The sequence below is a fragment of the Leptosomus discolor genome, chromosome 1 (assembly GCF_034619465.1).
Source record: "Leptosomus discolor isolate bLepDis1 chromosome 1, bLepDis1.hap2, whole genome shotgun sequence".
NCBI lineage: Eukaryota > Metazoa > Chordata > Aves > Leptosomiformes > Leptosomidae > Leptosomus > Leptosomus discolor.
In genome coordinates, this window is record NC_141391.1 from 80,603,325 (window position 1) to 80,891,682 (window position 288,358).

Here is a 288,358-nt window from a genome sequence, read left to right on the forward strand (position 1 = left end):
CATTAGGCATGGCATTAACTGGGGAAAAAACAAAACGAAAACAAAACAAACAAATAAACAAAAACACACACACAACAAAAACACCATCACCAACAAAACCCTCACAGCCTTGGCAACAGGAACGAGACTCAAGCACTCTTGTACCTGAGCTGAACACTATTACAAGGCCGTTGATGTTAGATGCCCCAGCTGTTGTGAGAGTACTCTAACCGGATGGGGCACCGTATCCCTTCTGGCACGTTGATCTTCTAGCAGTAGCTCACTAGTATCAGCTGTGCAATTGCATTTATTCTTCTCTCTTTTTGTAATTTACCAAGAAGAGTCCTTTTTTCTGTGAGCTTTCAATTGCAGGGCATAATGTCATGGATACTGACAATGTTTTTTCAAGTGACCAAACTGAGTTTGTTATAGAGATTTTGGTTTAGATCTAGCCAGATTTAGGTGAATGCTAGGAAACTAGCTTTTGAGGCCAGGCAGCCCAGGTAATGTGTATAGAGTTGAGCAGCAGGTGCAGGGGGCACTCAGTTGATAGAAGGCTTCCCTCATTAAGGAGTTAGAAGAAAGTTTCTCTAGATCATACATTTCAAAGCCTAACACTGTTTTGGATTTGGTCATAATTCACTAAGGTATTATTACTAGGGTTATTGTATCAGACTCAAAGGTGTTTTCTGAGTGAAAAGATACTGCTTTTATTTCTCCTCTGGAATGCACATATGATTGCCTTTATTTAGTTTGCTGTCTTCGTGCTAGCACAGCATCTTTTTTCTTTCCTATTTACTCCCATATGGTTTGTTAATTAACTTTTTGTTCGGAACTTATGAAAGATGTTTTCCATATTTGCTGAGTCTTTTATAAGCAGTGTGCTCTCTTCCTTTGCCAAAGTATACATATCTTAACAGGTTTGAAATAACCAACTCATAGTGTTAGCATGTGGTGGAATATCTGATGTGCTTGGTAGACAATGCAAAAAGCAATAAAAATTGTACTCTGAAAGCTGACAGCAGATAAATAGCTTGTTTTGCTAGAAATCCTCAGCTTTGATGAAAACAATAATCTGCTTAAGACACCAAGAAATCAAAGTTAACTTTGTATCTCATCTACATGAATATTTTTATTTCGTATTTTGATGGGGTTTTATGCATGGCATTGCTAGAAAATATCTTTTTAAGTCACATGTAATATAAATATAGCTAAAAGTCTTGTTAAATGTATTAAACTGCTTGGGGTCATACTGTGAGCAACTCTGCTTTTCTGGATTTTGAAGCCAGTCTGACTTTTGGATGCATAATTTGAAAGGAAATATATACTGATTTTCGTGACATTTACATGACATTAACATTGACATTTTACATGGAAGGATGATACAGTTTTATGCCTCTCTTGGTTATCTGTTGTAAACAATCCCATATAGAGAGCATTCTGACATACCATGGAACATACCATGCATCTCTTTTTCACAAAACACATACCTATTTTTTGCAATGAAATTACTGCCATCAAAGAATCATGAAAAGAAACAATCACTGCTTCCCTTTGGTTCTGTTGGAGCTTTGTACTTCTGTCATATGTTGCCCTCTATCCTTTTTGCCATTTATACTTGGGTGAAATGAATACCAAATGCCACTAAATACAAGTGGAAACCTTTCACATTTATTCTGAAGTGCCTACAAAGGGTACAGGATAGCAGAGAATCAGACCGAGATTAAGCTTCTGTTTAGTTTGCTTTATAAATTCAAATGAAGTATAACTTCTTGAATTGAGAGCGAAAATGACATTAAAATAGACTTCAAAAGTGGGAAAAAGTGAAGAAAGGGTAACTCTGAATTGGAATTTCTGTTATTGCAATTGGTCTTTCTCACTATGAATCACACCATTAACATATGTTGCTCAGAATAGCCCTGCTGATAGAAATGGAGCTATAAGATTTACATCAGTTTAGGATGTAAACTAGTATTTAAGTGTGGTATCTGCTTACAATTAGCCATTAATTACTTTACACAAACAAAGCCAAAGACACATTATTCTAGTTTCCTCCATAAAGCTCCTTTTGCTTGCTTATTAACAGATGCCATGTATTTCCTCTGCCAAAACTGATGTTATATTGGCAACAGAGCAGGGAACGGCACATTTAAATTTTCTGTAAAAACACTACTTTAATTAACTTGTGGCCACTCCCAGAGACAAAATACTAGACAATGCGGATCTCAAGCCAGATTCAGTATGGCAAGCCCTACATTTCTAAATACCTCTCTTAATTTTTCATAATTCACACTTATAATGAGGACTGTTGGCAATGAATTTTTATGAAGCACAAAACTACAACTTGTCCAGTATAGATAGAATTCAGCTAAAAGTCTTTTTGCTCTCTTCTATCTTTCAATGGATACCAGAATAAAACCTAAAGAACACAGTTCAGTAGAGACAGGTTAAACACTCAATAGATGCAAGAAGGGAAAAAAAGAGGATACACAATTCTATCCAATACTGAGATCAAGTAACAAACACCTGGTTATGACAAGGAAAAGAACGTCTCTTGTGATTTCTTGCTTTACACCAGAAAAACGCTGAGGTCTGTCTCAGGCACACTCTGACACCAGCCGATCTGGCTATTAGCACAACCATTAAAGCAAAATCATAAGTCTCCTGTGTTTCCTTCTTTTCCAGCCATAAAAAGGTGAGGCTTGGCTCACGCTTATATCAAACGCTACATTTAAATATTGTAGTTTACTTTCTCTTCAGGGAAATCACCCACCAGGGTCACCAGGCTAATCACAGCTCACTTTAAATCATTGGAAATGGGGAGAAAGTAGGAGTGAGAGAGAGAAAACAGACCGATATATTGTTTGTGACATTTCCCAGCTTTATAAAAATTTTTCCTCTGAGAACACTGTGTGCTTCCCAGCAGCTTGGAGAGGATGATTCCTCGCCCTTTGAGTTCCCATTTCCAAATAATTCTGAGCCAGAGACTTTCTGAAGAAGTTCCATGGATTCTCTTTTCCTTTTTCCCTGTAGTTCATTTATTCTGTCTTTCTTTTCTTTCTTTTCTTCCAATGTGGTGTCTTACTGTCTGATTTGTGAAAGCCTCCACTCCCACCTTTTAGAAATGGGAGCATAGCAACTGAGTGACACTCTATTAATAACCATTCTGGCTGCTACACAGAAGACCTTGCTTGTTTCTTCCTGGCTGGTAGGAGTAGGAATGTACCCAGAGAGATTAATCTGACTTGCACTTTGAATGAGATACTGCAAGAAACGAAACCAAACTAAGCTAAATAAAATAAAAGCATTGGTCAACTAAGACAACATTTCCTTCCAGCATCTGCTACTTATACTGATTCCAGATATTAAAACAGCCTTGCTCCAAACTATTCCGAATTGCTAAATGGTCTGGATTAAAGTAAGCTTTCTAAAAACACACTTGGTACTGCCAACATAACAATTGCAATCGCAGGTTTGACTTTTTCTTGTAGACAATTACTAATTATTGTCTTGATCTAGAAACACAGACATCTCTTTAAGTTCCATCTCTTCCCATCCCCCACAAAATAATCTACGTTATTCTGCATCACAGTCCTTGTCTCATGTCCAATCAGTTCAGTATCATTCTGCTGCTGGGAGAACTAACCAACAACTACTCCTTCTTAGCAGGGTACGTCACAGTCTGTCTTGAGGTTGTGAATCAACATCTCATTGTCGAAACAGACAAGCAAGCAGTCTACAGACAAGAGAGCAGTCCACAAACTTAAGCAGAAGATTATGCTGTTATTTTGAGTCATGGGCTTCCCAATAACTGCAGTTGGATCTAAATATATGATCCATTAAACACACATTCTTTAGCCTAAAGTACCCTTTGATGTTTAACTGGAAGGGATTTATGAATGAATTACGACATAATGCATAAGGGTAAGCTACAAAAACGAAAAATGGCATAAACTTAGGAAAGAAAAGAATGTAGGAAATCTGAACCCACTGTGACTCTGGATACATTTCTTTTATTACTATGCTCTGTTTGCAGGATCAGGCTAAAATAAAAAAAAAAAAGGTAGAACGTTTTTCAGACTTAAAAGATTTGTTTCTCATTTAGACAGGGAATAAGTGATATAAAGTGAGATTTTTCTGAAGAGTAATCTCTACAGAGGTTTTATTTCTTTGAAGCCAGACAGAAACAAACTTCATACAATCAGCTTACTCTAGAAGAATTCTAACACCTTACCCTGACTTCAGATTAGCTTTCTGGTACATTCCTGGACGCTCTGACAACTAACTGTGTCCCAGACAATAGCTGTGCATTTCCATTTTCTTCTGGATAGGCAATTGAAATGTTTCTACCACGTTTTGGGAAAGATTTTAGTGCAGGAGTGGGTGTGTGGGGGTGTGAGTTGGCAGTGAATTGCCGTTTGCCACTTTGCATCATAGCCAGAGAATAGTTCATTGTCTCTCTCATTTTGCAGAAAACAGGTGGCCTTTCTCTCTTCAAGACCTGAGAAGAATCCAATTAATTTAAGTCTTTTCTTATTCTCAGCCACCTGAGTTTTGTATTGAGAAATTCCTACCCCAAGGTTTTTTCTCCAAGGCAACATGGTCTAGAAAGTTTATTCCAGATATCTGCTGCACTTTGAGGAGCTTAAATACCTTTCCTGGTCTGCTATACCACCTGACTCCAACACAGCTTTCTCTGCAATCACTGTTTATAGGTAAGTCAGGGAAGTGCTGCCTGGTTCCTGCTTCTTTGCATCTTTGTCAGATGCCATCTTCTTGTCATACACAGCTCAAGGGTAACTGCAGAGTGTTTTACTCATACAGGTCATGTCATGATGACACAGCAGAAAGCACCATTCTCCTCAAAACAGGGGTAGTCAGCTCCCACCTCAGAAGTCACCAGAAACTGTGTGAACACATTTTCTTGAGTGCAAATTAGAAACTAATACAATAAATGGCAAAACTTTAAATAAAATGGCATCTTTCAGGAAAAAACTATCTTCCCTTACTATGTTTCAAACTCGTATATCCTGTCTATTTTCGCTTCCAAGAATCATATACTTCAATTGTCGCGACCTTCAGCTTTGTATTGAAAATTATACTGAAGTTAATATATTTCAATACACTTTATCATTAATTCATAAAATCCATTACCTGTACAGTTACTTCAAACAACTTTTCTGAATTATGATTGCCATAAAGAAAAGGCGATTTGTTTTTTCACTGCAACACATTTTGTTAACTGCAAGTAAATAAGCAAAACTATGGCAATAGAAAGAAAAAAAATCATAACTAAATTGATTTGAATTCGAAGCTTAGCCTTAATAGAATTGATACTTAGCAGCTTTCTGCAATACGCTCAAGTGTGTTTATACAATATTCTTTTCAATACTGCATTTGAAGTAATAATAATAAATTCTGCACATAATAAATTCTGTAAATTCAATGATAATTAGAGAAGTCAGATTAGGAGTCAGACCTCTACTCCATTTCCTGTGCAAGATTTCTGAACCACACAAACATGTGAGTGCATGTACAAGCATGCGTGCACATACATACACAAAATCTCAACAGATACTATTCCTCATTTAAATCATTCATACCTGGCCCTTTGTCAAGACTCAACCCTTCACTAGTGCTTACGATCTCTTCTAAAGTTAGAATTTTATTCAGAGACACAGCTAAATCTGGTTGGAGTAATTATGCCTGCTGAAATCAAAATATCAAATCAGGAATATGAGAACCAACATATGGCATATCATTCCATATTGCATCATTTGCCATGGTAGTTTCAGATAAGATTTACATTCACTAAATGTACATTTATTTTTGTTGTTATAGTTTACCCTTATGCATTCTGTTATAAACTTTGACATGTATGAGATCAAGTAATTCTGGTTTTTAGCCTGTATCATGAAAAAAACCTCAACTTTGTTGTAACACTGTTCTAAGAGAAACGTAAGCAGTACTCAGTCACTGAAGAATATCTTCCGAATCATGAAGATTTTGGTGTAATGTCATAAATTAGTTTGATTCTTACGTTAGTCTTAGAAAACACTTGTTATTCTCGTGTGCGAACAGTTATCTAAATAAATAGAAAAAGGAGTGCAACATTTTTTCTTTTCTTGAAAGTTAGGCTTGACTTGCAGTCATGATCTTACACGATTTTACATTTTAGTCCGTTTACATGCTGTTTTGCATCTCACAGTCTTCTGCATGTGGCTGTCCTTATACTAATTCTTGGTACCTAGCTGTTCAGTGCAAATCATGACCATATGCATTCTGGAAAACTTTTTAAGAAGTTTTTGTCAGTTATTGTGACTTGCTGCTGAAGTATCACCACTGCATTCACTATCATGATGTTCATGATCCATGCTCATGTAAAAACTTAATTCTACTTTGTGTCATGACCATTTTGTCAACTCTGTCATATGTTAAGCTAATGAAAACCAAATAATGTCCTTATAGACAGAGTGCTAAGACTGCAGTAAGTATACGGGATAAAATCATTATTAGACTTGGAACCAACTGAGTGTGTAGGTAGTATTTGCAGCATTTTTTTTAGATAAACTAATCTGAAAACACATTCCAATTTCTTCTATTTTTTTTTTTTTTATGGGTGAAGTCTTTTCTTCACAGACTTTGATCAGAAACATTGGCTCTTTACTTTATAAGTACTCTATAAATGCAACTGAATAACTGAGCAAAGACAACTTTGTTGAAATGAATGAAAACAGACTTCAGTGGCTCAGTATTTATTCCAGATTTTTGCTTAATTCTGTCCAGGTTTTTAGATTGGAAGCAGTACTACAAAACCCAAGGAAATCTCTACCGCTATTTATCTGCAAGAACATACCACATAGCTTCAGATGAGAAAGTACTAGTGAACTTTAATAGAAGTCTGTATCTTTTTCCAATTATTCAGCACTGCCTCTGAAACTACTTTTCTTTCGTGATGGCTTGGGATTCACAAACAATGCAAGACCTAAAGCGCTCCTCAGGGCTGGACTTCTGCCCTAAATACAGGTTGATCACCCTCCCCTAAAAATCCACCAAAAGCTCTCAGGGGTAGCAATGTGGTACATAAATTGAACTTGTTATCATGTTTCAGAGCTCTTTAGTCGAGAATCAGAAAATAGACTGCATCTCTCAGAATGGTAAGAAGAATCACAATATAAATTAATGTTCATAGTGCTTCCACTAATATAGTTCATCTCACCGTAAATAAGTCATAGAATCATAGAATAGTTTGGGTTGGGAGGGACCTTTAAAAGTCATCTACTCCAATCCTGCTGCAGTGAGCAGGGACATAGAATCATAGAAACATAGAATCATAGAATCACTTTGGTTGGAAAAGACCTTTAAGATCATCAGGTCCAACCATTATCCTAACCTCGCCAAACCCACCACTAAACCATGCTCCTAAGCACTGCATCTATACGTCTTCAACTAGATCAGGTTTCTCAGAGCCCCATCCAACCTGACCTTGAATGTTTCCAGGGATGGGGTCTCTACTGCCTCTCTGGGCAGCCTCTGCCAGTGTTTCACGAGCCTGATCATAAAAAAATCTCTTCCTTATGTCTAGTCTGAACAGAATCTTGGAACCTTCCATAGTGCTTCTCCTCAATACTGATAAATATTTAGCAATGGTAATTTTCTTAAGCCTTTGAGCTCTTCTGAGAAATAGATAGGCAAAATGAAGATATGCGGATCCCAGCAGCCACCCAATATAATCTGGGACACCGATTTTTTTGTATCTTTGCAAGCTTTATGAAGGGGTGTCAGCCCCTTCTTGATAAGAAACACATCTTTTTAATAACTCCCCAGGAACTTCAAACTGATTAGTAGGTGTCCAGGTCATTTGCCTTATTAATAATGACCTCTTCGAATATTGCTGAGACAATATGCCACTTCAGCTGCAGAGAATGCTAGGAATGTTATCTTCTTCATTTGAATTTCCCTATATCCTTCCCCAGCTCTGTCACACATGGTCGCAACAATTACTTCCAGTTGGTTGACCTCAGAAAGCGAGACCATTTCAGAAGAATGTCATGCACAATTTACTGCTCTGTTTCATCTTTGCACTCGTTTTTCCACACATCTGCGGTTGTGTCCCAAGGTGTCCAGAACCAGCTGGATATACACTTGTTCAAACATATTCATCATTCTGTAAGTATTAACAATCATCAAGATCCCAAGACAAATCAGTATTTCTTCCGCATTGACTAACGTCAGCCAAAAATGCAAAGGGGCCCAAACTGTAAGGAATGAGATGAGTGGATAGGAATTATGGAAATCTTTTCATTTGAGTTCAGATTTCAAAATTTTAGATGATACCAATAGGTGCACATCAGCACAACAGAAGGCAAGGTGCAATCAACCAAGCACACATACATTTATGCCGTGCTTAAATACAAAACACATTACTGTATACCGGTGAGATCCTTAGTAGGTCCCCAAGTCCCAGAGTAACTGTGCAAAAGGCAGCCCTTTGTGGAAAGGGATATTTACATTACCTACCTTTAGGAAACTAATCAGGAGGTCAGTCCTACCAGTATCCGTACACAGATGCTGAAAAGAGGTAGACTATTCCAAATATGTTCCTTCCCTGACTCACCTTATCTGGAGGAAAGCAAGGAAAAGCCCAAGTCAGACATCTAAAATTAGGCTGTGGGGATTACTCACAGCAATCAAAAGGAACATAGCCTGAATGTGCAAAAGAAAGGTGGTCAAATTCCTGATTTTATAAAAATTAGATTGGGTGAAACTGAAAAAAGCCATAATCTGAAATAATTTTATGATTGAATATGAGTCTCCCCTCTTCTTAAAACTGGCCACTGTACCAAACTTCTGGAGAGGAATATAACAGCAAACATTCTGCCCTGATTCTGTAGCGCCTGCATTTTCTGTAAACTTTGCCATTTGAAAATAGGCTGACGGATGATAATACAAAGCATGGAAAAAGGCAGAGGAGGGTTAACTGGCTACAGAAGGACAGAGTTTCTAATAACTGTTGCTTAAAGGTTCCCCTGGCTCTCCTTTGAGTCTCCTTAACGAAATAATAAATGTATTTTTACAGGTGTGCAACAGCACAAAATGTAGAAATTAAAATATTGGCTAAAGCACCACATCTTATTCACAAGGAGACCCTTGGTGATGAAAAAACTGTGGATTATGGGACTTAAGGGTGGAGAGTCAATAGGGATTACAAATCCCCAGTGTACAGGATGATCCAGCATGGGTAATGAGTGAAATTTCTACTCTTTAAATGAAAAATCTTCAATGTATATTCTTTTTATAGTGGCTGACGAAGGAAGAATTAGTCTTATTGAACATATATTTTCTTTTCAGTTTGTATTTTTCTCTTAGGCTTATATGATGCTGTATTTCTAGCTATAGATAAGTGTTGCAAGGTTTTTCCTAGCTGCTGACAAGGGCTATATAGCAGGTCAAATTACCCCTTAGAAAAAGCCAAATGTCCTTCACTCAAGGAGATATATTAGGAGATTATGCATCAGTATCCTGGCTCAGAAAATGACCCGCTGCAGACCAACTGGATGAAGTAATTCCAAAATAACCACTCATTTGCTTTACAGGATACAAACCAAGTTCTTTCGTAGGGATACAGGAAAGAAATACATGTAATTCACTGTTGGGCTGACAGCTGGGCTGATTTAAGGAGTTCCAAATTTGTGGATTGTGGAGACTATCTTTTGCAGATGGGATCAAAAATGTGCTTATTCACACACACGTACAGATTAGGGAGAGGGTTGAAAAATAATGTAACTTCCTATAAATAATTTCCAGAACTCTGTGGGACTGATTTTAGATGATGTGTCTCTGCAGTTTGATAACATGTTGTTGGTACTAGTCAAAATGCTGCTAGGATGACCATCAGCTCTACATGTTCCCACTTCTGTTCTGTATAAAGTCTAAACTGATTGTTTCCATTATGCTATCCATTATGATCTATGTATCACATGTAATGCACACTCATGACATAGGATTCACACATTAATTTTACAGGTATTTGAAATTATAATTGCTCATTAGAAAACATCTTTTAAAAAAAAATGTCAGAAGGCTTTGTAGTTCCTTCCCCGAATTTCTGTGGGCAGTGTTTATTCTTCTAGTGTCAGGCAAGCACATCAGATCCCTGTAACCTGGGGCCAAGTACAGTCAGGTACTACACCTCCCTATCTTCCTTTCCAGAGGCATTTATATATGTTAAGACCAAATGATATCAACTTCTAGCTGCCAGGAGATCAGTCTCACAGATTTTCATGTGACTCAGAGTCTTACATGCCTTCAATGCTTTCCTCAACCCTTTCCAAGCCATACCCAAGCTATTTATTTTTCCTGTACACTTCCCCTTTTAGATTTTTGTTTACAGAGTAAAAGATACCAACATTTAAATTGTCTTTACACCTGCATTCAGTTTTCTGTCAGCTGCCAGTGTTTTTAGAGCAGTTTTGGAAACACTGTTATGTCTGGGGTGTTTCACCAGCATAAGGTATGGAGACAGCCAGAGCTCTCTGACGTAACGGGTAGTAGGAAGAAAATAATAAGTAAAATGATTAATTATCATTTCTCACCAAAAAAAAAGAGAAACAGATCTCCAAATGAAAACACAGGTTTAAAACAGAACATAATTCAGTTACTATGAATTCATTGTCAAAGGATACTACATGGCCTGTATGGTAAATAGTTTTGAAAAGTAAAATCCAACGATTAGTTTCATCAGTGGCATCCTAATTGGGTAGGCAGAACATCGTGACCACTCCATAAGTTTTTAAACTTCTGATAGCCGGAAGGTCAGTTCTATGGTTTGTCGAGTAGGATCAGCAGTTCAGGGTACTGAGCTAACAGAGCTTCAGTCTGAACCAGGTAGACACATGGCATCTTTTTACCTTTCATGCTGTAAGGTAGGCAAGTAGTGTATTCTTCATGTAATAGAGTCACTGGGCTGGGAACTGATGTTTGGCTAAACAAGTCTGGTTTTACCCCGAAAAATGCTTAGTGTCTGTATCAAATTGGGAACTTCTGGACTGCCTTCAGGGTCTCCTGCTGACAAGCTGTGAACACTTTGTGCTTTGTGGAGCCGTCAGAAGTCTACATATTTGTCTGTAGGCATCCACATTTATTTAAAGCAATTTAGATTTTCTCAGGGTTTTTTTAAAATCTAACCTTATTTCCACATTTATTGCAACGTATCTCTTCTGCAGCTGATTTAAGTTGCTGAATCCTCTTCTTTATCTGTCTGTTATATTTTCACTGATTTCTTGTATGGTTTTGTGCTCTGCTCCATCACACATTTGTAAGTAAGCAGATGTTGTTCTAAGTAGGACATAAAATGCTTCTGCAGTATGACCTCTCCTGTCGATCCACAGCTATAGTAAGAGCAATCTCTTATTTTCTAATCTAAAAACCAAGGGTCCCTTTCTTTGTTCACTGTATAGCAAGACAGAAAAAAAAAAAAAAAAAAAAAAAAAGAGATAAAGGAATATATTTCAAGTGTTTCACTGAACAAGCCATTACCTTGAAAAAGCTATTGTAATGCCAATGCATTGTGAGTCATGTAATTCAGATCTGAAGCTAATATGCTGTTTGAAAATGTACCCGCTGCTGAGATGATTCCTAAACAGGGAGGCAGAGAAGTGATTATTAGATAGGACAAGACATGAGCTGAATTACTGAAATGTGCAATAAAAAGATCTCAGCCTCTACAATTTGCCTGTCAAAAATGAAGCTTTTAATCAATTTAATCAGTGTAACAATATATTAGCTCAGCAGCCTGCCATCTCAGCATGTAATTTTAACTAGAAAGAACATTCTACAAACACTATAAAGCCCCAAAGTGCTCTTTAAAAAAGTATCTAAAACATAAACAAGGTTTTTAATAGCCTGTGTCAGCAGGACTAGAACAAATCACAGGAATGTAATGAAGAAGCTTTTTCTTTCTTTTTTTTTTTTTTTTTTTTTTTCCAAAAAGAATTCTACAGCCCTGGCTGGATAATCTGACTACACTCCTCATTCTTTTGTGGAGGAAAAATTTAACCTTGATTTGTCATCTTCTCTCCAAAATCTCACTATTTTTCACGCCTCATGGAACTACTTATACTAATCTTCATTAGTTCTCTCAGGGTGCTGAAATCATCCATTCCTAATTCCAGCAATGTCCTGGCATGCACACTAAAATACAAAGGAATGTTATTAAACAGTATTAAGGGCAGTAAAAAATTTCACTCTCAAACGGCTGTTAGAATAAGTTTTCATAGGAAAGCGTTGCTGTGTATTATCAATAAGTTGAAATAAGGTGAAATCATCATTTATATAATTTTGTTTCTTTAAAACATTTCAGTGAAGGAATTACTGTAATTAACTTTCCCTCATGTTTTCAGTTTTCCAATGACTCACTGTGAAAATTACCTCCCCAAGCCTCCCACATGCACACAAGTCACCACATATTTGAAAGTGAAGAAAGCTAAAGGATCAGGCACATATACAAGAGGGCTTGACATAAAAAAAAGATATAGATACAGATATAGATATATAAACATTTTTCTGTGTGACCGTGAATGCTCGCATTAGTGTTTTAGTACAGTATGGTCTGTAAAATGAACTTCAGGTTCACATCACAGATGCACCATTCCCTATGTGCAGGCAACTGTGTAAACTATTTTTTCTCTTCCACCTTCCAATGCACCTGGCCTACTCCACAATTATGGGAAAGGACGGTTGTGGCTTTGACCTTATGTGGTGCCTTCCCTCTTTCAGAAGTTAAGCTAGGGAGCAGTGACTGAACTTTGCACAGGGATGGAAAACTGTTCTGTGGATTGCCTTTCCACTGAGCTGAGTGTGCTGAAGAGTCTAATGCAAACTAGCCCCTGAAGAATATTATTTGTATCTTTGTTCTGTAAAATGAGAAAATTAATTCTTGATCCTCAAAGGAGGAGACAACATGTGCAAAAGGCCAACAGCTGCACCATCACATTTGAATCTTAAAAGTCTATCCAACTGGAGAAACAGATGTGAATTTGGAATAAATGTAAGCATATTTCTCCCTCAGTGCAGCAGTAACAGGGACACAGGAGGCAGCAGATTAAATCCCAGGACTGATATTTATGCCTAGGCAAAGCATGTATGTAAACTACCACACTAAAGAAGAAACTCTTTACGGCTCTGTGAACCAGCCTAATCAGCAACAGGTTTCTCTAAAAATCAGTAGTTTTCAACTTTAGTGTAAATACTCACAAAATAAAAATAAGTTCATGGAAGTAAAACATGTACGACTACATATCATACTCAGTGCACAGGCCACTTTGAAAAAACACTCTGCATATCTATGTGTGGCACCTGCTTTACCTGTAATGTTCAGTCGGATCCTGGCATGTTTACCACTTTATATTTGTTGTGCAAGATGGTAAATTTCTTGGAGAAATCTCCTGTCTTAGATCAATTTTATAATCAGTGATCCCTGCAATTTGCTGCTTATTTGCAATCAGCTGTTAAGGAATAAACCAGGTTTCTCTTCTTAGTTCTTTTGTACGTAGCTCTTGTCATATGGGTACATACAAGAACGTTTGTCAACATTGGTGAAAACAGCCAGAGTGAATTTACTTCCATCAGATCTATAACGTTTTTTATTATTTTGTGTGACTAACAATGTGAATATAGACATGCATGTACGTGTATAAGCGTTTGTGATTGTGTCTGCGTTTTGCCAACATTATTTGTGAGAAATAATATAATTGTATCAATACTGAATAATTGTATCAATAGCATAGTAACTGCATCAAGTGTTGCAGATTCACTTGCATCAGCCATCTTGAATTCACTTTGATTTCTCTCTTTTTTCCAAATGTTTTAGCTATCCAGTGGAAAAGTAATAATTATTACAAAGCATTCTTTTCTTTTCTGTTGAAAACCGCTCATCGTTTCTGTTGGAAATTGTTGGTATGTATTTTAAACTATATTCGTGGCAAAAAAATCCAATCTATCATGAACAAATTTATAGGGTTCACATGTGGACATTTCATAAATTTTAACAAGGTTAAACATATTGAATAAATCATTCACTTCAAGGAGCGTGCGTTGTCTACTTCTCTTACAGAGCTTTGCATTGTAAAGTAAAAAATACACAAATAAAATTCTGCTAATAGCCATTATTGTACAACTGAAACGGGTAATCAAATGCCATAAGATACTTCCTATTTACATGTTGTATTAACTTGATTGACCATAAACGATGTGTTAGTCCAGTCAAAATAGATCCCATAGCATCAAAAACACATCTGGCAGGGAATTCTAATATTCTAGGAGTGTTTTACAATAATCTCTTGTAAAATAATCCTTCTATATCTATCAACAGCTAATTATTTTAGACAGCTAATAAATTCAATTATTAGCCAAATATTTCAAATCCTTGGCTTGGTAAATCTTCATTTACTGTAATAAAGGATGCAGTTGCACAATATATTCTCTCTGGTAGAGAAGTTAGCTAATTACATGCATTTCCCCCTCCCTATTTTAGCATTAATTCTCTTGCTAATGCTTTATTCATCATCTTTAATACAATTGTTTATGAGGCCACTTTTGTGTAAGACAGGTCACTTTTAGATTATTTTGATTTCAAAAAAAACCACCAAAAAACATTTCTGCATTCCTGCTTATAGTGAAGAAAATGTGAGAATATAGAAGATTGTGATGGAGGGCAGAAAAGTGTTCAGAAAAAAAGGCCATCTAGATCCTGGACTGCAAGCAATCTAAGATTATTGAAATACATGTGGTTCATTTCCCAGGAGAACGCTTTAATTACCTGTGTACAAAATATCTGGAAGGAGACAGATGTCAACCTGGTAAACCATCAGCCAAGAGCACAGGGCCAACAGGACTGGGAGAGCATGGCTGACAGTGGCGGATCAGTTGTCTGGTAGAACTCTGTGTCCTAAACTCACAGAGAATCTTCCACTTTTACATTCCAGTCACAAAATATAAACAAAGCCAAACTTGGCACAGTGAACTGAAAACACAAGTCTCCTTATTTAACTCAGTGTCTAATCATGAAAGCGCAAGAGTTGGGTTTGCATTTATTCACTCCTTTACAGATCTTTCCTTTCTTCTGGTGCCTCAGAGGTGGCCAGACAAACAAACACATCTTTGGGTTTAACGTTCCCTATCAATAGTAGTGGCTCCCTACTCATGATGTGGCTTTTCAGATGCTACCTATCTGAGGACTGAACTCTTCTTTAACTGTGGTTATTAGGTGTTGGACTAAATTTCCTTGACTCATTTTGCTAGGGTCAGGTGTGTAATTTTTAGATATTTTCTGTTCAAATATCTGAGTTCTTTCCTCAGATCTTGCTTAAAGCTCATGATGTTCTTTGAGAAGCTCAAATGGAATGTGTTCTAGAGATGAAAAATGTGTCAGACTGAGAGGCTTTTATTTCCCTGGGTCATTCTTCTGGCCCTTCTTGTAGATGGGTGTCACGTGTGCGAACCTCCAGTCAATGGGGACCTCCCTGGAGAGCCAGGACTGCTGGTAAATGATTGAAAGTGGTTGGTGAGCACTTCTGCCAGCTCCCTCAGTACCCTTGGGTGGGTCCCATCCAGCCCGTTAGACTTGTGTGTGTCTAAATACACCTTTTTACTCCTCTTTACTGACTGTGGAGAGATGATAAATAACAAGCTCAAATAAAGAGGTAAACTACACTTTTACCTGGTCACATGAAACCTATTGTGATACACATTGCTTGTATGCCTTCATCCATTCCTTGTTTTCTTAGTATGCCCAAATACTTTTAAATAAGTTTTGAGCAGCTACATGACTATTAATTTTGTAAAATTTTTTTGATACAAGCAAATAGAAGGAAACCCACAAATTTGTTTTCACTTTCCATGTGACTGTATTCTGCATTCTGGTCTCCTAAGGGGATCAAAATATACTCTATTAGGCCAATTGTTAGACCACTGACATAAATGTCTTTATATAGAGTGAATTAGACAAATTATATATGCATTTATATTATATATCTTTAAAATAGCATTTTTTTCAAATGGAAAATCCTGTGTATGAGAAATTGAGGTTTTAAGAACATCCGAATTACACTACACTGTAGCAGAAAATCAATCTGTATTAGGCTGATCTGTTATCTTGCTCTTAAAGAAAGGTCCAAGATCTACTACAGTTGCAGGAAAAACTGTTAATCAATATTCTTTAGTTGTTCAACATGTCAACCTTTATATATTCTAAACATCTTTCTACTTTTTTTCCTGTGGGTACTCATGGGGAAGCTAGTACAAAATACATTATAAACTAAACAGAAGTCTGGTAATTAATGTGCAAATGCCAGAATTGCTGGACTTTAACTCTCTAGAAATGACAGCTACAGACAAATATGATGTGACTTACATGTCAGGGGCATCATGATAAAGACAAGTCTTCAAATTAAGCTTCCCGACAGTAATATTCTAAAAGCTTCAGACCATTAGTTTTTCCTGGGTACTTACTAATCCCTTTAAAATAGAACTCGTGTCTTTGGTTTCAACCCCCCCCATATGCACAGCAAACAGTCAGGTTCTTAGTGTTATACGTGGAAAGACAAAATTAAGAGGAGAGAAAAATATTCCTTTTTTCTTAAAACCTGGTAATTAGCACATCTTCTGTAGCCCTGGCATTAAATGCCCTCCCTCCAACTTTTTAGCATTCACAACAAGATCCATTTATTCCACCTACCATTCTGTTGCAGTGCTTGAGCACAGATTGCTCCTCCTCACAGGAATGTGAAGACATCTGTTTTCTGAGGTCCTGCAAAGCATTATACAGAGCTCTCTGTGGCTCTCTGACTCTGTCAGAGTGGCCTCACATTCACTCTCTGACCGCGAGTCCTGAGCTCATTTAATTGATAACTGTTCTCTCAAGACTTTGTTCTCATGTCAAATCTTTCCTTAGCATAATCTGTCAAAGACAATTCTTGGTTAACAGCTTTGATGGACGTGCCAACTCTGTATGTTTTAATGTAATAACAAAAATGGAAGGTTTTCTGTTATGGGATAAGAAAAACCTAAAAGAAAAAAAAAAAAAAAAAAAAAAGAAAGACTGTGTCTAGACTTCCCAGTATATTTCTGTTACCAAAGCTGCAAATAACGCTGACTGAACAGAATGTCAGCTAGGATTCTTCTTCAAAATCAGCAATGCAGGGAAAATGACATTCTTGTTTTACAACAGATACATTAAATGTAACTTCATGTACAGTCATACAGTCACAGATACAAAGCATGTCCATACTTGCTCCATTAATGAAACCCTATTACCACTGACCTAATCACTAATTTTTTTATTGACTGATTTAGGGAAAGGGGAGTCAAGCTTCAGCTAAAAAGGGGCAAAATGATACAACAAATATTCCAGAACTTTTCTTAAAAAACTGTGTTACAGGACTGCAACCTAACCATGTGTTATGCTACGGAGAAGCATATATGAATCATATTTATCTCTAATTCATACTGAAGATTATTCCAAATCAATCATTCATCACCATCATGAAAAACGGACATATATTCTAACCTCGGTTGCACATGTACTTTAAAGGTTTTGAGAGGACTCAGAATGAGGAGTATTGTAGCTCTAGGAGAAACTGACTTGGCTGTCCAAAACTGAACCTCTTCTAAAACAGCAGTGGGCACAGTTATTACCCAGGACATCTTTGCAGGGCAGTAACAGGTCTGAACAACTTACAGAGAGAGTAAAGAGTAAATAGGCTTTTTTTTTTTTAAAATCCCCAGCACACCAGTATGTATGATAAAGCATCAAGGAACCATCTTCAACTTCCACATCTTCTGTCCTTTCTGACTTCAATTCTGCACCTATTTCTTTCTTTTGCCCAGACAGACCCTTACTTGAAGCCATCCACTCAGTTCTAGGTTCATATTCATATTCATCCCAGCTTACAGAATTTACATCCTAGGGGAAAATAACCATTTGCCTACTTTCTCATTATAATGTACACAAATTTATGTTCCAGATTGGATTATCCAAATCAATGTGAGATAGGAGTTAATACGGTTCATAATACGCTAACTGGAGTCTAGTCAATACATCAGTAATAACTGAGGTATTTGTCTTCCTCATCTTTCAATTACTGTGACCTGATTCTGCAGGCAAAAGAATAGATTTAAGATGCTTCAGTCATCTTCTGTTTATTCCAGTATAAATCAAAACTCACCTGATAAAATGAAATTAGTTTTGGTGATGCAAGATAGGTGTGAGAGGACACACAAACATGAGAACTGAAGGTATAACTTAGATAACAAAAGTTTTCCTTAGGTACATGCATAGAGATAGAGAGAAAGAAGATCCACAGTAAGTGCTGAGCAGGGAACAGCTAGAACATGTCAACAGAAAACAGGATGCCTTTAGTCTTCACTCTTCTTTACAGCTCTTCCGCAACACAATGATGTACTTCTAGCTGCAACACACAATCCTCATTAATGTTGTCCATTTAGTCCTTTTTCACAAAATGCAGAAAGAAATACATACCATTATAAATACAGATACGTGTGGGCAGGATGAGTACATAGACATCCATTGTGAATTTACTTGTATCTCAAGTGCATATGTAGTGTACACATAAGAAAACGGTACAGCCATCTTATTAGCTGGCAGCTTAGGGAACTAAGGTAGTAAATAAGCAAGGCAGTTTGAAGGGATCTGAGATAAATGGGCTCACCAAACTATTTGTGTTGAAGTGTTCCATTTTGATAGAAAGAAATAAAATTTTCATTGAGCCAGAGCATGAGCATGGCTTATGGGTTACAACATATTCACGTAGGTTCAGATTCCCTTTGTTGGTTACTGTGAGACATGACTGAACACCCCACAATTTTGTTAGGTTAAATATGCACACTTAAAAAAACAAGATAGGCACCAGCTGATCATGGAATTTCAGGCTGTATGCTAGGAGTGATAATACTCATAGTAACAGTTTATCACCTAACTCTTACTCTAATCCTCCTATTAATGATCTGAGTCTATGCCAAAATGTCAAGAATTTGCCCAAAATATTCGTTTCCTGCAGCTCAGCACTTTGAAAATAACTTTAAGGATTAAATTAATGGTCTTGACACAATGACTAAACAAGTAGGTTGGATAGTAAAGACAAGTGTTCAGAGTAGTCTTTTAACCATAGAAAACTCAAAATACAGTGCCTAAAAGACCGTAACAACTCCTTTATATATTTTCGTATCATGTGTATTCCCATTCAGTTTTATCTGCAATATCTCTATATTGTGGGATGATTTCTTAGTGCCTATCTGCATCAATAATGATAACTTTGTTATATGTAGTAAATCCTAAAAATACAGAATATCTCTTCTTCCTGACATATATTGGGAAAAATATTTGGTTTAAATGAAGGCAGTAAGATAGAGATTACTGAACTTTTGAAATCACACATACAAAGAACCCTGTTTGTTGAAGTAATAATTAGCTTGCACTAGCTAGAACAAATGGTGCATTATTTTAGTCAGATGGTATTTTATATGAGAAACATAATAAAACACCCTTCTTTTCTTTAGTGTCTGTATCTCTCACACATGACTGAAGTCTTTTAAATCTTGAAGCACTGATTAGAGGTATAATTGACCATACGGTGGAGTTTTTAAGTTCCTCTCTCTAACATGCCTAATACTATGGATTCTTGTGTAGGTTATATCAGCTTAAGGCATTGATTTTGTATGTACAAATACAACTTTTTATAGACATACACATGCACACATATACATATGTTGATGGATGGAATAGATGTATCTGTATCTCCAAATATAGGTATTTGGAGATAGTTAGATATATACTTACATATATATACGTCTATATATTTAAATATACACACACACTGGCGGACGGAATTTTTGGTCCAGGCTTCTTGATGGCCAGCTGCTTGGGATTCCGTTTGAGGAAGTTAAGGAGCAGGGCCTGTTGCCGTAGGACAAGGGGTAATGGTTTTAAACTAAAAGGGGGAAGATTTAGGCTAGGTATCAGAAGAAATTTTTTACAGTGAGTGTGGTGAAACACTGGAACAGGCTGCTCAGAGAGATGGTAGATGCCCTATGCCTGGAAATATTCAAGGTGAGGTTGGATGGGACTCTGAGCAACCTGCTCTAGCTAAAGACGTCTCTGCTCACTGCAGGGGGGTTGGAGTAGATGACCTTTAAAGATCCCTTCCAACCCAAACCATTCTATGATTCTATGCTGAAAATACATGATTTTACTTCACAGATCTTGTTTGCTCTGTGAAGACACAGTCTCCAAGCCAGAGAAACAGTAATATGTTCTGCCAAATGGTACTAATGATGTGACATAGCAAATGAAGATAAGAATAAAACAGCAACATTGTGTTCCCTTGTTCTAGCCATGTTTTACACACTCTCAGAAACTGAAAGTTTAGTGTGTGGCCGTATCTGTTGGCTACACCACTGGAAGACTGTCCTTTCATTCTGAGGAGTCCCAATAGCCAGATGCGTGCTATTATAGAAGAAAACAAATACACGTAACAGTATGGTGACAAACCATATCAGGTACACACTACAGTCTCATATTTCTTAGAGAATTATGGGTCATGTCTACATTATTAAATTAAATAGATCTAGGAAACAGCTATTTAAATTAAGTAGTGCTAATTCCAAGCACTGGAACTTGATCTGTACTGGTAAACAAGCAGAATCCTTAGTATGTCTTTTGTATGATTTTGACCTTCATATTTTTCTCCCAAACCATCCCTAGAACAAGACATGAGTTGACATGGGCCATTCACAACAGTTTGGAGGCAACCTCCCAGTTTCGCAGGACAAGATTTTTTAATGTTATGAATGTGATAATGTTCCACATCAGCTGTCCTCATCACTAGAGAACAGTGCCCAACACATTTAATGTCTCAAATAGAAACAGATTTTGCAACATAGAATCACAGAATCACAGGATCACAGAATGTTAGGGATTGGAAGGGACCTCGAAAGATCATCTAGTCCAATCCCCACAGACACATCTTGAAGCATGGAGATTCTGATTAGGTAAAAGGAAAACTTTTTACCATGACAACGGTCAAATATTGGCACTGGTTACTCAGTGAGTCTCTGGAGTCTACCTCCTTGGAGATCTTCAAGATTTGACACAGCCCTGAACAGCCTGATCTGCTTTGAGAGGGAAATAGGATTAAATGATATCCAGAGGTCCCTTCTAACATAAATTATTCTGTGATTTTGTGATTCATGTTCTAATTCAAAACCCACACTAGTCTGTTCACCCAGGTAGGGATAATTTCATCCAATAAAAGCTATTATTTAATAAATTGGCACAATGGATCAGATGGATACATTTTTCTTTTTTTTTTTTTTTATGAGAGTAATTTACATAATCTGAATCCCAAATAAGACCATCATAGAAAGATGACGAGCATCATGTTACATAAGGTAAACAACAAAACTGTCTATTCACTTAGCTGACATATCCCATCAATATATCAATTACCTCTGGCAAAAGTGTGAGAATAGACATGGCAAAAACTTACCAAAGCCGTTAAATTCAGTAAGCAACACTTCTGCATTCAGCTGAAGAGGATCTGAACAGCCCTCCATAATGACCAATTCACAACATCTGTTCCACTAGAAAATAGGCCTGCACAGACAGGATCTGGTTCATGCGTGAAATTTGATATGTACACTTTTCTGGTCTTTTGAAATGATGACTTAAATTAGACTGGTATTATGGGGTCCTCATTTTACTGAGTGGAGTTTTCAAAAGCCATGAAATTCCTCAGTAAAATATGCCCCGTTTTCAAAAGTAATTTCCCACTGGAAGTCAAAACGGCCATTAGTTTACACATTGTATGTAACAACTGTGTGTGTGTGTCTCTGCGTATCTTCCCCCTACCAGATTCATCACAAGGAATTTGTACAAAAAGATTTTGTACGAATTCTCTTTGATGGCAATGATAATAATTTAGATTGTAAAGATATAAAACGAAACAGACATTTACCAATCCTTGCAAGACAAACAAATATCAAGAAATGAAGGACTGAGTACTTCCTGTGAAGTTATAAATTTTATGTCTTGAAATGAGCTTTCTTTCATGCAGATTTTATTATTATTCTCGTATGGCATGGTATAATTAAAAACACAGATACATTTAAGCGAAATTTATATATTTCTTATATTAAATTTATTACCATCACTTTCTAGACTCTGATCAAATCAAAATACATCTTTACTCATAGATCATTTAGAAAGTGTCCAAAATTGTTAATGATCATATCACTTCATGCTTACGGAGACCTTACTCACATGGATCACTGGCAAAATAAACTACAACAGGAACTGTGTCAATGTGTATATGAAGGCTTTAATCTGCAACTCTGCAAATGAGCCAAGTCCACATACTAATGGCAAGCATAATGTTTTTCAATATTGGAACTGTTGAAGACTAAACAAAAAAGGTAAATTAATATTATGGAATGTTGACCTCAATGATTTCCCTTCTAATATAAAGACATTTGAAAATAAGATTTCACACATAGGAGATTCAAAAGCTGAATAGTTAAAGAGTATTTCCTTCCCAATTTGAGCTAGGAGAAGTGGTACGCAGTCAGCTAAAGCAGAGACTTAGTGGCTGTGGGTCCAATAGAAACTGCTCTGTGCTGAGGCACTTCAGACTAGATCCTCCTGACCTCTCTTCTCAGAGTACCTTTGGTTTGGCTTCACTCCGACAGTCCCTTACTGACCTATTTCTTCCCCCTACCACTTTCTTCATTAACTTGCATACCCTTCTTCTCCTTTTACTTTATTTAAGCACTTAGCTAATCATTTCCTACAACTTCCCTTCCTGAAACTATACCCCCAGCATGATGTTGTCTTCCACAATACTAATCTTTCAGTGTCTTTTGCTTCTGTTCTTTTGATCTTTCTTTTCATGTTTATTTAGACTGCAACAAAATTAAGGAAGGCATTCATCATAGAACCTCATGCAATGTGGCCCTATTCCTGATGGATCACAAGTCACCAGGAATTAATAATAAAAATTGTGACCCTTAATAAAAATTTACCATATGTATTATTTTCAAGATTGGGAAACATAATTCTCCTTTTGAAAGTTCTAGCTTTGCAATATATGCCTGCAATCAAGTTGACATAGCTAGTACTATAGAATAGAGCCCTTCAGGAAAGAAACACTAGAAATGTTGTTACATCAGGAGGAAAATGCTGGCTAAAGAAGGTACTTTGTGGGCAAATAAAAACCACAGAAGAATGGAAAGAGATTGAATCACCAAAGGAAAGTCTTAAATAGATAGGATATTTTCTTATATATAAGGATATGTATAAGAAAAATGCATCTCCTAAATTATGTGTGAAACACATAGATTTCATACAGAGGTCCAAATTCTAGATAATTTTCTTTCCTGCCTTTTGATTATATGTCTTTAGAAAAATATTATGCTGCCAAAGAGGATTAAACTGGATTTGAGATCCATGATGGTCCTATTATTTCAAGCATTTAGAAACAGACTTTTGTTTTTGTTCAGCATGAGGCAAACTAACAACCTTCAACTTATCCTTCCTGCTGTGGTACACTGTGTAATGTCTGTAGTCTACTTAGCTGGGGCTGATTTCTGGGTACCTGTTTTTCTGGTTTTCTCCTAATCTAGTCCATTTTCAGCATCACAGAGGAAGACTGTGAACATTCAGTTAAAGCTTATGTAAAATATAGCTTAATCTATCTAGCAATGTTAATCTTGGCCCCAGTCCAGCAAAGCTCTTAATATTTCTTAATATTCTCATTATATTCAGCAGAAGAATTGAAAATCAGAAGCATGGAGTGAGCTCAAGGCTTTCAATATTATCTGTGTTAGAACAGTGAAAGTAGTAAGAACACAGAAATACAGAACATTGTAAACAGGAAGGGCATAACAAGCATTTCTGAGATTACATTAAAACCAAAAGAATACACAACTTTCATTTTTATGCTAGTTAATGTAGCTTGGACACAGACTCTTAAACTAGAGCTAGTTATATACTGCTGATACTGATCTTTGCTTAAAATGTCTCTCCTTCATCTGTAGAGGCAGATGGCTCGGAGTGGATAAGGCCAGGCTAAAGATCTCTCTGGGTACCTCTGTACTGTATTAGCAAAGGGCCAGAGACTGAGGTCAGCACTGGACCATAGCATCCTTACTGCCTAACTGTTAACAGCGCTTCCTGGCTCGCTCTTTTTTTTTTTTTTTTTTTTTTTGAATTCTCCAGCTTGCTCTCTCCAAGACAAACTTCTTAACAGAGGTGGTTAGCCCTAAACACTGTTGACCACAGCCAGCTGGCAGCACTCAGCCTTTCAGCAAAAGATCAATCCCTGGACTTTAATTTAGCAATATAGATGGAACTTCAGCTTCAATGGTTGGGAAACTGATCAGAAAATTAAGCTCCCTTTGTGAGGAGTCTTGCTAAAGATCACATCTCTCTCCTTCCCCTACTTTTTCTCTTCATGATCTCTCTTCTATTGCAAAGGTTGTGAAATCTTTTTAACTTTGTGCATGGATTTCTCCATCTCTCTGTCTTTCTATAGCTAAAATAAGCTATCATTCCTCTGCCTCTGGTTTAATAAAGCTCCTGAAATCCTTGCAGAAAAAAAGACATTGAAAAGGACTATTTTAGGTTTTAAGTAGTCCTTTGTCTATTACAGGGGGTTACATAACCAAAACTCAAAATTAGAAGTTTTGTAGTATCGTCAAATTCTGAAGTTGTGTTTACTCTTTCTGATTTTTTCTTGACAGTCTCCCAAAGGCCTAAATCAGATCATGGCACCAGACCAGTGTTTCAGTTTGTTGAATGTTTTGTATGTTGCATTCTATAGTCCTAGTTCAGTCTTATCAAATGGATAATGACCAACTGAGGGACAGAATAAATGTTCATATTATTGTAGCGATTTGGAGCACTTAAAACATGGCTAAACAGTGAGAAGCAAAATAATTCCAAAACAAGTAGATCAACTTCTGCTGGATATCCTAATGAGATACAACATAATTTCCTTCAAGATATTTCCAATAATCGTGCATTAGCTACCTCAGCCTGTTAGAAGTTTCTAGTTGCCTTCATTTATTCTTATGCGTGGCACTGAAAATAAAGCCACATTCATTTGTACTTTAAACTGTGTAGTTCCAAAATTTTTGAACAGATCCTGCTGTAGTTTTCAATACAAATTATTGTTGACTATGCATAGAATAGAAAACATCCTCTTGATTGGATTGTAATTGGAAAGATAGCTTGAAGAGCTGTGGGTATACCAAGGAATAGCTGATAAATTTCTAAGCAAAAAAAAAAAAAAAAGAAAGAAAAAAAAAAACCAAACCCAAACCCAAATTATTCCTCTCAGAAAAGATAAAAACAAGGATTTTTAGTACATGCACTGAACAGTATGTATCACTTCCCGGTGATAGATAATTATCCTTTTTAAAAAAGGACTTGAACTGCAAGATGGTGTCTTAAATAAACTGAAAATATCTCAGTAAATGTAGAAGTCAGCTATCACTTCATTTAACTAATTGGTTTGTAGGCAGGATAACATGTTTCTGATACTTCAAAGCAAGTGAAAGAAGTCTGAGATAAATCTTTGCCCTTCAAACTTCCATAATGATAACAGTGGCTCTGAAAAATCATGAGAGATTATTCTTGAGCAATTGCTTAAAAGTGATACATGTAGTTATGGTAGATTAAATAAAACAGATTTCTCTAACACAAGAAGAGTGGGTTTATGGCTAGGATGTGTGCATGATGACATTGATTTTCCTTAATTTATTGAATTGTATAAAATAGCTTGTACATTGTCAGAAACATACCTGTAAGATATAATACTGAATTTAAACATGTCTGTCAACAATTGTTGAAGATGCCATTGTAATGCAGCTGATAGCAATGCACTTGATAGCCAAGTGTAACCAGAAGATTGCAGCTAAAGGAATCAAGAGCTAAACATTCTCATTGCTATGGATTTCACATGCCAGGAATTTAGTATAAATAGTATTGTGTATACATACTTCAGAAAATGTTCATACAGTATCCAAATGAAAGTTTATATATCAGGACATAAAATACGAAGCATCGGTCACATCACTGGATGTATGTTTTTCTTGTCTAATTGGATGCACAAGCAGCAGCACTGATTTCAGTTTCTGAAACTATCTGGCATTAGGTACAACTTGGGAGGTTGCTAAGGATCCTAGAATAGTATATGCAAAGTTATGGACAGAAATGTTTTGTTTTTCCAAGGCACTAAGTCAAAAAGACAAAAAAATGACTTATCTGCATTACCATCTCAAACTGCAAAGGCACATCAGTTTGCTTCAGTCCAGCTGAGCAGACAGAAACTACAATTCCTTCTGGAAGGAAGATCACCAGAAAAGTTTAAGGTCAGATACAGTGAGAAAGCCAAACTTTCCAAAGAAAACAAAAGAAATTTACATTCCCAAGAAATGTGAAGAGATACTGATGAATCGAGCTGCCTAAATTCAGCACACAAAAAGTAATCATACGTGTGCTACCTCAAAGTAACAGATACTGTTACTGGTATTCAGTCAAGATCAAACCAGAGAACATATAAATAGAGTCTTGGAACTGTACCAGAGCAGCAAATGTAAGAGATAAGCAAGTTCAAAGTGTTCCTTAGGTGAATGTTCCTACTCTCAATCAAGACAGAACAATGACTCCGCTTCAGCTCTGCAAGACAAATGTCATCTTACAGAAAGAACACTGAAGTTTGTTCAAGAGTGTCTCTGTTTAGCCAAATCCAGTATCATTGGTTGTTCAAAGCAATCAAGATGACAAAGCAAAATTCTGGTGATAGCAGAAAGCGAGGCTGCAGCTGCAGTTAGTGTCAGTCCTTCTGTAATATGCTGCAGCAGAACAACACAGGCACACAGGGGTCAAGCCAGTGATATGCAGCTTCTAGATGTAAGAAAATATGTCATGTCCGGAAATCCAGACCTCAGATTTCTGGAACATTTTCAGGTTTGTAAGTTGTTCTTTTGTACTTAGGAATTTTAAAGAAGTATTTTTAAGCCATAGTAGCACACAACCACTTTAATAAAAGTAAGCTGAACAAGCTTCTCAGTTCCCTTTATATATATTTGTGATTCCTGTTGAGGATGGAGGGAGAACAAAGTTCCCCTATCCATCTCCCTCTAGTTGTCTCTTGCTTTGCTGATCAAGTAGTCAGGTCACCACAAAACAAGAATAAACAGAGGGGGAGGGCAGAATCAGAACAGAGTGGAGGAAAATGTTTTACTTTGTGAAGAAAAAGGAAAACAGGTTATGATTTCCTGAGCTCATTTTAGCAAAGCAGATATATCATATAAATGTAGCAATGCATCAAAATATTAATGCATTTGCCACATGTATGGATTTTCAGAGTTCCTGGAGTTTCAGATTTCAGAGTTACTGAAGTTACATGTTTTACTTTTGAACAGAAATAGCAAAATGACTATATGCAGCTCATAGAGATTGGGACATCCTGTGGCCCTAAGCATGCAAGCAAAACTTCTTCACTCAATTTCTAGAAGGTCTTTTTTCTTTTGTTAGTATTTTGCACATTTGACCTCTAACCTAAGGCTCACTGCAGAAAGACCCTATCACACCCTTTTTGAGTTATGAAACAAACATGAGAAAGATTTTTTTTTAAGATTCTGTTGTACCTCATTCATCTTACCATTGTTTTCACTCTGCAAAGATATCTTAAGCTTTTTCCAAGCCCCCAAGGCAGCACAACAGTATTACAATAACATTTGCTGAAAGGTCTCAGAAAGACCTCCTACACTGCAATTCCTAGTTGGCTGGCACACCCATGTGTCAGTTCTTTCAAATTATGTGTCTCAGCAGGTTTTACACACATACTCATTCATAACATATAAGCTTGTCAGGTTTGGGGGCTCACTTTCTTTTATCACAGATTGACATATTGTTAAAATTAGTCATAGGTTACTTTCCCTAATGGCTGCTGCTGGAAGTTGGGTACGTTGGAAATCCTGTTGTGAGTTGAGATAAAACATTAATGTCAATAGCAGCTGCTTTGTGTTATAATGCTATGTACGGTTAAACAGTAAGGCAGCTAGTTATATTAGAAATCTGTCCTGGCAAATTACCATATCATCCATTACGTTGTTATGCCTGATGCAGATGAGCCTTAATTGTGATTTTATTTATCTTTCAAATGCAGGTCTTATTTCCATATAAGGACTACATATAGGTTTTTTGCAACAAGCAACTATCTATGGCTCAAATTTTCTTAAAGTGCCAATGTCCGTCCTTATCACCTTTAAAGAATTTTATTCCAGTAAATCTAACCCAGGCTGTTCTGAACTGCATTCAGATCAAGCACATTTACGCTTCATGGTAGATCATTGGACTATTGTGTGAACTAAACTAACAATTTCTAACATACCAAATCTGAATTCTGTCCTTCAGCTGCAGAAACCAAACTCAGAGGATCAAGTAGAAGTCACCTGATGGTGCTTGTGCTCATTTATTTTGGTCCAGATGACTTGCTTACTTCGTGCTGAGACCTATTCAATTTTAAAATAATTTTAAAAGAGTTGTTTGGAAAAAAACCTAGAATCGCTACATCTTTAGGATATTGTTCTCACCAATAACTTCCCCAAACTACCACAGATTTAAATGGAAAATAGATCATGCTCCAAGCAAATTAGGGAATAATTTGTTGCCTGGAAGCTAGGCTAGGAATAGTGGTCAGGCAATGCATATAATAACTGATGAATTTTAAAAAACTGGCAGGGATCAAGCTAAGGAGAGGAGAGTAAGAGTTAGTACACAGACAAGGAGATGTAAAATGAGCTGCTAAAGGTAGAGATATGATTAATTGATCAGCCAGCACATTTATTGAGTAATGCAATGGCATATCTCCAGTTAGAGAAACTGGAGGGAGTCCAGAAAAGTCCCCCAGAATACCTAATGTACATGCATACTCCTGATGGAATATCTTTGCCTCAGGAAACTGGAAAGGCTGTTTTGGGTGGGGGCATAGATCAGACGTAAGATAGCTGTGAACAGCTGTCCTGTTTTACTACCCTAGAGGTAAAAAGGAAAGCAAGAAACAGTCACTACAGTGTCGTTTCCTGGACAAATGCTCTCCTGAAGAAGGATGAGCTATTGTGTTCTTTCTTTTGTAAATTGACACAGATGCTGTTTCCTGCAAACATTTTTAATATGTGACTTCTAGACAGACATTCCTTCACCATGCACATGATAGGGCAAAGGTCGTGGCAAAAACATATTAATTTTTGGGGCCCAAACTGGTTTTGAACAACTTTTAACTGTGTTGGGAAAAGATATTTGTGCTGCTCCTGCTACTGTTACTGTAAGAAAAACAGATTTAAAAAAAAAATGAGAAAAATAGTAGGCCTGTGGTTCTTGCTTCATATTTGCTTCGTTTTTTAGAGTTAAGGAATCAGGTGATTGGCTGTGGTCGTCCAGTCACCACCTTCTGCTTGAGAAAGTAAGCAGCTGATCTCAGATACGTAAAGGGATCTTAATTATCAGGTTGTGCCACATAGATGATCCCTGAGCCCCTTAGATGTCTGTGGCATTTTTTTTCTAAGGTATCTTCAAAGTTTTTTTTTGAACCACAACCTTAGTCCCAGCATGTACCACATGTGCTAGCTGCTTTCAGATCTGACCTCTCATCATGCAAAAGTATTTCTAATCTTTCCTTAAGGCAAATGTGTACTGCTATTAAGCATTAAGTATGATCCACTTCCCACCTGGGTCCTTCTCATGACTCTTCCCACCCTTTGCAGCCTGAAGAGTAAATTTTTGGCCTAGCTTTATAGGAAGATATCTCCATTTAATCTGCCCGGCCTTTTGGCTGAGTGAGAATCCTGCAACAATGTACAAGCAACTTCATGTAGGCTGGAAATCCGTTGTCTATGATAGCACAAAGGAGACTGCCTTTTTGTTTCAGGTTACATTGTACAGCTTTGTGAGAAGTAGTATGTCTGAGCGTGGCTTTGATTAGCTTTGCATATGCAGTTAGCCCATTCAGATGTCACTCAGTAAACCAGACTGTCTTGTGATATTTTGGAGCTACAAAGGACGGGCTACCTCAACATATGTGTATTCCCTGAGCATTAGATAAATAGGTCCAAACTGTGACAGTAAAAAATATTAGAAATTATACATAGATCATAGCATTCGTTCTAATGGTGGTCTTGGACCTGCTTACCTGGAGAACTTCCAGAGACAGAAGATAGGGGATCTTTTTTTGTTCCACAATCCAGACTCAAGAGAGACTACCTCCTTCTCTGCCACTGCTGGTAAGATAAATTATGTTGCCAAAAACCTGAGTCTGGTGGGTTACAATGAGTGACACACGCATGGCAACTGCATTGACCAGGAGAGAGAGACAGGAATGAGATCAGTCTGTGTCTGTTTTGGCATAAGTAGTTGCCTGTGATAAATGAAGAGCCTTTGAGACTGACATCCTACCATAGTCAGGACCTGGACATTAATAAAGACTGTAGAGAGATATAGAGCTGCAGGCAGAAAGAACTGCACACAGAGGTTAGGAGAACGTGCCATGTTATGCCACATAAAATTTTGCCTCAGTGAGCAAACGTGTCTATGTGGACACTTCCTGTGTGTGTCCATTTCTCCCGACCTTAATTTCCAAGGTAGCAAACAAATTAGTGGAAAACTAGATGACCAGACATCTGAAACATAAGCCTTTCCCATGGACTGTGCCACTGAATAATAGAGAGAAGACAGCAGGGGTATTTTGCTTGCAGTCTTAGAACTGAAGGAAATGCCTGATGAGGGTCACTTCTGTCCTGAGTGTACTCCATCATGGGTAGCTCCATTCATTGGCCAGATGGTTCACCTCTCTTGCTGCTAGTGGAGTGTGGTGCTCACAGTTTATCACATCTAGGTTCCTGCTAACTTGCAGTAGACTGTGGCAAAGAATGAACAATCTGTCTCTTCAAATGCAATGCCTGGAAGGTGACTGTGGTTTGCTACACGCCATAGCCTTGATCAGAAAATCTAAGATGTGAGTAGATTTTCATCAGCACTTGACAGGTATTACTCTTTACTAGCTTTGCTCAGAGATGCCATTATTTATTGATGTCAGAGAAAGAAGTAAAAGCAGCAGGCATACATCCAAGATCTTTTTTGCATAAAAAACTGATGACAAGTATGATGAATAAATGAGGCACAAGGTGAGGGATAACTGTATTGACATAATACAAGTTCATCCTGCAGGCCTGAGGCTGCCCACATATCCAGAGAAGTTAAAAAAGGAACTACTTATTCAAGAGTACTGCCAGAATTAAAGAGGAGCTTGGTGTCTGACTAGCCTGGGCATCTCCCATAACATCTTAGAAGGAGAAGTTCGTGCAAATGAGGTTCTGCACATGTCAGAATTAATCTACAGGATGGGATACTCTGTACACACCTTGCTGTTACTTGCAATATTGAGGAAGAACACTTTTTCTTTTTCATAGATCTCAAGCAATTTATAAAGAAGCGGTTGTGCCCTGAGAAAGAAAACTAAAGAGTACAAATCACACTGTCATTCTCAGAATACTCAAGGACTTGATTCACCAAACTATGTGATAGAAGTCACCTATGCTGTATTTTCTAAAAGAGATTACAGTTCAAACTTTTCCATTAATCGAACATATCTTTTCTAATTAAAATAGAAATCCATTTTATTTTTTCCTATACATTTATTTAGCAGGAAAAAACACTACTTTAGCACCAAGTCTTATCCATAGAGAAATCTCTCATCCTGTTTAGAAATGCAGATTACCCAAAGCCACCTGTAAGAGGTGTGATTAAAACCATACAACAACATTGGGAGTATTTTTATTGTTGTGTTGTACAACTGTATTTTCTTTTAAAATAGGAAGAAACAGTGTGGTATTAATGTAATGTACTGAAACCCTTGAACAATACTTCTATAAATTTGCAAATTAGAAAAACAGAAAGTTTCCTGACACTTGGAAATATGTGTAGCCCAATTCATGTTAAAACATCAGAGAGAGACATTAAAAAAACTTTAAAACATTCAGATTCATACTGCGAGCTGTAACAGATTTATACTACGGTTTCTATATGAGACTCAAATGGTTGAGCAATCTGAGCAAAACATGTAAGATGGGCAGCATGAAAAGGTTTTCCCTAAGACAGACTGTATATGATCCACAATAAAACATGAAACGAACAGAAGCATCATAATAACAATAATAAGCAGAGCTTAGCAAGCTAACCAAGGAATTTATACTTGCAAATGTGTCCCACATGTCTAATTTCAAAATTGTGAACACCATTTTACTGCTTTGCCTTTTAACAGATGAGTTAATACCCTAGTTTTTAGTGCAAACAATGCAAATGTGCTCTAAGTGTGCATTAGCTGTCTCACCTTAGTGGCAGAACACACAGTTTTGTCTCTGTCTTGTCCTGTTTAGCTGTTCTAAATGCAAAAAAGTGATTTTCCACTCTTCTTAGATTCCATATCAGGCTTATATGTAACAGAGGATCTGGGGAAACAGGTGGCTGTAATTGCTTTGATAAAACAGAGTTTCAGCAGAAAATACTGGTTTGTCAAAACTGAAACTTGGTACATTCCCCACTGTTAACACAGTGGAGAGAGATATTCCCCAGAGGAAAAGCTAAAATTGTTATCACTCATGGTCTTTGAAATTACTCTGATCTACAAAGCGCCTTGTTTTAAAACCTAACACAAACGAGAATGATGGTGAAACATATGGGTGTGAACCTTTTCTGCAGAAAAGGTAATAGAATTTGGTTTCCCAAATCCTAGATGAGTGCTACAAATACAGATGCTCTAGAAAAAACAAACTCCTCTTCTCTATTATTGTCAGAAAGTTTTAAAAACTGCTATTTGGCAAAACTAACAATATTGGTTAAATTTTAAAAGATGTCTCTGTCTGGAGATAGTTCATTGCTATAAATTCAAAACAGAACTTACAGAAAGAAACAGTGTTAAGAAACACCCCCTATTCTTAAGGTTTGCTATTGTCTCAGTTTAGGCAACTCCTCACTCAGCATGCTGACTGTCAGTTCTGAATCCAGTTCTGTACCGCATCTCCCTCATACTTTAATTAGAGACAATATTTGCACAGGATTTTATCTCCATCAGAGACTTTGTAGATAATGTAGAGCAGTGCAGGGATCCCTGTTGCCTCATAGTAAATATGACTACACAAGTCTTGATAACATTCAACAGTACACTGTATGATATGTGTATAAATTTTTTATCAAAAACTGGATGAAACACCATTCAGTGTTGTTCCTCCATCAGGGCTTAGAGGCTGGCAGTAAGTCATAACTTGCATGAGCAGAATGCAGCTAAAGAGAATATTAAGTGTTCTGAAAATCATTCAAATTATGTATACTCTTTCGTGTTCTTGCAAAATGTTCCTGTCTGCAACACTGGCCTTATTTATCTCCAGTTGAAACTAGCTATCTCATCACTAGTAACTAAAATGGATTTCTGGATGTGACTGTGTAGGTTCACTATTCAGGAGAAAAAGAAAGGAAAACAGAAAATAAATTAAAATGCTACACCTCTGAATTTAATAGGAAGATTTTTTATGTTGTTAAAAGTTTAGAAATATTTAAAGTGATGAAATTAGGTGTTCTGTATCATATTTCTGCTCTCTTAAGCCATGAAAAAATATGGATGTTAGGCAACTACATATAGATGTTTGTGATACATACAGATTTTTCAGAATTAAAAAATATATTTAGATTCCCTCATATATATTCCTTACCTTTTACTGTACATAGATTACACATCTGTATAGGCCTACATAATACAATGGCATAATAAACTTCTTGTTACATCATAACCTGAACTATTATTTCAAACAAAATTTTCGTGAAGAACACTCTGAATATCCTATAAACACAAGACTGAATGATCACATTTCCTACATGGTAATAGCAAGAAATTATAATGGTTCCAGCTGATGAAAAAGTGGTGACGAAAGCCTCAGCCTAAGAGATTCCAATAAGTTATGCTGTCCTATTATTTGGATAAGCAAATCATTGGATAAGGAATTGGCTGAATGGTTGCACTCAGAGTCATGGTCAGTGGCTCGATGTCCAAGTGGAGACCAGTGACGAGTGGCGTTCCTCAGCGGTTGGTATTGGGATCGGTGCTGTTTAAAATCTATGTCAGTGACACAGACAGAGGGATTGAGTGCATCCTCAGCAAGTTTGCCGATGACACCAAGCTGTGTGGTACAAACCTCATGAAGGCCAAGTGCAAGGTCCTGCACATGGGTCAGAGCAATCCCAAGCACAGATACAGGCTGGGCCATGAGTGGATTGAGAGCAGCCCTGCGGAGAAGGACTTGTGCGTGTTGATTGACAAGAAGCTCAACATGACCTGGCAACATGAGCTTGCATCTGGGAAAGCCAACTGTATCCTGGGCTGCATCAAAAGAAACGTGGCCAGCAGGTCGAGGGAGGTGATTCTCCCCTTCTACTCTGCTCTGGTGAGACCACACCTGGAGTGCTGTGTCCAGCTCTGGGGCCCTCAACAGAAGAAGGACATGGACCTGTTAAAGTGAGTCCAGAGGAGGGCCACAAAAATGATCAGGGGGCTGGAGCAGCTGTCCTTTGAGAGCAGGCTGAGAGAGTTGGGCTTGTTCAGCCCGAAGAAGAGAAGGCTCTGGGATAGACCTGATAGCAGCCTTCCAGTACCTAAAGAGGGCCTACAAGAAAGCTGGAAAGGGACTTTTTACAAGGGTATGTAGCAATGGGATGAGACGGAATGGCTTTAAACTGAAAGAGGGCAAGTTTAGACTAGATACAAGGAAGAAGTTCTTTACAGTGAGGGTGGTGAGACACTGGGACAGGTTGCCCAGAGAAACCATGGCTGCCCCCTGCCTGGGAGTGTTCAAGGCCAGGTTGGATGGGGCTTTGAGCAACTTGGTCTGGCGGAAGGTGTCCCTGCCCATGGCAGGGGGGGCAAACTAGATGGTTGTCCAACCCAAATCATTATATGATTCTATGATTTGTCTTAATTTTTAATGAATTTTCAGTAATTATTAATGTTATAATCCCAACGGACATTGCTGAAAGCTCTTTCAGCTATACCATGGCCACATATGTCAGTAGAAGTTAAGAAGCACAAAGATATTTCCATCCCCTTCCGTAAGTGTATCATTTATACCTGACTAACATGAACTGACAAAAACTCGGTGTTTGCTAGAGGTTACTTCTAACAAAAATAAAGCAGCTTTTTATTCTGTAAACATACAGTGGTCTTTTTAAGAAAGAAGATTCTCTAATAAGGGTTGTCACTTTTATAGGATTTCCTGCATTTAGAAGAATCTATCTCTGCTCTTTCTGTTTGGGAAGTTACAAAGCCAACATACAGGTGGCCAGGAAAGACTGGACTAACCTTTTCCAATTATGAACTGGCTGGGTCGTTGGGAATGCCTGCTGGCATACATTACGTTATGCAGGGCAACTGTTTGATGGCAATACAACATTGCCCAAAGTGAATTTTGAAATACATGTGGATTTGCACGAACCCCTATGTATGACAAAAACATACACTTTTACTGGAACTGTGTACTATTGGGTCATGAATCATTTGGGTATCTCTACTCTAATACTGATCATTTGGAGTCCCTGCATATTCTCAACAGGAACTCCAGAGTAGCATTTTATATTTCTTCCAACAACCACCATGTGTTTTCAATAAGAGCAGAAGTCTGCAGGTGCAGTTATCTTTTGCAGTACATAAATTTTAAGGAGATGGAATTCTTTTTCTCCCCTAACAAAGACCTCTGAGACTTGCCATGCAGTTGAGACTTTGCCATTGAGGTGTAACCTCTGACCTCCAGGCAACATGCAGCACAAGAAAGCAAACTCCCTGATCTGTATAGAACACCTGCCTCAAACATCTGCAAGCACCAGAGTTGGCAATTTAATGAACTGGCTTGCTCACAGCCCTGTGATTACAATAGCTCTGCAAAGATTCTTAAGGAGGCCAAGAATAAAAGTGCTCAGGATAGTATGATTTATAATACTAAAATGTTGACTTTTTTACAGACTTAGTAAGATCAAGCCTCATACTTCAATTTGATGTAGCCTGTTAAAAAACCAAGCTCACTTGCCTGTTGCATGCTAATGCTTTATGTGCTTAGTGTTTTTATTCTCCCTTTCACTTATGGACTTGCACCCATTTGCAATACCCAGTGGAGGGAAACACCACTGTAAAAGCTTGGAAAGAAAACTCCATTTTCATATTTCTCCATTTTTGACAGTAATATTTATATCTGCTTACACAGTGATTTGAATAAGACTGTTTTTTTCTTAAGAGTTTGCACAATCCAGGCCACTTGTCATATACAATTCCCCATAAAATCTAGACAAAGTCCCACAGATCCGTCTTGTCTCTCAAGCTTGCTGGGAACTCTGCTGTGGGTAACACAGTATTTCCACCCTTTTTGAAGGGGGGGGTGGGGGTGGGGTGGGGGTTGGTTTGTTGATTGGTTGGTTGGGAAGGGGGCCTGTTGCTGAAAGGAAAGCAGTATGTCATTGCATCCATTTTGGTTGTTTCAGAAGCGTAGTCTGCTTGGAAAAGTGTTGTGCTGTGAGAGAATACAAAGCTCCTCTGACATCCTTGTGGGTCACTTCTCCGTATGTACAAGGGTCTGTGTGTGTGCGTATGATGAAGTAAATGGCACTTGTTCTCACAGCTCTACATTACCCGGCTATGCTTTGTGACAATCTAGTTAGATACGAGCTCTTTTTAGTAGTATATTAAATAAGCTAAGTATGGCAACCATGCCATATTCTGAGCAGTACATCTCATACTGAAGTTAACAGTTATTACTTGGTAAGGACCTAAAGTCGCACTGAAATCAAGGAACAATACTGGTAAGCTAAAAAGACAAACTTGTCCTTGCTATAAACACAGTATAACTCTTCTTCCATTGCAAAACTTGTAAAACAATTTTCTGCTGGGCCTTTGCCAAACATTAATCTTGCTTAGTTATCTAGAGCATCCTAATTGAGTCATTAGCTCTTCCCACTTATCTGATCATTGCTAAGCTTATCTTTCCTATTTGGCTACAACTTTTTCTTTGCTTCTTTCTACTGCAAAAGGTGCACAACATGGTCCATCCCTTTCACTGTAATAAGAGTGATAAACCTCTAAGGTCCCTAGGATTTTAAATAAGGAGAGCTTGCCCTTTCTTAGCCTGACTGTTTGGAAGTTGGTTTCCCAGATGTATTTATGTACTGCAAATTGCAATGTTGCAGAGCATAACTTGAGTGTCCAGCCTTATTTCCTCAGATGATAGATTGTTTTCATGAATCTCTCAAAAACTAGGATTTATGCAGCCATCCTCTGTACCTACACCTGTAATGCTGGTACCTTGACTGTTCCAGACAAGGACAGCTGCGGAATATACTGAAGTTCCTTCTCTGTTTAGCTCCTAAATCTCATTCTAATTAATCCAAGGCACAGGGGTGAGATAGCACAGGTAGGACACTCAAGAGACAAGTTCACTTTTACTGTCATGGTATGACAAAAGATCACTAGTTCTGAGAAGTGCTTGCAGGTGCTCAAGGTACCCTGCTTAATATAATATGAAAATTAAATAAGTTTGGTTTGAATATTGAGCAACTCTTTAATGTCATAGAAGGAAGAAAATCCGTAAAAGAAAATTTTCTTTAGTTATATCATCTTCTACAAAAGTTGTTTTCCAACTCAGTTTTTAATGTACTGAATAGCCATGGTTTCCTTTAAATGTCCCTAAACTTTTTTTACTATTACTCTGCTGTAAGAATGGTTCTAACCTAATTAGGAAATTCCTTTACTCTTATGGAAAACTTGTGAGCACGTAGGGACAGAAATGTCTGAGAAAGGACAGATTTACATGTTCCCAGCTAATCCCATTCCAGGACAATTCTCTGCTAATGCCCCTCCTTCCCACCTCTGAATCAGATGCAGTGTAAATTTTATCTGATTAAAATCAGAAAAGAAAGATTCTTTTTCTCAAGTGACTCTCTAGTCTTACGGACAACTACAAAAGTAAAGAATTAAGATGGTCTGCATGAACTGTATTCACTGTATACAAAACACATAAACACCAAGTACCTCAAAAGTGCACAACTGACTATATCCATATCCATGTTGGATCCAAAAATGGAATTTTTTTTTTTTTTTTTTAATGGAAGAATTGTCCATTATCTAGAACTGAAAAATCCTGTCATTAGGGGTGTACCTCCGGGATTGCTACTGGCTCCTATGCTGTTCAACATCTTCATTAAAGACCTGGATGACAGGACAGAGTGCACTCTCAGCAAGTTTGCAGATGGCGGTACAAAATTAGGAGGAGTGCTTCATACACCAGATGTCTGTGCCACTATTCAGAGGAACCTCAAAAGGCTAGAGAAATGGGCAGAGAAGAATGCACGAAGTTCATCAAAGGGAAAAGCAAAGTCCTCCACCTGAGGAGCAATAAGCTCTGTACCTGTACAGGCTAGCAGTTAACTGGCTGGAAAGCACCTTAGCAGAGAACAACCTCTGGGTCCAGGTGGATACCACGTTAACCATGAGTAGTGTGCTCTCGTGGCAACGAAGGCCAATGGCAGCCTATGCTGCACTAAGCAAAACATTGCCAGCAGGTCAAGAAAAGTGATACTTCCTCTTTGCTCAGCACTGATAAGTCATATCTGGAGTGCTGGGTCCAGTTCTGGGCTCCCCAGTACAAGAGAGACATGGGCAGAGTGGAGTGAGTGCAGCAAAGGACCACAAAGGTGATTAAGGGACTGGTGCATCTTTAACACAAGGAGAGTCTGAGAGAACTGGGACTGTTCAGCCTGGAGAAAACAAGGTTCAGGGGGGATCCTATCCATGAGTGTAAATATATGATGGGAAGAATAAAGAGTAAGCCAGACACTTCTCAGTAGTGTCCACTGACAGGACAAGGACACAAACATGAAACTATGTCTGAACATCAAGAAACACATTTTTACCATGACGGTGGCTCATCAGTGGACCAGGGTGCTCAGGGAGATTGTGGAGTGTCCATCCTTGGAGATATTCAAAACCTGACTTGACACCACCCTAAGCAACCTGCTGTAGTTGACTCCGCTTGAGCAGGGAAGCTGGACTAGACAATCTCAAGAGACTAGACAATCCAACCTCATCTATTCTGTGGGATTCTGAGTAATCCAGCCTTTTTATGTTAAAATTGGATATCAGTTCTGGGATCCATCTTACAAGCTACATGGGACAGATGGCCAAGATGACTCTCTGATCTTGGTATTGAAAGCACTGAATCAGCAGTGTTAATAACAATGTCATTTCCCTCTCTGTGCATAAATTCTCTGGCTACATGAATCATAGCAGGTCAGATGGAGACATCTTCTGTGACAGGTTGCTACTTTATCCACTCTGCTTGAGGGCTGACTGTAGGGAAATGGGAAAACAAGAATCTATTCTTAGGTTAGTCAAGAGCTCGTATAGGACCCAGAAAAAGTTTGTAAAGGGGTTTTAATCTAATAATTTTAAAAGTTGGGCAAAAGTAGGACAGCTTCGATGACTCTAACATATAACCAGAGACATAAGAACTTTTTGAGTAAACATTTACTTGATAACGTAACAAAGCTCTTTTTCCTCTCCAAGCAATTACGAAATTAATTGTCTCCATGAGCATAAAACAAGGTGGAAAAACTATGCTGAATGTCCAAGATGGTTCTGGCAGTACATGCAAGTTTTATATCAGCTACCTGATCCTCAGCCATCAATAAAGTAATCCTTCCCACATGACAACAGAAGTCATGCTTCCTTTTGACTTTATTTTTAAAATAATACTTGTTTTTAAAAATTAAGCTTATGTTTTAATTTTTTTTTTTTTTCTCCTTTAGAAAATGTACAGGGTAAAAGGGACATTTAATGATGGAAAAAGCTGTTTTTCATTAACAATTACTGGCATGATAAAGCAAAATAAAATTTTCATAGGCTTAATATCAACCATTTTACCTTTCTCAGTTTGCGAGTTCTTCAGTTCTTTTAAAATTATACCACAGAAAGCAGAAAGAAATAGTCATTGCAAACCAAAATGATAGGATTTTACTGTAAAAAACATCAGAAATGAAAGCCTATATTGTGAAAAGTGTATGAAGTAATTAGCACATCTAGCTGTTCTGAAAGCTGCTGGCACTCTTTAGAGATTAAGTCAGCCTTTGGCATTGCTGATCATTACTATTTCAGTGTTATATTTTTACAGGGGGATTTTACTGAAAGGCTATTGGATTAGTAGTTTGGAAAAAAAGGTTTTAGATTATTTAGCAGATTTATAATGAAAGTCCGTGTTGGTGACAAGGAAAATAAAAGGAATATACCTCTGGTAATGTGAATTTTTAGGTACGCTTTATGCTGATCTTTTACCTGAAAGTACAACTTGGAACAACAGCTGCTTCCTCTGTGATCTTGGGAAACAATGGAATCTTTTCCTTTGCAAAAGAAATAGAATAAAACAACCCAAAACAGGTTCAAAATGTAGCTCTGAGAAATTTGGCAATTTTTCTCCTGAAAGGGAGTTTCAAAAGAATGTGTTGATTCCTGGAGATGTGTTTCAACCCATTTCTTGATTCTCTTATATTTTGTTTTCTCTTTGGAGTTTGAATGAACTGCTGACTTTCTCCTCTCTTCATGGAAAATGGAATTTTTAATTTTATCACTTGTTACCATAGACATATAGGAAATATTTGGCAATCAGCAAGCCTCTCAAAACGTAAGGTCTGAATTACCAAGGACAGGGTTTTTTAATATTTGTGAAGCAGTTCACTGTAAGTGAATCACACTCAGAATCATCAACATTTTGCTTCTATTTTCTGTTTTTTCCTGTTAACATTTTATGCAGCTGTCTAAGCACAAATAAATATTGAAAAAAGATATTTAAATTGAATGACATTTGCAGAAAGCAATTTCTGAATTTAGTTGGGATGCACTAATTCACAGGAGATACATTGCTGTACATTCACTGCAGATCCAGGGAATACAAGAGGATAGTAATGAATACTAGATCATCAGAAACTAGATACTAAACATTAGAAAAAGATGTTTCTTATTGCCTCATTCCTTCTGGTCAGATTAAAGCATAAATGCAGTTTTCAGAGGATTCGTATTTTCTTTTACAGGAAATCATACAACTTCCTGTAAGCACAAATGATGTCACAACTTAGATTTCCAAAAATCCATTTCTATTTGGACATAGTTAGATGCCATTCAGCTTCAAGTTCTGTTGACTTGTACAGGATTTAAGCAGATCCAAACACACTGACCCGAATGAAAATGATCTCCAGACCCTCAGGAAGCGTAATATCATCAAACGAACCTCACCAGCAGAGAAGATTTTAAGCTCAATTTAAGGCAAGGTTATTTTCTTGCAGAATCCACAAATAAAAGCCTATGAAGTTTGAGTGTCATTCAAATTATTTGCAATAACTTCTCTGATTATCTTTTTATGCAGGGCAGAATATTTTGGAAAGCACTTTCAGCAATACTTGCCTTTGAAAACATTTTCTGTTATTTAAATCCTATCAGTTATACTAATACAAGGCAATAGGATGTGAAGAAGATAGGGTAGTCCAACAAGGCAGAAATATGTTGTTTTTTCTTTCAAGAGCATTTAGAGAGAAATTAAAATTATTTGGAACTGTATTGTTTATGGCTTTTTAAAAAACTCTTCTGCTCAATCACAAAGTCATGCTTCTCAAAGAAATCTCTGCTCAGTTTATTCTTCAGATTCCAACAGAGACCATTATGATCATCAGAAATAATGATAGATCTCAATCTCATCTAATCAGATATTACAAATGCAACAAAAAGCAGTTTCCTTTGGGACAAGAAACATTTATTCTGAAGATATCTTACAAAGAAATTATTTCTAGGATATAAAATGAAAAATTAAGACAAGGTCTGTGTTTTTCTCTATTTGATATGTTGCTCTAGGCAATCTTGGGAACCTTGATAATTTTGTAATATTTCTAAATCGTTTTGTTCTTACTTATTTTACCAGCTGGTGGAAAGCAAAGTAGTTTTGAATAGTCAGATGTCTTCTATTAGCTACTTTATACCATCAGCTCCTAATTGCACAAAAAAAACTAACATTCCTTAGAGAACTTTACTTTTTACTGTGACGAAGTTAAGCCTGAGATTTACCATTTTACCCAAAAATCCCGTATTCCCTGTTAGAATGAAGTAGCAATTTTATCTGTGAACATTAGGTGAAGCAGTTTTTTAAAAGGCAAATATATGTAAAGAAACACTCCATACAGATTTAAGCTGTAAACAAAATTATTCTGTTTATTATTTTATATTAGCTTCTTATTAATATGGTAATGTCCTATTAAGTATAAATACAGTGCTTAGAATCAAAGTAAAGATTAAAGAAAAGTAAATGACTCTGTCACAACCTCAATCTTTTATAGATACTTTCCAGGTGACTAGTATGCCTGCCTGTTAAACAAAGCAAATATGGACCATTTGGAACTACTTGGAAAACCTTTCATCATTTGCTTAAAAAAATGTGTCCCAAATAGTTCAGCACATCATTCTCTGGAAACCATTTAACTAATTTATGAAAACAAGACCACTGTTGAGAGTGTGGCCTGCATCTACCAGGCATAATGATGCTGCCTTATGTTTTGTTCATTCTGGAAACAATCAGTCACACACGTGCCAGGAATAAGTTAGTACATGTTCAGAAAGTACCCAAACACCAGAGACACATGTATCTCATTGACTAAGTGGGGAGTATAAATCTACACCAACAGGCATCATATTCTGGTATTCATAAGATATTTTATCTCAGCTGCTGACAGTTTCAGATCTTTTTTACATCTAATGCATCATAGTTCAAAAATACCATGGAGATAAAGCATGTAAGTGAGAAAAAGAGAGGGCTGTGGTGAACTGAGAAGTGAAAGCTGCAGAATAGAAGAGAAATGAATAGTTTTCTGTGACAAATTTTCAGAGCAGCTGGAGATGCCAAGCAGACGTCAGTAACAAAATATCTCATTTTTACAAATTCAATGTAATATGCAGTTATTATAAAATAAAATTCACACAGCCAAATAATAGCTGTTAGAAATTAAAACAATGACATCTCAGAAGTACAATCTACTTTCTTGGGACCACTCACAGGATTAAGTGTTGTACAGTTTCAGGAAACTCAACAGAATCAATTCCATAACAATTCCTTTCATAAATAAGTATTACAGGCTGGAAATTTCTTCCCTAAAACTCCCTAATAATCATTTTAGGAAACCAGCCACCCATTCTACCTTCTTCTAAAGGTTTTCCATATCCCAGTTAACAGGGTGAGTTGGGAAACATTGCTATATACAAAGAAAAAAAAATAATGAAGGCTGTATCATCTGTATCCGATTAGAAATATTTTGGTAATACCTCGCCAATAGTTTATATGTTCCTGTGGACTACAGAGTGTCTTTTGCTCTTTAATTTGTTCAGCCTATGAAGAATCTCAGCCCTTGTTGGAACTGGAAGATGCTTTGCCTTCATGAGTGATGGACAGCCACAGCACACTAGCATTATTGACAACAGTCTCTTGTTCTCCTGTCTAGTTCACAAAACGTTTATGGGGATATTTCCTCCAGTGACAGGATTGGCAGCAGTCTTCCCTTGAGCGCTTTGATGGGAGAAAGTATGTCCCTTTAATTATGTGATTTCATGTAACATACATTCAGAATAACTACATACGGGCCAATAAATTGAAACAGATGTAAATCAGTGTGTCTGAGTCAGAGTTAGTAGGTGAAGTAACCAGTAAAATGTACTTCTACACTGAGACAACAGACAGAAAACACAATTGATCTACTACGGGCAGGGTGCAGAAGTTACCGTCTAGGGGCCCACAGGTTGCCTCAGCATAAAATCAATGAGGGTTCAGATTTGATCTTGCAGGATGAAAGGATTAGTGCATCTCAGAAATGTCAAAAAACCAAGATTGCAGTGCATGTGATGCATAAAGAACTGAGGGTTAAGTATGCACAGGGTCTCCACAGGGTCAGTTTGCTGGATCTGCTTCTTTTCTCTGAAGACAAAGTAACACACTAACACATCTTCACTGAAAACGCAATATGAACTCTGCTTGCATCATGGTTCATCTTAAAAGCATTATACATTTCATATTGAGACCTGCATCTTTAAAGTGTGATTAAAACAGAATTAGATGTAGGTAAGCTAATGGAGGACTTGATGGCTGTGATGAGATGTACAGCCCCATGTGGCCTGGGAGTGACTGATCAGCTGGGGTGGTCCTACTGGCCTACTGGTCCCTACTGTGGGACTGGAGGGCACCACCAGCCTGCGAGGGCTCCCCCCACCTGGCCCAGGGCCCAGGACACCATGCCAGCCTCCCAGGTGGCTGGCTCACAACCACATTGCCTAGGGACTGTCAACTTGTTCTCCCTGCTTCCTGTGTCATCGTCACTACCATGTGGCTTTTGAACTAAACTCTCTGGAATAATGAGAGGATCGTGCTGTAGCTCGCTGGAGTGGTTTTACTATAAAATGAAACTAGGGGATAAGTGACACTGCCTGATCTGCCACGTGAAGGGGTGCTAGGGTGATCAGGCAGGGGGACCTAAATGCTGTGGTTTAACAGAATGCCTTGGTTCCATCTTTTCTACACTGCCCCTGGAGAGTAGAGCCAAGAGTAACTTATCAATACTCTGCGCTTTGTCCCAGGCCTCACTAGTTGGAGCAGTCCTACCTAGGGCAGGAAACAAACCAACAATCAAGCAATGTGACTGGTCAGGCATCTGGTACTGAAGCTCGCTACCTGGACCTCTTTCGCACAGACCCATGGAGGCAGTGCGTACACCTTAATTACACAAAGTAACTAAGCATATCCTGCCTGAGAATTTATCACGTTTTTTCTAACTCCACTTTACCTATCACAGGATGGTTGAGGTTGGAAGGAACCTCTAGGGGTCATCTGGTCCAATCCCTCTGCTAAAGTAGGATCATCTAGAGCTGGTTGCCCAGAACATGTCCAGACAGCTTTTAAGAGTCTCCATGGATGGAAACTCACTCCGCAATCTCTCTGGTCAACCTATGCCAGTGCTCAGTCACCCTCACAGTGAAAAGGTGTTCCCTAAGGTTCAGAGGGAACCTCCTGAGTTTCAGTTTGTGCCCATTGCCTCTGGTCCTGTCACAGGGCACCACTGAGAAGAGTCTGGCTCCATCGTCTTTGCACCCTTCATTCAGGTATTTGAACGCATTTGTATTTGCTGTGGCTTTGGACTTAGGAAGGGAGGAGCAAAGGCAGTGATCTCTTCTGTGATAATGAATTAAAGACACAGCACGAGGTTCAGGGCACAGCAACTGACTTCTTGTTGCAACTCTGGAAGTAACTTAAACTCTGGTATTTCATAATTTTCAAGTACTCAACTTTTCAATTTAAATATAGTTTAGTAAGTTCGGGGATGTAATGGAATACATATTTCCCTCCAGTTATAGCACAGCATATAATTCAACCAGTATCTCAGGTTTTGCACTCATCTAACAGACTTAGGTGCATCAGTCACTATGTTTGACTAATTATATCTTTACATTAAAGAGGATTTATTTTCATATATATTACCATTTGAAAACCTTGTGACAGCCAAATTCTCTTCTCAAAAACATTTGTGATAACATAAGCAACCATAAATCTGCTCTAGTTTCACCTGGAAAATCAGCTTTAGTATCATGTTTAAGCTACAAACTGAAAAGTGATACAGTCTTCACTTTGCAATTTACATTATTCCTATTTTAATTGAAAAGAAGAATAAAAGGTAAAAGATAAAAATCAGTGTCACAAATATGTATTATTTCTATTATTTAGTTATAATTGTACATATACATACACACTCTTTATGATACATGTACATGCATATAGTATATACATGCTGTTTCTGAATACAGTGAGGTTTTATTGATAAGCAAAAGTTATCAGGGAGAATCTCTGACCTGGGTCAAGCTGACAAGGCAAAACTGATAGGTCACAAAGGTCAAGACCTCTTTCAATTAACCCCACACCATGTGAACGGCATTAGGTAATTACTGTTTTAGATGTGCCAGGGTGGATTAATTGTGTGTCTATTAACATTTAGACATTGAAGAAGTTATGAGTGAGACTTCCAGTATACTATTACAGTCTGTTATGTGTAAGATGGTAAACACCAATACTTAAAAATATTTTTAATTATGTAAATTTCAGTTTCTAAGCAATAAATTAGCATGATGGCAAAAATACTGTCACTAGTCAGACAAACCTCCCTTCAAGGCTTCAGAATGAGGGATAAGCGCGCTAAGAAGCAGCTATAGGCCCTTATCCCCAAAGCATTGAAGTCAATGAATTACAAGAATGGTAGCTGATGAGAAAGATACCGGTAGTCTTTAAAATAATTAACAGACAATATACTTTCAAGAAATGCATATTATCGATGTATGAATTATAAATTTATTCAATCTGGCACTGTAAGTAGTTTTTTATGGCTAATCTCTCTACCTTTCCAACATTCATCAGCGTCTCAATTTTACTTAAGAGAGTATATGCATGTTCATAATTTCAACATTTATAAATAATTCTGAGGAAGCAGATCACAAAGGGGTTTTCACTGAAATAGGGCTCAGACTTGTTTTACTACTTTCTCTATTAGTTCCCATTGGTTAAGAAACTTCATTTCCCTCCTATGTAAAAAGGGTAAAAAACAAGAGAGATGAGAACTGGAGAAGTGGGAATGTTTTGAAAGATTTGCCTCTTTTTAATTATCATGTTCCACTTAGGGTGACAAATGGCCTTAGATTGTTCATTTACTCTTAATTCTGTAGAGCACTTTTGGACTTCAGGCACACTGTAGCTGGGTACTCACGGACGTGCAGCTGCCAAGCACTCAGGGGCACAATGTTTAATTGTGACCTGGCTTGGTAAGAAAATTGCACCTCTATTAGCAGCTGCAGTTTAGGCCACAAGGATATTTATGTTATCCTGGCTTCAATGTTAAGTTACGAAATCTCAAAGCTACATAATCCCTGCTACAAAATTCATCAGTCTGTATGTTCAGAGGCACAGATTGCTACAAGCAGGTCGCCTTTGTATACTGGCTTTCTCCCCCTGTCAAGACATTACGACCCTTGAACAGTAGTCGCCAGTCTCTGGAGCTGTCTCTGCCTCTGCTCAGGATCAAGGTAATCTGGAGATCACCTTTCCCAGTGAGTGGGTTCCTGGTCTAGGACCTGTCTGCTGGAAGCAAGACCAGCTGTGGTGTGAGACACTAGTCAGAAATATGCTTCTTTCACAGAGTGAAAGAAGAAAGAAAGAGCCCTGGTTACAAGCAAATGTACTCTACTGTTGGATTTGTGCTTCAATAAGAGTGAATGACTTATGGCCTAAGGCCTGGAAAATGAAAAGTGAGAAGAGAAAGTTCAGAGCAGGCGAATAGATGGTGCCTCTTGTGCAAGTGGAGTGGTTGTGTGTACATATCTGGAAAAAATCGGAAATCCAAACCTCTGTAAAACTTTGGAGCAGTTCCGTCCCTCTAAATAGCATAAGGCGCTGGCCACAGTAAGGGCTCACAAGACAAGCTACTGCTTCTTTGAAAAAGAGAATCTAGTTCTTCATCAGTTTGTTAAAGTGACTGATGTTACACCCATGACATTAGCATCCCTTAACATCTTTGTCCACAAGAAAGAGTATAGAGATGTTCATGAGAGGCAGAGAATAGACTGCAATTAGAGTAGGCTTTAGGTTTTGGATTTTTATAAAAAGACTCACTTTTTCAGAGCACAACAAAAACTTGTGCTTAACTTAATTCTCATTCAGTTTCTCATCTATATGCAAACACCCAGTGCACAAACAACACTAAAGCAAAACCATGAAAAAGCCTCACAAAACACCTCCATATCCACCCTATTCTGATTTTTTTTTTCCTGTACCTCAGCAAGCCACTCTCAATGGAAATTTAGGGAATATATTTTGCTTAAAAAAGACACTTTTCCCAACACTTCCACATCCAAAAATACTAGTTAATCGAAACTAAAATCTTTGTATTAAAAGCTGTAAATTTCCATGTACCTGGGATGAAAAGGTTTATCTAAACTAGAACACAATTGCCAATAAGAGGAGGAGAAATACAAAGGACTGTCTCACAGAGCGGACTGTCAGCTGGGTCTCCACCATTGCAAGGGTATATTTGAACAATAAAATTTCACTCTTTATGGCCTGGGTGTCTGCTTTTCCATGACTAGGTTTATTCTCATGTAGAATAAAGTATGGAGGTTCTCGGAACAATTCATACTTTTTTGGGCTGAGGATTCGATAAAGAGAGAAAGACATTGTGTTCCCTGTGGGATATCCAGTTTGGGCTGCACATTACTAGCTACACTGAAGTAAAAAGTAATATTCTTCGCAAAACATGGGGAAAGAGACAAAGTCGCTTATAACAGTCCTTGCCAATGTTTTATTGCAAAGACTAATGCAGCAGGATTATTGACCTCTTTTGACCTTTTGACCTCGTTTAACTACATCTTTAAAAAACAGCATTTGCTCCATGCATTTTTCCTCATGAATGGGAGTAATTTTTTAACCTGGTGGTATTTGTTAGGCATAGTTCAGTCAGGAGTAGGGAGAAAAATAAATGTTCTAAACATAGCTGGTGGCATTATGAATTCTGAGATTTATCTCTGTAAAAGATATTTACAGATAGTCTTTTTTTTTAACTTTGCATTGTGAAAAAAATATTATTCTTCCTATCAGCTTGAGAAAAGAATAAAAGATTGTTATCTCTCTTGAAATCCTCATGAGTTACACACAACTTGCAACAGGAAGTATCATTAAAGTACATGAGCAGTCTGCTTATATTTTTGTTAATCATTTATGATGAAAACAGTACATATGTCATTATAAGTTGTAGATCTTTAGAAACACAACCTCTTCTTTCATTTGGTGTCCCAACTTCTTGTTTTAAGTCTTGGCTTTAGTGAAAGAAAGCACAAACTTGATGACAGAATGAAAAGCTGAAAGCACCTAATTAATTATAATTATTAAAAAGATTCATATTTCTCTTTTCACATAGTGTGTGTACTCACATTTTAACTGAGACAGAATCAGCACTTCTGTGTACTTTTAAAGATCAGAATTATTTGGGGAAGATACAGCAATTTTTGTTTCAAAGCTTTTCCATTTTCTTTTTCTGCTAGGAGCACGTCACAAGGAAATATTTCTCCCTGTTCAGTTCTTTAGACAGACACTGACTATCAATATTCAATTGGTTATTTTTTCACCTTTTTCAAAGCCAGAGAAACATTACTGTACTCCTTCAGTTGTGCTGTTCCTCAAAAAATATTTTTTTTAATATCAGAGTATAATATTCCATTCATTTTTGTATGTAAATATGTTGTCTTTACAGTCTCAAGAGAGAATTTTATGAAACCCAGAATATTGGCTATGCTGGTAAGAACATCTCCATTCCAGCTCCATTGATTTACTGAGACCTGACTGAGCAAATTATATGGGGTACTAAGTCTTCCAGCTACTAGGTGAATTACAAAAGATATTAAGGACATAGTCCCAACAATATTTTTTTCTAAAAGCAGTACCAACACAAGCCTCAGCCACACTTGTGAATTTCAAAGATGTCAGAAACCACATATTTTCTGCTTCCATTACAGTGCTGATAACATCAGAGCTACCAAGGTCTGTGAAGGGTAATATAGTTAGTAGTTAAAGCTTCCTCATCTGTAGCAAATGATGTGCACGGCACTAATGCTGTTTACTGTTTTACAAACATGTAATAAAAATCCATCACATATTTTAGTGTGAAACAGACAAAGTCTCAGGTGTTTCTAGGATTTTATGTCAGTCTACCCACTTCTAGATGAAAAGTAAATGCTAATTAAGCCCAAATGGCACTTGTGAGTTAAACAGCTATTTAACTGGGGGAAAGAGGTGAAGAAAGGATAATACTCCCACCTTTGCAGGTTTTCCAGGTGAGAAAATTTAAAAAAAAGTCTTTCAGATGTAAAGCAAGGTAGAAGATACTGTATACTGTAACAGCTGATGAACAAAAACATTCTTCAAATCAAATATTTATCTACCTGATAAGAAACAGCCAATTTTGAAGAACTATTCAGCTCTTCTCTAGGTCAAGCTGTTTGTTTATCTTGAATTAATGTTAATTAAATCACTCAGTCTCTCCTTAATCTTTGTTGCCTTTCCGAAAAGGAAATAAATCATTTCCATTAACTATAATGTAATATGGTTTGTCTAATGTTAATGAATTTTTCTATAATGTGATCAATCAATTTCTTCCAGAAGTATTCCAAAGTGCTACATGTCCAGTCTTTGGATTAATAAATAAATATGAAGGAAAAAAGAGGCGGGGGGAGGGGGGGGGGGAGGAGGCATGCATTTGAGAAAATAAAGTAATCAAAGCACTTTCTTTGAAAGGTAACTTTATTTTTCTATGTTAGACCACAAAAAAACTTAACACCCACCCTCCAGCTGTGCATATTTAATGCTCTTTAGTGTTTTTAGTGAAACACCAGCAATCAAGGGATGCAAACTTAGTAATTTCAAAGTACAGTGCAGCAACTGCTCTGTGCTGATCAATGCTAATATATTGGCATACTGTTGTTTGAATCCAGAGTTCATGACCTGCAGTGAAGTTCTGGTGGATCTCTTCACTACTAATGCCTTTCTTTAGATAGAAATACATGGAAATTTAAGGGAAATTTTTTGAAGTTGTATTCATATCACACAAACTCTGATGCTGAGTGTGTCACATAGATCTCATAATAAGATATGAGTAACTTTTCTGGATTTATTACCATTGAGTGGTGTTTTTTTGTGTTTTGATGCACAATCCCATTGCATTATTTTATTACTCTAAAGTGGGATACTTCCTTTTCCTACTATAAAACACAACAGACATACTCCTTAATAGAATGCTGAAGCATCAGCAATATCCTTGTTTATTTGTTTCTAGATTAAGTGACCCTGGAGTTAAAAGACCCTTGATGGCCTTTTCAAAGCTCCTTAATATTTTATATCTGATGGAACTATATTTGGCAATGTGGCCCTTGTAGTGTAGGGAGTACTTAATGAATGCCAGAAAGGTTTAGCTTTCACTTCAGGTACGAACTCAAATGTCCATAAAAATCTGCTGAACCCCCCATCTATCAGTTGAGTCTTCATGCTCTTCATATTTGGCTATCCACCTTCAGTGTATTAAAATTTTCGTTGGTCTCAGTCAGAAACTTACCACATTTTCCCCAAGTATTTAAGCGAAAAACCTAGAAGAATAAACGAAAGGGTTTGTCTTCATAATCAAATAATTTACCTTATCACTTCTCTTTTTTTTTTTCCAGTTATTTTTCTGAATATATTAGCTAGTGCAGAAATAACATTTTATTAGAACTCTTAATCTCCTTCAATGCCATTCAGAGCATTAAACCTTAATCCCTATATGGCCCTATTTTACCCATTTGTGAACTGGAACAAGAAAACATTAGCCTCTCAGCAGAGTTTACAAAACATGAGTGTTAGCCAGTCCTCCCATTACAGAAGACTCTTCATTCATAACCTGGGAAATATTCAGGGGGAAAAAATATGCTTTACTCTCAAATCACTCCAAAAATCTTCCCTTGCATCATAAAATCCTTGGATTCCACCTCAGGCTGATGCAATTTAAAGGCTGCTTCAAGGATTCAGGGGAGAGCAATGATTGACTAGTGCTTTTTCGTTTTGTTTTCCTTTTGTTCCTTTCTTGGGTTATGCAAAGCAACAAATTATAACAGAAATTGGATTAAACCGCTCTGGAAATTATCCAGATCACCAAGCATAATAGCTCTGAAGTACTGTCATATCACTAATGCCTAGAAATAGTTATGTTACATACCTCTTCTGAAGTAGTAGCAGAAATTTTCATAAATGTTTCATTATAGGACTAATATATTAATCTGATATGGAATGAATGTCTCTGCTCATCCTTTGGTAGTAACCTGTAAATGAGGTTATAAAGTATAGTAATAACATTTAGATATACTTAACTAATTATGCTATAGGAACATACTGAAATGCTACTACACTCAATACTATGTTTGTCATTCTAGAATGATTTTTTGCTGTTAAAATAGTTTTGTGAGCAGTGGTAGTGATAATGCTCAAAGATAGCAGTTCTGCAAACATGTGTGTCAATTTTTGCAACCACCTGAATTCCACTTTTATAACAGCAAGACTCACTTCCAGCCTCATTAGTTTGATTTAATCAACGAGAACACCTTTAGCATTTAGCACACAATTTTTGCTTAGCTTTTGCTGAATACAAGCTTAACAATTCAACTTTAACTAGAAGGGGCTGTTTCTCCCTTCCACAGTTAATTTGCCTACTGAAGGCAGGTTTCCTATTAGTTGGGAAGAACACAGCATTTATATTCAGTGTTGTGTATTTTTAAACAAATTCAATCAGTCTTTAGTCCACCAAAATCATTCAGTATGCATGCTTAGAAAGTTTAAGGGGGGGGGGGGGGGGGGGGGGTAAGTCTCACGTGCCTGGAAGCTTACTTTAGATAGGAGTAGTTCAAAGCATTTACATCAAAGCCCTAATTTTTTTTGCCATTAAAGACGGTGGAGGTGAGTTTGGCAGATGCAAAGCCTTGCATTCAAAGCCAGAGGCAAATGTATATATCTCTAGGCTTGTTCTGTTCATGTTTTCATTAATTGCAAAGAATGTATTGCTTTAGGCTTACTTTACACTATAGATAACAGAATCACTTCAGCAGAAGTAAGAATTTTTTAAATCACCCACAGAATTATCTTAGATACAGACATTGAAAGAATTTTGCGGCTCCTATTTTGCTATAAAAAATACTTCAGGTTTCCCTTTATCTTTTGCAAGAAAAGCCATGCCCTCACCAGTAGAAAATGGTTTACTTGTATGCTCAGCAGCACTAATGGTACTAATCCTACAAATTGTTCTGAGGTGGGTGAAAGAGTTACGGGAAATGGGAGGAGAAAACTGAATGAGGAACAAGTGATTAAATAAAAAAAGATGTTTTAGCAGTTCCATGGCTTTAGACCACAGTGACTTTGTGGATAATTATAAAACTTATTCTTGAACCTGACATACCTGCAGTCACCCATGTTGCCCCCGTTGACTGTAGCAGACTGTCAGTGTCTCTGTTGGCTCCTCAGTTATGTGTGAGAAGGGGCAACAGAAAGAAGGGCATTTTTCTTGATGGGGTTTGTTACCTGTGGGAGTTGCAGCAACAAATATAAAGGAAATAAGGAAGTAAGACAGAAAAGCAGTGGAAAATAAACTTCATGTAGGGTGCTAATAGAACCTTCAGGGTAAAAAATAATCTTTATTCCTTCAGGAGGAAGGATTTAGATAGCCTTATTTTCATACGCTTCTTATACATCATTCCCAGTCCCAGCTAGAATACATCCTAACCATACCAAACTGTGGTTCTGGTAGGGAGGTGACAGTTAAAGACCAAGAGGTAAGGAAAAATGAAACACTCACCAAGGTGGTCTTGAGCAAAAAGGCCTTTGTGTTTGGTTTCAGCTATGGAGACTCGTGCAGCATGAAACCAACTTTTCAGAAGAAACTCTTCAAAAGCCCTAGCAGAGGTGGGGAAGGTACTTATCCACCACGTCAACAGAGTTGATGTGCAATGCTTGTGGGGGTAGCAGCCCCTCCAGCTGGAATGGGATCAATATGCCATCACCTTGAAATGCCTGGACTATGCTGGAATGGGATCAATATGCAGTCACCTTGAAATGCCAAGAATACTAATGTGGTAATTAATACTAATGCTAATGCTACAATTTGCAAGTGAAGTCTGAGGTACTTGGAGTCATCTGTGGCTGCAGAAGTTTTGCTCTCTGGATTTTCACAAAGATTGGTGTGTCTTTGTAACAAATCAATCATTTTAATCATCTTAATTAATTACATCTATAAATACTATGAGTGGTAGACATTCAGACAGACACTTTCCCTCCAGCTGGAATGGAAAGATCTGAGGGGAGCCAAATTCTTAGGTCTTTCCATAAGCATTAAATTATCGTTAGGGTTTCTCAAATTCCAAAGTCCTGTTTGCCCTTACTAAAGTCTCCTCTATTTCACACATACAAGCAAATAACTTTTGAAGGATGAAAGCTCTGCCTGTGTTTGGGGCAAAAAGGAAAAGCTTTTTCTTTTGTGACGAGTAAAAGCTTAGGCCAGAGGTTTTAAGTCATAGGACCAAGCTCTCAGTATCATTGTCAACCGCAGAAGGTTACAACAGGAAAAACAACAAGAAGTAACTCAGCAGGATAATGTAAACACATGCTGAGGAAGTAAGGATTGCATTTAAGAAATGGAGGAAGTTAACGTTTTGTGTTAACGATAATTTTTCTGGAAATCCTTGGGAGGTCTAACTGTATTTTAGGAGATCTTTGGTTTCTCAGGATTGCAAAACTTATGAATTCTCCCTCACACACAGAAAAATAACAGTGTTATGCACTATATAGTTGTGCTACAAAGTGAAGCTCCCTGTAGGAACAGCTCACCATTTTCTCTGCATTCCAGTGAAGCCAGTGTTTGAACACCACTAAGTTCCTGGCATCTGCTTTTCAGTAGGTGGTTAGTCAGAAAAAAATTTTTGGGAATTTCTACCCAAAAACAGCAGTAGGAACACAAGGATTATGACTGTCGACGTTGTGCATTTGCTTTACTCATGCATGTGTGCATACTAATGGAGGAATTTGATTATTTTTTTGAAAGGTGTGCTTGTTGCTTGGTTGGTTTAATAATCAAGGATTTGAAAAGCAGAGTTTTTATACAGTAGGTATTAAATTATCTGCCTTTATGGTTTCTGTTTCTTTTTGTCCCCTCTCTTCTCAATATCCTATTTACCCACTGCTGTTTGAATTCCCCACCTCCTCAGCCTTGCTTTTGGTGGTGGCTGCTTCCATCTTTCACCACACTTTGTTTGTTACAAATAAGATGTGGTTGTAGTTACACGCCTGCTGTTCTCATTTCATGATAGCATCAGAATACTACTTTCCCAGCAATGTGAGACCGACAGCAGTCAGAGCTTTTTGTTGGAATTTTCTTTTTTTTTTTCACACCTTTTGAATATTTGACATTAAGTGAAAAGCAGCCTTTTCCTTTCACACTACTGCTGTTTTGAAGAAGCAAGGTTTCAATTTCTTTGAAGATAAGAAAACAAAAAGTCTGTTCTTTGGACATCTCTTTGCTGTTTTGCTCTATAATGACAATATTGACTATTCTCCTCATGCCATTAGATCCTCTACCTTGAGGCCAGGGCAATAAAGATGCTTAATTCATCTCTCACCTAACCTTGTCATTTATATTAAAATTGCATGCATCATGTGTAATGGGAGAAGACTCTCTCATCGATAAAGTATATGCATCATAACCATCTCCCTTCAGTTCAGTTTATCTAAAATGCACGTCCCTGCTCATGCTACCTTTACCTCCCTTTTCAGTAAATTATTTCGGAGTTGCTTCCTCTAGTTAGTTCCCAACCATTGGAAGTCAATATTTTTGCCTTTAGTTTTGTTTGCTCAGCATTACCCTGACTTGTGCCTTGAACACACCCATCACCATCCCCTTCAAACTGTTCACGCTGTTAACAGTGCCAGCTCTCTATTTATTGTCTTTTTTCAGTCCTTTTTTCCAACCATTGCCATGTGTTTGCTGTTGCCATCTGCTTGCTGCACATTTACATTTCACTTAAAAACCTGTCTATGTTCACATGGGTTGCAGATGGAAAGCTCTTTTCTTTGGTTTGTTCGTAAGTTAATTTACCATCAAAGAAAAAGAAAAAATTACCTGAAGTGATTACTTCCTCTCAGCCTCCATTTTGCAGGGTGGGAAATGCAAATTAGTCTTGTGTAGAAATGTAGAATCAAGTATGATGTTGGTGCTAAACAACTTTTGCATACGTATTTATTAACTGACACAGAGAAATATATTTAGAAGCAACAGCTATAAAAGGTTTTCACAGTTCTTTGCTTTGTTTTGAATTAGGCTTTCATGTTATCAGCCACAGCATCCGAGTTAGAAGTTAATCTGTCGCAGCTTTGGGATAAATGTGTAATACTAAGATCACATGGGATGCTATTACTCTTTGCATACCCCTCAAATCAATTAAACAAATGAAGCCAATAAAACTAGAAGCCAAATAAAGCATTATCATCACAAAAGATTTTAGTCATGATTATGCACATAGAACTCTGAAACAGCACTGCTTAGACTTTCTGATTTCATCCAATTACCTTTGAATTTACAGTAGTAAAACTCAAGCTAGAAATTCATTAATTCTCTTTGCAAAGAGACTTCTGTAGTATCTTGGCAAATATGGGTGTTGTTTATAATCATTTATGAATGGAAATTAATTCTACTGTGTATTTGATAGATGTGTTAGAATATTAGATATCTTAGAATATGTGGTCTTCGAACTGAGAGTATTTTCTATTATTATTGACATCTTGAAATTCTAGATGTGCACAATTTTTATATGAAAAATTTGAACTCTGTGTGATCACACTTTCACAATATGTGTAGTATAAATGAATATACATCTTCAAATCCAATATTGTGAGGTTTTCCTCAATTTGACCTTTCCCGAAAAGTTTAACTTTTTTTTTTTTAAGATGAAAATTCAGGTGTTACCCACTTGACTCCTTCCCAGGGAACAGTCAGTTTATGCCAAGAACCTCTAATGTGGAAATAATTCAGACTTCTGCAAAAATATACACAAGAAGTTAATTTTTTGCACCATGTGTACATTGACTATGAAGAAAAATTGGGAAATTCTAAATTATTATTTTTGTTCTAACCATCTGTCAGCAGCTTTCACTCTTTTTTTTCCTTTGACCTACTAAGTTGTCTGTATGCTCTATTGAAACTGAGCTACCCGGGGACACTGAGGGAACTGAAATGAAAGAAGAACATGAGGTAGTCAAAGGTTCTTGTTTAATGAACCTTTATTAACCTCCTACGCATTCCTTCTCATTATGTTGATTTCAGTCTTAGAAAAGATTTTAAAAATATATTCTGAGAAACTGCCTGCTGTGGAAAAGTTTGGTTTGTGAGGAATGTGGTGGTATGCCAGTTCTTTCAGCATGGAAAGAGGAAAACTAAGAAAGCTTACCAATTAAGGCAATGTAATTCAGCAAGACAGAGCCAACTGCAAAATAGTCCTGCTAAGGCTGAAATGATACAACCGAAACATAACAGTGCAGTCCCAGTAAGGATTTGTGAGAATCAGTTCCTACAAGACAACTTCACAATAAAATTAATTTGTGGCTGAAAACCTTCACCAAGAAAAGTAACACCTGGCAGGTGTTACAAGAACTGCATCGCTGTTTATGGTGTGAGTACGTAGCATAAACCAGTAGAGACTAAATAAATCACTATTAAAGTCACTATCAAGCAAGGAGATAACGGAGTCTTGCAAAAATACGCTTTAATTGGTGGCATCTAAAAGTCGAAACAGCTATGTTGATTTATAGTAGCTGAGAATGTACCCTTTTATCTTCAAAGAACTCCAACTCAAGGAGCTTTGAATCATACAGGACTGAAGTAATATTATTTCCCTCAAGACAGTTTCTCAGTATGGGGGCATTGTTACAGGATGAATTTGTTGATTGCATCTTTGATGCTACTGACCGAAAGGAAACTGTACCGTATTTTTTCAGATTGCAAGCTCAACGTTAAAGAATTCAACATCAGTGCTCCTGCCTTGTGGGATGAAAGAGAAACTTATAAATTTGCTCTTGACCTCAAGGGATAACTGTCATGAAAGACACTGTCCCTCTTACGCATCTGAACATTTCTCTTGACTTTTTTATTTCTAACAAGAGTACAAACTCTTTCCCGACCAGGTCTTGGCAGGAAGGATGTGCCCTTTTCTATCTTTAGCGGTCAGTCTATCTATAGTTTTAGATGTTTATGCCAGGTATACTTGTATTCCTCTTCAGCTGTACAGAAAAAACTAGTTTGTTCAAATCTCTGATATAAAATAAGATTCTATCTTAATAACATTACTGTAGGTGAAAGTGAATATTGAGCATTATTGAAAGAAGGACTTAGTCTACACAGATTCTGAGATGCTGTAGTAGCTGTGAGGAGACTAATAAAACCGTCAACATCCCAGACGTTGGACTTCCACATGGAGCAGCAGAACTGACAGATCTGCAAATATTTGTGACATTATGCAAAAGTTAAATCAGGAATCAGATCAAAATTTTTCTATGAAATATCTGAATAAACAATGCTGCCCTCATTTTTACTTCCTTATTTCAAACACAATTACACTACATAAAAAGCTGGTCAGTCCAACATTCCCAAACCCGCTATGTTCTCTCTGTATTGATTTTCTAGTTATTGCCTGTTCAGAGAAAGCAGCTTAGGACTGTACGTGTACTTCATGCACTTAAAATTTTGTCAGCACATCTACTACTTCTTTTTCCTTCTGAAGGTGTGCAACTGGATAGTAGCATTTGTGGGAGGACACCAGCTGTACTGTATCCATAATACTAGTACTGGCAAAGGCAAGTTAGAAGGGGAGGCAGCAAGCAGAAGAAAGAGAAAAGAAGACCAGAAGGGAATAATTTATCTTGCAGTATAGATGCCTTGTCCTAGCAGCAGGCTTTAGTTACCTTATTAAACTGACTAATTTTTTTTTTTTAAATATCCAATAAAGTCAGAAATTCTAAACTACAGAGTGAGGTTTGGTTTTTTTTTTTTAATTTCCTGTCCTTACTTATTTTCTACCAAAGAAACACCTGGAAGCTTGAGGATATGTTTATTTATGCATTATAGGATGTTAGGTAAAAAATAAATCTCTAGCCAGAAGAATTTATTAGCTAAATAGATAACCAAGAAATTGCTGTTATCTGTATTTCACTTGGACAAAAATCAGGAAATGGCAAAATCCGATTCAGTGATTTGCCAAAGTTTATACAGCAAATTGTGATGCTTTTATTTCAGCCCCAATCCTTCTGTCTTCTAGTCCTGAGAAAAAGGTTAGCCTTCCCTGCTGACAGGATGGGTGTCTAGCAACATTTCTATTTAGCCCTCTGCAATAAGACTGTGTTGGACTCTGTCAGTACTCAAGGTCCTTTGACAATATCCACTTCTGTGCGTGTACCCTAAAAGATAATGCAGTGCGCAGCCACTTGGTCATTCCTTTTTCCACACACACTAAACATCACTAAGGCAAATGTCATATGCAGAGCTGACAGAAATAAATTTCACAAAAGTGATGAAGCATGAAGAATTATTTAGTAATAGCAGAAACCTCTAGTCAATATTGACCTTTACTCAAGTGGCAGTATTTCTAGGTGATGAATAATTGCAGACGTACACACAGAGCATATATACCTTTCTGAATCTTTGACTTTCTATGTGATTTTTGTCTATTTAACCAATATTTATTCTTCCTCTACTGCATTTGTCTATCAACAGATTTCAAAGTGAAAGCAGTTTAAAACTTTTTTTTAAAGCTTTACTTATTTTATTAGCAATTTCAAGACACTTTTAATCTAAAGCAAATGTTAATGTATGACCTTCCACAATAGCAGTTTTACATCCTGAGGTGGAAAACAGATTTTAAAATACACCTGGTAACTTTCAGCTCTCACCATAAGTGTGTTTCAAAAACAATGAGAATACTGTGACCAGCTGTCCTAGTGTTGCTGAGATAGAATCTTAGGCCAGCCATGGTGCATGGCTGTTAGCAGTTTTAAGCTGGCCAAGTGCTTAAGCTAGGAGAGCCAAAAGCCAGGGCGGCTGACCCAAGTTGGCTCACAGGTGTATCCCATACCATAAATGCCAACCTCATTATAGAAGGGGAAGTTTCCGACCTCTTCTTCTAGCTGCTCACTCTGTCTTCTCTCTGCTTCTGAGGACTGCTCTACCTTTGGTTGTGATTGCCACACATTCATTGGGCTGAGTATAAATTTGTGGGTGTTTTTTGGTTGATTTTGTTTGTTTGTTTGACATTAGTGCTGTTTTATTAAACCTGTTGTTACTTCAGCCCATGGGTCTCCTCTCCTTTTCCCAATTCCCCTTCCCAGCTGGGGAGGGGTCATCAGGTGATAGAGCAGCTGCTATAGTTTAACCCTAGATACGGGTGACAAGTAGACAGTAGGTTTGATGACATTCTTGTAAGAGTATAGTATAACTCTGAGTTGACTAAGGACAGCAAAACAGACCTGTCATTGAACCATTTTCTAATTACATAAAGGTTTACGGACAATTTTGGCCACCAGTCCAACTAAACCACATTACATACATGCACCAGCTGCATGTGTTTAATGCCGCAATTTTTACCTCAGGAACTAAAAACATTCCCAAAAGTACTCTTGAACTAGCAGAGAACTCTGCTGCAGTAAGATGTCTAATTCTGTTAAATTAACAAGGAACACACTACATTTACTCTCTATGTTTTGATTCGAATGGAAGATTTTCTGTAGAAATAGCTAGTTATTTTTCTTGCAATCTAAAGTTGGAAATTATATAGACAAGTAGTGTTTATCATTTAACTGTGAGTGTATCAGGAGGTTTTACATGACTGGAAAACTTAGCACTTCGGCTGAGGCTGTAGGAAGGGTGACATCCTGTAGTGTTTCCTTGGTCCTGCCCTCCAGAGGGGAGCCTAGAAACATTTTCATAGCTCTCTGCAGTTCCCCTCCGCTCTGCTGGTCCAGGCTGTCTTCTGTAATCCAAGGCTGTAGAGGCAGGAGGAAGGACGAAATGATATCTTTAGACTCCAGACATAAGAGGGAGTCAAAAAAATTCATCAGTGTAGATATAAATGAGATGTAATTGATAATACGATTGAAATAATAGTGGATCAGTCTGTGTTGCTGGTTTCTTTTTTTTTCTTCTTCTTTTTCCACCACTTAGATGTATATCCTGGAAGAAGAAATCCTATCTAGGTAAAATATAAGAAAAATATGTTTCTTTTTCTTCGCTTTCAGATGACAACTCATCAGTCTCTTTTCAACAAGGTTCTTATAAATGGTAATGGTATCTGTCACTGTTCCATTATCTCAAGTCTCTGGTTGAATGGCTATTAATCTATACTAATTTTACTAGTGATTTTTTAAACAGGATTTATTAATTTATTAATAGGTTTACTCATGGACATAAGAAATATGCCTAGATGTTCAGTTCACAGATGCAGAAATGATCTTTGGAACTTACAAGAAATGCCAAACAAGCCTTTAGTCTTGTACTATTGCACTTGTATAACACCAACACGTTAACAATGCAGACAAAACTCAATTTAAAAAAAGCTACCATACATATGACAGATTCTTCTGGAGATCTTTATTTCACACTATGAACCCTTTTTATGTAAGTATTCTGTATTCACTGAAGTCAAAGGAACTGCTCTTATAAGTAATGTGATATTAGCAGCCCTTTCAATTTTAACAGCAGCCCTATTTTAGAAAAAAAAAAAAAAAACTTTTATAAAAGCAATTAGAAACATTCTTGTATTAGCAATACAGTATTGTTTGAATTGTATACTGCTTCACATGTATTCCAGAGAAATACAATAGTGTATCCAGAGCTGGGAGTTCAAGTTCTATATAGAACGAAAATACAAGCAACCCATGTCGGAAGTCAGTATTTTTCAATTTAACCAGTAACATCTTATTTTTTTCAATTATTATCCCAGCAAAAAGCAATATATAACGTTGGAAAATCGAAGAGAATAATTGATTTAACTCCTTAAAGAAGGCCAGTTCTGCAGTTATCTCGCTGCAGTTAAGAAATATATTTCAGTTATATTTTTATCCAGTGCCAGTTTCAAAGCATTTGTTATTCCTCTTAAAAATAGCAATTTTCAGAAATTTTCTTACATTACGGTCCAGGCCTGCCCATACTAAATTCAATATAAAGTTATCACAGTTTTCCATTAAGAAATTGTTATCACTCCAAATTTGACTAATTGCGCTTTCCATCCTGCCATTTCCCTGTCAGGTCATTTGGGAACCAATGAGAATAACTTCCTAGTTTTCTGAAGGATACACTGAAATGCTGCAGAAAAGATATACAAGCACTAATGAGAAGAAGAACAGGGAAAACCTCTTTCAGGCAAGGTGTTAAATAGTGTTAACTTTCTCTTCTAAGCAAAGTAGACATGGTGATTTTCTTGAGCACTGAACTGAGAAATGGGGCTGCACTGCCCTGGAACACCAGCTGCTGGTGTCCCTGACTAAAGCATCTGCCCTGCTCTGTGGCATCTTGCCCTATGCATCCTCTAAAACTGTTTCAGGAGCATTTGCTGAATCTTGTCTAGACATACGTTGAGCTTACCCACCTGATTTCGTAAGGACGCAGTAGTAGTTTAAATAGATAATTCATAGTGAAACTTTCCTTGAACTCCAGTATTCTAAACTAATTATAATAGATAATGGTGACACGCAGGCTTCAACTGGGAACCAGAGCAGTTCTAGGAACGCTTTTCAAAGACACTAAGTTTTAACAGTGAGAGAATAATATATTTTCTTAATTTTATACATGCAGCACAATGATTGAATGAAGAACAGTGTGACGTGTAGGATATAGAAAGTGCACACATTACAGTGACACAAAATCTGTGCAACTGATAACTTTGCTGCTTCACAATGAAAACCAAAACTGAATGTAAAATTAAAGTCATTGTAGTAAGAGTAAAGTAAACATAGAGATGATTAAAATAATTATGAAGCAGAAAGTCTTTTCTGTAACTTTAACATTGCCAGGAGCTTTTCAGAATGTCAACATACTGCAAGTTAGAGGGACAGTAACAGACTGACATATGAAATGAGGTGAAACGATACCCGCCCGCCAGTTTACATCCAAGGTAATTATTCTGGCTTTTTCCCAAACCAAGCCCTGTCTCATTTCAGTATTCTTCCTGCAGTGTTTTATGGACATCTATTACCCTTATTAATGAAGCGGACATAAACTGCCAGTATGGCTCTTCACACTTGCTGAAATATCGCTCACATTCTTCTTTTATGATCTTTCTAATAATAATTACCTAATAATACTAATAATTATCCTAGTCTTATATTGCAACATACATTGCGCGTAGGCCTATTAAGTTAAAATCAAATGGTAATGCTAGAGTAGTAGTTTTTTACAGAAATTGATTTAATCTCATGAAATATTACATCAGCTAATAATTCTGTAATTACTGTTCATGTCATGGAATGGCTTAACAAAACCTCTACTGAAAAAAAATTACTTCTATATTAGAAGAATCCATCATTTTCTAGGCTATAACTTCCTTTTGTTGAAATCTGTGATCTTATGCTTTACTCTTATGTAAATTTTCGTCTTTTATTTGATGTTTTAAAGCATTTTATGAACTGTTAGTAAGACCTTTTTTTTTCAAATACAAAAAAACCCATGTTCACAACCCTTCATGAACTTTAAAAAATTAAAGGAAATTAAACAAAGTAACTTCATAACTTTCAAAGCTTGTCATAGATAATTAAAAACCTCAAAATCTCATAAACCTCTGAAAAAATCTAGGACTTATTATCTTTTAATGTTTTGTGTATGATAGCGTTGCAGGGCATTATAGGTAAAATGGGAGACCGTCCACATCCTTGTTCCTAGACATGAATTCCACCATCACCCGTTCAGCAACTAGCTGCGAGGAAAGAGCATGTGCTTTGGAACCTCGTTCTTCTACCAGTGTAACTAGTGGCAATGTGCACCCTTGAGCTCAGAGGACCTGGTGTCACTTCTTGAGGATTTTTTTGCTGTCCACTCCACTTGGGCTGCACCTACCCAGATATGCAGCTCTCATGAAGACAAGGCTTTCTCCTTCAGGAATGAAGTAGGAGCCTGGTCCTCATATACTCAAAGCTGGCGGAGACCTTTAAATATTCATGTGCCTGAAAGCAAAATTAATTGTGCTTAGGATAGAAGTTTATTTCAATGGCTCTTAAGCCCTGGAAACCTCATAAAAGCTCTTCAGGCAAGGTTCTGTAGTACTTTATTGTCCTTACTAACACAAAATATTTTCCAAATACTTAATTTGAATCCATTAGTTATTCATCATCCTGCTTCTCGCTGCAGCACATTTCTACATAGTTTGAAATAAAACCCACTTCTTTCTCTTTCTGTTCTCTAAATTACCATACTACAAAAGTCCTTTACTCTTTTACTACAGACCATGTTTTCTGAACTCAGATCATTCTCTTTGTTCTGTAATTTTTCCACAGCTTTTCTTAAAGTGAGGTTCATTCTTGGAGTAATACTCCCACAGAAGCCATAATAGTGCCAAATAGAAGGAAAAATTATTTTAGTGTTGAATGTCACATTCCTGTCTAAATAATTCAGCATAGTTTGCCCTATTTTCTTTTGCAACAACATAATGTTGTTGGTTTATGGACAATTTATCTTCAACCCATGAATTCTTTTCTATTAGTTGACTACTTAGCTAATTGTTCTCCAGCCTGTAGTGTCCACCAGATTATTCTAGCTCTGGCAAAGTACTTTTTGTTTACCACTAATATAGATAGCATTTTAAAATTGACCATACCATTAACTGGAGATCACTTCAAATTCTAATCTTTCTTCAACATGTACTTCCTTTATAAAGCCTGCAAATTTAAAAAGAATTCTCTGTTTCATCCTCTGAAATGTCAACGAAAACAGTACATGAACCTGGACAGAGCAAGTCCCTGTGGTCACATTTTTCAAAATTAACATGTACCATTAGTAATTACTCTTTAAACATTTTCTTGAGACAAAGTTTGCATATACTGTAATACTTTCACCTGAATAACATTTGAATTTGATCCTAAGAGTAGAAGACAAAGCCAAAAGCTCTGCTAGAATTAAGATACGCAGACAGAAATGTCCTTCTTTTCTGTCTTGAAGGCTTGTTACCGTGTTATATGAAGAAATTACGCTACTGTTACAGTGTGGTCTTAACAAATTCATGTTGGCCATTATTTAGTCGCCTATATTATCTTCTAAGTTTTCACAGGTTGGCCCTTGTTATTTTTTTTCCATCCTTTACTAGGTGAATTTTCTTTACACTTTTGTTTATTTATTTTTATTCCCATGTCATCTATACTGACCTGCCCAAGGACAGCATGCTTTCTGGTATATGAGATCAATGCCTTGAAAGTTATTCAAGTTATAAACACACCTTCTGACAGACTCCACCTTCTTTATAACATCCTCCTCTGCAGGATTTTGTCTCCAGAGTCTATTAGGTGGTAACACTACCATGTTCCAAGAACTTGTTGGACTGCATGGATCGGATTGCTATTATCTTACTTTATGTATCTTCTGCATAGACATCTGTATCTTAGATTTTCATTAAAGTTCTTTTTGACAATGTAAAAAAAATTAGACATTTTTAACACACAGTTACTCAGATCTACCCCCCTTTAACTGCTTCTGTTGACTAGAGAGTAGACAGCACAGATACAGATGTTGTCTCTGTAGAAGTCTACCCCTAGTCAGGTGAGTTCCTAACTCCACATCTTACTGCATTCTTTCCATAAGTAATGCTTGAATAGTGACCAGTGACTACCAAGTAATTACAATATTACTACCAAGTCCCACACCACATCTTTGTCTCTAAACTGGAGAGACATGGATTTGATGGATGGACCACTCTGTGGATAAGGAATTGGCTGGATGGTCACAACTCAAAGAGTCACAGTCAACAGCTTGATGTCTAAGTGGAGACCAGTGACAAATGGCATTCCTCAAGGGTTGGTATTGAGACCGGCGCTGTTTAACATCTTTGTTGGTGATACAGACATGAGATGGAGTGCTCCCTCAGGAATTTTGCCAACAACACCAAGCTGTGCGGTGTGGTTGACACGCTGGAGGGAAGGGAGGTCATCCAGAGGGACCTGGAAGGCTGGAGATGTGGGCGCATGCAAACCTCATGAAGTTCAACAAGGCCACGTGCAAGGTCCTGACGTGGGTCAGGGAAATCCCAAGGTCAGATACATGCTGGGCAATGAGTGGACTGAGAGCAGCCCTGGGGAGAAGGACTTGGGTTGCTGGTGGATGAAAAACTGAATATGACCCAGCAATGTGAGCTCGCAGCCCAGAAAGCCAACTGTATCCTGGGCTGCAACAAGAGAAGCGTGGCCAGCAGGTCGAGGGAGGTGATTCTGCCCCTCTGCCCTCGTGAGACCCCACCAGCAGTGCTGTGTTCAGCTCTGGACCCCCAACATAAGAAGGACATGGACCTGTTGGATGAGTCCAGAGGAGGGCCACGAAGATGCTCAGGGGGCTGGAGCACCTTTCCTATGAAGACAGGCTGAAAGAGTTGGGGTTGTTCAGCCTGGAGAAGAGAAGGCTCTGGGGAGACCTTATAGTGGCCTTCCAGTGCTTAAAGGGGGCCTACAGGAAAGGTGGGCAGGGACTTTTTACCAGGGAGTGTGGTGATAGGATGAGGAGTAACACTTTCAAACTGAAGTAGGGTAGATTTAGTTAGATATTAAAAAGAAATTTACTGTGAGGGTGGTGAGACACTGGCACAGGTTGCCCAGAGAAGCTGTGGCTGCCCCCTTCCTGGCAGTGTTCAAGGCCAGGTTGGATGGGGCTGTGAGCAACCTGGTCTAGTGGAAGATGTCGCTGCCCATGGCAGGGGGGTTGGCACTGGATGATCTTTAAGGTCCCTTCCAATCGAAACCGTTCTATGATTCTAAGATTGCTTGAATTATTCTGATTTTCATCTCCAGGACCATCACCATGATAGTGTCTATCTTCTTTCTGCTTTAATTCAAAGAGTATAAAGAGGGTTCTGAACACCTACAGGAAATGTATGCTTTTCTATAGTCTGGATCTCAGAGCAGATGGAAGCACTCCTCACATTTAAGAATATTTTCTTGCCTTCTTCATTAGTCTCCTGCTTGCCTTTTCTAAGCAAGATATACCCTTCTATATTAATGCTGTGACACATGTGAATCATCCAACAAGTTTTTAATCAACCAGATGTCATTTACAGCAAAATGTTGGCCATGTAATAAAGCCTCCAGTTCTTCCTACTTAATCACTGCATTATCTAATATGTTTGGTAGACCAACATACCATTTTATTTTTTGTCCCTCCTCTGACCTTATGGTAAATACTTCTTTTCTTGCCAGTATTTAGGCTTTGTTAAAGGCAGAATAGTTCATACTGATCTGGTGTTTTTTGTGAACCTGTCTCAATAAATCAGCAATTTGGTGTGAGAGAGGTGATGTTCTTCCTTGTGCCGTAGGGTTTATGGAACATTATTCCATGGTCAAGGCAGCTGACGTTCTGCTGGCAGCACCATCTGCTCACTCACATATTTATCTCCATGTCACATCTGTCCCTAAGCCTTGACCTTTGATCAGCAGAATTGACAAAAAAGCCACCTGAGCTCCTGACCCCTTCACCTCCCCATTCCCAGAGCCTTACAGTAGCTTTTAATCTATGTAAACTCATTCCTGACAGTGTTATTAACACCCACATGGAACATAAGCATGGTGTGTTGTTCAGAGCGTTGGAAAAGCCTTGGCAACATTTCAGTAAACCAAGGATTTGGGTTCCTTAGAGGCAGCATGCCTCCCAGAATGTCGTGTCTTGTCAACAGATGGGTCCCACTGTCACTCTCGTCACCACTGCCATTGACAAATCTTATAATCTTGTCACAAAAGTGGTGTTACTTGGTGTTTTTCATGCAACCTAATTCTTTAAATTCTTAACTTTATAAGAATTTCTTCTCTTCCAACATCTCCTTCTCCATAAAATTGTAACTTTTATATTTACAGAGAAAAGCTCAAAAACGTAAGTCCTGACTAACATGAAACCAGAATGTAAATTAAAATGAAACAAAATAAACCCACATATTTTTTCTCTTTAGAGTAGCCTATGATTTTTCAAGCATATATGAATTTGGTAATTCTAGGGATTATTTTGCCAACCACAATTAAAAGTACAGTAGAATAAAAGGATACAAACTCATCCATCCTTAGGGGTAAGTGGTAGAAGAGAAGATAAATGTCTTTAGCAATAAGCTTTCACCTTAGCTAAATCTCTGGCTGCATTCTTGAAATACTTCCTGAAATATACTTTTGTAAGCAGTGCAATTTCACAGTGGAATGAATCTATACACACAGAGCACAGTGCTATAGACAAAGACATACTTCTGAAACATTTTAAAGGACACCTATTACAGTATCAAATCAACCTTTTTGTGACATAGCTATTAGCTGCTGTGAGGATGCATCCTTTGTTTTCTTTAAATTTATAACAGGAAAGCATGTGGGACAAGAAAATTTTAGGGAAAATCTCTGAAATGAAGCCAAAATGATAAACATTCTATGGTGCAAATAGTCACCCCTTTTTTGTCATTTTTAAATCCTTTGTGGGAGAAATAGACTTAATTGAAGACAACTAAATAAGAAAGACAATGAGGTTCAGTCTAGCCTTTTAAAAGATTTCTTGTAGCTCACTTATTGAGTCATCTGGGATGAAAGAAGACACTAAATAACGGGAAAAGGAAACTTCACACATATCTGTGAAGCACAAAGCATCTCATAACGTATGTAGTGAGGAATGCAATAGTATTGCTAAGTCATGTCTATAAAAAGTAATGGTGATGTTATTCTTTGAAAAAATAAGCGACCTAAAATGTATTAAATGTGCCCAAACAGACAAGTTTCGCCACAAAATAGTCAGTGATCAGGAGAAGATAAAACTTTGTAAAGTTGACATATAAACCAGAAGTGCATTTCTGAGACTGAGGAAAATATAACAGAGTGTTCAGTAACTGGAATTTTAAAAAACATCTTGCAGCTAATAACTGAATTTCCTCTTAAATGATTAATGGAGAAGCATCACTGTCCAACTTCGGCAAAATTCAAGATATCCAATGAAAAAGTAGGAGAAGCGTGATCAAGAACAAGCAAAGGCAACATCCCTAGAGATATAAGGAAGACCATAAAAATGCTTTTGAGAAGAGTGGATTTCCCACCACAGAATTATGGCTGTTAAGGACAATGAAGAACACAGCAGAGAGCTCAGATAACAGAATCATATCCAGGATGTGTAAAGGAAAAGTCAGAAGGATTGTCCAACAAAAAGAAAGAATTAGAGAAATTACTTAATCAATGGTAAGTGCTTCATGTAACCTAGGATCTGTTTTCAAAGCCAACGAGGAGCAGGTTGGGTTTGTTAATCTCAAATCCGGCAGTACTACTATTAAATTTAAAATGGATTTAAGGGCAGAGGTGACTGTGATTTGTAAAGAGACTTTACAAGAGATGATCCCTGGAACCAGATGGAGCGGTTCCAGATAGTGCTCAGTAGCCCTGGGGACATATAAGTTGCCTTGTTTAGTGCAAAGTCTACCTTAGCCACACAGGGAAGGCGTGTGCATTCAACAAACTTGGCATTAATAGGATTCCATACACTAAAACGCTTAAGTCACAGTCATTGAGAAGGAGATTAAAAGCAATTGGAAGAACCTTGGCCTAAATTTGGCAACAATGGCATAAAATCTGTGTAGAATTTATTGAAACAAGAGACCTTATTTCATGCCTTTTGCTTACACATTTTTGCCATTCTTGCTGCTCACATGGCAGGAAGACTAAAGACCATGGCAAAAAAACAAAGTAGGAGTCATTATTAAACTGACAGTGTGGTGTGTCCTTACAGTGCTAATGCTAGTCATCTCTTAGGTAAGACATACCTACATTTTTAAATGACATTAGGGTGTGTTGAGAGTAATATGATGTTAATAACTAAATGCAGCATTTCAAATTGTCCAGCTTCACTGAAATGCTGCAACTAAAGGCCTCCCAACATTGCACAGGCTTTTCTTGATTCTCCTAACACATTAGAAACATATTTCGCTCATAATTGAAGCTACAGAGTTTGCAGAAATGTTCTCTCCAAGTTTCTGACCGATTTAGTCACTTCATTTTTCATATTTTTCTATCATTTCTAAGAATGTCTAGGTGATATTTAAGAGAAAAAGAAGTATTTTTGAATCACATTTATTAATATTTTTCTCACTGTTCACCACATTAAAATCTTTCTTGTTCCCTTCTAAGTCCTTTTTTTTTGGTGGTTTTCTTCCCACAGTGACTTATCAAATTATCTTTTTTTCAAGCTACGGATCTGTTCATTTAAGGGAAAGCTAAGTATTCTCGTACCATGGGAAAGTTTACTAGAATAATGATAGCAGCCTGCCAGAGACCAGAAGCTTCCTTTGTTGTTATTCACAGTGTGCTGGCACAGCTGTTTGCTGGCAGAATAACTATACCTGGAGCCGCTAAAATGCACAGCAAAGAGATGTGCAGGGAGACCAGCATTCACAGCTGGCCTCCTTTTACTTCTGGCACCAAACCTCTGGTGATCTTTATCCTCTCCTACACAAGTCCTTAAGAAATTCCCTAAGTTTTATTTTCTTATCTGTGGCTGTGGGTTAATTTAAAGTGTGACCTTTTTCTTGTTTCTGAGTTATCATGAACTATCTAAGGAGGAAGAGAAACCTTTTCTTGATCTGTAAGTATTTCAATATTTCCACATTCAAGGTAATTGTAGCATATGCTTCACAATGTCTGGAAATGGCTTTCTTTCAATTGTAACGCAGCAAATCATGCATTTAGACTTGTCTTTCGAATATAAAAACCCTTATTGATTTCAGAAGTCTAAGCTACAGAATATTTCACAGTAACTGTTGCTAAAGCCTCCCTATAAGTTGCTAAAACCTGGAGCAGCACCCCTTTCTTTCATCTGAAGCTAACTGGTTCAATAGGCAAAACTGTAAACTAATGCTTATGCAGAAGTGCTTTGCCTGCATCACAGTTTCTCCATAGTTAGGATAAGTGAGGAATTAGCATAAAGTCTCTAGGTCTCTTTATTGCCTGTCTTCTCTTGTATGAAAATTGCCTCTTATTTTTAATGTTTGACTCTCACTATTCTGTATACAGCAGGGCTTCTACAGAGAGAGAAAAACTTTTGCTTGAGACCTAATGTCTTGCCAGAATGATTGAGCATGTGAGGCTCTGGATTTCAACTGTGATGTGTGATGAGCCTCCCAGTGGGCTCAAACCATGCCTTTAGGAGGAACTTCTTTTCTTTCAACTGACATCCAGTGCAGCTCCTCCTTTTGGCAGCTCAGGACCTCATTACTGCAGGTGCTCTCAAGATGCATAAAACTTGAGCTCACTCGTTTGCAGTCACTGTTGAAGAAACACAAGGGGAATCCTGCTTGCAGTTTCCTCCTCGGAGGCTCCCTTCCTCTAACTGGCTCAAGAGCTCCAGCCTCTTTGCATGCAGTGCCAGCGTTTACCCTTTCCAGCTTGTAGGGCCTTGATTTACTAAGTTTTTATGATCCAATAATTCCCTGTCCTTTCAGCAGCAGCATTTGACAGAGATGAAACTCACACAGGTATCCCTCTTGGACACTAGGTGAGATTTGTGTCACCATCTGAGATGAGGTAAACTACAAACTCATGGATGTGAGGACCATGAGCAGCTGAAGACATGGCAACCCAAGGGAAAAAAAGGAAAAGAAGGGACAGCAATACATGTGTTCACCACAGTGGCAAAACAGTGAAGGTTAGTAGACCCCAGAGGTGTGCTCCCACACAGGTCCAAATGCCACATCTCCAAGTTTTGCTCAAATACTCTCCATGTTGGAGGAGCTGAGCTCCCTACACAGTGCAGCAGAAACAAACTCCTGTCAGAGTAGCAGACAGTGTAAGTCTCAGCTAGTACCTCAGCCACGGTGACATTTGCACTGAGGTCCCAGAGTTTCAGCTCTGCATCTGCATATGTCTGGGCTAACAGCAAATCAAGGTATTTCTGAGTCTTCTGCAAACTGATGTCATCTATCTGGACTTGTGCAAAGCCTTCGACACTGTCCCGCATGACATCCTGGTCTCCAAATTGGACAGACATGGATTTGACAGATGGACCACTTGGTGGATAAGAAATTGGCTGGAAGTTCGCCCTCAAAGAGTTGCGATCAATGGCTCGATGTCTGAGTGGAGACCAGTGACAATCGGTGTTCCTCAGGGATCAGTACTGGGACCAGTGCTGTTTAACATCTTTGTTGGCGATACAGACATGGGATGGAGTGCACCCTCAGCAAGTTTGCCGATGACACCAAGCTGTGTGGTGCAGTTGATGTGCTGGAGGCAAGGGATGCCATCCAGAGGGACCTGGACAGGCTGGAGAGGTGGGCCCAGGCCAACCTCATGAAGTTTAACAAGGCCAAGTGCAAGGTCCTGCACCTGGGTCAGGGAAATCCCAAGGTCAGATACAGGCTGGGCCATGAGTGGATTGAGAGCAGTCCTGGGGAGAAGGACTTGGGGGTGCTGATGGATGAAAAACTGAATATGACCCAGCAATGTGTGCTCGCAGCCAAGAAAGCCAACTATATCCTGGGCTGCAACAAGAGGAAGCATGGCCAGCAGGTCGAGGGAGGTGATTCTCCCCCTCTACTCTGCCCTCGTGAGACCCCACCTGGAGTGCTGCGTTCAGCTCTGGAGCCCTCAACATAAGAAAGACATGGAGCTCTTGGAGCGAGTCCAGAGGAGGTCTACCAAGATGGTCAGAGGGTTGGAACACCTTTCCTACGAGGACAGCAACATCTGCAGCACCAGCAGAGCCAGCGGGGTGCCAGGCACACTGCCACAGCAACAGCAACCTGACCTGCTGAGCTCTGTGTAGCTCTCCAGTGCCCTTGGTGGTCTCCTCAGAAGCTCATACCCTGCCAAGAGTAACATGTTACCTGACCAAGGAGGATTGATAATTTTGGTAGCTATAGCTCCTCAAACCAACAGTGCATGGCATACAAAAAAGGCAACACAAAAGGGATGTTGTCATTATCAAAATTGTATTTAATAATTTGATGAATATTAATGTGATAAACTATCACGTGAGTCCTAACTCACTCAGTTTTGCAAGCTAAGCAACTAGTATGAATTCTCTAGAAATATGGCTGATCAACTTCCCATTTCTCAAGGCTTGTGAAATAACTAATGTCTGATGAAATAAAAATATATTGAGAAGCTTCAGGTTTTATTTTCTGGTAGCTTTGAACTCGCAGGGCCAGTGTAAGAAGGGTTTCATCATAAACCTACTGAGAATAAAAGAACCTGTAAGTTTTTGCTTCAAAAGAATATTTTTCAATTTCTTTGTTATTTGACAGGCCCATCATGCAATTAAAATTGTTTATGCCATGTGGTTTTTCCCATACAATTTCCTTGATTTCACTTTTGCCTTACTGTTGTTTCATAAGTAATTAGTAAGAAAGGATGTGGAATCCCCATCCTTGATTATCTCCAAAACATAAAAGGGTAAGACCCTGAGCAACCTATCATTTGAGAATGATAATATGCAATAAACTATTCTAGATATTTTGAGGTTAGCTGAGAGAAGAGAACAAGTTTCCTAGACAAATTCTGACAACAGCTACCAAAATCAGAGTACATTATTCGACTCATATTTTCCCAATAACTGTACAATTTTTAAAAATAGCAAGATTTTCTCATGCCAAACTGAACTGTTCACTCTACTGATTACAGTGCTCTACGCAAGTTTCCTGCTGAGTGATTGTGAGAAAGATGGTAGGTAAAAATTATTTTTTAAACAAAATTTAATAAAATAAAAGGATTAATTTCTTGTTGTTGGTTCCATATATTTTATAAAGTTACTTACAGAAGTTACAAAATCTTACAAAATAAACGTGGGATCATCTAAGGATTTTATTACAGTATTGAGTATTGTCCATTAGTGATTGGGAAAAAAAAACATACAAAGGTAATTTAAGCTGTGTCAGTTTTGTGCTTTTTGATATTATTCAGGCACAGAAGTTCGTATTGTTCCTGCTACGTTTCTCTCTAGACTTCTGGTATTCATCCACATCTCCTGTTTTGCAGATGAATTGGGATCAGTTTTGCTCAAAGTCATGTATTTAGTTAACCTGAACATAATTTATTGTCTTAACAGCACATATCAAGCTGCAAATACGAGCGATATCTACCAGTTTAATATGTTTCTCTGTGCTCGCAACAATTTCCTGTGGCTAGCACGGCTGTTGTTTAAAAAGACAGTTAAGTTTTCCTATTCTCCGAAACTGTATTATGTACATAATAATTTAAATGAGACACAGTTGCAGATACATTTTATATCTAAAAACCAGTATTACTTTGTTGACAAGGAGCCCTTCATGGAAATCAGCTCTAAATACATTAACATACATATGTTATCTTAATGGCTTTATTTTTTATTGGAAAGGTAGCATAAGCCATTATAGCAATGAGGAGTGAAGATGCTTTCAGTGTGCAATGTATGACTAAGATTAATAAATGAGACAAGTTCTCACACGGAACATACAACAAAAGCAATGAACAGTGATCCACTATAAAACAGAACAATAAAAAAATTGACATTCAAGCAAAAAGATGAAACAAATTCATACAAACTTCAGATAAATGAAAAAATACAGGGTTCATTCACTAGTGCATCATTACGGTGTTAAGCTACTGTATACCTCTGGTAACCCAGCCAGTCATGAAGCAGCTTTAGCCAATTAAACGTGATCCTTTGTGATAAGAGGAATTTCACTCAAAGCAACAAAAACGCATATGGATCTTCTTTATCCTCGGTATAATTCAATAAACACCAAGCAAAAAGAACAGTTGTGCCTAAGCGCTTTGAGAGAACCATTAGAACCATTCACCAGCTTTTTTTTTTTCTCGTATATTCCTGTTTCATGAGTTACAGTCTAATTGATTTTGGCTTGCAGGTATGTTCACTGAAAGTCTGAAATACTTATATTTCAAGCAAATATTGCAGCACATCTCAGAAAAGAAATTTAAAAGACTGGTTTGAATGTTTGAGGATAACTACTAATACTGGAAACTGGATGTCTGCAAAGAAACAAACAAACACATCAGATGATTAGCTTCTTTTTGTGCCATCTATTCTCTTCTGTCTCCAATCTGCCTCCTCCACCTTTCTCTTACATAGAAATGACAGCATGGAAATTGCAGCCTATCACTCTGCATCTACTAATAGCTATGCAGTTTGAACCATTTAAATCAGGCAACATTTATTAAATAAAATTATAAAAATTTGAAAAACATGTTGGCTAATCAGTACTAATCAGCAAACCCAGAGTTACTTCTAAACATTGACAATTTTGAATCTATTGCACGTATACGTTACTGGACAGCTTGTGAAAAAGACAATATTTTTTGCACACAAATACAAAGGGATATTTGTGTGTAGCACATTTGCCTAACTCCCCGGAAAAATGACAACCCTCTATTTCCAAAGTTGATCTTCCATTGAGAAGAAACAGACCTCCTGAATGTAGCTTATTATTAAGTAACACGAATATATCACCACCACCGGTGAGGAACTGGGTGGGTACACAAAGCATTCATAAATTCTTTAGTTTCTGTGCTACACAGCACTTCAGTAAATGCTTATAGAAAGGTGTGTGTTAAATATTAATCTGTGCTCCTGCTAGCACCTTGAGCAGAAGGAAGAAGGCTATTAAGCACAATTCAAAGGGGACACAACAATTTGCTTCTGCTGAACTGCATCCCCTTCAAATCTGCAGGAGCCTTGCACATTGGCTCTATTTCAAAGCTTACGTTCTCGATGTTCTCCCCAAAGATTTGTTTACCCTTATAGGTGCTGCATTGCCACCAACGGACTAACAGACAGCCAGTGTTTTGGCCCAAGGCCTTCCTCAAGGAGGCTGGCATGTATCCAGAGAATGACAATACATCACCTGCAACACGAAAACAGAAGTATAGAGGGGGATTTTTTTTGGTACTGTAAAAAGCTTTCATTGTATTAATTTCTTTTATGAAATGGAATCCTTTAAGTGCATTTTGGTTTTAGACGCACAAAAGCCAAATTGTACAGAAGCACAAGCCCCAGAACCCAAACCCAAAATGACCAATATTGTTCAATATATAGCAAATTTGCTTTCTTTCACATGATTCACAACATCCAGTCATTGTCTCTTTTAATTCAGTGCTGAACAAAGCATTTATTTGAAGTTATGGAAAGAAAAAAATGAATGGCTATTTTGAATTACAGAGTATAGAACATTTCAACTATTTATTGTGACAACTTACCTATCCATGGTGATATATCATTCTTGTCTAGGTTTACTGAAGCATAATGGCAAATATCATTGAAATAGTCCAACTTGCAGAGAAATTTAACTATATGGGCTTTTCTAAATATTATCCATTTATGTAAAAAGAAAACTAAAACCAAAAATTTAAGCAGTTATTCTAATGAGAAAGCAATATCAGTAAATTTTGAAGTTTATGTTCACGTTAACAAAATATAAATGTTTATTAGGTAAGTGAAGAGTAAGTCAAAGGCGCATCCCCAAACTAGATATTGCATCTGAGAATGACAGCACATCTATGACAATTTGAAACAGTTAAATGTTCGTACTAAGACAAATAAGTTACATTTATTAAAAATACAGAATTGAAATCACGTGATACTGCAGTTTAAAATAGAAAATACTCCAAATCTGGTGTATACACAGATTTCACCATAAGTGTCAGTTATCAAAATCTTGACTTGCAGGATTAGGCCACTGACATAGATCCAGGAACATTTTAATTATTTTAAGTCAGCATTGCAAAGGGTGAACAAATCTTCACTGTGAACTACCCCATTAAAACAGAGAAAGGGATGGCAAGTTCTTGAGTCTGATTTTTTACTTCAAGGATTGCTTTTCAAAGTAAAAGACTTTAGTAAAAGTATTTAGATAGCTAAATTTATTTTCAGATTATTTTGATCACTTTCTAAAAAAAACCCAAAGTACTATAGTAAATGGAAGATAAAATACTGTGACTTTATACTCAATGAGCTTTAGATGTAGCAAAGGTACTTGGCGTGACACTGATTTTTCTTAGATGACTATGTTTTTTGCTTAAGAAAAAACCAAAACTATAAATTCTGTATGGAGGAGATAATGTAGCAAGATTTTGATGTAGGATAGTTTATTACCTAAACAGTATGTACAAATTCTAAACATGAAAATCATGAGTAAAAGAAATCAGACTCTATTTACATTTACATTTTTTTACAAATTGTTTTTACAAGAAGTGTATTTTTTTTCTCTAAATAACAGGACAAACACATAAGACCAATCTTTTTGTATTACATACATAAATAAATACAGACTTTAAATGAGTGTTATAGGAACATAATTTCTACAGCCAATTTGTGTAACAGAGAAGCAGTTCTGTTACCTCTACTACAATATAATTAAGTAAAAAGGAAAAATTTTACATATAGAGCTCTGTTAATTACTTTGTAAATTGTACCTTACTAATATATTCAGTAGAGGTTATACAGTCGTTACATTTCATGCCCACAACTGAACAATGAGTTTTGGCATGCAAAACCATATATAATCATCAACATCTGCAGGTATTCATTTACATTTTTTTAAATAAAGGGTTTTCTTAATTATTTAAAACTACATGCAACAGCTTATTAGCATCATATTCCTGGTTACAATGCACAAGTTTGCATAACATTAGTTTTAGTAACTGATGTTCACAGGTACTGATCAAAAGGGTAGGAATATACTTGGCACATAGTATAAGAAAATTAATTAATAAATAAGTCAATATCACAACTACATTTACATATACACAAGACAAAAATAAATTTTTTAATGGTGTTGTACACAGAATTTAGAACTGTCTGGGTCCTGCACTTTGTTCTATAAGGCCCTGATTTAAGACAATATTCAAGCAAATTTTGACATCCATGTTTTATTCGAGGCATCACTAAAGCTCATTCCTAACTGCACAGGTTTACTCCCATCCCACTGATTTCATTTGTGCATATGGATGTTCCCTCTTCTGTGTACCTTACGGAATCAGGGCCTGCTTATCTGAAACTCTCCCTGACTCTAGTTGGGAGCATGGAGATGAAAGTATTGTGGAATAAATTGACTCTGCATTAAGGATTCTATATAGTTCAGCTAATACCAATGGTAAAATTCCCATTCATAATAGCAATGCGTATTTCTTTGACTTTGTGTGTGACCATGCCAAACCCTAATGTCAATGTTAGCATTGCCACACCACATCCTCAGCTCTTTCTGAAGCCACTAAGTTGAAGATACTCAGCATTTCAGAAGTCAGACCTCTTATTTATTGCCTATATGCTATATTCTTAATTAATATTCATGTTACACATAGATGATAAAGCACAAACTCTGTCTTATTTTAATTTCTCCTGCTCTATAAACAACTCAAAAATTGTCAAAAAACCATATAATAAGAACAAGCCATTCTCTTCTTAAACAAAAATCACCAATGAACAAACAAAAAATCCACTTCACAAAGCAGTTAGCAAAATGGCATAATCTTATAATTCTCCTTTAAGAAATAAGGACAAACAAAATGCATCCTGAAGTCAACTGACAAATCCATCAGAATCGTACACAGCAAATAACACATTAGTGTAAAGGTGCAGCGTATCTAAAAACATCCCAATATCTACATTAACTCTGTATTACATAACATCATTAGAGAAAATAAAGCTTTAACTAGTGAATCAAATAGTGAATTGTAACTCTATTGCTGATTTGTATGTTTAATGTGACTTAGACTAGTAAATTAGGACAATACCCTGTACAATTCAGCAAACAAGGCTTTATGAATTAGGCACTAACAACTTCAAAGCTGTACTGCTAAATTCAAAGAATAATCAGGAAATCACTCTTAGCTAGGAAGTTAACATCCATGCATGAGCTTTGTAACCTTGTATTTTTCATTTTTTATTTGGAGGGTGACTTGAAAGGTGAGTTGACAAGCTCATTTGTAGAAGGAAAAAAATAATTCAGATCTTACTGGACTCTATATAATACACTTGTTCAATACAATTTTCCTTTACCAACTTTCTTTAAATTTTAACCTACTTTAGAAGTGAAAACCCCTCCATGTTCTTCAAAAGTACATTGTTACTTTTAAATTTGAATGCTTCAAAGAGATGGGCATTAGCAAACAGTAACCATTTTGATTCATTTCAGAAGAACGAGGCTTCCCCTCACAAGCAAGACTAAGGGTATGATCACTCAGGGCTGTTAACTTCCAGTCCATCTCCAAGCCAGATTTTACATCATTGTAACAATGACCGACATCCATATTCTCCACTTTACCATGTCACTATGTATGAAACATGATTTCATTAATATTGATCAAGTCACTGCAGATTTGCTCCAGCATAACTAGATTAGACTGTCATTGAAAGGTTGGACAGAATTTTTCAGAGAAGCCTGAGGTAAATTACTTTCCCTGATCGCACTGACTCCTGCTCTCAGCAAACACCACAGAGATCACTTCTAGCCTTACCTATGCTCTGTGCAATCTAAACGTCAAAGCAGTGCTGCACTCCAGGCCGATTCAAATTGTGTTTTCTTTGTAAAGACTCATACGCACAAAACATTTCCATCCTGACAAAAATGTCTGAGACTCTGGCCTTCTGCCAAAATTTAAAAGAAACCTTTATAGCACAGATTTTATGAAGAAGAGTTCATCTGTTTATTTGCTAATGTATTTTGGAAAAGGGGAGATGTCAGAATGATAGAGGAAGGAATTAAAAGCACCATAGCCTTTAATATTTTTAAAACTACTGTTAAAGGCCCAATCCATGTAGCAACAGAAAATGTCTGGAAAGTTCTTGGTCACTGAAAGCATATCAAAAAGACAATAAGCAAATTAGAAATAGAATGGAAAAAAACCAGCCCTTTAAAACCAAAGGTAGAAATGTAGGAAAACTGGAATGAGCAAATGATTCAAAACTAACCCAGTTTCCTTCACCCCCTGTGTAATCAAACCACATGAAACAAAAAGCTATAAAATTCAGCACAGACAAACTGTATTTGAATATTTTGTGAATGCTCTACTATGATAAACACAACTCTGATCCTCAGTTTCAGGTATGTATTTCTTTTCTTCATTTTTGTTTTTCCACAAAACAGTTTGTCATCAAGAGAAGGAAAATATATTTACCACTAACATCTGGGCTCCCCTCACTGAATATCTCAGGCAAATATGAAGTACAGATGAGTCTGTAGCATCTGCGGATAGAAAAAAAGTGGCCATCTTCTCGGGTTTGACTCCTGAGTGTTTGAGGTACGTTAGCCTCATATGATGGCTCAGGGAGCAATGGAAATGGTCCCAAAGAATACAGGAGCACTTTGAACATCTTGAACATTAGAAGCTGACTATGAGTATTTCTGTGGACGTTTACTGGCAGATACCTTCCACCCTCTTGATAATAAATCCAAGCAGTTTCTGTTTACTACCGAGGTATGTCTCTCTGTGTGGTAAATTATTCTAGACAGTTTATATTGCACAATAAGGCAATACGAATTCCCTTATGGTTAAAAAGGGCACCCTTCTGTCTAAATTTGAAAAATGCATTCAAATAAACTGTACGCCAATGTTTTCCAGATGCCAGAATATTGTCAGAAAATGCTTTCTGTAAGCAGAGCAGCAGAATAGAGTCAATACATCCATCCTTCTCTTCAGAAGATCCATGGGGAAAAGAAATATGTGTATCAAAATTCAGAGCCAAAAAGTAGCTCTATGGCTACTTGAATAATAAATCCACCTCAGAATTTCAGTTTCTAAAATGTTATCTATTCAGATTTTTAACTGGAAAATTGGTGTTTCTTTTCAATATATCATTATACCTTGAAATATTACACACAAAGAAATTGTAAGTGGGATTTTAAAATTAATTCTTTCAGGACTTATCAATTAAATGTATTAATTGTCATTAATTTTCAACAATTCTATTAATTGCCATTTGTTTCTTTACAATGGTACAACTATCCTGATATTTTTTAGCTATTAACTACATTAATAGAAGATCTACATGCTAAAATGTCACCACTTCGGAACAGATGGGTGATACAAATGTATCATCTCCCTCCTCTGTGGTGATACTGCAATTATTAAATACTGACTATTTTGAGGTTTCAGCTACTGGTATTTATTTTACTTATGTCCTTATTTCAGACATACGGAGACCTTCTTTAATAGCAAAATACACTAGGGCTTAAACTGGTGACAGGCAGAGCTTTGAGTAAAATAGATCATATAAACACGCTGATGAGAAGATGGCCTCCAGTGTTCAAAACTATGCATACATCACAGGACAATCTTGCAAATATTAACATTGAAGTCACTAAGAGAAAAAGCTGTATACGCTGCACTGTTTCAATCTACTTTAAACACAGAAATACAAAACCATTATAATGAACACACTTTCGATTTTCTCACAGGTGTTGAGTTGGATGCGATCTTCAGTTGGTTGAATAATAATGGTACTGAAATGATACTTGCTGTATGTTTCATCCTGGTCTTGGTGCAAATATAATTCTTCATGGCTAAACTACAGGGAAGTAGACATAGATAGTACAGGGGGGTAACTTCCACTGGAAAATTGGGTTCATTGCTCCTACAGATGTGCCTTTTCCCAGCCCTCGTTTGGGAGCTCAGTTTTTCTCTCAGTTATTTGTATAATCATCTGAAACAGTCTAATATTTCTCTGGGGGTGGCTTGTAGTGGTGTGGATGGTGTTGCTTCAGATGAGGTCCTAAACAAAAGAACAGGAAAAACGCACATATCAAGCCCTGAATATGTAATACCAACGTTTATCCATACTAAAAAGGCTTATTTTAAGGCTTTCAGTTTATAAGTGAACTGCCTGTGCTGACAACTATGCGCGTGTTCAGTCCAGACAACTTCAGTGGGACTGTGAAAGGGCAAAAAGATTCAAGCAGATGAATCTCGGACTAATTCATTATATTTTCTACTGGGCTTCGCAACACAGAGCTGTACTTTCTTCAGAAACATATAAAATGTTGGAAATGTCCATTAAAAGATTTGCACTGCTTTGGAAATACGATCAGGATCTATCCATGCTGGACTGAATGTCCCCAGAAAAATCAAATCTTGAAAGCTAAAGAATCCCACGCCTAGGTAGTACATTAAGGAGAGACCAACTTTGAATCCCAAGTGCTATAGGCATAAGCCAAAGTTCTGTGGTGCAATGAATGGCAAATGTCAGACCACAAGAACTGAGTGAAAGAAAGACTGCATTTGCTTCCATCATTGCTGATGGACAGTTGGGGAGGGGGAAGCCAAATATTTTCACACATGTTAAGTTCATGGAATGCTACCAGATAAGCATTCTCTTACAATATATATAATAATAAGTCTCTATATAATAAAGACTCTAAGGCTCAAGCAAACACTTTACATGTGGAGGACCGAAGTTTTGTAACACGTAACCACACATCAGAATGGTGTAGTGCTTACTGAGGGGTGAAAATGGAGGAAGGTCGGGTGTTCGGAACAATTTTATCGTAGCTGGCCCTTCCCCACCAGTTGTCAGCACTTGAACTTCCAAGCGGTACAGCATCGATGGCCTCAGGTTGGGCACGGTGAGTACATAATGATCCTAAAACCAGATAAATTGCATTAATTCTCAGATTATCTAGAAATCAAACATGTTTGCTCTACTCACACAAATCATGGGTTTAAACAGGTTCTGTCACTCTCAGCATGCACAAATTATTTTCTTAGAATTCTGTTAAAAGGATTTAAGGTATGCATCCCTTTGTTGAGAGCGTTTTTCTGAATTTTTTGCTTGTCATTCCCTCTGAGTAGACTTTTTTTACCATAATGTTACGGTTTCATGTGTAAGAGGTCCATACTGTTCCTCAGTGTTCTAGAAAATTGATGATGTGCTCGTCAATAAAAACAAACAAAGAAACAAAAAAAATCACTTCCTAACAACTCTTTTAACAAACATATTCATTATACAATTATTCTAGATCTGCCTGTGAATTCTACTAATTGGTAAACTAATTACTGGCAGGCCTGAGACCCCTGCTGCACCTAGCAAAAGTATGTGTGGCTACACTGATTTCACCTGATTTGTCCCAATTACACCATAAGAATTTGCCTTTGTTCTCAGTCCCATTTCTGGCATGATGGACTCACTTCTCACTGCTCCATACCTTTCATGGTCACTTACACCTGTGCAAAATTATTTCAGAATAAGTTTATAAATTCTTCCAAATGCGAATACTTCTGGCTAAAGACTAAAGGGTATCAAGGAATAAACAGTCCTGATTCATCTTATTCCAAGCTGAAAAGGCCCAGTGCCAGGAAAGGGACAGAGTGACACTGGACAGTGCAGGCACGGCATGCTCCTGCGACCAGCCGGGCTGGGCTGGCAAGGAATTTGCAGGGCAAGTTCTGGCCAGCACTATATCCAGCACCATGCAGGGAGACCTAAACAGGCTGTGGGGATAATCGATGAACTGCTGTTACTGCCAGAGCAGACAGTAAAGGGGAAAGAAGAGAGGTGGAAGGAAATGAGTAGTTTTACTGCCAAATTACTGTGTATTCTGAGATGGGGCTGCTCTTAACAGACCTTGCTGAAGCTGTCCCACCTCTTATAAAATGCTGAACATGTAGGAGAGAGAGAGGAGTGCATATATCACACTCATACACTCCGCTCATCCAGGTGCTCCTCTGGCAGCTGGGACCTGTGCATTTCAGCCCTGATTGTATAAAAATTAAATTTTTATCAGTCAGAGGCTACCAACAAGAATGAATGAATGATCCTCACTATAAAATACCCTACATTCTGGTGGTTTCTGAGAGGTAGGAGATACTGTTTCAACTCAAATCAGAGTTTTCTGCAAGTTAACCCGTTGCCATAAATAGATAGATACACATAATGATAGATAACTAAATAAAAGGAATCTTCAGGTTCCACCTGAAACCAGAGGAAAACAAAGATAAAAAAATAAAGCATATCACAATGCAAAGGAGTATTTTAAATAAAACTTCATATATTTCAGACCTAACTGGACCAAAAGCTTAAAAAAATTAATAGAAATTCTGAATATAATACATGCTCCTAAAAAAAGAGATGAAAACCAAAGTGAAAATCAACATTTCATGGTCCGTAACTTTGCTTATTATTGTGCTAAAGTGGTTGTTTACAGCCACAGAACAACCACTTCAAGGAAACCCTTGCTGAGGAGACCAAGGCTGTATCTGGACTGTGCTCCCACTTTGGACTGTAGGTTGAGCTTTGAGTGAATCACACCGAGTCTGTACTAAGCTGTAACAAAACAGCTCCGCACACTGCATGGTAGCTTGCCCCATAACTTTAGAGCATCCACAGTCAACTCTGTTGCTCTCCCCAAAACAGCACACTTTGAAACACGGGTGCCCTAGCCCTAGGGCAGACTGCTAGGAATTAAGACAGAATGGTGAGAACCTTGCCTTAGGTTTGTGGAAAATACGTTGGATGTAAGATGTGTCCAACAAAACATTTTTACATATTCTTTGACGAAACAGATGTTGTGAAAAGATTTTCAGCCAGTTCGGCTCTAGACACAACCACCTTGATCCACTTCCCTGAAAGGAATGGAAAGACTCCCAACTTTGACAGCAGACTTTGGAACAAGGCCTGCGGCTTAAGGCCCTTTGTTCACTCTGGTGGACCTGACAGCAGAGTCTGAACGAAGTGCTCTTCACCTGCCTCTGCCAGAGGAGGAACTGAAATAGCAAAGGCCATCTTAAAGTAAATAGGAGGAAGAATTAACATTGTTAATTCCCACACTTTCAATAAACAGTGAAATCTAGATGCCCTTTAAATTATTTGTCCATCGGCCAATGGTGTGTATTGGCAGAGAGGGAAGTGATTTTTATTTTTCTTAGAGCAATGAGTGACTCAAAGGAATAGAAAATTCTCTTAAATCCATTGACTTGGACACCAAATAATTAGTAAAACTATAGTAACCACCAAGTTGAACACTCTGATCATCAAAAGAAAATGAAAACTATCTTGCCACGCAGATGATTTTTTCCTCCCTTTAGGCATTTCTCAGACAATGGTTGATAATTTGACAATTGTGCACATTAAAATGTTTGATGTGTCATCAAGAAGAGTAGCTGTGCCTTGTATCTCCAGCAAGAAGGAAAAATTAAGCACTTCCTGCTCCAACTTGCCTGCAGAGCTGAGAATGCTGTGTGGCATCTTCATCACCACTGAACATTAAAAACAGGCCATGTACGCACACACTTATGAAGCCGCTACCAAAACAAAGTAACAAACAACGTACCGCTGGCAGTATCTGCGACTGTGAAATGATGCTGTTGGGTAAGCTGTTCTGCCGGCTTTCTGTGGTTACTTCTGCCCAAGTGACTTGAAACCCTGTCATGGGCTGGTGAAGGTCTGCCTTAGATATCTTCCAGGAAAAATGACCAGTGATGTTACCTTCCTGAACAATGAAAGACGCAGATAGGTTCTCGGGTTTGGCCAACACTTTGGGTAGAACTGGCACTACAAATTTGGAAAGCAAAAAGATAAGCTAAACTTCGTGAGATAATGTTCACTAATGTGCATTAAATTCCACAAATCAAGGTCAGACAGAGCTCTCTTTCTGGTGTTACCCAGGATCCTGACTGCTTTCTGGCATCGCATTTTCAGTGTTAACCAAAGCCTATTTTGATATATTCTATTGGCATGTTGGGCCAAATTCAAACTTCAGATCAAATGTTGTCAGCTGCAGGTGATAGAAAAGAAAGCTTATGGCATGTAAAGCTGTAAATGCCTCATTCACAGGCAGTCACCATCCTGCTCTTCTGTATTACAGAATACCTGAGCTCTGATTTTCAGTTTTGGGACCACAAGAAAACCCACAAGATAGCACAGAACTCCATGATGCAGGCAAAAAGTAAAATTCGTGCTCTAGAATCGTAGTACAGGTTAACTGGGGCACTCTGATTAAGGGAAACTTATGCCTGAGTTGCAGTTGCCCAGGAAGGCTGTAATACTGGAAACTGTCAGGAGGGGTGGTGAGGAAATGGCAATGGTAGCCAGCAGGGCTCTGAGGTGACCCATGGAACACGGGAGTACCCTTGGGGACAGCAGGGACTCAAAGTGAGAGGGCCACCCTCTAATTGAAGAGAAAGGTTTCCAGACTTGGCTGTGCAAAGCCATGGCTGATCTGACCTAGTGCTGGCAACAGTCCTGCTTCAAGCAGGCAGCAGGACTAGCTGACCCCTGAGGTCCTTTCCAACCACATCTCCATAATTCTGTGACTTTCCGTAACCCTCTAACTGTACCTACTGTGGCAGGGCTATAAAAGGTACAAGTGCCTTCGTTATTTGAAAGCAGAATTAACCTAAATAAAACCAAACTGAAAAAGCAGTTTGCATCAGTAGCGAAACATTCAAAAGATGGGTCATACCAGCATAATTATGTTTATAGTTATCAGCCATCATTATAATAAATATAACTGGGAAACTTCCTCCTTACAAAAATAAAAAAACTGTGTAATAACAAATGTGACCATGTGTTTAGCAACAGGCCACTAAAATTATCACTTAACTGACAAAATGGTAATATACTAGCCAAAATCTATACTGCTCTATATTTTAGTTGATTTTTCACATAAGCATTAGTCATATTATTATTTGTTCTGAATCTTTTATTTCCCATTTTAAAATTGCTTTTAAAGACTTTTTTTTTTTTTTTTTTTTTTTGGTGATTATAAATGCATTTGAAACTATTTGGCTCCAGATCATGCCTTACCTCCTTCAGCGGGACAATTAATGTGCTTGTTGTTTTTTTCTTTAAATGCAGAGCAAGGTGGGGTAACAAAGAAAATACTCTCAGCCTTAAAACGACCTTTAGATTTTGCAGGCAAAACAGTTACTTTATATTTGCATGAAAATGACAAGTCCTTCAGAATCATGTAGTTTTCCTACAACAAGAAAAACAGAAAGATCACATGCTGCAAATAGATCTCTAGAAAAAAGAAACTGAAAAATAAGGTTGGCAGAAGATGAAAAGTTTTCTCCAATAAAATATTTTCCTGATGTGCTTAACAGATGCCAACATGGCTTTTACTCAGAGAACAAAGCAAACATTGCCTATGTTATGATTATTTTCAGTAGTAAAATATATTAGCATGGTATTTGGATATGTCCTTCAATTCTGCACAGTTGCTTCGCCACGCTGCATCAAAGCAACTGGCTTCTAACATTTAGAACAGTCTCTCTGACATGATGGCAGTGGGAGTAGCAATGTGAGGATGTAAATGCTAATCGAATTAAATAAATGTAAGAAAGCTGAGTTAAGCTGCTGTAAATGACAGGCTTCATCCACATTTAACTTTTTAAAAGTGCATTCAAAGTCCAGCATGGCATTAGGGATCCATTTTTTTCTGCTTTAGTACATTAACTACTTCTACCTTCTTATCAGGGAGAAAAGCTCCGCAGCTGAACTACAAAGCACAAGTGTCTGTTTAAAGACAATGACTGGAGAAGCAAACTTTACACAAAGTGTAAGCGTCCTGCTAAATTCTTATGGCTGTCTAAGGTACTTTGAAAATCACAGCCTGAAAGCTTTAGCACAAATCATTTATGAGAGAAAAATGTTTGGATTTTTTTTTTTCTGTGAAGATGTCCAACAGTGCCTTACTGGCTAAGGTCAAAAGTCTTTCACTGCCTTTTAGATCTTTATTTCCCTTCAGAAACACTAATTTCCAATGGTCTTCTGCACAACTTCCCCTTTTTTCTAATCCCAAATTGGATTAGTCTAACCTTTTCTTGGAAGGTCATTTTTGACGGGACATAGAGATTGGACTGAGAACAGACTTGACTCCCCACCTTCCACCTGCCAGGAGAGTGCTCTAACAGGCTAGATGCCTCCTTGAAATTGTGACAGGACTGCTTTTTATTTATTGTGACAGGGCCTAAATGCTCAACACTGGAAATTTAAGGCCTTCATCCACCTTGATCTATCATATCCAGTACCAAATCTTTTGTAGCATCCACCTTCTTCTGTTTGCTTGTAATTATTTTATTCCTCAAAAGAAACACAGAGTTTCCCAAAGCAGACTGCACCAATTACCGTAATATGATTGAGAAGACATAAATGAACCAATCCCACAATGCATTTGGGCAGATGTACAAAGAGTCTTTCCTGACCTCTAGTGGAAATAAACTTCATAAATGTTACCCTTCACCTGTCTTCAATGTGCATAACTTGAAATATTGGGACTGATCATAACATTATGTCACAATCATTTTTTCAATCCACCTCTAATATTTGCTTTGCTGACCCCATGTAGCAGTAAATCTCACAAGCTAACATCCTTCTGTATGAGAAGTGATGTCTTTTGATTTACTCTACTTTTACATGCCATTAACTCCACTGAATTGATCCAGTAATATAGGTCAGGTTAAGAAGGAAAGGTGACTTGTGATTTCTTCCATTCTCCATAACCCACTAAATCAATTCTGATGCACCAATCACATTACTGTGTTGTTCAAATAATGTGTTACAGAGACGGATAACACTAGATTGCCAACAAATCGAGTACGAAGAACTGCCACTGCAATATATATTTGGGCTGACATGTACTTACATAGAGCTTTTCTCCTTATCTGATATCTGTCTGACTTCCAGACAATCATTTTTCACCTACAGTCCTTTTTTCTTATTCTGTTATTCTCCTCAGGGTTGTGAAACCCACTTGCATATCTAAAAGAAAACCTTTTTTTTTTTTTTTTTACTGGTCAGTATTTGTACTGTGCTAGAGTCCTACAGTACTAATTGTAGGTAAAGCTCCATGTTCTATATGCCATAGGAACATATAAGCACTTAGTTAAGACGTTTGTTTGCCTGCTCTTGTTTTCTGAATAACACTGACGAAAAAACAGTATTTTAGCCTAGTGTGGATTTAAAAAAAAAAAACAAAACCACAAACCAAAATTCAAAACAGTCCAGATGCATCATTTTTATCTTTTGCCAGAGGAACATAAAAAAGAAACATTCTTACTTATGTATGAAACATGGTACAAAGCATACTGTGTTATTACAGAACCATCCTTTTTCTTGCTGCTTAGAAGCTATTCAGAGTCAAGCAGAAGGCTGAATGGAGACTTACATAAGTCAGCTCAGTTACTTTCCCAAGGCCTTTGGTGTCATTGTGTGCACAGGACTCCAATAACCAGTGGACTTGGAACTGATTCATGCTGATATCTAAATGATATAAAAAGAGAGGAAAAGACACATATTATAGATATGCTTTCACCATTGCAACTCTTCTGGCTTCTCTGGATAAAAATAGGAGTTTTAAGTATTGTAGAGCTGGTAGTTCCTCACTTGTTCCTAAGGATCCTTTGATAGAATGGTGAAAATATACACTTATGTGATTTAAACCTTGTATCAGCTTATTCAAAAATAGTGAACTGGCATTTTCAGATATGTAAGCATATACTGCTTACATTTTTTAAGAAATCAAGCATTTAAATAGAGCATTAAAAAAAAATCTCAGTGCTGCTACTTCTAAACATTCTGCAACTGATGGAAATTACTTTCCGTCAACTGCCTGAGACTGTTTATATTGTCAGAGCATTGCAATACTGCTGCCTGGCACTGCTTGAGAAATCTGTGCCTGAAGATAGTGAAAATGTTTGTAAATCCCTGAGCTTTCTCCTTTCAGAATATATCATAAGACCTGTTCAGTATCTGTCCAAATAAAATTCTAGTCTTGACTCTTAGGAGTAATACCAAAGGCTTGAGTTTGCTCCCATTTAAATCAATGACAAAAATTGCTGCAGTATCAATTGTAGAAGTATTCGACCAATTTCCAGCTCTTCTAACTTCTTGTCTAATACTGACTGCATAAGGAAGCAAAACAAAGGGCAACAAAAAATTAGACAAAAGAAAAACTCATCAGGTAGTGAAATACATCCTGTCATGTTTCTGGATTTAGTTCTCCTCTGTCTTTATACAGGGATGCAAAATTATGTTTGTTATTACTAATTAGCTTGGTATAACATAATGCCTGCTTGTGCATTTCAGGAGGAAAACAAATATCTTTGATGCCTTAAGGGCTAATCTGGCATTAGACTGCTATGAGCAGTTTGGATGCAGAAGGGAAGGATTGCAAACTACAGAGAAAATAAGTAGTGTCTGAAACCAGCTCAAATAGTATTCTGGTAAAAAGACTGATTAGAAGCTCCTTGAAATAGATTTTTGCAGCAGCTATCTTCATAACAACATGTATGCTAACCGTTTGTGTGATTTATTTGGAAACATAGTATTTTTTTCCAAAAAGAAATCCATAAAGAAATAACTTACTGCCTTGTGATTGTTCCCTCTCATTTAAAAATAAAGAAAGAAATGGATGTGCTTTCACTTGCTGCTTAGTTGCTGGGCTTTCTTTCTCACTCGATGTGCCTATTGGATGAAGACTCAAACTCACAGTGCATTTATAAGTGGGTTTCATCTGCTTTCACCTCTTCCAGTTCACTCAGTTACTGCCTATCACCTGCTTCTGTCCCTCTCCTGGGACAAACAAACAAAACACCTAGCTTCTTGTGACCTGAAAACTTTGTGCTGCTATATTAATCATGCTATATTAATGATGTACACTCTGTGCCAATTAACTACAGCGAGTCTGTTATTGACTATATATTATCTGATAATCACAACTTATTATTTTAAACTATCTCCATGTAAGGTGGACTGCTCTTTGTAACGCTACAAAATGGCTATTTTCGCTTATAGTAGCTTTTGCTTGCAATCCATGAATAAATCACTCTCTCTTGGGTAGAGATTACCCAAGCCAACTAAGCCTTGCCATTATCCAGCCATCAAGAACTGCATAAGACACATGCCTCAGGTAGGTCACTGAATATCACCACATGGACACCTGGGGAATGATAAATCCCACAGCATCAAGACCTTACAACAGCTCAGCATCCAGATATATCAGTGTAGAGCCTCTATTCAGGAATGTAATTAAACAGGCTGTAACCCAAGATATTTGGTATTTCCACCTCCTGGCACAGCAGAAATCTGTTTGGATTTTAGTGCAGTTCCACCTCCATTCCTTATGTGAGCTTCTGTTCTCAGGCAGTTCTTTTCCTCCTTCCTACTTCTCTCCTGCATTAGCAAACCCTTAGTAACCCATTCACAAACAGCCATGGTTTCTGACAACCTCTCTATTTGAGCTAGAAAATCAGAAAGAGGTTAAAAAAAAATGTTATTTCAGTTCCTATCAACTTGGAATGTAAATGTAGGATGAAGTTTTCTAATAAACGTAAATTCATATTTTTTTTACTTATACAAAATGAACAAATGAATCTTATATTTGATAGTGCTCACATCTTTTGAATTGAAAAGACAGGGTTTTCTTTCTTTTCAGTGAGTATGTAATTAAAAGTTATATCAAAAAGGGTTTTGCATACATATATACAAGTATACATCAACTGTTACAAACTGGAACGCATCATGACAGCACCAGCTAAGTTTATCCAAAAGATTTCATTAGAACTTTCCTTCTTGACTCCCCCAAACTCTTATTTTCAAGACCAAAACTTCTTAATTCTGATCTTCACCTTTGTAACTGTTATTATCTAACAGATTTGAACATAAGCATGTTAATCACTTTTTGTTAAAAAAAAGAATGTAAAAACAATTGCCAACAACAAAAACAGTGTTCTCTTTTTAAAAAATCTAACTTGTCAGAGACTAAAGACTGTGTAATTTGGTTTGTAAAACTGAAATATATTAGAGAATCAAGGAAAGTTGGGACATTTGGTGATTAAATAAAGCTAGAAGCATGAAAAACTCAAAGTGTATGTGCACGTGTGAAGTATGCGTATTACATAACAAGACTGGTTTAGAAATGATCTTTTAATTTTTTAAAAGCAAAAGGAGACAAGATGTACGGAATGATCTAAAAAGGCACATGAGAGACTTCCAAAAAAAATGATGAAACTATGCATGTGTTTTACAAAGTTGCTCATCAAGCAAACAGCTCTAGAGTTTTGCTTTTATGCAACATTATACCTCCGATTTTTTGTTTACAGCACATGCAAAAGAAAAGCCTCTCCCAGACTCCCTTTCAGCAATATACGCTCTCCTTGTGAGATCACTACTAAAATTTTATTTAGACTTTTGTTTTCAACTGTCTATTACAAACTCAGTGGTAGGTACTGGACAAACCATTCAAGCTGCAGTCTAGCTGAATGTCAGCCACCACCAAAGCTAACGGTTCTGAATTAAGCGCAGCTAAGGTCAAACATTGTAACCCACAGCCACATCTTTTTCTGAAAAGTCATTTGAGTAGGTAATATTAATGGAATATCCAGTATCTGATTTTGACCAGTTTTATCAGAAAGCTCTGCTATCCCTTCTAGAATAGGTACATAACACTGAAAGAAACTGCCAGACTCCTTCAGTCTGGTTCTATATTTCAGATGCCACAGTATAAAGACTTTTGTGATTATAATCAATCTCCTTCTTAATAGTTTGGTGTTTTCTTGATTCTGTACTTCCAATTAGGAGTCTTTATAAAGCTTTATAAGGTCACTGTTTTCATGGTTAGTATACCATTTGACACTTAAAAGACTGATGCTTGCACAAACAGCAAGCACACATGTTTCCCAGAACTCAAAATATTTGTATAGAAACACTGAACTTGGAGGACATACTAAGTGCTAGCACTCGTTTGAGCAGCTCTAAGCTTGTGAAATTAGTCAACAGAATAGTCACTTAAGGAAGAACTCTTTAAAGGACTGTTAAATCAGACAGCTTATTCAAACAACTACTTTTATTTTCAAGTTTCTTTAAATAAAAAGAATAAATAATTTTAAAAAGCAAACCAGGAAAATTACTTTAAAAATCTCTTAAAGTTACTGACACGGAAATGACCTCCAGCTGCCCAAGCTAAAGATTTTTAGATCTTTCAGACAGTTGCACATAAGTAATCTTTTCAAATACACTAACAGCTAAAGTTAATTATTTTGGTTGTGATTTTTAAAGTAAATATTCTGAAGTATAAAATGAGTTCCTAGACTTAAGAAAACGTTCCTATACATACACCACATGCTTAGCTCTTTTGCTGAACAAGAGTATGAAGCTAACTTTGTGAGACAGAAGTCTTAAACCTCTAACTAGAAATTCATTGATCAGGGGATGCTCCAAAGATACCTGTTTTGATTGCCTCCTTCTTATGTTTCACCCCAAACTGCCTTTAATTCCACATGAGTGTGTCCACAAAGCTGTATCTCTGGCAATTGTGCTTAGGAAGATGTTCTTTGCCAGATTTATCTTCTTTCTTCCCCTCCCCAATTTAAACACTTTAGTACCATTTTAATAAAAAAAAAAAATTATATGGATTTCAGATTTTTTGGGGCGGGGGGTCGGGAAATACACATTTATTCTGTAGCTTCAAGCTGTAAATGCAGCTCAAAATCCACGTTTGCCAGTTTGAAAAGTTCAGGTTCACATGCACAATCAGATTGAAAAGTTTTGCTTAAAATACTGCAACATATCTTAAGCCACGGCTGCACAATGGTTAACAGGAATACCCTAAGGCCTACATTCTACACTTGCTAAATCTCATAATCCCCCCCACAGAATTTGAAGCTCTGAAACCCATTCAGAAGAATCACCCAACACAATGCCAGGTAACTCTGCAACTTCTCCTAGCTGGAATTTCTGGTTTAAATGGTTCTACAGTTTATTGAAAATAAACTAAATAAAAAAGCGATCTCTTTTCCTCATCTTTGCCAACATTTTCCACACTTCTGTTCCACTGTACGTTTCCATTACTGTCAGCCACAGGAATAATTTCACTTCATGTGGTTTCTTTTCTTCTACCATGTTACTGCAGTCGGCTCCTTTGCCTCAAATACTTTTTTTCTGCTTTATATTATATTTATTGTTGCAGAAGGGTGCCAACTTGACAATCATGAGGAACCGAAGTCTGCTTTGTAGCTAGAAAGGTGGCATAGCATGGGCAGGAACAGCAATGACATTTGTTCACACAGCCCAACGCCACCAATATGACAATAACCTACTGTCACTCCAGGAGACCAGGTAAACAGATTTCAGAGGTAAGTATTTCTTTCTATTCCTGTGATCCACAGCAAGAAAATTGTTTTGGGAACCGGGGATAGTTCTGCCGCTGGTTTGCCAGAGGTCTTTAGGCAAAGCACTTCACTTCATGGCTCCTTACCTCTGTCCCACCCCTGTCAAGTGGTGACAGTGACAATGGTCTCTGCTGTAAAAGTATTTCAGCTCTAGAGTTGTATATTATTCTCTCTGATGGGTGGTTGTTGGATGATGAGTCTCTACAATTTGGTATAAAAATGCCAATTAATGCCAGCTGTGACAGAACTATTATGCAGCCAACCAAATTACAAAAACTTATTAGAAAGAAAAATCGAATGGGATTTGCTGGAAAACAAGATTTCAGGGCAGACATGTTCAACAACAGCAGCTCAAATTATGGTTTAATTACAATAAAAATGTCTGGCATCAATAAACAGTGTAACATCAAGCTGATTTCTGTATTGTGACAGGTTTTCAAGTAATTAACAAGCAGTGTCTGACAGATTTTCCCACTAGAATAAAATATGGTAAAAAAGTAAAGATTATAAAATAAGACATACTTATACGAAAAATTTTACCCGTCAGCATAAAAGTATGAATTTAATATAAATAACAAACAAATGTCACATGAGTATTTCAGTAAAAGAGAAAAATGGTGCTCTGTATTTTTTGTCAAGTTACCTTGGCAAATTGACTCCCTCCAAAATATATATATTTATATATAATTAATATGCTAATTTACGTCAAAAGGAGTTGTCATCAAAGTCTGGAAGATAATTAGCCATATGCAAACCTGCTGTCTTCACTCAAACCTAACCTTTCTTCAAACAGAATGCTATAAGGAGACTGAAATTTCTGTGAAGCTATCCAGTAAGAAAATTACTGAAAGAATTTGTTCTGCATACAGCTAAACGTTTGGATTTATTATATATTGTTAAATCGGATATTTCATACAGCAAACTGCAATGAATATTTGTGACTGGCCACATGGTTTTTATTTTCTTTCTTATACTGGCGGGTTGATCTTACAAGCTTCTGAGCACTCTGGCCCTGATTCAACAAAGCACTTAAGCATATGAACAGTCGTGTTCATATGTAACTTCAACAGTTGAGTAGCTAATGGATCAGGCCAGAAAGTTGAGTACCCACCAAGATCAAGACACTAATGACCATACAAACTATCGTTAAAAGACAGTCTTGAACCTGCCTTTGATTGTGTTAGAGTAACAGGAAGAAGGAAATATAGCAAAATTAGGTAATTTCCTTTCTGGATCTTGTGTCTTGCAGCATTACTGCTCTGAAAATAGGCTATAGCAAGGGATAAAGATTTTATATTTAATATCACTGCACATGGCACAAGCCACTCAGGGCACATGAAGAGCATGCCTCAGTATCTACAAGCCTGATTAATTGTTTCTACGGCAAAGTTATAGTACGATTTTTGGGGAGCTCTGTATAAATCCTGTGTGAAACAACACACCATCCAGGACCAAAATTATTTATCTCACTGTATTGAATGGTGAAGCTGTGCTACGGTGAATGTAAAAGTAACAATGGTAAATGGTGAAATTTATGATGCCTTGCATAAAGAAAAACATATTATCACCCCTGAAGTGCCCAAAGATGCGTACAAGTCAACAGCTTCCTGAAGAAATGTTCCTGCCCTATCTTCTCCCAGTATGCAACCCCTGATACACCTTTGTAACTGCAGATCTAATATAACACAGCACTGCTTCCAACCCACCATCGTGGCAGAAGGGTGACCAGCAGTGTTTGCTCTGCAGCATAACCTGACTCTATTTCCACACCAAGAACTATTATGCAATTAGTTGAGACAGAATATAATGAAGTGTCTTCTGCTCTTTCAGGCTTGCGTTCATCAATAGCCACAATTTTTCTCCATGTCAACAGAGAGTTCTACAATATGCAAGTTTCCATAAACACTTTTTCTGCTAAAACTCAGTGGCTGGAGAGGTCCTGAAAAATATGCAGAGAAGGCTTAAATATGGGCAAAATCCAGGTGAATAAAAGAAGCAGTGTTATTTACTACTAGTTGCTTCAGTTCTGAAGACACAATTAGTATAAAGGATCCACATGGTATTTAATGCATTGTAATAACAGCATGACCGAAGAACAGTTTGGGAAGGAATACTTCAGTGTACTGCAGAGAAGTAAAACATGATCTCAGTCAGTACTTGATCTTAACATTTATTTCTTCACATATTGGTTCATGAGCCATCCTATGCTTCTCTGGATCATGGCGTTTCTTGCCAACATTTGAAATCTGAAGCTAATGATAGGACAAGAAATAATGATAGAATAACAAGTGTTGTTTTACCTATGGCAGTTTAGCAAATACAAAGTGAGTTACCTGTCTTAAGATACAAAGGTAAACACGATTTACCTTCAAGTAATGCTAAAATGCTGTGTTGATGTGCTAATGCATTGTGAGCCTCTCTGCACTCCCCTTTTCCCTGTAAAAACTATCTTGTTGATGTGTTCTGTCTCAGGCATTTTAGGTAAGTTCTCTTAAAAAAATGAAATTAAAACAGCTCTGGCTCTTCAGCTGCATGTGCATTGATTCACACGGTGGTATAAAGAAAGTCCAAAGTCTCAAATATTTGGTTATGAAATTCATGGTATTCATGACACCTCTGAGAAAAAGAACTTTTTAATAATCACCTATTCAGTATGATTAAAATAAACTCCCGAACCCTCAGTTGACATTTAAACTTCATTCAATAAACACTTACTAACAAGGAAAACTATACTATTTCCTGCTCTTACACGGAATATAAGCAGTATCATTTAAAACACAAAGATTTTGTTTCTCACATTATGCCATTTAAAACAAACTTTCTTTCTATAGAACACATTTTTTGTATAATACAACAATAAGCCTTTCCAAAAATGTTATTAACAATTACTGTGTAGGCCTGAGACACAGTATTGAGCCCATATCTAGATCTCAGAATCCTCAAGGTTTAAAGGTGTTTATATTGAGGGATTTAAGTTTGGGAACATCTCTAAACTGGATTACCTCTACCCTCACTCCTTTTCCCACACACAACATCCTATACAACAGTATCTCATTCTGGTTTTCTATTACAAGGAAATTTGCCTCTTGTAAACTCCAAGGCTCACAATAGCTGCTTGTAGCCTGAATAGAAGCTTCCTACATTACTTCCTCATAGCCACGTTTTCAAAGGCATCTAAGCATCCAAAAACTGAATTTAATGAAAAAGAAAAAAAGCCAAAGAAGTCCAAGGGTTGCTATTATATATCTATTGAAAACGTCACTATGTACTCATTAACTTTAGCTTTCAGTGTGGCTTTGACAAATATGGACATTAATTTAGGTGGGAAGACTATATTGAAGGTAGTTAATCTATGAATCCTTCCCAATTCCAGGGTCAAGGTGTAGACCCATCTTACCCCTAACTCCACAGTCGCAGGGGATGCAGAGATAATGCACCTGCTACTTCCTTCTCTCTCATACCCTATGCACAAGCCATACAGGTGGGTTTGCATGCATTGCTCCATCAAGTTCCAAAACTAGACTTTCATGGTATGCATCATGGCATGCCATATCAGAATGTTGCTTTGCTGAACTGTTATTCATAAAGTTAATAGCATTAATACGCAGTTTCTAAATCTGCAATTTAAGACTGCTGACTATATGAGAAAAAGAACAGAGCAAAACCAGGTTAAATATCTATAAAATCACATGCATACAGACAGGGTGAACAGAGCTTGACTTTTCCGTGTCTCAAATACAAGAATGAACATTCAAATGTAGCTAGAAGAAGTGGCTTCAAAACAAATTTAAAAATGTGGTTCTTCACAGAACAGACACTCAGAACTCTGGAACTCCATAACTCAGGATTTTTCAGGTGCCCAAAACCTATGTGACCCTGGTGGGACACTGGATATTATCATGGAAGAGAAATGCACCAAAAGTGAATAATTACAATGAAATCACATTGGGCTCAGGAAATCCCATGAACTAGAAGTTGTCTGAAGCTGGGACCACAATCTGCAGAACTATCATTACATGCTTGCCCTATTCTTATGTTTCTTTGGATTTGGTTTTAGTCACTGACAACAACAGAATACCTGTTGGGATGGACCTTTGGTCTAGACTACTATGGATCTTTTTACATTCAGTTTATGGTCAGAGGAGTAAAAGCAACTGGTGTTTAAGAACACATTATCATCAGCTGCATAATGTGACATCTTTAAATTTGTAATATAATTTCAGTGTCAGATACCATTTTTTGGTTCCCTCCAACTCTTAACTACTTATTCAAATAACCCAGTTTCCTTCCTTGTTTGTAGTGTTTATGCAACTGGTTTTATGGCCACCTTATAAACTGGGTTAATTAAACAATACAGGTTAAAAAAAGGCATGTGAAGGAAAATTGACCCAATTTACAAGAGGGCATTCCTTAGTTTAAACCACCATGAGCCTGAGCATGATGACTTGCTGCTGATAGTTCAACCTTCCCTGGATCATACACTAAATATTTCACTTCAGAACTGAGGCAGGCTAAGAGAACACTCGCGAGCATTTATTACCCAACAGCTGATGAAAGGTATTTTACTAAACTGCAGTACCTCAGTATTTTTTACTCACAGTAGGAACAGTAGGATCACTCCAGGTATGATAGCGTAAGGATATAAGACATAGCTTTGACTGAATGTAGCCTAGTGATACAGTTTGGGGAAAGGAGGGAAAGAATTGGATGGCAAAAAGCTTGCCATTTTATCTCTCAGTTATTCAGATTGTCTAACAACAGACATTGCCATTGATAGTCTTGGTGACACTGTATATATATATATGCATATATATAAATGTCTGTTGTTAAAAGACATTACACAACTTTATAGGTTGTGGTAACACTCAAGAAGTAAAAAGAAATGTAGAAAACTGCACATTGGGTAGATAGATATTTTTGAAGGAACATAAAGATGTTGGGTTTGAAAACATATTTTTTCACGAAGAATTAAAAATCTGGTAAGGGTTTATTTATTAGTTGGCCAGTTTATTTTTTCAATGCCTTGAAGTGAGTTAAGTCTTGATAAATGATTTTGCAATGCAATATTGAATGTGTATGTGCAGTCTGACCGCAGGTACTCATCCCATGTAATGACGGTCTATCTTTGGACTGCACTCATGGACCAGGTAATTTGCAATTACATTTCTATTTGATCTTTTAATGTAATTTCAAAAGAAATAAAGCTTAAATATGTTCTTAAGTTTAAGAATAAAAATAAAACTTCTTTTATATGCATAAATTAAGTAAAATTAAATAGACTTTCACAATTATTAAAGGTGTTCTGGAGTATGATTCAGGTCATACTGAGAGCTTGTGAACAGCATATGCTATGTAAATTTTAAAATGAAGCAGTAAGTAGATCAACCATACAAAGTGTTAGAACTAGTTTGATGAATGTTCTGGACCAAACCAATCCAGTAGAGCCACAGTCTGCCTTCAGCAGATATCAGTGGGTGCTTGCTAAGCAAAATCAATCTTCCGTGCTGTCTGAGCTCTGGAACCGCAGCAGGTAGTTCTGATTTGGCTTCTGATATTTGATTTCCTGGCAGACTTTGAATCAGTTCCAACTACATTCCTGAGACTAATCATTGGACAGACTTTCCCCTAAATGTCTCATACCAAGAGCTTTAACCACCTACCCTGAAAGGTATGGAGGTTTGGAAGTGAGTGAAAGGCATTCAGTAATGGTTTTCTGTGGTTCCTGTGGAAACATGAAGAAATGCAGAAAAGACTCCCCAGTATTGTCCCCTTCGCAGGGGAGATGCCACTGAGATTGCCCCTATTGTAAATGTGATTTTAAAACTCTACCATTTGTCCCTCTAATCAATTGCATACTATTTGAGAAGTTGCACACTATCTACTCTACCAAATTGCATTATCTGGTGATGTTTTTCATGACTCCCACCAGCAATACTTTAAGTACTGTTAGCATGTCAAGTTTGGACATAAACCAAATAATCCAAGTCCTGTAGTCATTTTATAAAGCACAACTGGAAACGGTCAGATGCTCCTCTTTTCAGTCTCTCCGGGCAGCAAAAATACACAGAGATTTCAACAATTTTATTCCTGGAACTACTTTAGGCCTATTTAAGATAAAGTTAGGGAGGAGTAGAAAGCACACAGGGGATACTTCTGACAGGGTATGCTTTTAACTCTGGAATAATTTCCCACAATGGCTAAAGCTGACATCAGTACCTACCTCCCCAGGCAGGATGCTGGGGAAGCCCATAGGATAGAGGCATCTAAGTCAGCTGTAGCACGAGTGGAAAAGAAAAATTATGCAAAGTCTACTGGTGAATTTCTGAAGAGTTGATCTAGTCAAAGATTCCTGTGCTTGGGGCCAGCTTTACTAATTAAATTCCTAAATACAAATGCACATTATGTGTACCCACACAATTGGCGTCTGCTGAGCCCATGTCTCTATTTGCATAGAAATATCAGGGAAATATACCGGTGTATACCTCACTATATTTAACAGCAAAGCCTTCTTGTTGAAATAACTGTCTGAACAACAGTGACACCTTCAAGTACAAATATTTTACTCCTTAAATATCTATAATTAAAAAATGGCCAGCTGTTCAAACACTGATCTTCCTAGTGCAACAGTTAGTACCAACTAAATAATTTCTTAGTGTTAGGTAACTACTACTGAATTCTTTACAATAACAGCTAGAAACTCCAGCTGTCATTGAAGGATTTCATTAGCTTCAATGGCACCAGTTCTGTGAGAAAGGAACATTGGATAACATGGGGAAAGCTTTCCATTATTTTAAACCCTGCCATATGAAATACCTTATTGCAAACAAAGAGTCAGCATATACATTCACCTCATTTATCTCCCTGAACTAAGTGAAAGTTAATTTTGTTTTCCTAAGATCTGGTTTTAAAAAGCATTCATGGCAGCTTTCTGTTTGCTTTGCCTTGCCTTGCATTTTATTCTTCCCTGTAATTTAATTCATTATTCTTGTTTGGTTGATTTATCAGACAATGGAGGATTCTTTGCCTCTCCCTGCCTTAAGTGTTCTTTTTTTTTTCTGCTTTAGCATTTACCAGAAACACAAAGAAAGAAGCTTGAAGCCAAGTCTTAATGCATTTTAAATATTTGTCTTTTTAAGCAAAACTAAGGAGCAGGTATATTGATTTTAAATATCTAGAAGTACTTTAAATGTTTAATTTAAACAGGGGACATAAATGTTCATAGACTTCATTCAAAGAAAAGTGAAAGAAACTAAAGCTTTACCTGAGCAAGGAGAATTACATTATATTTAAATAACAGGCACTAAGAAAACAGTAGTGAAGGTAGAGTAATGGGCTAGAAAATATTGTTGTGACATGTTGCTTTGGAAAGAGATCTTCATACTAAATTACATTCTAATATTTTCATGTATTACAATCATTGCAGGAAGTGATGAGAACTGATGCAGTGAGAGCATAAAGAATATTTTTTTCCCTTCTGTCTATATCTTATTTTCATACCTTGAAGATAAAGAAATTCGCAGCAACTTGAAGGTTTTTCAGCCGAAGTCCACAACCTCAGCTCTCTAGTTGCCAAACCATTGAGGAATACAGGAAACATAAGGATCTTTTTATTTTCACACTTTCAGTCTTGATTACTGCACAAGATACTGAGGATCTTAATTATTCTAAGTAGCTAACCCTTTTAAGCAGGGGGTTCAGAGTGCATCCATTCTTGGTAATGGATGGTACTCTGTGACTCCAGCACCAATGAGTTAAAAGTGATTTGTTTAAGTTGATTCCACTATTCGACATAAATAGCACATAATTTCTGATTTCACACAGTTGAGATGGCCAAAAAAATCTGGCCACAAGCAAGTTCTTCTTTTCGTTTACAAAAGTGGGATTCATGCCGTTTAAGGAATGTACTATGTTTCTCTAATTCCAGGTCTAAATCAGAGGGAGCAAGTGAAAGACATTTTCTTCTTTCAGAAAGAAGCTATTGTATTCGTATAATTACAATATGCTTTTGTGATGACTCTGTCCAGAAAAATTATGTGCATTTATTTGCTAAGCACCTTGTACTGCTTGAAGTGTGGGGTTATTTTTTCTAGCATACATCCTGAAGTCATTATTGCCATCATACTGAAGCATTCAAACTGAAAGATTATTTCAGAAATACATTTATTTCAATGTAGAGTCCAGATCCTACATTCCATTCATGCCTCATGCTTACTGAAGCTAACGTGACTTAAGAAATGACACTTGAAGAACAGGCTCAAACAAGTCTTTCCTGCCACCAAACTGTGGTGAATGATGCATATGTATGGAAATAGGGTCTTCCGTCCACTTACTCAGACATTAACTTAAATACTGTGTTCAGTTTCTGAGTACTGATAAGCATTCACTTCTTTATTGTATAATAAAGACAGTTCAGTAATAATTTGCAACACCCCCTCTATTGCAATTCTTGTAGAGGATAGAGATCTGATGAATTCTATCCAGAGGGGTGATATAAAACCAAGAGCTTCAGCCCTGATGTGTTCGTGGTCTTTCACTGGTTCCACATTAACACAAGGAAAAACTTTTTCACTGTGAGGATGACAGAGCACTGGAACAGGCTGCCCAGAGAGGTTGTGGAGTCTCCTTCTCTGGAGACATTCAAACCCCTCCTGGACGCGTTCCTGTGTGATCTGCTCTAGGTGGTCCTGCTCTGGCAGGGGGGTTGGACTAGATGATCTTTTGAGGTCCCTTCCAACCCCAAACATTCTGTGATTCTGTGATTCCTAGAGGCACATCTGCAAATGACACTGAGGAATACATCTTCTTTGTAGTAACAGAAGAACTATTTTTGAATGTCAAGAGGCATCACCATACATTCTGGAAATCCTAAGGTACATTGCATTAAACTGCTAGGTGGCCTCTGCAGCATGATATTCATAAAGGTCAAATTCCCTGTCATTCAGAAAACAGTAACAACATCTGTTATAGAGCCTTACAGATAGGACCGAATGACTTGACTTAACTTGAGTTCTCCTTTGAGCAGATTGTGGACCAGCTGACCTCCAGAGGTCACTTCCAACTCATTTAAATTATTCCACGATTCTGTTCTATTTTGTCCTTTTTAGAGAGAGTAAAATGGTTCAAATTCAAAAGCAAAACAATTTCTTGGCTAAAAAAAGGGCGAATGAAAGAAAAGTAAAAAACTAAAACAACCTCAGGAACATGTCTGTGTTTCTTAAATGGTTTGAGACTGCGAGAACTACACATGCCTTTCCTTGCTTGTTTCTGTAATGTATGGTGAGGTGTGATGCTACATCATTGGAAGGCAGTACAAGACACTTCTACAGAGCCATCTTGGTTTTGGATAAAATTTAAAAAAATAAATCTCAGGTCTAAATAGCACGGTAGGGCCACTGAATTCAGGAATACAACAAAAATTTCTGAGCAGCTATCACCATAGAAAATGAGCAACATTCTTACAAAGTGAAAGACTGCTGGCTTAGTAGTTGTTAAAGTTTTCATCACAGCTAAAAGACACTCTATATCAACATATCATACTGTTTAAATGTCTTCATCTTAAAAACATTCAAAAATCTAAATAATGTATTTATTTCATCACAACTGCAATCACCCCTTGTTAAGGACCATGATGTCCATCGCAGAAAGTATAAAAAGACTTGAAAATCAAACCAGACAAAGCAAAGATTGATACAACCAACTGAAAATTTGCTTAATTTACAAATGTCCAACATATTCAAGCTTGAGACTCGTATTTCTTCAATTATTTTTCATGTCATGGGAACCCTTACCTTTATCAATATACTTATTTCACAGGTTTCACGATATTTTCTTAATTTTCCTTTGTTTTGAAGTCACACATCCTAATTTAGGACTATAGAATGGCTGTGTTTCTGTACCAAAAAAGTGTCATTTTTAATAGCAAACTACAAAATAATGAGAACATTAGAGCAATCAACAGGGACTCCTGTTTTCACCCACCACATAGAAGACAAAAAGGTCAATTCCCTGTCAGGAAGGATTATAACTCTGATTGCCTATCTGCAATGAAAATAGCCTAGACACTAGGCCATAGAGTAGGCTGAGGAAAATTCTCTCAGTATTTCCTATTGTACGTCCTACAACTCCCTAAACACGACTTGAGACAGCGCAGTTCATAAAGGAGAAAGACGTATGGGTACAGTTCCCAACGCAGCTGGCTCCAGTAACTGGTGTCTTTCATAAAGACGAGACACAGCCAATATGCTTCTCCTGCTGTGTTCCTTGCACCGTGAAAAAGACTTGCTCTGCAGCAACTTGTCACTAGTAAATTTACAGTCAGTACCTCATCCATGTAACTACATAACCCCCAAACTCCTGTAAGAGCTTATAGAAGCTGCTAGCTTCTCAGGAGCAGGTAACTGGCTGTATTTCAGTTCCACATGAGGCAATGGCTCCTGCTGAGTTACTGCATATGCCGTCACTCAGAACACAGATATTTTCTTTTTAAAAAAGAAAAAAAAAAAAAGTAAGTGTGACAAACTGCCATATTCTGCCCCTCTTCCCACCTCTTTGCTATCACTGTTCGTTTTGTAAGAAAAATGAAGGCAACTTTCACTGCATGGCTGGGGTGTACACCTAAACACCCTAGTGCATGGGACAGAGCTTGCTCCCACCACATGACCAAAACGGACCTCTAGGTTTCTCCCTTATATGACTGGATGTACATATATTCACATGAGATGAGTCAGCTGTACAGTCAGCAACTCAGGAAATCAACTGGTCCATCCCTGGCACAAGGTGACAGGATGTGAATCCATGTCATTCCTAACAAATCGGTGCCATATCTGTCTTTGAAGATCTCCAAGTGTGGAGATTACACCACTCCCAAACACTGTTATTTCCAAGCTATAAAATATTCCTTGACTTCATCTATTTAGCTCTTGTCTTAGCCACTATGAGAATGCTACCTTACATCTTTTTATATAACTTATATATAACTTTTACTACAAATATTACTTCCAGGTATATAACACAGCGTGGGATTCAGCTCCAGATTTGTATGTCAACATTAAAGTAACTACGGTGTAACCCCTACTTATAAGCTCAATATCCAAGTTATCATTGTAATAGTGGACACTTAGTTCAAGATACCTACTTTGGAACAAGGTGAATACTGCTGTACTGGTCATGATTTTTCCTCCACCTACTATAACAGTGAATTTGGAAAGCTACTTGTAAAGTGAATTTCACTAGGGGTGCCAGCATTTTGGTCATAGGACACATAATCTTTTTACTGGAAACAGGCTGGCAGGAAAAGGGCTGCAGCTGGATCGATTGTTTCATTGGGCTGAATCTTGCCTGCAGACTGTGAATTGCACAACCCAGCCTTACACCTCAGGTAAGGCTCATCTTTGAATATTGTCCCTCAATTTTTTCAGTCCCAACCGCTCAGAATTGAAACTCAGCTCACAGAGAGATGTTAGGCTTCTCTAAACCTTCTATAAATGAGTTGTTGGGGCTCCCTTCTGTACTTGGTAAGGAAGAGGCGCATCTCCAGAGAATGATTCAGCTGCTGTGGGGGATGAATTGCTTCAGAAGTCACCTGTTCTTCTTTTTTGACTATAATGGGAGCTTGAACAGTGAGTTGACATCTCACCTCCAGAAAGCTAAAGCTTAAGGTGACCAGTCCCAAGCTCAGAATATATAAATCTTACTTTGCATAATCAAACCCATATTGTTAGGTAAACATAATATTCACAATTAAAAATGCCTTTTATTTAAACTTTAAATTATTCCACCTTTCGATGAAGTTAGGCAAAATGAAACATAATGGGGAAAGCTAGAAAAAAGAAAACTAGCATAGCCAAGATAAGAGACAAACATTTAACATGTGTATGTAATCAGACTGAGCCAAAGCTTGCAGATTTTATGGAAGAATAAGCATTTGATTTGGAAGTATTTGATATAGCAGGGCTAGAAAGGCAACCATTTAAACAGGCACTTTTTAAGAAACGTAAGACACCTCTCGCATTCCATGCAATCCAGTGTGACACATTCTTATGTTACATAGCACAATTGAATGGTAATATAGCCTTTCTTCGTTCAGGGTAGTGCTGCATACACCTAAACCCAAAAAAACCTAAATATTTCTAAAATTCTTCCAAAAATTCCAGAAAAAAATGTGATTATCCATTCTGAAGCCCTTTATTTCAAACACAAAAATTGAATGGATTTTATACATGTTCTACTGCTACACATGCAGATTGCTCCAAGTTAAAACACTAACAGTGTTAGTATATATTCAAATAAAAGCATATTGAACCTGTTATGGGTAAGCTGGAGCAATGTGTAACAACCCATATGCTCCTAGAGGGCAAGAAAGGAAAATCCCTTTTTGGATTTCTAAATCTGATTAGACTCTTAAAATTTATGGCATTTTCCTTTAGACTGGAAGACTTAAACATAAAATTGTTGTTAGATTTTTCTGAAAAACAGAAGGGTGCATGCAGTCTAGCAGAAAATCAACTTAAAGATGTTTCCCAGTGGTTGTGGCCAACTATTCATTCTGTTCTAATTTGAGGTGACTGATAAAGCTTGGCATAAAGCCTATTGTGGCCTTAACATGAGCCAGTTCAACTCTAAATTTTGCGGTTCAAACTACAGTTTAGTTTTTGTGACGGCACTGCATGATTGCCATATACATTCATTTCTTGACTCATTTCTCAACTGATGAAGTCCAACAAGTGATTCTGCAGTGGCATCAGCAAAAAATCTGCCGGAGAACTGTATGTGCTTGAGACCCTCCAACCACACTCCAGGGAGACAACATGCATAGCCATAAAAGCTCTGTGGAACATAAGGCCAAATTCTCCTTCCTTATTTAAAAATTTACAAAAGTAATTTCCACCACTAAAAATTAGCTCAGCTCTGGGAAGACCCAGTGTCCCAGCATGACTGACTGTAGTTTTTGGACAGCTGATTCACATCATCTCCCTCTGCCAGACATTTACACATCCATAACACAAAGAGACGAGGCAATGTTTTGCTGAAGTGAACATGAAGCTGAAGGAAAGAAAAGATGGGCATAGGGTTTAACTCTGAATGATTGTACAAGGTTCATTATATTATACCAACGTTCTACATCTCTGAGGCAGTTGATAAGAGTTCCTCCTTAGAAAAAATAATTTAAAAAAATATTTGACAAACCTGTCTTCTTCCAGTAGACTTTGACCTGAAGTTGATTGTCCTGATAGAAAGGAGCTCCAATTTTAAGAAAGCGGGTGGTTTTTCTTCTTTGAAATGTTGGGTAAGGATCCACCAATCCTTTCTGGGCTTTCACAGCAGAAGATGTCTGTTCCTCTGCAACACACCGAACAATCAGGAATTATATATTTAAGTACAATGCCGTACAATGACTATGTTAATAGCGCTGAAATTCAGAAAATAATACTATCTTTAACCCAAATTATCTTATTTCAGTATCTTACCTAAACAAAATTAATATAAAGAACAAACTGTCCATAATGGTTGAAAAAAGTATATAATTTGTTTTAAATTCAGTCAAAAGAAATATTTTGGACAGAGAGAAAAAGATAAATATATTTTAATTTGAAAATGCTCTCTAAATTTTCAAGATAATAATAAGGAAAGGGAGTGTATTTATATCCCCAAGAACAAGAAATGTTAACACATGGACTTTTTAAACAGGCATAGAGTCTAGCAGTAGTTCTGTATAATCATTCATGGTCATTCTATCTGTGCAGTGTTTGAATATACACAAAACCCAAGGATGGCATTGAGCGTAACCCACAGAACGCCACACACGGTTATCAGATCAAAGTAAATATAGTCCTTTGGAACACTCAGGTCAAATTAAAGATCTTTCTTGCCCACTTTCCTGTTTCCAACAGTGAACAGTGAACGTTTAGGAAAACATTGTAAGAGCAGAATTAACTTTGAGCAATTCCCTTAGTGTTACGTTCCTAGCTTCCAACAAGCAATGGCAACGGGATGTCCTTCATCAAGCGATTCGTTTGGCAACAGTTCATCAACATTTAGCAGGGTTGACAGTATTTCTAGATATTTTCAGTTTAAAAAGCAGCAATACTGATTGAAACTGCATTTTCATTGCACATCTGCAAATATATCAGTTCTGATTAAATGCACAGTATTTGCATCAGATTAACCAAAAAAAAAAAAGTGTATTACATTCAATAATACACCTAAATGAAAAGTAAAGATTCTAAGATTCTAATAATTAGGAGGTGGCTAATTATTAACTACATACTTGAGAGAAAAAGGGAAAGAGTCAGGTTTCAGTAATTACCATGAGTAACATATAAACTTGAACATTATGCCCTACATGTAGCTTCAGCTGAAACCCACTTGCTTTTTGGCCAAATTTTACTTTGTCAATCCTTTGCTAAATCTGATAAATTTTTACTTTTTTTTTTTCTTGTTTTAAATTAAAGTAAGACTACCAAACTTCAGCAAGGTAATCGTAATGGTTATACTACCTAAAAGGAAATCAAGAAGTGGTAGAGAGAAGTACAAACGCAAATCTATTAGGTATACCTCAAATTAAAGTAATTTTATTTTACTAAATCTCTGCTTTGCTGTTCTCTGTCTGCTCCACTTCCAGAAAAACCAGGACACCAATTTAAAATATTTCTATATAAGGATCAAGCCAGAGAGTTTGCTGCATTTCCCAGAAGTGAAGCACACAAATATAATGAGGCAATGTGTGGAGAAATATAACGCCAGAGGGCCAGGGTCAAAGCTCACAGAGGTCTGTAGGACTAAATTACTTCAGCCGGTTACGGACTACTCTCTATTCTGACAATAGGAACAAACAGACACCTAAAAAACCAGAGCTTAATTCTACAGAGAGCAGAGCAACTGACAGTGGGACTTTGGCAAAATTGGTATGTTGCTTCTGGAACTACTTCCCAAAGGCCACGGAAGTCCCCAAATAAAGAAGGGGCGTGAAGGTCATGTCCTAGATAATATTTCAGGCAATATGTTTTTTCTTTTTCATATTTCTCCATCTGCTCCTGAGTATTCTCAAAAGTATCTCAAGCAGGACTGGCTCTGTACCTACCTAACTTCAGTGAGATTCAGAAGATGAATTTGCATCTCCTCCAGGAGTAGTATTTATTTGCTTTTCTATGCAAGCTGTAATTTAGCCATTTTTAAAAAATATCCCAAAAGGTCCAAACACACTTCTCAGCTGAGTGCTCTATCCACTAAAATGTGAGATATCGATGGTTTAGGCTCAAAGGATATTGAATTCCTTACTTCATGGCTTTAACAGAAAGGATGCTTAGATTTGTCTATTAAGTTATTTTTGAAGTACTCTACTGTAAAACAAATATGTGTTTAGTTCTAGCAGGCACTGATTTGCAGTTAAGAAGAAAATACTGCTCATTAACTAAATGGATGTTCATAACTCGAACATAACAGTCAAATTCTTGAAGTACATGAGAAGTCAGAAATATGCTCTTAGTATAGTATTACCCTGGTTTACAAAACAACACAACAATTAATGAACCTTTTGTCCCACATGGTCACCACAGTAAAGTGAACTAAAGCACAAGGCATTAGAAAGTGTATACTAATTAGACATTAGCAGATAGCAGACTTGCACAGAAACTGATGGACTGTATTCTGGAGTAAAACAATCAAGGAGAGGGCAAAATTGTGGAAGGAATTTAAATCTTGCTGTGATGATAATAGCAAAGAGGTGCCACTGGAGTGGACAGAAAATGATGAAAATACCAAAGTCACATGTGAGGTAAAGAATGAACTCTATTTGGTAGAGGATTTGTTGGTAATAAATCAGATGTGATCTGCATCAGATTCTGAAAAACACAATGTTTTGGAGAAGGAAAAGTGAAATAAAATCTTCCTCTCCCAACACAAACCCATTGGCGATATAGACCATGAGATACAGACCATTACTGAGACCATGGAGAGTTGATACAGCACTGCCTGCGAAAGGGTTTCTTACATTGAATGGTACCATAAATGACACAGTCCAATCTCAGGCACTCCGCTTCAGTTTAGAGGGATTTTGTTATATAGAAAGTCTTTATTTAGTATAACGTTTAAAGACTATGATGATCTGACCTAATGTCAGGACTAGCAATAAAGCCTGACAAACATCAGTTAATTAACTATCCCTGCTTCCAAAAAGGAAAAGTTTATAAAGCCATTCTCACAGTAAAATAAGAGAAAGAATTTCAACAGCTTGCTCAATGTTGCTTTGGCTAGGTGTGTATAATGGCACCTAGAATTTCACACCAGTTACCAGGACACAGCTCAGCCTCAGGCGAAATCCAGGCACCAGCCTTCTCCTGTGACCTGATGTAAAGTAAACTCAGTTACATGTTCTTTCTTCGAGCCATGACACCATCTAGTGAAATGCCAGTCAAGATGACTGCACTGAAAACTAAACATCTTAAAAGTTTAGCACTGAGATCCAGAACTTCACAGAAATGTCTAATCAGAATAAAGAAGATGACCAGGGTAGGGGCAGGGGGGAGTGTAAAAACTCAAAACAAAACAAAACAAAAAATCTTAGGAAAATACTCGGCAAAATGAGAACATCTCTCATAAACACCAATGATACACTTCTGGTTGAGCTTAGTGGCTGAGTGTTACTGGAATTAAACACCCAGTTCCCACTGTAGTAATTGTTCTATTACATCTCCTGTGTACATACAGAAAAGAAAGGAAAACTAAGTGTGATAACTCAAAGAAGCTTTTGATATCGTGCACGATCCTGCAAACTAGGTCACTTTCTAGAGGATGACAGAAAGCAGAGGTACAACCTAGGACAGCCAGTATGGAAAAGGCAGAACTCATACTCACTTACATTGGACTTCATGGAGGATTTACCCTAAGGTTGCTATATGTACACACTGTGGAGCTTCAAGCTCATATTCTGGTATGGATTTCAAGAAAAGACTCAGTGTATTGAAAAGATGAAAACTTGGCCCTCTGCTGTCTCTTAAGACAGACCAAAAAGGTATTAAAAATTAGCTTAATATGGGAAAAAGAAGGATCTTTAGGACTATTTTATCTTCTTGGTCCATTAAAATGGGAAGCAACTGCAGTTATAAAGGTCTGTCATAGCTAACAACTACTTTAAAATACTTTCTGTATATCCAAACTGAATACGCTTGCAGAATGGTTCAGCAACAAAAGCAGTTGGTTAGTTAGGGTAAGAGTAATTACAGTTATGTTATGAAAATGGTGACGAGTAAAGTTTATCCTTTGAGTGTACTTTAAAAAAGAATGTAAATGGATGGAAAACAAAATGAAGTCAGGACAGGCTATCTAAAATTATATTCTTTAAAATATTATTATCAGAATTTTGTTGTATTGATTAATCAGACATATCAGCAGCTAAGGCAGTAAATTGGTATTGTAATGATACAAATAGCATTTAACTAAGACTAACAATCATGGTATACTTTCAGATTCAGACATGCTTTTCAATTATTTTATTTAGCATGTGGGCTTTTAAAGAAGTTCTTACCAAGAAATACTGACATCTAAAGATCTCTTCAAAGATCTAAAGATTCTAATGTGAACATGGGTCCTATGTGTGTAACAATTTCTTGATAATTCATTGCTTGTCAGGCATGGAACATTTTAGATTCCCATTTTAGATAACAGAAGACTTGGTTTTAGATCAGTTCATAGTAGATATGTATTTGTGGGGTCCAAGAATCTGAGTTAATAGACTACTCAAAATAGTCAGGAAAAAAGCATTGCAAGCTAAAACTATCCAGTTAAGACAAAGACACAGAAATGCTTTTATTCCAGCCACTTAGAAATATAGGAACTATTTACACCTGTAGTGAATTAAAAAAATATTAACACCATAGTCGTGCAAATGCTTCCATTTTCATTGCATTTTTTTATTTCAGGTGAGTATGATCTAAGATAAAAAATTAGACAAAAATTGTCACCAATTTTTCAATAAGAAATGTAACATTAAAAGGTTACACAACTTCACTCAGACAGGATCACTATGATATGAAACAGAAAGCTTTAAGAAAATGTTTTCTTTTTAATTTGAGAAATAATTATAGAAAACATTCAAATTCCAGATAAAGAAGAAACAAAGCATACAGGTGTTTGAACACGGTTACTCACTATTATTCCTGGTGTCCTGAGTCGTGCTAAAATGGAGAGATACCTTAGCACTTTTCAGGCGTATCTGACCCCAACGTGTTACTGCCTGCAGTTCTACATTGTAGTTGCTGTTGGGTTGGAGTCCCTCCAGGACCACATGATTTTGGGCCTATAATAGAGAAGAATAAATATACAAAGTAGTTATAGTATTACTGAAACACAGACCCTTATTAAAAGCAGACCTGTTACCTTAGGCACACTACTCATTTGAAATTAGGAAAGAAAACTCATGTATAAATTTCAACAGAGTAAAATTTCCTTTCTTTAAAAAATATATTTTATTGGACTCTGTTCTTCTGCATCATTTAAAAAATGTTAACCTTCATGATGTTTACATAATTTTGGCAATTACTTGGCAAATACAGACACCTATTGTTTAGGTCAAAACTAAAGGGTTTTATATATCTATACAACAAGTTTTCTTACTCCAAAATTATTTTAGCCAAAGAAATTTAAACTTTTTATTCCCCAATTTCTGTGTTAGCAAATTGAAAACTTCTTCTAGAGACAGTCAGTCTGAAGACAGCTAAAATCCAACATTCAGTACTTTTGTCAATATTTTCTATTTGTTTCAACTGTTGAAAATAAAAATGAAAACAAAAACCCAAACCCACAATGAAAAATCCTCCCTCACTGGTAAAAAAGCCTTTTCTGCTATAGAATGGAAAACATAAAAGAAAAACACAGTTTCCATTGTCATGGAAGTGTCTTAAATGGAGAAACACCAGATTTTTTTAGTTATTGTTCTCCAGTCAATAATCCAGAAATTAAGGCAAGTCTTAAGATATTGCAAGAAAGACCCAAGGCTTCTCAGTATTCTTACATTTCTAAATTTTTTTAATGCATGCATAAAAATGCCTTTCTAGCCCATATCTCAGACAGAAGACACTACTCCATGTTTTCATTAGAATATTTTGTGCCTCTGAATTTTGACAGTCAACCCAGAGTGAAAAAGATAACCACGTACTGCCATATTTAACACTTCAGGGATTGTCAAAAGTATTTCATATCAATTACCTTTACTTGTTTTGTGCTGAGATATTTATAACATTGACTAAAATGCTCAGTTAACGGTGTTAATGTTGTAGTCAGATTATTTGACTGTCTACCTGGAATGATTCTATATGGAAATAATTATAAAGTTATTTGGACTAGACTACATTTAAAGTTAAAAACTGGTCAAAAAAAATCTTCAATGATCTTTAAAAAGTAAGATTTTTCCACCTTTATTCTTTTTTTTTAAAGTTTTCTGCAGTTTCAATTTTTAGACAGAAGGGTTGCTACAATATTCAAAGGACCATTGATTAGCAATATCCTCAGGAGTGTCCTGTGGAAGAAATCTGAATCTCACTGGCATTGCTGCGCAGTTTCATGACATGCTGCAGAAGAAAAGTACAATGAGCCAGAAGTAATATGAAAGATATTCTAAAAGCCTGCCTTTTCTATAAAATATGCCTTGGCTCTTCTGGATTTCCCTGTGTTCAAGGTCAGAACAGGGTCCCAATTACCGTAATGTGTATTGGATCTGTTTTAGCATATCTATACGTCAGATGTACCCTACACAAAATGCCAACATTAAGGACCCAGCTCAATCTTAAAATTCTCTGTGTTTTGTGACTTAAGGACCAGTTTGTGGAGAGAAAGCTCCCCTGTATCTTTAGGTGGTAGCCTCTCCCATGAAGATCTCTAGCCAATGACAGCTTTCCTGAGACACACAAACTTTTCTACCTAGCACAGTCCACCCCTACTCCTATCTTGCCAAAATGATTTTTTAAAAGTACGAGAAAGAACTTTCTTTTCTATGCATATTTACTTTTTTTTGTAAGTATTTAACTGAAGTAAAAACAAAGAACCGAGTTATTTCAGCCGCTGAAATTACTTCATTTTGTCCACATTTGTGGGGAAATTTCCTTTTCCTGACTGCTCAGCACAGAGCAGGTGGTGGTGGCTCTGCAGCCCCCGGACCCTGATCACCCACCAGTTCCCATGAGAAGGCATGGGTCCAGCATACTCCCTCGGTGACACCATTGCTGTCCCCCATCTGCTGTAGGTGAACTCAGCATACAGCCTTCATTGCCTTTATTTCTCTCAGGGTTTGGTGACTGAGGGACAGAGAGGGAACTATAATCCTCCAGCTGTCATTCATCACAGTGCAAGTGGGCAGCCAGAGTCAAAACATAATGCTAACATAGACACGAGACCAAATTCTCAAAATGCATTTATTAAGAGCACTGAGACTTAAGTTCAGCCTGTTATCTGTAATTGACTCCTATTTCTATTAAAATACTACTTTAAAATAATAGGCAATATGCTTAAGGATAACACAACAGATATTTTTCCAGTAAAGCAGTATTTGATACATCATTGAAGAAACACACAGAAACTTGCTGCTATGGAAATATGTCAGATCTTTGGTACAGCAGGTTATTTAATGAGTTTGGGGTTTGTTTTTTCCTTAGACCTATAGTGAGTATTTAATGGTTATTCTATATGATAGTGTCACAAATTTTATTTGCATAGGGAAAGAACAATGGGACATCATGTCAGGCTTTTTAAATAAAACAAGCACTGTCACTTTAAGAATAATTATAAAATAGGTGTGAATTTAGGGACAAACAGCATTTAACTTTCTATTCATCTCTCCTGCAACATCTTATAGTATTTACCTGCATTTTAAGGCAGAAGACTACTTCTCTCCCTGAATGCAGTGAAAATCGGATTGAGAGGTCAAAACTGTCTAAATGTTTGGTGACATTGAAAATGAAGACCACTACTTTACCAGCTGCTGAAATCATTGCAACTTATCACATATTTTTTACTTACATTCTATTTTGTGCCAGAAACAAGCTGTATTTCTCTCTCATTTACTATTTTATTTCTTACCCCATCGGTGATCTTCCTTCTCTTTTTTTTAGCTGGGATTACATGTTTGCTATATGTCCAGCTCCAGAAGACTTTGTAGTGGTGCACTGGGATATCAGGTTCTTCTGGAAGATCCCAAGTAATCATTACATTTACACTCCCATCATTATTTGCACTGATATTGGCAATTCTGATATTAGATGGAGCTGGTGGAGCAGACGGATCTGGATATTAAAACAAACAAAAAGACTCTACAGTAAAGATCATCATCTTGTGAATTTACCAGACATACACAAGCTGGATTAATCATTCCCAATATACTGAGGAAAATTCAGGTAAAAATTTCCCCTAAGTGATATGACTTCATGTAAATTCTAGAAATTCAAGCTCTACTGAAATAAGAATTGTGGATTAGCATCTGGTTTTGTCATTATTCTGTGTTGTTGATAGTTCACAAATATTATGAAGCGTTACCAAATTGTACAAAACAGTCAGATTTACTTCTGTCATTCATTACTTTAAATATATAGTGAGTGTAAAACATTCTTGTTTTACAAGTGGCCTTGTATAGTCATCACAGAATTGTATGATGGAAACACTGAGTATTTTTTGCCAGACAATTCTCAGATGATAAAATTGACTTTCTACACGTTGAATCTTTCTTCAAAATTCTAAGATGATATCTACCACCATAGGACATAAACATTTCCTTAGGATAAATATAATTAAGATATAACGAAATATTATGATGCCATAGAAGTCAATAGGGGTTTTCTAGAACAACAAAAAGAGATTAGCTACCCCTGTGATTTATTTCCCTATTCTGGTTTAATTTCTGGTCAGTATCAACTGAGATACTATTCCTTCAGTTGTCTCTGTGCTGACCCTAGAGTCAAGAAGGACACCTGATGTCTGAGGTTCCAATATTGAACCTATTCCAATACTGAAGGTTCGGTCCTCCTTGTGGACCTACTATATAATTACATGGCCCTGAGTAATGTGAAACCACGGAAATTTTGCAACTGAGCTTCTGAAAGTCCAATTTGCTATCTACTAACACCTACTTTTTAATCCTACATTTTAACTCCTGCTTTTTTTCTAAATGCCTCTGGTAGCCAAATTATTGGTGACAAAATATAAGGAAACTGCAAAAATTTTAAGTAAAAGTAAACAGTGTGAGTCAAAAAGATTTGAAAGTATATCAGGCAAAATAAAAGAAATTCATAGTAATTAAGGCATGTTATGAACCTGTGGCCAAGAAAAAACAACCTGATTAAAAAAAAAGGTTCAAATAAATTTTTAGCCAAATGGGACACCACTTACTTGCCACAAGTAAAACTGGAGGTGTGCAGAGGGGACACCAGGCATTCATTTACTGCATGGTTCACCTGCATCTTTTTATAATGGTAAATGAGCTGTTAAATAAACTTTCCAGGCATACTAAGTTCATCTGATAATCCCTATGACAAACAGTCTCACTGAAAAATTCCATCATTTAGGTCATTCAAACTGACACATTCAGAATTAATAAAGACATCATTTCCTTTTTAAAGATCAGCAGATGTGAAATAATGGCTTATTCCTGTTATTTAACAGGACTTGGTTAAATAACACTGGATGCTCCTGTTTCCTCACACATAAAATTCAACCCAACTTTTGGCTATAAAAGTTACAAAGCATACTTGAGTTTAAGAATTCTGGAAATTTTACTTAATTTTCAAAACAATGAGAACTTCTTATTTTTTTCTCACTCGTTTGTTTAATCAGCTTGCAAGCCAGTTCCCTTTATTTTTTTTCTGGCTTTGGAGAAGCACTTACTTCCTTACCTGTGAAGTAACCAACAACTCCATCTTAAAGTATACAAAGTTATTTTTATTGGAGGGGATAAATTTAAGAGATTAATCTACTTAAATTGTTTGTACTGCTCTCTAACATAACTTTTCATTTACTTCCATAGCTTAATAAAATAAGTAGACATAAAATGAAATTTAGGTATAATAAATATAAACAGAATCATGATTCAAAAATCCAAAATCTTTCATCTTCACTGATTTAAAGTGTTGGGGGTTTTTTATGTTCTACGATAATGGCTTATGGCAATAAAACTTTTATAACCTGAAGTGCAACATGATCATATTACTGTAGGTGAATTATTCAGGTTATCTCCCAGAAGTACTATGCGTCATGTATTATGTATACATAACATATTGCATAGAATTAAAGTATTTCAAAGAATGTCTTCACAAATGGTCAGATATAAGCAAAAACAATTCTAACCATAAAACATGCTTGTCTTCATTCTGCATCTATAAAAGACTCAGAGAGTCATTAAAACAATTTAAAAGTTAAACAAATAACTCTTCTGGACAAATAATTAAAAATATTTGAAAGTTCTATCCACCAGTTTTTCATAGGTCTAAAAGCAAATGACCAAATTTACATTCTTCCTTTTCAAATGTTTCTTTCCCCATAAAAATGCAAGATAGTCTGAAATTCTCCTTGTATAAAGTTAGCGATCAAGCAGAACAGAGCTTTCATATATTTCAGAATCACAGGAATTTGTTTTTCTTTTAAGGCAACTTCAAACATCCCTGATTTTCCCAGTAACATAAGCAGAAAAATAAAGAACTACGTGCATACTGAAACCTATAGATAATTTCTTCTGACTTCCATAGCACCAGCATTTCACCCTGTACTTTTTATAATTGCACCGTTTATTGAAAACATTACTTTATCAGTAGCATTTTTTCTGTGTTCACTGGAAACAGCTCAGTTAGCAGGCAAAACACTGATCCATATTTAAAAGAAAACCTAGTAGCGTTTCTCCTCTGCTGCGGCAGAATGTAAACATTTTATTAAAAATCATTGGGTAATTACAGTTAAGGAAAGAAAGAACGTCCTCTTAAAGGGAATATACACATGAAAGAATACAGCAATAGCAGAAACATTTTCCTGAGTGCCCCCTTTCTTCAAAGTCTCTTATTTGCAAGACTCACAAATAGCACCCACAAAAATGCCTTTGAACAGTAGGAAGAGTGGTGGCAGTAGCAGAAGACAGAAAGGAAGGAGATCTGCTGTTGACAGACATGAAAAGGTGAGACATTTGAAACTGTTACATTTTCTAGAAAAGCATATTTAAAATTAGTAGACTTAGCTGGAGAAAATATTAAAATAGAATGATATAAGTTGTCAAAAATTAACAAAAATTTATTACAGTTTTGCATTTAATCATCTGAAAAAAAAAAAACAAACCACCTGTCTGATTGTAGAGACACAACAGTAAAATATTTCTTGGATTTGGGGTGTATTACCTGAAATACGAAGCCACTTAGAAAGCATTTTATACCAGCTGAGGATCCATTCCATATCAAGTATTTCAATACAACTGTATAATTTATTCATCTATTTCTTTATATTTCAGTGACACTCATCCCTGTTACGACTGACAGAACTATAATTTCGTAAGCCAAAAACCCAAGAATTATTCTTTTCTTCCATTTGAAAGGATTTAGTTTCACCAGAAAAACAAACAGGTGAGAAGGCATAGCAGCAAGACAAGATATTGTGATCCTTATTATTACCAGGAAAATACCCCAAATGTCCCAAGCCCTACCCTCAAAAAAAACAAATCAAAACAAAACAAAAAAACCCAGACCTTTCCAAAGCACCCCCCCAAAACAACTCCCCGAAAAAAAACCCTCAAAAAACTGTTAAGAGCATGCTCCTCCATAATGCCTGCCTGCCAGTTACCAGATAACAGATTAGTAATTTTTTTCTGATTTTTTTAAGCCTTCAGTATTGAATTACTGAATGGAAAAATCATACTTCTACAAGGTATTCTGTTAAGGTTATGTCTATGCAGACATTAAAAACGGTGTACAACTTGTGCTGAAATACCTCAGGGTCTAATAACTGGTGCTGGATTATAAAGCTTATATACATAAGTTGTTTGTTAACCCAACAATGAAGCTAAACTGGCATTCTGCTGACTATAAAGCTAACACACATTCTACTGTTGGTCTTCATATATCTGTGATCCCTTTGACTGACTGCCCACATGTATAATGCAGATACATGAACATTAAATTACTGGACTGGAAACTACTGCCAGTTTTTCAAATGTAAAGTTCTGAAATTTTATATACACGAATTCATCTAAGTGTTAAATCAAATTCATTGGTTTGCAGAAAGAGTGATGCTAGTTGCAGCTTTTCCTTTGCAGTTTATACTACAACTCAAATAAAATAAAAGTCACTATATGTATACCAGAATTTGGCACAGGCAGCTGTCCTCAAATCCAAAAAAATTCTGGTCTCAGCAGCCTGACAAGTAAATCACTTCTCGCTGCTAGAAATGATAGCTTCATTAGGTCAAGGCTGAAGCTGCTGTTCCAGCACATGGAGTAAGTGCTGCATTTGTCTGGATTGTATCTGGCTTGAGTATACCCAAAGGACTTAAATTCTTGTCTTGCGGGCTACTTAGCCATCACAAGCAAAACTCTGTCTCCAGTCCCCAAAAGGGAGGATTCCTTGCTGCAAATAAAAGAAAAAAAGAAAATCCTCACATCATCACCATTTAAAAATCCACGTCTTCCCACACTCCTATTTGTAAACATAGTGATAGACGATCTATATTTTTTAAAATTCTTTCAATCAATAGAATCTGGAAGACCTTTGCAACCTTAATAAAACAGTATGGGCAAGCTATACGTGAGAATCACATCATACTCTGCTGCAATGCATCCACTTTGGCTTTAAATGTGGCAAGAATAATGAAAACAGTAAATGACTTGAATATATGTCAGAGAAGACAATGACAGTGGAACCAGAATTCTTATTCTGAGCTGTAAAAGTAATAGCAAGTTTGACTCTAATTTAAATCTTTTTTTACAGAGCTTTTTTTTGTGACTTAAAATGGATCTCCCATTGCTATCTTTTAAACATTAGACCTTCCAACTCTAAAAATCTGCTGAAGCTGCTCTACAGACAAGTTTCCAACCATTAAACAATTCCAAGGAATAAGCAGGGGGACTGGCTTTGCCCAATGGAAATGGCACACATAAACCAGCTGTGTAACAGTATAAAAAAATCATTGGTCTCAAAGGAGCAACAGAAAGAATTTTATTGCCGGGAGTGGGTGTCTGTTCTGGTTTTACTAACACTCAGTAATGTATGCATGAAATCACATCCAGCATGGTACTTATGTGCTGTGAAAACAATGTTGTCTGCTTCCTTTTGCTTGACAATTTATCCTGTGTATGCTAGCAACTGCCTTCATGTTGAAGATAAAAACTCTTAGCAGAGGTAGAAGGATCAGATGGTTTGGGCTCACTGTGTTAGTCTTATAGCCTCTTTTTGTCTCAGAAAATGGCACAGTACCTAACTACAGACCAGCAAGACAATATAGTATCTGGAAATGCCTAACACTGATCCCTCTAGTTAACTGCAGTCTCTGTTACTAAGAGTTCATTCTCATCATAAATCATATAAAAGCTAGGAAAAAACAGCCTAAAAACTCTTACCCAAATGCAACAAATAAAATTTTATTACTAGTGCCAAGCAGCTTCTGATCAGTTGGGTTAGGCTACCCGGTGCCCGCTTAATGGGAGAAAAGCACAGGCAGCTTTTCATTCAAGGAGATTCATATATGGGTTTCAGGAACAGTCCTCTCCTGCTTCCAGAGAAAATGAAGTAGCTTGGAGAGAGACAGTGAAAATACAAAGAGAAATATGTTTGCACCTTTGGGAATCAAAAATGTTGTGCCAGGCATTTATTAGCTTTATTTATTGCTGTTACTGCAAATTGTTGCCACTCAGTTGCAGATGAAAAGGAAAGCACACACTATTTAAAAACCCTGAAAAGCAAAGTGGAAACCACCGTCAAACAGAGAGTTTTGATCAATTTTAGCTGACAGTATCAATCTGAAAATCCTGTGCAGAGTTCTACTTCTAGGAAAGAACCCACTCTCCTAGGTGCAGTATTCACTTAATCTTCTCACCACACTGCTGCAAACAGACAGGTATAGTCTAATATGTGTTTCTTGTAATTTTGGAATCTCATTTTGGCAAAATGAAGCACCACTTTATTCCCTGTGAAGGGCCATGCCAGACAAGCACATGCAAATCCTTCATTTCCTTTATAAAACAGAAATACACAGCATAAAAAAATTTCTCTCTGCATAAGCTCTGAATATTTAATAAAACACCTCAGCTGTGTCACTGATTATTTGTTATTGACAGATTAATGCCATAAATGAACACATAAGGCAGTGCAAAACAGCTAACAAACCTTCACATCAAATGTTTATAGTGTAAGAGCATCAAAAGCTGCAGTAGATAAAATCTCAAAACACAACTAGATCAAGAATGGTAATCTGAAATGCTTGATGAAATACTCTTGTTTTCCTGTTTTTGTCTTTTTCATGGCTGGGAAATTAAACTAATTTGGATAATCAGGAGCTTAATTTAGCGATAGAAGTTAATGGAAATTACATACCTCAGAAGACTTAACATTATTTTGAATAAAACAAAAGCTTACTTTGCCGTGTTGGCTTAGAGATCACTTTTTTTTGCATTTGCAAAAAACCACGAAATAGGATAAAACAGTATTGTGGTAACCAGACAAAAAGCCTCTCTCCAAGTAATTACAGCACCAATGTTTTTGAATGTTCTTTTTAACAGCTTAAAATATTTAGTGACAGAGACTTTGTGGTGCCATACTCCTCCCTAGATTCAGATTATATATCATGTTTGTCCTCCTTTAAAGGAAAAATAATTTGCTATTCATTATAACTTATGAGCAATTGGTAGAAGTTCAGCATCTTGTGTGAGAAACTCTTAGGAATTGCTGTTATGTTTCCTGATCAAAGGGTTTCTTTTTGAAGAAAACTACGGATAAGCCTGATGAAGATAATAATCTTTTCTTGGTCTTGGCACAACAGGGTGAATTGAAACCGTACGAGAATGAATGTGAATTTCTGTCCACACTTCACAGAAATGTAGCACAGACAGTCAGCAACCTTCCAAAGGTGATGTGCCAAAGTCCGCTTTTCTTTTCCAAACTGGAGGTTAAATGTGCCTGTAGAGCTCAGCAGGGGCCAGTAGATGCTGGCACTCAGAAAACTAGGCACATCTGAGCAGCAGTTTCTTGCCTCTCTGCCAGGCAGAGGCCGCTGCTTCCCACTAAGCTCCAAAGTAGTAAATAAATGTCTATATGACAGTATAACTGTTAACACTCTGAGCGCCTACCCGGGGACTCTCGGACTGAGATACCTATTGAAGCATCCCAGCATCATTTCCGACAGTCACCACCTAGCACTTCTACATGTTCCATCTCGCGAACATGGTATCTTTATAATGACCACTAATAATACCAAAGCCTCTAAAATAGTCAAATGAGCTGCCAGAGTAGGACGATTTTGGCTACAAAGCTGATAGCTAACTGAACTCCTTGCTGTTTGTCTGACAATTCATGATTCTCTGCCAAGGGATGGAGTTTAGATTTGAAAAATGTTATTCTGAGGGTTACAGAAGCCTTTTGAACAATGTTGGCTACGTACTTTCTGCTATTATCGAGATCCCCTTACTTCAGTTTATTAGGTAAGAACATGCAGATGTACTACTGGCTCCTGCTGTCCTTGTCACAAAGTCCTAAAAGTGCTCCCCACCTCCACCAGACAGCCATGAGCAGCACTCAAGGAGAGCAAGTGCTTCAGAGGTAGCTGCAGAGACCACAGAAAAAGAGGACTCTGGTATTTAACATGTAATCATTTCAAAACCACAAGCTCCTGAAACACTAATCACTGCCAGCTGGGAGGAGAAATATCCCTGTGTGCTCATCCTGCTTTTACACTGTTCTCCAAAAACTCACTTTTGGCTGGGGTCAGATACTGGGCTAAAGAGACCTTCAGTATGACTTACCATGGATGTTCTTATATTCATCACCAGTGTAGGTATTTTGAACGACATACTCCTGTGGCTAGTACACTCAGTAGGGGATGCATTTTTTGGAAAGTAATACAAGTTCTGCCTGAAAATGTCATGCCTAAGCCAAAACCTCAGTGTTATCATGATATACCTTTATGTAATTGGAATTATAGTGGTTCCAAGCAGAATAGTTGGAAAATCTTTACAAACTCAGTAAAACAACTGGCAATGATCTCAGTTTTAAAGAAAGCTGGCGCCAGATTCAACAACAAAGTGCTGTATCTGCTGAAGTGTTGCTCATGAGGAAAAGCTACTGCTGCTGCTGAGTCCTTGCAGTAAGCTCAGCACAGCTTGAAGGAACTGTATTTTTTATGTGACTGAAATGGTATGTTACTTATGTATAGAAAATTCTTAAAATAATACTTCTTTTATACTTCAAAAGGTTTGTGGTCACAGCATTAATGGGATAGCTATGCCAGCCAATCTTCCTACCACAAATGTGGTTAAAGCACCAAAAAATTACTAAGTCTAATGTATACTTCTTCAGTAAGTTATTAAACCATCAGTAGCAGCAAAAGCACTTGCATGCCTCTATAACCGCATCTACAATAAGATTTTTTCTAGGATTGACTGTGGACAAGCAACAAGCTAAAAGCTAGCACAGGAACCCATAGATGGCAACTACCCCTATCGCGAGATAATTCTGTCTGCAGAAAGGAGGAAATGCATTCCTCAAAGTATGCGTTATATCAGTGTCAAGATTCTGTCACTACTAAACCAAAGAAAGTCTTTCTATTAGAAACTACCTCTATTAGTAGAGCGAAGAGTGCTAGATCTCAATCTTTCGCACTCAAGTCAACTAGCATGGCCTGGTTATGCCCGCATTATTGACTGCCTTTGAGAGAGGTTGACCACATCCAGATCATCTGTCTGTTGGGAATAGTTTCTGGCCTGTGCTAACTCCTATGCTATGCCTGAGAGTCATCCGGGAAAATTTTACTTTGCATGGGTCAAAGGCACACCAGGGACAATGCCAGCAACTCCACACGGTGAGAGAACTGTTTCTATCTCCCCCATTCCCCAAGTACCATTTACTGCTACTGAAATAATTTTCAAAGTTATTCTATTACCCAAACACTTGCAAAACCAGAAATGGCAACAAAAATTCCTACAATACTTTGTGGATTGTCTGGTATGCCTTTCTAATGAACAGAAACACGCTATTTATCATTTATACCATTTCTATTCTTAAGCCCTTACAACTAGTGCAAGCAAAGGGAAAGGTATATTAAGGGAGCCCACAGTTCCATCAAAACAGTGCTGTTACAATTACTTAGATACAGGCAACAAAAATTTCAATACTCTGCTAAACATATGGCAACAACCTATTTCTCATAACTAAAAAGAAAAATAAAAGAAACTTCTGGGAATAACACACTGAAACCCCAGTTGCTTCATGTTTCATGGTCAGGGTCATGCTGTTTGATACCAACCGTGCGGAAAATGTTTAAAAGGAGGTTTATTCGTAGAGGCCCCTTGCTGATAAAAGAATCATGACATCTTTAACCTTTAATTCCTTTTCTGACTTCAAACAAATCTTACACCTTTTCTTAAGCTGGTGGCAAAACTACCCAAAAACCCACCTGACAAAAACCTTCTGCCACAAAAGTAGGCAGATCAAGTTGAGCTTCATGTGTGAGTGAGCAGAAGTTGAGCACTAGACAGAGCGAATGAAAACGAACCTTTCGAGGATCGGAAGTGCTTGCTGGGTGCCGTGAAGCCTCTCGTCCCATGTACGTTCACAGCTGCCACGCGGAACTGGTACCACCTGCTCGCTCGGATATCTGGCAGCCGAACCCGCTCGTCCGTAGTCTGGTGGGGAAAATGTCACACACTCATTGTTCTGACATGGCTACTTGTCCCATCGTCTCCCATGCAACGCTGTTTAGTCAGACTGAATATGCACCAGTGTCAGCAGGCTGTATACAACCACCTATCTGACTCCGAGCATCATTCTGCACTGTAAAGCATTCACAGCTGTGAACAAAATCACATAACCACCCAATTTCACACCTGCACTGCAGGTGTCTTCTGGAAAAAGTAACCTTTAGAAAACTGGTGAAGTGTTAAATTCACAAAATTAGTTTTCCAGTTATCACAACATTCACCAGTGTATAGGGCCTAGCTGTTCAGGTGCTGACGTTTCAGGGAACTCATTGCCCCAGGTCATAGGACTGATTTCTCCAATTCTCAATTCTCAGAGAATTAGGGGTCCAAAATGGCTTCACAAAATCCCATGCTGTGAGAAGCCACCTTTTCTGGTTCATGGGAAACACGAAACCCCCAGGTAATGAATGTAAGCCTTCTCCAGATCTTTGGCACTTCTGCCAAAAAGACACTCACAGCCTTAACTCTTCCCTGCAGACTTTCCTCAGGTCATAGGAGATGACCTTTTCTCCAACAACACTCACTGAGACTGCTAGTGTCACAAGTTCAATTTCCAACTTCTGTGGGGAGTGCCTTAACCTCTGAAATATGGCATAAGCATAAATGCACCCTGAACCCTTTCAGTAGGAGGTGCTTTACACCCTCTTATTCTAAGCCCTACTTTCCTCTATCTTCTTTTTCTCCTTTAAACTTTTAAAGAGGTTTCTTTTGAACTGTTTCTTATTTTTCCTAAAGGTACAAACACCAGAACTGAACACAGCCTCCTGGTTAACTGCTGAGTCACTGTCAAATACAGAAGGCATTTTTGCAGAACTCATCAAAAACTAATCCACTTGTTGCAGATTTCACTTTTGCAATTACATCTCAGTTAGACAGTTTTCAATTTATTTTAGGTTGTCATGTTTATTGCATTTTAATTTAATTCTTTAATCAAAATAGCAACGAACCTGAACCAAATGCCCTGTATATGTCTAAATATATCAATATTTACAATACAAACTAGACAATCATTACTAATTATCATTACTGACTAAACATGCAAGCTCATTAAAAATCTAGTGACATCAATTTATTTTCACAAGCTCTGTTTTCTGTAACTTCAAAAACCCTCCTTCCCTGTACAGGATTCAATGCTACTTGCAACGATGCCAAATAGTTCCCAAAAAACTTCTGCTTTTTGCTCCTTTTCCAAACTGTGTAAGAAAATAGCAGCTGCCAACCTAACTCAGATAGTCAGAACCTGAGGAAGTTGCTTCAGCTCCCCTGCAATGGTATTTTTAGAGCCCTGACAAATACAATTTGTAGGTGTTATCCTGTACTTAATCTCTTCATCTGGTGATAAGTAAAATTTAGGGAAACAGAGACCTCATTTGTGTGAGCATGTAAAGGAAAGAAAGCCTTTCTAAACTGCACTATTAACTGCTCTCAGACTGGTAAGTGTTGTAGACTTTGAGCCCCTCACATATTACTGCTACTCAGAGTCCTTTTCCATTCAGATGGCTGTATTTGTCCTTTTAGCTTAAGCAGGGGTAACAGTCCCAATGCTTTCTGTTTCATCTTCTTTCCTTTTTTAACATTACCTGTAGAGTGAATTACCTCATCCAATGGAGACGTTTCCTTGGTGAAGAAAAAACCTACCTGAACCAACTTTTAAAATTATTTTAATTTTTTTAAGCACTCAGATGTGCTAGTTTTTTCCAGCATGCAGTCAAACATAATCAAAAATTTACAGATAAGACACGACAGTGAACTGGAGTAATATAAACTATCACTATATTAAGAGAAAAAAAAAAAAACAAACAAGGATATATTTAGGCGACTGCTGCAACTGAAATCAGGGTCAGGACCAATGTCTAATTGTAATTAACTAGTTATAACACTGTGGGTTTTTAAAAACAGATTTGCTAAATTTAATTTCAAGGCAAGCATAATCTGAATAAACTTGATCCCAAATTCCTCAGCTAAGGAATCTTCGTCATTTGCATCAGATCAGCTATTCTGCTAGGACTGATTAAAAGAAAGGATTTCAGTTCTGTCAGTCTTCCGTGGCAACCATGAAATACTGTAAAATCAAATAATCTGTCAATCCGTTTAATTAAAATTATTTTAATTTATGAACATGCCTTGGGCCTATTACTTTCATCATTCATTTTGTTGGCAAAGCTCCTGTTAAACTCAATGGCATGCAGGAGGTGTATCTGTAACTCCTGCATTATAGATTATAAACTACTTTGGCACCTTCAACCAACATTTACACAGATTTAATAAATTTCAAGAAAGAGGTAAATACCACTGAAATATCTTAAACTACCTTAAAGGTAAATTGAATTTTTTGTTTAATTGCTTTAGTTTAGTTAGTTCTCACTACTTAAGTATGTTTGGAGCTGTTATCATAATATTCAGAGTCTTTCAATATCTGTCTTATATTAATGTAAGCCTACTAAATGATAGGCTGAGTGGTATTAAATAACTAATGGTTGAATCTTATCACACACCTAAAATTTTGCCTGAATATGAGAGAATTAAACGACAATTTTATGGATTTCTTAGAATGCTAGTATTTTTTTTAAGAATCATAAATAAGAGACAAAACAAAAAGATCACCCCTCAAATCATTATGGGATCATAATTATTTTTTTTTGGCGATGCATTACCCATTTAATTAAAATTTGAAGCTAATCTCTAATCCTAACAAGCGTTTCATTTGGAATAAAATAACAAATGAGTCCTCAGACAAAATCATTGGCCAACATGTCCACTTTCAGCACTATCCAAAGTTCATTGAAGACAAGTGAATGTCCCCATTAATTACATTAGGATACAACTTTACATAGGAGCAGCACGTAATCACAATGACATAACCTGGAGAACACAGATAATAGCTTGACACTCCTTCCCAAGAGTGCATTTCAGGTCCAAGGGACAACAGACCACCTCCAATGGCCAGAAAGAAGAAAGTGATTGGGCTTTCAGGTGAGAATTTGGCTGAGATTTGCCCAGAGCTGCTCCATTTAGGAAGCACCAACAGTTCCACTCGTCTCCCAGCACACCTTAGCTGTTTAAGCCCTGAGCCCCCTCCTGAAAGTATTCCCCTCATCCTGTCTTTCAAAGGGGGGTTATCTGCTATCCTCTTTAAAACGCCTGCAGAAATCTCCCCCCGCCACTCATACAACTGACTTATGATCAAAGTACTCACCCAGAGAGCAGACAACCTATCTCCAATCCCATCCCTTGTCTGAGAGGTTGGGAGAAAACATTCCCGAGCATCTTGGATGTTGCATACTACTTTGAATTAGAACATGTTCTACATTCATGGGCAAAACTATTCCTCAGAGAAAGAAAGGCTAAAAGTTGCAACTTCTTGTAAGGGAAAGGTGGGATTAGTTAGCATGGGGAGGGAGAGGAAAGAATCTATGACCCAGCAGCATAGCAGTTAGGCCATTCAAATCGGATTCTTGTGTCGCCACTCCAAGGAAGTGTTTTCTGTCATATATATGTGTAAAAATTTGTGTAAGAAGGTCTTCATAGCAAAGACTGGTACAGAGGGCTCTCCCCTATCTAAGGACTACAGAAATCAATGGACTGTTTCACTGTGTTCATTCCTCTTCTTTCACACTATCAATCTTGGATTCCTTTCTGTAGTGCAAAGGTTTAATGGAAACAGGATTGGACAGTCTTACCCTGCTGAGTTCATAGCTCTACACCTTCTTTTGAAACAAAGCACAGTGATAAAAGAATTTTCAGTTCAGAGAGTGAAGGGATACTATCCAGGGTATCAGAAGAGCTGAATTTATGTTTCCTCTGATACAGCAGCCTGACAGTGCTGCATCCACTACTCTTATCAAAGAACAGCACACCTCCCCTATTTCACGTGAATGCAATCCCACACAAGGTAGGCGCTCTCTAAGAACACTTACCAAAGCAAGCCCCTCCTGTGAGATGGAGAAAGAAACCTTTAGTGTACAGGACTGGTGGTTAGCTCCAGCAGGGGTTTCTAACTGTCAAGGGCTGAGAAACTTTTTGTGATACTCAGAACCACAACTTTAGGTGTGTCAGAAACTTTAAATTTTAAAAAAGACTAGTTGTCCACAGAGTTTAAACAATTCCAAAGTGAAGCACTAACTACAGAATGGCAGGGGTTGGAAGGGACCTCTGGAGATTGTCTAGTCCAACCCCCTGCTAAAGCAGGTTCACCTACAGCAGGTTGCAAAGGGTTGTGTCCAGAAGAGTTTTGAGTATCTCCAGGGAAGGAGACTCCACAACCCCCCTGGGCAGCCTGTTCCAGTGCTCTGCCACCCTCAGAGTAAAGAAGTTTTTCCTTACGTTGAGGTGGAACTTCCTGCACTCCAGCTTGTGCCTGTTGCCCCTTGTCCTGTCACTGGGCACCACTGAAAAGAGACTGGCCTCATCCTCTTGACACCTGCCCTTTAGATATTTATATATATTGATAAGATCCCTAAGGTCTGTCACAATCAAGCTAGCAGTAAATACTGCCCCTTATTTGTTTTAATAAAGGAATAAACTAATAAGTAAATTTCATTATTGCCTGCCCATATGCATACGTATATATATGCGTGTATGTATATATGTATATAGATGCAGACATACCTGACATCCATTCACACAACACAGATGTGTTCTGTCTGAAAATAACTGACCTGGCACATTTGAATTAACTTCATTAATTTGCTTAATATAATTAAATATCTAAGTTTCCAATGTAAACAGTAATACTATTATTTTTAGAAAACATTAGCCCCAAACAGAATGACGTTTGTTCACAAGATATGCAGTATTCTCATGGGATAGTGCAGCAGGTCCTGCTCAGCTAGTTAAACCTTAAGAAACAGTACCTGTAAGAAACTTGGCATTATCACTTAGGATACTGTACATCACAGCTAACTAGGCTAACTAGTATCTTAGTTTCCATAGGTTTTATATTAACCAATGGAAATTAGTCAAATGGTTAGTTATGTCAAGTTTTCAAACAAATGTGCAGTAAAAAACTGAAGTTCTTCCTTTCCCTTCTTCCTGAAGTGAAAAATAACTAAAATTGTTTTTTATGTGTTTGTTTTCTTCATATACTTGCAGAGCTAAATAAATAACATAATAGACTGAGCCTTCCTCCTTAAAAAGAAACCATCAAAAAAGACCTGATGACACAATACGATACCAAGGAAACAAACTTTTTCAAAATTACTTTTTCAATACCAAGTACAAATTTATGTGAGACATGAGAAATTACTTACAAACTAGCTCATGTAACAGCAACAGAAAACAGGAAGTTTTTTTGAAAAGTAAACACCTTAAAATAAAGTTATGGAAAGTTATAGCCCCATTTCTTCTCAGATAGATTAAAAAAAAATAGAATATTGGATAAGGAACTTTGATAAAATATTATGACATTTCTTACAAGAATATGCAAACAATAACTTTGCATAATTACACTACATATGGGCATAGGCATAGAGAAATTCACATCCTCACCCACAGCCTTTTTGATCTTTGAGTGCTTTTTACATGCTCTCTAGCTTAAGTTAGAGAATAATGAAAGAGTCAGCATTATCTGCCCTGGACTGAGGTGCCCCAGGAGTTCTCAGCCTAACGGCTGAGCTCTTTGCAGTCTTTGCCTATAACTAAGGTCTTATACGCTAATGTTTTGGAATCATACAAGAAAAAAACTTCGTTATACAGACACGAAAAGCCCGTAGGCCGTGCACACAGTCACTTTAGTCAAACTGGATATCCATCCTTGTTGCTGATATTACAAAATAAATTCTATTGCAGGAAGCCACCCTTAACAATTTTGACTGCCTGGTGGGATGTCTAAACTACAAACACCATGGAGGTACATTACCCCACAAAGACAGAAATTCTGATTACTAGCACCCCTCAAGGTTGCCCATCCTGTATGTCCCATGAGGTATACACAGTCCACAAAGCCAGTCAGGCATCCTGAAGCTTGTTCTGAACTGACATCCCCAGTGGCATCCGTCACACAATCAAACATGCACCTCTTGTGACGCAGAAGGGACAGCAAAGTTCTCAGAAAGATGTCAGCTGGAGGAGGCTTCTCCTGCCACAGTGATTAACTCAGCCCCTTCTGCCCACGTGTAACAGACCCCCAGGAAAGGCAGCCGTCAGGGTTCTTATCACTCTTACACAGGAACACATTTCTGGAACGCTCTCTCTTGTACATCCACTGCAAGAAGGCAGAGGTTCGTATATGCTCCTCTACTGTGGAGGACATATAGCGCATGCTTCCAGAAACGTGCATGAGGTCTGTTTCCAAAATGAGAAAAAGCACAGCAGTGTGCTACCTTTGCAGTCTGGATCCACCACCCAGAAGAGCTGGACTTCTGTAGTCTGGCACACATGCATGGCACAATAACAGCGAAGAGTAATTCATAGAATCATAGAATCATTTCGGTTGGAAAATATCTTTAAGATCATCAAGTCCACCCATTATCCTAACACTACCAAGCCCACCACTAAACCATGTCAGACCTGGCTCATTTTTGCTACATGTTGTTTTCCTGGTAGCAAAGACAGGAGGTTGGTTGCTCAATATGGAGAATGCAGATTGAAGACCTGCACCTCAGCTGAGAAATAATAAATAAGTCACTGCAACTTTACCAGGTTTGGAGGTGTTCAGGTTCCCCTGGGCTTGCACAAGCAGGGTTTCACGTCAGGCTCTGCTGCAGGTGACTTTTTCTGAGCAAGAATCTAACATAGTGACAGCCCCCTGTAGCACCACATGGAAGCTAAGAACCTCACTTCCAAGTGCTCAGTTTCACAAGCTTGACATTTTTCCTACACAATTTGAATTGAGAATGAACACAGATTGCCACAGAATTTAAACCCCTTGCTTTATTTTGTGGATGGTTCTATTTATTCTTTCTTTCCTTTTTTTCCTAGCTATAATGACATTTTGCAGGTCTTTTCAAAATCAGCATTTTACTTTTCTTGTCAGCAGGGATGAGGGTGAAGCAGTTAAGATAAATGATTGGAACTCTGCCATCCAGGTGGACTGTCAGCATGTTAAAAAACAGATTGAGACTGGGAAGGAACTAAGCGAAAATTTATGCTCTGTTGGCTGCTTCTCATTAAGAAACATTTGCTCATGAATCTTACATTTTCAGTCTGGATTGCACTGAGTGATAAGACCATGACATCATAGCCTTTTCCGAATTGGGAGGGTCACATCTGAAAAAAAACAACTTTATAAAGAATACAGGTTTTAGTCTTCTCTTCACTCTTTATTTTAAAAAATTAAATAGTCTTTTCATCAATTGTACTTCTTATCTTTTTGATAAGACCTAAGCCATGCATTGGACACTGTGCACTGAGTCCCACTGACCTCAAAAGGTCTATGTCTCTTATGTGTTTCCTTCCATGGATTTTGGTATCTAATTCTATGTATTTCAAGAGATTTGTGGCTTTCAGAGACTTTGGAATTCCCATCTGAATAGATCGTAAGTAAGTGCCTACAAGAAAGTGCCACTCACTGGCCTTATGAAAATCAAGTCTCCAGCTAATTCTACAGATTTTTACCTACAGAGAGCGAACCCACAAAACAAACTCATTTTGAAAACATAAACCTCTGAGTATTTTTTCTTTTGGGGACAAGGAAACCATTACTTACTTCTTTACTGGTATATTCACACTTTTTTATGGAGTCATTTTCAATACATACCAAAAGCATTTGATGTTTCTATAACTGACAAACTAGAAGCAAAAATACTGAAGTTAATTTCTCCTGAGTAAATCTAGCGCACAGTTCATTGAGCAGTGAAGTAAAGCCTTGGAGATCTGGATTCTGTTTGCAGCTCTGTTGTGACCTGGAGAGAGACCCTATAAATGGATCCCTCTGCATGATCCTCCCCACCTGCAAGTGATCTAACTCTTCTCTGATCTGAAGAGGACGTTTAGGTCATGGTCTGGAAGCTAGGGATCCATACTGCTTTATAATGAACTGACCTGTGCCACAGTTTGCCAGTTAGTAGCATCATCCTCACTTGGATGGATTCCTTGATTCCACCTCCTCTGAACAACATAGATCACAGGTTCAATGGAAATATTGAATTTTGAAGACCACTTCACCTCCAGGTCTCCAGACTGAAGTTCTACAAATTTTAATTCTTTCCGGGGTTTCAGTGGAACACCTGTAATAGGAATGTGCAGTCAAAAATATATGAGTAATTTAAAATATGCAATTAAACCATATGTAGATGAAGCTGTATAAAAATTAATTAAAAGAAAAATGGGGGAATGGATAGGCTGATGAATGTGGGAGTTTCAGAAGTGCCCGTAGCTGACATATTTCTGCTAACAGTAAAACTTGTTTGTAAAAAATCTTCAAAATTATTTCTTTCATTTAAAAACTAAAGATCCCTTTGATCCCAAGTAGCATCAGCTACACCTGTTGTTCAGTTTTTCACCTAATTTTTCTTTAAATACATCTAATGACAGAATTTACACAGCGTCACATAGTAATTTGTTCCATTACTTCTCTATTCTTACCATTAGAAAGCTTTCTCACTACCTTGTTTAGCCTCATCTGCTGCATCTTAAACTCGATCCTTGTTCATGACGTTCACAGATTGTGGAGACCAGATTCTTTCTTTCATCTATGAAGGAGAACTTCACGTACTGCAAGATTGTTATCGTGCCTCTGAATGTTTTCTTCTTCAGTGTAATAACCACAATGCGCTCCATTTTCCTTTTAAATGTTTCTAGGCCTCTGATCATTCTTGCAGTTGGGTCTGGAAACTATCCTATTGGCCCACAACCATTCTCCAGAATCAAGCCTAAAACTGGACACAAACTGTGTCTAAGCTCTTAACAGTGTAGACTAGAGAAGCAGGATTATTTCACACATCTTACTTTATGCTGATATACTTAAAAATAGCTGTTTGCCCTCTGCATGGCAGCATCATCTTATTGACTCACATACAGCCGTATTGTATGATGCGTCACTCGCCAGTCTTCCCTAAAGATCTAGGAAAGGTAATTCCATGGCATCTTGGAATAGATATGTGATATCTAATGTAACTTTTCCAATTGTTAACGTTTCAGAGATAAAGGTGTCTTTCTAAAATTTTACAGTAATTTCTCATTACACAGTAACACTGTAGGACAGTTACTTCTGTTTTTCCTACTGCTAGTAACATCACCTTTTTGAAAACATCTGCAGTAGCTTGAAAGAAAAAAAAAACAACTCTTCAGATTTGGCATCTTTTGATTAAATCAACAAATCAAGTGTTACATACGTTCCTCTAGACAGACTTTAGGAACTCATATATTTGAGTGCACAGCACTTTGTCACTTCAATGTATGTCACAAATAAGATTTCTTTGCTCATGCATAAACCTTCTTGGCAAGTTATCGTATGCACTTTAGTTATTTTGTCATTTCAGTGGGTGTCCATGTAAGTCCAGCTGTACGTGTTGGTTCAAAAAATTGTTTCCCACTCGGTCTGCCACAGATGACTGAGTACCAAAATTCCCTTAGGTGAACAAATGGCTTTTATATTTTAAGAGGTCTTCTCCCAAACCTGATCATACAATTAACTACAAGTAAATCAAAATTGATCTTGTAGCCCTTGAAGAAATCTAAAATCAACCCGAGAAAAATCCAGTAGTTAAATCTGTTTATCACAGCACTTTAAACCCTGCATATCCTTCAACAGCCTGCAGTCTTAGTCTAATATAACGAACATCACAGAACATGTCAGTTTGGATTTCCACATTTGAAAATCCTTCTTTAATTATGATGTATAATAATCCTACAATTTGCATGTTAAGAAAACTTCCATCTGCTTTGCATTAGGGGCAGTTGGATTCACTTGATTGCAAGTATCTCAGCCTCTCCGGTGTTATGTAATTGCATGCAGATGGAGCACAGCAGCACAAACAAGAGCACAGCACAAGTGCATTTTAAAATACTTTTGTAGAACCAGCACCATCAAGTTAATATCCAGATGTGTAGATCCAATTACTCTTCAATGTGCTTTTTATTATGTAAATGGTCAGCCCTTTCATCGTGCTGGAACAAATTAGTCTTCTGAAGTCTGCAGTGCTTAACTGAAGAGTTCAAATCACTGATTGCTGTATGTGTGCTATACCAGAGCCCAGGAAAAATGTTTCTAAAGGTGTTTTTCAAACAGCAGATGCATCTCTGTTCCATGAAAAATAAATGCATGCTGGTCCCTCATAAGGATCTGTACCTTAAATGTCGATTCCCCAGGAATTCAAAAAGTTTCCACAGAAGGGTGTCAGACAGTAAAGGGTACATTCAGGGCATCAGTACAATTGTAAATACAGTTGTTCAAAGACACAGAATGACACATTTGTAAAACTGTACACTGTTTTTTCTAATACAAAACTGTTTTTCTTTACCCATGAAAAGAGCCCTTAAACTGTGGGTGACCATCTGGCTCCAGCTATTCTATCGTAATATTGTCATACCATGATACCCTTTAAATGTCATAACCCTTCTTTTCACAATTTAGTTGCTCAGATCTGCAGTTTGGTCTGCTGTATGGATTGCTCCCTCACACGTTTCAGACAAAACCAGGAAGGTTGGTTTATACAGCATGAACCCTAAAACTTTGTTAAAAATCAGTCTTGGAAAGTTCACACAAGTAGGTGTATCATCACATCTGAGAAACCACTAACTTCTGAACAGGAAAAAGGTGATGGGTAATTTTTTCAGCTGTCATCAGGTGAGTGTAGAAAAAGATACTTGTCCTTGTTCTTACTTGGGGATGCATACGTGCATGTTAGAAAAAGTGGACTTGATCATGCATTTTCCATCCATTTCTCTTCTTTCCTTTTTCTTCTGTATTTTTAAACTGTTTTATTTCTAAGCAGAGATATTGCCCCCATTTCTATCTCCAAAGTACCAAAATTACTTTAGGCACTTACTGTTATTTATAACATCATTATGTCCCTATAGAGAAAAAAAATAGGTAGGCCATAGAGAAGGGACACTTTCTGAAGTCCTTCACTAGTTGAGATAACATAAAGGAGGTGGATGAGGCAGATGACAGAAAAGTAGCAGAGAACGTTTGATATCTTCAGTATAGGGAAATAGAAATGTGAAGACTAAATAACTGATTAGTAATACTCCCAACAGAGATGAAAAAATACAATGATAATGGATAGTTTGTAGATTATAGCAAATACAAGCCAACAGTTTGGATAACAAGTAACTGGACTTGTTATGTTAATTCAACATTTGCAATATATGACTTTAGTGGCAGTGTACTTACATTAATATTCTTTCACAATTGGGCTTTAGCACTTAGTACTAGAGGGCAAATCCAGTTTCTAAATACAGCAAATCAGATGGGTATTTGTATCTGCTGTTGTAACTAATCACCAGAGCTTGATCAACAGTAAAATTATAGGAACTTCTCTACACTCTTAGATTCAATCTGAGTTCATTCTCTAGCTGTGAGTGCTGTCAAAATGATAAGTACTAAACATATTCACTAGATCTCAGTCATGCTTGCAGAGTTTGCTCTTCCTTAGTGACAGGAAGGTCATTCACCCCTGGAGAAAAAGAATAGCAAGCCTGCTCTGTTTCTATTTGTCCTTTGTTGCAGAAAGACAGGTTGAAGAGGCTAATTAGCTGAATTCATCAGCTGAGAAGGAAGTACGGTATTGGGCTTGCCCTTCCTCTGCAAGACATATATGCTCTTACAAGCAAGCACCTCCTGCAGATAGGTGATAAGATGTTAAGAGAACGTTAGTACTGCTCCTATACAATTAGGCTAAACAGTAGTAGACTTCCTAGTGTGCACTTGTACAAGGAATCATAGCCTGTCGTATCCTGTGTCCTCTCCCAAAGCATGTCACCTTGTTTCACGTGTTCATCTGTTTGCTTGTTCACTTTACCTTTTCCAGCTGTCACATTTACTGGAGCACTTTGTAGTTGTGGTATGGAGCCTGATCGTGTACATCATTACATATACAATACAAATGCCAGTTTATCACTCTGGTCATTTGCCTCAAGAAAACAAAAGAAATAACTAAGTGATGCATTTTAATAATTTTAATTTTAAAAGGTGTTGTGTATAAGAGTGTATTAATTCCTTAGAGTTTTAAAGGGGTCGCTCTGAAGTATTTTGGAAGCAAGAGAATTTCCCTTCTGCACTGGAAATCTGGATCACAGTATTGCATGCTGTTCAAAATACTTGTACTATTTTCATCAGTTTTATGCTTACTCAACCTGTATGACTCCTAGATCAAATCTTAACCATTTGTGTAAGATAGTGCTTCCTGATGGCCCATTCTGCACACTCAAAAGACAGGATTCAAAAGTCAAAGCACATTATTTCTGACATACGTTCTCATCACTAGGAACATTCAAAAAGATGAACTAACATTTCAGTGAAAGCAATGAATATAAAAATAAAATCACCATCTCCTTCAACAGTTTACCATTTTTCCATCCATAGATGGAAATAAGTCTAGATTCGGACCTAAGCCTGGAGCTTAGTTCAGAGTTCTGCTGATTAGGGTCTCCAGAGAGAGACCATGCTATCAGAAGAACATCTCATTAATATTTATTTTTTATCACTGAAGTAAGGAGAATGGATTTCTAACAAAACATTCCAACTCTGTGGAACAAGAAAATCCCTTTTATAAATGCTCATTGTTCTGCATTAGGAGCACATTTTCAGAGTATTTCCATAGATTTTTTTTTTTTTTTTAATTCCAACAAATTAAAATCTGGAGTTTGTCTAAGCAAATAATTTTTAGTGTATATGTTCTCGCCAATGGATGTCAAGGCGAACTTTTTTTCACTGAATCTCAGGACTCAAGTCAATTAAAATCTTTTTAATAAGATTGTCTTACATTTAAATAATGAATTAATACATATGTATGTGGATACTATAATCTTTCACTATTTTGTTCTTAGGTCATGAAGAATGCCAATGCCAAATATACTGCATTGATTTGTTCTTTTACCAGATTATCTCATACTTCCTATTTGGTAATCCTACTGCTCGTCTTATAAACCTAAATGTTATTTGTGATTAATAGGACTTGAACTATTTACCATTAAATATTTTCCTGCTGCATTCTCTCTCATCTGCATCAAATTAAGTGAGATTTCACCTAAATTGGCAAGTTTGTTCTGCTTAAGATGATTCATAATAGCCACATGTTTACATTCCACAGATTTCCAGACATGGGCTTCACAAGGGGAAAAAAAATTCAGAAACTTGAGCAACATTTTTCTCTGGCTTTCCACAGATGCCTCTCCTTTTTCTTCTCATCCATACAAACTCATATGCAATGAAAGTCCTAGTTCGCTAGGAGACTTTATCATGACCTGAAGTTATTAACCAGTTGAGTATATATTAATAATCTCTACCTTTGTACAGATTTTTTGGAACTTGGCACGTATGACCACATCCATTGGAACAGCATTTCTTCACTCCAGAACATTCACTATCAGCTTCACAGCTTTCAACACAGGCAGCTGCAAAACCACTGGCCTTCTCAGGTGCTGGGCAGTCCCCTTGCTTCACAGACAGGATGTACTTAAGGAATTCACAACTAGTTAGGCATTCATAATTCTTCTTGGGGAAAAGAGGCTAAAGTGAAAACAAAAGAATTGCATAAAGTTTTCAACAGGAACAGGAGAAAAAAAAAAAAAAAAGTTGTACATTTTCCAAGACCTCCTAAAGCAAAATTCAGATTTTCAGCTTTTGCAAGACTATCCCTGAAGATTTATGTATTCAAGCCACTTCTAAAAAAGCATTCCAAGTACAGAATGATGAATTCCCTCAAGTAAGACCACCATCTTTAATGGAATAAAGTTTTTTATATCTGCCAGCTTTCCCTAGTTTTCCACACACTGTCTGGCTACAAAGTTGCTCAATGACAGATTAAAAACATTCCCAAAACAAAGGGGAAGCAATGGTCAGACAGTCTTTTTTTTGGACTACACCACATTCCTCCCTTTGCACTTCATAACACTTTACCCAAAATATCTGATGTAACGCCACTCTAGATAAATAAGTGAAATCTTGTTTCATTATACTGTTTGAACTGAGTTGGCTAAGGGAAGATTTTGCAGTATCTTTATGTTCCTGCCAGCATATTAGTAATTGTATAACTCTTCATGGAACTGGAACTAAATTTCTGATAAAATGATCAGCAGAAAAGACAGATTAAAATAAGCCTCAAATATATTGATTAAAGATCAAAGTAAATGCTATTTCTTTAAGAAATCAAGTCCTAGATATAGAAGAGGTTGCTTCAACACATAGATGATTTATAGCATGTGTCCTACTCAAAAGTTTGCAAGGTTCACTTAAAACTGTATTAAAAAGCACATCTAGCACCCTGGGGAGAACGCTCTGTGTGACATGGGGATTTCATCTCCTGTTTTATCTGATCCTTTATTTAGTGTGGTGCAAAAACAGCTAAAGCGATTCCCTCAAAGTGATCAGTGGAACTGTAGATGGGCAACCCATGTAACGGGTTATCTATAGCCTGCCTTTCTATCTCACAGCAACTAAAACCTTCCACAGTGACAGATCTGATTTACAGATTCCTAAGCCTACACAGGAATTTTAACCCACTCTCCATCCAACTATTCATGTAACTTCTGCAACTTCCTTCCATATTCAAATGTCTGTCTTTCTTATTTTTACTGTTCTCATACTTCTGGCAAAATGAGAGACTTCACTATCATGGAGGCCCAGCTGTTTCAGAGACTATGTGTCAGTTTATTCTCCAAGGTCACCGTGGTCCAAGAATGCACCATTACGTTACCTCTCCCATCTTGTCCTACAGAACAGTCCAGAGTTTGTGAATCAGGCTTTTAAGGATGCATTGGGTATTGGAGCTTAAGCAGCCTTAAAGGCTGCTGAAATGAACACTGACCCCAGTGATCCCTGGACATGCACTCCTGCTGTTCCCCCCATTGGAATGCACCTGATCCCATGGTTAGGCAGTTAAGAAGCTAAACCAGCAGGAAACCGAATTTATGGGGAAAAAAAAGGAGTCAGGTAAACTGTCTCCTTTTCTTCTTCATACATGAGGTTCCTTTACCATTAGCACATTCATTCAGTAGGTAAGAAGTAACATACCAAACAGGGACCTTGAGAAACAAAAAGCTAAATTGTTGCTTTCAGATTTTTTTACAAAATATGAAAAGATTGAAAACACTCTCAAAGGAAAACAGCCTCATTTAATTCAATCAAACAATGTCTATGCAGCACACATAAGTCTGAGAGAAAGGAAAGTGGTCCCATGCTTTGGGGGCAGGGTGGGGGGGGAGCGGGGGTGTGTATGAAGCTAATTTCAAATCCTAAAACATCACAAATTTGCAGCTACTTAATTAAAAACTTTATAGCTCCCTGAGGCATAATACGTCCTCAAGGCTTCTCTTCCTCACCCTATTTCACAGCTCATTTTTCAGTTAGCTGCTAAATGTGCTGCTCTTCATTACAGGCCTTTGAAGTTCTAAATTTAGCTTCAACCACAAAACACTAATCAAAGAAGGATGCTCAGTGTTTTTTAACTACAATAGAACAGTGTTCTACAAATGTTTTCCTTTTAAACCAATTTTATACGTATTTTAACCCATATCTGGAAACATACAGCCTGAGAGAGAAGTGATATATGAGAATGACCTAAATTAGATCCACTTAAACTGCTTTATTACACTACCCTAGAGTTTTGCATATGAGGAAACAGCAATTAATCTGGGTTAAAGAACTCTTACAAGGACTGGTTTTCAAGAGAAATTTTTACTTTGTTTTCTGATGTAACTACATAGATCGGTAATCCAGTAATCTCTATTTACACATAGCTGGATCAAATTTATTTTTTCTTAATTGAAATTACAGCTTTTCTATATCATCATCATGATATTTAAAATCATTTAAACATAAAACATGATCTTGTACCAGAAAAAGAGTGCCCACAGTAATGAGAGAGGAGTTAAATCAGTAAATCAGTGAGATCAATATATCAATCAAGGTCAATTCTATTTTTTTTATAAGAAAAAGCTGAAAATCTTCATAAACACACACTTTAATAGACTTGAATAAAGTTCTATCTTTATATTGATTTAGTTACAATAAAGCAACTTTCTACTGAGCTGGTATTTCCATTTTGCACTAAAAAACACTTAAGAACTCTTAACAGCTGACTTCCACCAACTCAGCAGAGCCATGTTTCAATCAATAAAAATTAATCCAATAAAACCATCTCCCTTTTTGTACTAATTTAACAGATCTAGGTTTGCTTATTCACAAGGTCATTGTGAAACATGATTCAGAAACAGTTTTCCAAAGACTTGTTCCTGAATAATTATGTATTTTGACAGTGGTCTTCTGAACTAGGAGGCCACAATCCAGCTATTCCTGGAGAGAGATTCTTTTAGAAATCAAGTTGACTTTCACATAGCTAGCTACCCTGCACAAGGATTTTCATACAATGACATTTTATCTTTTAAATAGAGATATTCTTTCTTACACATGCCCAGAAAAGATAGAAGGGCATGTGGTATAAAGAGCATCCTAAAGGAGGGATTTAACAGCACCTTCTGAGAGAAGCTGTGTAAGTGTAGCTGGATCAAGTCTTAAAACTTCAAGTTGAGATAACTCATTTGGTCAGAAAAAATATAATTTTTAAACTCAAACTTAAGATGGCTAAAGTGTTGTATGTGCATCCATTCAAATGAAGGCGAATGCTGTAAAAATCCCATGTTTGTTAGCTGTCTCCTTGAAGCTAATAATTTAAATGAAAGAGACAGCTAGAACAAAGTGAGAAAGAGTGCCCTTGGGCTGACATACCTCACAGAAGCTTTGGCAATGGTTTTTCTTCAGGTCCCAGGACTCTTTGCAGGGCTCCAGGCACTAGGAAGAATCAAGAGGCAGAGAAATGTCAGGAAGAGAAATAAACAACCACAAATAACTCCATTTCTTCTCCAGTTGTTTGTTTGGCCCATAGGAAATTAATAACAGGCTTTAAGAATCCACTTCTCCTGAGGATAAGATTGTGTCATTGAGTCACGGTGTCAGAGCAAGGTCATGCCAAGCCATGGTTTGATTACAAGAAATATTTTCTGTATTTCATACTGTACAAGGCAATTGCCTCACTTATTTATACGCCACCCTATTTTCCACCTTATTGAATCTAGGTTCTAATACCACTTAACACTGTGTCACTGGATCACAGAGGCAAGGTACAAAGCACTACTCTAAACTACGGAAAGTTCCATCTTCTCCTGGCTGACCAGCCTAAAGATTAGATGGGCACATTGCCTTCCCAAGCGAGAAACTACTTCATCAAGCTATGGAGTAAACTCAGCAGAGGTTTAACCACTATTCCTGTATAAATAGATGATGTTCACTGGTCTGTTAGCAAAGCCACTTTATTTCAAATACCATATTACCATTTCTTCATGTTCAACCTCTACTGCAATGGTTACACAGAGCTGAGATTCAAACTCTGCAAACCAGAGTCAAGCTTCAGAGCATAGCATAAAGAAAAATCACACTATTAAGAGCATTTACTGCAGCTGAAATGTAAATTTAGACTCATCCAGTAACCTTTTCTTGTCCTTTGTTAGATATATAATCTTGGAAAATACTGGCATTGTTGGGAGTTAATAACACCTACTCCTTCTGGTAATAGTGAAAGGATACTTATTGCACCAAAAAGAAAGGGTTTTGACATGCAATTTAGTATTTATATAATTCATTTATTAGACATAGATTGGATTCATATACATTTATGCTATTCAAAAAGAAGCATGAAGACATATAGGGTGTATGTCAGCTGCCCACCTGCATCATTAATGTATTAAAAAATTTAGTGTTTTAAAAGTTAAGCATTTTTCTTACTTTCAAAAAAGCCTGAAAAATATAATACAACCATTAGTCACAGAGGTTACATATGTCAGAAATGAAAAATACCACTCAAACATTTTCTCTATATATTTTTTGGTATTTTAGACTCAAGTTCTAGATGTTAAAAATTCACAATATGCTGCATACAGAGTAATTAGAAGGATACATTATAAAATGTCATTCAAGTCAGTAAGTTTAATTAATTCCAGAGTGTTGTTCCTCCTGTGGTATAGTTACCACACATTTGAGCTCAATTCCGCTGTCCCATCAATTTTATAACTCTCCTGTCTGATGGATTTAGCCCAAATTATAGAGGTATAAATGGTGTAAAGACAAAACAGGCAACATTTTGACCACACTGGGACTTTGTCAGTGATCCCCAACACCATCAGGATTTCCGTGTCCTTGCCTTCTCTGAATTCTCGCTTCACTTCTGCACAGACACACAGAGCATATCTAAACCAGCATATCCACAACCTTGAGATAACAACTAGGACCAAGTTCACACTGACTGGACCACCTTCCTTGCAGTCTCTATAGCAAAACAGCTGGTACTCCTGGAAAGAAATACCAAGATGCTGTATGCTTCAGAGGGTTTGTTCAAGGCAGTTGTACCAGGACGCCTTTACCTGCAACGTAAGTAGGCTCCAACACTTGATGCCTTGTCTGGCTGCTGCTCTGTCTCAATAAACACTCAGGATATCCCAGGCTTCTTTCAGTTGAGCCCCAGCTTCTCCTGCCATCACGGCAGGCAGAGACAATAGGCACCTCACCTCAGACACTTCAAAGGAAAGATGGACAAAATGAACGAGGGCTGAGCAGTATCCTGCCATCCAACTACTCTCAGAATTCTCCAAGGAAAATAGAAGATGCAGCAAGCCATAAGGCCTCTGTCATTAATCTTCATAGGCTCTGATTAGAGTACATGCTCTTACCTAAACATAAACAAAAAAAACTTCCTACTCTTGCTGTATAAGGAGTCCTCAGGGCATTTGGCTTAGCCTAGCACCAGGTGCTCTTGCAGAAGCCAACTGCCTATCTTTAGGGGAGCTGTACTATTCTGTAGGTTGCAGAAAAACTGCTAGCAGACAGAAATGCTGCCAGTAACTTCAATCTAGAAGAGTTCGGGACTGTCCTTCTAAAAAAGGTAGTTATTAAGCTTGCAGTAACAAATATGAGAGCACCTCACAAACACTGAGGTTTGTGCATTTATCCTCTTAGCTACTCTGTTATGAGGTTCCCCTAAAGTAAGAAGCTGGAAAAGCTATGAGACCTTGACTTAAACTAAATAAGCTGAGATCTTGAGATTCCACCCACACACTGTCTGGTGAGCTTTATCCTCTGAATGGCAATAAACTCAGGTAGAGAGATATCATTTTTTCCCCATGAAGTCTCTCCTGATGTTTTTTATACGGAGAGGGAAACGTGTTCCAGATCCAATGTGATATATACATGCTAGTTCTAAAGAACAGCTATTATGTACATAAATTTGTCTTTTCCAGACACCTCAGCTTTCCAATAAACTGTCTTCATAAACTTTAGCCTGCCTGGTTCTGTTAAACTTTCTCAACCCATTTACATGTGTCACTCTGAGCTGTATCTTTTATCTGCAAAGGGTTGTGGGTTTTTTCTCATCTTCGGCATGCTTTGCTACGAATGTGCATCAAGATAAGTCTACTGAGGAACACACATTTTGAAGTGCTCTGCACAGTACTGTGTAGTAAAACATTTCTCCCTCCAGTATGGATCTCCCCCATTTTTAGTCCATCTAGCCAAGGCAAACACCAAGTTGAAAATCCTCTCAAGAAGAAGCAGAATCAGGTCTTACATTGACAGCAGCTGGAGGTTTTCTGACAGGTATTTTCCACGCATAATAAAAATTAAAATCAAGAAAATGTGAGTCGGAACTAGTGGCAGTAACTTCTGTTTTCTTAAACCCATGTCTTCAGAGAAGACAAAAAAGCACATATATCTTAAAATTTAAAATTTGGAAACACATTTCTAATAACTTCAATGCAACTCAGCTTCCCCCAGACCTACAGGAGTTATTTTACTGGTGTTTAGCATAGCCTTGATGTCTGAAAGGAAAGCATACAGCATTTCTCACCAATAAGAAGAGTTTCAAGGAAATACCTAAAACACTCATGAGAAAACTATTCCCACCCAGCAGGTAAATATATCCAGGTTTTCTGGATTAGTATAAATGTGTGTGCCTGTTAAAAGGATATTGAAATCCCCTATCCAGGATAAGGAGGAATCTAGGCCAAGCAGCAGCTGGCAGCTGGTTTTGGCTCTACTTTATGTAATAAAAAATACCTTGCAGACACTACCACCCACCCTCAGAAGCTAAACTTAGGTATGTAGATGGCAGACAACCAGCAGGCAGGAGGGCAGTAGTGTGGGAAGCATCCCAGAGGTCCATTCAGCAGATGTCACTGGTCACTTGGAGCCACCTCTGACTGCTGCTGTCCCAGCACCACCATAAAGGCTGCTCTATTGTTGGGGCCAGAAGAGGTATGAAACACAGCGTTGAACCAGTCATTATGGGACGGTGGCACTCTTCAGAAAATGACAGGTATTAATCACACTGGTCTTGCTAAATAAACAGCATCTGTTTTATCATCTCCTGTGGATAAGTCTGGAAGTTATAGACTTGCGTTCTTCATCCAGACTGCTGCAATTGCATCAAAAAGCAAAAGGAGTGCTAATAGAAAGCACTCCAGCATTTGTCATCCTTCAAAATTTGTGTGTTTGGGTACATATGTCGACACACAGAGGTGTAAATATACTTATCAGATACTACTATCTACCTGGACTTTAGTAAAGCCTTTGACAACGTCTCCAGCATTCTCCTAGGAAAGCTGGCGGCTCATGGCCTAGACAGGTGCACACTAAGCTGGGTTAAAAACCGGCTGGACGGCCGAGCACAGAGAGTGGTGGTGAATGGAGTTAAATCCAACTGGCGGCCGGTCACAAGTGGTGTCCCCCGGGGCTCAGTATTGGGACCGGTCTTGTTTAGTATCTTTATTGACGAGGGGGTTGAGTGCTCCCTCAGTAAGTTTGCAGATGACACTAAATTGGGTGGGAGTGTTGATCTGCTCAAGGGCAGGAAGGCTCTGCAGAGGGACCTGGACAGGCTGGATCGATGGGCTGAGGTCAATGCTATGAGGTTCAATAAGGCCAAGTGCCGGGTCCTGCCCTTGGGTCACAGCAACCCCAAGCAGCGCTACAGGTTTGGGGAGGAGTGGCTGGAAAGCTGCCCGGCAGAAAAGGACCTGGGGGTGCTGGTCAACAGCCGGCTGGACATGAGCCAGCAGTGTGCCCAGGTGGCCAAGAAGGCCAACAGCATCCTGGCCTGTATCAGAAATAGTGTGGCCAGCAGGAGGGGGGAGGTGATCTTGCCCCTGTACTCAGCACTGGTGAGGCCGCACCTCAAATACTGTGTGCGGTTTTGGGCCCCTCTGCAAGAAAGAAATTGAGGTGCTGAAGTGCGTCCAGGGAAGGGCAACAAAGCCGGTGAAGGGTCTGGAGAACAGGTCTGATGAGGAGCGGGTGAGGGAACTGGGGTTGTTCAGCCTGGAGGAGAGGAGGCTGAGGGGAGACCTTATCGCTCTCTACAGCTACCTGAAAGGAAGCTGTAGTGAGGTAGGGGTAGGTCTCTTCTCCCAAGTAACTAACGATAGTATAAGAGGAAATGGCCTCAAGTTGCACCAAGGGGGGGTTAGATTGGACATTAGGAAAAATTTCTTTACTGAAAGAGTAGTTAAACAAGTGAAAAGTCTGCCCAGGGAAGTGGTGGAGTCACCATCCCTGGAGGTGTTCAAAAAACATATAGATGTGGCACTCGGGACACGGTTTAAAGGGCATGGTCAATGACTGGACTTCACGATCTTAGAGGAGTATTTCAACCTAATGATTCTATGATTCAGTTCTTAGATTCTAACCTAGATCTGTTAATATTCAGACTGTTTAAAATCAGCAACAAAGGGCAAAGCACTGTTTCATTCAAGGAAGAATTACTATTGCTTTAAAATATTTTGATTTATATTTTTTTATTCCATTTTTTAAAAAATTTGCAGTTAAGGGCCCTATTAGAGAAGTCTTTTTTGTTCTAATTTTTAAGCTATAAATAAAGCAACTATGAGATTAGTATATGATGCGTGCCATTTACATTAGTTAGTAAAGGGTTTTTCAAAATAGTCCACCAACACTTTTGCTTGGGAAATGATGGCTTTGAACTGAATGGGACAGAGTTACATGAACACAATAATTCTGAAAGTCTAATGAATTGCGAAACTTCATTAAAGTATTGAAATAAATATTTATTCAAATACTGTATATTTATTCAATTATATTTAAATTAAATAGCTGAACATGACATTACTGTTTAAACAGCAAACAATTCTTTATTTCACAGCAGAAGAGTCTACCCACAGTATTTTTGTCTAATAAGGCTTCTTCCTTCACCAAAGTGGAACCAAGTCACGTGCAAACTGTTGTAAAAAGAATTGAATCAAAGTGTTATAGCTGGAATATAATTATTCTTTCCATTATCATTCACCATTCCAATTGCTCACAACAGCAAGGTCAGAAAATAATGATTTATGTTTACAATATGTATTTTGTTTGCTGTCCTAAAGTATTTAGTTAAATGGAACTTAGACAGTTAAAAAAAAGGAAAAAACCACCTTTCAGTGTACAGTCTCCTAAGAACCTGCCACGTCATGAAGACAAGTACATGAAAAATGCAAGTACTCACTATCAGGCACTGAGCAGAGAACATTCTTGGGGTCAGGAATTTAACCAAAGTCAAAGGAGAACATACTGTTCATCACTCTTAGAATAATTTTGTAATGGGTACACTTAAATATATGACTGTGCCCAAAGAAACCATGAGAAAAGTGACTTTCAATCTGTAAATCTTAGCACAGTGGCAGTAAGCACAATGCAAATCCTACATAGGCAGTGAGAGAGAAATAACCAGTTCTGAGATTTTTTTAATCTACATCTGCTGTTTATCATTAGGAATAGAAATATTGGAATGTAAGTTGTCTGAAGAACATACTGAAGAACAGTAAATGCATAGCTGAATATTTACCCAGCCCAAATCAATTAATAGCATGCTAGCTAATATTAGGTATTAGCAATACCACATCATAGAATATACTATCTTTTGAACAGTTTGAACAACTACTTTTCTTTTTTACTATACGAGTCATGAGATGCAGGATGTGTTTACTGAAACTATTTCTCATGATAAAACTGAGGACACACATCAGGAAGATTCATCATTTTAAAAATTTTGGCACACCAATTAAAATAAAAAATCTCCCATTAGTACTGGAATATATTTTCCCAAAAGATCCACACACATAAAAAACAGTTCTCAAACATTCTCTTTCTAGGAGACACATCAGCTTTATTAATGCCAAAAGGTAATATCAACATTTTCGTTACTGTTGGAATCAAAGACCAAATTAGATTCTTCAACTTGATTTGGTACTTCAGCACTTAAGAAGACATGGTGCAATTCTAAAAGCTATACCTATAAGGAAATAATTTAGCAGAACAGGACAATTGTAATTATACATAAAAGTACGTAAGAATCACAACTCTTTAACAATTTGCAATGAAACATATGAAAAGCATCCTGGGCTGAGACCAATGAATCCATCTGAAGGACTTTGGCTGCATGCTTCAGCAATGTACAGAATTTTTGTCAAATCATTATATAAAAGTGTTTATAAATTTGTCTCTCAACTTCCTGTGCTAATGTGTGTCCTCATAAAGTTTAAGATGGGTATTTTCCTTCTATAGGTTCAAGTCAGCTTACCTGAATTCTGCATATTAAAAAGAAAGAAGTGTTTGGTTATGAAACTGAAGTTAGACACACTTTTAAAGATCCTTGTTCTTTTTTTTTTTTATCTCCAATTTAAATCTTTGACCAGCACTGAGGTATGGGCTGTCTCTACCCACCCAGAACACTCAGGTGTGACTGCTTCATGATGTATGTTATAAAATGAAAAGTGATAATTTCAGGCAGTTAGTGAGGAATCCTACAGAAGCAGGTTAAGTGAATCCAGAATCGCAATGCAAAAAAACATTTCTCATTTCCATGCTGGATCATTCTTGATGCTCCCCAAAACGCATGCTCGATAGTTTGATGGACTCGCAGGCTTTGTGTGAGTAATCCTCCATGTGAATGGTTCATAGTGTTAGGGTGTTCCACTCAACCTTTCCTAAGATGAGCACTACAGGTATAAACAATTTCAGGTGCCCGTACACCCTATCAGGTCAGGCAACCGATGTCCACATCCATCTTTTAAAAAAAAAAAAAAAAAATTAGACATAGAGATACACTAACAAATCAGTACCTCAGGCCAAAAATCCTCCATGAGCCCAGAGAGGACAGCAGAATCAGTAGCTGTCATATCAGCCTATAGGTCGATACATGCCACTCAAAAAGGCTCTGAGCATTTTGTGAGATCCATTTAAACCGAGTCAGTCTCTTGCTTCTCTGCCTCTTTTGCCTCTCCTCCCCCATTACAGGAACCATTGGAGCACTAGTCATCAACTTTCTAGATACTCGGTGTGACATTTTAGCTCCTAAAATTCAGTTACATTTAATGTAGACTGGGAGAGGTTTAAGTATCCTTACTTTGAAAGTCTAATAGGAACAACTGTGAAATGTATTCTTTTGTGTAAAACAGCAGTTTCATGTGGATACCTGGAGTTAGTTCTCTGTTCACATTAAAGAGATTCTCATGAGAATTACACTAGTTATATATTTCCTTTGTAACTGAATAAACAAACGGGTTAAATGACAGAGAAAGGTTCCCTGTCTGTGTTGCCTGTTTTCTCTTCTGTAGGTCAGTGAGCATCATGATTTGGTGCAAAGGAGTGATTTTGTATTCGAGGATCAAGTCTTAATTAAATTAGTTACAGTTGAGGTTATTCTGTGACATTATCATGTACTCTGGGAACCCAGCTGATACTGTCTGAAAGTATTGCTAATTGTAGAGCTGGTTTTGAACGAAAGCCAGGTCTTAGATTTTAAATGGTCACTAAAGAATGTGCTACTTGATTAGAGTGATCTGGGTCTTTAAAATCCTTTAAAGAACACTTCTTAGTCTTTCTTGAAATATATTTTTTGTTGTTCTATACTGACGACATCCTGACCAGTACTGTGATGGGGTAGGTGACAACGAACAGGTTACTAATGTGGAATTTGTTACCATCTGCAAGTACTAATTTCTTCTAATTAATAAAAGTATATATATACAAAGAAAAAGAAAAATCCTTCATTTGTAATCAACATTCAGACAACACATCCTTACGGTTTAGGACAGATGACTGCTTTATATTTTTCAGATGTCAACTGCTCAGAAAAAAATAACAAAATACCTGGGGCTGGCACTGAAATTAAGGGAATGGTGCCTCTATTGGAGACGTAGTTACAGCTATCTTAAATATTCCAAGTCCTCTTCAATTGTAAGGTAAAACAGTGCAGCACAAACCTCCTGGGTCCAAGAGGAGCAAGTACAGACAGACAGGGATAGGGAAAGTAACCACACGGCCACCATGACATTATATGATATCACATCACACAAAGGTGTACCTGCAGTTCTTGGGATTAACCTGAGGCTTACACCCTGACACTTTTCTGGTTAATTCACATGTGACCTCATCCAGAGCAATCTGCCATTAAAGTACTAAGGGTTAAGTTATGAGAATACAGCATTTTGTGTTGATTTCTAACATCAGAAAGTAAGAGGGAATATAAGCCATCCAACAGTGGTCTTAATCAACAGGAACGAGAGCCACACTTCCCAGCAGAATTTGGTATATCCTTTATGAAAAGACTAGCAAAAGCTGTATAGCAGAGATCCAAAACATATCATTACATACGCAAATGAGATTTATTTTTAATAATTCTTACCTAAGTAGGATGATGTATATAACCTGCAGGTGAAATATGGAACTTAGGACACATCACTTGCTTTAGATAACTTTCCAGGAATTGTATTCTTTCTATTTTTCTCATTGTCTTTATATTTTAAGAAAAAGATGGGAAATGAAAACCTATGAGGTGAGACCTTCTCTATCTGGCACTTTGAACTGAAGTCTTGAAAATATGAACAACCCTTATTCTCCTCAAAATGGTGTTAATACTGAAATATTTTTTAAAATTACATTTCAAAACCAGCATTAAACAATTTCACTTCTGGTTTCAGATACAAGGAGTGTGCTCTCAATAAGCGTAAATTGTTTCTGCAGATAGGACTGTCAGTCTCTCGTAACAGGCCACTAAAAACTTTGCTTCACCAAACCAGGCAGAACCTAGCTATAGTATCTTCCAATTACAAATTCTGAAGGACATAGAAAAAAAAAATTATTCAAAATAATATCCAAATAAGTAAGAGAAGGACAGCATACTGACAGGTTTCTTTAAAGCTCTGGTTTGCTACTTGAGCAGAGAGGTGGACAAACCTTTGATTTCACCTCTGTTTACTCAGCCTCTTACAAGGCTTAGACATAAAGTTACTAAAGCAAACTACAGCAGTTTTATGTGCAGCTGTCTTCTATCTGTTACCAGCACTTTGGAGAGTGGTCTGGTCATTCAAATGGCTATTTCAGAGCAGAATGAACACTTCTGAGAAACTTTACCGTCTGCAAAGTCGAGCAGCATAGTTTAAACTGCTAGAGTAAATAGCTGCATTTGATGTGTATTTATTTTACTTGGGTGTGGAGGGACTAAAAACACACACACAGACAGGTATTACTGCTCCCCACAGTTACGCAAACTTGCTAATATCAAATCAGGACGTAAGAGTAAAGGAAATGGAAGCCGTGTTTCAGAAATTTTGACAGAAAAGCTGTCCTGACTGCATTGATCTCTGAAAAGCCACCATTTCAAATCTCCATATGCTCCCACACCCTGCATCAAAGCACTAGAAAGACCAAGACCCTTGCCAAGAACTTCAGATCAAATTTTCTGGAAGTCCATGTAGCCTTTGCTGTAAATTCCCAGAATTAAACAGGAAGTGAAAGCTACCAGAAAATTTGTACATGTATTGAAGGTGAGAATCACTGAAGGTGTTGAAAATGAAGAAACTGCTTTGATATAAAATATTTGGAAAGTAAATTACTATTTGAAAAAAAAAAAAAAAGAGTAGAAATCGTATCATCACACTGTAGCAGAAATGCAGCAGTTTCAACTCTAATCCTTTTAGGGTGAAAATAACTTTCAGCACTGACAGCTTGATATCTATCTGTATGGCATAGTTGTCTGGCATGTCAAACTTTGCCAGCAGAAGTGTTTGTTTGAAAGAACAGAAGAACAACACTAAGAAGCTTTTCATGTTTCTATTCTTTGTTACCAAATCAAAATCATGGTCATCGATGTCAACAAAAAATTGGCTCCCAACCATTAGTTCATTCCTGACCAGTTCTTTTCAAAGTTTGTTTACAGGGTTTTATACCAGCAGATGAAACTGGGACATGTACTTCCTTCCCTTTTCCTGCCTCACAGACTAGAGCTTAACACAGTCACCAAAAAACAACTTTGAGTTCTTATTTCGTCTGATTTTGAAACAGGGAATTGAACTTAAACCTCCTACATTCAAGATGAATCCCCTAAACATAAAGTAATCGCTGGAGCTTTTTCTCTCCTGCTGAAGCTGTTTTGTCTTATATAAGCAATGAATTCTTCTCTAGAGAACAACCTTAAATGTGAATCTCTGACCTTGAAGAGGCATGCCCTAGCAGCACTTTCTGATCCTCCTGAAGTTCTTTTGAACTTTTTACTTAGGTAAAAATATTTTGGTTATGTCTTAGTGCTGTAGCTATTCTACCACCACTTCTTTGCTACAGAGATAGTATTATTTTTCACATTCTCCTTTTTTCACATCTTTCTTTCCTCTACCAACGTACTCTGGCCTTAAAATTGTTGTTCTAATTATCCCTATTCAAACTGCCGCCTCAAAGATCATTGCTTGCTCTTAGGTGCTGCATCAAATGCCAATAAGATCTCTCTTTTCAAAGCTCTTCTTAGCCCTTATTCTAAACCTCCACATTCTGGGGTTTCACCTCTCAAGATAGAGGGCCTACATCCTGGTTTGGCTGGGACAGAATCATGGGCCAGCCATGTCAGGCAGGCTGTTAGCAGTTTAGAGTCAGCCACGGCAGCTGACCTGAGTTAGCTACAGGCGTAGCCCATACTGTAATATCGTGTTCATTGTAAAGGGGGAAGGTTTGCTAAAGAAGGAGAGCTCCTGTTGGCTTCCTCCTCCTGCTCTCTCTGGTTTCTCCCTGCTCCTGAGAACTACTCTCTTGTTGATTGTGGCTGCTGTGTATTTGTTTTGCTGAGTATACCTGTGTACCTTTGTTGGTGTTGGTGCTAGCGCTATTTCATCAAGTCTGTTTTCACTTCAACCCATGGGTCTCCTCTCCTTTTCCTGATTCACCTTCCTGGCTGGTGAGGGGTTGTCAGGTGACAGAGCAACTGTTATAGTTCATCCCCAAATACAGGCTAAATGTAAACAGATGTAGCATTGGCAAAATGTTATGAAGCAGCAAGTCAAGCCTGGAGCACTAGCATGCACACAAGTTATACGCTATGGCAAAGTGAATAAATTATTTTAAATCAAATGGAGAGTGATACAGTCCAAAAAGGTTACAAAGCTCTTCCCTAATAGACTTTCTGAAAGTGATAATAGCTTTAATTGCTTAGTGCCTTTCTGCTTCTTTCTGTGCTATTGCTTATGCATGGAATGTCTTTGGTAGCGTAGCTACTGTATTAATGAATAATGAAATGAACTACTTGAATTAAAAAAACAGAAGTTTTGCTTCTCTCTCTGAACTTTCTTCCTTCAGGCTGCAGTCCCACAGTGAAGTTTACCAATAAACTGATTTGTCATGTTTGCATCTGTTCCACCAATCTGTCACAGATCAGTCACACCAAGTCTCTCTTTCTGCTTTTAAAGCTTCTCCAAGATTGCATCTACAACCTCGAGAATAAGCGACATGGCAGAAACTTTCAATTTGTTTGTCCGTACTGTTTCTAGATCACTGTTCCCTGCCACCCTTTCTATGTGGATAGTGTCCAAACAAAGTAACCTAATAAAAATAGCAGTAATGTTTACTGCTAATAATATGGGTCTGCAAAATGTAACAACTTTTCCCTTCCAAATATTAGAACTGTGGATGGGCTTTTACAGTTTCAGCAGTAGAAATAGTGATCAGCTGATGGATGACTATATGATTGGACTTGATGATCTTAAATGTCTTTTCCAACCTAAATGATTCTTTGGCTCTGATTCTATGAAAAGAAGACTATCATTTGTTCTAAAATGTCTCTCTCATAAACTGTCTTTTCAATTCCTAATAGTTGACTATTTGCTTTAGTGATTATATAATATCTTTAAAGCAAAAGTGAGCACAAATATTTTGACGTTTTATATATGCACAGAATTTTCATCAAGAAAACATGATTCTTTTAATCTCAAACAGTCAAGGGAAAGCCTCTTCAAGCTGGCACTTTCCCCTTCCAATCTGTTACAAGGCAGCTTCAGATAACCACACACAGTCTTGTTATAAACACCATCTTGCTGTGCAACTTAGTGTCTGTCAGAGCAGTGCTGCTCTCTCCAAGCAAAGTCAAGTTTTTTGTTGCTGTTTTATAAATGAGTTAAACTAGTGAACTCTTCTGATAACAGATGACTCTCCTTATACATCACCCTGCAAATTCACACATATATTTCTGACTGAAAGAGCCGCAACTAAATGTTCTTTTTGCTTGTATCCACCACAGTACTATGGTTTTACAGACCACCTAACAACCAGAGACGATGAAAAAAATGGGGGCCCTCTTTGTCTAAATTGTTACTTTGTTTCTCTTCCCTGGCGTTCTATTTCCCTCCCAGCACTACCATCATCATCTGAAACGACATATTCCGCATTACTAAACAGCAAGAGCCATAGGGCTTTTCACTTCTAATTTCACGCCATAATAAAATGCAGTGGTTGTTTCACTGGGGGACCTGAAAAGCCTTCCTTTGTACGGCTTGTTTGACGGTCAGGTTAAGTATCACACTCTGGCAGCAGGCATCTGTGCATGCCTCTTCATGCAATTATGGCAAAGAGGGTCGAAAAAGAACAGAAAAATTAAAAGGAGGTTGTTTAGAAAAAAAAATATTCATCCTCTACCCTGAAGCTAGCAAATCACATTGCTTGGCCTAAATATTTTTAAATGTATCTGTTGTCCACCTCATTGACAGACCAATCAATCAAATAATAGTAAGCCTAGAAAGTTTTCAGTGTAGTCAGTTACACTTGTTGCTTTAATGGAAAAATCTATTTGACCTAAGGTAGACTGATGATACAAATTTATGCAGGTGAGAGGAAGGAAAAAAACCCAGATCTAAAGAAAGTAAGTTTGCATTTTTATTAATTTTGGAGTAAACAAATTCACAAACAAAAAAAAAGTGAAGATTATCAGCAGTAATAAACAAGAAATGTTGTGTTTGTAAAAAGTATCAGGATCATAACTAATAGAAAATTGCTTCATTCTATAAAATAGATGTTAAAATTCCATTAAACCCAAGTAGAACAGGAAAAAAAAAAAAAAAAAAAGCCACAATGTAACAGGAAACTGTGAAGTTTTCGACACTTATCTTAGCTTTTTCCAAATATATTCCTACTATACAAAGAACGTTTTTCTGTCCCATGTTTAGAAATCCTATTGTATCCATTGAATCTTTTGTAAAAAGAGATAATGTGATTCTTTCTCACAATAACCTCTTCACGTATCTTAACACAGTCTACTTAAACATCAAGATGAGTAAAATTCTACCAGTTTACATGATGATTCGTAGAATAAACACTGCTGGACAATACTTTTAAAGTTAGATAGTTTCACGTATTTGAAAAAAAAAGAAAAAGGATTGTGATTTAAATAATAAAGTGACTGAATACCTTAGAAAGTTCAAAGTAACCTAAAATAGCTATCTTATTTCAAAGAAATTCTTTCAAAGGTTATTAAATAAATGCCTTCCCTCCTATTATTTTCAAATGCATGCTACACTTAAGCAAGAAAGACTATACTTACATGCTAAATTTCTTGATAAGTATCTCCAATTGTTACACTTTTTAGGTTATGGTTACATGATGGACATAATCAAATCTACATCCATAATGCCACCAAAAGAGGGGCAGTCCTGAACTGGGACTAGCCCTTCTTTGGATGTAAATGCGCAGAAAGAGTCACCTTAGATGAAAAACTGGCTAGTTTTTAGCCAAGTAAACCTCATCATTCAGGTTGCTCAGCAGCCTCATAAAGACTAGCTGTCTGGGTCGAGGACATGCGCAAAAGGGAAGGAGTGAGGAGTCTGTAAACACCTCTTTAATTGACGGCCTGCACTTACAACAGCTTAAACCAGCCATAAAACCACAGCCTAAAAAGCAACTAATATCTCATTGCCCCTCCAAGGCTCAGTAATAAAGGTTAATGTTATGGTGTTGAGAGGTAAGCAGGACAAACTGGCAGCTGAATTAATAAATAAATAGCTCTGATTAAACTATCATAGATCATAATAAACAGTTAAATCAAAACTCAGCCTTGTTCTGGAAGAATCGAGCTGGATACATTTTCCCTGGCAATAGTCTGGGCCAGACCACTGGCCTTTACTACCTGCAGGACAGAAGGGAACGCGATTTGGCTGTCTGGACTGTCACAGGCTGTGCCCCAGGAGCACATTCTGCTCTCAGCATCCATGAATGTGGTAGTTCAACCTCTGCAGCTCAAGCAGGCGCCACTGCACTACTTCACTGTATAAACTTAGATTGTTAATTAGGCAAGCAAAATTCTTCTTAAGTATGAAATTTAGCTAGCAGACATTATGCCTAAAAGAATTCTAGGACTTCGGCTGAGTATGTAGCTTTTGGGTTGGTTTTTTTTTTACCTTTAGCTCGGAAGTTGAGCATTTTGACTAATTATCCACTGATTTCTAACATTACTAAAACATACTGATCCTTCCAGTCATGGACTAAAAGACATAAAGGGAAAGACTAATATACTTCTAAGTCATCCTAAAATGACCTATCATAATGCGCAGATGTTAACATGATGAAATGATCTTTAGCAGTTGGACTCGATGGTCTTTAGGGTCTTTTCCTACCTAAATGATTCTATGATTCTATGAAATGGAATATAATTGTGATAAAGGTGATGCTGTAGCACAGTAAAAAATGTAAAGTTGAAATTTGGGATACGTAATGCTTCATCTAGTTCTCTGCCATTCATCTTAATGGGACTCTTGAGCAAGCTCTCAGGGGAATCAAGAGAGTAAGATTATGGAAGCATATTGGTATTAACTCCCTGGAGAACAACTGTCTGAAAAGCAGCTCTTTGCATAGCACTCTGAATGCTGACAGATGAAATACCTTTTAATGCAAATATATGCAAGGAAATGCACACTAGAGTTAATGAAGTATAGCCAAAGGGTCACAACCAGAAGCCATAATTCTAGATTAAATGAGCACAGACTGCAGGTGCCCACCAATCTCAGGAACTGACTCCCTGTCATTTCTTACCACTCATCTCAATACAAACAGGGTTGGGCTGGGCAGTAGCGGTAAGATGGCAGGTTGGAGGACTCAGTGCAAAAGGAAAAAGGAAAACAATGGCAATATACACAAAATATGTATGTGTAACCAAATACCGCAGCTTTTCATTCAGTCAGGATATTTCCAAGTTTTCCACATAGCCACTTTTTTTAATGAAATGTTTTAGGGATTTTCTTTTAAGAGTTAAACTCTCCTTTCAAAATCAAATGTCAGGAAAGAAAGTACATAAGACAGTTGCTCATTCACAGGTACCTGTATCCAACATAATGCACAGTATGGCAACTAGCCTCCAGCTGCCACTCCTGAAAGGCAAATGCCTCTTCCTTAGGTATCTGTCGCACCTGCCAGCCCCACATGGATGCTTCCAGGCCTTTACAGAAGCTCATATGGAACTAGGTGCTCATGTGTAAATGAACAATAAAGCCCTTCTGCGGGATTCAGCCTCAGACATCTAAGCTGCATGTCTACATGTGAGACAGGGACTCAACTTCCCGTTAGCTGGTGGAGATCTAGTCAATACAGTCAATGGCATGTGGAGAACCACTCAGTGGACCAAATATAGGTGTCTTCTACAGGGTGAGATAAGTAGCTCTCTGGAGGTTACTGACTGTATAATTTGACACCTACTGACAACAGAGGGAGCATGGATACCTTCAGCATGCATAAATTGTATAGAATCCAAAATTCAGGTGTCTGAATCTCACGTTAAGTCCCACCGCAGGTCAAAGTATTGTTAATTTGACTATCATGGTGGGATTATTGTAATGAGTAACCACCAACTGTAATATTCCAGAGTATTCCTGGAAATAGAATACTTCTGTAACAAGTATTTCAGATAGACATTTATAATCTTGTGGCTGTATTCTATTTCTTAAATGTAAGAACATTCAGTCATAAAAGTAGATAGAAAAGTACTCATGAAGAGACCTCTGAACAAGACATAAGATGAAATCTGGTTTGTTTCACCGCCAGTCACATTTGTTACATGTTTTTATTCATTTTTATTCCCTCAACCCACTTTGAATTCATATAATTTTCAATTGCTGTAACATTTCAAATATATTTATGTCTGTGAATGAAACCACTATTTTTTGCTTATTCAAACAAACTGTCTTAGTCATTTTATATTTTCCACAGTATTTCTTTGGGCAAGTGGCTAGAGATTAATATGTAAGCACCTCAGGGTAACCATTCTATATTTGTCTGAACAAATGCATCAATTGGTGTCATATGATAGAAGAACAACTATCCCTTTTCCCTTACCTCCGCGAGACAGTCAGATAAAATTTTTCTGCCACCATGTAAAATTGCTACTGCCCCACAGCAAAACTGCTAGTATATTGAAACTGTTTATGGAATTACTTATAACATAAAATAAACATATAGTCTTTATTGTAAAGGCCAATTGTTACAAATCAAATCACAAAACCTACCCTTTTTCAGGAACAGTGCAAAATTTTTCGAATAGTGTTTTTTATACACAGCAGATTGAAGAATATTTCAGGATATGACTATTAAAACCATCTTAATAATGTCCGACTGTGAAGAAATACAGTATCTCTCTCCTGCATTTTACAATTGCCTAATGGAATGGCCGTAAAAGTTTGCATGCATCTGACAAATGTATTCTTCAAGTATCCTAAAATTTGCTTACACATTCATACAGAAATGACCTGTTTTATGGTTTAACCTCAGTGACAGTAACATAGGGCCAATTTTGTGCTTGAATTAACATATGCAATGTTCATTAAAATCAATACAAGCCACCCAGGCAACCAAGGAGACAGAGTTCGGCCCAAAGTATCTGAAGAATAATTTATGTATTTGGCACAAATTCTGGAACATTTAGGCCAAGCCACATATATAAACAATCTTTCCATTAATATTCTTAAAAAAGGCAACAGCAACAACAGCTGTCACAGCTCATTGTCCAACTACATGTTTTTCTTTTTAATTTTAACCTCTTAGACTAATCTGTACCCGCATTTTTAAGAAACTAACTTCAAAGGGTATCTTTTTCAGTTCTTTTCTTCTATGAATACAATTTTCCTTCAGACATTAAAAAGTAGCTTGAAAACTATAGTCTTCTAAATTGTGGCCATTACAGTTGGTTTAGTTACTTCTTCCTCAGTCCTTTCATGCATCCTTTTCTTGTTCAAGTGTAACTACCGAAATCCTTTCCAGGCCTGAAGATGACCAAGAGAGATGACTGTATCAAGATACTTCAGATATAAGAGCTTTTAAAGAAAACAGGCATTGCTGCAGGCAAAGATGGACTTCATCCATTTTAGAAAATTAACAATTCTTGAGTGTATCTCTGGCTTTACTTTGGTTACTAAGACTCATGACGTGCACAAAATCATTCTAATTTAGGTGACGTTTACAGTATCCTATAGTGTGTTCTTAAAGACACAGTCTATCACAGTTAAGTCAAAATATTCTGTACCTGTAAAAGCCCTTTTATGCCATTATAATTTCATCCCTATAAATATTTTGATACAGGAGTAGCAAAAAGCTTAACTACTCCAATCTATACTGCCAAACGAGCTGCTGATACCGTTTTATATCTTTATCCTCTCCTGGATCTGACAACAGCATAACAAAGGTATGGTGTTAAAATAATTAAAGTATTTTTTAAAATAGAATACTTCTAGCCAAAAACTACTATAACTCAGCTCTTGAAAAATGTCATCATATCTCTTTCAGGCACAAATCCAATCGAAGAAGTTGAAGAGAAAAAGCAGGCCAGCTCCATCTGTAATACATTTTAAACTAATTTATTGCCACTAACTGTTCTCAAGTAACAGACTTGCCCTGCAAATACTATAAGCTAAAGCTTTCATTTAAGAGCTTTATTTTATTTGCTTCATGGATCGTTTTGGCACACTTTACCATTTCCCATTGCAAAAGTAGAACTAAATTTCATGTGCTCTGCAAACCTCCATGTAATATCTCAGAAGAAAGAGAGAATACTCTGAAGTTTGTTATTTGCCACATTAATAATCTGAACTGTTCCAGTTACCCCCAAGAAGGACAATCAGTCACAACATATGCTGTATGAGTCTCCATAAGCTACTTCCTCCATCAAAGCATTTTACGGATTTTTCTAAATGACATACTATCTTACAGTCAGATTCGCTTTTAAAAAAAAGAAGTGTAAATGTAGCTTTAAAAGGATTGCTTTGACTACTACAACACAATATACAGTATAGAAAATAGGGACATCTGATGTTTGAACCAGTGACTTCAAAACATAAGAAAGCAGAAGCAGACTAAACAGTGGCATTACTTCCCAAGTTTACACAAGGAACACTTCATCAGTTCAAAATACCCACCATCCTCTCCCTACCCACATATATGCTTGAGGGTCTGTATATCCTAAAGCTTTTCAGGGTGTTTTTTGTTTTGTTTCACCACCCCCACTCCCTGAAGTTATGCTAGAGCCTTACAAAAGCTTTATTCAACTTTATGCAGATTATACACAATGCAAGACCTGTAGCGTGCTTTACCTTCCAGTGCATTGCTTCTTGTAGAGCCATTCAAACCAAGCACAAATCAAGCGATACAAAACCAGAACAATAATGTTTTCCAACTCATTGGATCCAGTTTGGAAATTAGAGATGGTGTCTTTACAAAGCAGCCAGTGAAGGTTAAGTGAGAGGCATACGAAAGTAGTAGTCAAAATGCAGTCGAGAAACTGCATCCTCCCCCACAGCTATTAAGTAGTAAAAGTGAGAGGAGACTCAAGTCCCATTGCCCTTTAAAATAAGAGGGAGCAAGCACTTTGCAGACATGAGCAGGTGAAGCTCCAAGAACAGCATAAGCCAAATCAACTATGGGCAGATGTCCTGGTTCTGCCTTCCTGCTCTGTCTGGGCTGCCTATTGTGTTTGCTCTTTTGCACTTCAACTGAAAAAGGGAACACACTTTTAGGCTGGCAATGCTGAAACTCTCCCTTTGCTCACCTCCTCCACCCCAAGAAGTTTTCGGCCAGACATGTGAGCTGACCACGTTCACTGCAAAGTCAACATAAGGTAGTGAGACGGAACAAGTAGCTGGGGGAAGGGAAGACTGTCTCTTGCCAAGCCAATCAATATGTAAAACAGCCTTATGGCTAGCGCACCCCAAAATGTATTTTGTTTTGAAAATTTCCCTTTTCCTCATCCTTTTAGTAAACTGAAAAAACGTTGGGGTTTTAAAGTGACCACCAAATAAAAAGATTAAGTGTAAATGTTTTTTTTCTTCTACTTCTGCATTTAGAAGATGTGACCTGTTTCCGTGATCCTCAAAGAAAGGAGACTGCATTTTAAAATAATAGAGCCTTATTTGCCCTACTTCTGTTGAAGGTCTCATATACAGAGACATAAATTTGAGCAACCTGAGCATAAGAAAACATACGAAGAGGATAGTTATATTACTGTGCTGCTCCATGACTGGTCCAGTGACCACATTCTCATACTGAAATTAAAAATTGGTCATTAAATAATTTTTGATAGAGATAATTTGCTCCTAATTCAGGTAGAAAGCTTATAGGCTGGATAATACTATTTGCAATCATATTTTCTGACCTCCTTACTTCACTGTCAAACTGGCATGGGTGTTAAGAAGCAGAGTAAAGTTTTTTTTTCTAACCTCACATGCCCCCTTCTCAAAGCAACAGGTTATGGGAGTTGAAGATTTTACCAGGTTCCAGTTCTGGGTTCCCAGCTGCCTGCAGCAAGCATTCCCAGATCTCAGCAGAGCTGTGAACTGCCCTTGCCTTTTCCCATTCCAGAATGTCTCATCTTCTATCCCAACTACACATTCTTTGCTCTGGATCTTCACAAGAGTCTTTGGTGCATGCAACTTTTTGCAGTGCCTATTCTGGAGAAATTCTCCTTTAAAACACTCAGGGGCGTCTCAAGTGCTTCTGAGCAACATGAAGAATCCAGGCTGGAGGAGAGATAAATATTTCTTACCTTTCCTAAAACTGATATTTTGGTAGATAGTAAAAATGTAAATTAACAGATTTTATCAAACCCTGAAAAGCTTAAAATGGAAGAAATGAAGATATAATGCTGGACAGATTAATAATAATGAAAAATAATCAGAGGAAGGGCAAGGAATTTCATTTTGAAAATTCTATCGTAAGAAATAAGATTTTTAAAACTTAAAACAATAATCAAATGGAGCCAATAAGGCTTCAAATCAAAGTCAACTGAAATCAATGATACCTTTGCATTTCCTTCAGCAGGCTTTCAACAGGACTATAATCACTCTAATTGAGTCTTGAAAGACAACTCATGATCATATCATGTACATTATAGTAATAAATAGTTGAAAACTGAGAATGTTAACCACAAAAAGCCTTTTTTCCCCACGTTTACCTTCTCTCTAGCCTGAATGAATACTTTTTTTGTAAATATTTATTCAGTTTGTGGTTTTTTCACCATTAGCTTCTAAACTAAAATTTTTACATTGTTCAAACATCTTTATATACTTCTGTTTACTCAAGGTGTGAAGCAGCTTGCCTTTTGAAGAAAAGTTGCAATTCTGTCCTACCATTTCCTTCCAGTGTAACACACTTTTTATTTTATCGATGAAAAATTAGCAGATATTTTTTCCACAGTTGAGCACATTTTCAGTGCGATGTCAAAACATGAAACATTTAAAACTTTGTTTACTGAACTTCAGCAATATTATAGCAATAAAAATTGTATGCAAATGTTTACATTTTATTGTAAAAATGTCTATAAAGTGGTGATTTTATTAATCTGCCCTAGTAGTTCTTGTCTATCACTTTGAAAGAGCAGACAAATTGTTGTAGAGGATTTTAGAGCAAAACTTGCCTCCTGAAGCTTTTCCACAAAACAAAAGACATCAATTTCCACACAACCTTGCAACTGTACTTTATCTAGAGCTTTTTATCAATTCAAAGATATTGTGTCTAATTACTAACCTTGTCTGTTAAACTTGATAGTAACTTCATTAGCATAGCTCATAGGTGTTGCATTCACACATTTATAATAAAGAATTGTTCAAAGAAAATGTGTCCAGCTCAAACTACAGTTCTTCATTGCTAAAGCAGATCCAAATTAGCATTCACAGCCTTCATTTCCCTAACAACAGGCTTTCAAGCTGAAAATAATTTGTAATTCAAAAAGGATTTTGGTCAATAGATTCTGAGCATGCAAAACAAGTTTGGCACTTAAAAATTTCAAGACCTGTTGAAAACTTAACTTATGAGTTTACATTTTCTTGTTTCCTGTTATTTTTCAGTGAAATATTATAAAATGGGTGTATGATTTGATAAAAATTGGAATTATTCCCAGGCATTCAATTTAGACTAGGTTTATTACTAAAATCTGATGAAATCTTAATCTATATTTATAACATTTCTTTACTTTGACTCCAAATGATGTAATGTCCTTATGATTTAGTAAACAGGAAAAGATGTTGAGAAAAATAATCTCTTATGTAAATTTGAAACACACCAGCCTCCTCTTCAAAATGTTTCTCTGTATATATGTACAGATTATAAGTATAGCTGCTGCAATATGTTCGCTCCAATAACAGATCCAGAAAAAATCAGGCTGATTCATTGATTAATTATATAGCTAAGTTGTGTACAACATCCAGTACTGAATGTGCAAAATTACATGCAATTACACCTTCATGAGAATTTATATGTAACTTGTATATATATACTTGTATATAACAAGCCATGAGATTTAAAAAAACCTGAACAGTACTTTCCTATTATTAAAATAGAAAAGCATAGTCACAACAGTTTATTTCTTCCCATACTTGGTTGTCTTTTGAAGTCTGAAATATGTAGACATGATATGATGGAAGTTATATGTGGTATTAGTATTTCTGCATTGCATCACACTCTTGTAAGAGTACTGAAGAAACTTCTGAAACAGTTCTCACAGAATTTAAAATGTGATTTCCCCTCTGAGGTCTGTTCACGATTTGGGCAATATATGCCTTCCCTTCATTTGCACTGCAGAAGAGGAACAGTGAAGAACTGTCAAGTCTCCTATGACAAGAGACGCTCACCATTTTGGCCTTCACCTCAAATCCTCTCTGCCTCCCCTTTTCCCCTCAAGCCTACCCTTCTAGCTTGATCTGACACATCTGCAGCACAGTGTTGCTACCTGTAAGTTCTGCAACTGTATCTGGCCAGTGAGAAAAGCCTGCTAACAAGACTTAGGTGTTGCAGGGTACCTATCTAACATCTAAAGGCAACAGAACCATGCTGCAACAAGGAAAATGTATGCCTTGACACAGACATGCTTATGTCTCTCTACAAAAGACTGTATTCTTAGAGAAGAGCACTGATTCCACACGGGGAACAAGACTCCAGAAGACTGAAGGAAGAATGCCTTTTGTACAGTTCCCAGATAAAGTATTCGCCCTGAAGAGTGGAAGTGTTCCAAATAAGTTCCTGAACACGTTGAAACAGATTCAAGTATTATCTCAGCCATGAGAACAAATTAATGCAACATCCTAGACCACTGGGGATTTAGGACATAGCAAGAACTTCTCCCTGAAACCTTAAAGCTATAACTATACTTCATCACAGCTATAGCACTTTTTTGTGCATAAGGGGGCACACGGGTTTCATCTGTATTTTTATTTCATTTTTGGTTTTCATCTTGCATATTTTTGTTAGGTAGGCCACTGGTGTCATGGTAATTCAGCCTGTTGAGTGCAAATCATGGGAAATCATCCAAAGGAATTTTGAAGTTAATTTTAGTAAAAATTCTCTGAGACTGAAACAACAATATTTACACCAATTTCACTTCTTACTTTCTAAGCCATACAACATGCTTTGCATACTGGCATGTCTTAGGAGACATGCCATCTAGGAAAAAGCAAGATCCACAGATCAAAGACTTGGCAGACAACTTTATATATTTATTCATTATGTAACCAACCTTCTATGCTAACCCCAAAAGGAAAAAAGCATTACAGATGGCTTCTGAAGGCAATTTTTTCCTCATTGTAGATTAAGACACATTAGAACAATTGACATCGTAAAACATGTCCAGCCAGACCTGTATGTCTTTTGAATAAAATTAGAAGTATGATCATCATGGGTTTATCCAAACGCTTCCACCATTCCCACACCCCGTACGTACAAAAAACTTAGCTGTGCTTGTTTCCCACACTCAGCTGACATACTAGATGCTTCAGTATGAAATTACTCAATCAGAACATGAAATTAAATTTGTCTCAGACTCACCCAGTCACTCTTCTGTCTCTTGCATATGATTTAAATACGAAAATAAAAGCCATTTTTTTAAAAAATACAGGACAGCAAAATAAAACAGTATTAAAGTTTTAGTTTCACAGAATAAGAGGAGGTAAAGCATTTGATTTCCTACGAAACAGATTATTATCTTTTCTATTCGGGGTCACAATATAGGAAATAAATATTACACTTTCATAACATTTCCCATCTCTGTCATCAAACTTCATCACTAAAAAGACTGAGATGATTTATACTGCAGCATGTGACAGCTTTAGCCAAAGAAAGGAAGAGAGTAAGTGGGTAGACGAGGGGATGAGACATGACTTCTTAGTTTTGATTCTGCATATAAACATGGAGAGATACTGGTGTGACGGATAAATGCATTAGCTTGGTGTTTCTGAAGCTTTTCGAGAAAAAAACTGAGAAATGCTGCTTTGACAGTCATATCACGAAAGGTGTTGGTTTTGCAGCAGCGAACTGAGAGCTAAGGAGGGTTTTTGTTGCTCTACCTCCCTCATCCTGGCTTCCTGCTCCTCAGAAAAGACTATAGAAAAGGACACATGCTTAGTGCTCATCTTCTTCACGTGACAAACCCTCATCTTAATATTTACCAGTATTAAAAGTTTATGAATTCTGTTGATATAGAAGGGGAAAACAGAATTCATCTCTCCCTTTCTTTCTTCTTTCTTTCTGTCTTTGGGACAAACATTGAGATGCTGCACTCTGACCCACCTGGGCTATGCTAACACTAGCTCTGAAAGCTCATCAGCATGAATCTGATTATATTAAAGTACCAAAGTGTAATGGTTACATGTAAATTTAGATTTGCAAATGTATGTAACAAGAAATGTACATAATTAAATAGGGACTTCTGATTAGGGATTGTCAATAGATTTAATTTCAGTTCTGAAGTCCACCATAGCATTGTAAATACTTTTTACTATATTTTATGTTAGCTCTGCATACAATAGCTGCTCTAAAAGAAACTCTAAGTTAGTCTGACTTCAAAAGTTAATATATATATATAAAATAGGTCCTGTGCTTAATTCTGTGTAATAACTTCTGAACATTTCTGAAAAGACTAAACTGTGTCTAGTAGGATAGCAAGGAGTTAAATGAAGGTGCAAGTAGGGAAAATACTAGGTAGGCCACTATTTACGTATCATTTTACTGCTCCATTATGCCAGCTGTTACCACAAGACATTACATCAGCACACTGCTAAGAGGTTACTCTCTACTGCTAGCCATGTAGGAGTTTACTACAAGCAATACAGTAAATGTTCACGAAAAAGCAGTAATATATTAATAAAGTTAAAATATTTTGTCAATCATTATTATCTTTAGAGGACACTAATTTTAAAAAATATATTAGAGTAGTTTCTGAGGGTAAGAAGAATCAAGCTTTTCACCTATATATCTGGGGTGCTGGAAAATAGGGACCCAAAGTATGGCAGAATCATTTCACACCTATTGGTTTATCATGGTGCCAATTATCCAAAAGAAACAAAAAAGAACAGAATTAATCCAAAACTAAGTCTAGCCAAAGGGAACATACATTACTTTATGACACATCGATTATTCCATAAATATTCCAGTAAAGCTTCCACTTTGGCAAAGCCATTCATACTAATACAGTATAATCCTTTTCCTACTTAGCACAAAGAAATGTAATCGATACATAGTTATAACTAGAAGAAACTGTGAAAAGGGTTCATGATTTCCTTGGTAAAGAACAGAATGAGTTCTTTTTATTGGTGTGTTATTCTCAACTCTTTCTGTGTTGCTGAGATCAGATGTCATGAAAAATTATTATAGAATTCAGTGGTATTATCCAAGCAGATACTAGTGACCAGGCATCCTACATGCCTGCATGTGTATCCTTCCCTATCTTGTTCTTGGTTGGAAAAAAAAGCAGTACAAAACTAGGACTAACATTCACAAGAAATCAAGCCCAACCTCCACCAGAGTTGCCCTTGGTTGCTATTCTGTTAGTGTGTCATGTACTCATATTTCTTTCTTCTCCATCTTTCATCACTGATTTACATAAAATCGTAACACAGACTTGAGTTGGTGTAGACACCTAGCAAAGACATGGGACAGCAAATGTTTCCTATATTCACCGAAATACTTCATTCTACAAAGATAGCTGTAGGTGACAAGTAATATTTTCATTTCAAACGCTATTATAGCTTTCTTCTCAAGAAAAATTTTGATTATTAGATAAACCCATGTATATAATGCCAAACTTATGGAATGGAATTATTTTTAGTATGACAGCAGACCTAGTGGTATCTATGTACTTTACTAACTCTCAAAAAACATTTCCAACAAAGTCCATGGGAGGTAAATACCATTCCATTTTACAGATGGGAAAGTTAGAGAAGAGAGAGGCCACAGAATTTGCCAAGACTACTTGAAGTATAACAGCGATAAGAACATGTGTCTCAACTCCAGCTAAATCAAAAGAAGCTTGCTCCTACCTGAGTTACAGCCACCTATATGCAATTCACCATTTAAAATCACTTTCTATCCCTGGATGACAGCATAGATATGCCCTCCAAGCCTTAAGTACTACGTTCAGATTTTGCTGTGATGACCCTCATTCCACACCTCTGTCTTCTGTTGTGCTCCCTTCACAGAAGAGAATACTGTGATTTCCTCAGGCAGGTGGGTCTGTGACTTTTTCCAGTCAAAATGAGGCTGGTTAAGCAAAAACTGTAAATTTGTCCAGCTTAACTTGTTCTGACTGAAGCAGGTTAGGATGTGCTGACTGGAGTATCAGACTGGAGAAGCAGTAACCACAGGGAAGAAGTGAGAAACAGCTGGGGACAATGACCTCTTCAGTGGTACTATAAGAACCAAACAAGTGTAGTACACAAACCAGAATCTGCAGCCCAGCTTGAAGGAAATATATATATTGTGCTAGCCAGAGAATTTACCTAGTTAGCACCACAATAACCTGAACTCTGAATGGTCATTAAATGAATGGTCACAGTGAGAAAACCCAACCAATTGAACTTGAGGAACAGCAAGAGCAGAAATGTTGAATGTAAGTTACAAGCTTGAAAGGACAGGAGAAAAAGGGGTTGATTTAAATCTCACTCACTGACTTACAGCATTTTTTTTCTGTATTCCTCTTATAATTGTGAATTACATAAGAAGTACAAGCAATGTCCCCTTGTGAATTATAGTGACCAAATAACGATCAGTCTGACCTGCAATACTCCTCAGTGATGGAGATTGCTAAGAATTAAGCAATGATACTTTATTGCAGCTCAAGAGACAGCCTGTGCAAGACTAAATTTAGCACATACCCCTCCTCCAAAGCATTTTATCTGTTCCTTTAAAAAAATTCACATCAACATGAATAGAAATCAAATGCTGCTTCTCTTCTTTTTCCTCTTCTAAACAAAATCTGCATTTCAAAGGAAAAATAAAATTTTATGTTGGATAACGAAGCCAGTATCTGTCAACTCTTCCTTTTGTGCTTCATGTTTCCTATCTCTCCTTTTCAATTTTGCATCTTAAAACACCTGGTTTCGCTGTTAAGAAAAACATTGTCCAAAGAAGCACATATCAGAAATGATCAGAGGGTCTAACTTTTTCTTAGAATATTACTCCATAATGATACCTGTATCTATATGACAGAACGGTTAAAGTTGGAACTGACCTCTGAGATCATCTAGTCCAACCCCCTCTGCTCAAAGCAGAGCCCACTAAAGCAGGTTGCTCAATATCAATACAGAGAGAAAAGGGTGCCGTTATTTTATATGCTTTTATGCTACAGCAGCAGGCTCATGCTCTGCTTACACCAGGACCCCATACAACTACACGCACAAAAGCTCTGTAAGAAATCATTTTGTCGTCTGACAAGTTTCCCGTACAAATAAAAATGATACAACAAATGACTGCATCACAAAAGAAAGAATAAAGGTAACTGCAACCACCAATATGCTCAGCCTTCACAGGGTATCTATTTCACCATAACCTTCTGAATAGAAACAATGCTAGAAATAAAATAAATTAACATGTCATAACAAGATATGTAACTTCTGCATTTGGACAACGTGGGTATGCTTGGGCACAGGCACTACTTGAGAATGCACTTTCTGACATGAACCAGCTACTAGACAAAAAGATAACTAAAGAAATATTAGGGGTTTAGCAAGTTTTTCTTGTCATTTCAGCCTAACTAGACATATCAGTCACTAACAGAGATTTAATCTACTTTGTAAATAGTGACATGAAGTTTAGTATCGTCCCAATATTTTAGACAGACATAATCCTTCAGTAAGATACAGTTTATTATAGATGCAGATAGATATTTTATCTAGACATTCTTGTAAATAGCAGTCTATAGGTTTTAGGAGGTCAGGCTGTAATCATCTGTAAAGATTTCTGCATCAACAAGGAAAAGCAAATCCTGAAGTTGTATGAACTGTCATAAGCAGAGCACCACTATTTAGCTTCAGAATTCACTACCTGCAAAGATGGTACTCCAAGTTCAATGAACTTCAGTGCTATTCCTTACTACACTGACACTTTCAGAGAAAATTACACTGAATTCTTTGGGGACTGGATGTTACCTGAAGAACATAAAAGAGAAAGCATGTAGAAGTGTCTCTAAATTTGGGCCCAAGTGGAGAAATTTATGATAGGATATCACAAATCTCCTTTAACAGATTTCTAGCTTTCTACTGGAACCTCTCACTGAACAGTCTCTTGTTAAATGTCTAAAAGTAATTGTCTCTCAAAGTATCCCGATCATTGCCATTATTTTGGAAGCCAGGTTATGTTCAAGAGCAAACATGGCCACTTTGAACATAAGCTTCCTGGACATACTTTATAAGAATATATACTGTAAGCCAAAAATGAAAATCAGGATGACTTTCTCAAACTGGATTTCAAGCAGAAAAAAAGAGTTTTAAAATACTGTGCAAAGTTAAAGAAACAGAAAAAAGCTCACAGGAACTAAAGTATGCACCAAGATGAACAGCTCATTTTCACCATTTCAGTAGCTCAAAGAGAGGCAGCAGTCCCAAACACATTTCAGCATCTGTGTCAAGCCACAATTTTCTCAGCATGTCATAGCCTATGTTCCCTGCCAGTGTAAAAGTAACACTTTGCGAAGCAGCAAAACCAAGAACAGATATAGATATAAAATCTTAAATCTACACTTAGATCCAACTACAACCTAAAGTTTTCAAACAAAAAATCTTCCCAGATTCTTCCCTTATGGAGGGAAGGTTGCCTCTACTTATCTGAATGGACTACTGGACCCAAGGGAAGGCAGATAAGTTTTCCCAGGGAAATGATGTTTCAGGATGGAATCTGAAAGATGATATGAGATGATGTGTAGGACAGCTGGAAGCAGAAGATGCCAAATGTTTGTGCTTCTTTTCTGCCTTTTCATGGCAAGTGCCTCTAACAATCAAAGCACATCCTTGTAAATGCTAACAAAAATCACCACAAAGGTTAAGCCTAACCCACATATTTGAGGAATCAAAAGGCTCTCCAAGCACTTAGCACTTTAAAAACAGAGTTCAAGCAACTGGAATTAAAAAGCAAGAGAAATGAGCATATTTGAGAAATGTGCATTTCTGTATAGGTAGATGCTGGTTTATACAGATAATGCAGCAGAAATAACAAGCAAATATGTTCTCTCTCTCCCAGACAACAGTTTCTACTTTATGTTATTTTTTAAAAGCCCAGATATGGGAAAAGACAACTGGACTTGAAATATGAATTCTGTATCAAAACTGACATTTCCCACCCAAGGTGGTTTAATAAAACCATCCATCATTAACCAGTCACAAAGAATGAGTACGTGCGTGTTTTTGCAGCTGTCTCCTGCAACTTCAGGATAGAAAATCACTGCAAGTTTGGAGCCCAGTGGCAAGATCCTCACCTTGAAGGGAGTTATTGCTGGAAGAAGACTTTGTATCACTGCAGTGTCTTGACTTCCACTGAAATTTTGGCTGAGTACAAAGGAAAGACCCAGGAAATTGCTATGTTGGATTTGTCCTGCGGGAGGTGTGATCAAGTAAAGATCTCTGGATTCAGGTCTCAAAAAAAGCCTCCTGAGCCAGGCAATTGAACACCATTAGCCAATATCAATTCATCTGCTTCAGGGAGAATCAGAGCTATTTATTTTCAAATATATATAGATATGTAGATACATACTGTATTACTAATCAACAAGAATTATTTTCTCAGGGGTTAAATGAAAAGGTTCAGATCACAGAAACAGGTAAAAATCAAGGAATAGTTTCAGTGCTTTCAGGATAAGACAAAAACTATGGTATCAAAACAGATTCAGATAATTAACATCTTGAAAATATATCACAGTACCTTACATTATAAGATCTAGTCAAAAATTCTTATATCCCACTCAAAGGCTGAGTAAGGGGGTCAGGCTGGCATATAAGCATTTGGACTGAAAGTCCCATTCATAGTTTTATAATTTTCTTTCATACAAATTTCCCACACATTTTTACTATTTCTCTCTCTGTAAATCAAGTATCACCGATGTACTTGTCATATATTCCACAGGTAGAATATAACTGGAATAATAATTTCTAAAAACAACCCTTTTTTGAGAGATCCAACTGCATGTCATAGTGTTCTGTATTAAAAGGCCCAGGAAAAAGGAAAGAACCTGTTAAGATTCTCATCCTTGAAAAGAAATTAAAAGAACAGCAAAAGAAGAAAACAACAGAAAGTTGCCTCTTCATGAGATTTTTTTCTTAAATAAGTGTTAGGGAATGTTGCGGAGGGGGGGGAGTCACGTGTGTGTGTCCCCCTTACTCTTTCTTTGTTTTTCTTTCCTCTGGGGGAGAATGCTATTATACAATAAAAATGTCTTTTCAGTAATTTGTTATCTGCTTTGAAATCATTCCTTTCAATATAACCTTTTGTTAAAATCAGGCAGAAGAACACATCTCTTTCTGCAGAAAGGCACAAATTAAACGTCTTTCTAGTACACACTGGGTGGATGATTTCTATTGACAAACTGCATAACATGGGTGTTAATTCTTATAGTTGGAAGATTAAGGTATTTGACACACTTAGATCATACTTTGTGGTGTAAAAATTTGAACTAGTGCACATTATCACTTCCAGATTCTAAAGCTTAAATTTAGTATCCCAGGATTCTCCTAAAATGGGTATCATTTGACAAATGTTAAACTCTACACTTTTACTAAATTATTCTTGCATATTTATTTTATGTGTACATAGATGTTAAAAGGGAGAAAGCAAAAAACGCATTTTTAAGCATATGTTGACTTAGAACACAAAATCTTGTCTTCTTCTCACCTACCTCAGTGTCACCTATGCAGTGGCACTGCTATCATAACTCTTATTTCTGAACAATTTCATATTTTTGGAAGTCCTGCATAAACACAGACTGCAAGGCTGGACTTTTATGACTGCCCTACATATTTCAGTAAGTAAGTCTGAAGGAAGTTTACAAACCTATTACTTTACAGAAAAATGTCAGTCTGCTTTTAGTGGTCAGATATTTAAGCTACCTCTCGTGCAGATACCATGCTGCTGTTGCCTATATTTGTGCATATAAATCTCTAATCTGTCAATCCAGTTCCCCATGAATAGTCTATTTAGGTTGGGTTTAAAGCAGTGGGAAGTCGACCTACACGACAGAGTTCTCTTGTAAAATGACCGGAGGTCAGTGTTATTATCTCTGTAGGCTACCAATGGTGCATTTGTTCCACCCTATGTATGAGTCATTCATTTATAATAAGCTTCACTGCGCTTTGAAAGTGCTGGGAGGGATGGGTACAGAAGCTTATCTTATGTCAATTGGCTGAAGCATAAGACAACTCAAAAAAGAGATGTTCTCAGTATTTAACTGTTCAACTAGAAGATGATTAACTTTGTTATAAATAAATTAGAGACCTTACACCCAAATCCCAGTAAAAGTATTCTATAATCACACTTTCTACTCACTTTGTTATATACTTCCTTCACTTTTGAAGTTCTCATCGTTTATAAATACCTACTGAAGATGTGTACTGTTGATAGCAACTTCCCATTAAAAGCAAAAGTAGTTTAAGCAATTAAAGTACAACCACACTATCAAAATGTGATTTTATATCCCAGTGTTTCTTTCACACATGAAATTTAAACAATCCAAACAAAACAAGCTCAATATTCAACTGAAAGTAAATTACGTACAGATTTAGGTTCAGATTTTCCAGAGAGCCTAAAGAAGTTAGAAGAAAAATCCCCATATGGTTTGGACAGAGCGGAACATTTCTCTTTTATAGGTTTATTGAGGGAGTGAGAGAGAAAGGTAAAAGGAAAACACAATAAAACTAAACTGCTTCAGAATTCCTGCAATCACTGACATTTGTAAATGGATGCGGGATTCATGCAAAAAAAAGTGTTCTCTTATTCAACAAATTGGTACAAAGTATTTACACATTAGTTTAATTCATAGTTATTTTTAAATTATAATACAGAAGTGTTGTTTAAATGTTTCATACACTCCTTATGACACACTCTTGTCAATCTTGGAATCCCTTAGACAATTCAGCTGCTGTTATTTTTTCCTAACTATTCCATCTCCTTGAGGGCTCTTCTTAAAAGCCTTTCCACCTGTTCTCTTTATAAGATGTGGCATTTTTAGATGGTAGACCATAGAACTAAAAAGAAGTTAGTTAAGGCTTTCTTAATACAAGAGACAAAGGTGTCAAGACAGATAAATTTCTGTGGCATTGTCTTGAAAAGGTACAGAACAATACAAGTTGGCAGGTTGACAATTCTTCCAGGCTTTGTTTACCGTTCTTGCAACATTCACAGTAAATGAGATCACCAACCAGACAAGGTCAGAATATCATGCTATCCAAATGCTGGATAAAATATAGCACAGAGCATGCAAAGTGAATGTCATACATCATTACTGAGGAGCTCAGATTACTGTAGGCATACAGTACCAAACATCAGTAGTACTTGGATTTAATGCAACATTTACCATGCTGACAGACCACCCCAAAATAATTACATATGTAATTTATTTAGATAAGAAAGTCTTTTTCCTTACTTTAATAATATTCTGGAGCCATGAACAGAAAGTGTAATAACGTTTTTAAGTGCAATTGAAGACATTACAAAAACTGGCATTTTTTTCCATTGCACAATAAAACATTTCAGAAACTGTTCATATTGTTTCCGGGTTACATGATGTCTACTTTCAATTCAAGTACCAAATGTGGAGTCATTTGTAAAGCTGAAATAATAGAATACAAACAAGGGGCAGAAAGGTCAAAATAGGCCTGACATCTTTACAGGCCTGTCTTCTCGCTGACAAATTTCCCAAAACACACTGTGCTTCTTGTTAAGCAAGTGTCACAAGTTTTTTTTATTGTCTTCTTCCAAGCTGTTGAATACCTCTGTACTGTTTGATAACCTGTCATCACCCAACAAATGTTAGTAATAATGAAAAGATGCACTATCTTTCCACGACAGCACTATAAAACATACTCTAGAGCTTTTCCTAAAATTCACTGACAAAACTACAATAAAAAGTACAACTCTTTTGAGACATTTCAGCCTTTCCCCAGAACAAAAGCAAAAACCAAAATGTAATGCACTTAAAATATCACTCTGAACTAACAGATCAGACAAGTGAGTTTCTCTGTAAACATAGAACACACTTGCCACACACACATCTGTTTCACTTGTGCTGATATACCCAGCAAATTGTGACAACTCAGGAGGAAAAACCCTTCAAATTATTACAATATGAGGTCTTCTTTTTTTTTATTCCATGGTGAACAACTTTGGTTTTTTTCAATAAAAGGTAAGTTGAAGAAGTAAAGCCACAGCTCATTTCCTAAAAAGGGGAAGATTTTGCAGGCAGATGGCAGAGGCGCAACAAGCCTCCACTAGAACGATCCTGCTGGCAGGGCAGGAACAATCCCCAGCATTTTTCAGCAAAGATGTGGGTATGTGATCTGCCTACACTACTGTGCTGCCTGTTCATTGCTCCTTCACCGCTATGCCATCCTCATACTATTTCTTTTACAGAATACCACCAATGTCTTTAACATTTGGATATGATCTGCCAAAAGTAGAAGTTCAAATAGCCATTAAAAGCATCAGACACTTTACAAAGACTGTTAAATCAGTATTACATCTGACAATCTTTCTACCGCTGAACCAGTAAAAAGGGGGAAGAAGAAAATGAATTTCTAGTTTATTCTATCTTCCCGTATTAGTGATCAAAAACATTCCTGTATACGAATAGCGTTTGCAAATCTATTTTGCCGTTGATGTTGTCTGGAAAAAACATTAAAGGCACATCTTTAAAGAATTCCGTATAGATACACCCACTTCCTTACAGTAACTACTTTCAAGTGTGTTATAAAATTAATTTGCACAATGTTGGACCCAGGAATAATGAGGAATAATGAGGACAAATAAGCCTTTCCCTGAAGATGATGATGACCTACTTACTTGTCATTTAAGGAATTAAATTCTCTTTCTGAAATACTTTCGAACCCTGATTAAACCTAGGAAACATGAAATTCAGATGATGTCTCCTACAGCCAGATATTACTTTGAATGAAGTACAGATTGTGATTACCCTTTAACAAAAACTGTATTTACAGACAATAAGGCTACATAATTTTAGTTCTCCTGGTTTCAGTTTATTTAATGGTAGGGGTAGAAATTAAAAGGAAAAAACAAGGCAAGAAACCTACCAACCAAATACTTCTTTTTTTAAAAACACTGATTTGTTATTCAAATGTATTATGTAACTATAGATTAATTCTAAAATATTCAGTTATGAAACCGAAAGATTTAATTCATCTTTTGAACAAAATGAGCGATTAAAAGGTGATTATTTTCTGTATCATGACGCTACCAAAAAACGTAGGTCACAATTATCGTAGGAGATGTGTATGATGACACAAAGTGAAAGATGACTTTGGATGAGGAAATTGTGCAGCAGAAACAGCTGAGCTTTAAAGAAAGACAATACTTCTGTCTTGTGGATACCTTCACTGATAAATAATGGTAGGAAAATGGGACCGTAAATGGTCAGAAGAGATCTCCAGCACAAAGGAGTTAGAGGTTTTCTCTGAGACACCAGCAGTACGTTAAGAAATATTTGCTAAGCTGATGATCTTTCAAGGTGGTAAAGACTGTTTTGGTAATGTTCTCATTGATTTAAATAGTTACTTGACAGCTCTCATTGTCTTGGTACCTCTTCACAAGTACAGATCCTAACCTTCCAAAAATCTCACCCAAAAACTTGAATTCGCTGCCTTGCTCATAGCCCTTTAGGAGCTTTATACCTGCCACCCCGTGAGTGAATAATGATACCCTCAGGTATCAATCAACAGCATGGGCCAGCTCCAAACAAAAATTAACAACTGTAGCCAGACTGATCTCTGCCTGCTGCGTCTGACCATACCTCCCACGAGCACTCCTGCTACCCAGAAGCAATCATGGTTAGTTCGTCTCCTAAAATCAGCTGCATGGAGCAGGCTGGGGACATGTTCGGGGCTCTCTATTCTCAGGCCAAGCTGAAAGAATTCCAGACATTAGGAAAAGCAACACATCAGAATCCACATGATGCTAAAGGCTGATTCAAGTGGACATCAGGTTGAAAACAATGATAATGTGGCAACTACTCTTTAACCAGTATCTTCATTGTTTACTAGGGCTAACAGGGTGTTCATATTTACGTAAAACAAAAATAAGTCTATTTCCCTACCATTGGAGTTCAAAATTCAGTTAGTAACAATACAGGTAAACATTTTACATAAACCAAAATTAGAGATACTTCATTCCTAATATGAAACTGCTTTAAGAATCAATTCTGAATTCCTAATTCTGGAAAATTCCTACTATCTTCAGAGGCTATAGCGTAAATCCCAAGTGCTGTAACTCTTCTTTTCTTGCTCATGCCCTGATTTATTGCGGATATTTAGATTTAATATATTTTGGATACACAATATCACCTCTGTGAGAAAAAAAAACATAGGCACCTTTTTCTTTATCCAAAGTCAGAGGTTGCATACTCTTGACATTTGTTAGAATCCACATGTTTTACACCTTAGATCAAGCATAACATTAGATATTCTGGGGTGAAGATCCTTGTTCATAACTCAGTCTCCTGGTTCACACTCCAAAGGAAAAATCCCTTTCCAGAATTAATTATGGCATTCTTTTCATTCCTAAATGTATAAGCTGAAAACACCTTCCTGAAAAAAGGAAATCCCTTTTATGCATACATGCACCAGCATCAAAACAGTGCAATGCTGAATAGTTATCCTTTGTCTTCTTTCATTTCAGTGTACTGGATCCTGCTGGTATTCCTGCATGGGGAACTCCTTAGGTTCAACATGAACCCAAAATACCTCTTCACATTTCCCATACACATAAAATACATATGTCAACATTCAAGAAATATGGCTGCGATCTTCCCCTTCAATTTACACCCCATGTAATCGTTCACTTGTATAAAACAAGGATGCAAACCAACTTTAAATTAGACTGCAGGGAGTAGCCTTTAGACCCAATTGCAGGTACACAAATGACTCCAGAAAGGTTACGGTGTTGGAAAACAGGACTCGGTGTTTTCCTGTCACTATCTCAGTTTTGGGGATTTCTATCTGTATAGTTCTATGCTGCCTCTGTCTGTTGAAATTTTTCAGGCCATTGGAAGAGCTAAAAATGTTTGATTTGACTAAAATTAGAATGCCTGTTTGTAACCCATATAATAGGTGTGATTATTATGGAAGAACTGTCAAAACCTTTTTGACCTGTTAACCTGAGACTATACCCCAAACGGACTTTAAGCAGAACTTTCTAAGGAAACTCAATGAGGAGATCTGCTTAAAATCCACGGCACAAACACAGCTTTTTAACACTCCACCTGCTCAGAAACTTTTTTGTCTGTTGTGCATAGAGAGTTACTCTAATATACAGACAGTGCTAAAAGGCAACTAACTCTTCAATGCCTTATTAAATATCACACTTACTGTTACAAAACAAACCCTCCAATTTATGTTTTAGGACAGACCAGCTTCTGTGCTCAGATAGCTTCCCAATCCTTTGCAGGCACTCAAAAGTGGAAAAGTCATAGCTCCTACTTCCAGCTCAATGCTTTTCTTACAACTCAGTGAGTGTGTGGAATGGTGCTTGCTTACATCCTTGCCTGTGCCTTCTCAGCACAGTATCCTCATCTACCTAAGCACATTTTTCTATCTCCTTCAGTACTAAGGCAATGGAGAAACTCCAAGGTAGGTCACCTGAAAAAGCACAATTTTGACTTACAGATGGATATGAAGCTTGTTTAAAGTCAGTATTCCTTACTTCAGTGGGTTTTGAATAATACCCTGGGTCTAGTCAAGCAAAACTCCTTTTAAAGTCAAGGCTAAGATACAGATATGCATCTGATTTTCAGGCTCTGTCCCTTTACAGTGGCTTGTATATATTTTAGTGGCTTGAATATATTTTAGTACTACATTAAGGTCAATGCATGTACATTTTGTCTCTGTCCCTTAACTAAAGCTATATTTGATCTAACTCTGCAATTGTCTCCCACAAGAGGAGAAAAGAACCATACATTTAAACAGACCATTACAGTCTGTTTTGCACCAAGAATTAATTAGGTTAATGAAATGTAATTTAATAAGATAAAATTAAGATTCTGATCTCAACTGCAAAGTTATAAATTTTGTACAGATTCTCTGACTTCGGTGAGCTATTAAAATTCCCGAATAGTAATTCATGGAGCTGAGTTTAGGGAACTGAGATTGTATTTGGGAAATCAAAATCTCAAATAGACTTCCATGTTATGATATTTCCCTCTGCATATAGAGTGCAAAGCTATTGAAAAAGGAGAAAAAAAAGTATGTACAAGGTTTGAGCAAACTGAGTGGTGAGAGACCTGGGAAAACTCTAAAGATTTAAAAGGATACATCTGTTGCTTGTTTTCAAACAGATTTACCGCTAATTTTCCTTAGTCTTAGTAGTACTCTCTGTCTTTACTGTCTGACCAGTGTTGCTCCAGTGATGATTTGCCTTCTGCTAGATGTTACTTAATCAACTGCTTTCTAGATGACAAAAATTTACAGTTGATTAGGCTGCATAGCTTCATTGCTATTTCAAAGTTTCTAGGAAGAGATTATTTTTGTGCTCAAATACCTCTAAATAAAGGGTTCTGCAGTCTGAATATTCTTGAATTCTGAACAGTGTTCACTGAAGCACATAGAGCTACGTTAAAGAAGCATTCAGTTCTTCAGCATGCCAGCTTCAATAAATATCTGTCAGGTATGTGTGTGTGTGCACGCATTCACGCACACACTTCTCCCTTTAGCTGCAGTGTATGTCTGTATATAGTGTAGAGCATGCAGACTTAAGGTCTAAAGCCAGCACTTGCATTTTTGAGACCAGAGTTGAGACTGCTATGCTATTATCTTCAAAGCAAGTGTTGGCACAATTCAGTCATTAATGACAATTTTGTGTCCTTTCACCATGAAAGAGGGCTGCTTAATCTTTGGCTAGTTATGCTCAGCATTGGCTCAGTTTGCTCAGTATTCAATAGTTCAAATTTCAAACAACACAGCGATCAGACTTGCTTAGCTCCATTAGCAAGTGGATCAGATAAAACTGGCCAGAAAACCAAGCTCCAAAAGAGCCAACCATTTCTATAAACCTATGATGAAGATCAATGAGAAACACAGCAAAATTCTGCACCACCAGGAGCACAGGACAGGCAATCATTATGACCCTTTCCTCCCCAGCCATCGTAAGGGCTCTAGCAGTAGTGATAATCTTCTAGCAGAACAAAAATGATCACACAAAATGGCCGCAAAAATGATCAATGGAATGGAACACCTCTCCTATGAGGAAAGGCTGAGAGAGTTGATGAAAATGAAAATAACTTGATTCCAACCATTTGTCCTAGAGACAGAAAGTTATCACCAGGACCATTCAGAGTGAAGGCCAAGCAAAACAACCTCTGTCAATCCCTGAGGTCTGTTCTTCAAGACAAAAACATTTAAGTTGAACAAACCAATAAACAGTAAGAGCTGAGAAACCAAAACTAGTGTCTGAGAAGGAACATACCCTTTATGTTTCACAGTACCACCCAAAAATAAGTAATAGGGCTTAAGTAATGTTTTCTAGCAGCAGGTTGTTCTACACCTGCAGGTTTACTTATCTATAGAGAATCCAGCTGGTAACACAGTATTAGACTAGAAGTATGACTGATGTGATCCAACATGGCAACCTTCTTCATCTCCAATCATTTCAGTGTCTCATGTTCTAATACAAGTGGTTTTTTGATACACAAAAAAATAAAACTTGGTATTTACAAATATAGAGCAGTACATCAGAGGATTACAAAGTACTGTAAACATTGTTTGGATTTTAACTCTGTTTATTTGTCAGTTCTCAAGGCCCTTAGAGAACAAAGGCATTCCTGTCATCACAGCACATTCATACACTAATGCTTTTGTATAAACATAAACACTGAATCACAAATCTCTTTCTTCTATTTCCCCAAACACAAATATCCAGAAACTTCAGTGAACCTATTTCTTAGCTAGTTCAGCGTCAGTCATCTAACCACTACAGTTCTCTCAGCCCCCTCTACCTTTTTATAGATTAATACAATAAAAAAAATAAATCACCATAAGAAAGCAAGCATTTAATATTACATCTGCCTTCTTATTTCTTATATGCTTAGGATTATTTTATCTATTTCACACATCAATAATCTGACCAATTGTTACAAACTCTGTTCTATTCAATAGTTTTCCTTATCTGTTACTAGATGAAAGAAAAACACTCTGTCTAGCAGATCAAGAAATTTTTATTCATTCTTTCTTTTCAGCCAAAACTCAAAACATCCATTATCTCATCCTCTCATGGGTGGTACTTAAATCTGAAGTACGATAGATTGGCAATACCAAGAACTACTATACCTCTTAAATTTCACAAAGCTATCCCTATCCTGCTGTAGCTTTCTTGTGTAAATAACAGTGGCTCGACATACTTTCCAGCAGAGATGTGAGTTTCCAGGCTAAGAAACCTGGAATGTTCCAGCTATTTCAGGCTAATGATCTCTCAAATACACACTAATATGTTTGATAAAAGTCTCCCAGCATGTGCACACAGAACGCTTACCATAAGAATGACAGTACTGTGGGCAGGGCAAATCGGTGACACCGTTTCAGACTGAGTTAGATGCTGGAGGCACAAATTAAAACTGTGAGCTTTCATTTCAGTGGGCTTTGACAGATGGAAGAGTGCATCAAATCTCTAATTGTTTAAACCATTAACTCATCTTTCCACCTGCATTATCTTTGGAAAGAGCTCAGCTGGAAGCCTGAAACAACTGCTCACAGACCGAATTCAGGAGCGTGCATTATTCTAAAAAGAAATTAAGAGTTGTCTTTTTGAAACAGTCTGTTTATTTGGTCGCAGCATTTGTAAACTTATTTATCTTTATTTTCACATTTTCCTCTCAGTTCTGAAAACTCAAAAAATAGCCTTTCAGCCACTCTGCAGAATCAATCAATCAGGGACCACTGCTTTGGCTGCTGGGAAGAAGAAAGTTGTATTGCAATTCACAGTGCATTATGACGATCCCCATTTATCTCCAGTCCTTGTAAATGCCACTGCACATGCAACTCTAAATTATCCCTGCTGGTCTTCTGACTTTCAGTTGCTTGCAAAAAGAAAAACTTGGGTAAGGAGAGCTAAAAAAAAAAAAATTAAAAAAAATCTCTACTTCACAAACTCTCTTCAAATGCCTTTCCCAGTCATTTTGCTCCCCCCCAACCACTGCTCAGGGCTAAAATACATTTTTCACTAAACCAGCATCAGTGTATGGCACTTTGTCATTTCATGTTACTCTCACTAGCATTGAACTCTTACTGTTGTTTTTATAGGGAAGCACCTGTTATGTACTCAGCAATTCCACGTACTTGAGAAGAATGGCATCAACACTATGGAGCTCACACTCCATAAAAGCAAACTGGCAAAATGGAGAAGGAACAGCAAATGCTCTGCATTCACATGCAGTTTAGCAAGACTCATTGTTAATAAGATGACAGCAGGCAGTGGGATTTTAAGGACTGGACAGGAGCTTTGTGAATGACAGTAGGCAGGAGTCATTTGGGGCTCAGACAGCATAAGCAGAAAAGAAGAAAACAGGGCCATGAATATCATTAAGGGACTGAAGCATCTGCCATATAAGGAGAAGCTCAGGAGCTAGGACTGTTCAGCCTGGAGAGAAAGTTCAGGGGATCTTACCCATGTTTATAAATACCTGATGGGAAGCAATGAAGAAGACAGACCCAAGCTCTTCTCAGTCATGCCCACGGACCAGACAGGAGGGAGTGGGCACAAATTAAAAAACAGGAAAAACAAAAACTTTTTTATCATGCAGGTGGTGAAATACTGGAACACGTTGCCCAGAGAGGCTGTGGTCTTCATCTGTGGAGATACTCAAAACCCAGCTGGATGTGGTTCTGGACAACCTGCTCTAGCTGACCCTGCTTGAGTAGGGAGGTTGCACTAGAAGATCTCAAGAAGTTCCTTCCAACCTAAACAATTTACTGATTCTTTGGTAGATTTGTAAGAAACAGGTAGATGGGCACACAGAATAGTGACACTAGTGGAGAGAAAGAGGCAAAATACCACGTGAAGATTTCCAGAGGATAAGTTAAGGAGAGGCAAAGTTTTAAACACAAATTATGTAAAGATTTGAAAGTTAAATCCAATAACAAAGGTGAAATCAGTGGGGGAGTTCACAACATAAGACAGTTTATTGCCATTGTATAAAAAGAGCAAACCTCCAGTGCAACATTGTTATCCTTGAAGTACTTGAGTCATCCTTGTAGACTATTTTATTGGGCCAGATTCTGATAGTGTTTCACACATCAAGTAGTACCTTAATCCATGCATAGCTGTTAGTGTGAGGTTGATCAACAAATTTAATGGTTATTGTGATGATTTAGTTCAAGCAAGCTAATTGGTGACATCAAGATTGGAGGCAGCCTGGGCTGCAGTGATCACGCACTGGTGGAGTTTGCAGTCCTGAAGAGTGAAGATCAGGTGAAGAGTAAAGTCAGAACCCTGAATTTTAGGAAAGCAAAATTCCAGCTCTTCACGGAGCTTGTCAATAGGACCTCCTGGGAAACTGCCCTCAGGGACAAGGAAGCAGAACACAGCTGGCAGATCTTTAAGGACACTCTCCATAAAGAGCAAAACCTCTTGATCCCCAGGTGTAAGAAATCAGGAAAGGGTGGCAAGAGACCAGCATGGATGAGTCAAGACCTGCTGGTTAATCTAAAGGGCAAGAAGGAAATGCACAGGCAGTGGAAGCAGGGACAGGGATCATGGGAACAGGATCTCTACACACTGCCCAGTTGTGTAGGGATGGGGTCAGGAAAGCCAAGGCACGGCTGGAGCTGAACTGATGGAGTGACTGATGTAGCAACTACATCAGTGGACAAGGGAAAAGCCACGGATGTCATCTGCTTGGACATCTGTAAGGCCTTTGACATGGCCCCCCACAACATCCTTCTCTCTAAATTGGACAGATATGGATTTGATGGGTGGACCGTTTGGGTGAGGAATTGGTTGGAGGGTAGTGGTCAATAGCTCAATATCCAGATGGAGATCAGTGGCAAGTGGCGTCCCTCAGCTGTCCATGTTCGGACCAGTGTTGTTTAGTATCTTCATCAATGACATAGACAGTGGGATCGAGTGCACCCTCAGCAGGTTTACAGACAACACCAAGCTCGGTGATGTGGTTGACGCCTGAGGGAAGCAATGCCATCCAGAGTGACGTGGACAAGCTTGAAAAGTGGGCCCATTGTGAACCTCATGAGGTTCAACAATGTCAAGTGCAAGGTCCTGCACATGGGTTGGGGCAACCCCCCATATCAATACAGGCTGCGGGATAAAAGGATTGAGAGCAGCCCTGTGGAGAAGGACTTGGTGGTATTGGTGGATGAAAAGCTGCAATGTGTACTTGCAGCCAAGAAAGCCAACTGTATCCTGGACTGCATCAAAAGCAGCGTGGCCAGCAGGTCAATGGACGTGACTCTCCCCCTCTATTCTGCTCTGGTGAGACCCCACCTGGAGTGCTGTGTCCAGCTCTGGAGTCCTCAGTACAGGAAAGACATGGACCTGTTGGAGTGAGTCCAGAGGACAGACACAATGATCAGGGGGCTGGAGCACCTCTCCTATGGAGAAAGGCTGAGAGAGTTGGCGTTGTTCAGCCTGGATTAGAGAAGGCTCCAGGGAGACCTTATTGCTGCCTTTCAGTACTTAAAGGGGGCGTACAGGAAAGGCAGGGGCAAACTTTTTAGCAGGGCGTGTTGCAACAGGACAAGAAGTAATGGTTTTAAACTAAAAGAGGGCAGATTTAGACTAGATATAACGAAGAAATTTTTTACGAGAGTGGTGAAACACTGAAACAGGCTGCGCAGAGAGGTGGTAGATGCCCCACCCCTGGAAACATTCAAGGTCAGGTTGGACGGGGCTTTGAGCAACCTGATATAATTGAAGATGTCCCTGCTCATTGCAGGGATGTTGGGCTAGATGACGTTTAAAGGTCGCTTCCAACCCAAACTATTCTAAGATTTTAAGTGGATTACGTAAAGTGGAAGTTACCGGTCAAAGCAAGTAAGAGGAGTGAAATAGACCCTTCTCCTGTGTGCAGTCACTATATGCATATAGTCAGTGTGTTAATATGCATAAGAAAAAAATACATTTGTGAAAATGGGTGGCTGTTTTCTGCTTTTCTCCTGAACCCACTAAGGAAACTATATTTCATTTTACAAAGCAATATAATGAAACTGCTAGGTAACAACATGTGTACATAGGATAAAAACAATACTATTTTCCATCATAATGAACATTGGGAAATGCAAGTAAAGATATATAAGATCGGGTCTGAAAAACACAAATCTAATAACAACCATATCTGGGCAAAATTCTTCTCTCAACACTGAACACATATCTCTCTACTCAGAATTTCTCATTAATGTCAATGAGAATTATGCTTGCAGGAAGACCTAGAACCCATACAGATTTCATTATGTGACTCTTATCTCTCACTTAGAAAAGAAAAAGGAAAAAATATTCTGAGACCTATCACTTTAATAAATGATAAACAAATCTCTAACAAAAAGTGTAATGAATATTTCTCAACAGCACCACTAGATATTCTGTTTTAGACACTATATATTCACCAACAGTACTGTAAACACTAACCTATCCTGCCATTCCCTCCCTACCATCTGCCATTACACCCCAAAATTAAAAAGATAAAGTTTTTTTCTACATATTTCCATTTAGAAGGAACTTTTCCGGGATTAATGAGAGTTACAAACGTGTATCAAAGCTGACTGATTACCTGGGTTGGAAACAAGATGAATTCTTTAAACTGAAATAACAGATTAGGTTATTATATGTTAGATTAGATCAATACATCACAGACACTACTTCATCGTGTATATAACCTGTGCCTTATAATGCTTTAAAATAATTACTTAGGCAACTCAGAGTATGAGATACCACAGAAAATACAACCAATCAGAGGGGAAAAGGAGGAATAAGCCCAAAGCAGATTTTATTTGCATACCTACACATATAACCCATGTCAAAATATTATTTATTTTTGTTTTTAAAGACAGCATACAGATGATAGGCATGAAAATATTTTTAATAGCAATATGAAAGCTAAACATTTAGTTATAATGCAAGATTTAAGTCCAACTTGCGTAAGTATACTAGATCTATCAGATTCCAGTTTTAACTGTTTTCCCCGAATCAGACAATACACTCTGCAGAGCTTCTGTTTTGAAGTTCTCTGCTGGGCCAGCTGTTGGCAACAGGAGCTGGGGTTTTATATACTCATGTATGTGGAAAAAAAGAAGGGAGTGTCTACTTGTCTGGTTCTCTCCCGAAACAAGTTTTTGACCCATATGGTGTCCAGGAATGAGTAGAGATGACTGAGTTCCAGGTGCTGCTCCCAATGATTGTGCGTCAAGAAATACTGAGCCCAGCCCAACCCAGCCCATTTTGCTTTTTCTCAGTCTCTTCACTTTGCAGCTTCACTTCCTCATGCTGTTATTCATGAGCCTACCTTAGCATTACTCAGCAAGTCTGACAGGATGCCAGTAATATACTGGTAAAGTAAAAGAAAAGAAATCCTAAGTTTTAACATTCATTACCTAAACCAAATCTGAATGTAATCTCAAGACATGAAGTAAGTTCTATACCAAGTAGTATCAATCCTAATGAGGATGTCAATGTTAGTGGGAATATTTACACTGCTCCTGAGAGCATGGAGAGCCCGAGAGCATATCTGAAACGCTTCTACACCAACGCATGCAGCACAAGAAACACATAGCATGAACTGGAAGCGGCGGTTAGTTCCTGGATGTATGATATAATTGGTATTAGTGAGACTTGGTGGAATGAGTCCCATAACTGGAGTGCTGGGATGGGGTGTACAGGCTGTTCAGGAGGGATAGGCAAGGCAAGTGAGGTGAAGGTGTCGCACTATATGTAAGGGAGAGGTTTGATTGCACATCCTTTACAGTTAGCAAAGATGTGATTGAGAACTTCTGGGTGAGGATTAGGGGAATAGAAAACAAAGGAAATGTTAGTGGGTGTTTACTATCAATCGCCCAGCCAGGATGTTAGCATTGATAAGTTATTCTAAAGGCAATTAGGAGAAATTTCTGGATCAGTAGACCTTGTCCTTATGGGAGATTTCAACTTTCCAGACATCAACTGGGAATATCATACTGCTGTGATGAGCAGGTGTGTGAAATTCTTGAAGTTAGTAGGAGATAACTTCTTGTGACAGGTACTCAGTGAGCCAACTAGGAAAGATGCCTTCCTAGGCTGGAACAGGCTTCCTAGTGAGGTGGTTGATACCCCAAGGCTGTCAGTGCTTCAGAGGCATTTGGACAATGCCCTTAATAACATGGTTTAACCTTTGGGCAGCCCTGAATTGGTCAGGCAGTTGGACTAGATGATCATTGTAGGTCACTTCCATCTGAAATATTCCTTCCTATTTTTTTTCTGTTCTACGAGGAGCAGCTGAGAGAACTGGGGTTGTTCAGCTTGGAGAAAGGAAGTTCAGGGGAGACCTTATTGCTGTCTACAACTACATGAAAGGAGGTTGTAATGAGATGGATGCTGTTCTCATCTCCCAAGTAATGAGCAATAGGACAATAGGACAAAAGGAAATGGCCTCATGTTGCATCAGGGTAGGTTTAGATTCGATATTAGGAAATATTTCTTCACCAAAAGCGTTGTCAAGCATTGGAACAGGCTGCGCAGGGAAGAGGTTGAGTCACCATCCCTGGAGGTATTTAAAAGACATGTAGACATGGCGGTTAGGGATATGGTTTACTGGTGGACTTGGTAGTGTTAGCTTTACGGTTGGACTCAGTGATCTTAAAGGTCTTTTCCAAACTAAATGATTCTATTCTATTCCTCTGATTTCCAAATAAAAACCCATCAAGTTTTTGTGACTCAGCTTCATGCTTAATATATCAAAGATTAAAAGAATCCATTTCAGGACTAAATAGTTACTGGATTAATATTCACTGTTTTCATCAATATATAAACAACATACAGATGTTGTCACATAATATACATTAGTTTGGTACTGTTGTCAGAATTAACATAATGCTTGAGAATTATTGTAGACACAAACACTTTTCTCCTGGATAAATTGTACAAAAATGTCTAAACCTTAAAATAAACTTCAATGCCAAAATATAATTTTTTAGGTACATGAAATTTACAAGAAATTAAAACACACTAGAAATCTACTGTAATTAAAGGGTTAAAAAAATAAATTTAATTGTTCCTTTTAATTTCTAATAAAAATTCTTATTCTTCTGAGACTATAAGAGTTAATAAAAACAACAAATACCCACCATAAAGTAGTACTGAGAAGAATGAACAGAGTTGAAAAGAGCAAAATACAAGAAAAAAAGAAAGACAAAACTATAAAACATGAAGGGCATAAGCTCAAACAAAACAATAGAACTATATATGAAGTTCGACAAAAGGTTTTTGCTATGAAATTTATTTCCAAAGAAGTTCACAAAGAACTTCACTGACTACAGTGCCACTTTTACCTCAATATTCATATTCGCAGTGGAATTCAACTGGGCAATTGACAGGATCCCAAGAAAGCCCTCAGTCTGCTTCAAGTATGTACTAGCAGACAAGTAGGAGTGCATGATGGCAGTGAATAAATAACTACTGACCAAAAATGGCAATTTATTTAATGATCCTATAGTTGTCCTAATTATGATAGAGTGTTTTTAACATATTGAAATCACCCACCTCATGTCAAAACAGGACAAGCATTGAAGAGCTCTCTTGTGTTTTATCTTGTAAAACAGACCTCTGGAGAGATGTTATTAAATTAAATTACATATAAAATCATTGGTGCATATTTTGCTACTCACAGTCATGCTTTTGTGACTTGCTCCATTAAAATAACAAAAATAAATAGCCATTTGGGATGTAGATAGCGATCTAAAACTGTTCCTGTGAGAGCTAAAACCATTTTAGCTCATTAGATTTGCACCTCTTTGAAAAATTAGTAGTTCTCATAGGTATTCATCTTCAAACTAACAGCTGTTGTCTACACTTGTATTACAGGGCAATGGTATAATAGCTGGAATTAACTTTAGAAGTACTTCACTGACCAAAGGAATTTGAACAATATCTTATCAACAGATAACAACCTTGAACAATATCTTATCTTCAGCTACAGAAGTATTCTTAAATATAAAGACCACAGACTTCCATAAGGAAAAAAAAAAGATTCATTATATTTTTCACAGTTATTCTATGTACAAAATTGTGCTTACAAAATTTCCGCATAATTTTATGCCAGACTGATCTTACTCTCAGCAAATAATGGACAGAGACTTTATAACAGCTTTTTGGCTGTTCAGGTCTAGGCAAAATGAAGCAAAAACAGCCATCAAAGGTGCAATGAGGAGAAAGCACATGCAAAGCCCTGTACTGGATGCTTCACGATGGTATTTTTCTTCTCCATAGCTCCATCTCCCACTCAGGACTTCTACATTTACAGGCTATTGTCTGCTCTTGGAATGAAATAAATGCTTATAAAATAAAACTGGGATTGGTTATGTTACAAGTAAGAAGACAGACTACACTGTACCTTTTCCATCTTACAAATTGTTCTATGAAAGTGTAAAATAATAGAAAAGTTGCTAAATTAACTACATCATCTTTCATTGCTCTATCAGCTACTGTCTGATACATCGATGCAATCTCCAAATAAAATTTCTCCACTGTGTATCAGATGCTAATACTTGTGCAAACAAAAGGTGCTTCTGGGCTTCAAAGTCCCCCCACTAAGTAGCTGGATGTTTGCTGTCATCTGCTCTTTACCACAAATCACCTCAAAAAGCTGTGCCAGTAAACATCACAGCTACAAAACAAAGGTGGACACTGGAAGCAACCTTTAGAAAAAATGTCATCTGAGATATTTAGCAGAATCACACTCATATAACACACACACACACACTAAGATGCTGAGAAGCAGCTAAAGGAATTTGCACTTTTAAAAGGTTAACTCAATCCCTTGCATTGCTTTGAAAGTTTCAGTTAGGTAAAACAATTGTTTAACTTTGCATGGCAAAACACAGAAAATCAAAGCTTGCCTGAAACGAGAACTTTCTGCTAACGTTTAGCTCTGCTAACAATTTGACCAAATCCATATTTATTTTTTTTCTAAATATAGCAAAGCTGCATTACCTTCCCAAGAAAGAATCAAAATATAAGGTAATATGACTGTAAAGTATATTTTAAGCAATTTAAAACTTAAACTGTTGTTGCATTTTGTATTATAATATTAATTTGTAGCATTCTTACGCTGATTTCAAGAGACTAATACAATGTTAAGGTAAATCTTAAATTCATAATACCTTATATACACTTTATATGGATCCTATGAACTCAGGAGTGACTGAGAGAGATGTTCCTATAACCTCTGCCCTGTTTTAAAAGCTGGACAACTTTTCTTGTGTAATTCCTTCTTTGTTAGGCAGACACAAACCACTGGAAAACCCTTCTGTTTACATACCACAGTAGCCTTCATAACTGAATGAAAAAGAAAACTACATCACGATCACTGTGGTACAAGACCCCCCACGATTTCCTTAAAAGGCAATTCAGTTATGATGAAACACATTCTCTGCACCTCTGTTTGTTTGGGTTGTTTTAAGAATTATGAGATTTCACTGCAGAAGTGCAACCCTTAGCAGCATGGCACAGCTAATATGAAATGTTCCATTCTCTTCTTACACTGATGTTGATATACCCTGGTTTTAATACTGACAAAAGCAATCAACTTTATTTTCCTGCCATGGAACAGTTGATAACAAATTGGTCCATTTCCAACCCCATTCATTTCAACAGAATCAGTGAACTGGTAATCTCACCCTTTAAACGTAGAGAAGAAATTGTCGTGTGTTAAAATCAAGGGTTAGTAGCAGCATTTACATAGGTCACATTATTAAAACAATACAGAACAATGCTACTTGGATTTAATCCCATTTGCAATACAACCTTCACAGAATAAAGAACAAATATTGAAGTTAAAAAGCCTAAGTTATTGTAGAAATACATTTGCAGGAAGATCAGACAAAAATACTACCTTCAGCATTTTCAGGTAAATTTCCAACAGATGCATCTTCCATGACACTTACGAAGTGTCAGCACCAGAGTGTGTAATTCCACTTTGACCCACCAAAGCTCATAACGATTGTTGCTTCTATCTAGGCGCCATAGAAAGACTCTTGCACAGGAGAAAGTTTACAATTAGCTCACCTACCCTCTAGGCTTTCAGGGTTAAAGTTCTAGGATAGGACAGAGCATCAGTAAAGCCACTGCGATTTGTGTCAAGGATTTTTTCAAAGAAATGCATCGTCAGGCTAAAAATTAAATACCCAAACTGAATGAAATGTTGACACATCTTGGTGCTGTTGGAGGAAGTTTTCTAAGTGATTGCCAGTTTTACTCGTATGACCAAAAATACTGAAAGAACACAAATGATACACCAGATTTTAGCCAGTGTAAAGGTTGTTGATAACCACAGAATTATGTTGGTTTAACTAAGCTTGATATGTATTCTCAAACATGATGCCTTTGTCCTGAAAGACTAAATCACTTTGTTTTAATTTTGGATGTTTTATTATAGGCTCAGGTTTCCAAATAAAATATAAACGGATGCTGCTGAAAACAGGTTAAAATGAAAAGCATTTAATCTACAGACAAGAGATTGAAAGCAACTAGGTAACTCAAATGGGGGGCGAGGGGGAAGGACATACCTTTGAACACTGTTTATGATTCTGGCACCAAGCAAGTGAACCATTGTTCTGAAAAACAAAGAAAAAAAGTACATGAATATTAATATTTCTTTAAGACTAGACATGATCACCCTGACAGGTTTAAACAGAATACACCATTCAGTTCTGCTTAGTGCAGAAGTGACACAGTGCTGTGTCACAACACTAGTACCAATTTTGACTCCAACTAACTTGTGTTGAGTGAAAGGCTCAGGCAAGCGTAACATAATGAGAGAAAATTTAGGAAAGCATTTCATCAGGCAAGGCTGGTGGACAACTGACTGAAGTCACCTTTTAGTTTGTCTTTGTAAACACTATCTAGATAGAGTTGCTAGGAAGCAAACAAAAGGTAACACTTGTATTTAAGAAATTGATAGGGATTGGTAGCGATTCATGAATGGAAAGCCCATCAGTCACACTTCAATACTGCACAATACTTAAATTATCAAGGAAAGGTAATGAACGGCATTGAAGTAAATGGAAAATTTCAGTAAATGTGATATGAGTTTACCGGAAGTCAAGTCAACCGTGCCAGTTTTATTTTACATTTTTGATGTGCATTTCCCAGATCAGGAAACACTATAGCTCTCATGTATCTTGACTGCTGAAAAAAAAAAAACAAAAAAAAAAACAAAAACAAAAAAAAAACACATACGGTATCACATACAAAATAGTAATTTAAGCTAAAGTAAAAGAGAACATGATGAGAACAGAAAGACAAATATAAAACTGGCAGAGGGACAAACAGCAACCTGATGTTCTACTAGAGGAGCTTCTGAAGGGTCAATTATGGAAACAATATTTCCTGGTAAAAAAAAAAACACAGCTCAGGAAAGAAAAGTGTATGTTTGTACGGTTAAGACTTGAGACAAAATATTGTCTCACTTTCTGTATAGTGGGAGACTGAAACATCAGGAAGGCCTAAGTGACTCTGTGGACTGAACATGAGAAACGGGGTACAAACTCTCCAACACAGAGTACACGTTCATGTACTTAGGAACTTAAATGTATATATTTCTTCCATAATTCATAAGCTTATACTCTGCAAATAGAACAGATGAAGATCCTGGTAAATCCATCATTCAGAATCTGACTACAACAGTGAGTTTATGAGGGAGTAATAGGACATCCTTTCATATGAATTAGGCAAGGTATTTCCACAAGGATGAATTAATGTGATTGTACTATACCTTCACCTTTGGTACTGACTATAGATCTGGAAATTAGTCTCCAAGGAAGAGGAATTCAGGTAGGCCAGAATGCAAAGGACTTGCAGGACTATACTTTGTTCTCTCTTTTTATTTTTTTTTTAAAAAAAAAAAAAAAAAACAAAACAACAAAAAAAAAACAACCCTAAGGCAAGATGCAAATAATGGAATAATATATACACATAACTTTTTATGTACAAAATCACACAGATAAACCCAAAATCATTCTCTGGATGTACAACAACTACAATTCAGAAGCAGAAATAGATACATTAGCATGCACTGATGCACTGCAACCAAGCCAACTAGACCAGTTTCTCAAAGCAGCAGTACTATGTTCTGATCTCAGCAAAACTTATAAGCTTGAATACAGTGACTTGCTACCACATCTATGAAACCTATGCTTTGAAGCTGAATGTCTCTCAGTGAATGTTTGAGGACATCATGTTTGTGCATGTGTTCATATGAGTACGCAGTCATGTCTTCACACAAGATCCCAAGATGTGGCCAGCAAGTCAACGGAAAGGATCATCCACCTCTACTCTACTCTCGTGAGACCCCACGTGGAATACTGCATCCAGCTCTGGGGTTGCCAGGAGAGCAAAGACATGGACCTGTTTGAGTGGATCCAGAGGAAGGACACAAAAAGAATCATGGGGTTGGAACACCCCTTCTCTGAAGAAAGGCTGAAAGAATTGGGGTGGTTAAGCTGGGAGAAGGGAAGGATCTGGGCAGACCTTATTGTGGCCTTTCAATATATAAAGTGGGCTTACAAGAAAGAAGAAGTTTTACCAAGGCGTATATTGACAGAACAAGGGGCAACAGTATTAAAGCAAAAGAGAGTAGATACATATTTGGCATAAGAAAGAAACTGTTTACAGTAAGCACGGTTAACACACTGGAACAGGTTGACCAGAGAAGTGGTGGATGCCTCATCATTTGAAGAGTTTAAAGTCAGGTTAGACAATGGCTTTGAGCAACTTCATCTCATGAAAGATGTCCCTTCCCAGGGCAGGTGGGGTGGACTAGACGAGCTTTAAAGTCCAACCAAAACTGTTCTGTGAATCTGTGATACTACGACCATGAAGATTGTTCAAGTCACACACTCACAGAATGACTCAGATTGTAAGTGACCTCAGGAGGTCATCTGGTCCAAATCCCCTGCTTAAGCAGGGACACCTACAGCCCTTTGCCCAGTACCAGGTCCACACAGATTTTAAATACCTTCAAGGATGGAGACTCCACAACCTCTCTGGGCACCCTGTGCCAGTGCTCAATCACCCTCACAGGAGAAAAAAAAAAAAAAAAAAAAAAAAAAAAAAAAGTGTTTCCTGATGTTCAGAGAGAACTTCCTGAGTTTCAGTTTGTGCCCATTGCCTCTAGTCCAGCACCACTGAGAAGAGCCTGGCTCCACCTTCTTTGCACCCACCCTTCAGGTATTTATATATGTTAATGAGATTCTCCCTCAGCCTTCTTTTCTGTAGGCTAACAATCTCAGATTTTTCAGCCTTTCTTCGTAACAGAGATGCTCCAGTTCCTTCACCATCATCACAGAATTTCACTGGACTCTCTCCAGTATGTTCTTGTCTCTCTGGTACTGAGGAGCCCCAGAACTGGACACAGTACTCCAGCTGTGGCCTCACCAGTGCTGAGAGAGGGGAAGGATGACCTCCCCACTTTGCCTAGGGCAGACCAGGATACCATTATCCTTCTTTGCTACAAGATCACATTGCTGGCTCATGTGTCCACCAAGACCCCCATGACCTTTTCTGACAAGCTGCTTTACAGACGGGCGGCCCCCACCTTATATATTTGTGCATGGGCTTGTTCCTCTCTAGATTCAGACTTTGCACTTCTCCTTGTTGAACTACAAGAGGTTCCTTGGCAGGCCATTTCTCTGGCTGTTGAGGTCCCTCTGGACTGCAGCACAACTCTCTGGCCTATCAGCCACTCATCCCTGGGTTGTGTCATCAGCAAACCTCCTGACAGTACACTCTGCCCCGTCACCCAGGTCATTGATGAAGATATAAAACAGGACTCGACCCAGTATTGAACTCTGGGATATACCACTAGTCACTGGCCTCCAAGACAACTTTGTGCCACTGATCACTACCCTCTGGGCCTGGCCGTACAGCCAGTTTTCAACCCACCTCACTGTTTGCTCAGCCAGCCCGTAGGAGGATCATGTGGGAGACACTATCAAAGGTCCTACTGAAGTCTGTGTAGAAAACAGCCACTACCCTCCCCTTGTCTACCAGGCCAATCACTTCATCACAGAAAGTTATCAAGTTGGTCAAGCAAGACTTCCCCTTGCTGCTGCCATGCTCACAACTCCTGATGATTTCCTTGTCCTTAATGTGCCTGGAAATAGATTTTTGGATTAGCTGCTCCATCACTGTCCTAGGGATGAGGCCAAGGCTGCACAGCCTGTAGTTCCCTGCATCCTCCTTCTTTCCCTTCCTGAAGATAGCAGTCATATTTGCTTTCCTCCAGTCTTTAGGCACTTCTGCCAATGTCCACCATCCATCAAAGATTAAAGAGTGGCCTTGCAATGACATCTGCCAGCTCCCTCAGCACTCATGGGTGCATCCCATCAGGGCCTGTGGGCTTATTCATGTCCACTTGGCTTATGTATTTACTGACCTGATCCTCTTCCACCAAGGCTGCATCTTCTTTGCTCCAACCCTTCCCCTGGTCTCTGAGGCCTGGCATTCCTGAAGGCTGGTCATGCTAATAAAGTCTGAGGCAAAAAAAGCATTTGGTACCTCAGCCTTTTCCATGTCTGATATAACCAGCTCACCTGTCTCTTTCAGCAATGGGCCCACATTTTCCCTAGTCTTCCTTTTGTCTCCCATGTACTTACAGAAGCCCTTCATCTTGTCCTCGATTTCCCTGGACAGATTGAATTCCATTCGGGCTTTAGCTTTCCCAGCTTCATCCCTGGATGCTCAGACAGCGTTTCTGTATTCTTCCCATTTTACTGGTCCCTGCTTCCACCCTCTGTATGCTTTCTTTTTGTGTTTGAGTATTGCTAGGAGCTCCTTGTTCATCCACGCAGGCCTACTGGCATTTTTGCTTGACTTCCAATTCACTGGGATGGACTGCTCTCGAGCTTGGAGGAGGTGATCCTTCAATATTAACCAGCTTCCTTGGGCCCCCCTTCCCTATGGGGCTTTATCCTACATGACTCTTCCAAGCAGATTTTCAAAGAAGCCAAAGTCTGCTCTCCTGAAATTGTTCTAAAAAAATCTTTGCAGCTGTCACAAGAACATGGCCCAAAGGCAGAAATATAGCAAAAATAACCAGAATTTGTTTTTTTTTTCCAAGATGCTGTACACCAAAAGGACCAGAAAGCACAGGAAGTAAAAGCATAGAAATAGTATGGATTTTGACTCACATGTTCCCATCAGATAGCTTGTGGAAACCAAAGCCTTCATACAACAAAGAACATAAATCTACTTTTAACCTAAACACAAGTTATTCTAACAATATCAACAACTAAGCACACTCTTCTACACACTGATGGACAAAATGAATAAAAAAAAACAAAACAAAAACAAAAAACAGAGATCTACTTTGAGATCAGTAGGAGAAACAAATTTTTGGTTAGATCAGTCATCTGAGGACATGTTCTGTCTGTACTTAGAGATGAGCTAAGACAGCTCATTAAGATGGTCCTATAAGAATACCAATGGCAATTCAATTCCAAGGACAACTTAGAATCACTTTCTAATTTTTTCTTAAGTTTCTCTTAGCAGGAAAGACAAAAGGCAAGGAGGATAAGGTAATTAGTCCACAACTTGGGTGTTTCAGCCACAAAAGATAAATCACTTACTCATTTTGAGCAGTAAGCATATGGTGAATCTGATACAATGCAAAGACAAATCGGTAACACAAATTTGGATCAAACACATTGGAAGTTTAGAAACTGAAATTAAAGCATTGAACTTGAATGTTACTCTTGTACCTTAATAACCAAACTAATGCAAATTATACTTATGGAATCATAGAACATTTTGGGTTTGAAGAGACCTTCAAGATCATCGAGTCCAACCTTTGTCCTAGCTCTATCAACACCACTAAACCATGTCCCTAAGTACAACATTGACTCATCTCTTAAACACCTCCAGGGATGGTGACTCCACCACCTCCCTGGGCAGGCTGTCCCAATGTCTAACAACCCTTTCAGTAAAGAAATTCTTCCTAATATCCAGCCTGAACCTCCCCTGGTGCAGCTTAAGGCCATTTCCCTTGTTCTATCGCTTGTTACTAGGGAGAACAGACCAATCCCCGCCTCGTTACAACCTCCTTTCAGGTAGCTGTAGAGAGCTTATGGGATAAGGTCTCCCCTCAGCCTCCTCTTCTCCAGGCTAAACAGCCCCAAATCCCTCAGCCGTTCCTCATATGAGCCACGCTCCAAATCCTTTACTAGTTTGGCAGCCCGTCTCTGTACCCTCTCCTGCACCTCAGTGTCCTTCTTGCAGAGAGAGGCCCAAAACTGCACACAATATTCAAGGTGCAGCTTCACCAAAGCCAAGTACAGCGGCACGATCACCTCCCCACTCCTACTGACAACACTATTTCTGATACAGGCCAGGATGCCATTGGCCTTCTTGGCCACCTGGGCACACTGCCGGCTCATGTTCAGTCAGCTGTGAATCAACACCCCCAGGTCCCTCTCTGCCTGGCAGCTCTCCAGCCACTCCTCCCCAAGCCTGTAGCGCTGCTGGGGGTTGTTGTGGCCGAAGTGTGGGACCCAGCACTTGGCCTTCTTGAAACTCATGGAATTGGCCTTGGCCCAGCGATCCAGCCTATCTAGATCCCTCTGTAGAGCTTCCCTACCCTCAAGCAGATCGACACTTCCACCCAGCTTGGTGTCTTGTGCAAACTTACTAAGCGTGCCCTCCATCCCCTTGTCCAAATCATTGATAAAGATGTTAAACAGGAATGGCCCCAGTACTGAGCTCTGGGGGACACTACTCATGACCGGCCGCCAACTGGATTTAACTCCACTGACCACAACTCTCTGGACTTGGCCATCCAACCAGTTTTTCACCCAGCAAAGCGTACGCCCGCCCAAGCCAAAAGCAGTCAATTTCTCTAGGAGAACACTGTGGGAAACAGTGTCAAATGCCTTGCTAAAGTCAAGGTAGATGCCATCCACAGCCTTTCCCTCATCCAACAAGCAGGTCACCCTGTCATAGAAGGAGATCAGGTTTGTAAACAGGATCTGCCCTTCATAAACCCATGCTGACTGGGCCTGATCACCTGGTTGCCCTGCATGTGCTGAATAATGGAACTCAGGATGATCTGCTCCATCAGCTTCCCTGGCTTGTTTCACATCATTTTTTAATCTGAACTTCAGAAACTTTTATATATGCCATTTTTTTTAGTATGAGCTGTAATGCTAAAAATTTCTATTCCTGTATTACCTAAGGAGCTCTGGGGATGATAAATGTAAAGACATATCCACTCCTTTCCACCTGTAAGCTTATTTAGGTGCAATTTAAAAACTTTAATTCGTACAATTTAATTTCAATATTTTATGAAAATTTATTTTATCTTCCCAGCAGATTGCAATCATTATTTGATTTTATAATACTATTTTTATCTGCCATTACTGTAGAATTTAGCTAAAACTGAGATTTGCTAGCACGAGAATAGCTAACCATGTCAGGTCCAACCCATTCAAAAAGAGAGAGACACAAATAGAAAAATAAAACTTTAGAACAGCCGTAAATAACATATGCTAGTGGGAATACTTTAGTATTACCTTCAATGCTGTATGAGGATTTATTATTTCCATTTACAGATCTAGCCAGCAGTAATGTTAAAACAATATTTTATGTGCCACTTCCAATTTAACCCACCTTTCTTCTTCATATAAAATGTGACAGAGGTAGCTGATTGCAATAACAGATCAGTAGCAGCTCACCACTTTGTTTCAGTTATACTGCTGCTTTCCACTGAACTAGAAAAAGCACTCCTGCTTTTGAATTATATCTGTTACTTGAGACAATAATGCCATAAATGTCCAGATGTGTGGCCCCTCTAGTTCATAATTTTAATGTCTACAACTGTTTTCCTTTTTCTACTGAAAACTATTACCACTTGAATTAAGTTTAGCAAAACATAAAAGTATTGTTTAGCAACTTCATACAAACTAACATGATGTGAATGATCTTTCATTGTACAAAGTGAAAGAGCAAATTCTACAGGCTTCCTTTGAAAACAGTGTATCAGAAGAAGCAGGAATGCTAAATGAACACTCTCCTCCACTCTGCGTCTTGGCAAATTGTTAACCTAAGTTACACAAATGTTCAGCTGTGATTTTTTTTCTACTTTTAATCTAGTATACTTGCCTAAAACTGTAATTTCAAACTGTCAGAAATTTGTGGTTTACCTGTAGCATTTTACATGCTCCCAGATTACATCCTCAATTCTCTCATGTCTGTTTTTCTTCAAACTCAATCCTGACCTGACTTACGCCAATGAGAATTTTGAAAGTCTTTAGTAGTGGCTTAACGCTGCTGTGCAGAAATGGCCTCAAGGAAGAGCTAACTACCACTGTGTTTCTGCCCATCTATAAGCTTCCACCAGTGTACCTTCAGGGCTACCTTAAAGTATCTTAATCTTTATACTGAAGAGGAATAGAAATTGTGCTCAACAGGGCAAGCTCCAAATATTCTATCTTCCCAGCATTGACACATCATATGAAAGATGTCAGGCAGACGAGATTAAAACAGTCTCCAATGTCACGTAGTAGATGGAGACAACAGAAACTCAGGCCACCACCTGAGCCCCACACACTCTCAGTCTGCCAGAAAGGAAACTGTAGACAAAGGGAATCAGACCTTCAAAGACCAGGACTGTTTGACATGTATAAGGCAAGAGTTTAAAAAAGCAAAGACAAGCGGAGGGGAATTAAAAGGAAAAAAAAAAAAAAAAAAAAAATTCACACAAATATTACAAAATTTATCATTCAAATTTTCAATGAAATGGATAAATTGGCATCTCTAATCAGTCTTACTAGGCTTCATTTCAGAAGTATATGTACACACTTACTTTTCTCTTGTAAACCACAAATGTCCTCAGGCCTAAACAGCTAACATAGAAACATCTGTGTTCTGTGCTCTCTTATGCCTCGAAAAAAGAAAAGCTGTGCAGCATCTCTTGTAAGAAAAAAAAACGCATGTAGGGAGGCAATGAAGAATCAATCATCTATTTACAGTGTGCCCCAGGGAAAAAAATTAATAACCCTCACAAGCAAGCAAAAACTGGCCTTTCATTGGAGCAACAGCAAGAAAAAATAATGTCCTTCATTTGTATCTCTGACCATAATTATGTTAGGAGATACAACCCTTCTTTTGAAATGCCAGAGATCAGCTGTGAAAAGTGAACTAGCCACTTAATCTGCTACAACAGTACCTGTATACCTATTACCAGTTTTGGAAGTCTTTTCTCCCCTGCCCAATCTTCAATTCATATTTGAGTGAAACTGCCGTCTCTTAGATGTGGCCTCTCCTGACAACCTCACTGATTCTTCCAAATGAGAAAAAAGCACAGAAACAAGCCCTCCAAGTAACAGTACCCACTGACATGAAATAGAGCATTTTAGATAAATCAATAGCTGCTGCAATGATGAATTTAAAGAGACAGGATCCCTACATTTTCCTTAACCTTTCAAAAATCTCAACAGCATGAAATGATATGTAATGGTAAAATATAATTTATACTGTGCCTGACATACATTTCCTGACTGCATGCTCACTGACACAAATTAATATAGGGACTTATCTATGGCAGTGCTGTGTGTCCTCAAGCCTAACTCTAAAGCGTGTAATTAAGGTGAAAAATGGAATCAAGAAATTCAAGCTAGGCTTTCTGGTTCCCAAATACCAAAGTATGCACCTAGGAATGAATTTCAAAAAAGCTTGTACCTTTAGTGGGAAGAAATACCAAACCAAGCAGATGAGAAATATTTTTTTCTTTGGCATTTCCTAAAGCCTTTCTCTTGAGACTAAACATGAACTTGTAGATCTATGGATAGGGGAACCACAGTCCCACCTCTCCTGAGCTCTGGCATTTAATTACCCTTTTGCATATAAATAACCAGAGCACATTTTTCTTTGAAAATATGTTAGAAAGATGAAAAGAGGATCCCCTTTTATGCAACAGTTTGAACATTTGCCCCAGAAGTCTTTCCAAGAACAAATTTAAGCTCTTATGCACTTTGCAATGACTCTTAGTAACAGGCTAGAGTGAAGACTGAAACCTGGCCAGCGAAACTGAACCACTGTGTAGAAATGAACAGGAGATACATGGAGTTAGAGATGATGAACAAGCAAGGTCATCAAGCCAAATAATGAGGTCCACCTCTGGGAAACAAGATTGCTCCTTCAAAGACAATTTATGCAAACATATTTTATGCATCTTCACTTCTACGTGCTTGTCCAATGTACGGCAAGTTTGAAGACCACCCACTAGAGAAGCCATGGATAGAAGAAGATCTGCATGAGATGAAACCACCCATAAAATACAATAGAATCCCAGAAATACTCTGGTTCCTTGGCTTCCATCCAGGGATGACAGGAAGGACATACAAACAACTGAAATGCATACGTTTTGTTTCTTTTCTGTTTCTTATTTCATTGAAACTATGTCTTATGGAAATAATTAATTCCTTAGTAAGGAATTTCTGTTGCCTTATAATGGTTCTAATAAGGAGTGAAATGGAATAAAGCAAGCATCAACAAATCATAAATTGAATGTTATTGAGCAGGACCATTTCCTCCACTTAAACAGGAATGGTGTTTGTACGTATAGCAGCAATTTCCATTATAAACATTTGACAGGGATACTTCATCCCATCCTGATAGAAAATGATCAGACCTTGGTTAGTTATGCTTTCATGACCTCTAAACTCTATTGAACCATGTGATAAACCTAATGATACTAGGAAGTTGCAGCTAATATAAAACAATGTCATATACCGCCCAGTAGTTGTCCATGGAATTCCAGCCTTCCCAGTTGCTTGGCACCTGGATACGAGTCCCCAAGAACACAGCCCCGCTCTAGCTGCTGGTACAGCCCATCTCATATACACTGGCAGAGCAGACTGGGACTCCAGCAGCCAATCCCCCTATGGCTGAGGGGGTTACTCCAGCCCCTAGTACCCAAGCCCCCTGTGGTCTTGCCCTTAGAGACACACTGTGACACACCCAGAGCTGGTTGGTCAGGACTCCCCTGGTCCTGCAGTAGCCAGCCTGCTGTCCTCTCACCTCTGGAAGCACACACTTATACTCAGCTTGCAGGCCATCTCACCTACCCCTGGGCTTGTCCAGCTGGCTCTTCACTAGTGCTCACGCATTCATCCACACTTGGCCCAGATGCTGGCACCACAGATGCACAGGTCCCTGTGGCCCACAGTCCCATGCCAGGGGTTGGCACTTGGTTTCACTCACTCCAGCCCCTCCAGCCGTCAGCTCTCAGCACAAGGGCTCTCTGGCCCACGGTCCCAGCCTAGCTGCTGGCACCCAGACCCTCACTCACTCCAGCCACAGTACCATAGACACACAGGTCTCCACCCCGGAGCCTGGCTCTGGCTTCTGGCATTCAAGCCCCTGTACACACACACACAGAGAACAGATGCCTTTCAGTCAGGAAAAGAGTTAGAAGTGGAATTTGATAAGATAGGACAGACTGCGCTGGTCGGGAGCAAGACATGTCCAGACAAGCATGTCACCTATTTACATGCATCCAGCCCTTTTTATCCCCTTATCCCTTTATTTCACCATAATAAGTCCTGTGCAATCTGAAAATGCTCTTCTCCTGCACCCCATAATATGCCCCATACCCCAGGCAGCATCTCCCCTCAGTCCAAAAGGGCATCTGGCTTTGATTCACCTTGATGGGTCTCATGGCTGAACAGTGTGGCTGAGGCTCTCCTGGGACAGGCTGTCCCTCCTTCTGAGTCCTTGATCTGGGCTCCCATCTGCCTTTGGGTCTCTGTGCGCCCTGGCATTGTGGAAATGGGCCTCTGATGGGCTGATGGCTCCTGTGGTGGGCCTGGGAGCAGCCAGGCAGGATGTGATCTGGGATCCCTCACCTGTCATTGCCACTCTGAGCTCTTTCGTGGGAGTTTTATCACACAACCTAACAGTTCATACTTAAGTATTTTATAGCAGTCATAAAGAATCAAACCAAATCCCAGATACTCCAATGTCATGTATCCAAGAGTGGCAAAAAATGGTTACGGAAGCAAAAATGTAAGAACTGGCTGAGGACCTAAGGGCTCATTCCATATTTTTGGTCTTCCTTCTTACCTTTCTCTGAAATTTTCATACTTCTACTATTCTTTTTTAAGATGGAAGGACAGCAACAGCATGCAACATTCAAAATGGGTCACGGCATAATTTACACAGTATCATAATATCTTCAGTTCTTTTCACTGTTGTTTTTCAAAAATCCTTACCTTTCAGTTTATATTTTTAATTCTTCCAGAGAAGTTAGCTAATATTTTCACCTTCATCACCTGTTTCAAGGTTGTGTGTGCAGGTGTCAGGGCCCTGAATACATAAGTAGGCCTTAACAGCCCTGACCGGCCTTGCCAGGGGTCTCCACTCTCACCTCCTGCGCACAGGCCCAGAAAAGTCCCATTTCAGCATGGCTAGGGCCATCAGTCCTTCCGTGAGCTATGCTATAGCTGTGCCTGCCTCTGGCCCTGCCTCCAGGATGGACATCTCACCTATGCTGTAGGCAGCTCATCTCCTGGGTGTACCCTATAGCTTGTCTATGGCCCTCTCTTGTGGCTGGACCTGGGAGTCCTTGCCCAGGCCTCGTCTCCAGCCCTGTCTCTAGCCCTGTCTCCTTTTAGAATAGAAGAGACTGGACCAGACTATTTCAGTTGGAATGACCTCCAAAGATCATCTAATCCAACTGCCTGACCAATTCAGGGTTGACTAAAAGTTAAACCACATTATTAAGGGCATTGTCCAAATGCCCCTGAAGCACTGACAGCCTTGGGGCATCAACCACCGCCACAGGAAGTCTGTTCCAGGGTTTCACCACCCTCTCGGTTAAAGAAATGCTTCCTAATGTCCAGCCTAAACCTCCTCTAGCACAGCTTTGAACCATTCCCACATGTTCTGTCACTGGATCCCAGGGAGAAGAGATCAGCACCTCCCTCCCCACTTCCCCTCCTCAGGAAGATGCAGAGAGCAATGAGGTCGCCCCTCAGCCTCCTTCTCTCCAAACCAGACAAACCCAAAGTCCTTAGCCTCTCCTCACAGGACATTCCTGCCAACCCTTTCACCACCTTTGTTGCCCTCCTCTGGGCACATTCAAGGACCTTCCCATCCTTCTTAAACTGTGGGGCCCAGAACTGCACACAGCACTCAAGGTGAGGCCACACCAACACCGAATACAGCAGGACAATCACCTCTTGTGACCGGCTGGTTAGGCTGTGTTTGATGCACCCCAGGGTGCAGTTTGCCCTCTGGGCTGCCAGGACACGCTGCTGGCTCCTACTGAGCCTGCTGTCAACCAGCACCCCCAGATCCCTTTCTGCAGGGCTGCTCTCCAGTCACTCCTCTCCCAGTTGTTACTTGTGCCCAGTTAGCCGTCCCAGGTGCAGAATCCAACATTTGGACTTGTTACATTTCATCCCATTAATCATAGCCCAATCCTCCAATCTATATAGATCCCTCTGCAAGGCCTCTTGTCCCTCAAGAGAGTCAACAGCACCTCCCAGTTTGGTATCATCAGTGACCTTGCTAATGGAGCATACAACTCCTGCATCCAGATCATTGATAAATACATTGAACAGAACTGGCCCTAGAATTGAGCTCTGAGGAACACCACTGGTGACTGGCACCAGTCAGATGTAGCCCCATTCAGAACAACCCTTTGAGCTTTGCCCTTCAGCCAGTTCTTCACCCAGCACGCTGTGAACTCGCTCATCTCACAGTTGCCCCTTGTTGCTCCTGACCCTGGTTCATCACTTGCTCTGCCTGGAGCTGTTGATGACCCTGTTACCAGCACCCAGCTCTGCCCACATTGTGCCAGCTCTGTGCAGCTGCTCCCCTCGGAGAAGCCACAGCCTGCGATGGGATCACCCTTGGCCCCCAACTCCCCATCCCCTGGGAGCAGTCAGCCCTCACTGAGCCTGACAGAAGGGGACTGTGCTTCGGGGTCTATAACAACATCTTCATTTTTTCCTGATGTATCAGAAATGTCCTTAAGACTTTGCTCTAGTTAACAAAAGCACAAATCTTTCAAACAAAGCAAAGACTTTTTTCAACAACAAAACCAAATAAAGAATATCCAAACCAGGCAAAACAACAAAACATATAAAATCTACCAAAACAAACTTTTTAATTACTGCAAAAGACTCTAACATAAGAAAAGGTAAAAGAACAAACAGTAGTTAGCGGATATTAGTCACATCATTTAATGTATTATCATCAGACACTTGGTTAACTTTATGATGAGTCTGTTACATAAAAATTTATGTAGAAATACAGCATTCAGCTTAACTATTTACATAAATTTCCTCTACCATCTTACAAGTACATACAACTCTATTAAAAAAGAAAGCAAATTAACTGAACAATATTGATTGAAACAACAATGCAAAGGAAGCCGAAGAACGCATTTTGGAACATACACCTGGAGTTCTGTTACTGTAACTAAGCCACTGTGATCTCTCACAGTTAAATCAAATGTACATCCTCCTTAGCAGAAGCCATTTCTACACCACAGATGTTTAAACTGTAGAAAAGTAAATGTTGGTTACCTGTTAACCCAAAGTAATTAAGTTAAAGCAGTGACTGAATGTAGGAAATAATTATAAAACTGATCAGCCTTCTGGTGACGTAACTGCAGTTTGTAGATATAAACCAAAATTAAATTATCATGGGTAACAGCTTGACTAACACTGCAGTTTAGTTTTAAACATCTGGATTTAACAGCAAAAAAAAGTATATCATAAATAATTTCTAGAAAGTCTTAGTCAGGTTTTGGATTTACGCTAATGCTGCTACTACCTGTCATGTGCTAAGTCCTGTCACAACGATATGGTGGGTCCTCCTGAGGATGAAGGGGTACAAATAGATCTGTATCGACCTAAACCTTGCATTGATATTTCCTAAACAGTTTGTGCAAAGCCATATTCAACCTTCATTTCTATTACAGATTGTTTTCATTAGAGATTATACTCAAATATTTAAAGCAAAAACTTTACATGCACCAAAACGAAAACAGAAAAAAACATTAAGATCAGAGTAATTACAAGAGAAATTAAGTAAAATCAGCAACCATCACCTAAATTGTGAGACACAATAGTATTCGTTCCCTGGCTGTCATCATTGGTAGGTTCCTAGAAAGACAGTAATCAAAATCCAAAGGTCATTACCAGTGAAACAGCAAGAGATCAGTAGTTTTGAAAATACTGACTATGTATTGGATTAAATTTGCATCTCAAGTATGGAACACTTTTTTTACCGCAGCATCTTCTCAAATGCATAGAAAAACTACTAGATACACACAAGCTGTAAAAACAAATGAGCCACAGGAATCCTTGTGTCTCCACCACACTTGTGAGTTATGACTGCCTTCTTGTGGTTTCACAGACTTCACTCTTACCACTTCTAAGACTGATCCCAACTGAGGTCATATTCTACTTAGCAGAAGTTTCTATCAAACTGCAAAAGAATCCAGATGAAATAAACTTCACTTAAGCAATAGGAGGAATTAAATACACTGACACTAACTTGAAGATATTAAAATTAAATATGGAATCTCACACTAAGGCATATACCTTGGGCCAAATCCTGCACACATTTCTTGGGGTTAAGCCATCCAGTTGAAGTGAACAGAAACTAATCTAGTAGCATTAATATGGGAATCAAAAGATTGTCAACTACTTGTTTCTAGGCTCTATTTCAAAACCCTCACCCTTCCAAAATGCTAATGTGCCTTTTTTGTCATGTCATAAAGTAGATATGCTCTACGAATTAAATAATGAGACAATTAAAAGTATATGCTGGATCAAGGACGTGACAGAAATGTAGCCCACTGGGAAATTAACACCAATAAGAACAAAATACATTCTGAAAATGTAATGTTTACTTATGCAAAATACAAAATAAATGTAGATGTATATGACCTACTTGCAAAGACACAACCGATGTACCAAAAAAACCACTAATATTCCAGGTTTCAGAAATGTGTGCATGCTGCTTTCAATGCTGATTTAACTTTACAACTGAAAATTATAGTCCATATTACTATTGCATATAATCAGAAGATTATTGGTTAGCTGGGTGATTCCCAACAGCATGTGTTGTGGTACATTTACCACAGGCTGCATTTGCCTGCACTGCCTACCAGCTGATCATTCCAGAATCAGCTACAAACACCCCAAGGCATCTCCACACTAGGAAGTCGTGTGAACCACAGGAACACATCTGCTGAGCAAAACAACTGGTGTTGACGGATTTGATGTCTGCATGACACATATGCCACTTCCCCTTTCCCTTTTCCTTCAACTAGTTCTAGCCTGGTTCCACGGACAAAATGCCCCCTGGATCATCTCTTTCAGTTACATTCATCCAGAAGAAATCCACTGCATGAACTCTCAGAATGGTCCATGATGTGAAACAAAAGATGGTCATGATGTTCAGGAAAGCAAATTCTGATCCACATTAAAACACTAAAGTGTAGATGCACCTCAGACACCTCTAACATCTCCCACAAATACACAAGAGCAGTATTTCAGTGCTTCCTATTAGACTAGATTTTCCTCAGAAGCCACACTGTTTCAGAGCCGTTCAGGGCAGTGTTCCTTTCTAGGCCTGCAAAATGCTTAGGGTTCTGGTGTCTCACGTCCTTAAGAAACTAAGCATTAAACAAAAAAGAAAAAAAACAACTACATATTTTTAGATCATCTAAGATGTCCATTGTAAATAGTCTAACTAAATCTATATGAACACGGGTTACCCCATGCAGTTTGTGTTGTCACAGAGTCATTTCTGATTACAAAACCGCTGGATGCATTGTACTATATACTGGCCATGTGAAGTTTTAGTGTATTTTCTCCTATTCTGTTCCAGTACATATGAGAGGGACATCATTATACACTACACTGTATCTTTGGCAACAGTATATATGCACACCTGCTCTTAAAAGTTAACTGCTCATCAGTACCCATGTTATGACTCAATACATGGCATCACTAAATTTTATGCTCACACTCTTGTACTTAACATACTAATTATTTCCAACATAATTGCATGAAATTCATATGATAAATTTCAGGAATGTATTTCCTTTCTCTTTGTCATGTGTTATTAGTTTACAAGATACTAAATATTTCAAGGAGTAGTAGCAGCCATATCCGCCACAAGCTGATGGATACATACATTCTAATTTTTCTTTAAAAATAAAACAAACAAACAAATAAATGAATAAATCCCATGCAGTACCTTTCTCAACAGAAAATATTTGAGACCAATATCCCCTATCTTATTCCAACTGTCTTGATATATTACTATAAAATTTCTCCTCTTTGATTTGTGAAAGGCAACAAGCTCAATAAACATCATTCTCAGTGTAAATACTTTGTTTCACTACCCCAAGTCTTTCAATATTGTAAAAGCATGTAGGAAAGTGTAATCTCAGCAGTAAAAAACAGCACAAATAATGATCCTACAGATGAAATGTGCAGTCTAAAATTTTACTTTAATTATACATTGGTAGTTCCACAGACCTTTTCATATTTATATATTTTCTACACAAAAATCCTATTTTAGAAGAATTATTGAAGTGCATAGCAGAGATCTCAAAAGTAACAAGTGTCACAATTAACACAGTCCTTGGTGCTCTAACATTTGTTTAAAACAGTCTTTGGGGATTTTTTCTTTTTCCATAGAAGACCTGGCTCAGTGAGTGAAGAGCACCTCACCATACCTGGGATTTCCCAGAAAGGTCTGCCAAAGTGTTCTGTGGTCATTTAAGAATTAAAGAACTGTCCAAACTAGAATGATCCTTGGACTCGTGAACAGAACAGCCTATCTTCAATTTGAACAAAAAAACAACACAATATTGTTAACATACACTCAGAAAGCACTAATTCAAAGAAACATATGTCAGCCACACAAAAAAAAAAAAGCTTTCACCACAACAGTTAAATCAGTATTTCAGGAAGAAGTCTTATTTCCCAGACATATTTTAATTACTACAGTCTTTCCATACATCTTCCTTCATTGTAGACATTACAGAAAGACAGACAAGATATAATGGTACAATTTAATTAGCCCACAACTTTACTGTCTCATCTCTAAAGCATAACCCAACAACAAATCACACAGTGCAAGTTAACACTCTGCTCTCCACTGCTCCTATTGGTTTGGCCCTTGGCCTGTGCCTTCCCAACCCAGCTCTCACTTCTGTAGAAAGCCAATATGCAGCACTGCCACATTAAGCCAATAATAAAGACCAGCAGATGTCAGCTGTGTTCTGGTCAGATACCACATGCCACATCACATAACGAATGCCATCCTCCTAATTGCATCATGTAACAAAGTCATGACCCCCTTCTCGTGACCAGCTCAGTGCTGCTCTTTTTCCCCAGCTCCCAGACCCATAAACCCTGTCCATACTTGTCTGAGACCACACTTCTATTCCTATCTTATTTTATGGAACAGCACCAGCTCCCAGAACAGCAAAGGTTGCAATGACATTCTGTTGACAATGGATGAAAACCAGGCATCAAGTGAAGAAGCACCTAGAAGACTGGGTGAGTCTTTCCCTTTCCACTTGAAATGTAACATGGCTGCTAGCATGATCCTAGCTGGGATCCTTCGGCCCTGCAACACTGACAGCATTCTCCTGAGAGAAAAGCTAGCCTTTTAATGCAGATTACAAAGATACAACCCATTTCCTCCAGTTTTCTTAGGAGATTTTTCCAATTTATTCAGAACTGTATAAAAGAAGAAACATGTATTACACAGGACAATTGCTTCACTCCAGTCTTCTAGACCAGCCTGCGACCAACCTAAGACTGTGAAAGGACACATGAGAGGGAGAGAAAATCAACATGAAATTCTATTATTTGAGAAAGATAAAACATACTAAAACTATTTACACAGCTCAAGCTACAGGGATATTAACTGGATCTTTCTACAGTAACAATCTTCAGTGGAAGATTAACATTGCCTCCTCATGTTGTCATAAAACTTTCCACAAATAAAAAAGCCTTTCATGTGCCAGCTTTCTAGAATACCATCTGATAACTACCTAATGAAGACATACCATAACAAGAAAATAAATCTCTCTTCAAGGCAGGATTGAAGCATTTGTCATTAACACGTCTGGTTACCAGAGACATAGCTGTTATACAGAGCAATCATTTCCTGACAGGTCCACCATGTTTCATATCTTTCTGGTATCAGGTGAAAGAGTTAAAAATTAAGACGGGTTACTTTGCATTGAAGTTATTGAAAGGCTTGTAACATGAGAGATGTCAAAGCTCAGCCTAAGTCCCTACCCAAGCCACACTATTTCAAAGCCTCCATATCCAATTGTTTACATTAACTGGAATTTTCATAGAATTCCACTACAAGGATCACACCAGTTCTGAAGCGTAGCATTTTATATTTTTGATCTAAATTAACAGCCACAAAAGAAAAAACATTATAATATATCCTTAAGCTCATAAAATCTGGACAATTGACAACTGAGGTCAATACCAGTTGCCAACGTCTTGTATTATCAGCAGGCTTTTTATATTAAAATTTTGTTCCTCTTTCTCAACTCATCTATTTTTGCAGAATGGGCAAATATTTTAGTTGTTCCATCTTTGGAAAGTCTCAGATATTGGTGGCATGCTCCAGGAATTCTATCCCAATTAGAATGTTTCCTTCCATTTTACCAGCCTTCTCACCTGTGTAAAGCAATTAAGAAAGACAGTGAAGTGAAGTGGGTTGTGGTACTACAAATATGTTGATAATATTCAAGTTTCTTTTTCATTGGACTGAGGAGCTCTGCTTGATTTGCTTTCTCAGTGGGAAGGTCACAGATGAGAACAACTTGACTGAGGCTCGATCTATACCAGATGGATCTACTAGGTATGAGTAAGCATCTTAGGGGCATGAAAATTTGACATCTGTTCCTACTATTAAGAGGATAAGCCATGCCTGTTGATGAAACTTACAGGGATGCTTTGGAATCCCTGAGGGCACCTGGATACATAGAGTAACAATCAGTAACTGGGCAATATCTCATTTAAAAAAAAAAATATATATCTACTGTCTATAGTGTTACTCAGATCTGGTTACATTAAAAATTGCTTCTTCCTTCCCTTACCATATGAAAGAATCTTGTCTAAAAACATCTTAATTTGAAGTCATGGTGCTTTGCATCTGGCAAATAACTGGCAATTCAGTTTTACTTTGTCCTAATGGCATTAGTATCATTTACTACCGCTCTGAATTTGTTAAGATGCAGTAAGATAGTATTTAATAAATTCAAGTTAATTGTCTTTAAACAGCATACTGGGAAATTTCTTGGTTTTGTCTATAAATTCTGAACAGACATTGCCAGTACATTTGCACTGGCCTAAGCTATTTCCATTGAAACCACTGAATGCATTACTATCAACTGCAGGGAAAGACTCAGGCCAGCAACGAAAACTCCAGAAAAATCCTCTATTAAACTATTAATCATATAAATGGAAGAACTAATAAGTACCAGTCAGAAGGCTGAAAGGTCTCCAAGCTACAGAAAACATCATGAGCTGACACTACATTAATGTGTAAAGCTTTTCAGTTCTTAAAAACTACCTGTGAGTCATGCTTTCTATCCCAAAACCAAAGCAGGCAGTACATTCTTTAGGAAACTAAATGTTCATTCCTTTCTATGATTCGCAAAATGGATGAGGATAGATTTACCTTTCAAGTTTAGTCTGCATTGCTGCTCTTTTTTTCTACTCAAGAAAAGGAAGATTTTGAACACCAGAGGGAGGCTTGAAATAATTATTATTTGCTGTTTACACATTTATCACCACTGTAATTACAGCTTTGGTGCTGTCCAGTGCTCATGTGTGTGGTTCTCTGATCAAACTAAATCTTTTACAAAATGAGCTAATATGCTGCATGTGCAGCAACAAATGCATTCCTACTCCACTTGGTGAATGAGGATCCATTGGATAGAAAATGCATTAAATTTACCAAAAGCCTACTGTCTTTCACACTGTTTATTCAATTTTTTAACTCAAAGAAAAAATCCAACAATAAGCTGCTAGCTGCATAAATCTACATCTTCTTTCCTTACTTATTTTGACAAACATGTTCCATAGCTGCTACTAGGTACTATACGAAGAGAAACACACACCTCGCTAATTGGATGATTGTTACCTCTTTGTGTCAGCTTGTCTAACCCCACATGTTCCTTCCACCTAATGCAGATCCAGACTGTCCAACACTTGGCTAATTCATGATCTCTCAGTTCATAGCTGCATAGAAAGAAATCTCAAAACAGAAGAAAGCCTCAAGCTCTCCTAGTTCCAGTTCCCTTCCCAAAAATGCTAGACACAAATAAAATGTCAACATATTATACACTCTTTGTGACTAAGAAAAATGGGGCAGGTAATGATGTGATTCATTATTGTCTAGCTGCAGTTACAGACTAAAGTGATTTCATTGTTTTCAAAGGAGCTACAACCATCATCTAATCATGAAAAAAAAAAAAAAAAAGACCCTGTTGAATTAGCTTCTATGTAGGAACACAAATTCTAGAAAAAAAATGACAGTTACTGTATTAAGACACATTAATATTAATATTATTGTTATCATCCCTTCTTTCAACTATTTGCTGCCTCATATATCTGTTCATCCATGTACTAAATTCCAACAGAACCCAAAGTCTTCCAGCAAGTGAAGTTAAGAAATGAATTTATAGTGTCTAGGTCCAAAAACCCCTGAGGCCTGACTGGAATGTTCCAGTAGTACAAAGAAATCATTAACAGGTAAAAAGCATAATCAATTAACTACAAATTAGGTATAGCTTGAGATCTATGGCCTAAATCATGAGATCAGAAACCATGTTCATGTATGTGAACTTGAGTTCTTTTTTTAATATAAGCTAATGTGAAGATAACTCCCCCCATAAAAAAGAAAAACAGAACTATGCTTATAAATTCTTATAATAGCAAGGAAGGTTGAAGTACGTTTGCACTGGATTAAGTGAGCACATCATTGTCACCCAGTCTTCACCATCAACCTCAATCTCTGATTGTCCGGACAGAAGACATTTGTTCTGAAGGAATCTTATTATTTTCCTTATATTATCTCATTACAGGATCCATGGCAGCCGGACTGCAACCCTCACCAGCAGAAGAAACAAAGCCTTCACTACCTCAGCTAGGTTTGCAGTTTGAGTTGAGACCACTTGAGAAATTACAGTGGCAGCAGTTTGTCAAACATCTGACTTGAAAGACAACATCCTTCTAGTAGTCGGTGCCCAACATACTGCCTGGGAAGGCCACTTCACTTTCTCTACTGTATGGGAATAAAACATCTGTATAGGTCTTCTCTGATCACATGACCAAACTTTACTATTTAGTGCAATAGAGTAAATCCAGCACTTCTGAAAATGCACAGAGCACATGCATAAGAAGACTCAAAGCCTTTCCTGAAGAACTGGTATTACTATTTAATATATACAGAATACCTGTAAGTAAATCACAGGATTGACTCAAGAGAGCAGGCTGCCATCACCAGAACATATTTCTGGTTGAAAATTCTTCAGAGAGTAAGTTCATAACGTTTGCAGAGCAGGAACTGCTCAGAAAGTCAAAACAGTCTGTTCCTTTTTCCCCTCTTTTCTCACAATCCACCAATGTGGTTAAAGTCTTTAGGAAAGACAGAAATGAGGAGCAAGCTGCCACCACCAGGACACACTCAGCCCACGAAGAGTCCCAAGTTACTTTAAGGAAAGAAGTGAATGAAAACAAGCTGAAAAGAAGCCAGCCACAGGTCAGCAGCATTACCTGGACAGGCTGCACACTTGAGCACCCCTGGTCTAGAACAAACTTGATGTTTATTTGCCTGCATTGGTAACATGACAGGACCACAAATTAGCTAGAACTTTGTGGTGAATTTTCTTGGAGGTTTTACCTGTAACTGGACTTTCAATGAAGACAAAAGGATTTTCAAATCACAGCTTCTCTAAACTACAAACAAGAAAAAATAATCTTTTTAAACCAAGTAAAACTCCATGCAGCTGAGAAAGAACAAAAATAAACACTTACAAACAACTCTTCCTACACCCATTGTGTCTGTTCTCTGTTTCCAGCCTTAGTTTCAATTAATTTTGTCACAGTAAAATCTACAGTCCTCTCTACTCCTAGACAATTTCACTTCCCAGCATTTGTGCTCCTGCTGGAGGTCACCTATCTCCAGCCTCCTCCCTTCTGAGGTTCTCTGAGTCTTCTTTTGCTTCTCCTGCCGTTCTGGAGCCATGCCTTCCTCAGGAATCTCAGCTGCTTTCCAGGGGAGTCACTCCCTTTGCAAACTTGAGTTACATCACTTCTGTTTTAAAGGAACATAATGTAACATACAGACCAAGAAAAAAAAAACAAAGCAAAACACGCCCTGTCCATAAAGGTATAATAAGCCACAGGGTTTTTATCTGGTGAAAGATGCATGTATTTTCCTGTCTTATATTTTTACATAACTTTGATGTCATACCTCTTTGACAGTCTAAAGACACATTGGTGAAAATGTAGTTCACAGAAGTCAATGGAAAATTGATAAAAAGTTTGGGCTGGGGTTGTTCCCCAAATCTGGAAATATCTGGTATTCTTTTTTTGGCAGATGGAAATGAATGAGTGATTCTGTTTAATCAGAGATGAAAGGAACTGTACTCTACTTTCAAGTTTCAAGGGTCTACTTACCTTTCAACACCCCCAGTTCTCCATCTTTGTGTCCTGTGATCTCTTGGACATTAAAAGACTAAAAAAAGGGATACAACTAGAGTTGGGATACCAAGTTCACAGTACTCTTCTTCTTTGTTGACAAAGGCTGCATGGACCTAGTGTTCATACATGGACCTGATCCAGCTGAAATCAACAGAAGGCTTTTCATGGGCTTCAAAGGTTTTTGAAATATAAGGCCTTATAAGGCTTAGCTGTGGGAAAGGTCAAAAAATTAAGAATCTTGGTGTAAAATCCCATGCAAGTGCTTTTTTGGTGCAAGGTTTACATTTGCTAGGCACTGACTAAATATCAATATGAATGTGTCTTTCTTCTGCACCGTATTCTTGATATTCAGTCATTAATTGTATTTTTAATCTTTAGAAATATGGATGCTAAATAACAGGACTTTCTTTTTCTTTTTACAGAAGTTGGATATGTACTCAAAGCCAGACAATCACAGACAGTGAAAATTCACACAGAGATGCAGACCAGCTTGTGAATGATAATCCCCATTTGTAGACACACATAAATTCAGCACTCAGTCTTAAGAAGTTTGCCCTTTGCAAAACGACAAGTTTTCAGCATCTGGGAAATCAGTCTGGTTTTCAAGCTGTCTCAGAAATGCATTGGGGTTTTCTTCCTTATAGGACACTTACTAAATCAAACACATTTAAATACAGTTCAGAGCACTAGTTAATCACAGAGACAATGCATACACAGACAATGAATAATGTTTTAATAATGTTTTAATATGAAAACTGCCTAGCTTATAACCTGTAGTAAGTGGATATATAAGTTCAAATGAAAAAAAGATTTGCATTTTAGAACTCCCAGTGTTTTTCTTTCAAAAGTTTTGTAATGCTTTCCAAAAGCAACATCTCCTCCCCCTCCCCGACACACGCCTGTGACATTAAAACTATGCTTTGCCAGTATTTTCTGTACATAAAATATCTGACTCAAGACATATCAGTAACATTCTTGTTGGTTTTATTGCATTTATTGCATTCGGCACATTTACCGAATTAACAGCAATTTTAACTTTATGAACAAGATTAAGATAGCATAAAGAATTTTTTTCTAATGCGTAAGCATCCACAAGTAAAATGCAAGAAAAGTATCTTGGCAACTCTTATTGGTAAATACAATTGCTTACCATTCACTTACATTTTCATACAGTTCATTTGATTTGTTTTTAAAACTTACACTCGAGGCATAGCCAAACATTCTAATTTGGGAAACCAATGGTCAAGGTTAAGGTCCCAAATCTGAGTAATCAAAACCACTAGACCAGAGTCTGTAACCCCTGCACTCGTATCAACTGTGCAAGCATTCACTGATGCCAAAGAGATTTGAGTTCGGTTATAAGAAAGTGAACGTAACTCCCACTGAAATCATGGAGGTTCATAACAGACCAGGATACAACTGCAAAGACTAACCGTGGCTCAGTTCCACAATCCAGTAAATAATGCAGGTGCTTTCACTAGATGCAGCCACCACTATTCAAAACGAAGCTTTGTCTTCAAAGTTTTTACATAAGAACACGTTAGAAGACCTATTTGTGCACCTCTTGTTCATGACAGCAGATCTCAATAACAAGAGCACACCAAATGCCAGAAAAATTATCCAGATCATACACCATATGAACGACAAAGACAGACCAATGATTTTAATTTTAACAAGTTTTGAGAAAATCGTAAAGTAATAACAAATGTTTAAATTCATCTGTGGAAAAAAACTAACAGCAGTGTGCTTTATGAGACATATGAAAGCCAGAATTATTTAACACAAGGACTATTTTTGGAAAGGAGATGAGCACTGAAATGGCAACACAAGCAGATGGCACACAATTCCTAAGTAGTAACATGTAGAAAAGATTGTGAACATGTCCCTAAGCAAAGTCATTGCCTGGGCAGCCTATCCATTGGAACTGAAACATTCCGGGAATAACATACTACATATCTACTACATCTCATTACAAAAGTACGACACATCTTTTCAAAAGATTTCATGAAAAGTAATTTACAGTTTCAGAATTATTCAAGACAGTTACAATAAATGGTTTCTTCATGATCTCCATCTTCTCTATGGCAGAGCACAGAGGCACATGCACCCTAGACTTTCAGCCTGGCCTACCGCTGTCCCATCTGGAATCAATTGCAGATTCTTGCAGGTGCAGTCACTTTGGAGTTACAAGCAATTTGAAGGCAGATGTGCTGGCATTTAGACAACTAGCTGCCTGACTTGTAGGTAAAATCTGGTATTGGGTATCCAGAGGTAATCACTTGCACACTGTTGGCTTGCATATATAAAATAAGAGAACCTTTTATTATTTATTTTTAAAAATTGCCTGGTTTTCCTCAAAAACTTTGGTTGTGCTGACAGGCAATAGTCCGTCTATAATAGTGAAAACAACCTCCTTATCAGTCGTTCAATATAACAAACTTAAGGCCTTATTGTTCCCTCTTACAGCTATTAAACGTTACGCACCATATAGATCTATTAGCTTAAAATTATATTTTTCCATCCTTTCAAAACCAATTTTGAGTTAGCCATAGCTAATCTAGCTTAGTATTAATTCCTAATTCTTAGTACATTACTATTAGATTTATACTAAATCACACTTAAAAGGCAAAATCTGTCAATAATTTCCCTTCATGTGTCACAAAACTGTTTTACCACTTGAAGGATGTCTATGCTGTCTAAAAAGTTTCAACCGTAACTCATCCACTATTCAAATAAGTTACCTTAGGTATGAATACAGAACCCCTACATGACCAAGGTCACCCAAGGTCACCCACACTATTGCTGGCATGTTTTTAAACAGAACTCATCTTAATGCGTTTAAACAATTTCTTGTTAACCTATTCAAGTGGCAATCACAATTCTGGATCACACTACATTTACACATCCCAAGGTACCTGGACTTCCCTTTTAAGAACAAAGGCACAGATTTGTTAAGACCCAATTTACTACTGAAGACTACCAAAAAAAAAATGAAAATTAAAACTACAGTAAGCTGTATCGATATCTAAAAATATGGTAACAAAAACACCTGATTTAGCATTAGCACTTTGTTTTTAATGCACTGACAATCATAAATGGTCATATATAAACTAATGTGAGAAAATGCAAATAGTCAAAATTAATTTAGATGTGAGTAACAATATTTAGCAGGCATTATATCCTTAAAATGTAACTACTCCTATTCTCTGTTCTTGTCATTCCTCCACATCTGGAGTGCTGGGTCCAGTGTCGGGCACCCCATTACACAGAAAGACACAGACTTAGTGGAGCAAGTCCAACAAAGGCATTGTAGCATCTCTCACATGAGACGGTGCTGAGAGAACTGGGATTGTTTAGCCTGGAATAGAAAAGGCTCAAGGGGTTTTCATCTATATTTGTAAATATCTAATGGGAGGAAGTAAAGAAGATGGAGCCAAACTCTTCTCAGCAGTGCCCAGTAACAGGACAAGAGGCAATGGGCAAAATTGAAACACAAGAAATTCCATCTGAACATAAGAAAACACTTTTTTTTTTTTTTTTTTTTTACTGTGAGGGTGGTTGAACACTAGAACACGTTGCCAAGAGGTGCTGTCCAGCCTCAACTGCTCTGCACTCCGTAAGCCTGTGGCTGTGGCCTCTCTCTGTTCCTGTGACACCATACCACAAACACAGCCAGTCAGTTTCACTGGCAACTACCCCCCCCAATTCCTGCTGCTGCCATTCTTCCATGCTGTGACATGTTCTACCACCCTCTCAGTTTGTGACCCAGTAAACAAGATTGACACCTCCTCTACCTCTTAGCTAACTTGTCAAGTTTCACTTAAGCAGGAACACACTTGAGAGGTCTGTAACAGATGGCAACTAAGACAAAGGATCCACGAGTTCCCAGGTCCAAGTAAACACTGTTTGATCTCCATGACATTTTTCATGCTGTACCTTTAGCCTACGTGCTTACACTGATGTTCAAGCTGATATTTGCAAAGAAAACTTTTAATCATGTTGTTTTCTGAACGTGGCTCAGATGGCCGGCAGTAGAGGATAAAATCCAAACTGTGTTTCCATTCAACTTGAAAACAGAACGCCAAAGGCCACTGCCATGCCTGCTCCCCCAAAATGGAAGGAGTTCATCCACAACTAATATCGCAGATGGGAAAGGCTACAACCATAGACAGCAATGCAAGGAATTTAGTCTCACTCCACTAAAACAGGCAGGTTACACAGATAAGCCCTAGCTAAACTAATCTTTTCCAGCTAGCTATATGAGGTCCCTATTTATATCCATACTCTTTTCAGGAATACAAAAACTTGGACAGTAACTGCAACTTCATTTTCATGAGGGTTTTACCTACTGTACTTTATTTATTCACAAATAAACTTTGGATACATCGAATTAGAATTCCTAACTTTATCCTGCACATCGGCTAAAGCACCGAGAAGGGAACTGCCTTAATAAGAAAATGTTGAGGGAAAGAATATGTCCAATGACATCACTCTCCTTTACAAACTCAGTCCCTAAAACAGTATGCCTTATTCCACACAGGATTCACAGCCTTGATGTTTCTTGCGGAATCAGGCACCTTAGCCCTTCCTTTCATTCCAAACTAAAGCAGGAATCGCCCTTCCTGTCTTACAAGGGCAGCTTACTAACACACAGGGATGCTGTTTTAGGCAACAGCCCAATGGGTACAACACTGATTATGATTCAAATCTACATCTTCCTCACTGTAGGCAGGCCACTTGACTGTCATGCTCTTGGTGGCTGGAAGAACACTCGCCATCCTCCCCTGTTCAGGTAGTTTACAGAGAATTTTGCCAGAAGCAAAGCACAGCAGTAGGAACTCTACTCGAGTTGTCAATGCAGTCACCCAGGAACACGGATGTGTTCCAGTGAATGCTCCAATTACTCCCTCATACATGTTACACAACAGTAATTGTAAAGCCCCAGTCTCAACATCCAAAATAGCTAAAAGTGAGTACCTTAAACATTAGGCTAGAGAGACGTGTTCTCTTTGTCCTACCCTTTCTGGCCACAGGTCAATGAATGCTTCATCCAGTGCTGTCCAGTGGACCAAGTTACACAGTTGGGATAAAAATGCTTTCTCTCATCTGCAAAAGCCCAAGCAAGCTAAAGCTCAGGGCTGCACATGCTCCAGGAAGACAGAAGAGATATGTTGGTGTCCCTTCATTCATACATTAATCATCATTCTCTGCTGTGGATGAGTATGCAATTAATATGCTGTTATATAAAAGAATAAATCACTGTGACCCATTCTGCTTACATTTTTTGTTGTTTGCTTTTTTTATGAAAGGACTTAGTGCCAGCGTGTTCTCTGTGAAACCTCCCGGCCTGTAGATAGGCCACAGATAGAGGTAAAGCATACATATTTCATTGGGCTGTAAGACCTATGTGGTACAATAACTCTCATATTGACCCCAAACATCCTTTGGTGTAACCTCTACCTAGAATTCCCCAACACCCCCAAAACTGGAAAACTTCCCTGGCTATGGGAATTTTATAGCAAAAACCAGATATCTGTGCCTCTTCAATGGGCGTTCTGAAGATCACAGACTTTCGATTCAGGTGACCAATTCTTCTTCTAGCCCACATCAATAGTCTACATGGGGGAAATAAAAAGTAAATTATTTGATCTGAGCATTGGTTAAAATAATTTCCTACTGAGAATGCACCTTTGAAATAGGCTTATAACTGCTTCCCAAATACAAATTAACAAATATTTGGGTCTGGTTTTTTTAAAGAACACCTCTCTTGACCCTTTCATAAACAGGGACAGTAAAGAAAAATGAGTGAAAATTCTCTGTGTGGGAAAATGGATGAAAATTTCTTGTGAGCATTTAGGAAATCTGAAAAATATCAGTTGGCATTCAAACAAGGGAGCCAGCAGGTACAGAATTAATACTGCCTCATTCCCTCTAAAAGGTCATTAGGGATGTGGTTTTAGTACCATGAACTACGTGAAATGAAGTCTCTCTGAAGTGTTGGGGAGGCCACCTCCCATGAAGCATCCAGCTGCTGTCTCCCTGACCTCCATCACTGAGGCGGTATCTAAAGCAGGGCTGTGAAATGAGTGGGTCAGTCTTCTGTCAATTCTTGTTCTAACTGGGAGACACTAGGGTTCCTTCCTGCTCCAGTGGGGATGAGCTAGTGTTTAGTTCCCTTCAAAGGCTGAATCAGATTACAAGATAAGTGGGCATCTCCAAAATGAAAAGAACTCCAAAAACTGATACCAGTTGAGATGAAAGGGGGGGGGGGGGGGGGCGGTAGAAGGGAAAGGGAAGAGATGGGGGATGAAAGGAACATCGTATCCTTTAGCCCTCATGGAATAATATGGCCCAGACCTGCATGTCCTACAGTTCACTGTGTATTATCAGTCTCCTGTGAGAACACTGGATGCTCGCTGTATTCTAAAACCCTCCTCCTTTCTCTCATTAAAAGACAATGGAAAGCTGAACTTTTATAAACGAGAGCACTTTATCTTCCAAACATTACAGTCGTTTCATGTCTAGCAGGAGTTTAATCCCTGGTAATTTAGATAAATGACCGTGTGCTTTAGCAGGCTGGGGTTAAAACTCTGAGATTTTCTACTGATTACAACAAAACCCCAGCCGGTTATCAAGTCCTAAGTGAGTAATTTGCAGCTTATTTCACCCTGGCTAATTAAAATGTAATCACTATTGTTTGGCAATGTGCATTCTGTCAGCAGTTTTAGGTCGGAAAAGAAATCTTGCCAAGAAACCACCAAAAAATAAATAAAAAATAAAATAAAAAAAAGAGCGCCTTTTACCAGGAATTGGCTCGATCAAGACTGGCTCTTGAGCCACTAGAACTGCAACACGAGCCAGTTACACCCGCCCGACAACGCGATAAAACACACTAATCCCCCTCCAAGATAATGAACTGTTTTAATGGGCACCCTCCCTCGGGCCACCCCGTCAAACGCAGACCGCGGCGGCAGCGAGCCGAGCTGCGGGAGAAGCCTGGCGGGCAGCGGCGGGGCGGGCAGCTCGCGGGGAGGCGGGCAGCGGCGGGGCGGGGCGGGCAGCTGGCGGGGCGGCGGGCAGCGGCGGCGGCTCCTTCCCCACCCGCCCCGGGGCGCATCCCCGGTCTCTTTAGCCCAAATCCGCTTGCAAGTACCGAACGCCTCCTGCTGCCGTTGAAAGGAGCGCATGAAGTTTTCCTTTCACTCCGACTTCTTAAATCGGGCTATCCTAAAATATCTCTCAAACCTGCCTTCTGCGCTGCCCCCAACGCTGCTTTACCCAAAATATCCCCCTCGAGCGGTGCCAGTCCCGAGCCGGCAGGCGAGCGGGGGGACTCCCCGCTGGGGTCCCCCGCACGCCGCAGACGTGCCGTCCCGAAAGGCGGGGGTGGCCCCCCGCCCGCCGGGTCGGCCAGCCCTTCCCGAACGGGGTTTGCGGGGTAGGGAGGGAGAAGGGCTAGCAGTTCAGGAGGGGTTCCCTCATTTGGAAGGAGTCGAGTCGGTTTAATAGTTAAAGAACAGGTGGGGAAGGGAGCAGGAGAGGTGCGTGTCTAACTGGGAGACGGGGAGGGACGGACAGATACCGCCGCTGCTGCACCACCTCCCGCACTGCCTCCAGCGCAGTCGCTTTCGGGGCTCGCTGTCCCTCACTTCATGTTATAACCCCGCAGGTCTCCCGTCACTTCAACCCCATTTCCTCCCACTTCATCCCCATTTCCCCACTCCCCTTGGCCAGAGATGTGCCCCTCTGTTTCAGAAAACAAAGCGTTATCCCCACCCTCACCTTCCAGGAGGCCGGAACCAAGTTTTACACGTTCCCGATCGTCGCTCTTAAAAAACAAGCTCAAACTTTCCCACCGGGCCGGAGAAACCGAGCCACCCGAGGGCGGCAGGGCGCCGCGACTCGCCCGGCCCGCAGGCAGCCGGAGCCCCGCGGGATCGCCCCAGCAGCGCCCGCCGCTCGGAGGCACAAGCGCACCCCCGGCCCGGGAGCACCGTGCTGCAGCCGCCCCGCCCGCCCCCACGCTCTCGGACATCACCGGAGGCAGCGACTGGGGCCCGCCGTGCCGTGCCAGAGGCAGCGGCGGGGCGCGCCGAGCACCTGCGAGAGGAGCCGGGGCAGAGCGGTGCCCCCGCCGCGGGCTCGGCCCCGCCGGCCGGCGAGCAGCTGACAGGCGTGTGGCGGGGCGCGGCGTGCCGGGAGCCCCATAATCCGCCACCTCCTTCCCGGCCACGGGCCACGTGGGGAGCCCGGCCGGCACCCCACACGCACCGGCGAGTCTCGGCGTTGCCGCGGGGCCGTGCCCACCTGTCCGCCGCCTCCAGGTGCCGGCGGCCGCCCACCCGCAAAGCGCCCGCCATCCCTTGGGGAAACGGCTCCCCAAGTTGGCCAAGAGGCGCTCCCGCCCCAGCCGTCCTTCCTTCCCGCGGCCGCCGAGCCGGTGCCGGTGCCGAGGGACGCCCACCCGCCGGGCGGGCCGGGCGGCGGCAGCGGGACGGCGGCGGGGCGCCCCTGCGCGGCGCCATGCCCCTACCTGGAAATGCTTGAAGAAGGCGGAGATGCGGGTGATCTGGAGGCTGAGGCACCTGGAGGTGCATCTGGCGGTGGAGAAAGCCTCGTCCTGCCTGCGGGCGGCGGCGGAGCCAGCCCCCGGCCCGGCGGGGCTGCCGCAGGCGGCCGTTACCCAGAGGAGCAGGGCGAGGGACGCGCCGGGCGCCCTCCGCACCATCGCTCTGCGGGCGAGGAGGGCAGAGGGGCGGCCGGGCGCTGCGGGGGGCGGCAGGCGCCGGGGTGAGCTCCCGCTCGGCGGGCTGGTGCCGGGCTGCGCTGGGGGCAGACACCTCCGCGCTGCAGAAACTACACAAGAAAAGTTCAATCATTCAACTCCCCTCACCCCCCGCCCTCCCTCCCGCCCGCCCCGGCCCACAGCCCTCCCCCGCCCGGCAGCGGGCGGGCCGAGGCTGACAGCGGCCGCGCCATTGGCTGCCGCCGAGCGCCAGTGTCGGGGCGGGCGGGCCGTGTGGCCGCGGGCAGGTCGGTCCGGCGGGGCCGCCGGTGGCCGTCAGGGCCGTCGCCGCACGCCGCCACCTGTGACGGGGCACCGGGGCGGGCAGCGGCCCGCGGAGCCGCTCGCCCTCTCCGCGCACACGGGCGGGGTGGGGGGTCCCGCCCCGCTGGCGCGGAGCTGGGCGGCCCCCGCCCGACCTGCCCGGCCGTTGGTGAGGGGCCCTGGGCGCGGGACCCGGCCCGCTGTGTCCCAGCGCCCCGCCGGCCCTTGCGCTGTCGGAGGGACCGGCGTAGCCCGGCTGCCGCTTTGTGCATCAGCAGCCCTGCTCAGGGGCCGGTCATGAAAGCCTTGTCTGCGTTAGTCTCTTTTATGTCTTTTTTTTTTTTTTAAAAAAAAAAAAAAAAAAAAAAAAAAAAAAAAAAAAAGGATGGGGAGCCAAGGACACTCAGAAATTAGTTTTTGAAACTCGGTGTTTCTTACCAGAGAAACACTGCAGTGAGCACTTGTCCCAAGGTGAAACCCATAAAGGCTCCTCTGAAGAGTTATTTAAAAATTAAAATCTAAAAGTCATTAGTCCAAATACCTCTGGGTAATAGCTGCAAAATTACAGCAGTGCCTTGAGCTTGAAAATGGCAGCCATAGGGTGCGCATCGGCCTAACGCCCTCGCCTCCACGCCTGCGGTCCCAGGGCGGGCAGCGCATGCTGCAGCCCGTAGCACAGAGGTCACGTACTGCATCCCTCTGTGTGCGTATGCTGCACAGACTCGTCCCCTTGCAAGCACGGGCTACTAGAAAGAACAAGTGGATCTCTCATCGCAACCTGTAGACTGCGCCTCCAGAACTTGAAAACCCTCAGGTTGTGGGAGCTGAAATAATTAGTCTTTAGGCCGTTTCAGTTGTTCGTACTAGATTAGTCACTACTGTAAGCAATAGTTTCTTGTGGTTATCAAACCCTATGTTGAACAGACTGCAGGAGTCTTCTTTACTGGAACAAGTTTTAGCATTAAACTGGGGGTTGGAACTATATGAACTTTGAGGTCCCTTCCAACCCAAACCATTCTGTGATTCTGTAAGTTAAGTGCTCATTAGGAAAGTCACCTAAAATCTCATCGCAAGACAGCAAGCTCTTTGACCAGTCTGGCTTGTACTAATTTTACATGGCTCTAATTCCTCTCTTTGTAGGTGTTCTTGTGTACACAAATGTGAAATAAAGCATATTTCCCAATGTCATTGTTCTTACCCCGCTATAGGCATACACCTCCCATATATCCATATATATCAGAAAATTCAAGTGTGAAAAGGTTTGCTACATCCAAACCAATAAAACAGTAAATTCTAGCGTTAGATTCTAGCTATAATTTTACTATCTTACCACAAAAGGCACACATCAAAAAAAAAAAGAAGAGAGTTCTTGTCACAAGCACTGCTAAAGTACAAATACAACAGGAAGCGAGACAAATTTTAGTTTAGGTACTACTTTGCAGCTTACATCGCCTCTAGTCAGCTGACCAGAAAGCTTCACTTGAAAGAAGCCAGTAGGCTGGATACACTGCTGCAGGTGTTAACAAATTGAGATGACAGTTTGAGCCCTTGGATGCTTGAGGGAGCGCGGTCGCCAGAAGACGAGGTCCTGGCACACAAGTTGCTGTGCTGCTTGCACTGTGTGAGCGCACTCTGCCAGCTATTTTGGAAGTGCCCTCATTAGGCAAGGAAGACCGTCTCAGCTACACCTCCAGAAATCTTCTTCGTCTTTAGACCTGGAGTAACTACCTACCTCTTGCAGTGAGCAGAGGTCACAAGTGACTCAGAAATGCTGTTCCCAATTCTGACTGATTTCTTGCTGCTAGAGAAACGGTTACTTCACCTAATCCAGAATCTCTGTATTTAAAAGGAAAAAACCAACCACATTATAGAACAGCATAGAAATAAATGCACACTCCTAGCAATATTGTGACAAATAGTGGTGAGCCCATTCAGGGCTCGGTATTAAGTTCAGGACTTCCCGGTTTCTAGCTGACTAACTTTCAAATATGATTTCTTAAGCCTTGACTAGAAATTCTGCAAATTTTTACCTTGAGTCAGGAAAAGAAAATTGCTTCAGTGATTCATTGTGTTTACAGGTACACTGAATGCTTTCAACTTTTGCCATATTTTAGCAGATAATAACTGCCTGAAAAAAATATGTAACTATCTGTAAATCAGATGCAAATCTAGAGAGGGCAGATGGTTCTGTAGATATATCCCCTCTGTGTTAGTACTAATGCAATGTTGTCTATTATAAACCCCAGCTTTAAGTAAAACGGAATCCTGTTTCTTTTGTTTTATAAAGTCTGGTAGCAAAGGACATAGAGCCCTTAATAATGAAAAAGTTTGTGAATACACAGTTTACTCAGTTGCTTTTGTTTGAAAGGTCGTGGCTACACAGATCGTCAGCGTAGTCTGTGAATTCCTTTTTAGTGAGGGCTGACTTGGTTAGCAGACAAAAGACTGGCTGCTCGGTTCCAGTAAAACTGTATTCACACAGGTCCCGTTCCCTTACATGGAGATTAAGAAACAGGCTCGGTAGCTCAAGAATTTAGGAGGTAATTCAAACCCCATATGAGCTAAATATCTGATAGACCAAAAGACAAGATACACAAGTTTGTAAATACACTCATTTTAAAGAGTTTAATAAATTACAGAATGCAGGAGTTTGGAAATAAATGATATATACAATCTAACCAATCTTTAAAGGTAATCATGGTCCATAACCACATAAATAGACATATAGATACATTCATATGTTTTGCTCGCTGACCTTTTTAATGTCAATAAATGACATTAAAAATCATTTCGTATTAGAAGTAGTAGAATTAGTTCAAATAAATTCTTGTAAATGCAGAATATTGGTCTTATGTTAAAAATACAGGGTCTATTTTCCTGCCTGTGCTTCAGAGCAGCCTGACAGTGTAAAACCGAGCTTTTTTGAAGACCAGCTTCCTGAAACTCGGGGCTGTTTTTTTTTTTTTTACAGGAGACAGCGCCACATGCTGGTTTTATCAGGTGAGAGCTGCTGGGCGTTGTACTGATTTCTTCTGTTTAATGAGTTGGTTTTAATCGATTTTAAATTAAGATGGCTGCATCTGAAGTGATTACTTCTTATTCTAAAGGGAATTAACAACATTAGGTTCTAATTTCAGGTAAACAAATAAAGGAGATACTGTTCATGTTAAAAATATTTATAGTTTTCTTATAAACCCGTGTATTCTATCTCACTGATTTAGTTTATTATATTAAATCATCCTAATGTGCCATTCTTTACTCAATTCTCTTCAACTTTAATTATGTTATGTCAAAAATGATTATAACTCTGTACAACATAATCCCCCAAGCCCTTTCCAAGCGCCTCTCTGAAGCGCCTGCATACTAGCAGAGGCAGTATGGGGAATAAACGTGATGAGTTGGAGATCTGTGTACAACTGCAGGGCTACAATCTTGTGGGGATAACAGAGACATGGTGGTATGACTCCTGTGACTGGAGTGTTGCAGTGGAAGAATACAGGTGCTTTAGGATGAGAAAACAAGGAGGGGGAGTTGTCCTTTATGCAAGAGAGCAGCTGGAGTGCATGAAGCTCTGCCTGGGGATGGATGAGAAGCCCGCTGAGCACTTAAAGGTTAGGATTAAAGAGAGGACAGGTAAAGGTGACATTATACTGGGTGTCTACTATAGGTCACTTGACCAGAAAGAACAAGTGAATGAGGCCCTCTCCAGACAGATAGGACAGCTTCACGTTCGCAAACCCTGGTCCTTGTGGGGGACTTCACCCTGATGTTGGTTGGAGGAACAACACAGCAGAGCGTAAGCAATCCAGAGGGTTCCTGGAGTGCACTGCTGATAACTTCCTTCTCTGAGTAATAGAGGAGCCAAAAAGGAGTGGTGATCTGCTGGACTTCATGCCAACATGGAGGGGTTCGTTGAGGATATGAAGGTCAAAGGCAGCCTTGGCTGCAGTGACCATGAGATGGTGTAGTTCAGCGTCCTGAGGGCAGGGAAGAGGGTGAAAAACAAGCCCACAACCCAGGACTTCAGGAGAGCAGACTTTGGCTTCTTTGAAAATCTGCTTGGAAGAGTCGCGTAGGATAAAGCCCCAGAAGGAAGGGGGGCCCAAGGAAGCTGGTTAATATTGAAGGATCACCTCCTCCAAGCTTGAGAGCAGTCCATCCCAGTGAATTGGAAGTCAAGCAAAAATGCCAGTAGGCCTGCGTGGATGAACAAGGAGCTCCTAGCAATACTCAAACACAAAAAGAAAGCATACAGAGGGTGGAAGCAGGGACCAGTAAAATGGGAGAAATACAGAAAGGCTGTCTGAGCATCCAGGGATGAAGCTGGGAAAGCTAAAGCCCGAATGGAATTCAGTCTGTCCAGGGAAATCGAGGACAAGATGAAGGGCTTCTGTAAGCACATGGGAGACAAAAGGAAGACTAGGGAAAATGTGGGCCCATTGCTGAAAGAGACAGGTGAGCTGGTTATATCAGACATGGAAAAGGCTGAGGTACCAAATGCCGTTTTTGCTCAGACTTTATTAGTATGACCAGCCTTCAGGAACGCCAGGCCTCAGAGAGGTGTAGCCTTGGTGGAAGAGGATCAAGTCGGTGAATACAAGGCCAAGTGGACATGAATAAGTCCATTGGCCCCCATGAGTGCTGAGGGAGCTGGCAGATGTCATTGCAAGGCCACACTTTAATCTTGATTGATGATGGACATTGGCAGAAGTGCCCAAAGACTGGAGGAAAGCAAATATGACTGCTATCTTCAGGAAGGGAAAGAAGGAGGATGCAGGGAACTACAGGCTGTGCAGCCTTGGCCTCATCCCTAGGACAGTGATGGAGCAGCTAATCCAGAAATCCATTTCCAGGCACATTAAGGACAAGAACATCATCAGAAGTTGTGAGCATGGCATCAGCAAGGGGAAGTCCTGCTTGACCAACTTGATAACTTTCTGTGATGAAGTGATTGGCCTGGTAGACAAGGGGAGGGTAGTGGCTGTTTTCTACACAGACTTCAGTAGGACCTTTGGTAGTGTCTCCCACATGATCCTCCTACGGGCTGGCTGAGCAAACAGTGAGGTGGGTTGAAAACTGGCTGTACGGCCAGGCCCAGAGGGTAGTGATCAGTGGCACAAAGTTGTCTTGGAGGCCAGTGACTAGTGGTATATCCCAGAGTTCAATACTGAGTCGAGTCCTGTTTTATATCTTCATTAATGACCTGGGTGACGGTGCAGAGTATACCCCCAGGAGGTTTGCTGATGACACAACCCAGGGATGAGTGGCTGATAGGCCAGAGAGTTGTGCTGCAGTCCAGAGGGACCGCAACAGCCAGAGAAATGGCCTGCCAAGGAACCTCGTGTAGTTCAACAAAGGGAAGTGCAAAGTCCTGCACCTGGTGCCAAAATGATACTCCTGAATGAGATTTCGTCCGGAACACTAAAGAAAGGAGACAAAACAAGACAGAGTAGGAACATATTGAACTTGAGACACCCATAAAGGTCAGAGGCAAACAATGCTATTAGCTGAATGAATGTACTTATTTCTTCCCAGGGACTTTCATCTTCTTCAAGGTCACATAGAACAGAGCAAATCCAAGGCCTCACTCGCTCCAAATCTGTGTCTTCAACTAGTTTGCAAAAATAACTTTTCCAATAAAAATGTATCTTACTGGCATGTTCCCAGCTGCCTCTTGTCACTCCAGTCATTTAGTCTGATTTCTTGTTTCAAACAGACCATAATTCTCTCTCTTGTGATTTTTATAGCCCATACTTATCTTCTGATTGAACTACAGCATGTTTTTAAACAGGAATCCACTCTTTATATCAGAAGAGAAAACATGTAAAAATCAACAGATCTTTGGGGAAGTTTCTTTGTGGTTGTCTTACTTTAAAAATGTGTACCTTATTTCTAACCTGACTGCAGTGTTTATTAATATTTAGACATAGAATCTTTTTCCACCTTTTAGATAGACGAAGACTGCCTTCCATGTTGAAATCCACCTGAAGATAGATCGAGATTCATTGGAAGATAAGTCTGGGATATAAGGGGAAGTTACCTGTGGACCACGATTAACTTTTTATAAAATAACCAGACCAAAATTTCTTCATGAAGTTTTACTGTACTGCAGATTTTGTAAGCTTTCTGGTTTTTTTTCAGAAACTTTGCAACCCTGAAGTGTATATCTTAGTATTGGACATGGTACTCTAATAATGCTGTCAATAATACCATACAGATGTAATATGGTGTCTATAGTCTGTCTTATTTGTCTTAACCTTATATAGTTAAGAGCTACATTAGTCTTAGTCTCTGTATTACACTGGGAGCTCATGTTCCACTGGTTACTCACCAGACCCCAAAGGCTTTCATAAATACAGGCTTTCCAAGAAAAATTTTTGTGTCTTGTGAGTTTGACCTACTTTCTGTGTTTCTAGGTGTACAACCTTGCATATGGCAGCATTAAAATGCATGGTGTTTAAAAATGAATTCAGATTACTGAGTGATTCAGAATTATATAATATATAATTTATCACTTAAGTCAATAATCATGTCATATGGAAACTTTGTAAAAAGTCATTTTATTATTTGTTTCTAGATTACCAATACACAAACTAAATAACACTGAGTCAAAACCAGACAGCACTGAACTCTAATTTCTGTTATGATTTCCCATTTACAATTAGTTTTGGAGATGGCATAGTTATTAAGATTTTTTTTTTTTTTTTCCAATTGGAATAACACATTTTACATTGATTATTGCTGAATGTCCAATTTTAGTCAGAAAGTCACGTAATAATAAGCCAGGTAACACGGTTTTGACATTGTCTTTGCCAATCAGGTTTGTAATCGCCTCAAAAGACGATGTCAGATTTGCTTTGTGTATGTGTATGAAAAGTGTTTTCATGCATTTCTTAATTTGCTTTGCTGCCGTACTTGCCATTGTTGCTTTTGAAAAGAGAGGCAGACCTATCAAGGTGAAGGCCCTCTTGGGCTAGGCTGTACAGAGTCAACCAAAGTGTGTGGAGTCTGAAAGGAATATGTGACACAATTGTAATAATTCTTTTTAATTAGCATCAGTCTTAAGGAACTATCCAGCCTGTTATACAACAACATATCAGTTCTTCTCAACTCATATCACTGCATAATTTAAATATTGTGTATCTTTTAAGATTTATTTGCAAAATATTTAAGAAAACATCATTCAGGATGAAACTACAACATAAAGAATTGATCCTTTATAAACATACGTAGCTAACAATTATAAAGTCTTAGTGTTCCTGTTCAATGTCTACAATAACATTTTTTATACAAAAAATAGCTGAAGGTAAGGCATGGTATAGAAAAAACATTCTGTGTTCCTTTGAATTAAGTTGAAACCTTTTGATGTGCTCGAGAGGTTGTTGTTTGTGCACTGTGTCCTTCAACCTAAAATAACACCGAAAGTGATAGAATGAAAAATGACAACAATTAAGAAGAAGCTGAACCCGCAAATTTGGTTTTATGGATTTTCCTGCTCTGTGTTGCAAATGTTAAGATTTAAAATACAGGCTAATTCAGACTTCTATTGTTCACAGTTCTCTCTTCAAGGTTGATTAATTTTGAAACGAATAAAATGAAAATCCATAGCAATGTATTTGCCTTTATCCCCAGTCTTTCTTTAATTGTACCTAAAATGGTGAAGTATGTACCTGTGCTTTTGCATGTGCAGACGGACACATATGTGGAAACATGTGAGAGCAGTGAATGGCCCCAGACAAGTTGCTTTGTTTGCCTCTGTTCACTTGGAAATAAATTTCATAGTGGTGCTGTTCCTTGTGCCACTCAGAAGAGCAGGGAGGCTGGTGATAGTTATATCACTCCCTGCAATGCCAAAGCTTAGGAGGACGTGACCAACCAGACAACACAAATGGGAGTATCAGTACTAATATCTGCCTTCCCATGTCTGCACATATGATGTCTTTATAAGAAAACACTTCAGTGAACTGTGCTAGTCCATCAGTCTTAAGATGTATTGGTGCCTGGGATTCTTCCTTTTCAGGTGCAGTTCTTGTTGTATTTCATGAGGTTCCAGTTGCCCCGCCCCTTCCTCCAGCCAGCCTGGGTCACTGTGGGTGGCAGCCCTGCCCTCCAGCATACTTACTGTTCTCCCCAATTTAAAGCCATCTGCAAACCTGACAAGAGAGCACTCCATTACCACCTCCAGATCACTGATAAAGACGGTAAACCTGACAGGTCCCAGTGCAGACCCCTGTGGTATCCATTTCTCACAGGCATCCAAGTAGAGTGCTGCCCACTAGCCACAGCTCTCTGCCTGTGCCCATCCAGCTAGCTTGTTGCCATCTAGTTGTCCAGACATCCAGATTGCGATGGTCTAATTTAGCTAAAAGAAGTAATTAATTATGGCTTAGCTAGACAAGCAAAATTAGTCTGTCAAAATGTGTATTAATCTATCCCCTACCCTACTACACTGAATTCCTTCCGATTACCTCCAGGGCTAATGCTGAACTGCGTATCTTAAGCAGCATAGTTGATTTGTCTGATTTGTCTTTACAAATGTTACTGAGCAGATGATGTTTAGCAACTTGCCCAGTATCAGCTTATGTATTTATAATATTGGGAACTCATTAGGCCTTCACTAGGAAGAACTAGTAGTTATAAGAACTGCCCATTTTCTCTTGGCTAAGAGAAAAAAACCCTCATTTTTTCATAAAAACTCTGAAAATTTTGTTCAGAGTTTTAAATAGTTGGAGCTTAATAGTGAAATTGTAATACAGTGTGGTGGCTCTCCCACAATATACATTCCAATGTACTTAACTTTGTGCACAGTTGATGCCACTCAAGACACAAGTTAAACAGGGAACCCAAATAGTTATTTACAGTCAACTGAACTGATTGGAATTCTTCCATCTAAATGTTTGTCATTGAAAACATGGTTTTAATATATAATAGAAACATTTTAACAATATTTACTTTTAATTAAAATTCTTTCAGGTAAAGAATGCTTTGCAAAGAAAAAGTGAAGCAGTTTGATACTTATGTTAAAGTATCTCCTGTTTCTGTTTGTAATGAAGCCTTTTGATACAGGAAAAAAAAAAAAGGCAGTGTTCCATCTGTGCCAAAATCAGTTGCTGCTATTGATTTCAAGAATAACAAAAGATTTAAGTATTTTTTCCTAGTCACATGCCAGTAGTAGTGCTATAGGTGATTATGCTGCTGATGATATGTCATGAACTAATAACTATAAAAACAACACATAGTATAAATTTTGCAAAACTACCAAATAAAAAAAATATTTTTACAGGGTTGTTTTTTTTTTATCTGAGCAAAAATCATCCCAAAGTGATATGTTTTCAACATTTTTGTTTCCAGGGGCCTTTTTTAATGTTTAGTTTTAGTTCCAAATCAGAATGAAACCCTTTTTCAGAGTGCTGCGTTTTCTATTTGAATCAGAATGCCAAGAATTTAAAAGGTCTGCCCTCAATCTTATCAAAAGCTGTTTAATAGCTTGAATATCTAGAAAAAAGGTTGCATGTTTCTGATGTCTTGGTGATCTGGAACAAGATATGGATCCTTAGAGAATGTTTGCTTTTTGTATTACTCTTTAAAATTCTCTAATTTAATTGAGAGGTTGGACAGACATTAAGCTGTTCTTGATGTTGACTTATTCCTTGTACACCTTTTTCCGCTTGTATCAAGTCCATTCACCCTAGCCATAAAGATCCTTCCCCTATCCCCACAACAAAACAGAGCACAGTTTTAATGTTTGTTACTGCAGTGACGAATTCCTGTGTCGTTTTATGTCGTGGTTTTGAAGGGAAATACTATTTTTCTTGACCTCCTCAAGTTATTTGTGTAGCTTTCACACTTGTACAATGCTCAGCCTTGTTTAATAATGCCTGTCTGATCATCTATATTGCCATGAAGACTTTAAAAGAAGAAAGATAACGTGCTTGTCAAATCTTTTATCCCTACCAAAATTCTATGGTTGTCATGGTAACTGTGCATATATATATATGTATATATATATATATATATATACACATAAAGAAAAAAGAAAAAGCAGATTGTGGTTTTCTTACGAGATTGTATTTCATGGCCATTAGAAATTAAATAATGAGAAAATATTGTAGTTTCTCTGTTGCTCTGTAGGGCAGGAGACAAAGAATGGTACTTAATTTTTGCAAATAAAAAAAAAAATGTTTTCTGTTTATTAGAAATGACATCAAGTCTTTTTCACTTCAGTCATCCTAGCCCAGGGCATTCCTGACAAAATAACAAAACTGAATTTAACCTCTGTGTTTTAACAGCAGTAAACCTCTTCATGAACATTATAGTTTTTGAGAGCTCTTTAATTATGGAATTTGCCCACCTTGGTTATTGTCTCGACATCACAAGGGTGAGATTATTCACTTGCCTAAAATAAAATTTCGTGACTTTGAGGAAGCAAGGTTATTTCCTAGTGAAAAATGACATTCTGATAAAGTGCTGCACAACAGTTTAGAAGACTTTAACCGTCCTAAAAGCCCACTGATTTTACTAAAGATTTTTTTCTCATAATTGAGCAAATCACCCCAAATAACCTAATTCACCTAGTTAATTAAAAATAAACCTAGTCAATGTTAAACTGAGTGGTAGGATTAGACTATAAAAGAAAAGAGTTACTTCTCTTCTTCCATCTGAGGAAAGATTTTTATTTTAAAGTAATCAAATTTGGAGTAGCGTATTTATTACACATGCAGCCATTCCATTTTATTCTATATTACCCAAGTCTTCCCATCTCCAAAAACTTCCTGAAAATGGACAGAAGAAAAATCTATGCAACAGCTAAATAATGGTACCATTTTTGTCACCATTGAAGAAAGTCTCCAAGAGTCACATTCAAAGCATTTGGAATACACTTTCAATCTGAGATAAAAGAACTGTAGGGAGACTGTCCTAAATATGGATAAACGAGCTGTAATGGTCTGAACGGTCTTTAGTTGCCATGAGAAACATCTACCGGTGTAGCCCAAAACTGCCTGCGAGGCTAGAGTTTTGAGCGAGACACTTACATGCCTACTTTGCTAAATATTGGAATGGTGTTTTCATGATAATTTGCTGCACCAAACTGGAGATATTTAATTAGTTGTACTTTGCATGTTGCTTCCTGCTGAACCCAGAAGGATTCAGTCCTGAGGTGACAAAGATATACGCTGCTATGACTGAATCTGAGAAGCGAACCAGTCTTTTGGAATACTGTATTTCTGCCATTCCTGTAATACATTTGTGTAAGGATTTGGGTGAGGGATTCAGCTCTTTTAAAAATTGGGGTATGTATATTTTCAATAGAAGACGACAGCTTCATCTTCATGCTTTTTGTGCACCACCTGAGGGAGTAATTCTGTGGAAAAAGTGAGATTTGGTCACATAACTAAATGTCTTAACATGATACACATGTGAAATGGGCACAATTAATTGTCAGGATAATTTAGATTTTGCATTGTAATTCCAGTTTTGGAATGCTTGAACTTGTGTGAACTTTTAATATCACTGGTTTTAGATGGGGCTTTATGGCATATGGTGTATTAATATCTAAAATTCTTTTGCTCAGTAGTTATCCTGTATCTTCAATAACTACTTTTTAATAGATTTTTTAAGACATGGATGTCATATGAAGTACCTGACAACACGAGAGTCACGTTATAAAAGAGCCTTCTGCAGAAATCCTTGAATCTAATGATCTCTACTGATCCAGTTTAAATGAAAGAGTAGAATACGCAAAAGTATGTCTGTAAGTAAGGATTTTGATTTTGAAAGGGCAAACTTTGAGAAATTATGAGAACAAATTAGAGACAATGACTGGATTGAGAGTTTAAGGACTTAATATAAAAGAGCCATGCACATAAGTTCGAAAGAGCAAACTCTATCTGGAATTTGCAGACTAAGCAAAGAAGAAAAGGTTGCAAACAACATCCCAGGCCTCTTAGAGTAAAACTACCTTCAAAATTGTAGGGGATATAAAAAGAGAAATTGGTAAAAAGAAAAAAAAAGGATTGATTATATCTGGTGATAGAAAGAATAGGGGTGGAATAATAAGGTAGATAAAGCCTTGCAAAAGATATTCAAATACATTAAACAGTGTAGTTAACCAGAATTATAAAAAGACAAAGTAAATCTCATGATAGAAAGGCAAAGGTAGCAATGAAATGCGAGATTTTGTTATGTAGCTCTAGAACAACACGCATGTTGTGCTTCAGTTTTCAGTACAGCTGGTGATTCATAACTCCAGCCACTGGGTCCTAGTCTTCCTGCAGACCAGCCATGTGTCCTGTGCAGAGTTACAGGCTGCAGGTCCTCCTCTTGCCGCATAATGTGGCATGTGTAAAATACGGATTCCTGTGCAGAAAACTTACATTGAAAAATGAAATAACGTTAGTATCTTCTAATCTGTTTAAAATTTCTGTATCATGGGAAGAATCTGCAGAAAATAAGCAATAATATTAATCTGTTTTATTTGCTACAATCCTTATATTTATTGTTATATTTCTTTGAACCTGTATTGATTTTGACATTTTACACTTACCATAGTATTTATAAACGAGAAGTGGATTTTAAATGAAGTTTAGATATTTTAGAATTCCATCGTATCTTACTTTAGCAAAAAACTTACAAATTGAGTTGCTTGGATTTTAGCCCAGATAACAAGTCTGTTCAAGTCTGTTCAAGAAAGTCCAGTGTTCTATACATTTATTCTTCAATGATTACTTTGATGGAGAATAATATTCTGCTGTAAATTTGTTGTTCTCTACAGAAGAGAACAATTGTGTGAAGGACATCTGCATGATGTTTACCAGGAGAATAAAGTTTTGCTTAGCCCACTGAGAATACATAAAAGATTCACATATGTTGTATTAGAAGAAAAATTAGGGGCTGCAATCACTGTGCAATGCATTTAAAGGCCACATCACAGAGGAACCATCTGCACTTCACTAAGGGCTTCTTCCAGCCTGTGCTAGAGCCCAGATTTGTCCCCAGAACTACTAACATGAGGAAGCTTAATTCAGTTTTCCTTGGTCCTCTGTCTTAAGTTTTGCTGAAAAAATGAGTTAGTATTTGCATATAGCCACTCTTCTCATTCATGTTATTGGGTGAAATTTTATAATATGAACAGAATATTGCTGCTAATGGAATTATTGTTTCAAATATATCAATAATAAAAAATAACATGTGTATTGTAGCCACTTCTTGCCATTGCCAATATTATCCCTGATCTGGAGGTTTCTGTGCTGGATAGTTTAAAACCAGCTATACCAACTCTATATAGAATTTCTGAGAACCTTACTAGTAACATTTTCTAGAAAATTCAGAAACATTCAATAATATTTTTGATTTGTACTTCTTCACACCTTACAAGATCTTTTCACCTTGCTCAAGTTACATAATAAACATGAGATAATTGGAATTACCAGAGGACTTACACCTGATGCTCTTTGAAGTCTGTGTATTGAGAAGCAGGACATATTATTTCATGTGAGATTTATTCCTGATAGAAGAGTAATGAATTAAATTAATTTAATATAAGAGCTGGCTGTATGCAGGCATGCCTTTAGAGATGGTCTCACAGGAGCTGGAAAAGAAGCCAGGGCTTCCCTGTGTTTCACAAACTACTTTTGTGTGTCCTAGAGATTCTTCATAGCATCTGTTTTCTACACTGTGGAAAAGTTATTTTCTCTACTTGCGTATTTCTTTCCTCCTTTCTCTTCCCAGCTCTCCATTTCAAACACTAAATACACATTTCAGACATTAGCTTCTAGAGCTCCAATCCCCGTATGAACCAAGAAGGAAATGTTTCTCTCATTCACACCAAGAAGCTGTTGTTCTTCAGCTCAAATAAGACCAGGATTTTATCTCAAATATCTATGGCAATACTGTGGACATCAAGGCTATTGAATATAGTAAAAAGTTAGAATCTAAAATATTTTCTTGGAGCTTATTCTTCTTTGGTACCTTCTCTGGTAGGAATGGTACCACTTGCCACAGAACTGAAGATAAACCATGACTTTCCCCATACGAATTTGCTTGGCAACTCTTGATCAAAGAATATTTAAAGCACTAGGCATATATCAACTCTAGTATTCCATACTTCCGTTTCGCTTTGGCTAGGCATTCTGAAGAAAACAGTATGATCCATCCTTGGATCAAACTAATGAAAACTAAGATATGCTTGTATATACCATGTAAGTATGAATGCACACATAGTACTTGAATACAAGTGTGTGTATATATGTATTTTAGCCCTGGAAGATAATTTATTCATTTCCAAATCAGAAAAAAAAAATTCTTTTACCATATGGATGCTTGCAAGATTATGCTCATTATAAAGATTTGTATTTTTGCAGTTTTGCCGTCCCTGTACCACCAGACCAGTTTCTATTATGTAATTCTCAAATGGTTTGCAGCAGCCTAATTAGAAAGACTTCTCACCCCTGCTCACACACAGCAATTTCCATTTTTTTTTTCATTTAATAATCTAGCTAAGGAAATTATTTGGGGGTATAAAGTCAAGCGTGGCAAGAGTGACAGGTTTGTGATGATGACTGTCTTAGAAACACATGCTTTGTTAAAAGATTCATTTTTGCTGTTAAAAAAAAAAAAAAAAAGGAAACAGACTTCGTAAGCTTAGATTCAGGCCTCTCTTCTGTTGAATTTTCTGGTGTGACCTTGTGCAAGGCTCATAACTGTCATGTGCTTCACTCCCACATCTTCAAAAAGAAGCTAACAGCTCTTCCTATTTCACAGAAGCTTGTGTGAGGAAAAGTGTGTGAAAGACTATGAAGTGATTATATACAATGTGAAAATCTATCCAAGAGTGATCGTCATTTATTTATCTGTTTAATACAGATGTCCATTTTTCAACTGCTCGTTTCTTGTTTTCTTCATAGTGACTGGAAATAAATAAGTACTTCCAGGGCACAAATCATCTCATCCTAAAGGAGACATTGAAAATAAGTTAGCAAAATGATGTGCCTGTTTCTCTCCACTGTCTCCAAAGGAAGTCTCAGGTATAGATGTCCAACTGCCTGTAACTGCAGATATTAGGTCAGATTACTCACACTTAAAGAACAATGAGTGCCTTATAATAACCATACAGATGAAGTGTGGGGCAGTTAGTCAGAGAAAGATGTACCATGTCCTCAGTGTCAATTAAGTTCCCAATACTAAAGCAACTAGTTCTACAAGAATCATATCATGTAAAGCGCATAGAAGATAGACATTTAAATGTGTTTCAGTGTCTTGCTTACCTATAAAGCTGAGGGAGGCAATGTGGCTTTTGCACACCTTCTTGAAAATTCAAATCGAACTGTTATCTGTAGTCTTAAGAAAATCTATTTAATATGTGATATTTTTTGACCAGAAAGAAGTTGTGGATGATATTTTCAGCCAGGAGCTCTATTCCTTTTATGAATACCTACTTACTTTCAGAAAAATATTGACATCTCTGCAAATGTCTTTTTGCAGAGTACTTTCTTCTACAAATGCTCCTATCGAAGTCATGAGTGTACTTGTAGACTAAGCTGTGGCCTATCACAGAATCAGAAACAAATAGGCTGAAAGAGACCTCAAGAGGTCATCTGCTCTGTGCTGTTGCCTGCAGGCGAAATGAACTGTACCTGTCAACTCTGATAGATGTTTACCTAACCTGTCCTTAGAGATTTCCAATGACTGAAACTCTAAAAGCTCTTCAGGCAATCTATTCTAGTGTGTCATGATCCATGTCATTAGAAAATTTTACTTAACATCTATCTTAAATCTTCCTGGCTGTAATTCAAGCCCATTAATTCTTTTCCTACCCTCTCTAGGCACGGAGAACTGATTATTTCTTTGTTCATTACAGAAGCATTTTATGTACTTGCAGATCATAACAATGCCAACCTCTTTTTTCTGTTTTTTCTAAAACTTTCTTAGTAGTACACTTTTTCAGTTCCTCTTTCCTGAGGTCTTTATTTTCATTGTTCATTTCAGTCAGACCAAACGCCAATTCTACCTGGGAAAAAATAGATCTTTTCCAACTTCCTTAAGCTTCGGAAATGGCCCTGGTAAGACTGAATAAACCCACATCTGATTTATAGAGGGCGTGCATGAGAAAATGAAAATTTTTAGTGAGTGTTAAAGAGGAAGGAGTGTGTGTTCATGATATTGCAAGTGATGTCTGTTACCTGGCATGCAGACTAGATGACAAACATAGAAGTCTGATAATTCTTTCTTTTATCCTAGCATCTGAATGCTAAGTATTCGAGGGGAAAAATAGTTAGGCAGAATGTACCAAAAAAAAATTGTAATATAGCTATTTATTTAGAAGCATTAGGAGGATATACCCTGATAAAAAGTTCTAAAATATCCAAAACTTAATAATCCCTTGTTGCAGCAGTAGATAAATGTTACACACTTTTAAGGAAGTTTTATACCACTCTGCATATGCTTTGACAAAAAATAGAGTCACGAAAAGTCTTAGTTACTCAACTCCCAACTTTGGCAACTGGAACATTTAGATCTCTTGAGACACATTAATCATTGTTAGATATCACCAATCCTATACAGACTTATCTTCCCGACAGCAGAATTGCACAAAATTTCCTTCCATCTGATGTTTCCAGTTTGGGTGCCTTAATTCTAGGAAGTTTCTTAAAGCAATAGTTTTTTAATTTATCTTATTTGAGAGCTGCTTAGGCCAGCACACCTATATCATAAATGTATGTTGGATATTCAAGACAATCACTTAATATCTGCTATTGGATTTTCTCTATAAATAAATTCAATCTTCATGTAGCCAAGGAAGAAATCTTGGAGGTTTAAACACTATAGTTAAGTGATGAGGGCACTTCTTTAGGATTTAGGAGAGACAAATGAAACATTCTGCTGCAACTAACAGTTCATCACCTATACAAAATACCACAGATCCAGGAGAAAATGAAGAGAACGTCCAGTATTTTAGTGACTGGAGTGGTCTTTCAGGAATTAAACAACCTAGATTCAAGTTTTTGCTTCAAATGTGGCAGAAGAGTAGTTTTAAGACAGATTTCTTACCTTCAAGCACTAATGTGAGGCTGAGTTGCAACAGTGGAGTTTTAGGCACCTGATACATGAAGTCCAGGTAGACTTAGCTATGACAATATGAAATTCAGAGTTGCCAGCATGCTGTAGGTAAATGCTTGAGCTCACCAGTAAATAATGATGAACACAGAGTATGTTTTACATGTCAGGGATTTTGATGACTAACGTCAAAACCCACTTTCCTTCTTCCCCCCAAAAAGGTTTGTATTATAGAGTTTAGGATGGGCAGAAATCACCCTCTCTCCTGTGGACAATAAAAAGGATCCACAATTTGGGGGCTGAAGAAATAACAAGGTCACCAAGTTTTTGAATTGGTCATTCAAGACAAAAGACCCTTGGATTCAGAATCATCTACGTATTTCATAATCAAGTTGAAAACAGCAGGGGAGAACGCAAGGGTGCAGTTGTCCAGAAAGAGTGTCCTGATACCAGGCTAAGTTATTTTGTTCTAGCTCTCTGTCAAATGGAAAACTGACGTCTTCTTTGAGAAGTGGTGCATTTTCCATAGGAGGCATGAAGAGCCCATCCCACAACAGTTCAGACCAGGTTATGCTCCTTATCTGTCCTCCCCATCAAGAGGAGTGGAAGCTTGTGTTTCAAACTTCTTCAGCTGAGCTAATGCATAAGTAACTACTGTGGTCATGGAGGGAAAAAAAAAAAAAGCTCCACTTGTTCATCTGCAGGAACCTAAATTCCACCTGCTCCCACAATAGATTAACAAGTATTTTTGTGAGACAGCACTTTGCCCTCAATAATCTGTCATATAATAGGAGCCACACTAAGTTACAGTGGAAATGTGGCATTTGCACATCTTTTAAATAAGATATGTAAGGTCATCCGTCCACTGTTAGTGTATATTGGGTGTAGGTCGCAAGGTTTTGGTAGTGGAAAGGGAGCTACAGAGGTAGCCTCTGTGAGAAGCAACCAGGGGCTGTCCCGTGTTGGACACAGCTGTTTCCAGCTGGCTCTGCAGTGGACTCGCCAGAGGACACAGCTGAGCCCATTAGCCAAGCAAGTTGTGCCTCTGGGAAAGCATATTTAAGGAGGAGGAAAACACTGCACAGCAGTGAGGAGTGACCAAAAAAGGCATGAGAAATAATCCTGCAAGCAGCAAGGTCAGAGAAGAAGGAGGGGAAACAGGTGCTTCAGGCGCTGGAGCAGATTCCCCTGAAGCAAGTGTAAGATATTCACACTCTAGCTCATGGACTACCCAATGCTGGAGCAGGTTTGTCCTGAAAGACTGCATCCCATGGAGAGGTCCCATGCTGGAACAGGGGAAAAGCGTGAGGAGGAAGGAGCAGCAGAGAGGAAACAAATGGTATGGACTGAGTACAGTCCCCCATTCCCCATCCCCCTTGCACCACTTGGTGAAGGAGGAGGTCAAGGGGTCGGGAATGGGGCAATGAAGTTGAGTCTGGGGAAGAAAGGTGGCTGGGAAAAAGGTATTTTAGTTTTTGTCTTTGTTTCTCACTATCCAGTTCAACTTTTAATTGGCAAAAAATTAAATTAATTTTTCCCAAGTTATGTCTGTTTTTCTTGTGACTCTAATTGGTAGGTGATCTCCTTGTCTTCATCTCCACCCACGAGCTTTTTTCATTTACTCTCCTGTCCTATTAAGGAACAGGACTGAGAGAGCAGCTGGGTGGGTGTCTGGCAACTAGCAAAGATCAACCCACCACATTCCCACTACAGGATAATAATTTATATTAAATATTTTTTCCTGCTTTTTAAATAAATTTTACATCTTTAATGTAAAGAATGAAAATAAAGAAGTCTGTTAACAAGTCCGTTTCTATCCTATCTATCTCAAACTCCATACTTCAAGCAAATTACAAAATAGTATTCAACAACTAGTTTCTGACTTTCCTATGCAGAACACGAAACTGTGAACCAACAATCTAAAATGTTGAAACTTCAGATCTTTGATAATTACACCTGCAAGAAGTTAAACAAAAATGCTACTTATTTTTACTTAAGAGAAATGAATCCTTACTAAAAACTATATTAAAAATCCAGCCCACACTCCTTATGATTCCATTTCTGGTGAATTATGTTAATTCAAAAGTGTCAAGTAGCCAAGATGTGATTCCATCCTAGTAAAAAAAACAAAAATATTCGAAACAGCGGGAGTTTTATATTTTTACTTTATTGCTTTAATTATTTTAGCAAGAAATTACAAAATTTTAAAGCCGGAAAGAAATTTGTTTGTAACGATAATGGTATAATATTTTTTTTAAAAAAAAGCGGTCAGCCTTCATTCACATCTTTCAATATGACTTCAGAGTCTAAAATGATGCTTTAAATATGAAGTTCCTTTTAAGCATTTTATCATAGAAGTATATCGAGATTCCATATATCAAACAGGGAATTGGGCTACAAAAATTTTGCTGCATAATTCATACATCATAATTACAATGGTTGGTTTTTCTGAATTAATATGTGCATTTATGGGTTCCTGGCTCTACTTACTTCAGTGTGATAGTGTTGAGAAAGGTGACAGATTTACAGTGAAAAATAATTGGAACAAAGATTCTTTCTTGTAAGCTATTTATGGCTAGGAACTGCAATTTACAAGCGGTACTGAGTACAGTAAAAAGTATAGCAGCGAATGCAGTAGAATAAGCCATTTTCTGGAGAAACAGATGATGAAAGGGACCTGTGACGTAATTTCTGTCTAAATCCCATCATCAGTCTCTTGAAACGTGTTCCAAAAACTCAAAGAAGAACCAGGCTGCTCCATTAGTTTTCTGTTGATGATACAGTCACCACTTCATAGAACTATAGAAAGGTTTGGGTTGGAGGGGACCTTCAAAGATCATGTAGTCCAACCCCTGTGCCCTGGGGACATCTTTCATGAGATCAGGTTGCTCAAAACCCCATCCAACCTGACTTTGAACACTTCCAATGATGGGGGATCCGCAAATTCTCTGGGAAACTTGTTCCAGTGCCTCACCAACCTCACTGTAAAAAAAATTTTTCCTTATGTCCAATCTAGCCTTACCCTCTTTCAGTTTAAAACCATTGTGCCTTGTCCTGTTACTACAGGCCCTGGTAAAAAGTCTCTCCAACTTTCTTGAAGGCGCTCTTTATATATTGAAAGGCTGCAAAAAGGTCTCCCCAAAGCTTTCTCTTCTCCAGGCTGAACCACCCCAACTCTCTCAGCCTTTCTTCAGAGGAGAGGTGCTTCAGCCCTCTGATCTTTTTTGTGGCCCTCCTCTGGATCCACTCTGACAGGTCCGTGTCTTTCTTATGCTGGAAGCCCCAGAGCTGGACACAGTTACTCCAGGTGAGGCCTCACAAAAGTGGAGTAGAGGAGTAGAATCACCTCCCTTGACCTGCTGGCCCCGCTTCTTTTTATGCAGTCCAGAATGTGATTGACTTTCTGGGCTGCAAACACACATTGCCAGCTTGTGGTGGGTTGACCTTGGCTGGATGGCAGGTGCCCACCAAAGCCTCTCTATCACTCCCCTCCTCAGCTGGACAGCGGAGAGAAAATATAATGAAAGGCTCATGGGTCAAGATAAGGACAGAGAGATCACTCACTAATCACCATCACAGGCAAAACAGACTGGACTTGGGGAAATTAACTTAATGTATTACCAATCAAAGATCAGAGTAGGATAATAAGAAATAAAAGCAGATCTTAAAACACCTTCCCCATACCCCTCCCTTCTTCCTGGGCTCAACTTCACTCCTGCATTCTCTACCACCTCCCCGCCCAGTGTAGCAGGGGCAAGGGGAATGAGGGTTGTGGTCAGTTCATCACACATTGTCTCTGCTGCTCTTCCTCCTCAGGGGAAGGACTCCTCACACTGTTCCCCTGCTCCAGCGTGGGGTCCCTCCCACAGGAGACAGTCCTTAATGAACTTTTCCAATGTGAGTCCTTCCCGTGGGCTGCAGTTCTTCATGTGGATCCCCCATGGAGTCACAAATCTTGCCAGCTGCTCCAGCATGGGCTCCTCTCTCTCCATGGGTCCACAGGTCCTGCCAGGAACCTGCTGCAGCACAGGCTTCCCACGGGGTCACAGCCTCCTTCAGGCATCCACCTGCTCTGGCATGGGCTCCTCCATGGGCTGCAGGGGTGCTCTGCCCTCGTTCCTGGAGCACCACCTCCCCCGCCTTCTTCACTGACCTTGGTACCTGCAGAGTCGTTTCTCTCACTTATTTTCACTCCTCTCTCCCAGCTGCTGTTGCACAGCCATTTTTTCCCCCCTTTTTAAATATGTTATCACAGAGGTACTGCCACTGTCGCTGATTGTTTTGGTCTTGGCCAGCAGTGGGTCCATCTTGAAGCCAGCTAGCACTGGCTCTGTTGGACATGGGTGAAGCTTCCGGCATCTTGTCATAGAAGCCACCCCTGCATCTCCCCCACTACCAAAACCTTGCCACGCAAACCGAATTCACAGCTCTTTTCTATTTTTTTTGTTCAACGGTATCCCCAAGTCCTTCTCTGCAGAGTTGCTTTCAATCCATTCATCCCCCAACCTGTATTGATGATGGTGATTGCTCTGACCCAGGTGTAGGGCCTTGCACCTGGCCTTGTTGAACTTCATGCAGTTTACATTGGTCCTCAAGCCTGCCAAGGGCCCTCTGGATGGCGCCCCATTCCTCAAGCATATCAACTACACCATTCATATTGGTGTCGTCCACCAGTTGATGAAAACATATTTGGTATAGCCTTGACTGAACCTTTTATAGCCTGTTGTTTTTTTTTACCATTAGGGTGCAGGTGCAGTCTGAGAGGTTCTGCATACTGAAGTGGAAGTTTAGGCTTGAAAGAGGTGCATATGAGGATTTGGTGTCAGTTTCAATGCCTTTTTTTGTTTGCTGCGATACTATATAACTTTTGCCAGACTGTTGCAGGAGAAGAGCAACAAAGAGCATGACATTAAAGTGTGCTGAAGGTTAAATTATATAACAAATAACAGTGAAATTATTAATGAAAGCTTTATGGCAGGATTTTTGTTTTTATCACAGAAGAAAAAGCTTTGCTTTTTTGGAATCATTCCAAGCAACCAAAATGTTCTCTCAGAGAATTCATTCTGCAACAAATTATGCTTTCATCCTACGCTACTTCAGAAAGCCGTGTTTTACCTCAAGCATACATGTCATGGTTCTCTGTTATGTTCTGATCTAATGGCACTTTCACAGGCTCCACTGAGACTCCACTAACTTCACTCTATTTCAAATCCATAAAGAAGATTTAGACCAGATCCTATAAATTCAGGTGTTGTACAAATATAATAGTTGTCTGATGGCTACTATTTGGATGCTTTCAGTACAGTGTAACTTAGTAATATGATCTCAGCCAATGGTTATGTTTTTATGCGGTTAGAGTCCCAGGCTGGGAGTTGGTAACCTCGTGCTCTGTTCCCAGCTATGCTTCAGATTTACTGTGCAACCATAATCAGATCTGATGTTCTCTCTGTGCTTTGGGTTGCTGTTTGCACAAGGACAGTAATATTTCTTCACCCTGGAAAGCCCTTCTGAGAAATATGAAAAACTATTAATCTGTTGATTACTTACCTTAGTTATTACCTGGAGTGTCAAAGATAGCATTGCTAATGCAGCCATCGATTACAGTAAGACTGCATTACTTTGCAATGGGCTTCTGCAGTATTTAAGAATGCCCATGGATTTTGCTTTCAGAAGGACTCAGTATCTTCTAATGGAAACAGTATTATACATTATGGCTATCGTAGCCGCATCATGAGATTCAAACCAATGTACAGCATTTGAGTTAAAGTTTTGCTTTCTGTACTCCAGGTTTTCGGTCTAATTATTCATATCCATCAGTGTTTTCTGTATGTCAAGTGAGATTTCCTGTCAAATGGAAAATAAAAGTTTTTGATGTGGCATGGTCCTTTTTTCTTTTATTATAGCCAACATCTAGCTTTCTAGCTTTATATACTTCAACATAAAATAATGATGTAAGAATTGTCTAATATAGTTATGCTCTTGTTCTGTACATTTTGTCATGGGTACAGAGATAATTGATCTCTTCATGTTTCTTTCAAAGCACTCCACATGTTATTTCCAGCTATTTCATGCCATATTTTATATTCCTTTCCAGCCACGTTAATAGATCTACTTATAATAATCTTTTAAACCTATGCATGGTGACTCCATTCCAAGCTTATATTTTTCCTTTTGTCAATCTTTCCTCAAACATACATTGTGCAAAGAAGCTGCACACCATGGTTAAATACTCAAATGCTCTTTCTGACCTACCTTTTGCACACATTTTTTTTTTACATCCTTCCTCTAGCATTAGTAACCCTTCTGTTTTTCCTGTTGTATACATAATTGTCTGTTCTGTTATTGAGACATCCATTAAAAGTCAGCATTTGCAATGCCATTTAAGATTCTGAAAGTTTCCCTACGCTGCAAATACAGAATAACAATATCATTTCTGCCGCAATGCTTTGGAGTGAAGCCAGACTTTTGAATAGTGATCACTGGCATTTTATTTTACAGTTCAGACAACTGCATTTCCTACAGTAGCACACTGGAGCCCAAAATTAACTTGTGAATTAGTGTTGATGCTACCCAGTATGTTTTTTTCTTCATTACTTTTGAAATTTAAGAGCTATGATGTGCACTCGATAGTTTCATGAAATGAGATGATTCACATTATTTGGTACCATTTGTCCCTTGCTTTAATGAGAAAGTATATTCTGATTCTCTGAGTTATCAAGTGGGGTTCATCTGGAGCGTACAGAGAAGGAGCAATTCTAACGCACATGCTGCACAGCAAATCCTGCCTTTCTCGCAGTTAGCGAGCTTTGGGAAGATGCCAGAACAGGAGCTGAGGTGCCCAGAGGCAGACTTTCAGACACTGTACATACAACATGTGTATCAACAAGCCTCGGTCTCTCCTTTGAGGGTGCGGATGCAGCTGGCCTTGGGCACTCCTGGAGCTTGCAGCAAGGCCTGGAAAGTGTCACGTAAGATGCATCTACCTGGACATTTGGGACTACTATGGTCTGGCACAATGTTCTCTGGTAAGGCAGAAAAGACATATGGGAGATTGCTGAGGTAATGTCCTCTAAAGAGATAGTTTTCTCTTTGACAGCCTCACACTTAAATGCTTCCAGCTATGACATTTGGTCTTCAACTCATAATTCAATCAGAGCCAGACGACCATGAGCAACAAAGGATGAGAGACATCCTTTTTTAAAGATTTTTGTAATAGATAAGAAGTTAGGTAAAGCATGATTGTCATGCCCTTCATAGGATAAATAGGGCAAACTCTACATTGCCATTGTCACAGGTTAAGGCTGGGCTGGCCACTAAATGAATGACGGGCGCTCTCTATTAACCCCTCTGCCTTCCCAGAAGGGGAAGAGAAAGAGAATAAGGAAGAGAGACTTGGGAGTTGGGGAAAAACCTAAACCAGCCATAATGAAACAATAACAATAAAAGAAAATATAATAATGTTTTTATGAAAATAAAGAAATATATGCAACTATATACAAAACCAATATCGAATTCCACCAATGACGATAGAACAGCACTGAGGCTGCTGGGCAGGCACTGGGGAAGTACCAGACTGGACTCAGTGGCAGATGGGGACTGGATTCAGGAATGCAAGGATTAGGATCAAAGGCAGAAGAAAGGACAGAATCCTCCTCGGACGCCAGCCATAGAAGAAGGCTTGGCTCATGTGATCCCTTAGCTTTATACTGAGTATGATGTATGTGGAATGGAATACTTAGTTGGTCAGTTTTGGGTCACCTGTCCTGACTGCTCCTCCCAGCAGGTGTGACCTTTTTACTTATTACTACTCTTTCACTTACAGCATCCTGACATGGAGTACAAGATTTAGCAGTGACCTTGGTTGCTATAGGACCAAGTATAAGCAAGGGCCTTTCTGCATACCATTCCTTGGTAGTGACTATAAACATCAAGCACTGTCACTTCTAGAAGCAGTCACTGCCTGAAAAAATATGCCATTAACTTCAGAAAGTGCAGTCACTTAGAAAAGACTTAGCTGAAAAGTAAAATCACGGAATGGAGAATTGGTTCTGTTCTAGCTCAAATCAGGACAGCCATAGGCAATGCAGACTATCAGAAATGAAGTGCCGTTCCTCCATCGCTGCACACAATTCTTTATGGTTCAAGTGAAGGAAGAAGGGATGCAGCAAGAGCTGGAAGTCTCGCATTTAGTGGATCAGAGGTATTCTGGACAAGGAAACTAGATACCTAATAATTGAATGAACCCACGGTATTTGAGGAAAAGTTTTGTCATCCTATTCCAGTTAGTTGTTCTGAGTGATGAAAATATAATGTACTCCTAAGTGATGACTGAGTTTTATCCAAAGGTCAGGCTGAATTATTAAAAGAAATGCTGAATCTGTTTGGTATCAAATCATCTGCACAAAGAGTCTGTGACTGTATGTCATACAGCTACTATAAAAATCTGGCCTCAAAACTAGATGTAGTGTTCCAAGTCATGTCTGTAACTATTTAAAAAAAAAAAAAAAATACAATAATGGAGGAAAAAATAATCCCTCATATGTTCTTCAATATGGAAGTCGTATATTCTCTTTTGCTGCAATGTAGCTTTTGGGTTACTACGTTGTCTTGTGCATTTTATTAACGTACTTTTGCAGCAGTCTCTGAAATCCACCTAGGGCTGGTCCTGACAAGGAGTTCTGACCTTTTGATGGATATTATTTTGCCTGTAAAGCAAGCTGATGATTAACCCTATCCCCAGTGAATAAATGTCCATAACGCAAAGCCTAGCAGTGCTTAGCAAATCTAGGCAAAATCATCATAAGATCAGCAAGTCACTGTGCAACAGCTGAAATCTAGCCTCAGTAAAGTCAATGATGAAATTCAAATGCTGCCAGTGGAATCAGGATTTTACACTTCAGATTCAGCTAATATGAAGTCAGGCTTATAATATTATAAAATAAATTTTGAATTGCTTTGTAATATGCCACTTGGAGCATACTAGGTGCTTTGATTTGGAAGCCTCCTCTAGCTTCACTGTATTATATCAGGGCTTTTATGCAGAGGACTTTGCATTCTTCCATGCAGCATGAGTTGCATATGGCATAGGCTCAGACTTAATATAAAAGGAGATATTGAGCCCTTCTCTCTCGTGACATGGTGGGGAGGTGGGAATTTACAGCACAGAACATACCTGGTGACTGTGTGGCATCTCATGTCTCAACTTCCTTGGTTGTAATGTGTGGGGTTGAGAAAACAGAAAAAACCCTTGGTGCTGCACTTCCTGCTGCATTAGCGAAGTGCTAATGTCCTGGCAGGGGAAAGGGAATTGGGGCAAACCCTCTTTTCTCTCCTCTTCTCCCCCTGTCACAGGTAATATCCATTCTGTATTTTACATCTTCTCACGTAACAAACACAAATACAGACTCTTCTCCAATATTTATTTTTAAATTACACCTTATCTCTCTGTTTACTGTTGAGCCACTTCTCCAAACTGTGTTATGAATTTGTATGTAAATACTTTAACATAAAAACCATGAAAAGTGACATGGCTTGACATTTAATGCTTTCTTCTCTATTCCTGTTTATCTGTTTTTCATTTCCATAAAAACCATTTTTCCCTCCAAATCTCGCTCTCCCAAACATCTTGAGTCATGACCTTTATGATTTAGACAAACTGAGCAACCAGAAATACATACCAAATTACAGTAACCCTAAGATGTGTGTGCATACAAAGCATGACACAGTTGTAGGCCACTTAGAATGAAGTTGGTTTATGACTTCTATATATTAACATAGATCATATCAGATCATATTTGGCCTGGATTAACATAGCCATTTTCAATGTTATGATATCCACTGCTTAGACGAACTACACTTTTAGAAGTTGTAATTGCTAAAGAGGTGGTCCTTTTCTGATCTTTTCAGGAAGTTTCAGTCCACAAATGCACCTCATACCTGAAAAGGGATCGGCCTTACCTTTATGTAGTAAAGAAGCAGGTGTTTCTCACCTAAGTGGGTATAAATAATAAAATATTTTTTACTGTAAGTACTAGTATCTGATAAGTCTTCAAAATAGATCTATATGTTCTCCAAGAATATCTCAAGCAAAGAATGAATTTTATTACATAGAGCTCTGATTTGTAAAAAAAGAAGGCTCGCCAAAATTATGTTCTTTGCAGCCCACATATGTGCAGCTGGTGCATTAGTCTACTTATAAGTAAGGATGATATAAGCTGGACAGTTTTGCATTAATAGCTTAAAGTAGTAGTGCATAGACTAAAATTTCTCGTCGTAAGTATGTCGGAAAAGATGTAACAAATGTAATGTTTAGATTTATTTTTTTGTTACTAAGAAATAAAACATAAATTTTATCTAAGAGCAAACAAAAACCAAGATATGTTTAAAAGACTGAAATGTCAAATAATAATGAAAAAAAATTTAAAATGTTGAATAAAGATTTCCGTGTATAAGAGCTTTTCTTTTTGTGTTTTATTTTTCTGGCTGTATCATGGGTCTAATAAAAATTATTTCCCCTTTGTACAAATTTTGACTCTGGTGAGATTAATAAGATCTTTCTGTGAGAAAAAAACACAAGCAACACATTTTCAGGAAGAACATATTTTCTTTAAAAAAATAAAAAAATTTTCTTCATCAAACTTATGACAGGAAATAATCTCTTTCAATAAAATATAAAATCAACACGTAAATAATTCCAATAAAGAATTTAAAAATAAAGTTCTCAGGATTATTTCACAACATGGCAAACAAATTACATGTAAGTACCTGGCATCCATGGAACTGCTTATGTATGAAGTTCATGAAGTTTATGAGTCAGTTTGTGAGATTTTTTTCTAAGGTACTGTTTTTGGAAAGTAAGGATTCCACTTTCATGATACTTTCTGGTCATCAACAGCTTCAGCTTTCATCTTGAATATTGCTGGGAGTATATCAGACCTTTAGCACTGCTCTAAACAGGATATTTATGGCTTAATGTATACTTCAGGCCTTTGTGCTCAAGAAGGGTAAACCCACCTGATGATGATCACATCACAGTTAAGATCTGACCAATGTCACAATATGTAATTTAATCCATATGTACAGAGTAGCCAGGCCTGCAGTACAGAACCAATAGATATGACTTAGAAAGCTAGAGTCACATATGCTTGAAATTAATGTCAGAATAGATGAAAAGCACAACTTCATATTTTAATGGTAACACATGAGACATTTAGATGCACTAGGTACATTTAGCAGTCTATCAGTAATTCATCCACCCCCCCAAAGTTGCTTAGTCTAAAAATTCATTACCATTCTCACATTGATTCATATGTATATGCTGATCCATTCTAATGGCTCAGCAGAACATGATGTTTTTAACATCATTTCCCATTTAAAACCAAGAGTGGATTAAACACATACATGTAAACTGCTACATTCTCTGCTTTTTACCTTTAAGGTAATAAGATGTGACACTGTGTAGTCATGTATTTCTGCAGGAATGTATAGGTAGATAAATATGTTTACCATAGGCTATACCATATATACAATATATCATATAGGCCATAACAGAGGCTATATCATAAGCCTCATCTTAATCTTCATCTGCATTGTTCAAACTTGGATGCCCTTACAATCTTCAGCTCTATGTTGTAAAAGTGATGCTTGGGCCCACAATTTCAATTCCTGAAGCAGCTTTTATTTAGACCATGTTATACTTTTTAGATTGGAATTTTCCCTAAATCATTTTCTTTGAAATATTTAAAATGAGGCAAAGCTGAATTATTACTGTTATTATTACTGTTGCTGTTCTTGTTCTTGTATCATCTCAAGATTGCAACTGACAAAATTCGTAAGTAGAATTTAAATAATAATTTATAATAGTTTTGTGTGTCTTATTTCAAAGTGTTTCTATTTGTTATTTGTAGATAGAATGAAAATAATTTGTATATAAGGAAAACACTTTTTCACAGGAAGCATTTTAACTATTTCTTTTCTTCATTTTTGTTTTCTTTTCTTTATGAATTACTATTATCTGGATTCAGTGAAATGTAAGTAAAAAATTATTCTTGCTCCAGCACATCTCAAATCCTACATGGCATCACCTAGTTTGGCAAAAATAGTAACTCCTAATTTGTGACTGAACCAAACTGATAGCTGAAAAAAGATAACAACTAAAATTTCAAAGCGAACTGACCTAAAGGAGTCTCAGAATAGATTAACAATGTAGCAGCCAGTTCCCTCTCCACAACCTCAGCTCCTTAGGTCTTCCTGCCAGTTAAACTTGGAAAAATATCTGAAGACATATAAGGTTTTGAGCAGGTTCTGTCTTCTGTAAAAACTAGATTAGAAAAAAACAGAGAATGAAATGCAAATATTACACAAAATTATGAGACACTGAACGTTCTTAAATGAGAAATACAAGTGAACATTATGAAGGAAACAATAACCAAGCTAGCTGTCTGTGAAAAAAAATAGACTTCCAAGGTAATTACAGAACAAAGTAATCCATACCCTTCCTTCATGAATGTCTATATAGAAAAAATTACTCTAAATTGAATTTGAACTCAAGCATAGATTATATCCATTGAACGGATCCTGCCACATGAATTTAAAGACTGAGAAATTCACTTATTATCAGAAGTTTTAACAGACCTATTTAGAATAAGGAATGCTATCAGCTTGTTGATAAGCATGGATCTTCCAAGGGTCTTGGGATTTCAAGATGTTGAGCAAAATCTCTCATTGACATTAATGGGAAAAAATGGGCTTGTGTGTTGGTATTTTCAGAGAATATTAGGCTTTCTTAAACCTCTAGAAATTAATGAGCTTTCAGTGGAATCCAATGGCCATGGTAATTAAAATAAGAAAATGTTCCTATATTCCTTTATGTGACACTTTGCAAGTGTCCCTAACTATAGAAGCAGTTATTGCCAAGAATAAAAGGGAGATATGAACCAAGTATTGAAATATCTTCCTGTCTATTATATCCTTACTTGATTTAACTGTTCATCATTTTTGTGTAAAGAAAGGATTCCCTTCAGCCAGAGGAAAAATGGAATTTACTAATACATAAAGTGCAATGACATTCTTAGCCCCAGTCCTCTCCCAGATGAGAAAAAGATGTCTTGCATTAATTACCCAGGCACTCCAGATCCATTTTTAATTTTTTTTATCCTTCAATTATTTCTACATTCCCAAAATGCCTAATGCTATTAAATCAGTTTTCCCTTGAACTGCATTAACATTCTATAGTGAAAATGAGGGAGAACTAGCGTTAACAGTTATCTACATTAACAGCACATAAATACCTCTGCAAAGGTAATAGGAACTAAAGTAGCAGTTACAAGAAAAAAGGTGGCACTGGGCAAATTAACCCATCAGGGCAAAATCCTTGATAGCAGATGAATAATGTACAAAGGTGTTGAACACTAGCTTAGTACTACTAATAGGAAAGGAAAAGTAAATTCAAAATTCTGTAGATAGTCATGGCAGCAGGAAATACATCTCACGCTCTATGAAGAGTGTTGGCTTGCAGCAAGGTCTGCTTCAATGTCTGTTGCAAGCAATGGTGCCTAATTCATCCAGTCTTCGAGCTACTCAAGTCAGTGATGCAAACTTATCAGTTCCATCATTATCTGCCTACAGCTTGTGGAATTTAACCACTTGTTAATTAAATTTCAGAAGAGTCTGCATCTGACATGTCTTTGGCTTTCTGAGCTGTTTCACTCCATATGTAGTATTAGACATATCATGAACATGTTTTGTGATCTTCAATGTAAGGGAAAAAAATTAAAGCAAAGCTGTTAAAATATCTGCAGGATGTAGACATTACAATCTATTTAGTGCTTTCTCTGAATCTCTTCGTTGTAGGGCAGGCATGGTCTAAAATGCACTGGAGTTGATGAGGCATATTTAAATTTGAATTGAAGCAGGAACAGGTCCATGCTATATAAATCTTTTATATGCTTTAATGCAACTTTTAGTAGCTCTTGACTATACTTGATTGGTGAGCAATAATACTCAATGGATAATAATAACTGATATCTACTAACTGCGTTATCTATAACCATTCATTGCTGGGTTTTTCCTTTTCTCTTGTTTTTTCGCTTTAATGTCCTATGGCTCTGAACTGTGGGCTCTGACACCCCAGACAAGCTGCAGAATAGGAATGGTTAATTCAGTGTACCCTCTACTGTCACACCAGTTTCTCAACTTAATCTTTTTGAGAAACTAAACTCCGTCTCCAGTGTCTATTCTGTCTTTTGTTTCTTATAAGCATTGCCTACTAGAAGACAAAAGAACTTTGGAGTCATCGTGTCCCTTAGACCTAGTGTAAAACTAAGCATTTTGTAGAGCTTTCCACTAATCTGAAACTGCCAGGACATCAAGATTAGGGGAAGGCAGCTGTTGTGTTTCTTTTCTCTTATGAAATTCAAATAAGATGGGAGAAGGATGATAGCAGAGAAAATACTGAAAATGGATCACATTATACAGAGTTATTTTCCTTCTGTTTTTTCTATCACAGGGCAGATTAAGAGAAGAGACATTCATATTATTCCTCAGAAGTAGCTCATTATAACATGATGAATGAACAAGTGAATGAAAGAGTGAATAGGAAACAGCGACCTTAATGGAAGCATAATCCCAAAGGTGAAATGAAGTTTTATGTTTATGAATTTTTTTCTGACTGAAAATTTAGACTCCAAGACATCTTGTCTCTAAATCCCTCAGGTCTCAATTCATACAGATTGTGTTTGAGAGTATATAGTGAATTTTTGTGGGAAACATCTTTAAACGAGTCTTTCTTAATTTATTAGGACCAGAAGCTTTGGAGTCTGTGGAACACTCAGAGTCAGCTTCTGCAGCAAGTTGAAAAGTGTTGTCAAGGACAGTTTAATATTGTCTATATTTTAAAAATATTTGTGCCAGAAGAATTCTTTTTAGTTTGAAATTTCTCCTTTGTTTCTGTAACTGATTATTTTCAACCTCACTGCTTTCCTCCTCTTCCTATCCTCAAACCAGAAGACTTACACATTTCTTAACTGTTTTTTCCCTAGCGAATCCCTTTTCTCTTGTGTATTGATCACCATCACGTAAACTATTTTAATAATGAAAACAAAATCATATGGGTCAAAAGAATGTTAATGCCTTTATATTACATATTTTATATTTTAAAGTGGTTTATGTATTCAAAATGTAACCAAAGTTTATGTAAAGTAAGAGTTTGGAAATGCAACACAAATACCTCTTTCATGCTCTGCATATAGTTTATCCATCAAATATTTTTTTCATGATGTGCATTAAAAGGATATAGATGGTTTGTCATTGCCATGCATTTCCTTGCACATTTCAAACAATAATTACACTTCACAGCTCTCTAATAAAGAAGAAAACTTTTCCCTTTCCCTTAATTAAAAAAATCAATGTATTATTGCTTCCATTTACAGCAGCAGATCAGTAGCTGAATTCCTTTATTATCCTACAGCATTTTAGTGACATACTGGCAATATGGATGGTAAACCCTGATTCTGTTTCAGTTTTTGTCACCCATGGCTTTCCAATTATGAAAATTATTCTTACTGTATGTATTGAAAACAGCAATTATTTCTTTTTTGACCCCTTGAACACCCTCTTCTTTTTCTCTATTTTTAATAATTAAGAAATTTTAAAGGAAGTTGATGAGTTTATAGGGTTGATTCTCAACCCTATCATTTTACACTGCTAAAAGTCAGCTGTAGGTGAATCTGCAAAAGTCACTGACTGTGTCACTGGAAAGTAGATAGTAACAGTTAAAGATACTTAGTTCCTTGGGAGTTCCACTACAGGGTTCTGCTTCCATCATGCTGGAAACAAACACCCACAGTGTCTCACTCAGGGTCTTTCATAAGCTGAGGCATTCATTCATACTGTTTCTCTATCATCTCACTGCATATCTATTGACATCCCCTCAAAACAAAGCAAATACCACGCAGCCAAACAAAATACTGGGTTAGCCCTGTTAATATACAGATAAGCGTGCAAATAAGAATCAGCAGGGCTGAGTCACAACTACATGTAACAAATAACTTTTGCTAGTTTTACCTATGCAGTGAAGTACACTGATTGAAACAGTCTGTTCTCTGTCTTCAGAAGGCTCAGAAAGTTTTAATTTTTTATTTTATTTTATTTTACCATTTTCCCCCTCTAAATAAGTTTATCCAAATGTGGTGGGTTGAACCTGGCCAAAATGCCAGGTGCCCACCAAAGCCACTCTATCACTCCCCCTCCTTAACTGGACAGGAGAGAGGAGAGGAAAAAAAATAACAACAGGCTTGTGGGGTTGAGATAAGGACAGGGAGATCACTCAGCATTTGCCGTCACGGGCAAAACAGACTCAACTGAAAGGAAATGTGATTTATTACCAATTAACTCAGAGAGGAGTAATGAGAAATAAAACCAAATCTTAAAACACCTTCCCCCCACCCCTCCCTCCTTTCCCAGGCGTAACCTTGATCCCGATTTTCCTCCCTCCTCCCCGCAGCAGCACAGGGGAAAAACAGGGAATGGGGGTTGAGGTCAGTTCATCACACTGTTGTTTTCTGCCACTTCTTCCTCCTCAGGGGGAGGACTCCTCACATCTTTCCCCTGCTCCAATGTGGGGTCCCCCTCACAGGAGAAAGTCCTCCATGACTTCTCCAACGTGAGTCTTCCCATGGGTTCAGTCCTTCATGAACTGCTCCAGCGTGGGTCTCCTCCACGGTGTGCAGTCCTTCAGGAACCGACTGCTCCAGCGTGAGCCCCCCTCATGGGGTCTCTGGCAGCAAACCTGCTCCAGCGTGGGCTTCTCTCTCTCCACAGGCCACAGGTCCTGCCAGGAGCCTGCTCCTCGTGGGGGCCCTCCAAGGGTGTAGGCAGTCATCTACTCCACCGCCCATGGGCTGCAGGGGGACAGCCTGCCTCACCATGGTCTTCACCACAGGCCGCAGGGGAATCGCTGCTCCGGCGCCTGGAGCATCTCCTCCCCCTCCTTCTTCACTGACCTTGGTGTCTGCGGGATGTTTCTCTCACATATTCTCACTCCTCTCGCTCACTGCAATTACTGCTGCGCAACAACTTTTTCACTCTCTTAAATACGTTATCACAGAAGCGAAAAACGCTGTCGCTGATTGGCTCGGCCTTGGCCAGCGGCGGGTCCATCTTAAAGCCGTCTGGCATTGGCTATATCTGACATAGGGGAAACTTCTAGCAGCTTCGTACAGAAGCCACTGCTGTAATCCCCCCGCTACAAAAACCTTGCCATGCAGACCCTTTACACCAAATTAACAGCTAAGCCAATGACTGTGTCCATCTTGGATCATCTGTACTTTTCTGCTTTATTAATTTAACCTTGTTAACCACAGGTCCTCCTGAAAAGACCTACTTTAAACAAAAAAAGGAGCAAGGACAAAAATGCCACCCTGAGAGAAAAAACAGTTTCTTCGAGATGGTGATCCAGTATATGTTTGAAGGTTAGGAGTCCAGAGAAGACACTGCTGTGTGAGAGAAATCAGAATATTATTTCTGCAAGTGAAATATCTTGAGTTTTCCTATTTTAAGCAAATCTCCCTTACAGGTTATTTTAGGTGTCTCTCAGAACCATCTTCTAAAAACCTGAGGAGCAAAGACAGCTGTCTTTGATATAAAATGATGTCAGCTTTCCACTTTGGCACTGGTGCATGACTTATATGGGGGATTGTCAGCAAACCTAGGGAACAGACTCTAGAAGACCACCTAACTTTTCTCGTTTCCTCTTCATCCCCTCCTTCAGTTCTCAAAACTGCACCACAAGCAAAGCACCTGACTTGCAGTTTCCCTGTACACAAAAATGGTAGCATGGCTACATAACAAAACTGTACTGAGATAGAGGTACAAGAGTTGTCGTTCTCCTGACTGCATACGCCATACACACTCCCTGGTTTCTATATGAATACATATAGATGAACAGATGAAACTAATACTGCTTTGCATATCTACAACTATCATTACCATTAATGAACTTCTGTGTGTGAAGACTGTTGTTTACCTAGGGATCTCAGAGGTTCACTGTGTGAGCTGAGGTGATTTTTTAAACTTTTTTTCATAACAATGGTCCAGATAACACATATCGACATTTATGTTAAGTATTTTGGACTAAGGACAGGTATATATTACCACATTTCTAAATATTGTGAAAAATACATCTTGTCAAATGGGCTGATTTTATTATTTTTTTAAAGGTAAGTGGATCTGATACAGACTTTGGACAGGCCCCTGACTTAGTGCTACATTAAAATTTCTGGTATACAATAACAAGAAAGAAAGCAGTAAGTAACTCTAAATATAATTATTACTGAAGATTCACTTTTTTATGATGTTTTGTGTGGTGTTTTTGTGGATTTGATTCTATTTGTTTGGCTTCCAGTCAGATGCTACTTAAAATTTTTCATCAGTATAACTTTTAATGAATATGGTGGTGTTAAATATATCAGTTTGAGATTTTTTTTCCTAAAAAATGTAGATATTATTTCATATGTAATACGCAGAATGACTGAAATATATTTTTGTTAATATCTGCATAGAAGTGCAGTGTGTAGTAGAAGTTATCCCTTCATGGTTTTACATCAAACATATGACACATTTAATGTTTGTGTCCCATATCCCACATAGTAATACACTGAAAATGGGAAGTAGACCAATAATCTGTGCATGAGCCATAGAAATTTCATTAGCACACCACAGAAACATCAGAAGGCAGGTTAATCATTCAAGGGCGTTCACCTGAGCCTTCCAAGGCATCTCTCCAGGCATAGGGCTGTACTTCAGAAGAGCAGAAGCTGTATTTTACCTGAGAAAGGAAGTCAGTGTCAATGAATAAGCAACCAGGCTGCGGCTTGATTAGAGTGGAAGGGGAAGGCTTGCTTTAGGCATAAGTTGGTGCTGCAAACTGCTGTAAGATACTTTACCACAATGCAAAAGAGTGATTTAAGTGGCCTAACCTGGAAAGAGTTATCCAGAAGATCTACAAGTAGACTATATAGGTGTTGATTTGAGGATAATTCAAGGGAGTGAAGTAGAGAGGGTTGGGGGCTTATCCTTCCTACTTCCTAAGGTTGTCCAGGTGAAAACCTTGCATGACAGGATAGGTGCATTTCCGTATGATGCCCCAGTCAAGAAGATTTTAAATGTCTTAAATGATGAATTGTGTGTCTCTGATAGAAATGATGGACTGTAGGTTCAGCATGATACTGGTAGTTAATCTCCTTCAGGAGTTAGAGCAAAACTGGTCATGTTTACCTCAGCTTTATGGCACAGTTGTATTGGATATCTTAACTGGTGAAGCTAAGAGCACTTCCATGTTTTGATTTCCGCAGGAAAAGATGTAACTATGGAATGATATGGAGTGCTCTGATCGTTTCCCTAATCTGGATAAACAAAGGCAAGGATCATAGCACACACCATGGCAAACACCTTGTGGGGTATGGATTGGAATCACTGCTACTACAGTGTCAGGGATTCAAAAGCACTGAGAGCTGAAGGACCACCTGGAAAACACAGGCAGTTGACCAGAATGGGGGAAAAAAGTAAAGACAGGGTATAACTGAAAATGGGGAAAGTAAGGTGGTCCTGTTGGAGTTTCAGTACCATGTTTGCTTACCTAGTCATATATGTTCACAGGCAGATTCAATTCATAAAAGAGATTCATAAGAAGTTTTCTCTTGTTTAATAATAACTGAAGATTATAGGTTTTCTTCTAAGTGTGTGGAAGTTAGGGAGTCAACATCCTGAGAACAAGATAAAGGTAGGTAAAAAACCCTCTACATCTATGCCCATTGGGGCTTTTGCCATATGCAAATCTGGTGGGGAATATTTAGGTGGTGGAGTTTTTTCTTTGGTTTTAGTGGAAGGAAAGATAGTTTGTAAATAAGAGTGTGGCAGAGAAAGGAGCAGTATTTTATGTGGTTCTGAACTAGCAAACAGCAATGCTCAAGGAGGAACTGGGAGTGGCAAGTGTGGATTAGGTACAAGTCAAGATTTCCTACAGCATAAGAAACTACACCACCTCATATACTCTAAAACTGAAAATCTGCCATGTTGTTGTGCCAAGTAAAAAAAAAACCAACAACATACTTCTGCAATTAAAAAAAGCAAAGTGTCAGTTTGTTGTGCAAAGTTCTTTGGATGGGTCTGGGTTTTTTAAATTTAATCTTAAGTCAGAAGGAGGAAGAGCATAAATCCAACTGAAAGGAACAAAAGCTATTCTGTTTCTTTTACACAAAGGTGAATCGCATTTGCATTCCAAAAGATTCAAAGTAACTGTACTGGAAAATTTCAAATATTGTATACTGCTACTAAGCAGAGGCAGGGTGGGTTGTTGTAGTGTAAAAACAAGTGCCAGAGAAAATTAGCCCCTGCAGTTATCAGAACAGGAATGGAGTTGAATCAGAACTTCATACAGTCCCTTGTGGGTAACAAATTGCAGATCCCAGAAATGGGGAAAATACCTTTCTTTTCTAGGCACACAGCACTGTCCTCCATCAACATACACTTGATTGCTGTCACTACAGCCGACTTGATTGTGACCTCGGGTCCCTTAGCTCGTGTATGGGGTTTTTTTCCATTGACTTCAGTGTTAGCTCAATCCTTTGACCAGTCTGTGCTTATAAGCACTGATATGCATCATCATTCTTTACAGATAACATAACTGCAGAATTTTAAATTCCTGGATAAATGCAAGATATTATTAAGTCTCATCTACTCTTTACTCTCTCTCAGGCTTTTGGAAATAATTTGCAAGCAATTGGATCCTGTAGTCGCTTGCCATTTTGGGAACTAGCTTTGTTAAGCAGGATAATTGACATTGCTGTAATTCTTAGCCTGTGGAGAAAGATGACCTTACATAAACTTATAAATGTCAAATTCTGGAAAGAATAGAGACAGCCCTGTGGGATAGTTTGAGTCAACTAAACATGTATATTTTAGAGACTCAGACTAAACCTGCCATCGAAAAGAAGTACAGTCAAAAAGAAGGATTTTGTCTTTTAATCATATTACTGGGGAGAGGTAACGTGGTGCTATATTTCAATGTTAGTTTGATATACTAGACCCAGGCTTGGATTTACTGAAAAGAATAAAGGCCTTCTAACTTCCTGGGTTCAAGCATCAGATCTGAAAAGAATTGCTAGATCTTAATAGAGATGCAAGGTAAGAGATAACTATTGTAGTGAAACAAGAGTTGTCTTTCTTTTTTTCTCCTATTTTCTTTTGATGATCAGTATTTGCCTCAGTTGTGATGACACACTTTTCAAGTGAGTTGGGGTAGAGAAGAGAAAAGAGGAAAGCTTCTTCTGTCTGGATATTGAAGGGAAAGGGGAAAATGTTTATGAAAAATTAGCACATTTCATAGAAATTCTTAAGGCAGACTATTCAGTGCTTTTCTATCAGTTACTGGAATATTTCTGCTTGTAACAAAAGTTCTATTACATTTCAGGTATTTAAATTCTGGTTTGCTTTAATTCATGTTAGTCAGACCAAGCTGCCATAATTACTGATTTCAAATGTATTTAATTAAAATTAATTTTCACACTGAAGGACATAAAATATTAACTTGACATTTTATGCAATTTGACTACAAAGAATCTCATCATATAATACAGCTTTGAAGCCCATTTTTTAATAATTGTTATGGTGACATTTTAAAGTTAATTCTAGCATTGCTAAGAATATGACCTATCACTGCATATTATTATTAATAAAAAAAGGTTTCGACACATTTTTTTTCTTAAGTATCCAGATGCTGTTATATATCCTGGAACACTAGCATGGGAAATCATAAATGACTTAAGGTGAGACATAAAGTAAACCATTTAACTCTCATCTTTGCTGCTAATTGACTAAAGTGCAAACTCATCTGAAAGGTTTTATGTATTTACTGATGACTTATTTAAAAGACTGTTTAAAATTGCTGATCACTGAAATAAGGACACCGTCCATAGCACCAGTATGTTTTCCCACGCTGTTTCCTGACCTATAAAATCCCTGCTGCTCCAGTGTTTGGCTTTTCTTAAGCACAGACCACCAGTTGTGTTAAATTGTTCTGTAGTATGTGCTTGAAGAATTTTGTTGATTTCAGTGCCTGAAATATATCCCTCACTGTTGACATAAGATGACTACATGAATCTTCCATCTATTTTTTTTATATGGAAGCTGTATTTTGAAAAGAAAAGCTTCTAAAATCCTACTTCCAAGCAACTTGTTTAATAGAGTGTGCTGTACTGTAACTTGGTATATTATAATTATTATGTATAATATATATGTTATATATTATAAAATGTTTGGTATATGCCTTCCATTGTGTCTGCGTAGGATGAACAGTCACACAACCTAGTAAACTTTAGAATAAGTATCTTGATTAATATTGTTTTACAGACAGCAGATTTTATCCAAACTTTTTTAAAACTCCCTGCTTTGATATGGCCGAAACCATGAAAACCATGTTACAACTTGGATGCTGCTTACAAGCACACTTTAAATAATCTGGTAATGGTCTGATCTGACATTTGAACTTACATAATAACATGTATTACTGCTGACTGTCTTTCCTATCTAATGAATAAATTAAAAAAGATGAAGTTTGAACACACCAGTACCACCAAAAAAAAAAAAAAAATCCATATTTCTTCTTTTAGAAAAACATGATTAACATAAAGAACTTAATTAAATTTTCTGTGGGGTTATTTAGAGTCTTAAGACTCAACTTCCAAAATAACTGCTTTTCATTTTCTAGTTCAGGCTATACTTGCTGATAATAAGTTGTCTAGGTTTCACAGCTGTTCTGTATTTATAGTCTAATGGGAAATTTCACTTGTCAGGGATGGTATGACAAATAAATGTCCCATATGTGCATTTTATTCTTAGGTGTATCTTCTTATCAGCCAACAAAATGTCAAGAAATATAGTCTGAAGACATTTGACTGCACGCACACAGAGACTGTTTTTTTTCTGTAGCACATCTCAACCAATTGAGAAATTATCTGCATTTCTCTTAAAGTGTAAAATTTTACTGACCTTTCAGACCTTTTGGGATGCTTTACTACAGCTGTTCCCATTTCAGGAACTCTTGGAGTGGGCAGATGGAAATTGTCCACTTCAGTGTGGCGAGGGAGACCTGTAATATATCTTCTACATGTCAGCAAAATTTTCTATGCAGTATCATCAAGTATCACACACAAGACAGTGTGTGAACTTCTCTGTTTTCTCCCTGTTCTTTCCTAAGGTAAAACGTTCATCACATCACAAAGACCTTGTGAAGAAACTGTAACCTAGCACTTCCAAAATTACCAAGACTGAGGATCTCCAGGCCTGTTCTCAGAAAGGAACCTGCACAAGATGTGTACCTCTGGAAAACACTGTTGGCATGGCCTATGTGCTGAGGTTTGCTCTTAATGTGTGGGTCAGGCAAGGAAATAAGAAAAGTCTTGATGTCATTCTTGCTAGTGGTAGATATAGCAGATGAGCCAGCACATTACAGCAGATATATGCTATTGACAGAGGTGTCTGGAATAAATGGGACCTGGAAAGAATTATTAATGACGCTTCACATTTTTCATATACATCTTGGCCTATCTAGTCCATAATAATTAGTTTGTATTACATTGTCAAAAGGAAGTCGTAATGAAAATGGCAGCTTCATTTTAACTTACCTTAAAGCTGCCAGACAAGTACTAATTACTGAGACATATATTGCTTCTTTTTTTTTTTTTTACGAGAGAGAGTAATGTAAGGGCTAAATGAATTAGACATGATCTGTGTAAGTCATAATAGAATCAGCTCTGAATTGGCATATTTCATGCCAGTTATGAAAGATAAAAAGCCTGGCAATATCCACAAGAAAGATTCAACTCTCTTTCCTCATTTTTCTTTGGCAAAAGATGTGATGTAGTTCAGCTTTGATCAACAGGGAAGGAAAGAAGTACAATGCATGGGAAAGCTGAGTTGACAAGTAATTATCAGGAAAGTCAAGGCAAACAAGGTCCCAAAGAGAAGACTAAGTGTTAGGTAAAACCTCTGTATTATCAAACATTTAGGGTTGAATTGATTTTTCTGCCTTGGTTCTCTCTAATGACTTGCCCTGTGAAGGTGTTTATTTTCCATTACAGTCAATAAAGAAAACCCGAGTAAGCAGAAGAAAACAGCTGAAATTAGGTGAGATGAATATCACTCTAGTATTCAAGAGCCTAAGTATTCTCTACCTCTTTTCTTCTATGACTGGTACTGGACTACGGCATTAAAATGTGATTCCTACAACCATGATGAATAAATGAATTTAATTCATACATAGCAGAGCATAAATATTTCTGTTTACAATAATGGGTAATATTTCTGCTACCTCTTAATGCACTAGATGGAGTGCTATGCTGTTGTAGTAGGTACCATACAGCTAAATAAATGTTAGCTCTTAGTACTGAGACAGGCACTTGCATAAAGAAGTGTTTGGATATATTTTACCACTCCCTGCCACGTGATATGAACAAATAAAGTCAAATGGCAGTACATTTTCCTGAACAGTATTGCCAAAATAATCTCTACTTGTTTGAATTATACTGTAAGAACTTCAGTTCTCTTGAGCTGACTCCTTCCAATTATTTATTACTAGAGTGAAATAAATGGGATAACCCTTTTAAGCTTTTGCAGCTTACCTTAGCCGTATCTGTGTTGTTAATAAGCTCCCCTATATACCACACAAGATTTACCAGTTGCCAGCACAGTTCAGGATTTCCTATTAAGATATATTTTTGCTAAAGGCAATCATATGTGATGCTGGTGGCAGAGTTCCAGAGAACAGTAACTTTGCAAAGCATTTAAGAACAGAAGTAGCTAAGTGTTCAACTTAAACATTTAAATTACAGCTTGCTTAAGTAAGTGGCTAAATGTTTTATTGGACTGCAGCAGCTATGATGCAAAAAACCACAAGAATTACTGTATAAACTCATTATGTGAACAGCTTCTGTCCAGAAGCAGTTTCCTGTGATCCAGCAAGATCTTCTGGCTCTTTAATGGTATGCCACTTCTGCCACACTGTGGCTGAATGTCATGCCCTATGGATCTGCTTACTCATATTGAAAGCCAGGCTCACCTCCATCCCACAGATGCCCTAATGTCTCTCCTGCTGACCCCTAAGTTTGCCTTCAGTGCAGGACAGACAGAATCTTTCTGAAGGCCAGTGCCCAAGGCACTAACCTTACTCACTCCTAAGGTGGGTTCAGAGCTTCTCTGTGTACAGCAAGTCCTTCAAACAAAATCTTCAATAGCCCACAGGGTTCCTGTCATTAGTCCTCATTGCTGCTCTCTTTCGTCCCTTCAGTAATTCAGTTTCTGCCACCTTTGCTTGAAACCATAGATTTTCAAGAAGGAAAGGAGTGGGTTTCTTGAAGGACTTGCTTGTGGAACAAACTTCACAGTACAGACAAGTTTTGACAGAGTGACAAGCACAGGCGATTGTCAGGGTTGACCTTAAATGTGACTCTAGTGATGATATGTCCTCTCATATTTTTATAATGTTTTTATAATGTAAGTCGTCTGCAAATACTCCTCCTCCTCTAGCAATGTAATTACACTGTTGCAAATGTGGTGCATTTACAGAGTGGCAAATGCATTTATCTTCTCTTAACCACTTACCTGACTTGCTAAAGGTTTTTAATAATGCCCAAAGTAATGGGAGCTGAATAATTCATGTCCAAATTAGATACGCATTAATGGTCCCAGTGTAGTTAACTGGAAAACTAGGATCTGGCTTAGTGCATGCTTACGGCAGTAAAACACGCTGAAGGGGACTGTGACTGTAAATGCTGGGCTGAATAAAGCTGAGTCACTAAAAAGAGATGATTTAATCTTTCCTGTTTACCTTCTCTGAAGTACACTGCTTGTGGAACCACTGCCATAAAGGAACACTTTAGTTTACGTGGCAAAATAAACAGATTTTTGCTATCATTATTTGCAAAATATAATCATTTAATCGTACTTTTTTCAGTGAAGCTGATTTTATACATTCTCTGCAACAGATGACTTAACATTTTGAAAAGTTGATAAATTACCTATATATTAAAATTCATAGGACTGTCTGTACCGCTCGACTAAATTTTTAAGCATTATCTCAAACTTTTAACACAGTGGCATTTCTGTTGCAGCAAGTTAACCACGTCCAGCTAAGGCTCTCTCTTGAATACAACCGTAAGATTTATAATTTTTTTTTAAACAACAAGCTGCGATTCCCGCTGTGAGAGCCCAGGCGGAGGGAGGGGAGGGCGAGGGTGCCCCGGCGGCGGGGACAGGAGGGGCGGCGCGGCCCGGGCCGGGAGGGGGCACCCTTGCCCCGGCGCTGGCTGCTGTTTGCGGCCCTGGGCCGCGGGAGCGGGGGTCTGTCCTGGGAAATTCGTACTTCAGCCTCCTCGTTAAATTCTCTCCGCGTGTTTACAAGGTGTAGAGGTGTCCAAGAAATATACAATCGATTTCAAAATGTTGTCTAATCTAGTAATCTAACATGATTCTTTTTAATCACAAAACCCACTCTTTTTTTTTTTTTTTTTTCCTTAGCATTGTTGATTTAAAAGTGATTTCATATTATGCTTTATGTTATGGACATAAACTCTTGTATAGCAACAAACTTCTCTCTCTGACTTGTGTGTTGTGGCTTTACCATCGGTGTGGTGAAGCTCTAACTTACCGTATTTCATAGCAACACAGAATCATAGGCTAGTTTGTGTTGGAAGGGACCTTAAAGATTATCCAGTTCTAACCCCCCTGCCATGCCCAGGGACACCTTCCACCAGACCAGGTTGCTCAAAGCCCCATCCAGCCTGGCCTTGAACACTGCCAGGGAGGGGGCAGCCACAGCTTCTCTGGGCAACCTGTGCCAGTGTCTCACCACCCTCACAGTGAAGAACTTCTTCCTAACATCTAATCTAAATCTACCCTCTTTCAGTTTCAAACCGTTATCCCTTGTCCCTGATAAAGAGTCCCTCCCCATTTTTCCTGTAGGGGAAATTTATTTTATTATAATATTTCTCTGTAACACTTCCGTATCCTCTAAATAGATTAATTTATCCCTTTTTTACCGTTTCTGTCCCTAAGTTTGTGAGTAATTGAGAGGCTATAAGCATGGTAGGTCAAAATCTATAGATGACATTGCTGTGTGTTCCATTTTGCACGTCTGCAACCATTTTCATTGTAAGGCAGCCCTGATGTTCAACGGAGGTCAGTACCAGAATGAAAGAACAGATAGTTTGTGTGAGTGGCATGTGGTCTAAGCAATGACACTAAGGAGTAAGCAGAATGCACTCCACTTTGTCCCTGCCCTCCCTCTCTCTTCAGTTTGCTCTTTGCTCAGCAAATAAGATTGAAGGTCCTGTTTGACTCACTACATTGATCCATGATGCACAGATACATCATTTCATTTATTTATGATTATAGAAGAATATAAGCACAAATTCAGAATCTTCTGAGTTCCTTAACTTCCAGCAGACCAGCAGGCCATTGTGTCAGGGCAGTAGCCTAGGTAAGAATATGAGGGGATAATAATAAAGAGGAAAAAGAAAAAACATACAGTAACTTCCTTTTTTAACTCTTATGTTAGAAATGCTGTTGTCTGTATGGTTAGAGATGCTATAATGTTTCAATCTGAAATACTTATATGTTGTAGGGTACAATGTTAAAATTTTAATATGCAAAACACTAAAGTGAATGTCCATGTGAGTTTTACCACAGTAATAGTACAGCTGTAGAATAATGCAATAATTTGGAAGGAACCTCTGGGGTCATCCACTACAACCCCCTGCTCAAAGCAGGGCCAGCTTAAATAGTTCTTACACAGTTGGGTTTTGATTGTCTGCAATAACTGAAAATTTACATCTTCCCTGGGACACTGTTTCCAATATTTGGCCACCCTCATGTCCTTTTTTGCTACAAGGGCATAGGGCTGACTCATGTTCAATTTTGTGCACCAGGTCTTCTTTGGCAAAGTTGCTCCCCTGCCAGTCCCCAGCCTGTGCTGGTGCAGGGGCTTGCTCCACGCCAGCCAAGGGCAGGACCTGCATTTGCCTGTGCTGAACGTCATGCGGATTCCTCCAGCCTGCCAAGGTCCCCCTCAAACAGCAGGCCTGCCTGCTCGTGTATCAACCACCACCTCTAATTTGGCATTGTCCTCAAAGTTTCTGAGGGTGCACTCTGCTCCATTGTTCGAATCATCACTGTCTGCATTGGTGGATCCTCCAAAAATCATACTGAAAGAGTGATTAGGAAAGGTAAATGAAGAAGTATAGGAAGTAAGTGTTATTGGTGTCCAGAAAGTCTGACATTTTTCAGAAAAAGATCGTGCTCAAATGGCAGAGAGGTGGCTGCCAGTCGAAGACATCAGGAATGGAGATTACAGATCCTAAGGTTCAAGATACAAACAAGTGGTGAAGAATTGTCTTATTGGAATGAAAGTAATCGGGCAACGGTTGGTGAAGTGTTTGCAATGCAGCTGGAAGGTAGGAACTTTAGCGAGGCACTGTACAAACCAGGGAGAGGGGGCAAGCAGGTTTGGTTGTACGTTTTTAGCAAAGGAAATCAGTTCATGTTAAACCACTCTTCCTTTGATTTTTGGAGATGTTTTTGTTCAGTTAATGAACTTAAAATTATTGTTACTTTCTGAATTCCTACATGAAGTACTAGAGTGCATCTGGATGACACAACTGCACAAGGGTTAAGAAAAAGAAGTCACTGAAGTCCCAAATTGTTCACGTTTCAATACTATGACTGGGTATCCTGTGACAAAGATAAAAAAAGAACATTCTTCTGGAAGGGAATAACCCCTTTGCACTGGTAAATGCTAAATCTGTGTTCTGTTTCTATTTAATATATAGCCAAGCTTTTCAATGAGATGGAACTGGAGTTCACTCACAGCAAATGTGAAGCAATACTATGCTTGTTTATTAATTCTAGAGTATTACCAGTGAATTTTCTTCCGTTACAGTATGCTTAAACATGTTATTCCTCTGTTGGTCAAAATTCCCACTGTAATTACAGATATTGTGCTTCCCTTAAACTGAAGTGATTTCTAATTATTAGTTTTCTTTCAAAGAGACATGAAGGTCAAAATATAGAAGAGCATTGTCCCATTCCCAACCTTAGATCTGACAGATAAGAAAATGCTGGGCAAGAAAATGAAAGCAATGGTTTTAGCCGTGTCAATAACAAGTAAATTTGTATAAGGAGTTCCCTATTTATAGTGAAAAATCATTCAAATCAGCTGATGGAAGTATGCACAGACTAACAATCAGAAGGGAAGACAGGCTGTGCGTAAAGTCCCCAATTTTGGACTTTGAGAACATTCTTTTGGCTCTCACCTCTATTTTTTCAGCACCTGAACCTGACTCTTAATCAACTATTTAAAATAGAAATAGTGTGCAAACAAACCTGTGAGTGTATAAAGGGAAGTAAAATCACAGCAAAAATGGTTGTATAAAATAGTAGCGAATTGAAATAACATTATTTCTTAACACATCTAGACAAAATTCACTCTCTCTGACAAGTGGGAACTCAAACCCCTAAAAAAACCCTTATTTTTTTGGTCTCATTCAACACTTTACATTTAAACTGTTAGGGAATCAAGTGAGCCAGCTAACTTCAATCATGATTTTAAGTTTTGATTGATTAGTCATTTAAAATAAAAACAAGTAACGTGCAAATAAGGCCTGAATGGTTTTCTCTCAAATCTGTTGCCATCCACCAATGTGAGGACTAACTTTGACCCTTAATTCTCCTTACCGTAAAATGGGTAAGACTCTCACAAGACGTTCCTTTAAGTATTACACTAACCTCTCTGTCCTACATATCATCTTAACCCATATTATATTCCCCAGTTAATTCAATCAGAAGAAATCTGGTTTACGTTTTTTTAAACATCAAGTGTACGTGTGTACCATCAAATAATAAAAAAAAAATAGTAGGAGGCAAACAAAACGTATCTGCAAACCCTAGTGACTTTTCAGTTAGAATTTCTTCCATCAGTATATGTTGATTGAAATATTTCTGAAATAGTCCCAGACTTGAATCTCTGCAAATCCCTCCTGTAAAATATGAAACAAATTTTTGTCTTGAGCTGAACTGAGCTACTCCTGCACTGACAAAGATTGATTTCGTGAGTTACAAAATGCTGTTTATATTGTTAGGCTACTCATGGTGAGAACTTGGTTTCTTATCTTAAGGAATTAGAGCATCCTGCTCTAACTGACCCTACCTTGAACAGAGGTGGGACTAGAGGTCTTTTCCAAACTCTTGTCATTCTGTGATCTGATGCATTAATGTCAGATATACATTTTTTTAGTGTTTCAGGTGCCTCCTTTATACGAGCGCTGAGGTTTACCACGCTACTTAGTAACTTTGGTTGACTTGGCATGCTTATTCTCTCCTCAGCCTCTCCATCTTATAGCCTCACATATTAATGTAAACAACTGTGATAAATCCTGCAGCTGCCTCAGCTGTCTTCCAGCAATGAACAGAGCTCTTTTTCATTTGTCTGTAAATATAAGATCATGAGATTAGTGTTGGCCAAGCATTAAACAGATAAAAGTTTCTTCAAGTTCACCTTACCAATGTCTCATCTCTTCCCTTCCCATGTTTGATACATGTCCCATAAGAGTTCCTGAGCAACCAGTGGCAAACTTTAATGTCATCATTTATCTCTGCTTGTAGAATCTTTATTTTGGCACTGTCTAGAGAGTTGAGTGGGTTTTCTGCTAAAAGGCATTAAGAATTATGCTGCTTTGTAGCACAACACTCACTCCTTCTCCGCAGCACTGTCTTGAGACAAATCATAATGTTTTTGCATGGACTATGGGCCTTACTATATGTTAAAATCTATTTACTAATTGATACACTCAGACAAAATCAGTTTGGGTAAGTCAAAGGTGTCTCAATAACACCAGCAAATTGATAAATTAAAAATATTACATGTAAAATTTAAAGACTGTAGTGGGTTTATTGTTCATGAGTCAAAGTCTGTCAAAGGATATTTATCAATTTGCCATAGCTACATAAAGCTCTCTGATTTAACAGCATGGACTCACTTTTCCTTACTTTTTATTTGTTACATCTTCAACTTGTTCCTATTGTATCTTCAAATATTATCTTCAAGTGTGTAATAAATGAAGTGTGCCCTCGTGGCCAAGAAGGCCAATGTCATCCTGGGGTGTATTAGAAGGGGTGTGGTCAAGCGGTCGAGAGAGGTTCTCCTCCCCCTCTACTCTGCCCTGGTGAGACCGCATCTGGAATAGTGTGTCCAGTTCTGGGCCCCTCAGTTCAAGGACAGGGAAGTGCTTGAAAGTGTCCAGCGCAAAGCCACAAAGGTGGGTAAGGGGGTGGAACATCTCCCTTACGATAAAAGGCTGAGGGAGCTGGGTCTCTTTAGCTTGGAGAAGAGGAGACTGAGGGGTGACCTCATTAATGTTCACAAATATGTGAAGGGCGAGTGTCAGGAGGATGGAGCCGGGATCTTCTTGGTGATGGCCAACGGTAGGACAAGGGGCAAGTGGTGCAAGTTGGGGCATAGGAGGTTCCACATTAAAAGAATGAAAAACTTTTTCACTGTGAGGGTGACAGGGCCCTGGAACAGGCTGCCCAGAGAGGTTGTGGAGTCTCCTTCTCTGGAGACATTCAAAACCCGCCTGGACACGTTCCTGTGTGATCTACTCTAGGTGGTCCTGTTCTGGCAGGGGGTTGGACTAGATGATCTTTTGATGTCCCTTCCAACCCCTAACATTCCGTGATTCTGTGGTTCTGTGATTCTGTGGAGCATTTTACAGCACCAGACATGCATGTTAATGGACACAGGCCACGAAGGAAAGTGGCTCAGTCATTAACAGCTGAAATTATGTTAAGCATCTGAGTATGATTCTATGATTTAGTTTCCTCTGGATTCCTTTTATTTGTAATAGGCCGGGCTTGCCTGGCTGTTTAAAGGTACTTATTAAAACCACTTTTTTTTTTCTTTTTTTTTTGCGACTGCACATTTAGTTTATGGACACAAACATATTTTTGGTTAAAAAAAAAAAAAAAAAAGTATGGAAAGTGTAATAATAAATGGAAAAAAACCCAACTAGTTTTCTAATCCAGAACTGACACTGAGCTTTGCACTTCAGAGTACTTATTTATGAAGCTACATGTCTAGAAATAATAACTGAATATCACAAATGAAAGGAGAGAATTATTACCAAATGTCATTATGTTTAATTGTACATAGGAGCATAGGTGGTTATTTACAAAACGACACACATGAGATATTCAAATGTCTTTAAAAGTTGTCTTTTAGTACAAACCTGACTACCAAATTCAAAATAAATAAAACTTCATATCAAAGTGGGGAAAACTAGGAATGTGAGCAAAGGAATGAGAGAATTCAAAACTTTAGATTCTTTTTTAAAATGGTGTAAAGAGTTTGTCTATATTAACTTCTTGAGATCAGAGAAGAAAAGTAGGTCTTCACTGTTTCTAATGACTTTGATTCCTGTCGTCTTTGGGCAATGAGACTTTTAGCTATTAACTGTCCATTAACTCCAATTGCGAAATATAAAACAGTATTACTGAAGAAAAAAAAAAAAGGGAAGCGTACAATAGCATTATTACCATGAAACTCATACCCTTTGACAGATGAAATCTTAAGAGAAATGTGAGAATTTACTTTAATGATTTTCTCATCATTTTACAGTCTACCTCTTCAACAGTAACCCCAGATTATTTTTTTTTCTGGTTAAAGCATTTGCACTGTCACCATCAAACCTGAGAAATACTGAAAATTGAACTGTGTACTTTTATTTCCTGTAAGTCTTACTGGATTGGTACTTGCCTCCAACTGAGTACTCAGTAATAACGAGAAGAGACTTTTAAAGCATTTTTGGACACTCTGATAACACTGCACTACAAGTTCCCATATTGAGCTGTGGCTTCTATGGCCAGCATGCTGAAAGGCACGTCTGTCTTTCTTGTTTCCACATGTGCCTTTCCTGCTTTCACAGAGGTCACAGCATCCTCTGGTCTCCCTGTTTCTGGGCACAGGAATCATGCTTCTCTAACCAAGTAGCTTTTCTGCTCATTGCATTAACCTGGATAGCTCATAGCCTGGAAGACCACTAAACAAGAAGTGAAAAAGAAAGATTTGACTCTGTTGCACCAAAATCTCAGGGGTCCTGCACTTTTTGGGTAGGAGCCTAGAAGTCTAAATAATTTGATGTGCAGGGACAGGTTTTTTCCTGGCCATGTTTTAAAACCTCCTGGCCATGGTTCTGTGATGAGGGACCATGTCAGCTGACAAGCGGTGATCATTTCTAAGCATGCTAGCAAAAATAGGAGATTTAGGACCTCAAACCAGCACAGATGGAAAGTGTTCAGATGAAAGCAGTTATGAGCCTGCAAAGGAAGAACTAGAAAGATCTGAAGGGCAAGTCAAATGCAGGCACACACCAAACTTAGGTGACCGATGAGTAGAGATGTTTTGGACAGTAATTTTGGCTAAGGTTCCCACAGTCCAGGTTGACACCCTGTTTCAGGTTTGTCTGAATTTCTTCTTTTCTTTTCACATAGAGAAGTGGATTACGTTGAGAAAGTCCATCTGCTCTGCTTTCTTACTGAACTGCTCAGCTCCTTTTTTTCAACAAAGCCTGTTGGGATTTCAGTTTACCCTCTTCTATCCAGGTTAAGTGCGCAGGTTAAGATGATTGTTTCATACTAGTAGATTAACATGGGCAATAAGCCTCTATTGTCCCAGAAAGACAAAACTGTATTTGTGCAGACCAGAAGCAAAACTCATGCATGGCTTCTGCACATAAGCTTCTTCATCCTCTTGTTAGCTCAGATGTCCAGTTACCTTTGGAAAAGCAATTGTTGCAATGAGAGTTTGTGACCTGTGTAAAAGCATATGGCACAGATTATTTTGTTAGATAACAGAAGAGAGTTTGTATTATGTGGGGCAATTAACAATCCTAGTGCTTGCTATCCTTCCTGTGTGGGGACCTGAGACCTCCAGCCCAGTGGCCTTTACCTTAGGACCATGTTATAGGAGATAATTCAAGTCTAAACAATACTTATTTAGACAGTAATTAAGCCAGCCATCAACTGACTGGTGATATTGTAGGCTGTTGCCTAGCAACTGCTAGAGCTGACAAATTTATTCTTTTTTCGATTGATATTAATTGCCTCATTTTATTAAGTGAAAAAAAGAAAACAAACAACTTTACCATGGATTTAAAAGTAAAGGAAAGAGAAGATAATTTGGGGAGGGGAGGGGACAAGAAGTAGGAACAAATCTTGTAAAAGGAAAGCTAAGTTAGAACAGAACAGTGATTCATGGGGAAAAAAAAGAAAATGAGGAGAGGAGAGGAGAGGAGAGGAGAGGAGAGGAGAGGAGAGGAGAGGAGAGGAGAGGAGAGGAGAGGAGAGGAGAGGAGAGGAGAGGAGAGGAGAGGAGAGGAGAGGAGAGGAGAGGAGAGGAGAGGAGAGGAGAGGAGAGGAGAGGAGAGGAGAGGAGAGAGCAGTCATCACAGAAAAACACATGTAATGACATGAACAATGGAATTCAGACACCAAACAACATGAAGAATGGTCATGCTGGGTTAAAAGAACTACTTCCAATTTCTTCTTTTTGACAAAACCCTATATGCAAAACAAGGAAAATTCACTGTGATAAGGTTACCTAGGAGCAACATATTCTTTTGGAGAATGAGCACTTTGAAGTATACAGAGTATTTTATTTAAAATAAATTACTGTTTCCCTCTTTCTGTAAGGAGGGCTCTTTCCAGCTTCAAGTTTTGGAAAAGCATTCAAGTTTCTAGGAGATACTTGCCTTATACATACCCAGGTAATCTGAGAGCAACTGCAGCAGTAGTCAAGAAGTAGCAATCAGTAAAACACTTTTTGCTACTTTTTGTGACCCACTGTTAAATCCATCGTGGTTCCATGACTGATGGTCTCAGAAAGGTCCAACAGCTCCTGTCTCAGCTTGCTTTTGCTTACTTACTTTACGCTACTGATTTAAAATAAGCTCAGGAAAAAAATAAATTTTTATTTCTATTCTTCGAATAATGCTGTTTTGATGAAATTTTACCGCCAGATTTCAGGGCTAAAATTAAATAGCTAGATTTTGATGATCAACAGAACTCCATTCTTATATTTATTTGATCTCAAAGTGCTTTCAAAAACTGAAGAACATATTAGTCTTCAGTGTGGGAACACTGCCTTACCAGTGAAGTTGGTAATTCTGTTTTGGTTTTGGTTTGGTTTTTGTTTTTTAAATCTGGAAAAACTACCTTTTGACAAAATAAAAACATTTTGATATGATAAAAGTTTTCTTAAAGAATTGCCTCAGTTTGCACAAGAATTTCGTTGGTCCAATATGGAAGGCCTTGTCAGAGTGACCTCAAATAATATCAAAAGATCCCATTAATAACATTATTTATTTAATATAACTTTGAATTAATAAAGTGGTATAAGTTCAGGTACTTGCTGTATCTACAGGAGAACAAAAACTTGAAACTTTCTCTCCCTCTGTGTGAATTCCAATGTTTTAAAATATTGCCATATTTAGTCAATTACGGTCTGCAGCATTTTTCGTGCTGCTTATTGGAGGAAGCCAAAGACCTCCTTCTGCAGTGAACAGGACAAGTTGTAATTAGCTGAGACGATGAACATGGTTATACTTGTGCCAGCAAAGAGTGGTTATCTTGTAGCTCAAACACTTCTTTGTAATTAGTTCACCTGATTACTTGGGTTTAAGGAAAGCAAACAAACGCACATTATAGTACAGGCACATTAACTTCAATACAATTAGTGTAATTGCAGTGTAGTTATAATGTGGTTACAATTTGTTAAAAATAATTATTGCTAATGTATCTGAATTATGAAGTGTATTCAGAAGTTTGACTTGGTAATTTCATTTTCTGTATAACACTAGAGAAATTGCTTGTTCATTGCTTCAGCTGTCACAAATTTTATTGTTGTTTCTCTGAAGCTTTTTAAACAGCCACTGGGCAAAAATCCCTGGTATTCCAGCTGCAATAAGGATGTCCAGTCAACTGCATGGTCAGGATGTCTATTCATATGAAACCAGTGCTTTTGTTATGAGAAAGGGATTTGGATTGACTTTGCTTTCTATTGTATACAATGTCTTCAGATTTAGTGAGTCTCATTATGTGAACTCCTTAACACAACCTTAGGTGATTCCTGACATGATCAGCAAAGGGACAAAGATGTGCCAGTGCTGAGCACCACATTTCTCTTGCGTGCTCAGTTCCGGGGGCCAAAGTTGGAACAGCACATAATGGTCTGTCTGCCAAGGGCAGGGAGAGAAGAAGACATCTCTGCTGGCTACAAAGAAATGCTAGCACACTATCTCTCATTTAACTACAGAGCTAGGTCAGGGGTACAAGAATGTGCTTATGTAAAGTTAGATTTCATGCCTAAAACGATCTCTGAGATTTAGACACTGGACATATCCCTTTCAGTACAGACAATGGGCTCACTCTTTTTTTCCTGTAGCCTTGTAAGAGGAGTTACTGCCACTCACCTTTAAACACAGTGTCCTAACTTCATTTGAGCTGAGCCAGAATGAGCTCAAATGCTCATTACTTGTGCCCTAGGCAAGCATCCTCGGTGCTGCCAAGAAGAGAATTCCCCTCCTCTCTCCACTGCCCCACTGGGCAGGGCGAGAGAACACCAAAGGAGTGTGATCCAACTGCCCATTGGCAAGGCACTCTGTTGGGAAGAGAAAGCAGTGAAACCCTCTGAGAGGCTTCTGAAGATTGTTTCCCATGACCTTTTAGTGCAAAAAGCCTAAACGGTTGTGAGAGCAGGGGCCTGAACTTTATGGGTTACATATAGCTCCAGTGCAGCTTGCTAGAGAGTGGTCGGCCTTTTCTCAGACACAGTGAGTATTGAAGCACTCTCTTCAAAGTTTAAATACCAAAGGGAGGACTACGGAATAACCTGCATAAATGAATGACCTTCCTAAGTCTCTGTGAGAAAAGGTGCTGGAATGCATCTTGAAAGAGACAGGTCTCTATCCGTTTCTGAAACCCCTGACCTCAATGGTATCTTGTGAAAAAGAGAATTGCAAGAATGCAGGAGAAGCTGTAGTCTGTCAGTTCTACTTAGTTGTCTGTACATGGAATTAGTTACTAATTGGGATAGGGAGCAGTAAGAGAAGTCACATGCTCTTTTGCCCTCAAGATTTTGAAATTAAAAATAATTTAAAAGCCATTCTTAACATAGAACTGAGAATTAATTGGTAGTGGCTGTACACAAGGAAGTGCTCATTATTTTCATCTTGTGATATGTCCTTATTCTTAGTGTTTCAAGATTCTTGCTAATACTTAGATGGAAAAACATCATTAGAAGTAAATAGATTACACTGAGGTGAATTTTTTAACATGAGATGCTCAATCTCTTGCCAGAACTTCATGATATTTATGATGTGAGAATGTCTACCAGCTGAAAAAAACCAATTAAGTTTCTGTTATTAACAATTCTGTAATAAAAGAGCCCTTGGAGTATCTACATGGGTGGTGTTCACAGGCACTGTACACACAGCCTAAGTGACTATGCATGGTCAAATGCAGGAGACCTGAGTTCATCTTGCTGTGGAAAAAGTAGCTAGCCTGGTAACAGCCTTTCTCTGACAGTTATTCCCAGCTGTGTACATTAAGTGGATCTCTTACACCTATTCAGACGTTCTTTGACTAGCAAAGCTGTATGAGAAAAAGCCCACAGATCTTTAATGAGACTATTCCACTCCACTCCATAGGACAGCAACATTTGTTTGTGAAGAGTGTTTTGTGCGTAGCCGCTTTGACGGACATGGTCCTCCTAGAAGTCCCCAGATCTTCCCAGGGACTGGTTTCAGTGAGGCAGTAGCAAGCCTTTGCTACTCAAACAGGAAAGACCCTAAGGAAAAGGCATCGTTTAGCTGATCAACAGGGAAGCATGAATCAGAAATGCGAGCTTTGTCATACTCTGCATAAAGCATATTCTTCTGCATGATGAAGGAAGCTCAGTATATGGAAAAATATTATTATTTAATGAACTCCCATTGTCATTCTCATTTGAAGTTGGTAATGAGGCTGAAGTCAATATCCTTCATCTGTTCAGTAAAGTGAATTCTTCATCTTGACAGCCTAAGATTGCCAGTGGGTAGACACAGATTTGTGGGAAGAACTAAATGGTGTTTACTGTGGTGACTGATTATCTCCTGAAGAATCATGTGTTTTTCTCCAACAGTAGAGGATATAATTTAATTAGACTGTTATTTTAAATGTTCTGATTTTTTTAATGCATTAACTTATGGCCTGTGGCTGATAGAAAAGAAATTAACACTGACTCCTTTGAGTGTGGAATGAATTGCAGTTTGCAAGGGGAGAAAATTAATTATAAATGCCTGCTATTTAAGTTTTCCAGATTCAGATGATAAATGAAGCAATTATTACATGTCAAGTATATAAACAGTAATTCGTCAACATTTCAGCTTGTTAATTCTAACATTTGCCATTCCATGTAACATATTTATCACATTTTATTGCTTGTTGATGAAAAATCTAGCATAGTTCTCTCAATTATCTTTACACAGCTGTGTAATGAAGTAACAAAGTAGGGATGTATATCACAGTCCTGAACGCCACAAAAGGCTTCTTGTTTGTCTTGACTTCGGCTCAGAATAAAGTGCCAAGGCCTCAACCTGGCCCAGCTACAGGCATACATCCTCATTTGAACTTCCCAGCCTCACTTTCAAGGTGTTGTGCCACTCTGCACCTGATTGCATTTCAGACCCCATTTCTGCCAACTGCATGCCCAAGCACTGCTCACGCATCCTGCCTGGGTGCTCCTTCACGCTCTTTCTAATCACATCTCTGTGGCTTTCTTCATGCTCTCTCTGTACATGGAATGACCAAAGAGCTGCACGCTGGGAACCTTCTCTCATTTTCAGATTTCTCTCTGAAGTCCTGGTGTTCCATTGCACTCCTCAAAAACTCTGCATTGGCATGTGCAATCCATTTCCTTTCACCTTCTCATTCTTTGACATAGCTGTCTAATCCAGGATGTTCCAAACCTTAACTTAAGGGCTAAGAGAGGCTCAAGCTACCCTCTTTACGAAGACAGACAGCTATGTTCCTTAATGATCTGTTCATGAAGCTGTTGTAAAGTCGTTCTGTTCTGCACTAATGCTGCAGTTTGGAGGCTCTTCTGATACAGGGTGTCAAAATGTGGGAGCACAGCCATGCGGTCGGACAGATCACAGGTCGGACAGTCTGGGTTTCACAACAGCATTATGCTGCTGTGTGACATGTGATTGATCGCGTTGTGTCCCTGGGTGAAATCCCGGCCTAAGTTACATCAGTGGAAAATAGCCATGACCTTAACCCCTGGTATTTTGTTATTCCTTAACAAGGTCAGCCAAACCAGATTTTTGATATATTAAGTGTGAGAAAAAGAAAGCTCATATGAATCTCTCAAGGTCATCATCATGTTTTGGGGTAAGGGGAGGGCTGTAACTGAAGGTTAAAAGGCTGCATGAAGCTCAGTGGTCATTCAGGGATTACAGAACATCAGTTACTGAAGCCATCTGTACAGGGGATGGTGAGGCCAGGTTTCTGGCAGGTGTGACAGGAAGAAGAATTGGATTAAGTCACTTAAAGCTAAAAACTAAAACGTAGAATCACAAAAAAAAAAAGTCTGTTTATCTGTGCTCAACAGAATGAAAAAGTTGTTTTACAGACTACATGTTTATTTAACACTGTACATGTTGCAGTAGAAAACCATCACTCAGCTGATTCATCTCCTCATCGACTTCTGATCCACTATGACACCTAGAGCCTTCTGTGCACAACTGTTCCCTAGCCAGCTATTTCTTAGACTCTCAGTGCAGATGCTTATTGCTGCCTAAATCTGTAACTTTATGTTCATTAAATAACATTTTTTTTTATTATTTTTCCATTTGTCAGGTTTACACTGAACGTTAATTCTCTTTCTTGAGCTGCTGATAGGTCCTTCCATTTTGATGCTGTCTGTAAATTTAGAGTGTACACTGTCATCACCTAGTTAATTGATAAAATCTTACAACAGTTCCAAGACAATCTGGTTTAATTCAGCTGCTAGTGTGAAGTAACAAAAAATAATAAATATTTGAGAAAAAACACATGATTAAAGATTAGAGATAAACTTCTAAGGCACTTTAGTGGGGTTTCTTGGATGCTGACACTAAGATACAAACATATTCAGAAAAGCCTGCTTCTACCTATTTTCCAGAAGACGAAACTGGAGTAATTTGCATTAAGAAAACTTTACATAAGTTCCTTTATAAAAGTTACCTTGGAATTAAAAAAAAAATAAATTCATATGATGTCATGCTTTAGAATTATACAGAATCTGTAGCAAAAAAAAGTATTGAACACATGCCAACTTCTAGAATTTAAAGACTTAGAAAATAGAAAGTTAAAAACACAGTTTACAAATCAGTCATTTCAGAGAAGACAAATATGCTGGTGTTTACCTAAATGGAGGAACTGGCTACCAAACACTCATTTTAGGCTTACCTGTAGTTGTACATCTTTGCTAATAAACTGTAAGTCTTCTAGTCTTAAGGCTGCATCAACCCCTAAGACCACTTAGCCACAATCACATAGTACACGTGCATTGTATAATAAAGTAGAAAACTGCATAGAAGCATACCTTTCTGATGAGCACCTATGCCTCGACAAACTCAGTTTTACTCTGCTGTTGACAAGACTGAGGCTGAAGCAGATTACAGCTGACTAGGATGATGAATACAGTCAGTCCACATTGTATTGTGTCCCACGCAGAACTCTGTTCTTCTGGGCCATCCACCCCCACAGCCACGTCCATAGCATCTCCCTCTGAGCTTATCAAGACCCATCTTAAGACCATCTGAAGTCTTGGCCCTCCTTGAAGGGGCTTCCCAATATGTTTTACCTTTTTTCTGTTTCAGCATATAACACATTATAAGCTACGGCACATCAGGTAACACATATTGCTCTGATGCATTCAGGAGCTGAGCCACTTAATTTGTTTGTATGTGTTATCTCCACACTTATTATGAAACAGTTTGTTTAGAGGAGCTGGCACAATTTTGTCAGCATCAGAAAAGTTGGCACCAGAGTCTCATTATGTCATATAAAAGCAACATTTGCATTAGTTACCATAAATGTCAGTCTCAGTTGCCCTGATGAGTTAAGCAGGCATATAAAGAAAGAGTTTTAAAGAGAAACGTAGAGAGAAACACCCAACTTTGTAAGATTAGCATTTAATTTTAATTTTCAATAGCTTAAAAAAACCCTTCTAATTTACCCATACAAGACATTAACAGTATTATGCTTGAGCACAGACGGAACAAATGACAGGCTGATCGTGTTTGTTCACAAAGCTGCACAGGACAGTAATAAAGCCATAGTGGAGGATGTTATAACATCTAACAGCACTCACCCCAAAATAAGTTACGAGCTCATGAATTTGACTTATTAGTTGACAATCTCAAGTTTGTTCATTACTTCCACCCATGTCTTGGGGTCAAACAAATGTTACCTTTTTAGCAACAGTTTCTTCCCTCCTCTTGCTGCAGTTAAAAGAACCATTTTCAGATGTTCAAAGTTACTTTCCTGTGAAAGTCAGGTTACTGTATTTCTCTTAAGAAAATGGACTTTTTGTCTACATATGCCTAATATATGTATCAGGCTGTGCTGCCTGTATGCCATCACAGTGCAAAAAATAAGTAACAGAAGGTATGTTTGCATATGAACTCTCATCATGATATTTGCCATGTGACTAGGAACACGAAAGAAAACTGTTGTATTTCTCACACTGTTCTACACACCTAAGAATATTATACACAGGTATTTCTGAGATGATCATCTTGTTCTGAAGAACTGGAATTTGTTCTAACTCCTTCTTCTCTATAATGGTACCTACTTTCACTTTTTAACATTTTTAATGATAGTTACAATGGATGCATACTTTCATCTGAAGATATTTTCTTGGAGATGTACATGTCCCTACTTAATTTAACCTGCTTTAGCAATGTTTGAGGATGATTTAGGTGTTCTCTCTTGGCTTTCTTATGTAGCATGCTAGAAAAGGAGAGGATCACATACTAAGGCACTACCCTCCTTTGGTACCACCAGTGAGTAACAAGGGACAAAATGAGGTCTTAATGGGTATGTCTTTACAAAAAGCAAGATAAAAATTTCACTGGAAAATACAAAACAAGGGCTCTGACTCAGCTTGTGGCTAAATCACATTTGGACAGCTGAAGACATTGGAATAATAAAGCTATCCTGAGGTGGAACCATTCCTGAATTTCCTCACTTTTAAGTGCAGCTTACACTGGACTTGGTTTACACTGCTGAATGTGCCGGCAATTCAAAGCTGCTATACGGCAGAGCAGGCTTCTCTGTCCCACCCATCCAAGTGGCAAAATGAGCAGCAAAGTCCCAGAGTAGGGTTGGCCGCTGATTTTTGCAGCCGGTTTCATGAGCCAGGAGGTGCCCAAGAGCAAATCTGCATCTCCAGGGCAGGTCCCTCGTAGGCAAAGAAGCCGAGCAGGGATGCTGCCGGAACAGTGGTGATGCAGAGCTAACGCCAGCCCATAAGACAGCCTCAGCACCCAACCTGGCTTCAGCTGGGACAGAGCTAATTTTCAGAAGAAGCTGGGAGGGGGCGCAGCCAGGACAGCTGACCCAAACTGGCAAAGGGGATATTCGATACCATAGGACATCATACTCAGTATATAACTGGGGGAGCTGGCCAGTGGTGGTTTGGCTTTAGTAAAGCCTAAAGCGATGTATAGGCTAACATCTAGAGGTAAAGCCTAATGCGATGTAAAGCCTCACATCTAGAGGTAAAGCCTAAAGCGATGTAAAGGCTAACATCTAGAGGTAAAACCTAACATCTAGAGGTATAAGCCTAAAGTGGTGTAAAGGCTAACAGATAGAGATAAAGCCTAAAGACATGTAAAGGCTAACATGTAGAGGTAAAGCCTAAAGCGATATAAAGGCTAACATGTACAGGGAGGGATGGTGAGCAGGAATGGGCTGAGCATCTTGTTCTGGGTGGTGAGTGATCACATTGTGCATCACTGACTTTATACATTCTTTTATTAGTTTTGTTATCGTTGCTTCTTCTCTCCTTGCGTTGTGCTATTAAACTGTTCTTGTCTCAACCCACGAGATTTTGTCTTTTTCTTTCAATTCTCCTCCTCATCCTACCAGAGCGGCAAGGAGTGAACAAGCGGCTGCATGGCGCTTAGTTGCCTGCTGGGCTTAAGCCACGACAGCACGCCAGAGTGTGATGCATTACAGGTTTGTAACCCCGAGTCCACACTGTAGTTACTGCTGACACAGCACTATAGGTATGCAACTGTATTGCTTTCTGAAGGCAGAAAGGACTCTACTTGCTGCTGCTTTGTTTGCTTGGTGTATCTGAGTACATCGGTCCATTTGGAGGGATGTCTGTATGCTTCACTCAGCTGGAGGCTATAGACACCTCCTAGGAGATATGATAGGAATATTATAATGAGCGTATTCTATTAAAAGAATCCTTGCAGTAAATAAACGAGATTTTTTTTGTGCAACGGATACACTGACATTTACAGAGATAATTATATTGTACAGAATTGATACCTTTAGCTACAGAAAAAGGTCTCAGAATACTCTCCAGGCAGCATCAGTAGAACTGTTCATACAAAAAGATAATAAAATTTAACAGCAAAAATCTAAGGCTGGTACTTATCCAAACTGTTCTCGTTTGGAGCTGGACAAGAAAAGGAAAGAAAATAGCTCAGGATCTGTAGAGTATTGAAAGGAGACAACTTCAGATATTTCTGAGCATAAATCTACTCAATAGCTAAATTAAGATGTACAGGGTGTGCAACTTCAGCTCTCTCAAAATGCAAAGCCTGCTTTTTTTCGTAGGCCTTCCAGCAAAAACAGTCCCAAAATAAAAATACGTAAATTCATTCCAGTCTGGGCTGCCTGCAGGGAAGTGAGAGAAATAAAACACCCCAACAAGATGTATTTATGACATCTGGAGCAGCCTCAGTGCAATGAGCTTCTGACCAAAGGCTGAATCACCGTTTGCTAAGCTACTCCCAGTGAGAGCTAGCTGAGATGGAACATAGCAAACCGTTTACCTAATAATTGAATAACAGAAATGGTCTAGACCTTTTTTAACGAAATTATCTTTAAACATATTTCAGTATGAGCTAAAAAATTTGACTAATAAACCCTCTTAATTTTGTCCAGGAACACTTGCATTAAGTCACAAAGGAATGTAGCTGGTATCCTCTCTGTTTACCATTATCACCATAGAAATAAAGCAGGTGGTGCTACAGTTTCAAAAGTTACTAGATGCCAAAATTTGCTTGCCAGGACAGAACAACATTATTTGTTGTTGTGTTTGGTTGGAGACTTTTTTGTTATTTTCTTGGGTGGGGGAGGGGGCAAGGATAGCACTCTGCTGATTGTCAAAACAGTTTGATGATTTTTTTACCAACCTGAAAAAACAAAGTCATGATCTGCTTTCAGTGTTGACAAAATCAAAGATATTACGGAAAAGGTAAATATTCCATGCAAATACAGGTTGAGTGAATTTGACTTATGGAATTGCTTGCATATCACCAAAAGCAATCTCATGAATATTAAACCTAGCTCTAGGTTAAAGAAGGAGCAGAAATGCTGTAAATTAGATTTATCAATATTAAATATAGAAGTAATTTAAATTCTAAACCTTTTAATCTTGACAGTGTCTAATATAGAAGTCACATACCTGTCTCTTTAGACAATGAGAAAAAATATGCTTTTTTTTTTTTTTATATGCTTCCTCCAGAGTTCTTTACATAATCTGGATTGAAAAAAATTCCTTAAATGATTTTGCTGTTGCAATTAAGCTCACAGCAGGAAGCATAGAGCATAAGAATGCCTGGCTTTCCATTGAGCCATTATGCCAGTAATGTATTTGATATAAATGGATATAAATCTTGTTCTGTCAGAATCTTTACAATCAAAACATTCAAAGTAATAATTTTGTTTAAGCACAGACACTGGTTATGAATAAATAGCCTATCAGCCTCTCATTTAGAGAAAATATCTGTAGAGATGAGGAGAGTAAACACAGAACGGAACTTTACAGAGAATCAAGAAACATTTAGAAAAGTATTGAATATGAGAATGTGTAAAATTGTTACCTGGCTTCCATGTTGGTGTATTTGTTCATTGTTCCTGGAAATGTGAAAGTGTGAGTGCAACAGTCCACTGAAGTCAGAGGAGCATGAATTTGTTTTCTGACGTGGATCCAGGTGTGTATACAGAGGTATATCATATCACTATGAAATGGGTTGTCTGAAAAGTACAGAGAGTATTCGAAAGGAGCCTTGGTTTGCAATCCGCCTGGGGAAAACACCATGATGCCTGTTGGAACCTAGTCACATGAAAGCTGAGTCACCTATAGGAATTACACGTGTAACTATCGTTCTTTTTAAGGGGTTCAGTATCCTCATTAATATGTAATTAACCAACCCTATGAAAGAAAGGAGAAAAACAAGCTGTGCTATATCTTGGACTCAGTCCTTTGAAAAATTTTCTTCCAAGAAGACAACACCAGCATTCCTGCAGACATGGATGCCAATTGATGGAGCTCATATCCTTCTTATTTGGCTTTTTCGGATGTACATCCAGTTTTTAATCTCCTCAGCACTTACTCTTTTTGTGGCAACATGTAGTGAAATCCTAAAGGTGCTCTGAAATTACTACTTCCCAAGAGTTAAAGTCATGGGCAAGGACCTTCCCAGAGATCCAGAGCTTAACCTGACTGGCCTGTGCCCTCCAGGTAAAACCTCACTGCATTAGTAGGCAGCCAGTAGTGGCTAGGAGCTCTGCGGGGGGACTGGTGGGATGTGCCTGATCATGGCAAGCTGTTCCATGGCACCCAGGTGCCTTGAAAGTCCTGGTGGGGGACCAACGTGCTTCTCAGAGCAGAGGAACCACTCGACTGCATCATTTCTGAGTGTCCCTGTTTTGTTTTTGCTGGAGCGTGGAGGGGGACAACACCAAGTGGAGTAGCTCCAGTTCCCACCTTGCCAGACACTGCCCCAGGGGAGGTCTCGCTGTAGTGGGCAGTGACGGGGCCCCTTGCACACCAGCTCCACAGGTCTCCCTTAATCACTGGACATAGTGCCAAGTGATGTTTCCCAGAAATGTGCAATATGTACAGGGTTTTACAGCTGCATGTTGAAGCCAAGACATGTAGCTGGGAAAGCAGCGAGCTCACTCGCAAGACCTTCTGGTATATCTTTGGAAGATTACAGGCCATCCAGTTTGAGTCAACATTGCCTGCTAAATCAGGACTGCTGTTCTTTCCCCCTCAGATCAGTCCAAAGAAAAGGGAGAATGCAAGTCCACCCATGAGGAAAAGATTTCAGGGATGTGTATCTCAGGCATGAAACATAGTTCAAGTGTATTATAATACACATCAGGTCAAGGAGCACTTCAAAGGCTGTTCTAGCTCTCATGTGGGACCTTGTTCCCTGTAGCTGCAGATCAACAGACCTTTGTACTTGTGATGCCCGATCTCCATTGCCGTAATGAGGTTTGGTGAGAAAGAAAAAATCTGTTTTTCTCAGTATTTGAATTTCCTTCCAAGTTTCTTCTGTTTGTAGTGTTGCAATATATTGTCTCATCTAGACAGCAGCAGCTTAGGTGGCTCCCAAGAACTAGTTGTAGATATGTACAGTCTTTTTTATGAGAAATTTTCACTGCAAAATAATCAATTACTAAAACACTGTCTCTCT

At 38.3% G+C, this 288,358-nt stretch overlaps 1 protein-coding gene across 2 annotated transcripts; it reads right to left on the reverse strand.

Annotated features, from left to right (window-relative positions):
• Positions 1–81,686: 81,686 nt before the first annotated feature.
• Positions 81,687–224,267, reverse strand: ANOS1 (anosmin 1). Of its 2 annotated transcripts, XM_086481870.1 has the most exons (15): positions 223,941–224,135; positions 192,203–192,250; positions 141,882–141,944; positions 138,443–138,665; positions 133,034–133,218; positions 124,849–124,978; positions 115,204–115,406; positions 112,282–112,429; positions 107,323–107,475; positions 105,612–105,614; positions 89,136–89,230; positions 86,774–86,945; positions 85,299–85,519; positions 82,471–82,612; positions 81,687–81,745 (listed from the first exon to the last, which is right to left on the reverse strand). In XM_086481870.1, exons 1-15 carry the CDS (start codon positions 224,133–224,135, stop codon positions 81,687–81,689), a joined length of 2,040 nt encoding a protein of 679 aa, XP_086337996.1. The 2 variants fall into 2 exon arrangements, with proteins under 2 accessions (XP_086337996.1, XP_086338064.1); XM_086481938.1 differs by lacking the exon at positions 105,612–105,614 and having other exon boundaries at positions 223,941–224,267.
• Positions 224,268–288,358: the final 64,091 nt, after the last annotated feature.

Excerpts from the sequence above, each read along its gene's own strand:
- ANOS1 (XM_086481870.1), bottom strand. The coding sequence starts at position 224,135 with ATGGTGCGGAGGGCGCCCGGCGCGTCCCTCGCCCTGCTCCTCTGGGTA. Across the intron at positions 138,666-141,881 it reads ATTGCCAAAGCTTCTGTGAG|CCTCTTTTCCCCAAGAAGAA; the intron begins GTATGTCAGCCC and ends TTTTCACTTTAG. Across the intron at positions 112,430-115,203 it reads GAAGGAAGATCACCGATGGG|GCCCAAAATCATGTGGTCCT; the intron begins GTAAGAAATAAA and ends TCTCTATTATAG.